The sequence below is a fragment of the Mauremys reevesii genome, linkage group 4 (genome assembly GCF_016161935.1).
Source record: "Mauremys reevesii isolate NIE-2019 linkage group 4, ASM1616193v1, whole genome shotgun sequence".
Classification (NCBI taxonomy): domain Eukaryota; kingdom Metazoa; phylum Chordata; order Testudines; family Geoemydidae; genus Mauremys; species Mauremys reevesii.
In genome coordinates, this window is record NC_052626.1 from 88,501,153 (window position 1) to 88,789,510 (window position 288,358).

General features: G+C 42.5%; 4 protein-coding genes and 2 long non-coding RNA genes across 21 annotated transcripts in view; 2 read left to right on the top strand and 4 right to left on the bottom strand.

Moving 5' to 3' along the window:
• Positions 1 to 655: 655 nt before the first annotated feature.
• On the bottom strand, positions 656 to 27,466 carry CCDC34 (coiled-coil domain containing 34). 3 transcript variants are annotated; one of them, XM_039537322.1, is made up of 7 exons: positions 27,275 to 27,337; positions 26,537 to 26,775; positions 19,264 to 19,396; positions 15,693 to 15,800; positions 6,320 to 6,478; positions 3,092 to 3,233; positions 656 to 1,167 (listed from the first exon to the last, which is right to left on the bottom strand). In XM_039537322.1, the coding sequence occupies exons 1-7, from the start codon at positions 27,290 to 27,292 to the stop codon at positions 953 to 955; spliced, it is 1,014 nt and encodes a 337-aa protein (XP_039393256.1). In that variant the 5' UTR covers positions 27,293 to 27,337; the 3' UTR covers positions 656 to 952. The 3 variants fall into 3 exon arrangements, with proteins under 3 accessions (XP_039393256.1, XP_039393257.1, XP_039393258.1); XM_039537323.1 differs by having other exon boundaries at positions 27,281 to 27,335; XM_039537324.1 differs by lacking the exon at positions 27,275 to 27,337 and adding an exon at positions 27,347 to 27,466 and having other exon boundaries at positions 657 to 1,167.
• A 48-nt stretch (positions 27,467 to 27,514) lies between these two features.
• On the top strand, positions 27,515 to 41,190 carry LOC120404684. Of its 6 annotated transcripts, none has more exons than XR_005598115.1 (6): positions 27,515 to 28,102; positions 30,509 to 30,654; positions 32,811 to 32,854; positions 36,574 to 36,677; positions 36,773 to 37,087; positions 41,055 to 41,187. It is a non-coding gene; the product is annotated as an uncharacterized LOC120404684 (long non-coding RNA). The 6 variants fall into 6 exon arrangements; XR_005598116.1 differs by lacking the exon at positions 32,811 to 32,854 and adding an exon at positions 35,945 to 36,048; XR_005598112.1 differs by lacking the exon at positions 36,773 to 37,087 and having other exon boundaries at positions 41,055 to 41,190.
• Positions 39,344 to 178,339, bottom strand: LGR4 (leucine rich repeat containing G protein-coupled receptor 4). 2 transcript variants are annotated; one of them, XM_039537591.1, is made up of 18 exons: positions 177,570 to 178,339; positions 121,037 to 121,108; positions 93,409 to 93,480; positions 90,970 to 91,041; positions 65,221 to 65,436; positions 64,183 to 64,254; positions 62,744 to 62,812; positions 62,084 to 62,155; positions 61,920 to 61,991; positions 60,623 to 60,691; positions 59,755 to 59,826; positions 58,142 to 58,207; positions 55,118 to 55,189; positions 53,603 to 53,674; positions 53,158 to 53,283; positions 45,165 to 45,286; positions 43,997 to 44,077; positions 39,344 to 41,411 (listed from the first exon to the last, which is right to left on the bottom strand). In XM_039537591.1, exons 1-18 carry the CDS (start codon positions 177,752 to 177,754, stop codon positions 40,135 to 40,137), a joined length of 2,859 nt encoding a protein of 952 aa, XP_039393525.1. In that variant the 5' UTR covers positions 177,755 to 178,339; the 3' UTR covers positions 39,344 to 40,134. The 2 variants fall into 2 exon arrangements, with proteins under 2 accessions (XP_039393525.1, XP_039393527.1); XM_039537593.1 differs by lacking the exons at positions 90,970 to 91,041; positions 93,409 to 93,480.
• Positions 50,030 to 101,799, top strand: LOC120404685. Its single transcript, XR_005598117.1, has 4 exons — positions 50,030 to 50,223; positions 97,973 to 98,057; positions 100,747 to 100,785; positions 101,716 to 101,799. It is a non-coding gene; the product is annotated as an uncharacterized LOC120404685 (long non-coding RNA).
• Positions 178,340 to 194,275: 15,936 nt separating the features above from the next.
• LIN7C (lin-7 homolog C, crumbs cell polarity complex component) lies at positions 194,276 to 210,378 on the bottom strand. 3 transcript variants are annotated; one of them, XR_005598288.1, is made up of 7 exons: positions 210,249 to 210,378; positions 204,903 to 205,021; positions 203,161 to 203,232; positions 202,623 to 202,832; positions 201,489 to 201,581; positions 197,616 to 197,694; positions 196,911 to 197,045 (listed from the first exon to the last, which is right to left on the bottom strand). XR_005598288.1 is itself a non-coding variant. In XM_039538096.1 (5 exons), the coding sequence occupies exons 1-5, from the start codon at positions 210,283 to 210,285 to the stop codon at positions 196,890 to 196,892; spliced, it is 594 nt and encodes a 197-aa protein (XP_039394030.1). In that variant the 5' UTR covers positions 210,286 to 210,378; the 3' UTR covers positions 194,276 to 196,889. The 3 variants fall into 3 exon arrangements, 2 of the variants coding, with proteins under 2 accessions (XP_039394030.1, XP_039394032.1); XM_039538096.1 differs by lacking the exons at positions 197,616 to 197,694; positions 201,489 to 201,581 and having other exon boundaries at positions 194,276 to 197,045; XM_039538098.1 differs by lacking the exons at positions 197,616 to 197,694; positions 201,489 to 201,581; positions 203,161 to 203,232 and having other exon boundaries at positions 194,276 to 197,045.
• Positions 210,379 to 273,344: 62,966 nt separating this feature from the next.
• Positions 273,345 to 288,358, bottom strand: part of BDNF (brain derived neurotrophic factor) — a 25,889-nt gene continuing 10,875 nt past the window's right edge. For 5 of the 6 annotated variants that reach the window (XM_039537213.1, XM_039537210.1, XM_039537209.1 and 2 more), the window contains exon 2: positions 273,345 to 274,721. In XM_039537213.1, coding sequence (XP_039393147.1) covers positions 273,960 to 274,700 — 741 coding nt within the window. In that variant the 5' untranslated portion in view covers positions 274,701 to 274,721 and the 3' untranslated portion in view covers positions 273,345 to 273,959. Of the gene's footprint in view, positions 274,722 to 286,801; positions 286,937 to 288,358 lie in introns of those variants that run through there. The other variant, XM_039537212.1, reaches the window with a different exon arrangement.

Below are 288,358 nucleotides of genomic sequence, written 5' to 3' on the forward strand. Positions count from 1 at the left end.
TGCATTCCATTGTTGGCAGTTGGCATTATATAGAAAATATCTTACAAGTACACTGTATAAACTAATTTCTTTAAAAGGTAAAAAAAAAAAACCCCAAGATCTCTCAGTCCACTGTAAACTACTAAAACTTGTGTGTTCTCCAAATAAAAGTTTCACATAAAGCTCTTTCCCTCCATCAGCTAGAAAGAAGCTGAAGTTGACTACTATTCCTACAATTACTATCCACAAAGTATAATTTTACTTTAAAAGAGCAGAATTATTATGTTGGGGTAGCACGATCGTTTTATTTTTGGCAATCAACCAACGATTCTAGATAAGCATAATTTATATAATTCATTTTCTGGTTAACAACACACTGAATTTGTGTAATGGGTCCCATGTTGGTTTTGTAATACTTACTGTTTATTTTGTAAATAAGTACTGGTATATTTCTTACTGTAGCATAAAGTTTTTGAGTCTGAGAAATGAAGTTTCTTTCCATTTCCCCTGCCCCCTCCAAAAAAACCTGTCAAAATTTGCTGCACCTGGCATGTTTAAAACAATGAGCATAATAGCCCAACTAACTACTGAAAACACATTTAAAAAACAGAACAAAACATCACACCCCTTTGAATAATCACAAAAACTAATCACTAATGTTTTATTGATATCAAGGAGTGGTTGCAATATAACTGGTTACATATAAAAAAATTTTAAACAAACATAAAGGTCACTTAAGTGACTAAAAAAACTGGTTCACATATTTTTAAAAGATAATTTTCTAAGTGTTAAAATAACTGAGTTAAAAAGTCTTTGGAAAAGATATTCCTTAGCTAACATTAAACAATCACAACTGTTAAAAGATGATAAAATTTTGTCTTTCAACACTCTATTTTTTAACATTTAAAGAAACACTTAACCAAGAAATAACTTTTGTACTTTAAAACCTAGTTAAATCAAGCTAATAAAAAAGTTATCTTTGTTTTCTGTGCAATGATCCAATACAAAGATTGTTCTTGGGTATATGGATTACCATAGATGAGGACCTATATGACTGACTGGATATAGGTCTCTTATTTTTTTTCACTGTAACATTCTTGTCTTCCTTAGGAGGTGGCACATGAATTGGTTTCCAGGGAATAGGGTTACAATAGGCTGGAGCTGGATATGAATTTCTTTCAGGATATCCTAAAATATTTAGAAAATACACACAATTAGAAAAAGAATAAATATTTATACTGAAAACACAATAAAAAATTGAAGTGTACCAAATAATTTTTGGATTAACCTGGAGAATTTCCTGACAAGCAATTTGTTCTTGGGCTAAATTAAATAACTTGATTATAAACAGCATAATTTAGAATAGCTTTAAGATCTTTAATGGGACATGGCATGTAAGAGTTTAGCACAATTAATCAGTCTCTACTGATGGCTATAAGTCATCCACCCCTGTATTCACCCAGTCAGTACATCCCCCATTTGTATTTTTTAAAAGAACAGCAACATAAATATGTCAAATACTGTGTAACAAGAACAATGCTTGTCAAGGCAAACATTAAAGGAGCATGTACATGGTTAGGAAGTTACCATTTGGTATTATTTTCAAACTTAATTTGTAAGTGTTGTTTCCCACAGCCTTGTCTCTGGAATTCACGTTTCTATTCCAATCTTTGCTTAATCGTTACCCTTCTTCAAACAAGGGAAAACACATTCACTATCTGCAATTAATGATCTATGTGCCAAACCATGAAGCCTAAACCATGACAGCAGGAATGTATTACCCTGGCAATGGCAAGCCACTTTGTCTGTAATGAAATTTCAACACATATTTCACCAGGGTGGTCAAAACAAAGTCTGGAACATATTCTATTGTGTGAACTAAACTGGGTATAGAATTATTTTTAATAAATCACTTAGACAAGGGATGGCAGCTGTCAGCAAGTTATGAGGTTCCAACACAAAGCTTGAAAGCAGTATGTATTACCATCTATAATCAGACCTAGCCAAAAGAGCAACCGATTGTGTGTCTGGTCTGAGAGCTGTTTTGTGTTCAGATCTTAGAGACTGGTAGTCTCCTGTCAAAAAAATATTTTAAATTTTAAATTTATATATTATCAGTGATTTATAATTTAAGGAAAAATGCAAAAAATTAAAGTAAGTATATATTCAATATCCATTAAGGCCTCACATTCATAATACAACATGCCCATTTGTAACAGTTTTCCATTTTGTCCTTCCTCCCGCCCCCGCAACCTCACAGAAACTGAAGACAGAGGCGCAGGAAACTCCATGTTGTGATTATCATGGACATTCCTCTTATACTTCCCTCAGAGCAGGAAGAGAATGAAGAATAGGGCTGTGGAGGTGGACAAGAGCATGGCTCCAAGTCCGGAGATCCACATGGAAAGGAGGGCTGGCTCTGCATGGGGATGTCCTGCCAGGTTTCTGCCAGGCCTCCTTTAGGAGTTATAGTCCCACTGGCTCCACTACCTCCACAAAACACCCTTCTCTGAGAAGACTGCATATGCAGTCAGACCATTAAGCTGCTTTTTGCAACGTTAACTTTGGGAGGGTGTCCACATAGGATATTTGCCCAGCAGAGCATGCTGGACTGTGGTGATGCCACTCTATGCCTCACAGTCCGTTTGGGGACCATGAAGTGGGCACAAAGGGGTACCATCAAGAAGGTTCTCTCAATAATAAGCCTCAAACTTTTCTTTTCTGATTTTCATCCCATTGCCCCTAATTATACTTGTGTACCACCCTCTTCTCCTTTCTCCATCTCTCACAACATCACTGAATTTCACTGTCCAAAGTGGATGAAAATGCAGAGTAAAAAAAAACAAACCACAAGATCCTTGTTGCCTAATAATAATGAATGAGTATAAAAATGCATATTTCAATATAGCCCTCATAGTGCAAAAAGGTATTACATTTGCAATATATCTGTAATATATTGTATCTGTTAACTACTCACTAATGTGACAATATTAGATTCAGGATGAGAATGTCAAATTAAATTTAAATAAACTGGAAAAAAGGCACCATGAGGCCTGAGATTGCCACAATATTTAAACAGACGTCATGGTATGTGTCTAGTACAAGTACAAACCTGAAAGTTTCCCATTGGTATAGCCATAACCATGTAAAACTGGGCGGGGCTTATTTCTGGCATTCTGTAGCCACTCTCTAAAGATCTTCTCTGATTTCTCTTTTTTCTCCTGTAATTCAGCTACCCTTTTTTGTTCCTTTTCCTAAAAGTGAAGAAAAACAACATGTCCGGAGACAGAATTCTGTACAAAAAATACGCAAAAGTTCTTATCTACTACTACAAGTGATTTCCCTACAACCAAACTTCTATCCTAATGTTCAGCAGCTACTTGTAACAGATCACTTCACTTTTACAAGGTTTTGCATTTTTAGGCTAATGAAGTTATGTGTATTTGATGCTGTTGCAAATCATGGCAAGTGTTGCTACTTAACCACATTCAGGATAAAACTGTCATTGTTGTGTAGAAAGATCTTTGTTGTGTATTCATTTGCCATAGCACATTCAACAAGCAAATACCCTAAGGTTCAGAGACTGAAAAAATGATAATTTCCCAAATGATATGGCCAATGTTAAGTAGCTTTTGTGCAAGTGAAACCTATGGAACATGTCTACTTTATGACTGTTGTCCAAAAATAAACTTGATCATTGAATGAATATGCACATACACACAAACCTATTATTTCTATGCAGCTGCTAATAAATCATTGTCCCATGGATATCATTTGGGATGGGCAAGTGCAAAGGGGGAAAATATGCCATTCATCAAGGCTCACTATGGTAGAAAGACTAATTTGCTCCATCCTTTAGCTGCATAAAATAATTTAAAATGAGACCTAGGCCTTGTATGCCCATCCAATTAGAAGTCTCTAATATTTAAAATGATATAGTATCAAATTACTATTCAGTCTGGATTCACCGATGACCAAGATACAACAGTAAACAAAGCAGTACTGCAAATGGATTGTCTATATTTGTCCACCCCAAAGACAATGAGCAAGTCTTTACTCTAATTTTAAAGAATGGAAACATTCACCATCAAGTATCGGAGGGGTAACCATGCTTGTTGCTTTTTACAGATCCAGACTAAGAGTCCTGTGGCACCTTAAAGACTAACAGATGTATTGGAGCATAAGCTTTCGTGGGTGAGCTTTTTGTCTGACTAAGTGGGTATTCACCCACGAAAGCTTATGCTCCAATCCATGTTAATCTTTAAGGTGCCACAGGACTCTTTTTTGCTATTTACCATCAACTGATCCAGGGTGAGATCCTTATCTTCCTTCAACTCCTTTACACTGGGTAAAAGGGTTGAGCAGTGTAAAGAGATCTTACAAGCCCATAAGCAGCTGGGGGAGTATTCCTCCCAGCATAGGTATTGTAGAAGAAAGCCATAAACCACCATATATACTCATTCATAAGCCGAATATTTTTGGTAAAAAAGTGATGCATCAAAGAGCAGAAGTCGGCCTATAAACGGGTCTACACCAAAATTTAATTACTTTAAACTCTATGGAATCATTGAATATCTAATACATTGTCATTTTGTTTACCTGGAGCGTCTGTAGGCACTGAGCCCCTCAGCTCCCTGTGGCCGCAGTTTGCTGTTCCCAACCAATGGGAGCTGCGGGAACTTCAGCCACAGGGAGCTGAGGGGCTCCGTGCCTACAGACGCTCCAGGTAAACAAAACGTCCTGAGCCACCTGTGGATCACCCTGATGGCCGGAAGCCAAAGTTTGCCAACCCCTAAAATATAGGGCCGGCTAATGAAAGAGTCATACAGTTTTTGCTATTTTTACCTAACCATCGGGGGGGGGGAGGGGAGGGGGGGAGTCGGTATATAAACGAACGGGCTAATGAACGAATATGTACGGTACCTTCTCAGGACCCTTCTACAAATCCTAGCGAACGGGGGCACAACTCACAGCACCACAGATATTCTGGATAGTACTGTGGCCCAGAGAGGCTCCCAAACTTAGATCAGCTCCCAGCAATATTTAAGTTACTCCATGGTCCTCTCTAATACCTGGAGAAGTCCAGGATTAGGAGGGTGCAAAGGTGGCTTCCTACAAGTTCTGTTCTGTGCCTCTGTGCTAAGCCACTAAGAATCTCACCCGCAGCTACATAGGTTGCTGCCATAAATAGGTCTAGAAGAAATTGTTTGGTAGGTAGAGAGTTTACAAGTTTGTTATAATAAAAAACCCACTGTACTCATTAAGTCAAGTGCCTTTTGTTTAAGTATAAATTAATTTTTTATAAACAAATTATTTTTCTCCTTTTTGCTATCAGCTCTCAGTTTTCTCTAGTATCTCTGATGACAATCCTGTAAATCACTAAAAGATTAACAATAATATTCCAAGTTTTCAAAAGTATTTGGCTCTGAAATAGTTGTAAAAATCTCCCCCCAAAAATACAAAGCATATCAGTGGATCAGACTAGATAGCTATTTGCTGGTACCTGCAGTTTGTAGCTTTGCACCTGATTAAAAATATGAGAGAACCACAAAGCTCTGCCAGCCTTAAGACATATTCAAGGAGACCGTTGTCCCTGAAAGCATAGGGTGCTGCCACCTTCCTTGAAGGCAGCTTGACTTCATTCCTACTGGGAACAACTGGAGATAGTGGCCATTTCAAAAGAGGGCCTTTTTTTGTTTGTTTTGTTGTTGTTTTTAAATAAAGATAGTGACCGCTCAATTGCATTGCTCCCAGTGAGAACAATAGGAGATTGCAAACATTTTGAAAGAGGGCATTTCTTTGTGGAATTTTCTGTAGAACAACATTTATCAGGCCCTGCTGAAGGAGAAATTTTCAGTTACAAAGTGTGGCAAGAAAATGACCATTTATCCTTAAAAAAAAAAAAAAGTCTTGAAACTTAGCCAATGCACAAGATTTCAATGAGTTTTAATTATGTGGGAAGTTGGATGGGGCTGAAGTATTAAGATCATTCAGGTCATAAAATGATCTGACACAGGCTATAAAATTTCTTAAAAGAACGAATTTTTTTTTAAATTTAAGTCACCTAATTAACAGCTTTATAAATTCTCTGAAAATTCATTCAGTGCCCAAGACTAAGTGCTGTAATTTCAGGAATATTCTGTATTCAATTAGTTAAATTCCTGCTTTAAACTGAAACTCATCTCAGTCTTAAGTATGGAACCACAAGGAGGGCTTCCATAGTGTGTATGCATATATACATAATTTTTTTTACTAATGTTAATTTAATCAAAACAAGGCCAGTTTATGTATAACAGGCTGGCCTGACAAGCTGGTATCAAAGAAGATGAATGATTTCTACCTCCTCTTTCTTCTTCTTCTCAGACTCTTCAGCTCTTTTCTTCTTTAGCCATTCTTTATACTTTCCTTTAGCTTTTTCCTGCAACTGGATTCTCTCTAGATCTCTCGCTGCTTTTTCTGCCATTTTTTTGATGAGCTTTCGTTCCTTTTCCCTTCTTTCCTACATAAAACAGGTCAAAGAAACAGTCTTTTCAGTATTTTCAAAAGGTCACTATTGGTGCCTTAGCTAACCACTTTTCATTATAATAACTGTGTAAGAATGAACTCCAAGCAGAATTGGTATAAGCTGGAGAAATCACTGTTGCAACAGTTTAGAATTTTGGTTTGAGAAAAGCAGCTGGACATCACCTTTTGGAGATAAAATAGTGTGAAAGCATAAGGTTGGCATAAAATACAAGTGAAGTCCAACTTCAACACTCACTGTAATATTTTGTTTACCATAAAAGAAAACTAAACAAATAAGACACATATTCCAAACATAACATTACATTAGGAAACAAAATACATGGCACAATTCTTTAAAACTGTGTAATAGTTATTAATGAAGTAGCAACTTTATCAGTGAATCCCCTAGACCCAAATCTATGATTTTGGGTGGAACCCAGGTTAAACTTTACCATTTTGGCTGGGAAACAGAGATTTGTGGTTTGTTTGAACCTGAAATGCCAGCAGTGTGAACTGATGTGAAAATCTAATTTCTTTTTTGAAAAACATGGCTCTAATGAGAACCAGATTGATATTTCAAGACACTACATGATTTTTCATATGCAAAATTTACTTGTGAACCAGACTGGCAACTGATAAGAAATCTACATTCCTTCTAAGCGATCATGATTTTAAAAAATATATATATATAAAATAATAAATAATAATAATAATAATAATAGAGGGGCATTCTTTGGTCTGTAAACTGAAGGTCAGACTTGATAAACCTTAAAAGTATCCATGTATGAAACAAGTGAAGGGAAATTTACTTCCCTTGTAATTCTCCTTCTCTGGAAATATTTTTACTGGATTCTTACTCCCTCCCCTTAAAGTCTGCAGATTTGGGAGGTTAACACTGATGGGTGATAAAGAAATAATTAGGAAACTACTTGCTAAAGAGGCCATGAGCCATTGTACAAGATTTAACAGGTTCCCCCATTGAAAATGAATGCCAAGTGCCACAAAGGCAGTACCAGCCTCCAAACTCTTTAGTGGCTGACTTCATACAATCAGCTTTACACATGAAGCACTAGCCTCAAGGACAGGCCATCTACTTTCCCCCATCTTATTGCCGTAAACATTGACTCTCACTCATCCCAGAAGAGTACTGCGCAAGATGGCATGAAAGTAACTAATGAAAGCATATCAATTACTGAACGCTTTATGTGGCATAAGTATCTGATTAAACCCCTGATTAAAAGTGTACTGCTGTGAGTCAATATGCATCAACAAAGTCTAGCTCCAATGTATTTAAATAGAAACTTTTCATTTACAAGTTAAATACACAGTATGACAAGAAACAGAGGGAATATATAACTTGTTTATACTTGGTGTTGCCAGATTCTTGTCACAGTTCCCTTTTGATTCAGGTTCATGAACAGTTGTGTCTGTTCAAACTGCTGGGGGTGGGGGGGTATTTGGTGTGGGTGTCAGACTCCGAAAATCCCAGAGGAGAAGGTGCATTTCTTAAATCCCTTCCTCTGCTCCCGGATGAGCACCACCATAACAGAGTCCCCATAAAACCTAGCATCTCACACACCTTAAACTCCCCTCCACCCAAAGATGATGACTATCAAAAAGTACCTAAAAACTATCCTAACACTAAAAATGAACACCATTAGAAATTAATTAAAATCAATCTACAGAGATCTAGAGATGAAGTCTGACCAATTCAGACCTGAGTACCGCCTGCAGTTATTATACTGTCTATGGAAGTAAGAAAGGATCTGAAGTGGTTAGTGCTGCACCTCACTTATGTAACAATAAGGACTGGAAAGTTCAGTGTTACAAACATTAATAATGCTGCCCTCCCAAGAGAGACTGCTTTGTAAAATGTTCCAGAAACACACCATTGATCCCAGTTTGAAAATACAGAGGCCACCTCAAAGAAGTTAAAAACTATTTAAAATATCACTTCTGAGATTGTCAGTAGCTAATTGCTAAGCTTTTAGCTTTAGTAAATCCCACAATGCTCCGTCCTATACATGATATCACCTTATCATTTTCTCTATGTGGCTGCACAACAGGGCTCAAGTATAGAGTGATGCGCAGTGGTTTGAGCACTGGCCTGCTAAACCCAGGGTTGTGAGGGGGCCATTTAGGGAACTGGGGTAAAAATCTGGCTGGGGATTGGTCCTGCTTTGAGCACTGGGTTGGACTAGATGACCTCCTGAGGTCCCTTCCAATCCTGGTATTCTATGATACTGCCTCTGAGATAATCAGACTGAAAGAGACTGTCTCACTGAAGGACAGAGCAAGATCTACCCCAAGAAATCCTGCCATAAAAAAAGCTTACAGAAATAGGAGAAAATTGAAAGTGAGCAAGAAGAAAAAGGTAGATCCTGCAGTTCTAGCATCTCTGCCATTTTTGCATTATTCCATAATATTTTGCTAATTCTAGGCTTTTATATTTGATTAGTTTCTTTTTCTTGTGTAAAGATCCAGTCACTGACTAACACTGACACCTCATTCACCCCAATACAGTGAGAACTTCAACGCTTAAATGGGACCATTTAAATACTATTATTTATTTCCTCCCTCTATTTAAAAAGAGCAAGAAAATAAATCTCTCACACAAAATCCCACCTTATGTAACTGCACCATTACAGCTGATTAGTAAAAAATTACAAGTCAGAAAATGCAAAAATGATTTAAGTTATTACCAGCAATGTTAACTCAGCTGTTTTGCTCATTTATAATGTTTTCTATTCAGAGTTTTTTTGATAACACTGGTCTACAATTTTTGAGAAGAAGTTGTCTGCTTCAGAGATAAAATGTGCTATTTATTATGTATTTTGATGTGCTGAATTCAAATAACTGATTGGCTACTGTTTTTAAGTTATTTAAGTTTTTACATTTTATGTCTATGTATATTGTGTAGATAGAGTTTTAATCATAAATTGTAAACCTAGGTCTTTTCATGTGTTTATGGTTGCTTTACATGATAATATTTCACCAGTCCTGTTTATGTAACACTTTAAAAATCAGCAAAAGGGTTATGTAAATAAAATTTATTATGAAACAAAAGGCAAAAACTATTATGTTGATAGTTTAGTCTTATTCAGTGTCTACTCGGCGCTTCTTGGCTTGTCTCTTGTATTCATTAAATGGAGCATCTCTTGTCACTGTCCAGCAATAGTCTGCAAGCATTGATGGGCTCCATTTGCCCTGATAGCGTTTCTCCATTGTTGCAATGTCCTGGTGAAATCGCTGCGCGCTGCGTCGCTCAGTGCTCCGCAGTTCGGTGGAAAAAAATCTAGATGAGAGTGCAAAAAATGTATCTTTAGTGACATGTTGCAACCAAGGCTTTTGTATGCCTTGAGGAGGTTTTCCACCAACAACCTGTGGTTGTCTGCCTTGTTGTTTCCGAGAAAACTTATTGCCACTAACTGGAAGGCTTTCCATGCCGTCTTTTCCTTGCCACGCAGTGCATGGTCAAATGCATCATCTCGAAGAAGTTCATGAATCTGAGGACCAACAAAGACACCTTCCTTTATCTTAGCTTCACTTAACCTTGGAAATTTTCCACGGAGGTACTTGAAAGCTGCTTGTGTTTTGTCAAGGGCCTTGACAAAGTTCTTCATCAGACCCAGCTTGATGTGTAAGGGTGGTAACAAAATCTTCCTTGATTCAACAAGTGGTGGATGCGGAACACTTTTCCTCCCAGGCTCCAATGACTGTCGGAGTGGCCAATCTTTCTTCATGTAGTGGGAATCTCTTGCACGACTATCCCATTCACAGAGAAAACAGCAGTACTTTGTGTATCCAGTCTGCAGACCAAGCAAGAGAGCAACAACCTTCAAATCGCCACAAAGCTGCCACTGATGTTGGTCATAGTTTATGCACCTCAAAAGTTGTTTCATGTTGTCATAGGTTTCCTTCATATGGACTGCATGACCAACTGGAATTGATGGCAAAACATTGCCATTATGCAGTAAAACAGCTTTAAGACTTGTCTTCGATGAATCAATGAACAGTCTCCACTCATCTGGATCGTGAACGATGTTGAGGGCTGCCATCACACCATCGATGTCGTTGCAGGCTACAAGATCACCTTCCATGAAGAAGAATGGGACAAGATCCTTTTGACGGTCACGGAACATGGAAACCCTAAGATCACCTGCCAGGAGATTCCACTGCTGTAGTCTGGAGCCCAACAACTCTGCCTTACTCTTGGGTAGTTCCAAATCCCTGACAAGGTCATTCAGTTCACCTTGTGTTATGAGGTGTGGTTCAGAGGAGGAGGATGGGAGAAAATGTGGGTCCTGTGACATTGATGGTTCAGGACCAGAAGTTTCATCCTCTTCCTCTTCCTCATCTGACTCAAGTGAGAATGATTCTGGTGCATCAGGAACCAGCAGTCCTTCTCCGTGGGGTACTGGGCGTATAGCTGATGGAATGTTTGGATAATGCACAGTCCACTTTTTCTTCTTTGACACACCTTTCCCAACTGGAGGCACCATGCAGAAGTAACAATTGCTGGTATGATCTGTTGGCTCTCTCCAAATCATTGGCACTGCAAAAGCCATAGATTTCCTTTTCCTGTTCAACCACTGGCGAAGATTTGTTGCACAAGTGTTGCAGCATATGTGTGGGGCCCACCTCTTGTCCTGATCTCCAATTTTGCAGCCAAAAGAAAGGTGATCGGCTTTCTTAACCATAGTGGTTATACTGATCTTTTGTGATGCAAAAGTCACTTCACCACAAACATAGCAGAAGTTATCTGCACTGTTCACACAAGTACGAGGCATCTCTGCTCACTTTGGCTAAACAGAAATGTGTCCCTTTGCAAAATCAAACACTGACAAATAAGAGAGCACAACACTGTATGATTTCTAGAGCTGATATAGGGCAATTTGTTCAGCAGACTGATGTAAGCTTCGTTATGATTGCATCATCCATGACTTCTAGGAATAACATGATGCAATTCATATAATGTATGACGCAATACCAGCTTCAGATTGCATCATTCATTGTTTTGCCTAAAAAGCAAGTACTGTCCAAACCCAGTCATAGATTTATTCATAGATCCAGTCAAAGATGTATTTTAGTCATTTCTGGTTTAAATTGAGATCCCTTCCCTTTATAATTCACTTATCCTCCACTATTCCCAAGTCAAGGGTCGTATATACTGACCCAATAGCATAACTTGAAAACTGGAGCCAATCAACAATTTTAAGCATCATTTTAGTTCTCAGTGACCCAGAATTAGTAAAGTTTGACTACATTTATTTCAGAAGCATTTTGGCTGTAGAGCAGTGTAATATAACCCATTACTCCATCATAAAATATTCAAGATACAATAATCAAAATTAATGTTACTGTTAGGAAAATGTAAATTCAAGTTCTATTTTGTTTAATTTCTTTCACTAAAAAAATCTATGGTGTTAAGGAAGAATGCATTGCTTGGTCTTTCAGTGAGATGTATAAGTGCTGTAGCTTAATGTTGCATTAATGTGGATTCTTGCATTTGATAATAAATAAGTTACAGTTTTAAGATTGCTATACAGATAACATGAGATGTAAATGTTTTTAAGTGCTACATTTATGATTTGCAGAGCAACTACAGTAATTATTCTATTTGGGTACAGTCAAACATTCAATATTTGGAAGTTCAGTTATTTTTAAGTAGTTGTATTAAAAGATAAAAATAAAAAAAAATACGATAGATTCTCTACACCTACCATAACTTAGAATGGTGGTATAACTGAAACTAAGGGCAAGTCAACACTACAAAATTTAGTTGACTTAAGTTACATTGATGTACAGCCACCACAGTAATTGAATGGTTTTACAGATCCACACTATGCTCCTGTGTCAGCGATGTTCATCCTCACCAGAAGCGCTTGCACCAATTAACTGCCAGTGTGGGGCAGTTTCTAAAAGGCAGCAATAAACAATGTAAACAATATAGTATCTACACTGACACTGCAGCAAGTCACAAAGAAGAGAGTTTCTGCATTTATGGAGTGCTTTTCATCTTCAACAAACAAATCACTAAATCCTCCCAATAGTCCTGACAGGTAGAACAACAATGGAAATAAACAGTATACACAGTTGTTAGATCACTACAAGCTATTTAAAGAATCTAAAAGTTGGATGTTGGACAGTGACTTCTTTATACATTATATCAACTATTACAATTAAAGTGAGGGTTGATTTAGGAACAGTGGCATAAACTTGAATGAAAAAAGCTGACAGAATTATTATAGCAATGAAGCAATTTAGGAGCCAATACAATTTACACACATTAGTTTACTGTATCCTTGCTTGAAACTAAATTGAGTCCTAAATTCACTTCATAAAACATGCCCTACTTCTGCAAGTTTTAATCATTTCCTTATAAGGACAGTGCAATACGTTCTGAACAAACAGTGGTCTGAGCTACGCTGGTTTCAAGCCAAAATAAATTATTCACTATGCCAGCGAACTTTACCCCTTTAAAAGTTATTAGAATTATCAGGAAGAAAAAAGTTAGATTAATATCCTTTAAGAGTAAGGAAAAACTTTTTTTAAAAGGGGAAATTAAGACCCATGAAAAGTGCCAGACTCAAGTTCTCTATTTACAAAAACAAAATTAGGTAAAACACAAAACTGTACAGCAAGGCAAGTTTTCCCACAAATCAACTCTGACCAGGAGAGATAAGAGAGCAGTTTGTTTTCCACACCCAGTCAAGTCTTAGGCCTCTCTAATGAGATGGCAAACAAGAATGTCTTAAAAAAATGCACATGTCCACTAAGTACTGCATCTGGAGAGCTCCATGTGAGACTAGGGGTTATATACAGTACTGGACTTGACAGATAAATGCATACCTCATATAAACAAGAAAGATTATAGCAAAAAGTGGTAATTACCTGCATCAGATTTTAATGGCTCTGTTAACCTATTTCCAATTCCTGTGCCATTCAGTTCCCCCTAAAGTGAAGGCTATTTTAACACTGAAATGGCTTGTTGAGTGTGTACAATCATAACTAATTTTCTTATAAATTATACATTGAAATCCACAATACTTTATGGTATTTTTATACATAAATCAGAAAGTAAAACAAAGAGCAAAAGTGTGTCTGTTACACACACACACAGATCATGCTGGTCTCCATTTCAATCAAATGTTTCCACTGGATTCAAAATAGTATTCTGTTGTTTTTTGTTAGGCTAGTGTGTTTTTGATCGGTATTCTTTTGACTTTGTAAGCAGCAGAGACATACTGCAGCTTAACCAACACAAGTTAAATAGATAATCTGTCTGCCCACAAATGACTCAATACTAACTTAACAGAAAAACAAGAACCCATTTTAGCTTGATGGAGAGTTTGAGACTCACCCACTGGCCAAGCCCCAGAGGGGGTCTCAAAGCCCAGGCTCCAGCCCAAGCGTCTACATTGCAATTTTATAGCCCAGCAAGCCCAAGTCACCTGACTCACGCCAGCCATGGCCCATGCCACAGGTCTTTTATCACAGTGTCCTAAGAGTATTGTATACTAAGCATTTGTTCCTACTGAACTACAAAATTTCATGTCAATATAAATATCTTGCACAACTGAACACAGTGCTTTTTGACAGCTCAGTGCCATAAAGCGTTATTTTTAAACCCACTAACTACCTCTAAAAATTGCAAATTATGTTTACACAGAAGCATGCCAACTGGTGAAGGTAGCTTTATTTTCCTATGGTAATTTAAACAAGATGACTAATAATGTATAGAAGTCTCCATTGAGTAAGGTATTATATATTGTTTTAAAACAGAAAATAAAACCCTCTGCCAGCTAGGAAAAGTCTCCAAATTTCATGTCCTAGCCATTTCACCAGAGTGCTACATTTCACAACTGGTACATCATAACTGATATTAAAATATATATGTACTGTATATTAAAATGCAAGAAAAAACAGAACTGTGGCTCTTTGAGACGTGTTGTACACATATTCCATTTCTAGAGCGTACATGCTCCATGTGTCTGAGATCAGGATCTTTTGTTCAGCAGTGTCCATTGGGGCCACACATATGCCACGAGTCCTTCATGCCCAATACTGAGGGCATAAAGAGGGGGACCAGGCCCAACTAGTTCCTTCACCAATACAGAAGCCAGATGTTCTAGGATTCCATGGTAGCAGGAAAGGAGGACAGGTATCGTACGTTGACAACACATCTCAGAGAGCCACAGCTACTGTAAGGTAAGTAAGTTTTCTTCTAGTCATTCTCAACATGCATTCTACTTCTGGTGACTCACCAACTTCAATTCTGGTTAGTGCTTGTGAGTGTTTGAAGTCTATTTAAAAGATTTCAGGACAGAGGCATCAGACTTCAATGCCTCACAAAGATAGAGACCAAGCCCCACACAGAGCTCTCTCACGTGTGCCACAGAAGCTACCTGAGCTCCAGTGGAGTAAGCCCTAATCTGTGCTAGGGAATCTAAACTGGCCTGCTCATAACAGATCTTGATGCAGTTAGACATCAGCTTAGTCTCTGGGTTGAAACAATTTGACACTTTAACCTGTCTGTAAATGCCACAATCTCTGAATGGCTTGGTTCTACGTAGAAAGGACATCTAGAGAACGTAGTCTAGCCTCTCCTTGATTGGAGTGTAGTATAGGAAAAAAGAATGACAAATGATTTATCTGATTAAAATTGGTAAAAATCTGGGAGGGGGCCTTAAGGGTGACTTTATATCCTTAGGTAATATGGCCACAAGTGCTCATATTTCCCCTCTTCTCCAGGCTGATGTGATTGCCACAAAAAAGCCATTTTCTTATCTAAATCTTTCTTGGCTCTGCTCTACTAGCTGCACCATATATTGCATATAATTAATGCATATTCCCGCCCCCCCCAGTTCTTTTGTAATGGGGTCCTAGGCGCTCAGCAAGTGAGAGACTGCACTGAAGAACAGAACGCAGGGCACACTTAGCAGGGTAATGTGCCAGAACAGTCAGGCTAGCCATTAGTCTTCTGAGTTTTCAAATACAATTTCCTTTATCAATTATAGCAAAAGTGAGCCACAGAACATTTTGGGATACAGTCTTGAACTTCAGGGGGTGTGGCTTTTTTATGTTTCCTATTAAAATGTGTGCTCACTTAAAAAAAGAAATAGAGATGCTTGAAGAGTCTGAGTAAAAAGGACAGATTTAATTAAATAACTGGATATTTGAGTATTTTGAATTAATGCAGTATTTACCTCTTCATTCTTTTTCTGCACCCATTCCTTGTGTTTCTCTTCAGCAATCTTTTTTTTCCTTTCAAGTTCCTGCTTCTCTTTTCTTTTCTCCAGTTGTAAATTCATTTCCTAATTAAAACAAATTTACATACATAAGTTATTTTCAAATATAAGCCAAAGTAATTTGAAATGCATAAAGTTCAGATTTAACAAAATCATTAAAAGCAGAAAAAAAGAGTCCTGTGGCACCTTATAGACTAACAGACGTATAGGAGCATGAGCTTTCGTGGGTGAATATGCATGCATGCATCTGACGAAGTGCGTATTCACCCACGAAAGCTCATGCTCCTATATGTCTGTTAGTCTATAAGGTGCCACAGGACTCTTTTCTGCTTTTACAGATCCAGACTAACACAGCTACCCCTCTGATACTCAAAATCATTAAGTTGAAGTGCTTCCCAGCACTAGCTTATGATAAAGAATCTCAGTTCCTTTTATACAATATATACGTTTACAGTGACAAGCAATTCTTAAAAAAAAATTTAAGGAGATGCAGAAAATAGTTTTTCAGAGATGCACATTACTGGTTGACAATAAGACACTAGATGCTTAGCTTAAGCTGAACGGCTAAGCATCACTTTCTGAAATCAATTCTTTCATATGTATACCTTGGCACCACTGAAAGTTGCTGGTACCAGTTCAGGACTTTTAGTGATTTTTTTTCCAGTAGAAACTGCTTCAAATTTCTGTCAAATATATAATTTCTCTATGATATATAATTTCTATATGACCAATTCCATGATGTTTACAAAAGATATAGGGCCCATATAAATCTGCACAAAAATGCATCAGCACTGGATGTCCTAACACAGACAGGGTGCTGGTTGATGCTAACATTTTAAACATAATTTCAGTTACAGCTGTTCTAGCTGTATTAGGTGGGCTAGAATTTAAAACAGCAGAGACAGCCCATTTACACTAGTACAGGGGTCAGCAACCTTTCAGAAGTGGTGTGCCAAGTCTTCAGTTATTCACTATAATTCAAGGTTTCGCATGCCAGTAATACATTTTAATGTTTTTAGAAGGTCTCTTTCTATAAGTCTATAATATATAACTAAATTATTGTTGTATGTAAAGTAAATGATGTTTTTAAAGTGTTTAAGAAGCTTCACTTTAAATTAAATTAAAATGCAGAGCTCCCCACCACGACCAGTGGCCACTACCCGGGTACTGTGAGTGACACTGAAAAATCAGCTTGCGTGCCGCTTTTGGCATGCTCGCCATAGGTTGCCTACCCCTGCACTGGTACTTTCAATGCTGCTAAGGTTAGTGGTGTTAAATACGGTAGAAAATTCATGAACGTTTTCCATAGTTCAGAGAGGGCTAAAAGTCAGGGAGGAGGGAGAGCAAGCAAAGAGGGAAAAGTCTTTGAGGAATATTTCAGTTTCTATGGGCTGAAAAAGTTTCCATTAATTTACAGTCAAAGAGCAAAATGAACTCTGCTATCTCAGCTTATTTAACTGCCTCTTCACCCATCTGCACGCGTTGTGGCAGGACTTTGCTACATAAAAGGAACATACATGATAAACCTAACTGCAAAAACCTAACTCAAGGCCATTCAGAGGTAGATGGCATGTCACTCAGCAGCTGTTTGTAACTATCAGTGCTAGCATTATAGGAATTTAAAGGCCTCATGGAAGCCCAAAGCCCACTGAAGTTACTGGAAGGACTTGTTGACTTCAGTGGGCTTTCGATCAAGCCCATACTCGTGCGGACGAAGATGTTCTGAGAGTGTCTCCTCGGGACACAAGTTGGTGGGAGTTACTCATATCCTGCCAGGAGGGCTGAGGAGGGGTAGTGTGGGAACAGGTTGGGGGTGGAGAAGGAGGTTTATAATCAAGTCAAAAGAGTTTATTCTGCAATCAGATTGCAACAGTTAGATTAGGAGATGTGAACAAGATTTCAGTGTAAATTTGTCAAATCTATCGTCATCACCAGAAAGGCTAGAATGAAACTTCATGTTTTTAAATGAATGGTTTATATCAGTGGTTCTCAAACTTTTGTACTGGTGACCCCTTTCACATAGCAAGCCTCTGAGTGCGACCCCCCCTTATAAATTAAAAACAATATATATATAAATAAATGCTGGAGGCAAAGCGTGATTTGGGGTGGAGGTTGACAGCTCGCGACTCCCCATGTAATAACCTCACAACCCCCTGAGGGGTCCCAACCCCCAGTTTGGTTTATATTATGGGAAACAGAATAATACAAACTCTGTTATTTCTATACAGTTATTTCCCCAACACAAATTATTATGGTCCGTATATTACAATAAATTTTTAAGAGAACTATTTTTACCATGGCACTAATTTTTAAAATCCATTTAAAAACACAGAGTGAGACATTCCAAGTTGTGTACTATATAAGCATTCCATTGTTTCAAGAATATAGAAGTAAACTACTTTGGTTCTGATCCAGTCTTGATGAGTTAGGTTATATATGAATCACATTTTTCACATACCACCAGAAATTAGCTTGGATCAAATTTTTTTTTTGGGAGTGGGAAGGAGGAGGGGGGAGGAAATGGAGTGGGGAGAAGAGATGAGTGCCAACTTAAAATCTAAAAGGAAGTCCAAAATATGTGCTCAATGTTAGGAAAGTTGGTAAACTCAGGAATGTGTTCTAAGTGATTCTAGCTTTCCATTCACCTTTAACACAACATAAAACATTTCTCTCTAGCCTTCCAGCTGAAGACTGCAAGTACTTCCCAAACACCAATGAGTTAAGACACTAAAAACCATCTGTGATGTATGTTATACTCATTTTACAGATGGAGAAAACGTGGCACAGAGAGGTTGACATTTGCTCAAGGTCACACAACTAGCCAGTAGCACAGGTTAGAAATGAACCCAGTGATCCAGCTTTGATTCTATTGCTTTAATCATTATGCTATGCTTCCCCAACTTGATTGTAAATGCTAATATAGCTTAAAGAACAGGACTGCACACACCCCAATTAGGAAAAGGAGGCTCACTTAATTCTGCCACAATCCTGCTATTCAGGAGTAGGTTATTTATAAGAAAACAACAGATGGCTAAAGAAAAAGAAATGCTGGGGTTGGAAGCACTTACTGTGAATATTCTGGGAAGAGGTATCAAACAGTTGTATAACAACATACCTAGGTGGCTGTCAACAACATGCCTCATGTCTAACCACGTACTTTGGCGTTCCTATACACAACGCACGCCCTGTCGTGTTTTATTACTTAAATGCAGGCGTATGTAACCATGAGGAAAATCAAGGTACCAATTACACAAATATGTTTTAATCCTTTAAACCTGAACCATTACCAGACAGTTGGATAAGCAAAATATATACACCACATTTCCAATTAAGCATAACATTTAGCAAAACAGAAATGCATGGAATATGAATCACACTGGTTTACCCAAACACAAAAAGCTAAGCATGTCTAAAGACATTAAAGATAAAGAACAAATGTATCTTGTTTTCACAATAAATAGAAAACCCTGCATTTCAGTGCCTGTTAATCTGCTGTCAAATCTAAGGGAAAATATTCAGAAATATTCACCTCTAAAGCTCTGGCTTGTAAGCGGACACGTAGCTCTCTCTCTTTGCAAATGAACCATTCTTCCCATGGTGAAAGATTATCTGTCGGAGGTGACTGCTTTTTCTTTTCTGTTACATTACAGCTTTCAGCATTACTGAATTACAAATGAGAAATATAAAGGGAAGAATATTTGGTGGATACTATTTTCAAATCAAATTTATTTCCAAATTAACCAGTGCAACTGACATTAAATAATGACATGTATTTATACCCTGGGTATTCATGACAACATGAAATAAACTCTTTTGCTTCTGCCACTCTGTGATAACCTGTAGACCCAAGTGATAAATTTCATTTTTGGGCACTTTTGATTGTCTCACTTTACTCTGCCTATTAGCCCATCTTCTTAAGGACTAATTTTAATGTTCCAAACTATGGAGCACATTCAAACAGCTACCATTTAACAAGAAAACAAAAAACCTTTTCAAGTGTTTCCTTCCTTCTCCTGAAGTATGGATCAGGGAAAAACAGGGAGTTAAAACTACATTTGCTATATTCCATCTTTGTTGCTATATTCCATCAGTAACAAGTCCAGTATCTCACAGCCCTTCACAGCTAGTAACAGATTTTCATGTCCCTTCAAATCCTGGTTTCACGGTACCAAAGCACCTGAACTTTGAGGAGAGAGACACACAAACAGTCCTAATAAAAATCCTTTCTAAAACCTCTAATAGTTTATTAGAACTTATTTGGGATGCCCCATATAACTCATTCATGTTTTCTTCCCCACTCATGGCTAAGGTAGCCATCCCAACCTCATGCCAATAAAACCTGATAATACCACCATATACACATACTAGCTCATATATGAAAATATATGTATATTAGTTTTGATCAAAATGGAGCCTAACTTACAAAATACCAGTGGGCTCATCTGTGAGTTTACATATTTTTCTAGGTTATACAGAAACGTCTCTTCTTTCAGCCAATAAAAATGGAAATACCCCTGGCATAAATTGCTGTGGGAAGATTTCTTTGGTGTCTTGCGGACACTTACCTATATTCTTAACATTACTCCTGTGAGTAGTCCTATTGATTTAGTATAATGGACATCCAGAAATGCATGCTATAGTAACATTATAAAACCAATGTACTCTATTTAAATAAAGTATATTTAAACATAGCATTCTTTTTCAATACAAAAGGAGTTGAATGTTCTGCAACTTCAGTACTTGTTCTTCATATCTAACAGAATCCTGCCTCATTTATCATGATTAATAACTTATAAAAGGGTAAACATAAGTATTATTCACAGACAATACTAAATTGAGAACTGTTGTAAACATTAGTGAGAGCAGAGAAATATTATAAAGTGAACAGAGTGATTAAACATATTGGTAGAAAATAATGTGAGATTTAACTTGAAAAATGCACGCTAATAAATTTTAGATTATTTTCTTCCAATTTTAACTATTCAGTTGAAGGAGGAAACCTGAGGAGTCATAGTGAAAGAGATCAGGACAATAGTGGCTGTCATTTGATATAGCAGGAAAAGAGGCCAACAAAATTCTGTTCAGACACAACATTTTGTGGAAGGTGGCAGGGATGATTCTTCAGTACAGGACTCTGGTTAAACCACACCTGCATTATTGTGCTCAATATCAGAAAAAGACTGAAAAACTGGAGGACGTTTAGAACAGAGCTACAAAACTGAGGTGTCATTATTGGAGGGTTTGGAACAAATTATTAAACTAAACAGTAATAAGTCACCAAGACCAGATCGTATTCACCCAAGAGTTCTGAAGGAATTCAAATTTGAAATCGCAGATCATTTAAATCAGCTTCTGTACCAAAATGACTGGAGGATAGCTAACACGACACCAATTTTTGAAAGAGGCTCCAGAGGTGATCCCTGCAATTACAGGTGAGCAAGCCTAAATTCAGTATCGGACAATCTGGCAGAAACTATAGTAAAGAACAAAAATTGTTAGACACATAGATGAACATAATTTGTTGGGGAAGAGTCAACATGTTTTTTGTAAAGGGAAATCATGACTCACCAACCTACTAGAATTCTTTCAGGGGGTTAACAAGCATGTGGACAAGGGGGAATCCAGTGGATGTAGTGTACTTAGATTTTCAGAAAGCCTTTGACAAGATCCCTCACCCAAGGGTCTTAAGCAAAGTAAGCTACCATGGGATAAGAGGGAAGGTGCTCTCATGGATTGGTAACTGGTTAAAAGATAGGAAACAAAGGGTAGGAATAAATGTCAGTTTTCAGAATGGAAGGAGGTAAATAGTGATGTCACCCAAGGGTCTGTACTGGACCCAGTCCTGTTCAACATATTCATAAATGATCTGGGAAAAGGAGTAAACAGTGAGGTGGCAAAATCTGCAGGTGATACAAAACTACTCAAGATAATTAAGTCCCGAGCAGACTGCGAAGAGCTACAAAAGGATCTCACAAAACTGGGTGACTGGCCAACAAAATGGCAGATGAGATTCAAGGTTGATAAATGCAAAGTAATGCACATTGGAAAACATAATCGCAACTATACATATAAAATTATGGGGTCTAAATTAGCTGTTACCACTCAAGAAAAAGATCTTGGAGTCATTGTGAATAATTCTCTGAAAACAACCACTCAATGTGCAGCGGCAGTCAAAAAAGCAAACAGAATGTTGGGAATCATTAAGAAAGACAGAAAATATCATATTGCCTCTATATAAATCCATGGTATGCCCAGATCTTGAATACTGTGTACAGATGTGGTCGCCCCATCCCAAAAAATACATATTGGAATTGGAAGAGGTTCAGAAAAGGGCAACAAAAACGATTACGGGTATAGAAAGGCTTCCTTATGAGAACAGATTAATAAGACTGGGACTTTTCAGCTTGGAAAAAAGATGACTAAGGGGGGAATATGATAGAGGTCTATAAGATCATGACTGGTGTAGAGAAAGTAAATAAGGAAGTGTTATTTACTCCTTCTCATAACACAAGAACTAGGGGTCACCAAATAAAAAAAAATTAATAGGCAGCAGGTTTAAAAACCAAACAAAAGGAAGTGTTTTTTCACACAATGCAGTGTCAACCTGTGGAACTCCTTGCCAGAGGAGGTTGTGAAGGCCAAGACTATAACAGGGTTCAAAAAAGAATTAGATAAGTTCATGGTCCATCAATGACTATTAGCCAGGATGGGCAAGGATAGTGTCCCTAGCCTCTGTTTGACAGAAGCTGGGACTACCTGTTCTGTTCATTCCCTCTGGGGCACCTGGCATTGGCCACTGTCAGAAGAAAGGATACTGGGCTGTATGGCCCTTTGGTCTGACCCAGTATGGCCACTCTTATGTTTCAGGAAAACTAACATTAAGCAAACATATAGCTTGGTGAATTAGGGAAATAGATATAAGTATTTAAAGGGTGTAAAAACCAAAACAAAAATTATTTAGGGTGGTAAAAGAGAGACTTACTGTGAGTAAATCAGATCAAGTTAAGCAGAGGAAACTATAGGCTGAATTTGATCATGAGCCATTATAGTGGTAGGATTGGACTTTCAAAAGTACTCAGCATTAGCCTAATTCTACACCTACTGACTTCAACCCTCCGTAGTTTCCCAGGAGATGGGGTGGAAGCCGTGTCTGCGATATTTAGACTATTATAGACCAGATAAAACATACTGGCTGAAAGAAGGGAAGTTTCTATATAGCCTAAAAAAAATAAAAGAAATCACAGATGAACCAACTGGAATTTTATAAGTTTATTCTTGCTTATGATCAAAACTGTTTGACAAGCACTTCTGCACTGGCAAGGACAGAGTCTTTTCCATCTTTAAGACTCACAAATAAAGAATTCCCAAAACATTAGCCACTAATGTGTCAAATCCAAAGCAATTTTGAGTTGTGTATTCTGTTAAAGTACCGAGCTTTTGCCTGAAACCATGAGGCTCATCTTACAAAAACACCCTTTGTAACAAAACAAATTGATGTAATGGAATCTGAAACAGGGATGCAGTAATCTTAAAATTCAACGATTTTTATTTTATATTGCCACCTAAACATACTGTATTCTGTACTGTCTACCAGCTGTGATTCATTACCAGCTAATGATTTTGTGACACGGATGAGCGGAATACTGCTTGCCGATGTCCGTATCACATAAAAGTTCGTTAGAAAGTCACAGGACCACTTTCTGAAGTAACAGAACAGTGGTTTTCAACCTGTGGTCTGCAGGCCTCTGAGTGTACGGAAGGTGATTATGAATTAAGTCTCAGATCCCAGAAAAGGCATTCCATTTTCTCTGATCAAAAGTATGTGAATACACCCCACCTACAGGTCAAAACCTGGAAATGTTGTCATTACTATAAAAGCCCATAGTGTAGCGCCCTTACTCACACTGAATCAAATGCCATGCCGAGCACATCTAACATTTATAGTTGAATTCTGTTTGGCCAGTTTTCATTGTAAGACTTCTATGGTTGAGGTCCATGGACCAGAGGTTGAATTTCCAAAGGAGTCAGCACCTCCATTTGAAACTTTGTGGAGGTCCACAAATGAAAAAAAGGTTGAAAACCACTGTGCCAGAACATTCAGTACTATGCATTATTCTGAAGAAAAACGAGTCAGGGAGTTCTGAAAGGACCACAATCCTTAGTGAGAATTTATATTAGATTAACTTCCTAACTCAAGTTATATGTATTGAGTCAGAAGAACTGAAATTTGATTAATAGAAAGTTGAGTGACTTTTATTAACAGATTCACTAAGTCAATACATCAGAGTAAACCTATCAAGATGCATGCTGAAAGTAAGTGGCCCAAGAACATAGGTGGAGCTAGCAGTAACACCTGTAACTAAGGTTGCCTAGCATTCTCCATTATAAGACCCTGTTTTCATTCAGTTGTTTATAAAACTTTGCCATGTTTTAATTGTTTGAGCTGAAATTTCCCATGAGACCCCCCCGTCCCTTTTTTTTTTTTTCTTTTTTTTTTTTTTAATTTCAACACAAAAGATTCACCTGTTTAAGAAATTGAGATTAGGGAAAAATAAATTGTTTTCCCAGTGTTTAAAGATTTTTAACTGTTTCATTCAGAAGCTCCAGAGCCACCATGCTTTGGAGCAGGGATTTGAAATTTAGCCAAGTTGGCAGGAGGCTAAAGAGGTGCCTTTTGCAGTTCCTGTGAGAATCCACCCAAATTTCGTGGCGTTGTAAGTGTCTGAAAATTGTCATATGTACATGCTCAGTATAGGTCTCCGAGTTTGGCAGCAAAATTATCCAAAAGTTCTGTCAGTACCAAGTACACTCTATTCCCAGGGAGCTAACTGAGCATGTTCCAGCCTGGGACCGAGCAGGGACTGTGATGGGATGTCTCCCCACCACACTAACAAGCAGAGGTTGAAGATGCAGAGAGACTCTGTGGCAACAAGAGGGTTAAAGAAGCTTGTGAATCCAGATGACTCCACCTTGCTATATTTGCAGCTAATATCAGGCATGGAACAGGGAGCTAAAAGAGGGAGAGCTAGGCCACTCCAGGGCTGACCAGGAAGGAGAGAAGAACTGTGCTACTTCTTTGAAAAGGGAGGCCTGGGTCCAGCCAAGAGCTTAAGACAGCTTGCTACTGGGTGAACCATTTAGTGATTAGGAGGACTAAACCCAGGAAAACCCAACCAAAAGGGACTTGATGCCCAGAGACAAGTCTGAAGCAGACAAGCAAGAGACCTTACAACAAACCTACAGATGACACTGATTCTGAAGTTTAGGGTTTAAGTTTTTGGACTCTGACACCCTAGAAGGGGTAAGGGCTTGAGCATGCCATTGCCAGAGGGCTAAGGCACCAGACTCCATAATCTGCAAGGGGTGATGCTGAGGGAACCAAAGTGGGGTGAGTCATGCTCTGACCGGCCACAAGAGGTTGCTGCTCAGACAACCTGGTTACAAGGACTTTTTCTGCAACAGCACTCACAGCTGACAGGGATTGCTGTAGTAATGGGCATCAGAACTGAGACCCATAGAACAGTTTCTTTTGCTCTCTCAGTATCCCCCCAGCTGGTGTTCAGGCAGCATGGAGGAGGACAGTAGCTTGACATGAAGGCTGAGGAACAGAGATACTTGGACAAGCTGGTGGGTAGGTAATGGAAAGAGGAACAAGGACAGGAGTAATGTGAAACAGGGACCTGAGAACTTCCCTCAGGGCTCCAGAGATGCCTGGAAGGGGGACCAGGCCAAGCTTTATCAAGTAAAGTACTATGTTTGCCATTCTTTTGGCTCAGTCCTCTTGAACCTGGAGAAGTTTTCCTCGAGTCATTACCTTATAGATAAGGTAGGATGAAAGTTCTATGCAGAAATTCATAATAATGAGATGTTTAATGCTTCCTTGCTAAGTACTTTATATTTTCATCTCTCAAGTGAAAATGATTATTGGTATCCAAGCAAGCTTTTGAGACTCATGCATAAGAGCTGAAGAGACTCATTTATTTGAAAGAGTCCCAAATTTTACAGAACCATACTGTCTAGCACACGCATTTTGACTAGTGTCTTGCTAACTGTGCCTATTCTTAGCCAAGGTGTAGATCTGGTATGCTTTTCATTGGAAAGTGTCCTGGCAGTTACGTCTTCTCAGCCACCTTTTGAGGAATGTGACAGATTATTCACCACAACGCTGTTCCCAACCAGTGGGGTGGGGAGAGGAAAGAAAAACAGATGAGGAGGGAAGAATTATTTGAAGAAAGGGAACAACTAAAGAATGAGAAATGGGGAGTACAAAACCCTGGAAGCCAGTGCTAGTACAACTGATACACCTCAAATCTCTGTGTTGGGAAGTAGTTTTATGTATTTGAGAGAAAATATCTTCTAACTCTCAAAGCACATTCAAAAAGTAGGCAAATATTATCATTCCCCTTTTAGAAACTGAGGCACATAGAGATTAATAACATTTCCAAAGATTGGATGTTTACAGTCACAAATCCATTGTCCAGGCAGCTACAGAAGTGATCTGATATTCAGAGATGAAATATCAAGGACCTGAGACTCCCACTGACCTGAACAAAATGGAAATGATAACTTCTCACTACCTCAAAGTTAGATTGCCTTCATTAGGTGACTACGTAAGTATTTGGCTGTCTAACTTTCTACACCCACATTCAAAAGTTTTGTCTTAAGGGGTAAGGGCAAGGTCACACATGAGTGATGGAGATGAGAACAGACCCCAGGAGTCTTGATTCCTGGTGCTACCTACTGGACCCAGCTGCTTCTATTATAGCAAAGACAGCCAGGGAATGGGAGTGCATGCAGATTACCTATTGTGTTTATTCCTCTTGAAGGTTCTTTGCCCCCTAGCTGATAGTGCCGCTTCCTCCCTATCCTCCTCCTCCACACTGCAGCTCCGAAAGCTCTGATGGTAAGTGGGGGAGAGCAAGGAGTAAGTGGAGGAGCTCAAAGGCAGCTCATCCTCAGAGCTGGTTGGGGACGGAGGGCTGGAGCAGGCAACCCTCCTCCTACTCCTGGGCCGAGAGTTGAGCATGGAGGCAGTAAATACCTGTCAGGAGAAGTTAATAGGATAAGGGCAGTGCCTGTTCATAGGACTGTCACCAATGGATCTTGCCCTTAAGCTAGGCCCCCACCATTAGCCAAAATCCTCAGCCCTTCCATCCTCCTGTTCCCTACTCTGCCAAGCCACTGGCCTCCACCCCCAACTCCCACCCCTCTGCCCTGCCCCCAGCTTCAAACCCACAGGCCCCCACCCCTCTAGCCGCACTCCCCAGCTTTCAACCCACAGCCCCCCACCCCTGTAGCCCTGCCCCCAGCATCCAACCCACAGCCCCGCCCCCCAGTATCCAACCCACAGGCCCCCACCCTCTAGCCCCGCCCCCAGCATCCAACCCACAGCCCCGCCCCCAGCATCCAACCCACAGGCCCCCCCCTCTGCCCCACCCCAGCACCCAACCCACAGCCCCCACCCCTGTAGCCCCGCCCCCAGCATCCAACCCACAGGCCTTCGCCTTCCCCGGCCTCCCAAACCACCCCCCCGCTCATACTCCTGCCTCCAGTCCCATCAGCGCTCTCAGCCCAGCGCTAATAGCCGCGAGGCGAGGACAGGGCCGCTCTACCTGGGGCTGCCGCTTTGAAACTCGCAGCGTCGTCTCCGCGCTCCCATCGGCCCCCGGGGCACCCGCCTGCTCGGCCAATCACCGCCCGCAACGGGTTCCATGGCAACGGGGACGCTTCGACCCTGCGCGACGTCTCCTGCCGCCCTCCCTCCCGCCAGCCAATCCCCTTCTCCCTTCCGCCCCCCTCGCTGCCCCGCTCGGGCGGGCGCTGCCCTGTGCCCGGCCTCCCCCGGCAGGCGCGCGGCAGCAGGGGGGCGGGGCGGGCGAGCAGGCGCGGATCGCTCCGGCACGGGGCGTTGGGTTAGTGGGGGCGGCGGCCAGGGGGCTGTGGCGTGACTGGCACGGGCAGGGCCCAGCGGGCAGAGGAGCAGATGGCTCATTACCCGAGCCACAGCAGAACTAGAACTAGGGGCTGGAACCTGGACGTTGGGCAGATCCAGACCGGAAACCAAGTGGAAAGTTTTTCCCCACTGTGAAAATAATTAGCCCTGGGAACAACTGCTGAGACTTCATGAAATTCTCTTTCCCCGTTATGCTGGAGGTCCAGTTAAATGACCATAATGATCTATTCAAGCCTTAAAATCATGAAATTATACACAGCACTGATCTGGCATGTACGTGATGCCTGAGATGTAACTCGGTCCTCAAGTACTACAGTCACATTGATTGGAATCCACAAAAGTACCGAGACACCAAAGTCCTGTTTTCAGGCATCAGCGTACACCATAAAACTCAGCTCAGCAGCCACCCACCCAGGTAGGCACTTAAACTGCCTTGGCACCTAAGTTTTTTGCTGCTGGGCATATGCACTGCAGCCTTGCTCTAGGTGCCTGGGCACCTCCTTCCTGCTTGATCAGGCATTCTACTGCCTCTAGTAATACGCAGCCACCCAAGTCCTGGAGCAATTCACAAATTGCCCACATGTGGGGCACTAATCTGGTAGGTGCCCTCTGAGCATAGCTACCAGATCAAGCCCGTCACCTTAGATGTGGCAGGCTCCTCTTCAAATTCTTTCACCCCCTACATGCTGTGTGAGAACTGTATCCACATGGCTAAAGGTTATAAGGGAGCTGCTTGCTTTCGGGCCCTACATCTGAGACTTATGCAGCTGAAGACATCATCATGGACCACTGGCAGAGCTAGGCACCTATGGGGTATGATTTTCTAGGCACTAAAAAGGTAGCTACTCTGACACTCAATATTTCAATGCGTAAGTCCCTTCATGGATCCCACCCTATAAGTACAAGGGTAGGTATTAAATATGTACAAACCACTTTATCCACCACTGAAATGCAGCTAGATCTGAACAGCAATGCTACAGCCACTCAACAGCAAACAGCTTTTAATGACAAATGCCCTGATCTTGCAAAAGCTTACTTCACATGTGAGTAGTTCCATTGTAAAGCATGTGCATAAATGTTTGCAGGATTTGGGCCAAAGATGGTATTAATCTGAAATAGGGAGAATTTAGAAAAAGTAATTATCAAAATTGGAGCTTGACAAAGATACAAGAGTTATGCTGCCAGGATTTACTCCCTCTACCTATGCACAGTCTCACGACTACCTACAATTGGCAATTGTAAAGCCTGAGATTTTCCTCTTGAGTCGCCCCATCATTATGCTTAGTTTTCCCTTTGCCTTTTGAAAAATAGTTGCATGTCAAATACATTTTTATATCAGGAAAATAAAACCACAGCTTTCTCAAAAGGAATCTAGACTATAATGAAAACTGTCCCCTTTGGACCTATCGGGACTCGACCCCTCTCTCTTGCTTCTCTAGTCTATTTCAATTAAATTTCCAGGTTGCAATGCATTTGGACTTTCAATGCACACCACTTCCAGCCACATCACCATTAAAAATTCTGAGATTTTGGGGCAGATTTTGGGGAAATCCCTTAGAAGCCCGATTCTTAAACCAAAAGCTCTTCCTGCCTGAAGATTCCCATCTCTGCTAGGCACAGAACTCTCCAAGGGGGCCCAGGTTACCTCAGAAGCAACTCATCTCCCCTCCACGTTGGTATGGGCAGATCTGGGCACAACTGTTTAATCTCTCTTTTAAATGTTCATACCCCATTCTAGTGTCATTTGATCTCAAAATGAAAGAGAAGGTGCAGGAAAAAAATCAAGTAATTCCTTATCAATTTCTTTAGACATATTTCTGCATTAACACTGCTCTGCCATGTGCTTACCAGAGAATTGGAAACTGAGTAACAGTTGCAGGATAATGGAATTATTTGCAGTCCGTTTAGTCCACTGGTGATACAAAAGAGCCAGAATCTTCAGCTGATGTAAATTAGCACAGCTCCATTGAAGTCAATGATGATTTGGTCCAAGATACTCATTACAGGTGGGGGCAGAGTTTCACAATCTGGTTTGATCCTGCAATACACTGAGACATTTTTCCTGCACAAGGACTGTAGGATTGGGCCCCAATGTATTTTAACTTGAACACAATGCTAACAGAATGTCAATAAATAGGACTTTGTGGCATTGGTAAGGTACCACAACATTCAGAATGTCACCAGTGGAATATCAAACTAGGGTTGCCCTCCATTTCATATTTATTGTTAAAATATATTTTTCAAAGAAACAGAGTTTATGCAATTTTTGGTCACCCAGCCTGTCCCCTGTCAATGCAAGATTGTTCCATATAATGTATTTTCTAGTGATTTATGTACCGGTAATTTAGTTTTAAATACGTCACACACTTCCACCACTTCCCTTGGGAGACTATTTCACACTCTAGCAGATCTAATTCTCAAGAATTATTTTTCCTAATATGCAGGTTTTATTTTCCCTTTCTTAATTACATCCCTTTACTACTAGCTATACTCCCTTCGGACTACCTTAAATAATTTCTCTCTTTTCATGATGTTTTCACCCATTAACTATTTATAAAATTAGGATCCAGTTGTATTCCAAGGTACTCCATTCAGACAGGATTGGGCACTTACATTTCAGCATAATTGTCTCTTAGTCACACTACACATATATAGCACTTTAATCTTTCCTCATAAATCAGTTCTTCTTTGTTGCTCTTCTGTGAACTCTTCAGTCCAATATGTTTACTGTATTGATGTGCCAAGAATTAAGTGTAATATTTTTAGATTAGATCACACCAAAGCTGTATTGAGAGTGATTGTTATCTCTCTACTCCATTAGGTATATGCCTCTATATATGCAGGAAAATATTCCAATGGCCCTTTCTGCTACCAACCATCAGACGTAGTTTTTTCAACATTACTGCTTTCCACATTTCCACCTCCAATTGAATGTTTCAGCGCTTTCCCCCTAAATTTACTAACAAGGTAAATTTTCTGTCATTGTGTTTGTGTTTCTAATCTCAGTGTCACTTTGTTGTTTAGCAAATTTCAGAGTTTAACATGCCTATAATTGAAGGAAGTGGTAGGAAGCAAGCATTTGAATGGTCTAATAGTGATGGTTCCAAGGGTATCCAGGACTGAGAGTCACCTTGTTAAGGTACCTGCCTGCAGTAAGAAGGAGATTTAACTGGGTGTCAGCAACCTAATCCCACCAGCCTTTTACCCACCAAAAACATATCCTCTAGACTCTGCCAGCCCTTAGTTTGCCTTGCAGGCAGGGGTGAAAGTAACTTAAAGGACTTGCTGGTACTCCGAAATCCAGAGGAGGGGAGTGGCCTCCACTGGAAGAGGTGGAGCCTTTAAATCCCCAGGCCCTTTAAATCAGGATTTAAAGGGCCTGGGGCTAGGGCTATGGTAGCAGCAGCTGGGAGCCCCAAGCCCTTTAAATCACCCCGAGCTCCCAGCTGCAGAGGTGGCTGGGAGCCCTGGGGTTTGGGGGTAATTTAAATGAGGCAATTTAAAGGGCCCGGGGCTCTAGCTGCTGCTACCACAGCGGAGCCCCGGGCCCTTTAAATTGCTGACGGAGCCCCAGGGCTCCTGCTGCCACTACCCTCCAGGGCCCTTTAAATCATCTTCAGAGCCCTGCTGCTGGAGCCCTGGGGTAGCAGCGGCAGGGCTCCGGGGGCTATTTAAAGGGCCCGGGGAGATAGAGGCAGCGGGAGCCCCGAACCCTTTCAGTAGCCACCAGAGCTCTGCTGCCGCTACGCCAAGGCTCCGGGAGCTATTTAAAGGGCCCGGGCCCTTTAAATTGTCCTCGGAGCCCTGGGGTAGCGGCAGTGGGGCTCCAGCGGCGATTTAAAGGGCCCAGGGCGGTAGCAGCGGCAGGAGCCGTGGGCCCTTTAAATCGCCACCTGAGCCCCACTATCTCATGGCTCTGGCAGCAGGACTCTTGCAGCAATTTAAAGGGTCCTGGGATCCAGCCTTTTAAATTGCTGCCTCAGGAAGCCGGTCCACCCCGGTATGGTGCACCAGCACTTCCCGGCAGAGGTAGCAGGTTTGTAGAAATTTTGGTGGTGCCCAGAACCCTTTCAAGTGTCCTTGTGACAAGGGACACTCCACCTCTTGTGAGTGTCTCTGGTGGGCAGAGTGTGACCTGGTCCTGGCACCCCTTGTAGGTTGTTGATCCTGCTAGGTGGGTCTTAAGGGCTTTTCCCTCAATTTGCTCAAAAAAACTTACAGCTATTGTCTTAATGCAGAGCTGTAATTAAATCTCATGTTTCAGGGCTACAGCCAGCATTCTGCAGGGATCAGGAAAGAATCTTTTTCCCCCAAAGCACAATTGACCAGATGTATTATGGGTTGTGCTTTGTTGTTTTTTCACCTTCCTCTGAAGCATCAGAGATTTGCCACAGCTGGAGATAGGATATTGGGCAGTGTGGGTCACTGGTCTGAAATGATGGAGAAAATTCTCTTTTTTAGAAGCTTGGCTGATATGTCTTGCTCACACATTCAGGATCAAACTGGTTGCCCAGTTTGGGATTGTGAAGGAATTTGCCTCCAAGTCAGATTGGCTAGGACCTTGGGTTCCCCCCCCCCCCCCCAGTCTGCTGCAGCAGCATGCAGTGAGGATCACATGCTAGGATCATCCAGACATTTTCCTTATCTATTCCCTGCCATTGCAGGGGCCTCAGATATTGGTGGCACCTTGGTCTCTCCTGTCCTCTGCCTATGGCACACAATAATTTAGACTCCTGAGGACTGAAATGCTTTAGTCAGGGGCGGCTCTAGGCATTTTGCCGCCCCAAGCATGGCAGGCAGGCTGCCTTCAGCGGCATGCCTGCAGAGCCTGGTCCCGCAGGCACGACCGGCAGAGCGCCCCCAGTGGCTTGCCGCCCCAAGCACGTGCTTGGCATGCTGGTGCCTGCAGCCACCCCTGGCTTTAGTCTACCTAAAGTCATTGGGCTCAATAGAGAAATATTTGGTGAAATTGAATGGCCTGTGATATAAAAGGTAGCCAGACTAGATTAACTAATGGTTCCTTCTGGCCTATAGCTCTATGAAATTTACAAAATCATCATTGAAATGTAGCTGTAATGATAATTTAAGGCCTGGTCTTCATCTAAAACTCATGTCCAACCTAGGTCCGTCACTTGCCTGTGTGAAAAATTCACATCCTGAGAGACAGGTAAGTCGACATAAGTCCCAGTACAGACACCACTAGAATTCTTCTGTCAACCTAGCTACTGCCTCCCAAGGGCATGGTTTAACTACAATGATTGAAAAACCCTTCTCTGGTGCTGTATCAAGTATCTACACTCAGGCACTACAGCACTGTTGCTGTGCTGCTGTTGCATCTGTGATACAGACATACCCTAAATCCCTGTTCCAGGAGGCATTCACTAAGGAGACGTCTCTTTTGGTGATTTGATTATGTTATATCTTTTTGTGGACTAGTGGGCTTTGACTCAAACCCTGTAAGATCAGGCTGCTTATTACTTACATATCTTTTCTATTACTTATTTTTTAAAATTTACAAATTTTTAATTACAACTACTGAAAGTTACTTAGAAAAACTGAAAAAGTCTTTATTAGATACTAGAAAATATATGCTACTAAATAATCATACACAAAATAACAGTTAAGAAAAAAACTTCCCGTGAATAAGGGAAGAAAGGGGAAATAAACAAGCAACTAAAATATTTATGAACAACAGCATTTATTACCATGTTGACACTAAATAAAGACTAATAAAGACTAAATAAGACATTAAATTGTTATAAAAAATAAACCCTTTCTCATTCTCTTAATAGCATAAAAAATTAAAAATATAAGTAGGCATTAATCTCATTCGTAGAAGATCATGATGATTTACACACAGCAGAAGTAGTCAATTTAGACTAAAAATTTCTTTTGGCTGAGTTTCATATGTATTAATCCTTATTTAAACTTGCAATTTGGCAAATTAAAAAAACATGCTATCTGTTTACCACTTCAAGACTCAAGACATTATAGCATTCATATTTTCTTTCTGTGGATCTGTCTGAAGAATCTAGAACTATATACAGACTTCCCAATTAACCAAAATATTGTTTCTGAATTATCATGCAAATTAACAAAAATGGAGGGAAAAGATATGATCGCAGTTCATCATATTTCACCAAAAGCAGCATGAAGTTAAAATAATGTAGACAATTTATTCTTAGCTGCATCTGATAAAAGGAAACATTAAATTCACATTTTATATTGATTTAAATAGATTCTCAATACCAGGAAATATGTCTAAATCTTGAAAATCTTCTTCTAAATCTTCTCAATACATCTAAAAATTTTAAATTCCATATATTCCATTTTTTGACTGTCCGTATATTTTGGTGTAAAATTATGCTGTCTAATCTGTTCATTTTCACCACTCTCAGACAAATCTACAGATTTAGTATTTGGTCCTTAAATCTGCAGAGTTTCCCAACAAAGGGAGGAACAGCAGTCCTTTGAGCCAGGGAGAAAGCCACCTTGCCTCATACCCATCACCCGAGCAGACCAGGCGCTGATGGGCCCACTCTGCAAGTGTCTACCTTCGTGAAGATGTATTGGCTGCTTTTAGTTCTTTTTGGTCATATTTTTCCAGAGGCTGTGGAATTTTGGGGACCTTAATTATAGTGTGTTTTAGCATTCCTCATTCTTCCACACTGGTATATTTAAAATTTCTTTCCATTGCAATGGGAGTAGCCTAAAGATGGGGAGAATTTCTTTCTTTTGTGGGAAAATTCTGAAGGAATCTGTATGGAATATTCAGAGTAAAATCCTGGTCCCACTGAAATCAATGGCAAGACTCCCATTGACTTCAGTGAGTCAGGATTTCATCCCAAGGGTATGTCTACACTGCAGTAAAAAAAAATCCATGGCACAGAATCTCAGAGCCCAAGTCAATTGACTTGTACTTGGGCTGCGGGACTAAAAGTTGCAGTGTAGACGTTCAGGCCTCGGCTGCATCCTGGCTCTGAGAGCCATCCCCCCTTGTGGGGCCTAGCCCGAGCCCCAATGTGTATGCTGAAATTTTTAGCTGCAGTCTGAGCCCAAGTTGGCTGACCCCCAGCTGTGGCCATGCCCCAGGTCTTTTATTACAACGTAGATGTATCCTCAATCTATATGCTCATGCCAAAATTGTCTAATTGCATTATCTAGAGGTCACCATCAATCAGTCAACCATGTGGCCCTTTTTTCCCTTTGCAACAAGTCTTCACTTGAATGATCATCTAATTGGAGTAAAAACTCCAATTAACAATATGGTTCATTTTTTTAGAACAGATCATATGGTTAGATTGAGCATTTCAGAGTAAAATGCAGTTAGTGCCCTGTGGCTTGACAACCCAATGAAACATCATATTTTGATATAGTAGAACTCTGCTTATCTACCCAGACACAAGATAGTCTACTCTATCTCCAACTCAAAACAAAGATTGTATAGTAAATGCAGCAGTATATTTCATTTACAAAATCTATAACATCTCATTTAATATAAAATACCTTTAATACATTAAAACAAACTCATCCACATCTAAGTCATTATGGTGTATGAATGCCTCTACAATTTACAAAAAATAATATGATGCAGTATCCTCTTTTCAATTTTTTTCATTCACTAAATTTTATAAAATTCAGTCATTAGCAACAGGTGTCCCAGTCTTTAGTGGAAATTAATAAGATTCTACTGTATAAAACTGACTAAAAAAACCTCCAGCCAAAAAATAAAATTAAAATTGAAACTTGGAAGCTATCAGTAAGAGATCAAAGCACCTAGACAATTAAAAAAATATATAATTAAATTGAGAGTATGGTATTTGAGCTATGGATAAGCTTCTGAAGAAAACTATACATATTTTGGTTAATTAAAAAGTATTAGCCTGCAAATTAGAACAGAAGGCTGGTAAAAAACTGTTCAATAAAGTCAAAAGAAAGTGAGAGAAGTTAGACATAAAAGGATTTGTGTACAATTCTGATAAATGTATTTATAATTACAAAATTGAACACAGGAGATTCAGCTGGAAGGGTGCAGCTAGAACTGAAAATTTAAGGGATGTAATTGACAACTTGAGACTTTTATGTATGAAAATGTATATCACTTAAACTGCAAAAATGGCCCTACATCAAAAACAACATTTGTACATGGATTGAATTCTGCAGGTTAAACTAGTGTTTGAGATTAATTTTTTAAAAAAGCATAATACAAAAACCCATTTTTGTCTTTGATCTATGTTAATATTTTAAATGTTTTTAGAAAAGCATGGGCTTACAGACGTTACTCGTGTAAAACTTCCATTGAAGGAATAACTGCATGAAGTCTGCAGGAATGGACTCCCAGTTACAGATTTTAAACTCCAGGTGATCACTCATGCACAACAGTGAACTGCCAAAATATTTGAAGTAACTGATTTTAGTAAGCACCCAAAATGGGAATGCCTATTTTTTTTGCCTTTTAATACATTTTTTAAAACAAATAAAATTAACTAAAAGTGAACATAAAAAGTTATTTCTAAGTGGATACCTTATTACATAAAAGATTTAGCAGTTTCTTTCTTCAGTATCCTATGAGTCTAAACAAAGGTACCCCCCACTGGCAGGAGACAAGAAAAATAGCCGAAGTTCTTGTTCTGTCACTACACCTATAGAATGTAATGGATAGATGACCCAGCTCAATTGTTTTCCTGCATCTTGCATATTGGGTGAGTTCTTTCTGGCAGGCTAGGTTCCATTTTCTTTGTGGGACTTCTCTCGGTGCTCATATTTGGCAGGATTTAGAAAAAAACTCTCATCCTTAGCCTTGCTGTGAGGATGGTTTTAAGTCTGTCTCAAAGTAATGGGAAGGGTTAGAAAAATCAGGTGATCTGTTTGTTCTGTTTCCTGCAGGAACCAAGAAGGGTTTAATTTCCTAGGATTTCAATTACTTTAAGTTCAAAACTTCTGTCAGGAATCTATTGTTATCAGGAGAAACCTTCAGGAACATTAATTATGTAAGTAATTTTTACTTGACTGAAAAAAGTAAGTTACTTGCTAGAACTATGTCAGACCCATGTGTCATTATATTCACTTCTTCATATAATTATAGGGAATAGGGGAGTCACAAGATGCCACTTTTGGAGAGTGGATGCTGACAGCTGTATTCTCTATTGGTGGTTTTTCCTGTACCTATCCTGTGGTGGTTCTAGCATTGAGCATTACTACTTCAATGAACTTGTGAGGCATAGGACATTGTTGACAGGCCTTTCCTACCGTTTAACTGGACTTCTCCAAGTTCTCCTGTGCAAGCCCACACCTGCCACCTTTATCTTGTGTTGGTGGCGTTGGGCCCCAGCTCAGTTTTGCAGCCCTCTTTCTCAAGGAAGTGACTTCAGGGGAATATTGCTTCTATCGCTCTCTGATGGTAAGAAAGAACCTATTTTATGTTGGCTAGCTTTGGAATAAACTGTGAGGAATACAATTAACAATCACCCATTAAGTCACAGTCACAATTAACAAGCACATTACAAGCCAATATTTTCCAGGGTTTAAAACATTAACATATCAACAGTATCTAGGGTGACCAGATGTCCCGATTTTATAGGGACAGTCCCGATATTTGGGGCTTTTTCCTATATAGGCTCCTATTACTCCCCACCCCCCATCCCAATTTTTTACACTTGCTATCTGGTCACCCTAACAGTATCTGACTATTTTAGTAACACTTTAAAGAAAGGTATCAATATTTAATAAAGACTGATTTAAAAAAAAACACTTTTTTGCTCTATACCCTATTGCAGGGGTTCTCAAACTGAGGGTCAGGACCCCTCAGGGGGTCATGAAGTTATTGCATGGAGGGTCGTGAGCTGTCAGTCTCCACCCCAAACCTCGCTTTGCCTCCAGCATTTATAATGGTGTTAAATTTATAAAAAAGTGTTTTTAATTTATAAGGGGAGTGGGGGAGTGTCTCACTCAGAGGCTTGCTATGTGAAAGGGGTCACCAGTACAAAAATGTGAGAACCACTGTCCTATTGGAAGCTTGATAGTTTTTCTTTCCCTACTGATTGTATTTTTCCATTTGAAATTTATTTTCCTCTTTTCAAATAGAGCTGAAAGTAGCTACATATACTTCAGTTATTTAACTGCCTCTACATTTCCAACAGAAGGAATGTTAAACAGATTGTGCATCTCTCACATAATAGTGGCTCAAAAAAAGTGCATCTTGGCAATGAAATGATGGGTTTTAAAAAAATAAATATTTAGCATCTGGATGATCTTTCAAGTCATACTAAAAATGTACAAGTACCTTTGGGCTTAAATTCTATACTTCACAATGAAGAGTGCTTTGTAAAAAGCCAAACACTTTAACCTACTGCCGTCTACAGCATTAAGTTTAGTTCATAAATTCACATTTAAACTGGCAACTCTCTTATTCTGTTGGCACATCTCTTTCCAAAACTTCAACCATATGTAATACATTGTATCAGACACCATATTTATGAGCATAACGTCCCATGCTGATTTTGTGCATCTGGAACTTTTCCAAGATCTTATGCATTTTTTAAGTAGTGTGATTTCTAGCAATATCCATGTTGGCTTTATTTGCTTTTACTGAGACACTCCATGCCAATTTAAGATGAAATATTTATGAGTATAACTATAAGAAAGCTAAAACTCTGGGATCGTTTTCTTTTTTGTTTTTGTTTGTTTTTACTTGAATAGTTTGGCTTACAAAAATTACAGCATAATGTAAATGAAACCCTCCCAATATTTAGTACAAACTACATGATTTGATATACAAGGATTCTGTTTTATTACAGTGACAATGTACAACCATGTCTATTTACAATGCAAAAAAAGTATATAAACCACAATTACTGGCAGCCACTATATTTTAGGAGGTAGCTTTAATTAACAAAAATGAACTGAAGCCGTATTTCCCATCATGTGTTCTATCAAATAATTTACAATACAAAGATAAAAATTCATTATATGCACAGTATGTACAGTTTAAGTCTCAAAACAGCAATCTAGCTTAAATCTTAACAAGAACATTTCCAGAATAACTGGTATGGCAGTGGATTTGCTATTGATTCAGCATATTGTTCAAGAAACCTCTATAATTACTTTGATCATGCATTCATAACTTTATGTTGATCAAACTTCACACTAAGTACAGATTGAAGGATAATTGATGGTAATTAAGTGATACTTGGGTCTTAGATGCTTAAGAAAATTTTAAATTTATTCACCAATTTACATGAAGATTAGTCCATCTCACCACATTGTACTTTACTCCGAGAAAAATAATTGGCAGAGATGCAGAAGTTTCTATATTGCAAAACTGCTTTTCATTGCCACCCCTTTTGGTAAAGTCTCAAGATGCTCAGAGACATCATTGTGTGTATAAGCAGTGAATAGGGCTGCAAAATATTTTAGCTTCTCTCTCTCTTCCTAAATAAGCATGCTAAGCTCATACTTAGACAGCACTGACGATACACACTGTTTAGCCCATGGTAATTCCTTCTGGTAGTATGACCTTACATAATACTGAGGAATGGTACTATGGTTTTCACCTGAAGCAGTGGTGTCTCCACTGAAAACCATATTCAGTTCTGTAAAAAGTGACAAAGAGTCCTGTGGCACCTTATAGACTAACAGAAGTGGGTATTCACCCACGAAAGCTTATGCTCCAATACTTTTGTTAGTCTATAAGGTGCCACAGGACTCTGTCGCTTTTTACAGTTCCAGACTAACACAGCTGCCCCTCTGATACTTGATATTCAGTTCTACCACTCCCGACAACTGTTAATATTCTTATTTCATACAGTCTGCAGATCTTGAGGGATGATAAAAGATTTTTTAAAATAAAAAATAGTTATCTTATTAAGATCAAATCTTAGTTTGAAATATAAAAAACAAAAATGTTATACCTATATTTCTCTCACAGTTCTGTATGGGAGACGTAGTCCCTTCTTTTGGCCCTGCAGTAAGTCATCCTGAGATTAATGCTGAAAATACTATACAAAGCTAGCAACAATTTTTTCTTAATTATAGAAAATCACATTTAAAAATAATTTCTTAATATTAACAGCTGTCCCTTATATTGTGCTTAACCAGAAAGATTGATAGAACTTGCCTCACACAACAGTAGAAGCAAAATACAATTGGAGTTCAACATGGAAACAGACCTTTAGCACATAAAAACTGTATAAAAGAAACCAGTATTGCTTGGAAAGAATAAAAATATTGGGTTACAAGATTTGGTTCACCCATTATTTACAGTTGGCAACTTTCCCCCTCCCCCCCCAAAAAAATGTATGGCTCAAGAAATTTACTGCCCACTTCCCTTCTTTACAAGTGACACCACACAATGATTACAAAAGTGCTTCCTGGTTGAAAGGTCAGAACAGGTATGGTCTACGAAACATTGTACTTCTTCCTTATGAGAACAGCTTACAGCAAAGCCTTTCAGTCTTTAATTCTTGGTATATTGTAGGCATAACGAACCAAAGGGAATCCTCTGCTTTGATAGAAACATGCGCGACCACAGGCCTGCACTTGGTCTGAACTGTCCGACACAAAAGAGTCATCCTCATCTGCATAATCAGAATGGGCAGACTGTGTGCCACAGTCTGACCAATACCCATCTGGCCGTTGGCAAGGCACCACTGCCAGTGTAGGACAACTGTGTGATTTTATTAAGTGTTTGCATGGTACAGGTTTGGATAAAAGAAGTGATTCACAACATTCACACATGGTAAGGTTACCCTGCAAATGTGAATACATGCCACAGTCATAGTAGAAATCCTGTGTCACACAGCCACCTTGAGTATTGACAGCAATTGCCACTGCTCCATTTTTTTGGGTGATATGCCGTCTAAGTAATTTCCAGTCTTCCTTGAACATTGGGTTGAAAAAAACATATAGGACTGGATTCAGACAAGCAGGTAATGGGAAAAATATTAGAGTAACAGACTTCATTATTTCAGGGCTGATAGAGATTGCGGTGATCAGTGGTGCAAATGAGAAAAATGCAACAGGACAGAAAAAGATGCAGTTGGTGAAGATTAGCCAAGCAACATGCTTAATCATGCTGGATTGTGTGTTTTCTGACAAATCCTCTTTTTCCAAGTTGCAGTAAAGTTTAGTATAGATAATAGCCATTAGCAAAAATGCTAATGAGTTTAGGAGCACTAAAGTTACTGTAAACCCTAGTGAAGGTGTTTCTCCAGTGGGGAAGGGCAAGCAGAGCGGTGAGGCTGAATACTCCCCTTTATGGAAAAGTGGTAAGCATCCAGCTACCATAGCACACAGGAAAGCAAAAATTGCAGCAATTTGGAATTGTTTTAGGTGATTGCTTTTCCCATTTTTAATTATCTCTTTTGCAGAGAAGCTTCGTTCAACAGCTGCCAACATCAGGAAAAAAATGGCACTTTCTGATGAAAAGACTGCAAGAAACCCAGCAACTTTACAACCACTGCCAGTCTCCCACCATATGCCAAATTCAGCAAATCTTCCCCAAGAGACTGCATCCAGGAAAGTTAATATACCAGTATAGATTCCCATAAATAAATTAGAGACAGAAATCAGGCCTATAAACAGTCTGGAGGAAGACAATGGAGTACAAGATGCAAATATCGTTAACATGACAAGCAGGTTGAAGAACAAGGCAACCAGAAAAATAAACCAGACTGTAAGTCGAATCATCCAGCTTCCCAGTAAATATTCACAGGGCTTAAAAGCACCTAGAAGAAACACAACAAAAAGGATAAGGAATTAAGAAAAATAAAATAGCACTGAAAATCTTGCATAATTAAGCACTATTACAAGCACAGAACTCATTATTTCTGGAACAGCAGCACTCATGTGAACTCCTAAATAGGTCAGTTGAAAGTAAACTGTGCTGCTGAAGCTATTTACGAATTAATTAAGCCTGAAGAGATAATTACTAGGAAGAATGGTCACTCAGGAATAGTTGTGTAAACAAAATAAATAATTAAACCCTAATTGTCTTTCTGCTACTCAATAGAGCTTTTATTAGGGTCACCTAAATAACTTTTATTTTTACCTCCATACTTTTTATAAACACATTGGTACAAAGAAATTGAAACATTTTGCTGTTCAAATCTATCCTGAAAAATTTGCCCCACTCTTTATAAAATAAACAAAAAAAACAAAAACACCAAGTTCCTGTAATATGCAATTCACAAACACTCCTTTGGAATAGCTCTGGATTACTTTAAGTTGTCAATGTTGTTTCTTTAAAAAAAAAAAAAGTTACAAGGAAACAGTTTTGAAAAAAGCCAACAAACTCAATTTATTTACTTAAACAGGGGCAGGATTTCACCACAAGTTTTCTGTTCCCAGCCCTGCAAGTGACACACTGGGTTACTTTGGGGAAGTCACAGAAGAAAATTATACTCTACATTTTTTGCCATGGAGATGAAGAAATGAGAGGTAAATCAACTTAAACCATAAATCTGTCACAAGGAAAGAGAATGAGCTTAAGCAGCATCATTGCTCCCACACTCCCTCAAATCCCCTCCACATGAACTCCTATAGGAGATCACATGGATGTCATGAAGGTTATTTAATGAATGTATCTAGTGCATTTTGAAAGTCAATAAGATGTGCGCTCTCTCTCTCTCTGTATTTATTTATTTACCTATATATGTAAAGTAATACTCTTGGAGTCCTCAAAAACTTTGTTTACCAATGTGATGGGCCTTGGCCCTCACGGTGTCCCAAGCACTGAAACCTACACTAAACATCGTAAGTAGCAATCCCTCTTGCATATGGGGAATCTCAGGTGGCCCCAGTTCTATGCCCCGTGCCAGTGGCCCCTGGGTGCAGTGAAACTTCTAGGGCAAGAAGGGGCGTGGGCAGATGGTGCTACCATCTTGAGCTGGTGAAAAGCTGCTGGAGGCTGATCCAGCTAGCACAAGATAACCCCAATTTAGAGCATCAAGGGACACAAATGGCCCCAAGACCACACAGTAGGTACAGACTTCCCCAAACTGAGTGAAACAGTTATTGTGCAAATCAATCAAAGGTCAGTGCAAAAACCCCCTCAAGGTCTTAACTGCCTTTTTGAACTCTGTTTCAGAACCCAGCAGAATTTAATCTTGCCTCTAGTTTATAGCCAAGACAAAAATCAACATGTTCTTCTGCACTGAGGGAAATCAGTTTACGTAATGGTACAGTTGGATCATTAGAAAACAGACCAACCAAAACAGCTGACAAATTTCCCTTTCTTGCAGGCATTCCCAAGTAGTAGATTCTTCACTGAATAATTATTTTCAAAATCACATGAACATACTAATGTTAATAAGAATACTACTTTAAGGTAAAAACTACATACTGCTTAGGAAAAGAAAAAGGGAACAAATAGTGCTGATGGAAAGGGAATTCAATATTTCCAAGACAAATTTGCAAATCATTTTCTAACAGCTTTAGGATATGCTAGTGGCTATCTCTACCACTCAGACAGAAAAAATCCCCCTGGGAAGAGATTATGTGCAATGGGGGGGGAGGAGGGTTCTGTTTTCCACATACGAAAACAGAAGCTGGCACAAAAGGCAAAAGCCAGTCTGGTGAATCCGAATAATGGATTCAGAATATTGCCATGAGAGGCAGAGATAAAACAGGTGCAGGCCCCTCTCCATCCTGTGGCAATTGCCTTGGCAGTATGCCTCTGTGCAGGGAAGCTGAGGGATGGGAGGGGAATGGGAAGGTGGCAAGTACATGGTAGGAGACATATTAGCTGGCTGGAACAATGTGCAATGGTTCTCAGCAGGTCTGTAGTGGGCAGCGGCTTCAGTCATATGTCTGAGCCTTCTGGGTGACCTAATAAGGAAGGAGTAGCTGCTATGGAGCAGGAAGATAGCTGGGCAGGAAGAGTAGCAATGGAAGCTGTCTGTGGTGTTCCTTTGTAATATCAGAGAATTTTGGCAACTCCACAAGCACTGCAACCCTTTATAGCTGGAACAGTTTGGATGCTCTGCTAAAGTGGAGAGTTGGTCCAAAGCATTAAAGGACAATAAATACTGTCCACTCTAAATGTAGAGGCTAAGACTCTGTGCACTGAGCTTGGGAATCACACCTGGACTTTTTCCAGCATGGATCTCTACTACAGTGCTAAACTGGGCCAAGTTCTATGGTATTTACTTATCCAAAGATACCACTGACGTCAGTGGGAGTTTCACCCAAGCACTGCAGGATTGTGCAAACACGGGGACCACGAGGAATTAGAGACATAATTCAGTAGATACCTAAAGCACAATGAAAGGCTAGAAGTTCAGAGTATAACTAAAGTGGTTGTTTTAATTACCTGTCGTGGGTGTACAATGAATAATTGTCTGACCCAGTTCTTCATTCTCATCAGTGTTTGGAACATCTGCATCTGCTGTAGCTGAGTAAAGGCAGGAATTTTAGTCCTGAAGTAGTACGAGTTTCATTTTTTTTCAAATATTTTTTAACCAGATACTATTTTTTTTAAACCACCTAATTGAGCATCCAAGAATTTTTAAATAATTAAATCTAAAGCAATTAACTCCATTCTCTGGGGATTATATATGCTGAATGCTATTTTACACACCCACACACCCACACACACAAATTTAGATTCTATTTTGTTCTGGAGGGACTTAAGGAACTCTGCGAAAATCCCCAAGACAAATCCCATGGATGCTAGGACCCAAAAGGAGTTCAAGAAAGGAAGGGGAAGGAACAGGCCACTCACTCCCTTCTTCCTGCTGTTGCTCCATGCCTGCATTAATTCCATTACATCTTGTTTCTCCCCTCTTTTACCCCCGTCCCTGTACAGTACTACCGGGCCCCTGAGATGAATGCTATGTGGGGGAAAGAGTTGGGAGATGCACTCCCACCAGCAACCCCTCTCCTCCCTTGCCCTCCACACTCAGCACTCCCTACTACAACATACAGGCATGGGTTCTTGGCATGCCACAATCCTTAGTGCCCACAAAGAATTGTGGGATCTGGCTGGCTCCTGGAAAAGAAATTCAGATGGACTTTGGGTCCCAGGAGTAAGAAAGGTTGAGAACTACTGCTTTAAGCCAAGGCAGGCCGAGCCCATATCAAGAGGAAAACTTGGAAACTTGAAACGAGGGATTGAACTCACAGTTCAGACCCTGTCTCTAAAGGGAGATGGAGATTCTAAGAAATATCCTGCTGGTCTCAGCGAGTGCTCTGGGAAGCAAGTGAATAGCAAGATAACTGACCCTGCCAATTTAATACAATGGAAGAAAAATTTATTTTCTAACTGAAACAAGGAAAAGCCTATGTTAGCCAAGCAGACTCATCCCACCTGTTTGGAAATAGGAATTGGATCACAAAGAGCCAACTATTTTGTAGCAGGTTCTCATATAATAAGTCTTTAAATGAGTTGCTACATCTGTTTGTTGGAAAACATAATTATCTGCCTGGTCTGGCCTAACTTATGCAATGCAGCGGAACACCTAGTACAATGGAGCACTCACCTCTATCATGATCTATCAACACACTCTGATCGTGGTGGCTGGAATCTTCAATGTTAGAGTTCAAATAAGAGTCACAACCCCAAAATGCACAGCACTGGTAGGCATATGGAACAGACAGAGACCTGAAATACAAGCAAAACAATGAACAATATTAGCTGGCAGCATCTATATTCTTAATTTTTAAAAGTGGCATGCCTCAAAGCTAAAGCTGTTCAAGAGCAGCTTCTTTTTGACACATACATTAATAAAGACCAACTTCAAACTAGAATCAGTTATGAGAGTTTCTGAAGAGCTTACACTTTAGGATACTAAAACTAACTGGAGACAGGCAAAAAAAGGGAGTTCTTGATTTTTGCAAAAGCAAAACTAAAGCAGAGGTGGTTTGGATCAGGATTCCATTTCATCTATGCCCTCAGTCTGCGGTGAAGGTAAAGAAACATTCCTCTGGGTTTGGCTCAACTCTGTCTTATGCAAAGCAAGTTGTTACTAGTATTCATGTTATCACTTGTATATATAGAAATGAAAACTAATCAAGCTGGCTGGAGAGTAACTCTGTTGTGCAAGTAAGTTAATTCCCAGATGACCATATTATTAAGCATGCATCTGTCATCCTCATTGTTCATTTTGTTTACATGAAATCCTTCACAGTGTAAGTCAGGATTTCCTGGTATGCACCTTCCTTTCTGCCAGCAATAGGACATGCTAAAAAATCAGTGCAAAAAACGATGGGAGGGGCTGGTCACATATACAGTTCAGCACTAATTGGTTACCGTAAAAATCTGTGCAAAAGCAGTGGCCTCATGGAGCTTTATCTGAATTTTTCAGGTAAGATGATGTAGCCAACCTGATTGCTAACAATATACCCAACAGTTTTGCCTCTTCTCAATCTATATGGAACAGATTATATTGCTAATATTGGAAAGAACGGTTACTTACCTTTTCGTAACTGTTGTTCTTCAAGATGTGTTGTTCACGTCCATTCCACATTAGGTGTGCGCGTGCTGCGTGCGTGAGTGTCAGAAACTTTTTCCCTTAGCGGCTCCCGGTGGGTCCCCTGCCAGAGTGGCGTCACTGCGCCGTCTATATATACCCCCGCTGGCCCGACCCCCTCCAGTTCCTTCTTGCCGGCGACTCCAACAGAGGGGTAGGAGGGTGGGTGGTGGAATGGACATGAACAACACATCTCGAAGAACAACAGTTACGAAAAAGTAAGTACCCATTCTTTCGTCTTTGAGTGCTTGTTCACGTCCATTCCACATTAGGTGAATTACAAGCTTATCTTTGGAGGAGGGTAGGAGTCATGAGACAATCAGAGGACCGCCCTGCCTACTGCCGCGTCCTCCTGTGCCTGCTGGTTCACCATGTAGTGGGTCGTAAAGGTGTGCACCGATGACCAGGTGACCACCCTGCAGATCTCCTGGATTGGAACCTGTGCCAGGAAGGCCGCGGAAGCTGCCTGCGCGCTGGTTGAGTGGGCCATGACCGCTGGAGCTGGGACACCAGCGAGGTCATAACACGCCCCAATGCGGTCCATAATCCACGACGAGATTCGCTGTGCTGACACCGGAAGGTCTTGCCTCTGCTCAGCTATGGCCACGAACAGCTGCGCGGCTTTATGAAAGGGCTTGATGCGCTCCAAATAGAATGCCAACACTTAGCGGACATCGAGGGTGTGCAGGCTGCGGTGACTCGGGTCCGCATGGGGTTTGGGAAAAAACACTGGCAGACAAATGTCCTGGTCCAGATGGAATTGTGAAACCACCTTTGGGAGGAACTTAGGATGTGGGCAAAGCTGCACCTTGTCTTTGTGAAACACAGTGTATGGTGGCTCCGAAGTGAGAGCCCTCAGCTCAGATACCCTTCTGGCCAAGGTGATGGCCACCAGGAATGCCACCTTCCAGGAAAGGTGGAGGAGGAAGCAGGTAGCCAGGGGCTTGAACGGGGGCCCCCCATGAGCTTAGAAAGGACTAAGTTGAGATTCCATGGAGGGACTGGGGGGCATGAGTAAGGGAACACCCTTTCCAGACCTTTGAGGAATCGCCACACCATTGGGTGGGAGAAAACTGAGCTGCCTGAAAACCCTGGGTGGAAGGCGGAGATAGCCGCCAGGTGCACCTTAATAGAGGATGGGGCCAGCCCTTGCTGCTTGAGGTGCAGTAGGTATTCTAGAATGGCCGGCACCGGGGCCTAGTGCGGCTGCACCTGTTGTGACCCACACCAGCACAAGAACCTCTTCCACTTGGCCAAGTAAGTCACCCTGGTAGAGGGCTTCCTACTACCAAGCAGAACCTGCTGCACAGGAAGGGAGCACTGGCTCTCCAAAGCTTTTAACCACATAGCTTCCATGCCGGCAGATGCAGCGATTGCAGGTTGGGGTGGAGAAGCCGCCCTCCGTCCTGTGTAATGAGGTCCCGGTGTAGGGGCAGTGATATCGGGGCCTCCACCGACAGCTCCAGGAGCGTGGCGAACCAGTGCTGGTGGGCCCAGGCTGGGGCGACGAGAATGATCGACACCCTGTCCCTGTGCACCTTGAGCAGTACCTTGTGCACCAGGGGAATCGGTGGAAAGGCGTATTTCAATTCCCTTCCCACGGGATCGTGAATGCATCGGCTATTAAGCCCAGGCTGCAACCCTGGAACGAGCAGAATTGCGGGCACTGGGCGTTGCCCTCGGAAGCGAACAGGTCCACCCGGGGAAACCGCCACTTTCGGAAGAGCGAAAGCACGACGTCTGCTCTGAGTGTCCACTCATGCATGCAGTAAGACCTGCTGAGGTTGTCCGCCAGCCTGTTTTGCTCCTCCGGGAGATACACCGCCTTGAGGTGAATGGCATGAGCTATGCAAAAAAGTTCCAGAGGAGGAGAGCCTCATGGCAGAGCAGGGAGGAACGGGCTCCGCCCTGCTTGTTTATGTAAAACAAGTCGTGTTGTCTGTCAGGACTGTCACGCTGTGACCACTCAGAGTGGCGTGAAAGGTCTGGCACACTAAACGAACTTCCCTGAGCTCCTTCACATTGATATGGAGCAATTGCTCTGCTCCTGACCACACGCCCTGGGTCTTGAGGTCCCCGAGGTGAGCCCCCCCATCCGAGGTCTGACGCATCTATTACCAGTGTCAAGTCCGGCTGCTGTGCGGCAAAGGGGATGCCTTCGCAAACCATGGTCTGGGACTGCCACCACATCAGGGAGTCCAGCATGTCCCCCGGGGCTGTCACTACCAAATCCAGAGGGTCTCTGCCCAGGCGGTATACACGGACGAGCCAAGCCTGCAGAGTCCTGACTCTCAGTCTGGCACGCTTGACCACATGTGTGTAGCAGCCACAGGCAACATCATAGTGGGGAACTGACACAAGGAGTTCACTGCCTGCTGGATGGCCCAGAATTGTGATTCCGGGAGGCTCGCCCTTGCCTGTACCGCATCTAGGACCACCCCTATGAAATCCACTCTCTGTGTTGGCATGAGAGTGGACTTGGGAACGTTGACCAGGAGCCCGAGCTTGTGGAATAGACTCGGGGCCATCTGCACGTGGGACCAAACCTCTTCTTCGGACCAACCCGCCAGGAGCCAGTCGTCGAGGTATGGGTTAACTTGAATCCTCTGCCTTCGCAAGAATGCCGCCACCACCGCCATGCATTTTGTGAATACTCGTCGGGCCGCAGCTAGGCCAAATGGTAAAACCGCAAACTGGTAATGTTCTTGGTTCAGGGTAAAGCACAGAAATTGGCGATGCGCTGGGTGGATGGCGATATGAAAATACGTGTCCTTTATGTCGAGGGCAGCGAACCAGTCTCCCGGATTTAGGGAAGGGATGATGGTGCCCAGAGAGACCATGCGGAACCGGGCCTTGACTAGGAACTTGTTGAGCCCGCGCAGGTCTAGAATGGGACGAAGGCCCCCTTTGGCTTTGGGGATGAGTAAATAGCAGGAGTAGAACCCTTTTCCCCTTAGGTCTAAGGGTACTATCTGTACCGCCCCCGCCACTAGAAGCAAGTGAACCTCCTTTTCTAGGAGATGCTTGTGAGAAGGGTCCCTGAAGAGGGATGGGGAAGGGGCATGGGGGGTAGGCAGGGAGGAAAACTGTAGTATGTACCCGCTTCGCACCATGCGTTAACACCCAATGGTCTGACGTAATGCTGGACCACGCACGAGAGAAGCGGGACAGGTGGTTGAGGAAACAAGGGGATGGATCTGGTAGTTGATCTGATACGCTGTCCTCGAGCGCACCTTCAAAAGCCTGGCTTAGGGCCTGGCTGAGATTTATGTTGGCCTTGGCTCTGGCCCGGCCTATTGGAGTTATTGTTATTATTGCGCTGTCTCCTGTTGTCTCGCCTCGCCTGCGGTAAGGTTCCTGTTGAGGATGAGGCTGGTGACCACGGCCGACGCGACTGTCCTGGCTGACGCATCCACTGAGTCCAAGGACACTTGGAGGGAGGTTTTCGCTATGGCCTTGCCTTCCTCCACCAGGGCCGTGAACTCCTGCTGAGAGCCCTGTGGGAGGTTGTCCCTAAACTTCCCCACTGTCGCCCAGGAGTTCAAGTTATGCCTGTTGAGGATGGCCTGCTGGTTAGCAATCCTCAACTGAAGGCCCCGACGAATACACTTTCCTGCCAAACAGGTCTAGGCATTTTGCTGCCTTGGCCCCGTTGCCCATGGTGCTCTCTCTCATTTACTGCCGAGACTACCAGGGAACAAGAAGTCGTATCCTTTTGATGGGGGCGAAGTACTTGCGCTCCACACCCTTGGCTGTTGGTGCGCTTGATGCTGGGGTCTGCCATATAGTTGTGTAATTAGACTGAATGGTCTTAGTGAGTGGGAGCGCTATTCTGGATGGACCTTCTGGGCTCAGAATGTCCACCATGGGGTCCTCCTGCTCAACTGTCTCCTCGGCTTGGAACCCCAAGTTATGGACCACCTTACGTAGCAGCTCTTGGTGGGCTTTCTGGACTATTGACCGAGATCCTGTTACCGCTGTGCCTGCTACTGTTTCATCAGGGGATAACAAGGAAGTTAACAGTTGCTCAGCTTCCTCCGGCTGGTCCCCCTGGTCCCCCTCCCTCAAGGTAAGGGGTTCTGCGTCGGGCTGGGGCCGGTGGCCATGGAGTGGCACCGGGCATGGTGCCGGGCTCTCTGGTCTCTCGCTCGGCGAGGCTAAAGGTGACTTGGACACCATAGCTTCCCTTACGGAAGAGCGTCGGTGCGGGGACTGGGACTGCTGTACCGAGTAGCTGGCCCTGGAGGGAGCACCTTGACGCTGGTGGTAGGCCCAAGGGGTCCAGAAGGGCCAGTGCCCTGGCGGTCCCCACTGTGGTTGCCCCCCAGTTTGTTGATCCCTGCTGCAGAGCCCACTGCGGGTAGCTGTATTGGCCTGAGTCGGCGCCAGAGTCTGGCAACGCCGAGCGCAAGGGCCACAGCGGTGCCATTGATCTGTGTCGGCAGGAGGCTGATGATTAGCTTCTTGCTGATCGGGAGCGGGACTGGTACCACTGCTCTCTGGACCGGTACCAGTACCTATAATCCCGAGACCGGTGCCGGTGCCTTCTGGGAGCCCTCATGATTCCCAGCTCGTCTCCTCCTGGTGCCTGTCCTGGGGGGGTGCTGGGGAGTGCCATGTGCCCTGCACTAACTGCACGCGTTGACTCACTTCCGGTACCAAGACTTTCCTCTGAGTCAAGGGTAACTGGGAGTCCACCGACTCTGAGCTCGACCGGGACCAATGCCGGGAGCAGTGCCGGGACGGTGACCTTGAGGGGCGCACCATTGCCAGCTTTCCCTTCGATGGCACCCTGGGTCCGGGTGCCGGAGGCTTCTCCCTGGCTGGGAGGGGACTTGCCGTCTTTTGCAGCCTCAAAAGGTGTCAGGCGTGGAGGGCTGATCTATTACGCCCTCAAGCCCTTTGTCCGCACTGAGTTCACTTCTGGCTGGACTCGGACTTGTGGCGCCGGTGCCATTGGTGCCGAAGTTGGTGCAGTGTCCATCCCGCTCTTCCCTGTACCCGGGGCCTGATATGGCACCGGTCTCCTTTGTGGGGAGCATCCGCGCCCCTCCTTTAGTTTTGCCTTTGGCCGCACCAGGGAAGATGAGCAGTGCCAGGGTCTCGTATGGTGTCCAGAGGCTGATGGCTTGTGGTGCTTGGCCGGTACTGGGTCTCTTAACGACTTCAGGGCGCTCTGCACCGAGGAGGCTGGGGCCGGTGTCGGGCATTCCAGACCCGATGGCTGCAGAGCGGCCTCCATCAGTAACTGCTTCAAGTGAAAGTCTTGCTCTTTCTTTGTTCTTGGCTTAAAGGCCTTGCAGATCTTACACTTCTCTGTTTGGTGAGCTTCCCCCAGGCAACATAGATAGGAGTCGTGGGGGTCACTAACCAGCATAGGCTTGCAGCACGTGGGGCAAGCCTTAAATCCTTGGGCCTGTGGCATGCCTCGTGGCCTGGGGCGGGTGCTGGAATCCTCCAAGCACCTAATCTATTAGTGTCCAACAAGAATGAAATGCTAACTAACTGATAACAGCTATGTACTTCTAAGGCTAAGGGATTGCTTCTCCTATGAGAGCAAGAGATTGTTCCAGCGCCGCGACGGACGGTAAGAGGGAACTGGAGGGGGTTGGGCCAGTGGGGGTATATATATATATACACACAGCGCAGTGGCGCCACTCTGGCGGGGGCCCTGCCGGTCCGCCGGGAGCCGCTAAGGGAAAAAATTTCTGACGCTCGTGAATGCAGCGCTCGCATACCTAATGTGGAATGGACGTGAACAAGCACTTGAAGAAGTAGTTATTTTTCTTTCAAGATAAAAGAAAATTAAGGTGAAAGAGGGGGGGAAATAGTACAATAAACCACACTTATAGCAAAAGGGGCACTGAAGAGATTTAGAAAAGGGGTGCATATTCAAAGAACCACCACAAGATTCATCAGGTAGGTTGCACTTTGATTTCTGAAGTATGGTCTCTGTACTCTAAAACTATGGCATTTTCCTCACCACTCTGGTAATTCCTGCTCTGGAAAGTAGAATTTTGCAAGGCTCATGTCAAAATATGGTAACTCTTACCAGTCTAGAATGCCCCTGTGCTAATCAATATTAAGCAATGTACATAGGTATACAGTATTTTGGGATGGGCGTACTTCTAATTACCCTTACAACAAAATCTCACAAAACCAACGTCATTCTGAGTCAAGGCTACAATAGAAATCCTACAAGAACTGTATTGTGCCTGGCCACTATTTATATGCTCGTCTTGGAGGAGTATCAGAATAGTGAATGCCATGCTACAGTAGTTCTCAGCTTTTGGATCAAAAAAGCCGAGTCTCTTGTTAACACACGACTGAACATCACAAACTCCTGGGACTGAATCCTAGACATCTCCGACTCTTTCCTCTGGTCTTGGACAAGTAACGGTCTTTGCCTCAATTTTCCCATCTATAACAATTCTTACGTGCTTCATAGGGCACATGAGAATTATGTTTCTATAGGTCTCTGAAAATGAGAAAAGCTACATAATGGTCTGATCCAAAACCCATCAAAGTCAATGAGAGTGTTTCCATCGATTTCAACAAGCTTTTGGATCAGGCCCTAAATGCCTACTGTTGTTATTGTGCTGGGCCTCACAGAATAACCAGCATTTGTATAAAGGATTGGGGTGGTGGAATCATAAGCCAGCTCCCATTTTCCAGATTCTAGGAAGTGGACATGCTCAGTCACTGGCAAATGGGTATTCACAGGTGTCTAGAACTGCATCCATACCATTACTCCAATTCAGATATAAGGGGTTGGGTGGAGGGCTGTCAAGGATTCCAAGAAGGACAGGTGAGAGCAGCCTTATGGAATAAGAATAGTCAAGATCTCCCTTGACCTATTACAAAAATCCAGCACAACTGAGCTTAGTTAATAGGAACACAGTGGCCTTAACTGAATGACTTGACTTGTGTCACATTGTTTGTTCTTCTAAATGCTATTTTAAATGTTCATCTGAACAGTCTTTAGTTTTATCTACCAACATACCGGAGCTTCACAAAGTCCTTTGCTGACAATGCTTCTTTCAGCTCGAAGTTGCCTGCAAGTTTAAGCTGGTTTAGTCCATTCAGTCCTTCAGTTGGAAATGAAGTCAGCTCATTGAAACTTAAGTCTCTGAAACGTGAATATTAAAATTGTTACACACGGTTAAGTCTGAAGATCCCATGGCATGTTTCTGATCAGTAGGGATCTGCTCTAGTGTTTGTTGGCTAACATTCTGTCCTCCAAACCCCCCATCAAGCAGCATGTCTTCTGTCCTCCACACAAGTGAGAGGAGTGCCTCATTTCATAGCTGTGCGTGTAGTCTGGGGATCTCTAGGGATGAAAAGGGATATAAAATGCAAACACACATCAGTTTTGAGTGAGAAAATTTTACCATTTCAGCAATTTAGTGCTGGGGGTGCTGGTTTATTGCACAAAATGGCCCACTTACAGATTAGTTATAGCACCAAGTGTAGTAAATGCCTCCTTGTGAACCTGCTGGATCAAGTTTCTACTGAGATCACTGCAATTAATAAAAAATGCCATTTAGTTCGCAATTTCACTGAAATTTCAGAATAACCATTGTTTGGGAGCTCGGTAAGTGGCAGTGACATTATACCTCTGAGAGGAAAGTCAAGTAATCTGCATGGTTTAACAACATTTTGGTATCTCCATGACATTTTCCATATAGAATCATGTATACATGGGCTTAATCCTGCTAGGTGCTGGGCATCTGCAGAGAGGTGAGAACATAAGCTCTTTGGGACAAGAACAGGTCTTATTTTATATCTGTACAACACAATGGGACTCTGACTGGAGCATTGGAGTGTTACTGTAATATAAATAAGATGGAGAGAGCAGCGAGTTTTCACATGCAGGATTAAGCCTGGAGGCCTTACACTGTAGTGACTAACTGCTGCTCTTATTTACACAATAGGAGCTGTGAATTTCTGGGATCTTATACCTTCCTTTTATTAGCTCCTCAATAAGTAATGTACACGTTCGTATTATCAACCACATTTTAAGTCCTAATGTTTACCAATAAATTGTTTCATATTATAGATCTACCACCATCAAGTAAAACACATATAGTAGTGCTCCAGCAAAAACATTAACATGACAGTGAACAGCCAGAAAAACCTCCCAAGAAATTTAACCTCTATTGCTCTCAAACTCCTTACTATTTGTCCATTTAAAAGCAGGCATGCCAAACCCGTGGAAAAAAACCACAGAAATTGGGCTAGTTTTTGGCTTGTAGTTTGTTGCTTGTTTGGCTTGTAGCTTGTCTGGCTTGTAGCAGCTTGTTGCTTTTTTTTTTTTTGATCGTCTCCCAGCAAGCAGGGGCCAAGGGGGGCAAGCAGGGGCAAGGGAGGGAGAGAGTCAGGGGTGCACAGCGGGCCCACCACAGTCCCAGATTGAAAGCCAGGGGGCGGGGGGGGATCTAGTCACAGAGTGTTGGGGTTCTTAGGAATTGGCTTGTTTTGGCCTTGTTTTGAAATGGGATTCTTTGATTTTTGGCTTATTGTGAAAGTCGGGTGCTTATTTACTGCATGAAAGTTGGCAACTGTGTTCATGTTTACTACTTTAGGTCTGAGAGAATGACATTTGCCCTACTTTACTTATACTGCTTTTTGCAATTGACTTCAGGTAAAAATAGTTAACTTAATTATAAAAATGACAAGAACCCCTTTTTACCAAACCTGGTATGCAAAATACATATTTTCTCGCAATGTATTTATATTAATATATATAAATATTAAGTACAGAAAAGAGTAAAACTGATGCCTAATAAAAACAGTAACTATTGTACAGATCATGGTTAGCTTTGCCGTGGGATATAGAACATCTAGCCTATTAATACAAGACACATTATTACCTTCAAACCCACAAATTAGTTATGAATCATAATTTACATCCCATAGTATTCAGAAAGTAAAAATAAGTAAGTAAAAATATATGTACTTACAGGATGCGTAGGGAAGTTAGTCCCTGAAAGGTATCTTCTTTGATTTCCTGGATTTGATTATGTTGTAAGGAACTGGAATGCAAGGGGGGAAAAAGAAGTTTAGAGGCTAATTTCCTCCAAAATTAGGAATATTTGGCTTTTGTTTTTTCCCCTTATCTCTTAGTATATTATCCTCTACTGCTTTCCCCAGTGTTTCTCTACAGATCTAAGCAAATCAGAACAATGAGAATAAGATAAGAAAGATACTAATCAATACCATTGACAGATGAAATGATTTTTCTGATCATCCCTCCATTTTGGGCCCCCCATTTAAATAACTGTTCTCCGCTTCACCACAATATGCCTGGCTATTTTCTCTTGAGACGTTAATTCAATATTTGGAGCCCCCTTATGGAGTTTCCAGCCCATTTTAATTCACAACCCACTTGGCAGAGGTGAACATTGACAAGTGAGGTTTGAACTACCTCCAAGCCGTAAGTGTCACTTTGTGACACAGATGCACCTTGTCATTTAAAACAAACCTACTCACTTCCAGGTTGAGATGATTTAGGCCAAGCTCCAACCCAGTGTGAACTATTACTTCTTAAAATATGGATTTATAAAAGGAAAACACTGAGACACCCTTCATTATACAAGAACTAATGGGCAGGTTATATTTCCAATTCATTCTCTTCCTCTGCGCCCATCTGACAGTCAACATTCATTGAGGTGCTCCTGCATTCTAGGCCATAAATCTGAACTCTAAGGAACGTGAAGGCAAGGTAGCTTTAGCGGAGGGCAACTGGCCCCAGAACTTGCTGCCCTTGATAGAAAACTTGATCTCTGTTGGACTGACAGTCAGAGCACAGGACAAGATTCATCTGTATACCTGCCGGAGGATGAAATATCAACCCTTTTCTCTAAAGGCAGCAGGGGATGGTGCATTTTTATGCTGCCTTCAACCACAGGACTGTTTCTGGCAGTGGAAGAAAGTGGTGGAGATTGGAGTGTTGTTGTTGTTTTAAATTATCATCAATTTTTTAATCAGATTGATTTTTAATAAAGATAAATTTAACTATATGGTCTCATCAATCGACTAGGCACTTTAGAATGTACAATATATTCCCTGCCCTGAAGAATTCACAATCTAAGGGCCTAAACCTGCAAGGTGCCTACCACCCTCAACTCTCAATTACTTCAGTGGAAGCTGGAACTCAGCATGTTGTACGACTGGACTCTGACAAGAGAGCACAGAGGCAAGGAAGGCAGGCAGACTGGCTGGATACTTGTAAAAAGTAGGTTTTATGAGGGAGATAATGGGATCTTGACAGGCAAGGATTGGAGGCAGATCCAAGACTAGAGGGTTACACATTGGAAGGTGCAAAGCTGAGAGTGAAAGAAAGAAGAATGGCACAAGAAGAAAAGAGGACTGGGAGAGCACCAGGGATAAAAATGGGAGCAGAGATATAAGGAGGGGAAAGATTACATTGGGCTTGGAAGGAGAGGATGAGGAGCTTTATCTGATGTGGTAAAACACAGGAAAAACAAAGAAGGGATTTGAGAAGGAAAAGTGATTCTTGGACAGGAAGAGGACTTTTAACAGTGCCATATTGGATAGATGGAGAGGACTGAGAAAAGTTGGGACAGGAGCGAAGGTTACAGTAGGGAAGAGAAGGTTACAGTAACCAAGGGATTAAGCAGTGAGGATAGCAAAGATGAGGAGTGCATTATAAATATGACAAGCTTGCTATGAAAAGCAGGATTACTGAGTCTTTCATTCTTTTTGTGTCCAAATAGGAAGAAATGTTAAACCTCTGACTATGTGAGTGAACTCAATGGGTGAAATTCTCTGGCCTATGTTATTGATGGGGATTTTACAGGGTCCCGCTTACCCCAGACAATGCTTGCTACGCACAAGTTTTTGCAGGCCATTGTAGGCCAGCTTGACATTAAGGCATAGGAAAATTTGTAATAGTTTGGGTGGCATAATCAAGGGGCCAACAGGAGAAAGGGGAACCAAAATCAACTGGTTGTGCAATATGGCCTTAGTATAGCAGACAATGTGACCGCATGTAGGTGGGCACACAAGTAGTTAGGAAAGGGCTTATTGTGCTGCATTGTTGGAAATGGTGGCATTGGGTGTGTGGCAAGGGCGGGGAGCGTCTGGGACAGTGACAGGGGGGCTCCTGGGTGGTAAGGGGCTCTGATTGGCTTGCTGATGGCAAGGATTATACCAGGTAAGGCGTTGTTGACAATTGAAATTTGTAATGTGATAGGGAATTTGCCAGACCCCCACCCATAGGGTCAGAAGCAAACTGCATCCTAACCCCTGCCTTTCAGGCCCAGGCCTGTTAGCAAAACCCAATTGCTATATAGGACAAAGGTTAACTTCTGCAAACTTCTTGTTTGTCTATATCAGGGGCACGAGGGGGGTGGTGGTGATGAAGAAACCAGAGGGGGGTGGTGGTGATGAAGAAACCAGAGAAAGGGGAACTGAGGGAAGCTCAGCTAGAATGCGACAAGAGCCTTATCCAATGCAACTGCAAAGGAGGGGTCTTACAGGCAGGCAGACTACCAACGAAAACCACGTTTGGGACAATAACAGGAAAACTACTAGATGGTGAAGGGTCCGAGTCACGGCCCCAGAGGGGCTCTGATTGGCTTGCTGATAAGAATTATACCAAATAAGGCTAATAAAATTTGTAATGTATGATTACGCGTTGCGGTTTTTACCTTTATAAGCTTAAAGCTATGTGATTTATGTAAGGCGGCTGACCCCCCTTGTATGGGGACACGCCGACCTTCCCTTTATGCATAATTGTAATAAAGGTGCCTCAGGCTGTGTCTGGGCCAAAATCATTGGTGTGGTCAATTTTTCCACGACATTATACAGGGGGTCAGACTGATCATAAGATTCTCTTCTGGCCCTAAAAATCTATGACATTTTCTTACTGTCAAATGTTAAGTACAAGAACTCAGTATTGGAAGCTATGGACTCAGTACACTAAGGGTTATTCAGGATAATTAACATACATTTCTACTTACATTTCTTCTAAGGAACTGCAGCCCTTAAATCCCGAAAGCTCCTTTATGTTATTATAAGACAAGTCCCTTGAAATAGACAATGGGAAGAGTGTGGTTAGTTTAACTCTGCTCTATTTGAAACGTTACTTTACTGCAACCATAAATTAAATAAAAATCAGCATACCAACCATCCTGCTACCACAGTTCTAGAGAAAAACTGAAGACATTTTAAAGACGCACAAAAGTCAGGGGATTCACAGCTATGCTTTCCCCAGCAACCAGCCCCCATTATGTATACTGGTTCTACATATTACATACAAAAAGCTATGAAAAACAATGTAAAGGTTGCAAAGTCAAACTTCAAAAGTGAGGAAATGCCAGGCTCAAGGTTGCTCATAAAGCGTCCCTGAATCCTAGCTCCGTATTTTAAAATACGAGAGAACATTCTCTCTATTCTTGTAACATTGACAAACCCATTTATTTTTTCACTCTCACTCTCTTAAATGACTAAACCATTTTTACTTAAGACTTTCCAGAAATATTCAGCCTGAGACAGACAGCAAGCATGAAAAAAATTCAGCCCAAATGGCTAAAGTTTGGCAAAATTATAAACAACTGAAACTATATAATTGAAAGTGTCAGGCAAGTGTTAATTGTAGGTGTTACTTAGCTAGGCATCTAAAACAGTGCACAAAACATGGCCAACTAACCACCGTATAAATCCCCTCAATTTTGATAGTTCGAAATTAAAGGCGCATGTTTTCCACAAGAAACTGAAGGGTGATCTCTGACATGTGGATGTAATTCAGATCTGTTGAAAGCATGCAGATCCCTCCCCATCCAAAGCTGGGAAAGTTTTCAGATTTTTTCAAGGGGGGGGGAAGGGACAGGGTGGTAAGAAAGGGGGCTGGAAACAGCCAAACTACCATTAAAGTGGAGATTCAAAAAGCCAGTGGTTGACAGAAAAAGCACAATGCTCTGCTGTCTTTCCCGTCTATAAAAACAGAAGACATATTCCCCCTAGTCTTCTGCTGTGAGAAGAATTTATCCTTTGCAATAATCTTTTCCTTACTCCCCCCAGAACCTATCCTCTTTCTTAAATACATTTTTATTTCCTAATTTGCCCTCTCCCCATCCTTTATTTTTACCTTCTGAGTGCCTGCCTCCCATCTCTCTCCTGCACTTCACCATTCTTTTCCTCCACCCCAACTTTCTATTCTCCATTGGTCTCCTCCACCACAGTAATTACGAGTGCCACTCTTCTTTACTCTCACACATGATGAGTGTGGTCTGGAGAGCGAGTGGGTGGCACAATGAAATGTGAAGACATTCTCATGAAAATGCTGCCACACTGACATCCTTACAGTGGTACACCACCATAGGCGAAGAAACACCACCTACTTCAATAAACACACTGCTGTTTCAAGGACTTGATTTGGTACATCAACATATTACTTTGCGGCACCAGGACTCCAGAAGAGTCAAAGAGGGATCAGACATTTGAACAATTTTGGGGCCTACCAACGTTGACAGAATGACTTGGAGCAATGACACTTTCTTTAAATATAGTGCAATATTTTGCTATCAAATTATTTTTACTGTTGGTAAAACAGGAGCAGGAAATATTCACTTACAAAGTCCGAAGCATCTTTTGTTCTTGGCATAGGTTAATGGGAATACTGCTTATCTTGGTGCCTGTAAGAGTCCTGTGTTCAAAACAAACAAAAACACACACATATGTTGAATGCTCAGACAGTACATATTAGGTCTCAGAAATGTAGGAATGGAAGGGACCATCAGAAGTCTTCTAGTCCAAAACCCTACAGTGGGGCAGGACCAAGTAAACCTCGACCCCCTTTGACAGGTGTTTATCTAACCTGTTTTTAAAAACCTTCCATGATGAGGATTCCACAATCTCTCTTGGTAACCTATTCCAATATTTAACTACCCTTAGAGTCAGAAAGTTTTTCCTAATATCTAACCTAAATTTCCCTTAACCCCATTACTTCTTGTCCTACCTTCAGTGAATTGTGGAAAACAATTGATCACTAGCTTCTTCATAACAGCCCTTAACATATTTGGAGATTTATCAGGTCCCTCTTCAATCTTCTTTTCTCAAAACTAAACATGCTCAGTTATTTTAATCTTTCCTCAGACATCACGTTTTCTAAACCTTTTATCATTTTTGTTGCGCTCCTCTGGACTCTCTCCAACATAGCCACATCTTTACCACATGAGGCACCCAGAATTGGACACTGTACTCCAGCTGAAGCCTCACAAGTAAATACATCCGAAATTGTGAGGCACTCCATTACTTTTGTAATGGCAGTCATATAATTACCTAAAATAGATAGGCAGGAATAGAATCCAGATCTCCTGGCTTCCAGCCCTGTTCACTAAGCCACACTTCTACCATTGGAAGTTAATTTTAATACTAATTGTTTCAAGAAGAGACAGAACAAGAAATTAATGTATTGGCAGTGTTTGGTAGAAAATACTTACAGGCTCTCCAGATTACTGGTTCCTGTCAAATTAGGAAACCACTGCACCATGCTGGCACCCCGAATTACTCTAAATAAACAAGAAGATTATCTGTAAATTATATTATGGAAATTGTGGGAGATGGGTGGGGGGAATGGAGGGAGGAAGGGGGACAATCCTTTTATCCTGTTATGGAAGTTTTCATTAGAAATTTACATACTAATCAATTGATTGCCTCAATGAATTTTGGTTACACGATAGGTCTAAAGACACTTGTTGAATACACCTAAAGTAAAAATATGTTTAATCCAATGCTATGAAAGCACGTGATATTCTGTCAGAATTATGCTTGGAATTCAGAACACTGCTAATGTGCTAATTTTCTGCAGATGGTGCTGTGATCCAACTTCCACAGCTGCTCCATTCCAACAAATAAGATCAATGCTGATTTTTACATATGTGCCATTTGAAGGAACAGCATGAAGGAGGTATCACAGTAGTTCTGCAAATATTAGCCCCTATTTAACATACTAAAACGTATTAGTCTTTGATTAGGAGAGCCTGGGATTGGAACCCTTCTGCATTTCTACTTAAGTAGGATCCATCCACTTGAAAGTGTCACTTAGATATACGTTCTGAATATAGTATAAAGTATACTATAAAATCTTTTGATTGTGGCTCAAATCTTGAAGTTTTTAAGTCAGTTTTTACTTACTCATTACTCAGAACTCCCAGACCAGCAATCTTTTTTGAAGTGTGCATGTACTTGCCTGCAAACACATTCCCAATGTCCATCCATATTCAGAAATATATATAGGCTCCACTGGCTTCAGTGGGAATTTGTCTGGGCAAGGACCTGAGCATTTGGCTTTAGGTTACAAGTGAGTCTCATCTTACGCGCATTTAACATGTGCAAATTCAGCTTTGCGTGGTTGGCAAAAACAACAAACAACAAAAAAAAGGGAAAAATAATTTAAATACTGTATCTGTAGTGCGGGCAATTCCGCCCGCCATTACACTCAATGTAATTTTGACTATACGCGATTTTTGCTTTACGCGCTGACAGCAGAACGTAACCCCAGCATAAGGTGAGACTCGTCTGTACTTTTCTTATGCAAGTTAGGAGAACAAAAGATTTCAAGACTATCCATCAGACTCTCAAACTACTAGACATTTTAAGAATAAACAGTAAAGTTTATTAAAACTAAGTGCAAATAAAAATTGTGCAAGAAGTAACATCTGACCAGCAAAATCAGTTATTCTAGGGGCACAGACATGCTATTTCAGATATTCTGTTATAAACTGAGAAAGTACTTACAAGGAGTGCAGATCTGATAAATTCTGAAATGCCGAGTTCCCCACAAAAGAGAGAGGATTATCATACAAATGTCTGAGGAATTAAAAACAGATTTCAGTCTCCCATCAGTTCATACAATCACTGTCTGATAATTAGACTATAAATACACACAAAATAATACTTACATAGTCCTTAAAAGGGGATTTCCCTCAAATGCACCATTGGGGATTATGGAAATGTAATTACTGTGAAATCCCCTAAAAATATATTGACAAAAGAGAAATAAATCTTAAAATATAGCATCATGAGAGTTGATCAACTGTCATTTTGCTAGTGTTCAAATACTACACAAACTCAGGGCTCAATCCTGCCAACAGTTGCACTGAAGTCAAATGAGACTACGCACAATTGAAGGAGTAACACTGAAGGATCAGACCTTTGTCTACTATATATCAGTACTTAAAATGGAAACATTTCAGGGAAGAAAGCTACACTCTGCATCAGTCTGTGATAAATGTTTTTTAAAAGAGCATAATGATCAGTAATTACATAATTTTGCTACTGGAGACCCCAAAACAGTGTCAAAATAGCTGATGGTTAAGATCTATATTAATGGCTATCCTGAATAATTTGCTTATTTTTATCACTCCAAAAATAGTAGGCTCTCTCACTAACTGCTGATTATGCCCGCCTGTAATTAGAGTATTGCTTAGCATAACCTAGTCCATATCAGATTACTGGGTAATGAGACAAAAGAGGCATTCCTAACCTTGGAGTTAGGATTGCTTTTTTATTAAATGAAAAGGATAAAGAAAATGGGTAGAATAAGATGTAGTAATACTCACAGTTCCTTTAGGCTTGGAAGTGCTTTAATGGCTTCAGGGAATTCTACCATGTTGTTATAATTTAAATCCCTAATAGAAAAAGCAGCATCAGCAAACACTCAGTGCTAGCGACATATTTTCACAGTGGACACCTCATGTTAAATTGCTTGATTTATATATAATCTCCATATAGTGAAGCTGTATACTTCTTTTGACATTGGTTTATCTTAATGATAATTTTATCCTTCAGAAGCCTTTAAAACTAAAATATAGTCTTTTAAAACACCCCCAAAAGGTGCAGATTTGAATGACACTTTTGTGTGGCCTATTCAGAAAATCTCTTAGGTTTTATAAAATGTACAACAATATCAGCCACGAGAGAACAGCAGGACCTACAGACCTTCTAGTAAAGACAACTATTATAACTGAACAAAAGAAGAGGTAGAGTCATGTAAGGTGCAATCATGTAAATCCTAATATACAAATCCTTGTTACATTAGCAAAGTGGATTTGTTGGAAACGTTTACTGTTCAGCTACACAATAAACTAATCACAGCTGCTCTGTCACCATTCCAGCTCAAGAGCCAGTCAAGCTCTCAGTTTTATGCTGGCTGTTTGTTTCACAAAAATGCACAAGGTAATGTCAAAGGGCTAAACCATGCAGCTCTTCCTCAGACTATGTTCTTATTGATTTTTAACCTGAGAAGGGCTGCAGGACTAGGCCCAAAGACTGTACTTTCCTTCCAGCTGAGAAGTAAAAGATTTATTTAAAAAAAAACAACAAACCCTTAGAACTGGTTTCTAACTTTAAAAGATATCAAATTACAACTTTACCCTGATAACTGACTGTTCTAAATATTAAATAAAGACTTGCACGGTTTCTGGAGCAAGTTAAGTTCCAATACTCCTCCAAACCCTCACAAAGTAGGAGTAAAATTCCACCACCTTCCTTTAACTAGTGGGAGCTGTCACTGGTTCAGTGGGGCCAGGATTTCATCATAGATATTTTTTGCATTCTTTAAATGTAACATTTTTTTTCTTAGTGAAATATTGCTTACCAGAGATTCATGAAGCAAGCTGAAAGGAAATCTCTAGTCCATGCAATATCATGCAAAACACTTAAATGGCTATACATTTTGCTTCTGAGCCCTCTATCTTAAACTCGAGATTATTTTATCCATTGACATTCAAGCATATCTCACTATTACACAAGGACTCAAGTAATTAGTATTGTCAAAGACAATTGGCAACGTATTTTTGCCATATGTTTTTAAGGAGTTTATTGCTAAAAGTAAGTTGAGGTAACAAGTATTTATTAGCTATAACACTTTAATTATAAACGTAGGGATATCTGAACAATTTTTTCCAAGTCTTTTGTCAGACGTGCTAGTTTCCATAATTAGTCTGGTACTGAGATTTCTACAAACAGACCAATAAACAAACACAGAAAATGTACTTACAGAGTTTCTAGGTTGTCTAATCCATCAAAACAATGTTTTCCTATTGTTTTTATTTTATTGTTATGAAGATGCCTGAAGAGACAACAAAATCAGTTTTAAAATAATCAGTTTCTCATGGATAAATTATAAAATTAACATAAATTTGACTATTTGATATTACAATATGTTTTAGATGTTTTAGAAAACCCATTAAAGGGTGAGAGGAAGTGATACTTTACAAAAGAATGCCTCTGTTACCAGACAAGAGACGTCACAATCTAGAATGAGAACAAGATATTGGATATCATCACAATTACCTACCTGAGGCCCTGTTCAGCACTCCTGATTCTGATAAAACTGCAATTAATTTCCAAGTGCTGAAGTGGGGCCTTCAGATTATAGCTAAGGCTTTTAAACAGTCTTTAAGCAAAATGGTGCAAAGAACTAGAGCAATTCCAAATCAGAACCAAAAACCACCTCCACAAAAAAGAGAGTCATGAACGTTTAATTATTTTTTGCTGGCTTTTTGAAACTGACAGAACTTTTTGAAAACTGAAAACTTCCAACCAGCTCTACAGCTAGTTGAGAAACCCCCAAAAATGTGATAAAAATTTGAATTAAAAAAATAAATTCAAAAATTCAAAACACTTGGCCCAGCTCTAGTGTTAATACCAGTCCCGGGCACATTTAAGACTAAATAAAGCATAAGAAAAATATCCCATAAGGAACAAGCCTGAGGAAGATGACCTTTCCATCTCTAAAAATCACAATGCCTTCTTTTGCCAACTTTTTCAGTTTTCAAAAATGACTATGTTACCAAAAAGAGAGGCAATCGAAAATCATGGAGCAATCTCAGTCATGGCATTTTTGATTTTCTGGCAGTAGACCTCTCTAATACAGATGAGAATTGTACCAGTTTGTGGTGTTTCTGGGTTACAAACTATTAGCCACCTGAAGTGAAACAGAACACAACACACTTCTCATTGCAATCCTAGCTGAATCAGGTCCACGCTTGGAGGATCAAATTAAGTTGTAAAGTGAAAAGCTGTTAATACTCACAGAACAACGAGACTTGAAAGGTTTGTAAATGCAAAGTCAGGAATGTGTGTTATTTTGTTGAGAGCCAGAGTTAAGGCCTGCAGAGAAGGAAGATTGCTGAGTGGATGAATGGGGACTTCTGTCAAGCTGTTGTCATCCAGCCACAGGTGACGTAGCTGGACAAGACCCTCAAAACTGTCTTCTGGGACTGCAGTAATATGGTTAGCATCTAAACGCCTAAAGAGAAACAAAAATAATTGAAATTAGTGAAGTTCACAAGTTAAGTACAAGTATGGATTAAAACACACAAACATATTTAAAAACTCAAATATTTTTATGGGAAGAATTCATCACCTGAAAGTTTTGAGAAGTTTTGAGAAGCCGCTGAAAGGGCCCTGAACATTTTTTTGTCCAAATAAACAGCTCAGATCAATCAAATAGCAAAATTATTCTTTTCCTGTCCATATTTAACACGGTAAAATAATTTTTAAAATTACAATCCTCTTTATAAAAATCTGAATGGATAACAATTCTACACAAGACTCCACTATGCAGAGCAGTACACATTACTGGAACAAATTTACAAAGAGATGGTTTTAATGCATTAAACCACATTATCTTGACTGAAATCCTCTGTAGGTACGCTGTAAATAGTATTAGTGTGTTGCTTTCTGTTATTACTGTACTACTAATGTGACTGATCCTCTCCATGGATCACCACCTTGTAGTGGTGGAGAGGCTTGCGCATCTCAATGACCCCAAGAGCGATGCTGCCTGGAGTCATGTACTCCCTTAGGGTCACCCATGGCAGAACGGTCAAGGGCGAGGTTCCAGACAAAGCGTGATCCAAGAAGTTCCTAACTGCAGAGCAGATGGAGGATAACTGCATAGTGGAGGTGAAACTGTTGTGTAATGATAAAATGGCTGTGAAGGTGGATGAAGGCTGCAGCAAATAGAGGCTTTCCAATCGTCACGGTGTCCATGCCACTGGTTTCAAGTCCTCTATCTGTCAAGGGTAGTGTGGTGACTGTTGTGCACCAGTCTCCCCACTTTAAAAGAAGTCCCCGCACAGGCATCTTCCAGTTTTTTTGGAAAATAATATTTGCACAAGTCAAAAGTCTGGTGGCGATTGGTGACGGGAACAAGACAGTGAAATCCAGAAGTTCCTAGTCACAGACTGACACACGGGCGGTGTGTGTGATACAATCGTCTTGCTCGAGGATTGAGGCGGGTTGAGCATCTTGGCGGCTACATCCACAACTGAGCATCCTTTTTAAGATCCACTCTGCTCACCCCACATGCATGGGCGCCGACTTATATGGGCTCCTGGGGCTTTAGCCCCAGGAATATTTACAGGGGCTCTGCTCCACCAATAGTTGGAGCTAGGTTTCGCCCCTTTTAAATCCCAGCCGCGGCCGGGAGTCAGAGGGCTCTGGGCTGCCTGCAAGCGCCGGGAGCCCAGAGCCTTTTAAATCCCAGCCGTGGCCGGGAGTCAGAGGCTCTGCGCTGCCTGCAAGCGCCGGGAGCCCAGAGCCTTTTAAATCCCAGCCGCGGCCGGGAATCAGAGGGCTCTGGGCTGCCCGCAAGCGCGGGGAGCCCAGAGCCTTTTAAACCCCAGCCGCGGCCAGGAGTCAGAGGGCTCTGCACTGCCCGCAGAGGCAGGGAGCCCAGAGCCTTTTAAATCCCAGCCGCGGCCAGGAGTCAGAGGCTCTGCGCTGCCTGCAAGCGCGGGGAGCCCAGAGCCTTTTAAATCCCAGCCGCGGCCGGGAGTCAGAGGGCTCTGGGCTGCCTGCAAGCTCCGGGAGCCCAGAGCCTTTTAAATCCCAGCCGCGGCCAGAAATCAGAGGGCTCTGGGCTGCCTGCAAGCGCGGGGAGCCCAGAGCCCTTTAAATCCCAGCCGCGGCCGGAAGTCAGAGGGCTCTGGGCTGCCTGCAAGCGCGGGGAGCCCAGAGCCTTTTAAATCCCAGCCGCGGCCGGGAATCAGAGGGCTCTGGGCTGCCCGGAACCGCGGGGAGCCCAGAGCCTTTTAAATCCCAGCTGCGGCCGGGAGTCAGAGGGCTCTGGGCTGCCTGCAAGCACGGGGAGCCCAGAGCCTTTTAAATCCCAGCCGCAGCCGGGAATCAGAGGGCTCTGGGCTGCCCGGAACCGCGGGGAGCCCAGAGCCCTTTAAATCCCAGCTGTGGCCGGGAGTCAGAGGGCTCTGGGCTGCCTGCAAGCGCGGGGAGCCCAGAGCCCTTTAAATCCCAGCCGCGGCCGGGAGTCAGAGGCTCTGGGCTGCCTGCAAGCGCGGGGAGCCCAGTGCCCTTTAAATCTCAGCCGCGGCCGGGAGTCAGAGGGCTCTGCACTGCCCCAAGGGCAGGGAGCCCAGAGCCCTTTGAATCCCAGCCGGGGAGGCGGTTGGGATTTAAAGGGCTCAGGGCTCCCCGTAGCTGCGAGCAGCCCAGAGCCCTTTGAATCCCAGCCCCTGGCCGCTGATTGCCACCTCCCCAGACCCTTGCCCCAACTGCCCCCCAGGACCCCCACCCCCTATCTAAGCACCACTGGTCCTTGTCCCCCGATTACCCCCTCCCGAGACCCCTGCCCCTAACTGCCCCTTGGGACCCCAGCCCCTATCTAAGCCTCCCTTCTCCTTGTCCCCAACTGCCCCCGCCAGAGACCCCACCCAACTTCCCCCCAGAACCCCTCTACCTGTCCCCTGATAAACCTCCTGGACTCCCATGCCTATCCAATTGCTGCCTGTCCCCTGACTGCCCCTCCGAACCTCTGCCCCATCCAACCCCCGCTGCTCCTTGTCCCTTGACTGCCCCCCAGAACCTCCTACCCCTTCTCCAACCCCCAAACCGCTTACTGTGCCACTCAGACTAGCATGTCTGGCTCCGTGCAGCTCCAGACAGTTGCTGCCATGCTCCCCCATGGAGCCCACAGTCCTCTCCCACCCCCAGCACCTGCCTTCCAGATTTGAACACCTCAAAATTCAGGTGTGCTCAAGCTCGGTTTGGGCAGCTTTTACTTCATTTCTCCCAAATCAGTTTCCCCTACAAGGTGCCAACTGAAGGTGTTGGAGAACAGAGAGATTGGGTGGCCTCCTAATGCCTGGAAAAGAGACAAAGGCCAGAGGAGGGAGTGTCAGTGCCTGTGCGGACTTCTGGGAAGTGCATGGTGTGGAAGGGGATGCTGTGATGCTTTGGAACAACTCCATACAAAGCCAGTCAGGACTCTGGGGGAGCCTCCTCTCTTGGAGCAGACTGTCTCCAGGGCAATAAGCTTACACCTTCCTGGGTCTGACCTTGGAGCATTCAGCATGCCCTTCCACATCATGCACTTTCCACAGTGAGTCTGCCCAGGCTGGTCCTGGGGCAACCAGAGGTCCCTGCACCCCAACTCCGCAGTCAGATGTGACTCTCAGCCAGACAGTAAAACAGAAGGTTTATTAGATGACGGGAACACAGTTTAAACAGAGCTTGTAGGTACAGAAAACAGAACCCCTCTGTCAGGTCCATCTTGCAGGGTGGGGAGCCCAGAACCAAGTTCTGGGTCTCTCCCCATTTCCCCAGCCAGCTCCAAACTGACACTCCCTCCTCTGGCCTCTGTGTCTCTTCCGGACAAGGAGGCCACCTGATCTTTGTCCCCAAGACCTTCAGTTGGCATCTTGCAGGGGAAACTGAGGCACCCACACAGTATTCAGAGAAAATATTAAGGACATTCCCACTTCATCACAACAGGTGCAACAAAATATAATACTGTATATTGAAGTAGGCAACTGCTGCTTCTGACTTTCCACTTTTAATTGACCCTTGTAATCTTGTGGCACTGACGCGTTGTAGCTTCATTTTATATCGGCTTACAGGGCGGGAGCGGGGGGGGCACCACCATTTTGGGCCCCACCAAAAATTATACAAACCTGCCGCCTATGCCCACATGGGGAGGGGGTTAGAAAAGGTACCCTAAAAATAGTCTTGCCTCTCTTTCTCCTGGCTGGATAGCTGCATCCAGCAGGATCACCACCTCAGTGGTCGAAAATGTAAGAAACTTTTCAACTTTGGAACTTGGAACGTATGTACCCTGATGGACAACTCAAACAGTGACTGACCAGAATGACATACAGCCATTATTGTTCGTGAATTGAGTTGATTTAACATCGATATTGCTGCTTTGTCCAAAATGAGACGAGCTTATGAAGGACAGATGAGGGAGCAGAAAGGAGGGAAAAATCTTCTGGAAGGGAAAAATCTATATATGAACCCCGATTGCATGGAGTGGGCTTTGCTATAAAGAACAAGCTCGTAAGGTGCCTCTCTGAGGTACCAGTTGGCATCAATGAGCGGTTTATGACACTCTGACTGAGGCTCACCAAAAATCAACAGGCAACTATTGTGAGCGCCTATGCACCAACACTGGATCCGATGACAATGTAAAAGAAGATTTTTATTCTCAGTTGGAAACCATTTTATCGGAGACCCCTAGAGCAGACAAGATCATCCTTCTGGGGCATTTAAATGCACATGTTGGACAAGACTCAGTCCTGTGGAAAGGAACAATTGGGAAAGAAGGAGCTGGCAAAAGTAATTCAAATGGAATTCTGCTCCTGACCAAGTGTGCTGAACATGAACTTATTATTACAAACACCCTTTTCTGATTAAGGGAAAAGTTCAAAACATCTTGGAGACACCCAGGGTCAAAGCACTGGCATCTTCTCGACTACGTCATAGTTCGTACCCGAGATCACAGTGACGTACTTCTCACAAGAGCAATGACGGTTGGACTGATCATCGCCTTATTCTATCCACAATGAAAATTAAGATCACTCCCAAATGGAGGCTGCAAAAGAAGGTCAGACGCAAACTGAAGGTTCAAGACTTGAAGGATCCTATTAAGCATGACCACTTCCGAGCAATCTTAGAAGAAAAGCTCCCATCAGAGTTTCCAGAAGAAATTGAGGAACATTGGAGCCAGTTGAAAGCAGTAATCATCAGTGCCCGTGAGCAAACCATAGGCTACCACACCAGAAAACATCAGGACTGGTTTGACGAGAATGATGCTGAAATTGAGCAACTCATCAATGAGAAGAGAATAGCATTTCGTGCTTGGCAGAATGACAAATTGTAATATAAAAAGACGCCCATGCCAAGGCGAGGACGGAAGTATAACATAAAACCAGAGAACTTAAGAACAAATGGTGGACTGAGAAACCACAAGAACTCCAACATCTCGCAGACATCCACAATACATGTGGTTTCTTTAGTGCCACCAAGGGTGTTTATGGGCCAATTTGTCATGGTATGAATCCTCTTCGCTCTAAGGATGGAACCACACTTCTGAAGGACAACGACACCATCAATTCTTGCTGGAAAGAACATTTTGAAGATCTCCTTGACCGTAATTCTATGGCTGTAGATGAAGTCCTTGAGCAAATCCTTCAACGACCATTTAGAGACGAGTTTGGAAATCCTCCCAATTTGTATGAGGTGCACAATGCCACCATGCAGAAGAACAACAACAAGGCAGCAGGTCTAGAAACCTTCAAAAACAGTGGACCAGAGCTAATTCGGCAGCTTTACCTCCTTATCCTTAAAATCTGGATAAAGGAGGAGATACCCAGTGAAATGAGGGATGCCTTGATTGTCACTCTCTTCAAGAAAGGGGATAAAGTGGATTGTGGAAATTATCATGGTATCTCCCTCCTAGCCACTGCAGGCAAAGTTCTGGTGCAGATCCTTGAAACCCGCCTTCTGCCCCTGTCAGAAGAAATTTTACCAGTCACAGTGTGGTTTCCGACCATGGAACTGCAGATATGATCTTCACAGCACAGCAGGCGCAAGAAAAGTGTCAGGGGCAAAACCGACCACTGTACATGGCTTTTATTGATCTAACTGAAGCCTTTGATTCAGTCAATCGCCGTACCCTCTGGACTGTACTTTCTAAGATTGGATGTCCTGATAAATACATCAATGTCCTAAAATTGCTTCATGATAACATGAAAGCGACTGTTCTGAGCAGCACTGGCTCCCAGAGTGAACCTTTTGAAGTACAAACAGGAGTCAAACAGGGCTGTATCATTGCTCCAACCATGTTTGAGGTTTTTATTGCTGTCATTTTTTACCTAATTGCTGGGAAGTTTACAGCTGGCATTGACATCACTTACAGAATGGATGGAAAGCTTTTCAGGCTTAGCAGGCTGAAAGCCAAGAGTAAGATTTCCACAACATCTATTGTGGAACTTCAGTATGTTGATGACAATGTAATCTTTGCCCACTCTGAGAAAGATCTTCAAACTATCTTGAATGTGTTTGCTGATGCTTACGCATGTCTTGGTCTCACTCTTAATATCAAGGAGACTAAAGTGCTTTATCAGCCCTCTCCAGATGAGGTATTACATGTCCCACCTATCAAAATCAATGGAGTGGAACTGGAGAATGTCGGTCATTTCCTCTTCCTTGGAAGTCATCTTTCATCCTAGGCAGATATTGATGCAGAAATTTAACACTGTCTGAGCTGTGCCAGTGTAGCTTTTTCTCATTTACGGCATAGGGTCTTTAGATCATGACATTCAAACAGACTCCAAGCTTCTTGTTTATCAAGCCGTTATTCTCCCAACACTGTTGTATGGGTCAGAAACTTGGACAACCTATAGACACCACTTGAAAGTCCTGGACTGGCACCATCAACGCTGCCTCCGTACGATTCTGAAGATCAAACGGGAAGACAGGCGCACCAATATTAGTGTTCTGGAAGAGGCAAAGCCCACCTGTATCAAGGCAATGATCATCCATCAGCAATTCCACTGGACTGGTCACGCTGTCCGGATGCCAGACCATCGCCTCCCAAAACAGGTCCTGTTCACTCAGCTGAAAGAAGGGTACTGTAATGTGGGTGGACAACGGAAGCGTTATAAGGACTTGTTGAAGGACACCCTAAAAAATGTAATATTGACATTAAATACCTGGGAGACACTTGCCCAGGATCGCTTAAAAAATGGAGTGAAGTCCTACGTGATGGTCCCCTGCATTATGAACTTGCTTGCTGAGAAGCCAAAGAGGACAAGAGGCGATGGGAGAAGGAGAGACTGTTCTCCAGTCATGGTCAACAGCCTCCTGCTGAGCCTGAAAACATCTGTCCTCATTGTAATAAAACTTGTGGTTCAAGGATTGGCCTTATTCGCCACCTGAGGACCCATAACTCCCAAGGAAGATGATCATACTCAGTAATGAGTGATTGCCCATCATCATCATGTGACTGATGTCAGAGAATCACATTATTAAAAATATATTATTGAACCTCATATCAGAACAATGAATCACATTGGCAAATAAAGGATTATATCACCAACTAAATTCAAAGATTGCCCTCTTTCTGGCAGAGCATCCTTTCCAACATACTCCGGGGGAAAAAAATCCCAAAAGGTTATCACTATCAGTGTTATCTGCACAGGATTAGCTTTGCCATCTTATTTTTTCCCAAATTAATTCTGATCATGGATATTAGAAATAATAATGCATCCTCATGTGGAAAATGATTCATGTCTCTTTCAAAAAGAGTAGCAAAGGACTTGTAACAATTAGTTTTTGCTTCAGTTACCACCCAGCTAAGCTATTGGGTTACACAACATTTCTTTGGGTTTCAGGGAATTTAAAATGAAGACTTCACACCTGGAAAACCTAGGTGGCTGAATGTCTACCATCAGTTTCAGTCTCCAGATCTGAAGTACTCACAACAGAAGGTGCAGCTTTTACTAGCAGAATCAAACTGAAAGATCTTTCTAATAAAAGTTGACAAAAAGTTGGCACCTTGCCTGATACTCTGAGCCTGACAGACTTTTCTTGCAAACAGACTTCATATTCTTTTCCTGCACAAAACAACTCTCTCTACCAACTTACTTTCCCATTTTCTATGCAGTGGCTACATTCACTTTGAGAGTTGTATTTTAATACTGTTTTAGTATTTAGCATGTTCTCTATGCTAGTGGTTCTCAACCTTTCCAGAATACTGTACCCCTTGCAAGAGTCTGATTTGTCTTGTGTACCTCCCAAGTTTCACCTCACTTAAAAACTACTTCATGGGCAGCAGGTGAACCTTGGACTCGGGGAGGCTAGCCCCCAGCCCGGACCACCCCTTCTGCCTGAGGCCCCCCCCACCCCTTCAGCCCAAAGTCCCCCACCCGCAGCACAGCAGCCAGCCAGCCCCTCCCTCCCCACACCCCTAGGCCACCCTAGCACCCGCAGCCCCGGAACACCAGGCATGGCCCCTTCTCATCCCAGAATGCTGGGTGGGTGGGTGAGCAGGCAGCACGTCTCCCCCCCCCCAAGCCCCAGAGCACAGGCTGGCCCCATTTAGCCCCCCCAGCCCCAACCAACCATGGGGGGGGGGGCGGGGAAGAGAGCCTCCCGTAGCACAGCCTAGGAAACAGGAAGGGGCCTGGGAGCAGAGCGTGGGAGGGGCCATGCAAGGCTGTTTGGGGAGGCACAGCCTCCCCCTGCCTTCAATACTCACAGGCCATGCTACTTGCTTACAAAATCAGACAAAAATACAAAAGTGTCGGCGCACTATTACTGAAAAATTGCTTACGTTCTCATTTTTACCATATAAATTATAAAATAAATCAACTGGAATATAAATATTATACTTACATTTCAGTGTATGGTATATAGAGCAGTATAAACAAGTCATTGTATGAAATTTTAGTTTGTACTGATTTCGCTAGTGCTTTTTATGTAGCCTGTTGTAAAACTAGACAAATATCTAGATGAGTTGACGTACCACCTGGAAGACCTCTGCGTATACCCTTGGTTTGGAACCACTGCTCTATGCAACAAATCAGCAACAAATACTTATTCTTCAGTTGTGAATCATACAAATGTAGGGCTCGAAGGGACCACAAGAAGTCATCAAGTCCAGCCCTCTGCACTGAGGGAGGACCAAGTAATCCTAGACCATCCCTGACAGGTGTTGGTCTAACTTGTTCTTAAAAACCTCCAATGAAGGTGATTCTACAACCTCCCTTGCAAGCCTATTTCAGAGCTTAACTACCCTTCTAGTGAGAAAGTTTTTCTGAATATCTAACCTAAATCTCCCTTGCTGCAGATTGACCCCATCATAGGCGCCGACTCCCATGGGTGCTCCAGGGCTGGAGCACCCACAGGTAAAAATTAGTGGGTGCTCTGCACCCACTGGCAGCCAGGCTCCCCCCCACCCGAGCGCACTGCATCCCCGCTCCTCCACCTACCTCTCAGTGCTTCCTGCCCAGCTGCCGCCAAACAGCTGTTTGGCAGCATGCTGGGAGGGAGGGGGAGCAGCGGGAACATGGAGTGCTCAGGGGAGGAGACGGGGCCGGGGCCGAGATTTGGGGAAGGAATTGGAATGGGGGAGGGAAGGGGCCGAGAGCGGGGGAGAGCAGAAGTCGACATCCATTACTTCCTGTCCTACCTTCAGTGGACATGGAGAACAACCGATCACAATTGCTCAACACTAAACATGCCCAGTTATTTTAACATTTCCTCATAGGTCAGGTTTTCTAAACCTTTTATCATTTTTGTGGTTCTCCTCTGGACTCACTTTTGTCCACATCTTTCCTAAAGTGCGGAACCAGTACGCCAGCTGAGGCTCATCTATGTCAAGCAGAAACGGAAAATTACCTCCCGTGCTTTCCATACAACACTACTGTTAAATGCACCCTAGAATATTAGCCTTTTCGCAACTGTATCACATTGTTGACTCGCATTCAATTTGTAATCCACTATAACTCCCAGATCCTTTTCAGCAGCACTACTGCCTAGTCAGTTATTCCCCATTTTGTAGTCGTGCATTCAACTCCTCCTCCCCCCCCGTGAAGTACTTTGCACTTATCTTTATTGAATTTCATCTTGCTAAATTCAGAGCAATTCTCAATTTGTCAGGGTTCTTGTGAATTCTAATCCTGTTCTCCAAATGCTTTCAACCCCTCCCAGCATGGTGCCATCTGCAAATTTTATAAGCCTACTCTCCAAACCATTATTGAAGTCATTAATGAAAATATTGACTAGTACTGGCCCCAGGACTGACCCCTGCACGGCCACACTAGTTTGACAGGCCTCCCAGTCTGACAGCAAAACATAGATAACTATCCTTTGAAAATGGTCTTTCAATCAGTTGTGCACCCACCTTATAGTAATTTAATCTAGACCACAATTCCCTAGTTTGCTTATGCAAAGGGAGTTTGGTGTTGAAACAGTTCAAATCTTTACGACTTTTTGGGAAAAGAACAGCAGAAGTTGAATTCCTGTTTAATAATAAAAGCTATGAAATGCAGCAAAGTAAGCCACAAACACACACAAGCGTAGGAAGTGGGAAATTTAAATGTTCTGAAGCCCAAGGTTTTTTGTTTTTATTTTTAAAATGACCAAGGTGCCATTACCTCTAAAGCTATACATCAAAGGGTTAATTCCTATCGTTCATACACTGGCAACTGCATATCATTGGCCAGCCCCGTGAGCTGGCAGGTGTGTACACCCTTATTTGTGCATACTTTTAGCCTGCGCTGAGACTAGACCATTTCAGAGAAATTAAACGTCTGGTGATAAAAAAAGCCTATGGCTGCCTTAGGGGGGAAAAAATCAACTAGAAATTACCTGTGTGTCTTTCTCCCCCTCCTAAAGTGTCACACGTCCCTGAAGATCAAAAGAATTATTTTTCCAATGGAATAAACATCTCCAGCTCATTTCTTCAACAAATGCCTTTGGGTTTTTTTGTAAATCAACATACTTTTGAGACACATGCCTCTCGGTGCTTGTGATTACTCATCGACAGCTCTCCTGTTTCTGCTGCAGGGAGGTGCGTATTTTCAGTGTCTCTTTTCTAAATATGTTCACCAAGTTACATATGCTCAGGCATATTCAATTATAAAATGTCTCAGTGAGCTATCAACTCTACAGCTAAAGGGCTGAAAAAGGAAGGAGCCACACAATGTTAAGGTTATGATGTACGCCAACTACAGCACTGAAATACAGAGTAAAAGATGACCAATACTTCATCCCTAGTTCACTCCGCTAAGTTCTATCACAACATGGATGGCGTTGGGCTTAATCTGCAGCAAGGGAGATGTAGGTCAGATATTAGGAAAATGTTTCTAACTGTAAGATAGTTAAGTTCTGGAACCAGCTTCCAAGGGAAGTTGTGGAATCCCCATCATTGGAGGTTTTTAGAAACAGGTTGGGCAAAGACCTGTCAGGGATGTTCTAGGTTTACCTGATACATCTCAGTGCAGGGGGAAGGGGACCGGGGCGGAGGGAGGGGATGGACTGGATGAGGTGACCTTTTGAGGCCCCTTCCAGCCCTACGCTTTTATGAATTTATGCTCAGACACTGTTCTGAGACTCCTGCAAGGCTTAGCACCTCAGCTCCAAATGGGATCAGCCACTGGTGTGAGTATTTTACTATTCCCATATCAGCGATGTTCAACCCCTGGCGCTCAAGCCACAAATGACTGTTCTAGGCCCCAAGCAAGAAAAAAAATGGTTCTGACTAGTCCCTTGAAGCCATACATTTTGAAGGGGGAAAGCAGAGGGAAAATACCTCCCTAAATTTTCTCTGATAGAAGGCTGTGAATGGTGACATAGGAAATGTGTTATGGAGTCATAGGGAGTAGGAAAAATAATCCTTATGTCATGTTCACACGTGATGTTGATATGGTGTTAACAGCATTAAGTATTGATGCAAGGTCATGAAGTCAGCAAATCAGTGTTAGAACATTTTTCTATGATTATTTTGTTCCTCTCAGCAACTCTCCAGTTAAAAAGTGATTTTCCATTTCTTTAACATGGAACGTCACTACCCTAGGTTTTTCAGAGGTCCAACGGGCTGACTGACAAAACACTTTGGAAATATAAGTATTATGCCTAGAGTTTTCAAATAAATTCATGTTTATAGTATTAGGGATAAACCTATGCCTTAACACACACTTTGTAAAATGATATTAAAGAACCAATCTGGATATTTTTATGGTTATACAAAATGATGGATCAAGCTGCAGCTGCGCCACTGTAGCACTTAGTGTAGACATTACCTATGCCGACTGGAGAGCTTCTCCCATTGACGTAGGTAATCCACCTCCCCGAGAGATGCTAGCTAGGTGGACAGAAGAATTCTTCGACCTAGCACTGTCTATGCCAGTGGTCAGGTCAGTATAGCTACATCTCTCAGACGTGTGGATTTTTCACACCCCTGAGAGATGCAGTTATACTGATGCAAGTTCCTAGTGTAGACAGGCCCCAAAGTGTTACATTCTGTTTTTATTTTATATTTGTTTATTGTTTATATTTGGCACTCAGAACTTAACTAGAGTTTAATAGTTGTTCTACTTTTTGTTTCCCAGACTGAGATCTTGTATGCCACAGTTTAGTCTAAATCTATTTTTTTCCCCTTCAAATGACTAATTCTTACCTAAAGTATGTTGGCACTCTCAAGCAAGGCTGTAATGCAGCTATTGAATCTGAACATGCATTTTTTTTATTAACCTGTACTATAAATGTTGGTATATCTTAAGGACAAACTGAAAAGAAAAATTAAAAAAAAAAACAAAACACCACCCTAAATATTTGGTACCTATCATAATATTCTTGCTAAAGACAAAAGTCAATATTTTTGCTTTTTGGAAGGTGGGATAGGGAAAGGTTTACTAACACTAAGTAGCAGAAGGGGGCCAATATTCCTCACTGGACTATAGGTTTACAACAATTGTATTTTTTGTCCATTAAAGCGTTAAAGATAAAACTTCATGTTGTTTAAATTACAGCTTGCAGCATATGCTTAAATTCCTTAATCTTTTAGAAGCTATTCCAATTCCAGCTTCCCTATAGGCATTGGCTTGCGAGAGGCCTACTTTAAATTTTAGTCTATAAATTCAGAGTTTATTTGCTGAGCTGTCAGCTTTACTATTATTACCTGTCAGGTTCCATTCTCACATAAGCTCAAACCACACAAATAGGGAGGGAGGGAATGAGAGCGAGTATGAGAGAAACCCAGGTGTCCTGTAGTTCTCAGAAGAGCACAACATTAAAATTAGATTTAACAGATAAAACAAACCTGTAAGCTTAACAGCTTTCAACTACCGAACAGGCTTTGTTCAGAATTAAGCTGTCAAAAAACACAAGGAGCTGCTGTTTTCCTTTCCAGATATTTCTTACTCTCTCAAAAGTAGAGACCAAGCTGGTGGTTTTGAAATATCTTTTTATTGCAGCTGCTGCCTGCCAAGTTATGATTTTGAATCAAACACATTTAAGTTGCTTATAAAGACTCTCAAATACAATCTGCTGAGGATGCACCAATCATGGAGAGTGCAACACAATTCTGGGATAAACATAACACATGGACCACAACTTCCCTGAATGCAACAGGAAACAAGCCTTAGTACAAACACAGATAACCCTTAAATAAAGAGGCGAATGCAGTGGCTTTCTGTTGCACAGGGAGCACAACAAAACGTAAAGCAAAGCACCATGAGGTTGCTTTACAGTCCCTTTGGAACAAGCCAACCTTCCTCAATTGCAGCCTTAGAAACCAACCCTACCGTAAAAGGCTCCTCACAGTCAGCACCGACAGCTTGATAAGACAGTGGCTTTTTGAGCCATACACTGAGAGTATAAACCATCAAGGGCAGGTCTACACTACAAGTTTACATCGGCACAGTTGCTATAGCCGTCTGGGGAAGATGCTTTAAGACGACGGGAAAGAGCTCTCCTGCTGACACAGCATGTCTACACGGGGGGCTAGGGTCGGTATAACCACGTCAATCAGGGGTGTGGATTTTTCATACCCCCAAGCGATGTAGTTATACCGAAGTAGGTAGGTAGTGTAGACCAAGCCCTAACTAAATACAACTACACAAGAATTAGCAGTTCCCCCAATAAAGCTGTAACAACAGCAGATTACTATAACACACATTAAGCACACACTGAAGGGTCACACAGTAAGGGCATTCCAACACTAATGCTCTCCAGCTGAGGGTTCTGGGGAGTATGTCATATCCAAGCCAGGGAGGAGCTCAATAGGTTAAAGCCCCTTGGTCATCTGTCCAAATGGTGATGCCCTGGGATAGGCCTATTTCTTCCTGTAGCAGCCTGTGAGCCTTCCACTGCCTGCCTAGTCCATTTGGTGTTGTTTCCCCAGCCTGTTCCTTTCCTTCTCTAATTTCTGAAACATGACAGGAAGGAGGAGTTATGCACTCACAAAAGGAGAGCTTCATGCTCAGTTTAATTTGTATTCCTCCCACCCCCTGACTGATGCTCAGCTCACAGCTGCAAGCCTGGGTGATTGTCAGAGCAGGGAGCACTAATAATTGGAGTGACTGACTGAGAGGCACAGGAGGGCAGTTTGCAGGTATGCATAATGCCAGCAGGATTGGAAGGAGGTGAAACACTGAGAGACAAATGTAAAGAAAGACAGGAGGAGAGGGCACAAAGCATAGCATGGGGGAAAAAAAACAAAATCCAAGTCTTCCTCCAGTTCTGTAGTCTCCCTTCCAGCACTGAGCAAGTCTCCATCCAGCCTGTAACTGGTATTTGGCAGCTCTGTCTTATCTCTTAAAGGGCAATCAATCAGATGGCCCACAGTAATAAAAGCAGGCCCTGGTTGGCCAGCCAGCCATTTCTTCAGATCTCCCTTAACATACTCCCAGAAAAATCAATCAGGCCAAGGTGGCCAACAGATCAGAAATCTCATAAGCAGGATTTTGGTAATGTTAATGATAAATGTATTCCCAGTCACTGGCCAAACCCCTCCCTCACACACATTTTGTTTGTGTTGTTTCCTTTAAGAGGGAAGAAGTTAATGGCTTTGTTTCGAACTAAGCTGTCAAAAAACACAAGGAGCTGCTGTTTTCCGTTCCAGGTAGTGTTTTCAATCACACTACTTCCTCCTCATTCTTCAGTTTACATGGTTATGGAAATGTAACAGGGAAAGTTAAATGTTGATATTAATAGAAGGCAATCACTACTGAGTGTACACTTGTTAAACTACTTTTGGTCAATTGCAATCAGTAACGAACTTTGCTCCTTTCAAGTGCTACTTCAAAAACCACAAGGAAAAATAACTCAAACAACTCTGGAGTAGATTTTAGATTTTCAAAGAGAAGTACTGTTAAGCCTGGATACAATGGAAATCCTGTTAGAATGTAGGACAACTAGATCCACTGTGTTAAGAAAAAGCACTTTTAAAAAATACTCTAATAAAATAACTTCACAAGTACCATTTGCTCACTACCTCTAGCAACTATCTCAAGTACTAAGGGACACAAATACAAGGATTTGCTCCACTCAAAGTGTGGCGGTTTCAGCAAATATCCAAGTGTTTCATAAACTAATGTATTCAATAGACAAGTTTGGTTTCCCAGGTATGTTTTTCCATATGTATGATCTCTGAATAACACCATCTCATACATTTAAAATTTGCTGCAAGTTATCTCGATATGTTGGAGTTGTGTTTGGTGTTAATCTTTCACAGACATACCTTGTAAATAGAACCATAAAACAATTGATAGGCCAATCGGAATGACTATTGCTGAAATGTGAGGTGAACAGAATCAACCTTCTTCCCTAGTCAGTTTAAAAAAAAAAAAAGATGCTGGCGTATTCAGTTTCTAAATCACTCACTCCCTGATTCTTAGCTCAAACATTTAGAATGTAATTCCTCAAGTAAACCCAATTTGTAGATAAGGTACAAAATTTGAAGGGATTCCTGAAGCTAAAAAACACCCCACAACTCACATTCAAGTGAAACCGGCTCTGAAGGTACACACAGTATGGAAAAACAAGTCTCTCCTCACTCAAAAATTCTGTAAAGTCCATGAAGGAGTACATTTAAACATTTGCATATTAAATGATCATTTATTTCTTTTAGCACACAGCTCAAAAGAGCACTCAAACATTTACTATTCTTAACAAATGTAGAGGTGAAGCAGCAAATTCAGCGTATCTTAACTTGTATTTCTTTTGCAGGTTAAAAAGAATAAACATGCTGAATAGTCTCTGTTCCCCACCACCTTGCTTACAGACCTGTAGCACAATTCCAGTTTAATATTTATTTACACTTATGAGCAGATCATCTTTAACCCTTCAGTAACAGTGGAGAAACAACAGAATAGAATGAAAACTTCAGGGGGGAAAATCCCCCCAGATTAATTTAAACAAAAAAAAAAAAAATAAAGGACTGCATCAAACACAGTGATGCTGATTACCTTAAAATAATTATTGGTACTCACTGATATAGCCTTGAAATCCATCATTCTTTATATCCATCCGATGATCCCGAGAGATAATGCAGTAATTTTGTATTCAAAGGTCTTTGATCCAGAATCGTTACAGTAAAATTAACGATACAATTAGTAAAACACAAGTTTTACTCTGCATTTTCAGATCTTCATTTTCAAGATGTTCCCTCTCAAACTGTCAAGTCTAGTGAAGTCTACTAAAATACACTTGCGAGTAGCAACATGCATTTTGTCAGAGTAGACAAATTAACCAGAACCTAGCTCTATTACCCACAGAAAGAACACTATCAGCCTTTTTTATCCAGAGCATCCATTAAGCTAGAATGATTCACCGCAAACAGGTTATCCCATTTTATCAGTTTAGCCATCCCCCTCACAAGCAGTTCCAAACTGGTAGCAGTTTAGGTTACACTGATTTTGTATCTCTGCAGTTCACCCTCACATATGGATGCATGAGGGTTTTATTCCTCCCAACCTAATCAAAAAATTAATTTATAAAGATAATTTACAAAATAATGCATTAGTCTAGTCTTGTGTCACAGCAACTTGAGCCAGGCCTCCACTAGAACTGCTGTGCCACTACAGCCTTACTATAATGAATGGCACAGTGTTCCTACTACACTTGTGTAAGTATAGCTTATTCCAGTCTGGAGCAAAATAAGCTACTGCTAAAAGTATAGTTTTGATGGTGTAACTGCATCTACACTGAGGGATTTTGCCAGCACAGTTATATTGGTCAGGAATCATACTTCATCACCCCTTGACCAACCTACCTATGCCAGCAGAAGTTTGTTGTATAGACCCAAGACAATGAAAATATTATGTGTGCATGTCTGTGTGTGTATCCTTATGTACGTGTGTGTAAATTATATATGTATAGAGAGCAAAGCAATCTTTAATAACTAAAACAGACTGCATTAAACTTCACATTAAAAATGTTTTAATGCAAACAAATCTACCCTTCTTAATTAACAAGCCAGTGAAATTGACAACTGGGCATGGCAGGAGAGACTACAGTATGATTATATAGTAATACAAGGCACATTTCAACTTTGGCTTGCTTAGATCACCAACGCAGTGAATTATGAGTAGTGACATTGTAGTCACTACATGAGAGGTTGTTTCCTATCAGTGATATTTTGGAATTGAAGTTTTTGATTTAAAAGATGCATTTTAATTCCAAGTCAGATGGAGGAGCCAAGAGGAGATGGGAATTCATTTACTTCAGAAAGCAATTTATTGGGCTTCCTCTATTATGTTGGATATTTAAACACAAAACACCCCCACCACACATTTCCCTACCCAATCTTCCTGCTGCTTGTACCTGACAAGTCATAATTCTCTGTTTATGAGGCAACATTTTTACATTGCTGGAAGAATGATGGCCATGTCACTACAGGAACAAACAAGAGAAGAGAAACAGAGGTCTTTTAAAGCAGATTTTTGGGGACAGATTCTGTCACCTTATGTCCATGAGTCATTGGGTCAACCTGGAATAAGGTACTATCCAATGTGAGTAAAGATAATGGAATGTGTCACTTTAACAGGAAGTAAGCCAGGAAATGATGGCATTTAAAAAAATAATTTAAGTTTTAAGAAACACATTTGAATTTTTTTTCCACACTTCTCACTAACTTAATATGTAAAAATGTTAGAGACAATCAGCAAAAATCCTTTATGAGCTATAGCACATTGCAATGCTTTCAGCTACTAAAGAATACTGTACTTATGCACATATATAGAGGGAAAGGCCACAGAAGGAGTCTATTACTGCTGGAAGAATAACAGTAGTTCCTGTACTGCAGTTAAGCAAAGTCATCAGTACAATGCACTTCTTCCTCTGATACTCTGATTGCTACTGGCTAAGATTTTCAGAGCTGACTCATGGATTTAGATGCCCAAATCCCATGAAAATGAATGGGAACTAAGTGTCCAAATCCTTTAGGCAGCTTTGAGAATTTCAGCCACAGTGTTTATAGAGTTGAAAGTTAGCATCTTGAGGGAAAGATGGTAGAACCAGAAAGCAGAAGGAGTGAGGTTGCAGGGACTGTGAGCTGCATATGCAGACAGCTCTTTTCCTGTAACTGAAGGACAAATGGTGTTCTAGTACAAGAGTAGTTCTGTTAACACAACTTGAACATGCCTCTTGTCCCTCCACTTAGCACACCTGAACTCTTCCACTACAAATAACTCCATGCAAAACAGTGAAGCAGGAGCTTCTACTTAATGCTACTTTAAAAATATTGAAATATTTGAGAAGAACTTTAATGTTCTGCTCACAATATTAAAGATGGCCCGTTTAATTTTCCTCAGGAAAATGATCTGTCAATGCTGTCTGGGGTTTTTAGAACAGGTTGGAGTTAAGCAAAGTCTGGGTTTCTATTCCCTGCTGGCCTACTGAGCCAAGCCTTTCAATTCACTTCTATGTGGAATAATGGGGTAATACAACTTTATAAAACATTATAAAGTCTTTGGATAAAAAGATTATTCTATTTTGCATACATAAATGAGGCATATTATGGTTCATTATATAGTTTTAGCATGTCAGGGTTTCAACACAGTGAGGGGACCTGAGGAGAAATCCTCTACTATGACTCCAACCTAGAAAGAGAGTTGGTAAAAGTTGCTTTAGATTTTGGACTAGCTGGGGGTGCCATGGCCTTTGGCATAAATCAGAGTAGTCCATGGGTTGCTCTAATTTACAGCAGCCTCCCAAGGACTCCCAACAATTTGTATTACAGCCCCAAAATCAGCAAGTGCTATAAAGATCCCACCCTCCTGTCCCAACATGCCTCTGATGCTTTGGCTTGTAAGGTGGGCACGTAGGGCTGCATACGGTGGCTCTGTGCAGGCCCCACACCAGGCAATTCTCCATTGGTCCCCAACAGCCACTGTAAGCTGCTGGAGCTGTGCATATGGGTCAGAGTGGAAGAGAGATTCTCCTTCGGTTTCTATCTCTGGCACCTCCACTGACTCCTTTTGTGACCTTGAGCAAGTCTAACTTCTCTGCATCTGTCAAGGTTCCCTCCCCACTCTGAACTTTAGGGTACAGATGTGGGGACCCACATGGAAGACCCCCTAAGCTTATTTTTACCAGCTTAGGTTAACAGTACGCTGCCACCACCAAGCGAGTTAACCAAATATTTAGGGAGAGCCACTTGGAACTCTGCCTTTCCTCAAATATCTCCCAAGTCCCTAACCCCCCTTTTCTGGGCAGGCTTGAGAATGATTTCCCCCCAAGCCCGTACACCCCTTTTCCTGGGAAGGCTTGAGCATATCCCCTCACCACTTAGTCCTGGTGAACACAGATCCAGACCCTTGGATCTTAAAACAATGACAAATCAATCAGGTTCTTAAAAGAAGAATTTTAATTAAAGAAAAAAGGTGAAAGGAATACCTCTGTGAGATTAGAATGAAAGAATCTTACAGACAAACAGATTCAAAACACAGAGGGTTTCCCTCTGGGCAAAACTTTAAAGTTACACAAAGAACCCAAATTTATCCTCCTCCTTATTTGCAAAAGAACTCACAAACAAGAAAATAAAAGTAATCTAACCATTCCTTCTCTAAATGCTCACTACCCTATAGGAGTGGCATGGCTCCTCCTTTCTCTGTCTCCAGCAAAAGCCCACACAGCCCACAGACAAAAGACTTTTTCCCCCTTCCAGATTTTTAAAGTATCTTGTCCCCTTATTGGTCCTTCTGGTCAGGTGTCAGCTAGGTTATGTGAGCTTCTTAACCCTTTACAGGTAAAAGAGGAATTAACCCTTAGCTGTATGTTTATGACAGTGCTGGACCACACTGGCTGTGATTTCTTTCTAGAACTCTAGGAGAAAACAGAATTAATAAGACATATGCACCTTTATATATACTACTGATTATCTTGTCCCCTTATTGGTTCTTCTGGTCAGGTGTCAGCTAGGTTATATGAACTTCTTCCTCTTTTACTTGGAAAGGATTAATTAACCCTTAACTGTATGTTTATGACAGCATCCATTTCCTAATCTCAGATGGGAACAAGGTCACTTCTCTACCTTTGTAAGCTACGGATGCCAAATATTATAAGTGACAAGCATATACTGTTAATATTTGGCATTAAGTCAAAAAGCAACAGTACCAATTTCATTAATTGGGCTCCACATTTGTCAGGTTCTTGCTCTAGCAACACCAGATATAATTTGGATAAGAAAAAACAAAATTGGTGCATTTTGTCTTGGTAGTTTTCTTGTGTGAGACATGTTTCTGCTCAAAGACATAACTGCATCTTGCAATGTGAAAACACATAATTGCAGATAAAGCCTCCTGAGGTGTTGAAAAACGGGTTTCCATTCACTGTAACCCTTCATTTTGGTAAACTGCACTCTTCATAAATAATGACTATATTCTAGCTTTCCTCAGGAAGAGAGACCTGGGAAAATAGCCAATATCAACAGAAAATATAGAGTTGCCATTGTGTATTCAGAACCACACTGGCTACTATCCAGCTATCATGCAAACATTAAGAATTGCAAAGCTTCTGTAATTATTTTATTTCAAACCAGGTACATTTATGGGAATCATGAAGACATACAATGTGGCAACTGTCTATGCAGTCTGAATCTTCGTGCAATAAAAAAAAGGCTATACAGCTATGCAAGACCTGCAAACCAAATGGTTATCAATATATTCTGCAATTTGAAGGAAAGAATCATTTGTGTCTTCACCAAGAAAAAAATCTCCCTTAAAGCTTCCTTCACAGCAAGTTGGGGAACTGCCAAGAGACAACCCATTAATTAATGTTTAAGCTTGCAGTTTTTGAATGGAGATTATATAAATAAATAAAAGTCAGCAGCAATTTTCTAGCATGCATCATGAAAACAGCTATCTGTTGTATACAAAGATCATCCCAGCTGAGGGGCCTTAGGTACTTTTTTATTTTTTAGGGCAAATTCCTATATCAAAGGTCATCTTATTAATACAGAAGCACACTCATATTAATGTTCCTACATTTTCTGACATGGAAATTATGTGCCCAATCATGCAGCCCCTACGCATAAAGTGCCCCTTCGAAATCACTGTGAACTCTGAGTTGAGGGTTTGCAGGATCAATCCCTAATTTATTGTTGTTCTATTATAAATGGAAACTTTAGTATCCATGAAAGAGATAGTATATTCTAAGGCCCAGCACGATTTGCCTTACATGCTTTTCCACATATACATCTACCAATGCACCTGTCTCAAACTAAAACATCACCACAATGTTGATATCAAGTGGCTGCCAATTGTAAGAAGTTGTGATGTTTGTATTGTGGACAGATGTCCTCTTGGGAATGGAGTGAAACACAAATCAAAATTGAATCCATCTCTCTAGAGAAAAAAATAGTCTGAAAAAAGTGACTGCTAACATGTCATTGTGGGGTTCCAACATTTATGCCCAGTGACATCCAGATGCTTAATAAATTTACTGATAGTCCTGTAAACTCAACTTGGGATCTGAAAAGGGGAAAAAATAGATTTTTTTTTGTTAGTGTCCTCTTCAAACTCTCCAGCATTCACATCACCTACAGCTCATCTGTCCCCAATGCAGCTTCACTTCATTCATTTAATTTTAATAAACACATTATAAAGAATGACTCTGGATTAATTTGTTCATTCACTACCATTGCATTGGTTTTTCTTCTTTCCTTTTAATCGGAAATTGTTATCAAAACCATCAACTGCTGGATTAAATAATCTAAGACTTAATTAGAGGACTGTTTAATCAGAAGTGTTGTATGTACTTGAAAACAAAAGTATATTCACTACAGATCAAAGGTACAGATTCCAGACCGTGAGAATATTAATGGATATAATCTCTTTTGCAACACCAGCAGAATATTTATACCAAGAAAGAAGATCTTTTTACTTGATAAGGAGGACATCACCACAATGAAGCATTATTTGAAGTGTTTTCTTCTTAGCATGAGGCATCCCTGGAGTCCTTTTAAATTCAGACAGATAACATACACTGGAGTATAATCTTCTCTAAAGTGGTTCACTCGCATGTATCAATAAAAGGTCCCATAACTGATGGGGACGGGGGATAGCACATTATCAGCGCTATTCTTGGATCCACAAAGGCTGGATGATCCATGGACCAACTCTCACCACCGGCTGTTGAGAAATACCTATGTTTTATTCTGCTATGCTCAAGATCTGCCCACAACCCCAACCACCTTTCGTGTGTGTAGCATCCAAGAAGCAGCAGAACAGCAGGGGGGAGGTGCAGAGAGGCTGCATAACTCAATGCCACACACTTTCATGCTGTAGCCCACTGCTCCACAGCAGCGCATGCTGTAGCCAATCCTTAAGCCTGGTCTACACTACGCGTTTAAACCGGTTTTAGGAGCATTAAACCGATTTAACGCCACACCCATCCACACTAAGAGGCCCTTTATATCGGTATAAAGGGCTCTTTAAACCGGTTTCTGTACTCCTCCCTAACGAGAGGAGTAGCGCTAATATCGGTATTACCATATCGGATTAGGGTTAGTGTGGCCGCAGATCGACGGTATTGGCCTCCGGGCGGTATCCCACAGTGCACCACTGACCGCTCTGGACAGCAATCTGAACTCGGATGCAGTGGCCAGGTAGACAGGAAAAGCCCCGCGAACTTTTGAATATTTCCTGTTTGCCCAGCGTGGAGCTCCGATCAGCACGTGTGGCGATGCAGTTAAAAATCAAAATAAAGAAAGAGCTCCCGCATGGACCATGCGGACGTGATCGCTGTAAGGGCAGGCAAATCTGTTCTATCAGCGCTCCGTTACAGAAGATGAATTAAAAAACATTTTTAAAAAATCTCCAGACAGACGCCATAGCAGGGACTCAGCGCACTGCTGCGTGACAAGCGTAACAGAAAGCCAAGGAATCAAATGGACGCTCATGGACTGGAGGACTCAAGCTATCCCACAGTTCCTGCAGTCTCTCTGAAAAGCATTTGCATTCTTGGCTGAGCTCCAAATGCTTCTAGGGTCAAACACAGTGTCCGCAGTGGGTCAGGGCCAGGGGCGGCTCTAGACACCAGCGCGCCAAGCAGGCGCTTGGGGCGGCCGTTTCCCGGGGGGGCGTCATTTGACTCCGGTTGAGCTCCCGCCGGCATGCCTGCAGCAGGTCCACCGGAGCCCGGGACGAGCGGACCTGCCGCAGGCATGACTGCGGCGGGTCCCGTCTTCCCGCGGCTCCGGTTGAGCTCCCGCAGGCATGACTGCGGCAGGTCCGCTCGTCCCGGGCTCCGGTGGACCTGCCGCAGGCATGCCGGCAGGAGCTCAACCGGAGCCGCGGGAAGAGGGGACCCGCCGCGGGACCGGGGAAGGGCGGCGCAGCGCTCCGCGCTGCTTGGGGCAGCCCGATTTCTAGAGCCGCCCCTGGTCAGGGCATAACTCGGCAATTTACGCACCCCCCCACCCACCCCCAGAAGTGAAAGGGAAAACAATCCTCTCTTGACTCTTTTACATGTCACCCTATCTTTACTGAATGCTGCAGATAGACGCGATGCTGCAGCACTGAACACCAACATCCTTGCTCCCCCCCGCCCCGCCATGGGTGGCTGATGGTGCAAAACGACTGGTACCCATCCTCATCATCAGCCTATTGGCACATGGGGCAGTGCAAAAGGGCTGGTAACCATGCTGACTAGCATCCGTCAGGTCGATCAAGGGCGCCTGGCCCTAATTTTTCCTGGTAGATGGTGCAATATGGCTGATAACCATCGTCATCATAGCAACAGGGGGCTGAGCTCTGTCAGCCCCCACCCTTCATGTGTAAAAAAAAGATTCAGTTGCCCCTGGACTAGCAGAGGGATGCTGGGCTCCTCTCCTCCACACTCCTTACTGTCCTGTCTGGACTATCATAGCAGCTGGAGGCTGCCTTCCACTCATTTCTCACTAACAAGTCAGTGTGTCTTATTCCTGCATTCTTTATTACTTCATCACACAAGTGGGGGGACAATGCTACGGTAGCCCAGGAAGGCTGGGGGAAGAACGGAATCACAGGTGGGGTTGTTGCAGGAGCACCCCCTGTGAATAGCATACAGCTCATAATTTCTGCAGGATCTGACACAGAGCAGCTGTGCTCTCTGATACAGTGGTTCTCTAGTACACTTGCCCATATTCTAGGCAGGACTGATTCTATTTTTAGATACCAAAAAGGAGGGATTGACTCAGGAGTCATTCCCAATTTTGGCTTTTGCGCCCCTGGCTAAGAGCAGCCAGGGGCACTTATGACAGCAGCAAATGGTGCAAAATGACTGGTAGCCATGATCATCTTTTTACCAATTTATGGATTGGTAGATGGTGCAGTATGGCTGGTAACCATCTCTGCTGTCATGCAAAAGCAAAAGCATGCTGCTGTGTAGCGCTGCTGAATCGCCTCTGTCAGCGGCATCTAGTACACATACGGTGACAGTCACAAAAGGCAAAACAGGCTCCATGATTGCCATGCTATGGCATCTGCCAGGGCAATCCAGGGAAAAAAGGCGCGAAATGCTTGTCTGCCGTTGCTTTCCCAGCGGAAGGAGTGACTGACGACATTTACCCAGAACCACCCGCGACAATGATTTTTGCCCCATCAGGCACTGGGATCTCAACCCGGAAATTCCAAGGGGCAGGGGAGGCTGCGGGAACTATGGGATAGCTACGGAATAGCTACCCACAGTGCAACGCTCCAGAAGTCGATGCTAGCCTCGGACCGTGGACACACACCACCGATTGAATGTGTTTAGTGTGGCCGCGCGCACTCGATTTTATACAATCTGTTTTACAAAACCGGTTTATGCAAATTCGGAATAATCCCGTAGTGTAGACGTACCCTCAGACTGTCTGGGGCAGTTTCTTTTGGTTTCCAGAAAAGGGGAAAAAAAGGCAGGGGCATAGCAGAGCACAGCCCACAGGATCACAACTAGGAGACTGCAGTGCCCAAGATCCCTGCTTATGGAGTGGGGAAGCAACTGCGCAAAACTTGTAACTGGTGCTCCACAACCAACGGCAGAGTTGGAGTTGAGAGGACCTTTGTGCAGAAACCAGGATTCTGGCATGTGAAGAACAGAAAGTAGATAGGGAGAGGAAAGAAAAACCCATGCAGTATACCAAAATGAAAAACAAACATTCACCTCGTACAGAGCTGCAATTGACCATCAAGATTTGATCAAAATGCCTTCCTCCCCAACCATCTGCACAATTCTTTAAGTTGTTTAAATATCTTAGGACATGCTGGCCGATCCAATGTGAACCTTCCATATCTGCACTGTATTTACATTCTCTCTTATGGATGGGTTTATGAAATTATTCTTTTTAGAGATAACAATGCAAAATTCCTTTCTACGCTTGATTGACATTTCTGCTCCACTTCAAATTAACATATTAAGCCCACAAGCATTATTTTACATAAATCATTGCATTTCAATGTATTCTAGAATGCAGCAGATATGTATATAGAGTTGTGGGGGCGGGAGTGGAAGATTACACACACACACACACACACGGGGGAGGAGGGAGAGGAACAAAATAAAAAAGAACACTTACAAGGATTGTAAACCACTTAGTCCTCTAATGGCCTCATTAGGTACAGTCTTCAGCTGATTGTTCTGTAGGGTTCTGTAGAAGAATCATTGTTAGTGAAAAGATTTTCACAATAATCTTTAAAGTATCTCCTATTTGAGATAAGAGATCATATTCCTCGTTAGTGGACTTTTTGTACAAGAAAAAGCATTTTGGAATTCTCAAGACAAAATACTCAATGATAATGTTAAAATAATAGTGAAAATGTCTTATTTCAGCTCCTTATACAATCACTGCATTAATGAAACAATCTACATCAATGGGCCGTATTTCTTGAATATAATGGGCCAAAATCATCTCTGATATAAACTGCTGCAATTCCCCTTAACTTCATTGGGAGCTGCAACAATTTACATTGGGGCTCGATTTGCTCCAATAAATGGCATTTTATTATTTACCAGTGCTTGCATTTTCATGGTTGTTTCTACTGATTCCTCTATTTCTAGAAAAAATGGCACCAAAGTATAATTTATTTTAATAATTGCATTTGCATAGTGTGCTGACTATAAAGAGTTTCTGGGCACATTCACAGTATGAAACACCACACAGAAATCGTACTGAATAATGTCAGAAAAAAATACAAAATGGTAGCGAGTCTGCAATGAACTATTAGGAATCCAGCCTGTTCTCTACTGTCATATAACCCTTCCCCACTCTCACCCACACTTATCTTTGCCCCTCCATTTTGTTTTATAATGGAACTGTACTGTGGGATGTACATTGTTGATTTTATAGAGAGATTTCTAAAGAAAGGTAGTGACAGGCTACATTAAGTCGTATCAAATCGGTAAGTTCTCTTATAAGACAACATTTTGGTTGTGGTGAAGAATATTTTTTATCAACAGCATTTTAATGGCTGATCTGTTTGCTGTTACGAAATGGGTCAATAGACTGTGCAAGTGTAACTATGCAAGTACATTAACAGTCAACTAATATACTCAGGTTTAAATTTTGTAAGAATTAACAAAAATGTTGGGTGTCCAGCTTGAGATCATAGGCACTGACTCCATGGGGACTCCGGGCCTAGAGCACCCTCAGGGAAAAAATGGAGGGTGCAGAGCACCCCCCGGTAGTCCCCCACTGATCAGCAACTCCCGCGATCAGCTGTTTTGTGGCATGCAGGAGGTGCTGGGGGGGGAGGAGAGTGACACACTCAGGGGAGGGGGTGGAACAGGGCAGGAAGAGGAGGTGCAGGGCCTTGCAGGGGGAAGAGGTGGAGTGGGGGCGGGGCCTGGGACAGAGCCAGGGATCAAGCACCCCCAGCACATTGAAAAGTGCTGGTGCCTGGGCTTGAGATACCTTAAAGGGCCTGGTTTTGAGTACCTTCCCTGCATTTACCTTACAAAACCTCCTGTAGCAGTATTACAGATGATGAGTTTCTCAGTCCTCCCTCCTGGGCCTATGCTTCTTTCCTCACTGAAGATTTCCCTTCCTCCCCTCAAGGGCCTTCCCTCAGCCTCTTTGAATCCCTGCTCTATTGGGCTGGGCTTTGTGTAAATACACCCCGTTACCCAAGTGCTAAAATTTCAGGACAGAGATGTGTTTCTTTTTTAAAATCTGGTTTATAACAGGAAGCTAGTTTCAGCCTTAACTATGGAGCAGCAGCTGTAGTGGATATTCTCATTTGCTGGGGACAAACAGGGCACAGCGAGAGCGGCACATTACTACTGCCTCACTTAAAAATCCTTCTACTGGTCAATCTAACTTACAGGAGTGCATGACACTGGCAGTGTTACATTCTTTCCTGAGAGAGTTGGAATCGTACCCCAAAACTATCTAGGCTCTCATACTATACACATTACAGTAGTGTCTGAACACCTGATGGGATAGAAGGAGAAAAGCCGTAGTGGCTTCCTCTGAACCCTCTTGGGTCCATTGTTTCTCTCAGTTTTGGATAGCCAGAGAGGAAGGAGGAAAAAAAAAGAGACACCTTGTAGCAGGGCTGCCCAGAGAATTCAGGGGGCCTGGGGCAAAGCAATTTCGGGGGCCCCTTCCATAAAAAAAGTTGCAATGCTATAGAATAGTATATTCTTGTGGGGGGCCCCTGCGGGACCCGGGGCAAATTGCCCCACTGCCCCCCCCCGGGCAGTCCTGCCTTGTAGTCTAACAATTAGTATTTTTCTACCACAAGACATATCTGGGAGTCAAACACTATTACTCCAGTAAATTAAATAATTACAGTTTAATCCAGGTGACAACTGTTTTTATTATTGAATGCACATCACCTTCAAGGTTAGCACTCTCAAGGGATTATGAAAAAAATAACAAAGCAGTAAAGGTTTTCATGTTACTGTTCTGTCTGAACAAAAAATTCTGTTTCTGTTCAGCCTATCAGTAAACATGCTGACTGTGCAAGAAGAACGTACACAGCTAGCTGTGAAGCTCTAAAATTTGATTACTTACAGCACTTTGAGTTCTTTCAACCCAGACAAAGCCTTCGTATGGATAAAAGAAAGGTCATTGCCAGCCAGTCGTCTGGAAAAAAATTGTAATAATAATAATTCAGACTCTGAAAATATAGTACATTTACCACTGTCAAATAGATTAAACCATCAGTGCATCAAAGCTTGTATCAGATTATACCATATCTGCGATTCTCACATTTATCACTATTCACTCACGATTACACATTTTCAGTAAAGCATAATGCATTAAAATCACTTCTCTGACCTAAATTTGTGATCAACCCATTTAATCATATACTTTCCTCTTACTATAGTTATCGGATTAATGCAATACATGAAGAAGTAGCTCTCAGAAACTAGACAGCACTCACACAGACTCTTTCCAATTTGAGATTTTCCTTTATGATAATTTAAGAATATGTTTATATTCCCACCCAGCCACCCTTGCTTAAAAAACAAAGTCTGATATCATCCCAAGAACATAATCCTGTAAACAAAATCACAAGGCGTCCTCATTCTTCAGCCCCTTATTTAATCAGCAATTAAAGGAGAGACTAAAAATGTAAAACTAACAGACCAATGGATGAGTTAAGATTCTTATGAACCTGGGTTTGAAAAATGAGTTAACTGCTATCAGTATGTTCCTGAGACTTCCAGCATAGCCTAGGTGAAAAGAATACTCAGTTATCCACATGGTTTTAATCTAGCCACCAGATTCTAAAGAAACTATGCAGTCAAGCAGCAATAGTTAGTTGCTAGATGGAAGGATGTGAAAGAGGTTTGTGCTGAACACCTTAAAATTCTGATGATGTTCACCACTAGATTCGGGACAATAGCCTGGGTCCACTGAAGTCAATCACAAAGCTCTCATTGACTTCAATGGGGCCAAGTCTCTCCTAGATAGTAATGCAATCCACATTAACAAACTAACATTAATAATCACTATAAGAAGTATAGAAGTTTCTTCAGAACACAAGGTGAAAAAAACCACTCAAGCAACAGAATTTCAGCTACTTATTTTTCCCCTTTTATTTTCTTCAAACCTTTTGCCAACTGCCAGATCAGTACTTGCTGTGTGGTCTAACTTTGCTGAGCTCCTAATATTTGCGACACTAGATGTTTTATTAAGGTAAAAGATGATGAAATGCAGAACACCTGGTAATCCCTAGCTGCCAAAGAATGAGAACATTACAATGAAGGATCATTTCAGCCAAAATATTAGCTTCCTTATTTGCTTTATTATCTAAATTGAGATTTGAAGACATCAGTGTAGATTATAAAATGGAAACATACAATGGAAACATCCGTACAAAACCATCATTGTTTCTGACTACTATCACTCACTCTTTTTAAAAAAAAGTTAACAGCAGATTAAATTATCATCTCTGTTTCAGAGACTTGTAAATTGATCCAGCATCAAGGGGAAAACACTAGCCTATTGTTTCTAGAAGGGAGATGACAGTAATAGCAACAAACACATCAGCCTGATTAATAGGTAGCAGGTTTAAAACTAACAAACGGAAGTACTTCTTCACATAACTCTCAGTCAACCTATAGAACTCATTGCCATGAGATGTGACGAAGGCCAAAAGTATAACTGAGTTTCAAAAAGAATTAGATAAGTTCATGGAGGATAGGTCCATCAATAGCTGCTAGTCAAGATGGTCAGGAATGCAATCCCATACTATGGCTGTCCCTAACCCTCCAACTGCCAGAAGCTGGGACTGGACAACAGAGGACGGATCACTTGAAATCGCCGTGTTCTGTTCACCCCCTCTGAAGCATCTGGCACTGTTAGAGACAGTTTACTGGGCTAGGTGGACCACTGGTCTGACCCAATGCAGCTGTTTTTATGTTCTTCACTAGAGCCTCAGAGTGGTAAAAAGATAGCAAAACTACTATTTAGTTCATCTCATCTCTGTAATCCCTCACTGTGTGTAACAGATCATCCTAGACATTAATTTTGTCTGCTATGGAAATTTGCCTATGATCGAATGGATGCCATAATAAACTTCTGCGTATTAATTAGCTTCCAGTCCACCTGACAACAACAGTATTTTTGTATATAAACAAATGGAGCAGTGCCTGTCCTTTGTGAACAGGATCGTGATGGTGTAACAAGTGATACCAGTGTCCATGTACTAGCAAGCCGAAGAAAAAGGGAGTTTATTATTTTTGTGAATTTGTTCCACAGATGTCATTTGGGACTCTGGTGGCATGAATAAACCCCCCCAGGTCTGACGACATGGTTTAGGTGGTCATGGTCAGAATCCATCAGAAGAATTGCAGCTGTAGACCCCGATACTCCAAAGACTTAAGCAAGAGTGTAAAAAGCATGCAAGAAAAGAAGCCCCACTGAAATGAATGGAACTATTCAAGTACACAAAGACTTATCAGGATTGGAATTTTAATATGCATAGTTCAGGCACACTACTTTTCTTTAAAATTACAGTAGCATCTAAAAGCCCCAATCAAGGCCATAGCCCCATTGTGCTCGGTGCCGTACATGCTTTCCTTTTTTTTTTTTTTTTAAACCTTACTCTTTCCTACCCGCTCAAATAAAACAACAAACTGCAAAGGTACAAGTATGCAGTGTTGCCAACTCTTTATTATTAGTAGCATTACCCTAGCACCTAGAAACCCTAATCATGGACCAGGACCTCATTGTGTTAGGCACTGTGCAAACATGGAACAAAAAGATGGTCCCTGCCCTCAAACTGCTTACAATGCAAGTATAAGACAAGAGAAAACTCTCTTGTAATTTTATGGCAAGTCACACTGTCACTGTGTGTTAATCTTAAAGCCTCATTTCCTGGAGACAGGTAAATACACAAGACACTCAGCCTTTTTTGTTTGTTTGTTTTTGATAAGATCAGTTTCTAGCCTTCCGGATAACAGAGAAAAATTGAAAACATGCCCCAAGTGCAGACTAAAGGCTTTGACACCAGAAGGCCAAAAAACCCTAAAAAGATCTAGCATTGATTAATATATTTTTTTAATCTAATGATTTTTTATTTTTTTAGAATTCAAACAATAAAAACAAATAAGTTCAGTACTATGCTTCCCCGCTAGTTGCCGTAAATGGTTTGTATTAAATTTAGATTTTAATTTTTTTCTTGGAAAAAGTGTGCATGTCTTTCTTTTTAATGATTTCCTAAAAAATGCACTGAGAACAAATATGTATAAAATGTGTTGGCTCCCTGCAAAGTGTATAATGAGTACTTATGAACCGGTATTTTGCCAGTTATCTCCAAAACACAGCTATTTAGTAAAAGAAAATGCAAACTGTTTTTTTTAAATCAAAACAGAAACTTAAATAAATAGAAACATAACTGAACATATAGCATCAAATTGTATCCGCAGTCAGTTACTGACATTGATAATCTAGCATTTATTCAAAAAAAAAAAAAACAACCCCACCATTCCCCCACAAGTTTATGAACAGCAACAGTTGTGATTTTAAAAGCATTAAGCTCCCTACCTAAAAGGGCTGCTTTGGGATTTGGTCAAACATCTGCTATAATATTTTTTATTTAAAAAAAAAAAAGTTGACCACCACCAATCCCATCCACTGTCACGGAAGCAACATATTGTGCACTAGAAACAAGACAACTAAGCAAAAGCAAGGCTTGCGTGACTTTAAATAGGAATACTTAGTCTACCTTAAGGCAACTCCTGTTTATTCAGCCTGTTGCAACCAACCAACAGAAAAACTGCAATCCATTACATTTCCGTTTAGCTTAAGTCTGGCAGCCTTCCAGGAAACAGGATACAACTGGCCAAGTGTGCAAAGGCTGTACTAATCAGTTTTCCAAATATACATTTATCATGTGTACACTAACCTTGGGGAGAATGGCTTCTCATCAGGAGGTTCCAACTACGGTTACCCAGTAGGCTAAGACTAAAATATTATGCACCATTTTAACAAGCTTTCTTCTGCTGCAGCTGTCAGTATGGGAATATTTTTCTTCACAGAATAAGGTTTAGTTCAAAACCAGACAAAGAGAAATGGGGAGGGGAAGGTTTTGCATATGTGCTGTAACTGAAAAGCCCCAAGTCAGATTCTCAACATTATTCTTAACACATGTTAGAGGAGGAGTTAATGAAAGATCAATAGATTGAGCCATCCCCAGGGTTTTTTGGTAGAAGATTAAAAACTAAATTAAAAACACACACAAACAGGCTCAGTCTACACTTTTAATTTCTATTGGCATAGCTATGTTGGGTCAGGGTGTTGACTGGTTTTAGCAAGGCCGGAGACCAGGCGAGAGATTTGTCTCCCTACCCGCATCTATCATCGGGGTTTAAGATCACCCGAAATAAAAACCAATAAGGGAGTGCAGGAGTAAAATGCAGGTACGTTTATTAGACCAACAACAGTTAAACAAGGTAAGTAAACAGGGTATGCTATAAAGGACTCCCAACACAGGTAAGTAAGGTAAATAGGTAAAAGTGGCACTATAATTATACTGACTGTGACCAAAAAGGGTTTAGTCCCTCCCTAAGATGGATCCCAGGTGAGGGATATGGAGGACTTAAAAGGTCTCTACCATTTCTTGCAGCTTGTGTCTGGAGCCTCAAGACGCAGATCAGGTCTGGAACCAATCAGGTGACTCAACAGGATGAAGAATGGACCTCAGGCAAGAGGTAGGCGATAACTCTGTTTGATGCTGGTGATTCTTCTTTCTCCTTCCCTGCGGTGTCGTGGGTGCAAGTAAGATCCCGATGAGAGTGTGCAAGCTAGCAGCTCACCCTTGTGTGCAAGTGTGTTAAACCCTCCCACAACCCTAAGGCATGGTGCTCTGGCTTACGCACCTGAGTAGACCACACTGCTGTGGTCCAGCACTCAGCCACTCAGATGGTCAGGACCGTCTTTCTGACGTGCTAGCTCTTCCTGCTGTTCCTGGGCAGATGACATATCACATGGCTACTTGGATTCCCGCCTTTTCGGTAGAAAGGGTGGGAAACTATACCTGAAGAGGGGGAAGAAGGGCAGCCAAGATGGATTCCTAGTTGTTGTTGCCAGAAATTCAAGATGGCATGTGGGTATTAATGCCAAAACAGAAATTCCCCTCCCCCCCCCCCCCCCGACAGTGGGTATTAAAAAAAACAAAACAAAAACACATGAACAGCAGACACAGCTATAACGACAAAACCCCCAGTGTAGATTCAGCTATGCCAACAGAAGAGTGCTTCTGTTGGCATGGTTAACATTGTTCATGGAGGTGGTATTCCTAAGCAGGCAGAAAACCTGTTTTTGTTGGTATACGCTGCATCTACACTAGAGGGCCATGCCAGCATAGCTATGTCAGAACAGGCTCTGTAGTATAGTCATGGCTCATCTATCATCTATTTGCGTCTCTGTCTGTTCCTGTCTTATAAAATCAGAGCTTTACCAAGGGAGAGAAGTCTCAAAACCAGGGATATAGTGCTGCCAGACCAGTCCAGAGCATTGCTCCTGGATGTTGGAGGCAAATGGGTGATGTTGGGGGCTGTGGTCGGTGGGGCTGAGGTAGGTGGAATGTATGTCAGGGCTGCGGGGATGGACGGGGGAGGGGGGAAAGGATCTTCAGCATAAGTGGGAGTTGGTAGAAAACCATTATAAACCTGCTCTAATCAGCTAGTTACATTAGCTTTATGAAGTGGCCCAAAAAATAGCTGAAGCATACTAGTTAATCCTGCCTTTATTTGAAGTTTGTATATTTACGTTGTAAAAACAATATTTTACATGCACCACCAATGGGCTTTTTGACTAACTATATGTGTACTTCAGATGTGCCTTGCTACGAAGTCTGGCACATAAAAGCTGGGTTATGCGTGTTTTCTCTTGATATAGTATGCGTATTTAACACTAACGTATAAAGTCGCATCATCACTGTTGCACAGATTTTCAATGAGGTAAAATTTACTGGAAGAATATTAGGTGATGAATATGAGCACTTTATCATATGCTGACATCACACACAAGGGAGTCTCCAAAAATTTCTTCTCACAACAGAATTATCAACTTCAGGTCATGTTTGCAGGGCTCCTATATTATAAAAAAAATACATCACTGCTTAGTAGCCCTGAAAATTCTTTAAAAGAAAAAGGGTGAGAGCTAAATTTTGCTGTAAAAACTGTACAATGATTACCCAGTCCTGCAAGGTGTTGAATGCCTCCTCCCTGCAGTGGAAGTGACAACTCCATACCTTACAGGAAGTTCTCCTTACCTTGAAGGACTGATCCCTAGATATCTATAGTTTAATACAGAAATCAAACTCTTTTCTCCAGTTCATCAAGAACAGTCTTCAAGAGCTAGATTGTGACCAACCCCAAAACAGCCAATCAAGGGAGTAAGGAGTCCTTTACTAGGGCAATTACATTAAGGCTACTTAGCTCTTTGCCGTGGGTGCTGGAGGCGGAGGGTGGGGGGGAATGCAGGGGTTGTGCATCAGATGTCCCATCCCAGGAAACAGACTGGATGGGCACTAGGCAGAACTATTATTCCATTGTCCCTCTACCAGGTTTGGCAACAATGCGGGCCGGCTCCATGGTGGGGATGGGGAGGGAGGGGAGGGGAAGGCCCAGTCCTACACCCTCAAATGGACTGTAGCAAATTCCTCCATCCTGGTAACAGAGGGCCCTGGGAAGAATCAGGCCTCTCAGAGGGTCCAGTGGTTCGTGAGGTTCTTCCTGAAGCAGCACAGTTTATGCCCTTTCCATAGGACTGCACTAAAATTCACAATCTAGCCTAGAGTTGTTTTTTTGGCATGCCCTTAATTTCTTTGGCAAAAGACTGATGAAAAATACAGTTATGCTGCTGAGTGATGAAGCAGAAGGAAATCAGCTATTAAAAGGTCTTGATTAAATGCAAATATTTATACCATGAACAGCAGTGCAGCGAATGGTACAGCTGCTAAAAATCTCAATAACGTTACCTTCCCCGTACAACCTTGCAAATATTTTGCAGATTATTCTGGCTGTCATCACTTCTGGCTCTAAATACGCTTTCACCTTTCCTTTTCTGCAATTTTTTAAAATCAGGTTTGGCTATTTCATTTCTGAGCTGAAAAATTAAGTATCTTGACGTATGGAGGAAGGTCTGTAATCATGCACTTACTGAGGAACATCGCTGTGAAAGAATAACTAAGAATTTCCTGTTCAACACATCGTCCCATGGTCTGTTTGCCTTACATCAAAATACAGTGAATTAGACACTTGCAAAATCTCCAGAATATCACACTTAGTGATTCTATTAAGAACACAGATGTATAGAGTTAGCCCAATGGTCTAGTCGTAAGTGTTCGCGAATGTTATAAGACACAAAGTTAATTCACTGTCTCTTACTTCTCAGGCAGGAGGGGGTAGCAGCATTGCAAGGACTCAACCTGAGGTGAGAACTAAGTAGTGTCTTGTATTGTTCAGAAGAATTACTCCAGCCAATATCTCCTTGGCCAGAAGTAAGTGGCACTTTAAGTAAAATTGTATGCATGAATAAGTTGGAGGCTCCAGCAGGGAAATATCTGCCCCCAAAGCCTGGGAAAAAGATTAAAAAGAAAATGGATAGGAGAGTCCCCAGGCCAGCCACTGACGAGAAGGGCATGGACAGACAAGGACAGCTCCTGTGAGTCAAGCTGTTAATAAGTCAAGCAGACTGCTTGCTACAGAGAATTCAGTTGATAGTGGCTACTCTTTAATGCAGCTAATTAGCAACATGGGCTGCTCCCAAAGGCCTTAAAGATACTTTTGAAGATGAAGGAATGTACCAGGGTTACACCAGGCATTTTGATAACCTCATCTCTTGCTATCAAAGTCACTCCCAAGAGTACTGACGCAAGACGTCAACACTTCAAAGAATGGCATTGAGAGCACAGAAATGCTGATGTGCTGGTACTGTACCATCAATTCAAGACATGCCATTTTGGAAGCAACACTACTATATGGATTACAGAGGCTTGGTCTACACTTAAAAATTAGATTGACCTAGCTATGTGCTTAGGGTTGTGAAAAATGTTGCATCCTGAGTGCCACTGCTAGGTTGACCTAACTCCTGGAGTAGACATGGCTAAGTTGATGGAAGAATTCTTCTGTCAACCTGGCTACTGCCTCTCAGATAAACTACATTGATGGAAGAACCCCTTCTGTTGACATGGGAAGCGCCCACACTACAGGCACTATAGCTGCAGTACCGTAGTTGTGCTGCTGCAGTGTAGACATGGCCCTAACGCCACTAGCTCCTGCAGGTATATGGCATACAAGTGACTGGTGGAAAGATACCTACATATCAACTGACAAAAATATACTTCCTCTGTGTTCATCATAGGTACCCTATGGGGGTGCTACATCGATGGAACTGCTACTTACAATCTGCACTAAAGGAACTACTGCATTAGACTGTACAGCTCAGAGTTGTAAGAATAAAACCATTTACATTTAACTACTTAATGATGTTAGGTTCTCTTTCATTCCTATTATTATCTGTATTACCATAGTGCCTAGGGGCTATAAATAGGGCAGTGCTTCCAAGGAATAAAATACTGAGGGAGAGAAAATCTTTGCATTTATAAGACTATCACGAACCACTCTGTTATGATTATCTAAGCTTGCTGGTTGACTAGTTACCTCAGAATAATTCAGACATTCATAGTATCTCATTATTGTAAAGTTGAACAAATTCAGGAAGTGACCCATTGCCCAAAAGGGTTGGATTTTTGGGCAGTAGTAGGGAAGATAAATGAATACATCTCTCGTAGGATGGCACCGCATTTTTTGTTAGTCATAAAATGCATCGTTGGTAGGAGTCCAGTACCAGCCATTATTTTACATGGTATAGCCAGTGACCTCAAGTCCACATGCACCTTATTTGTATTATGAAAAGAGGATTCACGATGGCTGGGGAATACCCTCCATCATCTTCCCAGAATGTGATGCCAGACAAAGCACACTGAACCAAAGCACTTCTGGAGGCTGCAAAGTCTTGAGTCCGCTCTCTTTTGGTAAATTAAATGGCGCAATTATGAGACAGTCTGGTAACTTTGCTACAGAATTGTTGGGACACATTAACCACTGGTGTAATTCTACCAAAGTCAATGGAATTGTCAGGGATAACATTTAACCCATCCTGATTAAAGACATCAATCTTCTCTCTTATTCTTGAATGGATGCAACATGAACCCCAAGGAAGCCTTCTGTTCTTGTTTTTCAACCCAGATGGTGGTGAGCCTCAAGATATTTGAGCAGAGAATTAGGTCCCCTCCTCTCTCCCTGTGAAAATCTTCATGCACAAAGGTTTGCTGTAATTTTCTCTCTGCAGTTTTCTGGGATGCTTCCCACCCTCACTGTGTCTCTTGTCTCTAACAGGGCCGCCCAGAGGGGGGGGCAAGAGGGGCAATTTGCCCCAGGCCCCGCGTCCCGCAGGGGCCCCCACGAGTGTTTTCCGGGGCCCCTGCGGCTCCGGTTGAGCTCCCGCAGGCATGACTGCGGCAGGTCCACCGGAGCCCGGGACGAGTGGACCTGCCGCAGGCATGACTGCGGAGGGGGCGCTCGTCCCGCGGCTCGGCTGGACCTCCCGCAGGCATGACTGCGGCAGGTCAAGCGGAGCCGCGGGACCACGGCACCCGCCGCAGTCACTCGTCCCGGGCTCCGGTCGACCTGCCGCAGGCATGCCTGCGGGAGCTCAACCGGAGCCAAATGCCGCCCCCCCAGGGCGCGCTGGGGTCTAGAGCCGCCCCTGAGCGGGGGCCCCCGGAATTCTCTGGGCGGCCCTGCTCTGTAATAGCTTGTTGGCTTTTGTATGTCTGTCACGGGTTTGCTATATAAATGCATACGAGTTAGTGTGCATTGCCTGCCTGCCATCACTCACTGGAAGCTGGTATTCCTCGCTGCAAGTTAGAATATTGGTGAGGAACGCAACACCCATTTGTTTTAAGATTAATAGGTAATGTGTCTTTTTTTTCACTAATTGTATTTTGGCAGCACACCTAGGGATCCCAGTCAGGAATCAGGGCCCGACTGTGCTAGCTGCTTTACAGACAGATACCATAACACGTATGTTGGTGTATTAGCTCTGACTGTGAAGCAGCTCTGCAAGAAAGACCCAAAGCAACCTCCCTGATCTCTTGCAGCTTAATTCAGCACAAGTCCCCTACGGACTCCTTTTCTTTGTTCCTTCACCCAACTCCCATCTTATGCTCCCATTTTTGCTGACTCCCTGTACCCCTCTTCGGGTATTACCTCTGGCACCATGTAATTATTGCTATTACTGTCTTCTCACCCCCCATCCCTCAGGCCGCCTCATGCTGCTTGAGTTTTGCTTCATGCTCCCACAACAGCAGTCTCCAGCTGGACCTGGTGCACAGAAACACTTGCTTTACATCAGTCCTACTAGTGGGCTAGGCATCAGCACCATTCATCGCTAATAAGACTGCCCCAGATGTCCCTCAGCCCTAGGACAGCATCTGCCTTGAGTGGAATTTGATTCTCCTGTCAAATGCAGATGTGCCTGGAGGGTGCTGCCCTCTGCTTTCCTTCAACTGGTGAACAGTAATCTGAGTAATCTGAAGCAGATTAAAGCAGTTCCTAATCTGTTCTATCCCACACCAGGGTTGTGCGGAAAATCAGGGATCCATAGCCAACTCCCTGAAGGCCCCCTCATGATATGTGTGTGTAAACCAAGGCATAGAAAGGAGTGATATAAAGGGTATGCAGTTATAACCAGCATCACAACCATAACAGTATAAATCATCAAGTTTTGAGGGGGCCACTTTTTGTTCTGAACCCCTTTTTTCTGGTATTAATATTTTCTATAAATAAATGATTCCTGAGATAAAAAGTCTTTCATCGTTCTTGTTCTCAGACATTTAAAATGGCGTTTCAATGGACTATACAATGAAAAGCTTGAGAATTAAATGTGCTAAATTCTGTCCTCGTATCATAGAACCATAAAAATGTAGGAGTGGAAGGGACCTAGTCCAATCCCTTGCACTAAGACAGGACAAAGTATTATCTAGACCAGGGGTAGACAACCTATGGCATGCATGCTGATTTTCAGTGGCACTCACGCTGCCCGGGGGGTTCTGCATTTTAATTTAATTTTAAATGAAGCTTCTTAAACATTTCAAAAACCTTATTTATTTTACATACAACAATAGTTTAGTTATATATTATGACGTATAGAAAGAGACCTTCTAAAAATGTTAAAAAGGTATTACTGACACGCGAAAGCTTAAATTAGAGTGACTAAATGAAGACTCGGCACAGCACTTATGAAAGGTTGCTGACCTCTGGCCTAGACCATCCCTGACAGGTGTTTATCTAATCTGTTCTTAAAAATATCTAATGATGGAGATTCTACAGCCTCTCAGTGGAAAAATTATCCAAGAGCAGATTTTGGCCCATTGTGTTTGGTTTTGTTTTAAAATAAAGGAATGTTGCTTTTGAAGAAGCAAATGTTTCACTCTATAAAAAGGCACATTCAAATTCTACTTACAAGTGACATCTATATTTTGGCCAGACCTCCTTAAGAGGATAGCCCATAGAAAATATGTAAACTACTACCTTTTTAAATGGCAAAGTACACAACCGTCCGTTCAGATTGCGTAATCTGAACGTTCAGAGCAAGTTGTCATAGCAATTCAGTCATTTATCCTCCAGCACAAAACAGAAACTACACCCATGTAAGAAAATATTGTGTTATGCCTTTTAAAAATAGGTGACTAGTAGTCTACACTGGTAAGTTACAGCACTGTAAACACTTTGGGCTTCCCAGGCATCACTGATTTTGAAGCAAGAAGAAAAAGAGCATATTTCAATAAACGGCTAATTTTTCTATTTTCTTTCCACTTTCTATTTTTACACTGCAGTCTAAATATGAACTTTCCTTTGCTCTGCCCCCGTCTGTCTGAAGACTATCCTTGGTGAGGGGGTTCTCTCTCTCTCTGGACCCCCACTCTCCCCTACTGAGCACATGGGCTTATTGCAGACTCTTATCTATCTTATGCTTCCTTTAACGTAGCAAGAACTACCAGTAACCAAGTATTCTGCACTCAACATCATGATAACTGAATTTAAAAACTGTTGTTTTTTTTAAAAAGGATTCTTTCCTCCCTCCCCACCCAAAGCGTCAAAGGGTGTTTTGTCTGATTGTGGAAAAGCCAAGTCAAAGATGGGAGTTTTACACATTTTGCTCTGAACATTCTGACATGCTCTGGAAACGTATTTCCCCAGTGAGGGGCCAGCTGTTGTGAGAAAGCTCTGTTCTCTGCACTCAAACGTTTTGTGGCGAACAGTTCCAAAGACACTGACTCCCAGGGCCAGATTCATGAGTTTGAGGCTGTGTTCCATGAGGAGCCAATGCAGAGAGTGCAGCACCTGGTGAGGCACTCTCAGCTGCCTGTACTGCTCGGCAGGTGGGCCTGCTACATCCTGAACCAACTGGAGCTTTTCCAGCACCCGCATCTTTGTTCCTAGCTGTAATAAAGCCTAGAGATCACGGGCACATGGATCAGCATGGCCAAAACAGAGTCTGATAGATCGGGATGTAATTCTCTGGCCAGCTTTAGATGGAAGAGCATGTTTGGGTTTTTTTAGCCTTAGCTATTTGGCTACCCACAGGGTCCCCAATGTTGTGGACCATCTTGACAGGAAAAAATGCCCTTGATGAAGGGTAATTAGGGTGGAGATTCTCCCCACTGCCATAGCCTCGGTCCTCCCTGGGTTTGGTTTCAGTCAACTATTCTTCATTTGTGTGCTGATGGTTTCCAGGCACTCCGTTAGTTGGGAATTGGTGCTGATAGTGAATGACAAAATGTAGAGGTGGGTATGATGTGTGTATTTGCGGCACCTGACCCTGTTCTGTTGAAAGTCCACCAAAACAATTTCAGATAGAGGTTAAATGGGATTGAGAATGAATCTTATGGAACTTCATATGTGAGGGCATAGTTGCATATCATGGTTCTCCAGGAAGGGTCTGAACTATTTGACCTGTGGACTTCTCCCAGGTGCAAATCCAGGGTTTTGAATCAGGATCCTCTCTGATTACATCAGGGATCGGCAATGTTTGGCATGCGGCCCATCAGAGAAGGGCAGCCAGGATATCCCTCGGCCCATGCTGCTTCCCGCAGCCCCCATTGGCCTGGAGCAGCGAACTGCGGCCAGTGGGAGCTGCGATCGGCCAAACCTGCAGACGCTGCAGGTAAACAAACCGTCCCGGCCTGCAGGGGCTTTCCCTGGTGGGCTGCGTGCCAAAGGTTGCCAATCCCTGGATTACATCATTAATTTGAGTGGGGAGTAAGGGAAAGATTTAGGAGGACAAAATGTGCCAATACAGAATACCTCAGAGAAACTGATTTAGTGCGTAAAATAAACATATCCTCTCTCTATCTGTTATATTGGTCTTAATTTTACATATAGTCTGGCACGTAGGGTGGAGTGGGAGGGGAATTTAGCTCCATATCATTTCTTTGTGTGCAAGCTTACTGTAAAAGGCTAAAAAGCTGCATTCAGACCCAGCCAATCTTTCTTAGAGAGGGTGTGCACAGGGACTATGTGGCTACTGTCCATATACAGAGAGTGCCATTTCTACTCTGACTTATCAATGGCTTTTGTAGAGCTGGGTCTGACTGCTCATGGATTTATAAGAAGCTAAATATTTTTGTGCATATGCGCAAATCAAGCTGTGCCCTACTCCATCCCCAATAACCGAAGGGGGGCAGACTGCACCACAAGTTGTTTTTGGGACCCCACAGTTGTAGAGAATTAGATTATGAGCTGCTGAGGCTACCACAAAGCTTCAAGAAGTTTCTTATCTAGCTTATGCTTCAGGCCAGCCCTATCCTGTTGGCTCAGGAAACCAACTAAATCCAGGATTGGAAGGGGGTCTTCAGCTTAAAAACACATATTGCTACCTCTAGGACACTGAGCTGAGCCAGATTGTTTTTAAATAATGCCGAAGAGGTATTTGTGTGCTGAAGACTTTCAGTTAGTCATACAAAAGAGATGAGCATAAGAAAGGATCTTGAAAGAGGGAATTCAAAAAGACCTTGCTGCAGAATAACCAGTTAGGTAATACTGGGGCCCTAATACACAGTCACTTGGAGGTTGAAATTAACTTGTCAAAACAAAAACCATAAAGGAATTTTAAAGACTTTCCCAACCTCCCAAAATAATACCATTTACTGAGCTCACTAGCATTTTCTCTTGAAAAAAGGAAATCATAAAAGTTATGAGCTTGGTTAGAGGTTTCTAGAATACAAAAATCCTATTCTTGCATTGTCGGGGTTGGAATTCAGCTAGAACACATTCATTTAAGGCTCATTTAGACAGGAAGTGATTAATTAACAGAGGTCAGCCAACATGTTTTTCAACACCACCTAGAGTAGACAAAACCAGTGATGTTTAGAAACTTAGGCCTGGTCTACATGGGAGTGGGGGGGAAGGAGGGGGAGGATCGATCTAAGTTACACAACTTCAGCTACGTACTTAGATCTACTTACTGCGGTATCTTCACTGCAGTAAGTCAACAGCTGACATTCTCCTGTTGACTCCGCCTGCGTCTTTCGCCCTGGTGGAGTACCAGGGTCGATGGGAGAGTGCTCAATGGTCGTTTTATTGTGTCTAGACTAGACACAATAAATTGACCCCCGCTGGATCAATCACTGCCCACCGATCCAGCGGGTAATGTAGATAAGCCCTTAGTTAGCTGGTCATGGTTAATCATATTGGGGAATCTTTGCCCAAGGGTTTGGCTTGGATAGAATTTAAAGGTATGTGCGAGACACATTCCAAGACTCTACGCTAGATAAGGCAATGTATACATTTACCATGTGCTCGCTGGTCAAACTGAAGCCTGGGCTATTATCCCCAGGTGTCTTTCTAGACTTGCCAACACTACAAACTTCCTTGTCTTCACTAGGACATTACTACGCATTAGCTAACACAAATCAAGAACACATCTTTTTCCTAGTGAACACAAGGCCTTATTTTGACAGGCTCTTTGTCTCTGGCATCCCATTCTGAGTTCTGGGATCCTATATCTTTATGTTAGTAGGGGAAGAATTATTCATCTTTTTATTATCACTTTAAACATCCCAGTGCTCAATACCACTTTAAAAAGGCTGTGCTAATGTTATTCTAAACAACCCCCATTTAAGAGGTCACATTTCCTTAAGTTCAAACGAAACATGTCTTCCACCTGGGGCCAAGAAGGATGCCCCTTCTAGCGCAGGCTTCTTCTCATACTAGCAGAGCTCAGACCTGGTGGCCTTGATATAAACTCTGCACACTATTATTTGTAAAACCAAACTAACAAACAAAAAGGGAGGAGACTGTGCAGCTTAGTGCTGATGAAGAAATAGGAACAAAAGCAGCATCTAAATTACACACTGAAATAGATACTACGAATGCAAGCAGCTGTGCAATTTCAGCCAGGTGGTGGTCTTCAGCTACAGCCAAGAGCAAAAAATAACACTAGTCTTTTTCTTTGCAGAGACTCCGACTGCAACCGTAAGGCAAACCACCACACACCTCATTTTCTACTGTCCGTGTGCCTTTTAATTTGTTCTTTTGTTCCCCAAACAAACATTGTCTATTAAATGCAAGGCTCAGAAAATTCTAAAGCAGAAACAAAATGGTTAATCAAGACCAAGAGCATTTTAGTGTAGTAAATTGCACAGAGGCAATTAAATATTCAAGCAGTTCTTCATTCTCCCTCCCCTAGTAAATTACAGTTACTTTTATATCTCTTGCTCCATTTGCCCATCTCAAAACAAGAGGTCAGCCTTCCCCCGACTCTTACAAAATGGAGAAAGGCCTCACTTGTCCTATTCTAATAATTCACCAACAGCTTCAATGCACCAACCAATTCCCTTAACTCCTACATATTTTATAACTGGAGAAGTCTTACTCTGAATTTTTTATCCATAAAGGCCAAATTAAACTAGCTCAATAAAAGATTCTGTATTCCTTAGCTAACTTGGTACTAGTGATGAAGCTGGTTATATTTCACAGTATAAGCCTAAACCCCCCACCTCCCCTGCATCTACACTTCATCTGCACTAACCCAGGACTTGGACCCAGAGTCCCAGAACCCTGCAGGGCTGGAGGGTCTGAGCTCAAGTTAAGCTAGGATCCAGGGCCTGAGCCCTATTGTTTTGCAGTATAGACGCAGCTCCACTTGACTTGGGCCCTGGGAGTCTGCCGGAAATATCCTACAATTCCATGGGACAACTTCCTTAGTCCTCTCTATCCCAACAACCTGCAATACATTCTATGGAAAACAGAAGCTGACATCTTCCCTTTGCAAATGGCAGCAGCTCAGGTCAGTGTTAACCCATTCTCTTCTGATCTCTGATCTGCAAGCACACGATCGGAGAGAATCCTGTGTTTGCAATGGAGAGCAAACCGAGCAAGTCTGTTGCAATGTGAGCTGCTTCAAACTTCCTGTAACATGCAGAGCCAACAGTAAAGCTTTCCCAGTGCACCATGGTCCTAGGGCTAGAGAAGCCACATTTTGGGAGTGGGAGGAATGCTAGGGACTCGGATATGGTTACTTTGATTCAGGTTTGTGCACCCCAGCGTGGACACCAGCGGCCTAGGTTTGAGCACAGATTAGAAAAGCGCTAACGTACAATGTAGACACTCAAACCCAGGGGTCCCTAACACGGGTCAGCTCACACAAGTCCCACTAATCCTGGGCTTACCCTGCAGTGTAGACATACAACATGTGTCCTTGGTGAAGACATTTAAGCTGTTCCTGCCTTAGTATACCTCTACAAAATATATATTACATGGCCAGAGCTGCTCACAGCCTGGCTGGGTTGGGTTCACAATGGTTTTTTGGAATAGCACCCTGCAATTTGGTTAGGAGGAGACTAGAAGCAAAATAATGCCTTTAGGGATGCCTTGGAAGTTCAAAATTTCAACCTATATGGAGCAATATCTCCCACCACTTACTGGGTCCCCCATTTTGTCCCCACCCACAACCTCATCTCTTAACTCTTCAAGAAGTTTCAGTGCTCCTTGCTGGACAAAATGGTTCCCTCCCTTGCTCTTTGGATTTTGCAGTGGAGAGAGCATTCTCCCAATACATTAAGGCAGGGGTTGGCAACCTTTCAGAAGTGGTGTGCCAAGTTTTCATTAATTCACTCTAATTTAAGGTATTACTGGCACGCAAAACATTTTAATGTTTTTAAAAGGTCTCTTTCTATAAGCCTATAATATATTACTAAGCTATTGTTGTATGTAAAATAAATAAGGTTTTTAAAATGTTTAAGACACTTCATTTAAAATTAAATTAAAATGCAGAGCCCCCCGGACTGGTGGCCAGGACCCAGGCAATGAGAGTGCCACTGAAAATCAGCTTATGTGCCGCCTTTAGCACACGTGCCATAGGTTGTCTACCTCTGCATTAAAGCAATGTTTAGAATACACACCTCCAAACTACAGTTGAGTGGATTTAGAGCACGTTTCACATAGACAGGACCAAATGCTAATTTGACCCAGCAAAACAAAATTAATAAATTACCATGCCAAATATGGACACAAGGTACTGAAACTCCCCAGAGAGAAGCAGCAGGACAATCTGCTTAATTTAACTATTCCCTACTGGGGCACTTACCTCTATCCTACTAGCCCTCATGTACTGATAAGATCCAACACACTGGTTCCTTATCACTTAAACATTACACACCAATCAAGGGTAAACAAGGAGCCAGAGGTTTAAAAGGTGGAAATGAAAACAATCTAAAGGTCATAAAGTCAAGGAGACATTCTGTTTTGAATAAGTTAAGCCTCTGCGTTCACACTGTAAAGTTGTCTGCAGTTACATATCCTGAAAATGAAAAGCCTTTTGAAGAAAAAATGGTTACTTATCTTTCTGTAACTGTTCTTCTTCGAGATGTGTTGCTCAATATCTATTCCAGTTAGGTGTGTGCGCGCGCCGCGTGCATGGAAGTCGGAAACTTTTTCCGTAGCAGCCACCCGTCGGGCCGGCTGGGGAGCCCCCTGGAGTGGCGCCGATATGGCATTCTATATAAGACCCTGCCAGCCCAACCCCACTTCAGTTTCTTCTTGCCAGCTACTCCGACAGAGGGGATGGTGGGGCGGGGGGGGGGGGAATGGAACAGATATGAGCAACACATCTCGAAGAGCAACAGTTACAGAAAGGTAAGTGACCTTTTTTTCTTCTTTGAGTGATTGCTCATATCAATTGCAGTTAGGTGAAGGTGTGCACCAAGACCCATGTGGCAGCCCTGCAGATTTCCTGGAGGGGAACGTGTGCCAGAAAGGCTGTTGACGATGCCTGAGCTCTCGTGGAGTGAGCCGTGAGCACAGGCGGAGGGACGTTTGCCAAGTTGTAGCAAGTACGAATACACCCGGTGATCCATGAAGATATTCGCTGAGAAGAAACTGGAGTGCCTTTCATCCGCTCCACGATGGCAACAAATAACTGGGCTGTTTTACGGAAGGGCTTTGTTCGGTCTATATAGAAGATGTGTATGTGGTGTTGGCGAAGAAAAGCTGCCATGACCGCCGTGCACTTGGTAAAGATGCGAGGGGCTGTGCACAAGCCGAACGGGAGGGCTGTGAACTGATAGTGCATCTTGTTCACAACGAAATGGAGGAAACGTCTGTGAGGTGGACTAATTGAAATGTGAAAAGTATGTGTCTTTCATATCAAGGGCGACATACCAGTCTCCTGAATCCAGTGAGGGAATAATAGTGGCTAAGGAGACCATGTGGAACTTCAGGTTGACGATGTGCTTGTTGAGCTCCCTGAGATCCAGAATGTATCTTAGGCGTTCCTTTGCCTTGGGGACAAGGAAATAACAGGATTAGAAACCCTTGCCCCTGAGCTCCTGAGGCACTTCCTCCTCTGCCCCTAGGGCAAGGAGGAATTGTACCTCCTGGGCAAGGAGCTGCTCGTGAGAAGGGTCCCTGAAGAGGGATGGGGAAGGAGGGTGGGAGGATGGGATGTAGCAGAAACGGACAGAATATCCCATCTACACCCTGCGAAGGACCCAACGGTCCGATGTAATATGGGACTAGGCATGGTAGAAACGGGATAGACGGTTCAGAAAGGGATAATTGTCCAGGGTGTGAGCTGGTAGTCTGTCCTCAAGCGCACCTTCAAAATGGGCGCTTAGGGCCCGAGGGTGGCTTGGATTGTCCTTGACCCTGTCCGGAGGGGGGGGAATGTGACTGTCTACATCGAGATTACCTGCTTCTCCAACGGGAGAACTCCTGCCTGGGCCTAGGTGGGAAGGGGCGTTGCTGGGTGGTTTGGGGTTTAAATGGCTTTCTTTGGTTAGCCAGAGTATGCATACCCAAGGATTTAATAGTGTTTCTTGTGTCCTTTAAAGGTATGTAGGCAGGAATCGGTTTGCTCTGCAAACAGGCCCTGATCATCAAAGGGGAGATCTTGGATGGTGTGCTGCACCTCAGGCGGAAGTCCCGAAGACTGGAGCCAGGCGTTCCGCCACATGGCGATGCTGGATGCCAGAGTGCGTGCAACTGCGTCCGCTGCATTGAGGGAACCCTGAAGGGAGGTTCGAGCTACCAATTTTCCCTCCTCAGCAATGGCCCCCAGTTCCGTACGAACCTCTGCTGGGAGAAGGTCTTGGAACTTAAGGACCGCAGACTCAGTAGATAAAATTGTATCTACTGAGAATCGCCAGCTGGTTCCGTAGCGAGAGACCACCAGTAGAATAAACTTTTCTTCCGAAAAGGTCCAGCCTTTTGGCGTCCTTTGATTTGGGAGCTGGCCCTTGTTGGCCCTGTCTTTCTTTTGTGTTCACTGCGTCCACCACAAGCGAGCATGGGGCAGAGTGGATGAAAAGGTATTCGTATCCCCTGATGGGGACAAAGTATTTTCTTTCCACTAGTTTTGGACTTGGTTTGAATAGTTTTATTCATGGAGAGGACCACCCTGGAAGGCCCTTCTGGGTCTAAAATGTCCACTATAGGATCCTCCTCCTCCACAACCTCCTCACCTTGGAGGTTCATATTAAGGGCTATGTGCCTAAGGAGTTCTTGTAGGACTCCATTGGAGGTGGACCAGATGTGGACGTGCCAGCCACAGCCTTGTCAGGGGAGGATGAAAACGACTCCACTGGGAGAATTGGGACAGAGGTGGCTCCTTGGTCAGCTGTGGGTAGCTCTTCCTGGGCGCCTGGGGTAGCCCCTACCACAGGTGCTGACTCCACGGGTTGCTCCAGTTCTGGAAGGGGAGCGGCTGAGGGTCGCCTCAGGAGGCCGGGTGTCTGAGCGTGACGACGGCCAGGCAACCGGGGGGGCACCTTGGGCCTGATGATATGCCCAGGGGGTCCAAAATTGCCACTGGGGTTGCCAGTTGGGCACTGGGGGTGGGGGTCAAGACCGAGGCTTCCCGGACCCGACTGGGGAATGTCCGAAAACCCTGAAGCTCTCCCCGATCTGTTGGGAGGGGATTGGGATAGCGATGGCCAAGGAGGAGCAGTGCGCGAATGGAGCAAGGGGGGCACAGAGTCCCTTGACAGATGAGGGTCATGTGGAGATCGGCGTCGTAGAGCTGATCGTGACCGTGACCGACACCATGTTCAAGAGCAGTACCGTGCTGGAGAGCGGTGCCGAGTCGCGGGCCGGTGCCGTGGCGACAGCCGGCACAGGGATCGGCGCGCCAAACGGTGTCAGTCCGAATGGTGCCACAAGGTTGATGAACGTGACCTGGACCACGAGCGGGACCATGTTCCAGCAGTTGACAGTGACCTCGAGCGTGAATGGCTCTGAGGGTTGGGGCTGCGGGACCAGCGCTGCAAGTCTAACCAGTGCTGTGAGTCAGACCGGTATCTGGAGCGGTGCCGGGACTCCAAACGACGCCGGGACTCAGAGTGGCGTGGAGATGCTGGTCTGAGGGCTGACAGCCTGAACATTGCCGGTTTGCCCTTGGCCGGTACCGGGACTCAGGCTGGAGCTGGTGCTTGGATCGGGGACACCGGTGCTGTCATTTCGATGAGCCCTCTGGCGGCCTTGAAGGTATCTGAAGTAGAAGGCAATGTAACCTCTTCCACTTGTGCGGTCCCTTGTACGGGGCTAACATGAGGAGACTGGGGCCCAGTGGTCTTGTCAGGATTAGAGGCCTGGTCTGAAGCTTGCTCGGTTGGGGCCGGAGCGACCGCTTCGGGCCTAACAGAGGGTCCTCCCAAGGCTTGCTTCTTTCAAGCAACTGGGGAGCGGGAACAGTGCCCGGGAGATAGTCAGTCCCAAGGCGGGCAAGGGATCTTCTGCGGTGCCATGGCCGGTACCGCTGGGGGAGCACTGCGCACCAAGGCGCTTGGTCTCACATCTTGAGAGGGACACAATACGGACTCCATGAGGAGTTGCTTGAGTCAGACTTCCCTCTCTTTTCTTGTTCAGGGCTTGAATGCCTTACAGATTTTACACTTGTCAGCTTGATGGCCCTCCCCCAGACACCTAGGGCAGGAGTCTTAAGGGGATCGCCCGTAGGCATGGGCTTGTTGCAAGAAGTGCAAGGTTTGATGCCCCAGGGCCCCGCAGGGCAGTCGGTGAATGCGAAACTGCCCTCAACTACTAAACTACACTTAACACTACAGTAACACTTAACACTAAGTCTCTACGGTGCCACAAGTACTCCTGTTCTTTTTGCAGATGCAGACTAACACGGCTGCTACTCTGAAACTAAGATAACTATCAATAATTAACTAACAAAAGTAACTACTAAGAGAAAGCTAGGGATTAGTGGAGCACTTGAGAAACAAGAGACCACTGTTCCAACAACCACCACTAAGAAGGAACTGAAGGGTCGCCAGTAGGGTCGGGCGTAAGAAGGCACTGAAGGGTCGCCAGCAGGGTCTTATATAGAACATCATATCGGAGCTGCTAAAGAAAAAGTTTCCAACTTCCATGCATGTGGCGCATGCACTTAACTGGAATTGATATAAGCAATAACTTGAAGAAGAACTGATGGGTTAGAGTATTTGTGTTAATTTGGTAAGTAAGGCAGTGGAAATCACATGGCTAAAACCCTGAATACCACTGTAAAGAGGGGGTTAAATATCAGAAGGCACTAACAAATCACTTAGAAATGCATCGGGACATCATTACGCCAGATTTTTCAGTTAAGAATTCATATTAGCAAATGGTTTATGCTTTTCAAAAACACTGTAGTATCTAGCTGCATTTCTCTTGTAGCCATCTATAAATACTTTATAGGTGTGGTTAGCAAACTGCAGCCAAATTCTTCCAGGATTTTAAGTTTCCATATCAAGTTCAGGGATGTAGCATGTTAATGTTAACATTCTGTAGAGAATATACCTCATTAACTGCTGTGGCAAAAGCCTTGGTGGTCTGCTCCTCAGCGACTTTGACCGCTACAGTTTCAGTCACTTGCAAATGACTTCCAGATGAGTATCAGTTACAGCAAGATGGAGAAGTTTTACAACAACATTTATAAATATTGCAAGAATCCTAAAGGCGTATGATAAGTGCACTGTGAACTTCTCAGCAGTAAGTGTATGGGGGTGTGAGAACAACAGCACGCACCGCACATACAACCAGAGCCTGATTTTCAGCTGAGAATTAGTTGGGCCTATCCTATTTATACTTGCAATTATTTGCAGGTAGGATGTCATTTAATCATCAAATACTACCGAACTGGGCTTGAAGATTAGATACTTAGTGATGTTGACTGCACCTTTAATTAGGAGATAAGCTTTTACATATCTAGCACTAAACATCTTCTTTACATTTTGTTAATATTCATGTTAGCATTTGAAAAAGGATCCTGTTTAAAATCTGACAGGCCCTCAAACTATCCACCTCCCTAACGTAACGAAAATAGTTGCTTCAAATCAACCTTACTCCTTTTGTTATCCCCCAGCACGGCTCAGGGTCCTAAATTATGCTTCTATTTGCCTCCGTTTATGCATCATAAAATTCTGTGGCATTATTTGGCAATGTTACTAGATTATGAGATGGTAGGATAAACCGAGATGTTGCAAAACTGAGGAAGCAGAAGGGAGCAGCAGCAGGCAAGGCCTGTCTTTTTGGAAAAGCAGCCCCACCCCCCACCAGGAGGATATTTGCAGGGGAAGTCTCCTGCATGAAGAGCTATTAAGGTAAACCCTGTAATAGTGGTGGTCTATTCCTGTATGATTTAGGAGCTGTGTAGCAGGAGGTAGCAGCTGCCATCCAGAGCTCCTAAGACCCATTAGAGTAGACTTCCATTCCTGCATGGCTTAGGAGCTGCACAGATGGGGGATTACCTGCCATCTAGGGACCCCACACTCTGCAGAAGTGCAGTTGTTGCCTCCTGCATGCCTCACTCTACTTCCTCTGGGACAGTGCTGTGGCCTGTTGTGTCACTAGTGCTCATGAAAATCTTCCACTCTCCAAGATGGCCACTCGGTCCTCCTGCTCCAAACATCTTCAAATGGCGGGGGGGGGGGGGGGCGGCAAGCTGAGGAGCTAAAAAAATATATCCTTTTGTTTAGATTTATCTGGCACAATGGGGTCCTGCTCATTAGCTATTTAAAGTATTTATGAAGCACCTTTCAGATCAAAAGAATTAATATCCATATCAAAAAAGAGGTGTTCCTCACCATTCCTGTCCACGAGGAGGTGCAAAGGTGGATTTTTGGGTCAGTTTTAAGGGGGTCATTCCTAAGTACTGAGTTATCGACGAAACGGTGCATCTCACACCTACATCTCATCAGGCTTTGCCTCTGCCTCTTCTCCTCTGGCAAGGAGTCCCACAGGGTAACTGTTCAGCTTTTGTTCAACAAGGCTCCCTAAGATCTTGCTGGTTTCGTTTTTGAAGTGGACCTCTTTTCCACAGTGAGCTGCACTTGGAGTGGCCTGCACAGATCAGTTCAGCTGGCCATTATTGGCTAGCACAACTGCGTATGAAATAAAGAATCTTTTATGGCTTACAGCATTTGCCTACAGGTGGGCCTCACACTATATGGACTGGTGTGGAACATATTTTGTGCCATTGGTACTCCTGTAAGCTGCTTTCTTGATTCATTTTTCATAGCTCCTGAGAGAACCACAGGGGCCTGCAAGACAAGCGGTTATTTTGGGGCTAGTTCATTGATGGGTTTCAGTCAGCAGTTGGTTAATATTTCAGTAATTCATCAACATCTACATTTATTAGATGAGGCGCTTGTCCCTTTCAAGATCTTCCGGTCACAGAAAATGTCCAGGTGGTTCTGTGGGGCAAATCGGTTCATTGAAGGGGCAAGAATTGGTCCCTTTAAACACTCTTGAGAAGTGCTGGTGGTGGCCCTTCCAGGAACGTGGTATGCTGTCAGTGCTTCTAAGTTCTAGCTCAGGCATGCATCTAGCTGCACGTGCAGTCTGAGATAGCCTGGACAAAACCCTGCTCTGTCATGGCTCATAGCATATCTTGGGCTATGATGTCAGATTATTTTTCTAACATGGAATTTGAAATTTCCCAGGACAATGAATCTCTGGACTGAGACATGAGGTTCAGTTGAAGCTTGACTAATTCTTCTAGCAATGTGGCTAAATTCTTGTCAAATGAGTAAGTCTGATATATGTTAGAAGAGTCTTCATGATTTGTTGTCACTGCATTCACATTCCAGCTGAACAGACTCAAATATTTTATTTTGGGGATAGAATCTTGCTTGTTATTGTAAACTGGATGAGATTATGATCTCACAGCCTCCACTCTTGGCCACTCTAAACCCATGATGTATTAGGTATCTTACAGAGACTAGCTGGATTTGTGCTGGTCTGGCTTCATCATCAAACCCAATTTTTATGATACATGCCAGGTCAGGAGCCTTGTGATCAGTTCATGGATGATTCTCACAGTAACAACAACCTTGCATTCACCTGTACAAGTCTAAGGTAACTGATTGTCAGCTGACGCAATTCTACCAGTCACTGTGGCATCTGAGAGATGCAGAATATGCAGCCATTGCCTGTTCGGCGTTGATCACCTTGGGGCTTTTTTGCTTGGGTGGAGTCTTCTTGTATCAATGATAGTTTAGACTGAGTAGGTTGGGTATGTTTTAGTTTCAGTGCTTCTGGGGATTTCAGATGCTGCACTCCTGATTCCCACGGTACAGTAATGGTGCTTTTTGGGACAGACACAGAGTGGTGATATAGCTAAAATGATGGCTGCTTGTGTAGTAGGGGTGCATATCTCCCCTGCCCCATTGCCATCCAAAGCAAGGAATGGAATAGCCTTAAACAAAAAACAAAACAAACAAAAAACAACCCTCAGCTCTTGGGCCTACGTGACTCGCACATAAAAAGGACTCTAGGATTGTTTCTTTTGCAACAAAGACTTGAATGTGTCAGAAATAATGTTTGACAAATACCAATTTTATTCTAATTTTTTTTTAGTTATTTTGACACATCAAATAACCATGCTAGCAAAGATTTAAAACATCCAGATGTTCAGAACTACAGCCTAGTTTAAAGCCAGGCCTGATTGTTTTTTCCCTCCCAAATTCCAGCATTACAGTTTGCAATGAGCTACATTGTAGAGTATGGTTCTTGTGCAATAAAGCCCACGTATACAGTGGCTGAAGGCTCTGCCTTTTTGTCTCCATACTTCATGACACACCCCAGGTTTATGGAGATTACATAATGAAGTGCACACCCACCCAGTTAGGTTTTATTGCTTCATTACTTATAGGGAAAAACTGAAGGATCCCACAGTCTGTGTGAAGGTGGGTTTTTTGGTTTTTAAATTTAGTGTGAAATATGAACGGGTGAAGAATTTGAGAAAGAACTCTGGACAGAAAACAAAACAAATAAGATCTAGTGGAAACTTAAACATACAAAACCCAGAAACACATTTGCATCTATTATAAAGCACTTAGGGAGGGGTCAGACAATCTAAATCCTCAGCTGAGCCAGCTGAGCCTTCCTAACCCTGTAATTTTGCATGTAGTCAGCACCTCATGCCATGGCACAAACTTTTCTTAAATTGTTCCATTTTCAGTGTAGCACTGCTACATTTTTAAAGTTACAGTGTGGGAGAGAACACTGTCTGGAATCTTGAAAGCAACTATATTACTTCACTAAACAGTTCTAGTTTTTATTGATGTAGGGGTGTCCAGAGCCTGGTGGGAGAGGACAGTTCTTTCTGAGTACATTAACATAAGGAATCTCATTTACAGTTAGCCTGGGATGAATAAACTCATCTTTGCTTCACAGGCCTTTTGACCTGAACCAGAATCACGTACAAGACACACCTTGGGGTCACATGTACTTTTACAGTCATATCAAAATGCACTGTATCACCATCTCCACATTTTTGCACAATGTCTCAGTCCTACCAGGGAAAACACGTGATAAAACAGTTGGAGTAGGACACTGGGAGCCAAAGGAGCTATATTCTTTTCCTAGCTCTGCTACTGACTCACTGTGTTATATGTCCTTGTACAAATGGCTTTTCCTCTGTATGCCTTACTTTCCTCATCTGTGAAGTAAGGATAATGCTTCCTTACCTCACAAAGCCTTTTTCTAAATGGGGAAAATGAGTTGTGTTTGAAAAATGTGTTTAAAACATTTTAACCAAGGGGATTTTAGTTAACACATTTTGAAATCCAATTTCCTTTCCCAGTCTAGACAAAACCGCAGACAAGGTTAACAACATTTATCATCTCAAAGCACTTTTAAAGACTGAAATTATTAAGCAACTCCTGTTCAACGGGACAATAGAAATTTCACTTGTATATTGTTTTTTATTAGAACACCTCAAAGCTCTTTGCAAAAAGGTCGGTAGCATAATTCCCCTTTCACAGATGGAGAAACCAAGACACAGACTGGCTAAGTGCAATTTATTACTGTTAATGAAGTGGTAATTCTGACTAAGATAAAGACTTGTCCCTCTCCCTGTTGAAACATAAAAGAATTAGAAATATTCAGACCTTTAAAATAGAATCTACATCATTACTTTTTTGTTTCATTTTTACAGGGTGCTTCAGCTGCTGCTCAGACTTCTGAATTAAAGCCCCAATTCAGCAGAGTACTTCCGCAAGTGAATAGTCCCATTCAAGTCAACAGGAATACTGATGTGCATAAAGTTAGGCTCATGCTTAAGAGCCTTATTGAACTGGGGCCTAATGATGAGGCCGCATGTGAGGTAGCTGAGCGATGAGGGAGGAGAGGGACAGACAGGACAAGGGAAGATGCACTGCTAAAATTAAGAATTATAAAAAAGAAGCTGTAAACACGAGGCCTCTATTTCTTTTCAAATACATCCTGACCTACACCATGCTGCCTCTGCCACCTATAGGAGTGATGGGAGTTAACTGCACAGTAACTGAAACAATGTATTTATGGAAGCTGTGCAATAACTATACTGTAACTCCACTGGAAACAATGGCAATTACACTGTTCCTATGTTATCTTATAACAACACTATAATTAGTATGTAGCACCACTGTAGTCATGATTAAAATAATTACCCTAAAAAGTCTCTCATAAGTAGCATTAACCACTCTGGCTTCCAAACATATATAAGTCTTTTTTTAAAGGTATAATTGTTCACTCTGTTTCACAGCTCATCCTAACACCACAATTTGCTTTCCCACCCATTTTCAGGTGAACAGCACAACCACCCCACAGTACTGTAAAAACAGCCCTGACTTCACATGTGAAATACTTACAGCTCTTCAAGATAAGGAAAGTTCTTAAATGCATCCTCTGGTAGCTTTGTGATGTTGTTCATACTGATATCCCTGGGAAAGAAGAAAACACAAATGGGTCAAATGATAAGCAATGTTCCAATTTAGAACATGAAGTAAATTTAAATAGATCAGCTGCTGGGATAACAGAAAAAGCTTTTTCCAGTGTAATGTTGTGGTATCTCTAGGAGTTTGCAGGCTAAACTTTCACAACGTGGTGATCTAAAAATATAGAGCATCATGAAAGATTGATACCAAAGGCTTTCTTCTGATAACCAGAAGGGAAAAAAAATATATCTTGAAGTTACAAAAGAGAGGAAGGGAAAGCCTATTAGAAACTTATTTTCTTCAGTCCTGATTTTTTGACTCTTTTTACACACACACACACACACACACACACACACACACACGTCTTGATGCATGTAACTAAAACTGCTCTGAAACCACCGCCTATAAAAAATGTGACCACCCAGTGTTCAAATATTCATACCATAATGTCTGTGTTTTTTTTTAAATAAATAAATACATGCACAGAGACTTGATAAAATAAAGACCTTCAGGCAACTGTGGCTTTTGGAGCAGCTGACAAGAATAGTAGGAACATGCCCCAGCTCTACCGCAGTCATATTTTCTGCAAAACCTATAAAAGTCCTTGAGGTAATAGATTTAAGTATAATTCATTTTTAGCCCATGAGCACATGCATGCAAGCAGCGAGTGCTTACATGATAGGTATGCAGGCCAATTCTTTTCTTGTTTTTATATTGGCAGTAAGTGGCAAACTAAACACCGCCTTTGACTCACATTCAGTAGAACTTTGCTCCATGAGTAGTGGAGCGAATAGGAAAAAAAAATTAGTTGCATACCTATCATGAAATCAGTGGGACTACTCGTGAAGGAAAGTACTACTCAATCTGAGTAAATGCAAGAGAACAGGGCCAGAATCAAGAATTTGATTTGACAAGTATTAGTTTAAACTAACAGCTGCCAAATTAAATTTTTATTATTTAACCTTTTTATTTTTTACTTCCTGCTTTTGCTGCCCTTTAATTTTAATTTTAAAAAAAGTTTAAAAAAGACTTAATACCATGGCTGCAAAGTTCTTCCAATCTCCCTTGCCTCATTGGTCTTCCAAATCAAAGCTTCTGGCATCAAGCTTGAGAAAACTTTCATTCCTTATGGAATGCACAGCAACACCTATCACCTAAACAACGCAAGTTAGACACCTTATTTCCAGAAAATGTGTGGAAGATAGGTGGCCTACAACCACCAGATGTTCCTGCATCTGAGTACAGACAGAGGTGCCTCTCATATCAGCAATACACACACAAGTACATCTCTCCTTTAGCTGATAAACACATGGATGTCATTTATTTTTTCTTGTCATTCCACACACCCTGTTTGCAATTAAAACCAGACCAGAGGATAGTCTGTTATTTCAACCATTGGGAATGGTATTTATTTGGTGCTAGTGTTTGGTACCAAAGGGCTCTAGTCAGAAAAAAAAATAGCCACGATCTTCTATATCCATGCTAGACCTGTTTAGTTTGAGATCCTGGCTCCATAAAAGTCCAGCCTGTCCAGATGAGCATTTGTTCTGCTGCAGAATCCTATGATGGAATAAAACCAGAAAACACTGACAAAGCCAGAAGTTGAAGGGCTCATCAGCCAGGGAGCAAGAACTACAGGCCATGACCAGTTGTGGAATTCTACAAGCATGTGTTTATAGCCTGCACCATCATTACTTTTGAAACTCTCCACCTGAAAAGCAGAGTCACTACTTCTGGAAATAAAACAACTGAGCTGAGCTGAGTTCACTCAGATACCACCCTAGAGAAAAGGGATTTGTGCCACACCTATCAGCCATTTCGTAGCAGCAAAAGTATTCTGCTGAAGAATCAAAAGCAGTTTCCATGGCAAGGACCAAATCTTTCACTGTTTTTCCTCAATAGGAGACTTGGCACTAACTTTAACAGGTGCAGGCTCCAAAGGAGCAAAGGAAGTCTCCAGATCCTCTGAGGGCTGACAGTCACAAAGGTCATTTCCTGAGGGAATAAACCTCCAAGATGCTTGTGCCCTGCCTTGTGCCAGAAAAGGAGCTGAAAACTTGTCAGCTTCCATATAATGTACATTAAAATATACCCTCAATATACCAAGTAGCTTTTTCCTGAAAACACTACAAGTAATGTCCATGTTATTCCTGCAACTGTCAGGCCACAACATCTAGTCATAGTTCATAAAGAAAAAAGTAGCTCTATTTATACCAACATCCAAGTATGTTACAAGGCTAATATTGGTTGCTGAAAAACTATCCTATTTTTTGCCACAAAGAGACCAAGCTGGCACTTGATGGAATTTAGATCAGGCTTTCTTTCCTCATCCAATGGATAGATAACTAGTCACTGGTTTGCTGCTCCCCTGCTCCTTAACTTCCACACACGTGTGCACAGAGCACTAGCAAAATGGTAGCAAATAATTCTAATATACACTCAGCAATGTCGTGTTTACTGGCAATTGCCTCTTTCACCAAGATGTTTGCCCAGTTCTGATTTCACCTGGGCAAATCAGGAATTACCCCATTGCAACTGATGGAATTACACTGATGTAAATCAAGAATACTGGAGACCAGAATAAGATGCAACACAAACCTAGCTGTGAAAGTGACTAAAACGTGTCACAGTCCACAGTCCAGACTCCCTCATTAAATTCATGGAGTCAAATGAGAGGTGCTTTATTGATGAGTTCTACAGTCTGAATATTTATAAAGGTGCTTTGTATCTCAGCAACAGCTTGGGTACCATGGGATGTTGCAGTTGCTGTGGGTGGAGATTTTTCTTCTTGTGTAGAAAAGTAAATAAAAGTATCAGATACAGGAATTGTCAGCTGTTTGCTCCACAGGAGGCTGCAACTTTTACTCTACTCCTCCCCTGCATTTTTCAAATTGTCATGAATGCATGCATTTCACACACCCAGGCTAGGCCATTCCTTTTCCAGATGACTCCACATCCCCTTCCAGTGCTTAACTAAATAAGCATTTATGAATTAGGCAAAAGAAAAAGGGGGTGGAGGGGAGACCTGGAGGAATCACAAAGGTATAGTAAGTTATACAAGAACACCACAATTAATGTTATTTTGGTAGTGTCTCCTAATAGAATATCCATGCAACATAGCTCTTTAAATTATTAATAGTTTCATAATCTGGGATGGTAGTAAAAATGTTTATATAGTGCATATTATCCGAATGCCCTTCATATACAGACAGACAGACACACACATCATTTCATTCATGATTTGAATACAGCCACTTCTGGGGTAAAATGTGACAGCTGTTTAACAGCACATGGCAACACTAAACAGTTTAGGATAGGAACAGGATACCGTATCCAGTTGAAAGCAATAGTCTCAACAAAGCAGAGGACAGAATGAAAATTATTACAGCTGTAAGGGCTTGATTTTCAGAAGTGTCAAGAAAGAACTCATTACTCCAACTGAGTCAATAACTATTGGGATTGAAACACTAGTACTTTTTTCCACCAAACCCCCAAGAAATGTTATATACTGAAGCCTACTTTTAATGAAACTCCATTCATAGCAAAGCATGAAGTCTCAGATTGTTTTCACACATTATAATATGGAAACTTCTGTTCCTATATTATGGAGTGAATCTCCAGTCAGAGCAAAGCTGTTCTGTGGAAAAACAATTGATTTTACTCCACAGAGTTCCACTGCATTTTCAAGTTGCTAATATGAGCATTGTCATATTGGAATTTACTTCTGTCTTACATGCGCCATCTTAGTTTTGCTCATGAACATGGTATAACCAGTTCCTTAAAAGATTAGATTTCTGGTGAGTACTCCAAATCCTTTACACCAGAAGAACAATGCTGAAACACAGATATCAACATATAAAAGCAATTAATAACATTTTGGAGAGGAAAAATAGGACGAAGTTTTATCTCCCAAATGAATACAAAGTCAACAGAATTTTAGTTACAGAAGAAAAATTTTCTGCAGCAAAAAAGGACACTGTGTATACACTGCAGTCAAGAGATGTTTTTATCTGCTTATATGGAAATAAGTCACTGAGTTTAAAAGCAAGAATTCACAAGCAATATTTGTAACATCAATATCTATGCTGCAAGTAGAATCCATACTATTGAAGTCAGAAGAGTCACACTTGCTAATGCTCTTTTAATTAGCAAGGAAATTATTTAAAATTACTTACTCTTGTGGGAAAGCTGCAACAAAGGTATCAACACCACAAAAATTAGTGCTGAAGTAATGCCAGACAATTGGAAGCATAAACAAATGGAAAATAGACTGAATCAAGGGTTTCTTGTTATTCCGATAATATTAAAATATTGTACTCCTCAAACAGCAAGGAACAAATCAACCCAAAGAGAATCTAGGAGGCTGCATGTTTAACGAAGACTAAATGTCAACTTAGATCTGGATCCTACAAAGAAAACCTTGTGGAATGACCCCATAGCCTACATTTTACAGGGTCTGGGCCTCAGGCGATGGTACGTTAACAATTTTAGACTAAAAAGAAAACAAAACAAGACAATTCTGGAAATACCAGAAAAAATATTAGAAAGTGTTATTTTTATCTTAAACTCTGCTGTCTAGTGAGATATGTACTTACTAACAATTACTACCATACACTAAACTGATCACGTCAGCACCAGTTGTCCCATGTCCCATTTCAGCACAAGTACAGCAATATGCTTTAGTTCATTCAGGGACTAGTTATTACATGCAGAGATAAGCACCCCTCCCCCCACCCCCGAACAGTGCATCATTGAAAACCTTTTTTTAAAAAAAAACATTTTAAAAAATCAATTGTGCTAAATTTAAATGGCATACTAAAAATACGGAGTTGAAAATAAATGTCTGGAGAGGTTTATCTTAAGTTACTGTTCTTTTACTAAACTTGAGACCAGTTAACAGCATAATCAGCCATTGAGAGCAATATGGCAGAGCAACACATCAAAATTAATTCACATCCAGCCCACAAGTTGGGCTTTCCTGGGGGCTCATATGAGAAAGAGAGCATGCGAGCAAGCAATATTCCCTTTAATCCCCTGCCGGAGTGGACCAGCTCTATGATGGGAGAAAGTAGAGAAGAGAGGTGATGCTCTGGCTCTGTATCCTGGAAATGGTAAAATGGCCTCCCTCACTAGGAGGCCTGGTCACCTTAAGAGTGCAGGAAGAGTGAGGGTTGCTCATGCTGGCTCTTCCCTACACTTGACATTGGTGCTGCTGAGCATTACTGCCATATTCCAGTCCACAGGCTGGCTGTCCCAATGAGCTTTAGACCCTGTCCGCACACACAAATTGCAGTGGTTTAACTTAAATCTGTTTTTAAAATCAACTTACTTAGGAGATTCCACATGGCAGAGCGAACTGATTTAAATCAGGGCAATTTAAATCATGATTTATACCACCAAGTGAAAAGCCTTGATTTAAATAATAAATTTTAATCAATTTTTTCAACCTGTGGTTCTCGGACCTCTGGCGGTCTGCAAACTATGTCTAAGATTTCCAAAGGGGTCCGCACCGCCACTTGACATTTTTTAGGGATACGCAAATGAAAACCACTGTTCTAAAGAAAGGTGCATTCTCACTGGTTGTTATAACCATTAAAAATGCTGGTTTACAATTTAATAGAGCCTTTATACTAGATTTGGTACATCTTTTTGCTACCTAGGTAGGTACACTCTAACTATAACATTTATTTAAGCAATTAAGTAAAATTTAGTATTTTCAGATTCTTACTAAAAATGTAAAATTAGTTAATATGTATAGCTTTTTTACTAGGTGATTAACTTCTTGCTCATGATTTGCATCAAGTTCCATAGGATGGGAACTGGAATTTAAACGAACACACAAAACAGTATATAACATTTACAGTAAAACAAAACAAGCCCGTATTATAGTACATGATCTATTGTGTCACCTTTATAAAGCTTGACCTCAAAAGTTAGATGTTCTTCTTCAGACTTGTCCTTTATACGGAAAAACAGCCTTTAACTCAATGTTTTTGATAGAGGCTCATGAATTCGGCATATTTATTTTTAATTTAAATGTTTTGAGAGACTATAATAAGCTTAGGCCTTAACATAGTTTAAAAATAAATCTGAACTTAATACAAACAGGTTTATTTTTAAGAAAAAGAAAAAATATAAATAAAATAAATCTGATTTAAATTTAAAAAATCCATTAAAAAACAAACAAACAAAAAACACTGATTTTTATCCACCCCGCCAGATGGGCGTTTGCACCAGTTCATTCTGGGTTAAGAGTGACTCATTTTGGTTTAGTTTAAACCTGTTCCTAATTGACTTAAGCTAAACCAAAATAAGTGAGGTTTAAACCTGCATGATAGTACCCATACAGCATTTTGTACGAGTTTAACTGAAATGGTTTAAAAATCACATCACTGGTGCTACCTTTTCATGTAAGACAGATGTGACTGCTAGAAGAGAGTACCCATTCCTTCGTGCAGCTGCTGCCACAGCCACCACCAGGGCCGAACTCCTGAACAAGGAAGGTCAGGTTGCATGCCTCACTCATTCAGTTTGTGTGCTTCTGGGCACTCACCAGTCTTTCCTTCATTTCTAGTATTTTTCCAGATGAAGTTCAGATGCAGCATTTTGGTCAGGTTTCAGAAACACACAGCCAGCTAGAGCATGACTCGAGTCTGGGATTCCAAGTCAGGCCTGATTCACGTCATCTTGGATGGCATGAGAGAGCTAGATTTACAAAATAGAGATGACTAGAAGCCATCGTTCTCCTCGGGGCTGTGATGCAATGTGATCCACGGTAAGTCACGCAGAGGTCTATCAAGGTTGGCTTGACCTTTGGGGACACGCCCAGAAACTAGGCTTGTTTGGTGAGAGTTTTCCCAGACACACTTAGCATGGGACTGAAGACAAAATCATTTATAGTAACAATTCCTATTTCATTTATAATTCCATGACCCCACCCTATTCCCCTCCCTTTTTTGTTCTTTCATAATGTCTTTTAAGCAGATGTTAAAACAAAGCCAGCACACTAAGATTCCTGGAATTTGTCAGTGTAACTCATAGATCCTTTTACCTGAACCGTTTGTGTTAGGTCCAGTCTCCTTCACACCTGATTTTTACAAGCCACATCTGAATATGAAATGAAGAGAATGGAGTTGAAGCATAACTAAGCATTTTCTGTCCTTAGTCAGCTTCAGCATGTTCCCTTCAGGATATCCTGACACTGTGTATGAACATTGCCTTTGTTGTTTTGTTTAAATATTAATTTTAATGAAGCCATCCCTCCCCTTGCACTTGCTATGAGAATGTAAATATACTTTAAAAAGTCTAAACATTCATCAGTTAGAACATTAGCAGCTGTGAAAATCTGCCTGTATTTAAAATAGATATACAACTAGCTAAATTACCATGGGGAGAAAAGAACAAACACATTTACTGTACGCAGTTAGCATCCTGCAACTTTGGATCCTCTCTCTCAGTGCTGAATAAAGAGACTTGAGAATTAAGCTTCGCCTACGCAACTCACAGCAGTGAAACAAAAGCCTAGATTTGCGAGACAACATATTGCACTAGGTGAGCTTTATAACAGTGCCTTTGTGAAAAATACACATTCTCAAAGCAATTTGGGCTGTTAATATAGACAGCAAGTAATCAGAAAATCCTTGGATAAGGGGTCCATGCCATCCCACACCGCTGCATCTGTGCCTCCCTGTGCTCTGATAAGGGCTCTTGCAGCTCTCTTCTCTATGGCCTCCCCAAGACAAGCTTTCCCAGACTCCAAGATGAGCAGAAACACAGTGGCCTGATGCCTCACATATAGCTTGAAGCAAAATCATATCATGCCCATCCTCAAAACAATTCCCATTCCATTCAGGATCCAGACCATTTCTAAAAACCCTGCAGAGACTTACTATTGCCTGACAAACTGCTCAGCAAATATCAGCCTCCTCTCCGCACCTTCACAGAATCTCCTCACTGTTAAATTGCCTGTCGTCTATTGCCTCAGAGTCATCATTACGTTTCACATTTCAAATGTCCACATGCAAATTATCCTGTGACTACATACAACTTGGAAGAAAGTGGGGAGGGGGGGAGAAATCAATTCTTACATCACTCTAGAGAGTGCATTAGGATACAGCTTGCATGAAGCTGTGTAGTATTGAATGACATATACATGATCACAAAAAACACTGTCACATCCATGCCTTTAAAGTAGGGCCGTCGATTAATTGCAGTTAACTCGTGATTAACTCAAAAAATTAATCTGTCCTCTTCAAAGACAGAGAAGCCATGGCCCAGTGCCGGCCGGGGACAAAGAACACCAGTGCCCGCAGCCTAAAGTCCCAGAGAAGCTGGAGAGAAGCCGCAGCCCCGTGCCTGTCAGGGACAGAGAACGCCGGCGCCCGCAGCCTGCAGCCCTGGAGTACTCTGTCCCCAGCAGGCACGGGGCCCCGGCTTCTCTCCCCTGCTGGGCACTAGGCAGGCCCTGTGCCTGCCGGGGACCGAGAACACTGGTGCCCGCAGCCTGCAGCCTCAGAGAAGCCGGAGAGAAGCTGCAGCCCTGCGCCTGCCAGGGACAGAGAACGCCGGCACCTGCAGCCTGCAGCCCCAGAGCTCTCTGTCCCCGGCAGGCGCGGGGCCGTGGCTTCTCTCCCCTGCTGGGCAATATGCGGATGTACATAAATGCCCCGGCAGGCGCCATGGTGCCCGTGGGCACCATGTTGGGGACCACTGCTCTAAAGATTCATATGTCCCTTCATGCTTCAACCACCATTCCCGATTACATGCGTCCATGCTGATGACGGGTTCTGCTCAAAACAATCCAAAGCAGTGCGGACTGACATGTTCATGTTCATCATCTGAGTCAGATACCAAAAGCAGAAGGTTGATTTTCTTTTTCAGTGGTTCAGGTTCTGTAATTTCTGTATTGGAGTGTTGCTCTTTTAAGACTCCTGAAAGTATGCTCCACACTTCGTCCCTCTCAGATTCTGGAAGGCACTTCGGAGTCTTCAACCTTGGGTCAGTGCTGTAGCTACCTTTAGAAATCTCACATTGGTACCTTTGTGTTTTGTCAGATCTGCAGTGAAAGTGTTTTTAAATCAAAAAACATGTGCTGGGTCAATATGCGAGACTGTTGTAACACAAAATATATGGCAGAATGCGGGTAAAACAGACCAGGAGATATACAATTCTTCCCCAAGTAGTTCAGTCACAAATTTAATTAACACTTTTTTTTTAAAACGAGTATCATCAACATGGAAGCATGTCCTCTGGAATGGTGGCTGAAGCATGAAGCGGCATACAAATGTTTAGTATATCTTGCACGCAAATACCTTGGCAATGCCTGTTCTCACTTTCAGGTGACATTGTAAATAAGAAGGCGGCAGCATTATCACCTGTAAATGTAAACAAACTGGTTTGTCTTAGCAAAGAAATAGGACTGAGTGGACTTGTAGACTCTAAAGTTTTATATCGTTTTGTTTTTCAGTGCAGTTATGTAACCAAAAAAAACCCCTACATTTGAAAGTTGCACTTTCACGATAAAGAGATTGCACTACAGTACCTGTATGAAGTGAATTGAAAAATACTATTTCTTTTGTTTATCATTTTTACAGTGCAAATTTTTAATTAAAAAATAATACAAAGTGAGCACTGTACACTTTGTATTCTGTATTGTAATTGAAATCAATATATTTGAAAATGTAGAAAACATCCAAAAATACTTAAATAAATTCTATTATTGTTTAACAGCACAATTAATCGTGCAATTAATCACTATTAATTTTTTTAATCGCTTGAGAGCCCTACTTTAAAGAGAAGAGTGCATTTCCTTTGTACTAGACAATATTGTGCATTATTTAACAGTGATGCAATTAATAAGGATACTAGTTAGAAGTATCCTAAACATTTAATTGCAGCATGTGTTCACATTAATTCAGCTACACCTCACTCCTGAATTTACATTAAGCAAAGAGGGAGGGAAAGAAGCCAAGTACATTTTAAATTCTGAACTTACCCAAATGCAAGTGAAGGGCAAGACAGGTATTTTTTAAGGTCTAAACACAGCAAGGAGGACATACAGCTAATTTGGAATCTGGAGATGCAACTGAGTGTGTTCAGAACTAGGGCTTGGAGACCCTCATGGGGCACAAGGTCTTGTAAATATCAGGCTTTTAAGGGGAAAATTATGCTGGCCTCAATGGACTGGTGGGCACTATTCAGCAGATTTATGGTTGTGATAAATTATCCAAACCTGGACCAGCACTCCCCCAAGTGAAAATTACATCCCAGCTGAAGGAATCTTCCCATTCACTCAGCACTGGGGGAGTGGGTGTATGGTGGGGAGTTCTGCATGAAGTAATTTCACACAGGGCCCCTGCTCTAGTGCTTTCTGTTCCCAATGTTTTCCTTCACAATGATTTATCATAGCCTATTATTGACTGCACTGAGCTAGGTGGCACAAATACTTTACTGCAACAGTTTTACACTGCATTTAAAAAACACGCTACTTTACTTCAAATACTGCAGCTTGCAAGAATGCACAGGAGTCTGAAGACATGAAATGCCCAGCGATGAAAAAGGAGAACTGGATCCTAGCCAGAGAGTCAGCACTAACAGAGGAAACCAGAATGGCTCCAATCTTTAAAGCCCCTTATGCTTTATGAATGGCTAACTTCTCCCTTTCACCTCTCCAGCTTGTCTCCACCTTTTGTGAAGTTCAAGAAGGTGGGGGAGGGGGAAGTGTCTATTGAAGGAAAGAAGAACATCATGTTTCAACAAGGCACCTTTAAAACCCTGTAAAATGCTCCCTCTGAGCAAGCTTAACCTGTTTGCTGAAAGATAATAGCATGTAATATTGTAGGCTCCACTGAGTCTTTTCCAAGGTCTGGGCCCTCTGCCACTGAATTATTTAATTATAACACTTACAAAATAACTTAGGCAGAGTTATCTACGTTTGAATAAAGTCCCCCTAATTGTACAAAAAAACATTAGGTAAGACAGGATCTTTGTTACCAGAGGCATGCTTACATAAGGGACAGCCTCTAAAAATCCCCCACATTTGCTGCTGTTTCAGCAATTATGGGACCCCTAGTATAGACAGGCTGCAAATGTGTTTAAACACCATGTCACAGAACCTTGCTATGTGCAGCTCTAAATCAATCTGGAAGGAAGCAGTAGATGTGGTATATCTTGACTTTAGTAAGGCTTTTGATACAGACTCGCATGACCTTCTCATAAACAAACTGGGGAAATACACTCTAGATGGAGCTACTACAAGGTGCATGCGTAACTGGTTGGAAAACTGTTCCCAGAGAATAGTTATCAGTGGTCTACAGTCATGCTGGAAGGACATATCAAATGGGGTCCTGTAGGCATCTGTTCTAGGTCTGATTCTGTTCAATATCTTCATCAATTATTTAGATAATGGCATAGAAAGTACACGTATAAAGTTTGCAGACGATACCAAGCTGGGAGGGGTAGCAAGTGTTTGGAGAATAAGATTATAATTCAAAATGATCTGGACAAACTGGAGAAATGGTCTGAAGTAAACAGGATGAAATTTAATAAGGCCTAATACAAAGTATCCACTTAGGAAGGAACAATCAGTTGTACACATACAAAATGGGAAATGACTGCCTAGGAAGGAGTACTCCAGAAAGGAGTCTGGGGGTCATAGTGGACTACAAACTAAATATGAATTAAAAAAAGCAAACTTCATTCTGTGATGCATTAGCATAAATGTTGTAAGCAAAACACAAGTAGTAATTCTTCCTTTCTACTCTGCACTGATTAGGCCTCAGCTGGAGTATTGTGTCCCATTCTGGGTGCCACATTTCAGGAAGGATGTGGACAAATTGGAGAAAGTCTGAAGAGGAGCAACAAAAATGATTAAAGGTCTAGAAAACATGACCTATGAGGGAAGATTGAAAAAACTGGGTTTGTTTAGTGTGGAGAAGAGAAAACAGAGAGGGGACAAGATAACTGTTTTCAAGCACATAAAAGGTTGTTACAAGGAGGAGGAAGAAAAATTGTTGTTCTTATCCTCTGAGGATAGAGCAAGAAGCAATGATCTTAAACTGCAACAAGGGCAGTTTAGGTTGGACATGAGGAAAAACTTCCTAACTGTCAGGGTGGTTAAACACTGGAATAAATAGAGAGGTTGCTGGAGATTTTTAAAACCAGGTTAGACAAACACCTGTCAGAGATGGATTCTAGATAATACATAGTCCTGCCATGAGTGCAGGAGACTGGACTAGATGACCTCTCAAGATCCCCTCCAGTCCTATGATTATATGAACAGTTAGCAGCCCATCTACACTAGCGCGTCCAATGTTGCCAATGCTGATTGAGATCAACCCATGTTGCCAATGGTGGGAAATTTTTGGATAATTTTTCTAGCGTAGACTTGGCCAGTGTTTTGATATTGTCAGGTTAACTAAAATCAGAAAGATATGGGACTGTATTGTGCTGGTACTGGGGATACAAAACCTTTCCCTTTTAGGTCGCTGGTTTGAATGCAGCCCAGGAAAGGACAACAGTAAGCAACATAACTCTCAAATGTCTCTCCCTTTGAGGATATCACTCATGGTCCCCAAATTACCTACGTTCCACAAACAGTACCATGTCTCTCACTTTAATTATTGGAAGTTGTTTTCTGTTTGTTTGGTTTTTTACACAGCAGACAAAGAATGGCCACTAAGATTACACAAAGAGTCATTCCCACATTTTAAGTTTCTTGCATGAAATCTGTGTGTGCACACCTCATTATAGATCTTTGTAATATACTGAGTCTCTGCAGGTTCTAAAGAATGATGAGCAAAACCTCTACGGTAGCTGAAACGGGTCTTGTGGTCTCAGTTCAAATCCTAGCAGGAAATGTTCACATTACTGAACCCACAACTTTCAATCAACTGCAGTCTTAGCAGAGGACAAAGTGAACTTTTTTTATTATTTGTATTACCATAGCAACTAAGATCCCTAGTTATTGGCTAGGACCCCGTTGTACTAGGTGCTGTACAAACTAGATCTCAATCCTAGAACTACCCTATCTGTCCCTCCAGAGTGGAGCAGAAGGGTATAGGGACAGCATAAGTAAGCTTCCACTGACACTGTGTTGTGCTTTATTCATGTTCTGTGCATAAAGAGAGGATCTGTTAGCCTCTAGGACCATCAACAAAGCAAAGTTTGCAAACCTTAAATTCACTGAGTTGGAAAAAAAATAAAGGCAGACTTGGTATCTTCCAGATAACAGAGGCCAACAATTATCTTAGAGAGTCACATTACTTCGCTTCTAAAGCTACTATTGTATACTGTAATTGTATGGGCTGTGAAGCAACACAGTAGTGTAACAAACTTGCAGACATATTCTACAGAAGGATGCCAATCCCAATGGGTAAAATCATGAACAGGAGGCAAGGAAATATCAGGTGAGGGGAGCTCTACATCATAAACTTGCACTTAGAAGGCTTTGTTGGTTTGCATTTTAGAAACTAAAATAGTATTTTACTCTGATCAGCAAGAGAGGCCATATTGTAGGGGGTACTTCAAATACATTTATTAAAGAATTACACTGCTTGCCCTTTTGTAACAAGAAAGTCAAATAAAAATTTTAAAAAGATATTCTGACAAGATAACCGTTTTAATTCATACTCTTAAATTTCCCTGATAAACAGGCATAATGGACAACATTTCCATGTTTTTTGGTTTAGTTTACTTACATTCTCCCCATAAATTCTTTCAATATCAACTGCAAACTTAAACAGCTCTGTTATGTTAAGCATTGGCACAGAGACAAAAAAAACAACAACATTCTTTTGGTATCCATTTTCCACTTGACATTGACAATAAGCACTTTACATGCAGAGATTCATTCATATTTTTCACTCATGGGAACATTTTGGAATGCTTGGGACATTTCCTTTTCCATAGTACCTGTGAGACAGGAAATACCCAAACATTTAAACCTTCGTCCAAATCTGCTGTGACTATCTAAATGATTCATATTAAATATTAGGCCACCACATTGTTACAGTCCCACAACAGCAAATACATTTGCCACTTCTCAAGCACTTCTATCTTTCTAGCGATCACAGGGACTACTTATATGTTACATTAGTTCTGGATGCCTAGGACAGTGCAAACACATAATGAGACATTCCCTACCTAGATGAACTTATAGTCTAAATGAACGAGGCAGACATAGGGTGGGAGGGGAAATAGAAGCACAGAGAGATGAAGCGACTTGCCCAACATCACCCAGTAGGTCAGTGGCAGAGTGAGGAGTACAACCTAGGTCTCCTGTTCAGTGTCCTATCCACTAGACCAAACTACCTCCCGGAATGTGGCTTTTACAGACACACAAGCAATGAATGTAGATGGTTAACTAGCTTTGGGTTATAAAAGGCTGAAATGCAAGTTTTAGTAAGAGGGCAGGATGGAACAGAGGAATGCTTGGACAATTGTCAGGTTGAATACAACCTGTTGTAGCCTATCACGCCTCAGAGTGTTAATTGAAAATTCTTATTCAATATACCGTAATTAATACACAATCCACAGATATGGCAACACCATGTTGGAACCTATGGACATAAGTTACAATCTGATAGCTATTCAACAGGCAACAAGTTTCTACCCCCTCCTCAGTGGACATGACTCATTTGGCACATGAGTGCTCTCGTGGGTTTTACACACTTTGAGAGAGAACCCACCAGTTCTCAGAACAGTAGCAAGTCCTAATTTTTTAGGGGGATTGTGACACTCTTCTCAAGAAGCTCTAAGAAACAGAACACAAGTTTCCTATATAGCAATATATGCTACAATTCAGCAATACCTCAAGCACATGCTGAAGTCTATCATATTGAGCAAAGCATTAAAGTGCATGCTTAAATTCCACTGACTTCAATGGGACTTCAGTGCTTTCCTGAATCAGGGCCTACACATAGCATTACCACTAGGATAGCTCCAAAGGGGCTATGCTTGGGGTTTTTTTTTATCCCCTCCCAAACAAGTGTGTCCCTGCAACAGCAGTAACTAACTATTTGTTAGTAGTTATTTTTCTTCTCCTCATTCCCATGTCACACCATCCTGTTTCTCTTCCAACATGTCCTCTTAGCTTTCTTTCAGACACAGTAACTAGCTCTAATGTTCCGCATTTATGTGCCAATCAAGCCATCACCAAGATCTGACAGAATACTTGTATCCAAAGACTTATTTTGAATTAGTATTTGAGTCACGGCATGCCAGCCATTAAGCAATCACAAATACTGTTAATGTTCTACATTAACATATGGTGTGGAATTAATTGAGAAAAAAATTCAACTGAATGATGGCACAGATCATAGCATGGAAGAGAAATCCAGTGCAAGTCAACATGCTCTCCAGGTAGACAAGGTTGGTGAGGTAATATATTTTATTGGACCAACTTCTGTTGGTGAGAGCTCTGAAGAGACCTGAAGAAGAGCTTTGAGTAGCTTGAAAGCTTGTCTCTCTCCCCAACAGAAGTTGATCCAATAAAAAAAATATTACCTCACTCACCGTGTCTACCTGGACAGCATATTGACTTATGGAAGAGAAATCCAGTGTAAGACAATTTTATTCTTTACTATTGTTTCAACTAATTTGCCCGGTGCCGACGTTAGACTTACCAGTCTGTAATTGCCTGGATCACCTCTAGAACCGTTTTTAAATATGGTGTTACATTTGCTATCGTCCAGTCATTGGGTACAGAAGCCGATTTAAAGGACAGGTTACAAACCATAGTTAATAGCTCTGCAACTTCACATTTGAGTTCTTTCAGAACTCTTGGGTGAATGCCATCTGCTCCCGGTGACTCGTTAATGTTGAGTTTATCAATTAATTCCAAAACCTCCTCTAGTGACACTTCAATCTGTGACAGTTCCTCAGATTTGTCACCTACAAAAACCTCCTCAGGCTTGGGAATCTCCCTAACATCCTCAGCCATGAAGACTGAAGCAAAGAATCCATTTAGTTTCTCCGCAATGACTATCGTCTGCAAGCGCTCCTTTTGTATCTCTAAAATCCAGGGGCCCCACTGGTTGTTTAGCAGGCTTCCTGCTTCTGATGTACTTAAATATTTTGTTATTACTTTTTGAGTTTTTGGCTAGCCGTTCTTCAAACTCCTCTTTGGCTTTTCTTACTACATTTTTACACTTAATTTGGCAGTGTTTATGCTCCTTTCTATTTACCTCACTAGGATTTGACATCCACTTTTTACAAGATGCCTTTTTATCTCTCACTGCTTTTTTTTACATGGTTGTTAAGCCACGGTGGCTCTTTTTTAGTTCTTTTACTGTGTTTCTTAATTTGGGGTATACATTTAAGTTGGACCTCTATTATGGTCTCTTTAAAAAGCATCCATGCAGCTTGCAGGGATTTCACTTTAGTCATTGTACCTTTTAATTTCTGTTTAACTAACCCCCTCATTTTTGCATAGTTCCCCTTTTTGAAATTAAATGCCACAGTGTTGGGCTGTTGAGATGTTCTTCCCACCACAGGGATGTTAAACGTTATTATATTATGGTCACTATTTCCAAGCGGTCCTGTTATAGTTACCTCTTAGACCAGCTCCTGCGCTCCACTCAGGACTAAATGAAGAGTTGCCTCTCCCCTTGTGGGTTCTCATACCAGCTGCTCCAAGAAGCAGTCATTTAAAGTATTGAGAAAATTTGTCTCTGCATTTCGTCCTGAGGTGACGTGTTCCCAGTCAATATAGGGATAACTGAAATCCCCCACTATTACTGAGTTCTTAATTTTGATAGCCTCTCTAATTTCCCTCAGCATTTCATCGTCACTATCACTGTCCTGGTCAGGTGGTCGATAATAGATCCCTAATGTTATATTCTTATTAGAGCATGAAATTACTATCCATAGAGATTCTATGGAACATGTGGATTCACTTAAGATTTTTACTTCATTTGATTCTAAATTTTCTTTCACACATAATGCCACTCCCCCTCCTGCACGACCTGTTCTGTCCTTCTGATATATTTTGTACCCCAGAATGATTGTGTCCCATTGATAGTCCTCAGTCCACCAGGTTTCTGTGATACCTATTATATCAATATCCTCCTTTATCACGAGGCACTCTAGTTCACCCATCTTATTAGACTTTTAGCATTTGCATACAAGCACTTTAAAAACTTGTCACTGTTTATTTGTCTGCCCATTTCTGATGTGTCAGATTCTTTATGTGAATGTTTCTCATCTGATCTGGCCCTTACATATCCTCTTCCATCCTCTGCTCCTGACTATAACCTAGAGAATCTCAATCAATAGACTCTCCTCTAAAAGAAGTCTCTGTCCGATCCACGTTCTCTTCTTCAGTAGTTGGCTTTCCCCCCATCTCCTAGTTTAAAAACTGCTCTGCAACCTTTTTAGTGTTAAGTGCCAGCAGTCTGGTTCCACTTTGGTTTAGGTGGAGCCCATCTCTCCTGTATAGTCTCCTCTCATCCCAAAAGTTTCCCCAGTTCCTAATGAACGTGAACCCCTCCTCTCTACACCATCGTCTCATCCATGCACTGAGACTCTCAAGCTCTGCCTGCCTACCCGGCCCTGTGCGTGGAACTGGGAGCATTTCTGAGAATGCCACCATAGAGGTCCTGGATTTCAGTCTCTTCCCTAGCAGCCTAAATTTGGCCTCCAGGACGTATCTCCTACCCTTCCCTATGTCACTGGTACCTACATGTACCACGACCACAGGCTCCTCCCCAGCACCACACAAGTCTATCCTCACAAGATGCCTTGAGAGATCCGCAACCTTCGCACCAGGCAGGCAAGTCCCAGTCATCACAAACCCAGCTATCCATGTTTCTAACGATCGAATCTCCCATTACTAACACCTGCCTTTTCCTAGTGACTGGAGTTCCCTCCCATGGAGAGGAACCTCATTGCGAGAAGATACCCTAACACCATCTGGAAGGAGGGTCCCAACTATTGGAAGGTTTCCCTCTGCTCCCGTTGACTGCTCTGCTTCCCTGGGCCTTTTATCTCCTCAACAGCACAGGGGCTGTCTGAGCGGAGGTGGGACAATTCTACAGTGTCCCGGAAAGCCTCATCAACATACCTCTCTGCCTCTCTTAGCTCCTCCAGTTCTGCCACCCTGGCCTCCAAAACCCATACGCGGTCGCTGAGGGCCAGGAGCTGCTTGCACCAAAAGCACACATACGCCACCCGCCCACAGGGCAGGTAATCATACATGCTACACTCAGTGCAATAAACTGGATAGCTCCCACTCTGCTGCTGGGCTTCTGCCTGCATTGTCTCCTGCAGCTACCTAGTTAATGAAAGGGTTTTGTTTAAATCAAGAAGTTTTGAATGCAATTTAGTTTACAGGTTTTAAAGAACAGCAAGTGAACCTTGCATCCTTCCCACTCCCCTTCCAAACTCCCTTGCGAAACTCCCTGTTAGCAGCCCCTGTTTGGAAAGCTCCCTGGTCCCATGCGCACTGCTTTATAAAACCCTGGCCTTCTTGATAGCCCTGCCCACTAAGGCTCAGCCAATTAACAGAGGCTTCTAGCTTTCAAACTGTACTGTGAAGCTCACAGCTTCCAACTGCCAGCCACAGCACATGGTCCGTCAAACAACCAAACAGACAGACAGACACGATCTCAGCACACAGAAAGTAACCCCCAAACACACACTACAGACAGCCACTTACCCCAAGGTACTTGCTTCTTCTTCACCTGGAGAACTCCCTTGCGGAACTCCCTGTTAGCAGCCCCTGTTCGCAAAGCAGTTTTGTGCATTATACCAAGCTGCCTATTAGAAGTAGATCACAGGGATGAAGGGCTAATTTACGGTAGACTTCAGAAATAAACATCTCCATCAACACAAAAGCATTTCCTTTACATAGTTAAGGCTTATTTACGATAGAAAGGACCGTGATGCATTGTTCATGATTTTATAATTAATTATATTTATTACAGTAGTGCTTAGAGGCTCCAATCAAGATCAGGGCCTCTCTGTTCTAAGCACCCAAACAAAGTAGTAATCCTATTCTGAAAAGCTTACAGTCAAACTAGACAGCCAAAGGTGGGAGAAAAGAATTCCCCATATGAGACCTACGCCTCCATCAGTTAAATGACTTTTGCAAGGTCACACAAGAAGTCTGTGGCAGAAATGATAATCAAGCCCAGATCTCCTGAGTTCCAGTCCTGCCATTTAAGCTCAAGAACAAACTTCATCTCAAGTCTTGCCTTCCCCAGTTCAATAAAGATCCTTAGTAAACTGGCTTTCAGTGCAATGCACCAAAGCTACTCTCTGGTTTTAACCACAATTAATGCTTTTCACAAACTGAAATGAGTAACACCATTAGACAATATACCTGATTTAAAACAAGGGAGCAATTTATAAACAAAATCTGTTTGTAAACAAAACCTATTTGACCCAAAGCTGCATTAGATGACACTTACTGCTCTTGTTAATCAGAAAATTCCTTTGATGGTTAAAAATTGTTATGCACTAACAAAGTCTATAAAAGAGTCACTTCAAAGTAGCTCAGCGAGAGACTCAATTTATCCTGCAATTCTCAAGGTGGCTTTTGAGGGGTCAAATGTGAGCAATACAATCTCGTGCACAGAAGAGCGTAGTGGGGTACTTCTAAAAATCAGTGTGAATAAGCTTATTTTACTTTCAAATTGTTACCAATGCTATTACGAGAGGTGCCAATACATCACAGTACAGCTCCTATACTGTGCAAAATGTTCTTATTTCTGTAAACAGGTGTGGGAAAGAGAATTGGGATTATATTCTATGACTCTACTGAAGTGTCAGTTTGAAACATTACTAACTACAGACCCAATCCTGCATTTCATGGCATGCAGAGCTCCTATGTAGTCAGTGGAGCTCTCTGCAGGTTTAAGACCTTCTATGATCAAGGCCTAATAATGCAGAGTGCCTCAAATGAAAGAGTTGAAGCCTAGGCTCCACATTTTACCTCCTGTTAAAAGGAGGTTTAAAAAAAAAAAAGTCATGTTAAATATCTTCGCAATTATAGAATATGAATCAAGTTAAAGTGTGTGTGTGTAGTTTTAAAATCTCCCTTCTTGTATTATCAATCAAACCTGAAGTCTGTTAAAAGAGAAGGAATATTAAAATCTAAAAAATTCATTCCACCATTTATCCTATCTGTTCGCTTTTTGCACTTTCGGGTTGCAAATGAACACACACTACTTGGTCTCTATTGTTTCAAGTCAGTTTCACATTCAGGCTCTCATGCACTGGCACAAGGGAACAGTGGTTTGATTACAAACACTGCAAAGGGACTGTTTGTATCTAAATATAAAAAAATCTGCTGATTTTTTAAAATGTCATTAGACATTTCTATTGATATTGGCCTCTCTATATGCGCTCACGTGCCTTTTTTTTTTTTTTTTTTTTTAAGTACTACTTGACAAAAATCCCAATCCATTGTCTGGGATATCAGCTCCCTGGGACAGGTGTTGAAAATGTGGGAGTGTCCCAGTCAAACCAGGGCTGCCAGCAGGTGTGCCTAAGCTCTCTGTGTTCCTTTAATTTGTGGGCAAGAGGTCATTTGTAAAAGCAGCTTAACATCAGTGGAAGTTTTTCACTCCATAGATCTTGCTCAGACAAATCCCTGAAATCAAGTGATATCACCGGGGAGGGGGAGAATGGGATAACACTTATGCTTACATATTTAAGGTCTTGTCTTGCTCATAGTGAAGTCAACAGCAAAACTTCATAAGGGATTTTTGTGGATCAAACCCTGAGTTTCTTCCTCTGTAAGGTTAAAAACAAGTCTCCATCCAAATGAAAATAAGTAGGAAACAATTATGTATTGTAAGAGTTGGTCGTCCTTGTCTCAGTCTTGAAGTAAATGTTGTTTAAATTACTCCATATTCCCATATCTGAGGCAGTAAAGTGGACCCAGGGTAGCTCTTGGAGAGTTTTAATTCAAAGCATATTTTACTACTAAACGAGATGAGGCATGAAACCAAATGAGTCATCCAACCGAGGCCTTGACAGTGTGGTTACTAAAAAAATCTCAATTATTTTCTGCCTATCGAAAACTTGTGGGTGCTCATTGTTAAAATATTGGAGAACATCACCATGCTATACAAGCATAAGGACCCCCTTTTTTTTTTTAAACCACACACTCAGGTACTTAATTCCATACCTGTGTGAGGTACATAATGAAACAAAGCATATATTGAAGTTCCAAGGGCAGTTATAAATAACAAGATGCCTAAAAGAGAGAGAGGGAGAGCGAGAGAGAGCGAGAGTGAGTGAGTGTGTGTGCACGCCTACCCTGAGTTTACCCTTTGGGCATCTCTGAATCCTTGGATATCACCATGTAGTTGGAGTATTTACCACCATAAATGCACAAAAGTTGAACACTCCTCTTAAAGGAGCAATGGTCTCCGGGTTAAAGCACTGGACAGGGCTGCGGATATCTGGGTTCAGATCCTTGCTCACTCTGATACCTTGGACAAATTGTTTCTCTGTGCATTCGTTTCTCTCCACCTGTAAAATTAAATTTATCTTTCCCTATCTCACAGAGGATCTCATTAATGTTTGGGAAGGGCTTACATACTAAGGTGACAGGTGCTTCACAGGCACTGACTTTCCAAAGTGCTGGGGGGTGCTCGACCCCCGGCTCTACCTCACCCCCACTCCATCCCTTCCCCTAAGGCCCCACCCCTGTCCCTTCCTGCCCCACCCCCTCCCCTGAACATGCCATATCCTCACTCCTCCTCCTTCCCCCCCCCGCCCCCAAGCCTCCTGAACACTGCAAAACAGCAGGCAGGAGGCGCAGAGAGGGAGGTGGAGGTGCTGATATGCAGGGCCTGCTGGCAGGCGGAAAACCTTGGGGGGGGGGGAGTTGATGGGTGCCAGTGGGTGCTCAGCACCCATCCTTCCCCCCCCCCCACATGTGTGTTCCAGCCCTGGAGCACCCATGGAATCGGCACCTATGAGGTGCTATATGATTAAACTAGCAAAATATTGTGTGCTACCATATGCTTTTGTTATAAATAGCATCTGCTATATTTTCACCCTGTTGCAAAAAGGGACATTAAAAACAACCACAACCCAAATTTCATCAAATGCCAAGTTTAGTAACCAAGTATTTTAAATTTTGTCCATTTTCATCCAGTTTATTTTGGTCTTGTTGGCCCCACCCAATGTTTAGAAAGTAACATGAGCCTGAAATGTTGGGGTAAGTCATACATTTTACAAAGCCAATGCAAAAGGTTGGCATATAAACACACCCACTGATATAGTTAAGCCAGAACACACAATGTAAACACTTCCATCAGTCCAAGCATACATACAGTAGCTTTTATGTTTAAATATTTTTCTTGTTTGCATCTAAGTTATTTATTTTAAAATAACTAGGAATTATTTCTGGCAAAAGAAACTGCTGTTGCAATAGAGCATTATAATTATCTATATATTGTGGGAAAACTAAAAGCATACTCCAGCTTTCTAGTGTCAAAATAGATTTCATGGCAGCACCTGGCATTGCCGTTACAGAACAGAACATTGTTTTATATAGCAGCTTCCAAGACATCTCACGGTGTTTGACTAAGTATAAGCTAAATTTTTTTAATAAGATGTAAAACAGAGGTCTTGAAAACATCTGGTCACCAACGATTCCATAGCTCTTTTATTAAAGAGCAAAGTTTTGTCCAGGATATTGGAATCATGAAGTCTGCCTGCTGACATGTCTTCTGAAGATTTCATTTTCTTTCTTAAATTGTTGTTCAGTGTTTTTGTGTGCTGTTATATAGCTGCTGTGTTTCACCCTAGAAATGGTGCAGTTCAGTGCAGGGATGAAGAGGGGGCTGTATACTGAAAGGTAAGATGTCAGTGATTAATTCACAACAAAAATAAGAAGTTGTCAGGAAATCTAGATTCTGTCCCCAGCTCTCTCATGAACTTCCTATAATTTTCAGAGTTGCATTGGTTTTAACTATATTTTTCTCCTTGGACTCTTATGTGAGCTGTGGCCAAATCCTATGCATGAATGAAAATTTGGGTTGAGCCTGCAGCTTATCTTGCAACAAACTCTAGACATGAATTAGAATGAAAGAAATGCAAAAATGTTTTCCAGGACACCTAAATTGCTTCCTACCTAAATTGCCTCCTACTCTTGAGAGAGACATGGGACCTTCAACTTCTACCTCAACAAGAGCCTAATGAAATGATTACAATAGTTCTCACCATCCAGCATTGCTCTGGAAGCATTAGTATCACAAGCTTACATCACAGGATAGAACTCTATGACCATCTGTTTACATGTCCTATGTTGGCTGTTTCATTAAAAGCTTTGGATATCATGGTTCTGTAGTGCAGCCATTTTAAATTTCCATCATGGCAAAACTTGGCTCAATAGATTCTCAATCACTATTTAAAATTTCTGAGTAGATCTTAACTTGATAGAGCACTTGCTTATGTTATAAAAGCATTCTATCTTGCTCCTGCCTAAACACCTAATATTGAGCTAACATTCCTCTGAAGTTGAATTTTACAAGCGTTATTGCCTTTTCATCAGCAAATACAACTCTTTCCTCCTGGCTGAAGTTGTTTAACTTGGAAGAGTTTTTTTCATGCTGCATTAGCTATGTTCCTTATGGAGAATTGATATGCACCAGCCCAGTGACAACAGTGAAAGCTGAATCAGGCTGCCAGCTATATCATTTCAAATGCAACTTCTAATTTCCACAGGAGGGGTTTTTATTCAGGATAATCAGGTTGCAGACTTGTAAGCTGTAGCCTGTTCTCATTCAAGCATGTCCACCACAATGGGCTGCAGCCCTGGTGTCATGGCCATGTTTAGGGGCAACATGAGCTATTCTTGCTCATTCTCCCCCTCTTACCTCTCAATAGATGGCAGTAGTCAGCCAGTGATACCACTCCTAAGGACATTATTGGTTGGCTAGCTAAATCCTAAGAGGACACCTGATTGGTAAGTATGTTGTTGGGCCACGGCTTTACAAAAATAAAAAAAAGCCAGTTGCACGAAGGAAGTACTACTTCCCCTCATGCTCCCAACACATCCCAACCAATACCGACACACACAGCTTCACAGGACTATTCATCTGTGTAAAGTCAGTCACGTGTATAAGTATTTGCAGAATTGTGGCCTTCGCTTGGCACTGCTGCTGACACCAGCCAACGGGTGGCAGCACAAAGTTCCCCAAAGAACATAAACTTTGTGAGGATTCCAAGAGTTCGAAATGAGGCAAGTTATGTTTGCCTATCCCTACAGTAAATGCTACTTATTACTAGACATTAAGTGCAAAGCTTCTATATAATACACACGCGCACATTCTAAAGATCTTAAATTGTATAACTGAACTTATTTGAAATGAATTGAGTGAATTTGTCCTCAGTACTTAGACTACCTTACATTCTATTTGCATGTTCACCTTCAGTTTTTAAATATGTGACACCCAGTCTAGGGGAAAAAAAAAAAACCAACAACAACAACCTAACCTTGATCTTTTTGTCCCTGTAATGCATCTGCACAGAATTTCCCTTTTGCTCCCATGATACAGGCAGGTCTAGCTCTTCCAAGTCTTTCACACCATAAGTAGATCTACTTCATCTCCCGTAACAGCACTTGCAAGAGAAGAAAGGGACAAGCAACCAGGTACAGAGCCCACCTCCAGTGTTGTGATAGTTGGAGCTAGACCTCAGATGAGCAGTGGAAGGCAGATATAGCAGGGGGCTGGAATGAACCATATTTGGAAGGACCAGCCAGATATAAGCCTGCTTTGGAGGGACCATCTCCAATGATAGATGGGTCAGTCTGTGCACTCTGCTGCCAAGAAGGATACCAGACAATGGAAGAAGGCACAACCATTAGGAACTGGATTGAGAGCACAAGTTCATTTCATATAGGCCACATTACCTCAGACAGACAGTAGTGGTACTTTGGCTACCACTGACCAAAGTCTGTACAGCTCTGCACTATCACCACAAGAAAGACAGCCCTCTTGCACTTAATATTCATAGGCAGCTTCTATAACTGGTATTCATCTGTCTTAGAAACATAACAGGAACTGGCAAGAGCAGACAGATCTGCTTGTTTGGGGATGTGGGGTAGTAACAAACCTTCTATTTAAAATTTTCTTCATATAGATTATTTTTCCCACATGCCATATAATTGAAAGCGCACACACTTTGCTGTACGGCTTGAAATGTTGCCTCCGCGACAACAATGAATACTCAGTACTCCCCAGGATGCTAGGGCAGACCCCTCTTTCCCTAGCAGAGGAAGACCCTTTGTCACAGAGCTGTACTAAGATCAGGCCATGGCCTTTTCTACACCAATACAAAGTGTCCTGAAGGTGCAGACTTTAAAAGCCTGTACAAAGTACTAACAACCCCAAAACAAACTACTCTGCTGACTGATATGGCAGCCACAGCCAACACAGGAGCTTGTCCAGTGCACCCAGCTAAGTTGGATAATCTTTAGAGATGGAGCCTGACTCAAACAAACCTTCTGCGGTGCGAAGTAGGGGAAAGGAGGACTGTACTCCAGAATCCAAAAACAAAATGCAGAACTGGGTATTATCTCTTTGAAGAGCCAAACCAACGTTAGACACAAACACACTGAACTTTCAGTAGGGAGAAGAGAAATAGACGGAAATCTAGAGGCAAAATTATTTTGCGGCTCAAACCTATAACTAACCCCAGCACTGTTCACATATATAGACAACAGACAGAAAAGCAGCTGGCACAGTTTGAGCCTGCAGCCACAAAAGGGTTAATGAATACTACACACCTATTTAAAATCTACAGTTAAAATTAGCCATGACTGGAAAAAGTATTACATACATACACACACCAGCACAGTGCTAGTGTGGGGAAATCCAACAAATGTACCCGACTCAATTCCAATTCAGTACATTCACAGTATCTTTTAATAAATATCTACACAAGTAGCTGGGGGGGAGGGGGAATCTGTTTTCTTTCATACAGTTCCACAAAAGTAACTGTCATCACAGCCATCCTTGTGACAGAAAAGTTCATATTTGCCTGCAGTTAAATCCGTCTGCAGCTGCCCTGTGGAAAAAACAGCCAATAATTGGCTTCTTTCACCTCTGTTAACCACGAACAAAAGTGTCATTCAGTTTCAAAATGGACAAAATGCACCAATAGATGGTCAGCTAGCTGAGCCAATGGGGTGGAATAACAATAACCCTGTAGCATTTTCTTTTTCCTTTTGTTTAGTCTTTCAAAGCCCTTAATTAAGACCTGCACAAAGCACCCCTACAGGCTTTTTCAAATGAGACATTACACGCCTGTTTTCTTGTATTTTTTTTAAAGTAACAAGGATTTCTGAAACACATTAAGCAGTATACACAATTTCCATGTATTCACAACTGAAATACTGTAACATTTTAGCTCTTAATATTATAGCCATTAACTGAAGTTCGAGTTGACTCTACTCCCCTCCCCCCTTTGCAATACAATTTTTTTAAAATGCATGCATCCATAAACTGGAAATAACCAGAATCCTTCCTTCAACTCCATCAAAGACCAGCACTCCCAAACTGAAAGCAACAGGAATGCATGTTGTTGAAACATCCTGAGGCATCCTGAAGCAGACAGCTGAGAAAGTATTTGGTAATCCAGGGAACTAATTTGTTGAGACTGAACGCAATACTGCAGCATTGTCTAAAAATCAGTGGTTTTGAATGCTGAGTATGGAATGCTATTTTTAAAGGGACTTCTCATACAATGAATATGCTTGAAGCTAAACTGTATCTGTAAATGTATTACCATTAACCTAACGTAATAAAAGCAGTATTTTTACATAAACAAAACATTTCAGGACTATGCCTACTTTCAGTAGGAAGGATGTCTTGGCTTAACAGAGATTCATGTTAAAATCATTTGCAGTTAAAAAACACAAAACATTAGAACAGATTATCACAACTTTGTTTTTTTATACTCTGTAGCCTCCTATTTATAGAGAAAAACCAAAAACAAAATGCATGTGGATGAAAATAAAAATAGTTAGAAGATTACAATGAAATATAATCCTCACAGTCCCAGACTAGTCTGGCAAGACCACATTAGTCTCTACCCTCTTTCCCATTCTTAAAAATCCTCTGAGTGACAGGTTAATGTGATAGCTTTCTTTCTGTAGGTCACCAAGTGTGGGGAGGTGGGGGGATGAAAGGGGGTCAGGTAGAACAAATACCTAACAAAGCCATCATCCTGGGGAGTTACTTCCAATCCATCAAATGTAATGTGGTCTCTATTCTCTTGTAAATGTGCTTATTCTGTGTAAAGCAGCTTCCTTTCAGGGGACTGGCTGAGCAATAGAAGATGCAGTCAAAACTACCAGAATGATTATTAAAGGGCATTTTTCACATCAAGGAATCGCAGGCTAGTTTGAGGTATTGGTGATCGGTTATATGCTTACTCACTGGTAGCAATACACCAACAGTATTTCTTTTAATAAATTGACACACAAAAAGGTAGGGAAGAAAACAAAAAATTTCCTGATTAACATCAATCTGAACCAACTAAAAAAGTAAGTTTTAAACCTCTTTCTTAGAATTTCACAACTGTATCCAGCAGTAGCTTCTTACAGTTTCGTTGTATCTAAGTTTAAAAAAAAAAAAAAAAGGTAGAATTTGCCTAAATATAAATAAATTTCACAGGTACAAGTCAAGAATTTAAAAAAAATAAAGTGCCTAAAGGCTGGGCTCCTGAGACCATATTTAGACATTTAATGAAGGGTCCTGACTTTCAAAAGTGCTCATCTTTCAGCAGCTCCCACTGACTTTTGAAAAAAATCAGATCATCTGTTTGGGTGTCTAAATACCAGAGCCTATGCTAATCAGGTTCTTATACTGCACCAGTCATCATGGTAACCAAGCACCTTTTAATAATGCATTAATCAACATGACTTATCTGTTCCAAGTGTTAAAGAAAGAAGGGAAATATTTGTATGACTTGAATTTAGAAGTCTAACTTTGGGCACACATTTCTGAAAATCTTGTCCATAAGTTTTTATTAGAATCCATTCTATAACTAACCTTGCTACAGTTTCTATGCCCAAGCAAAAGTTTGCTCTTGAGTTTTACTATGTTAACTACAGAAATGCAGACATTTGCCATAAGACTTAAAGAGGAGACTGTTAACAGGGAAGAGTGAGATTTAACTATCTGTTCAGGATGAAGTTAATCCACTGCCACACAAACAAGTGATGAGTCAAATATTATATAGTGTTAAGTGATAAAATGTCTTAAGTGACTCTGATATAACATGCTTCAAAACACAACCCCCACTAGAAATGTTTAAAAGGTGTGTACAGTACGTAGTGCGATGGGGGTCCTGAGTTCTAACTGGGAATAGTAGGTGCTCTTGCAATACAGTTACACATAACAATTAAGAGAGTGGGCTGTCTCTCACTATATGTATGTGTACATTACCCAGTAACAAAAGAATGCCTGTCACAACTGTGGCCAGGTCTACACCAGGGGCATGCAGTATACTATCACTCCTAGCAAAGCACTCCTAATGTGGATGCAGCTTATGCTGGCAACACTGCAGACTTTTGCTGGTGTAACTTATTTCATTCCCGCCCCTGAGCAACATAAGCTATGCCAGCAAAAGCACAGCTTTGCTAGTATAACTGCACCTCCACTATGGGCTTTTGCCAGCACAGCTGTGTCGGTCTTCATCACACCCTGACAACCTACCTATGCCAGCAAGAACTTATAGTGTAAACTTGGCCTTTGACTTTTGGGTGCTGCCTTAATATGAATAAAGAAGAACAACAAATAGGCAATGTCTACACTACAAACTTTGGTGAATGCAATTTCATAACAGTGTAGTGCCAGCAAAGTTTGCATATTGCTTGTGCATGCCCACACTTGGCTGCTTGTTTTGGCACTGTAAGTACTCACCAGGCGTGCTTGCATCAGTGTAAAGTGCAGTGCACCACAGGTAAGTATCCCAGTATACCATGTACCACTCTCCAGCACAATGCCTTACGGGACATTTTAGCAGGATTTTGTGGGATAGTAACAAATTGCACAGGGATTTCTGGGAGCTGGGGTCAAGTTCCCAGTAGGGATACTTTTCCACAGTTAGACAAGCACTAGTGGATCACTGGTTTTGCTTCACTGATATCAGTCTGGGTTAGTTGAGGAAGGTGCATGATCCTCACATCTTTAAGGACATAGGACTATTCAGAAAGTAGGGACATTCTTTCCCAAGAATTTACATTGGTGATGAGGAAACGACCATAACGATTCTGGAGGACCCTGCCTACTTCTTGCTTCCCTGGCTCATGAAGCTGTACACTATCCATCTGGACAGTGCCAAAGAAAAACTCAGCTACCAGCTCAGCAGGTGCAGAATGACTTTGGTACATTGGAGGGTGCTTTCAGTAGACTGAGGGGTCACTGGCATAGTTTACTCACTAGATTAGATCTCAGTGAGAAAAATATACAATGGTTATAGCTGCATGTTGTGCCCTTCATACTATATGTGAGGCATAGAGAGAAAAGCTGCCACCAAGGTGGAGGGGTGAGGTGCAGTGGCTGTCTGCTGAACTTGAATAGCCAGACTGCAGTGCTATTAGAAGATCCCAGCGTGAAGCTATGTGTTTGAGGGATGCTTTAAAGGTTAATTTTCACAGTCAGCCACGGTAGTGGCTCTGATGTTGGTCTTGTGTAAATTAAATCATGTATTTTTTGATTTTCACCAACTGGTCTCAATTCTGTTGTGCCTGCTGCAAATTATAAAGACTGCTGGGCTTGCAGCTTTGCCTGACACTATGAAAGGTGTGGCGCTTGCTGTACATTTATAAAGATGGCTAGGTGTTTTCCCTCATGCAAGGAGTTCTGCAGGGCTTATATTTATAAGTAGTTTGATTTCTTGACGGCTGCTTTGCATTCTGTAATATTTAGTGTGAACTAAAAAAAAAAGATAGTGGTTTGACTCTCCAAAAATACAACTTTATTGAGTGCAAGAAATCAGGGCACAAAATCAAAGTGCAAACACACACAGATACTATGTTATACAAACTTTCAACAGAACTTGAAGTGAAACATAAAATTACTATTGAACAGTAAACACTTATGTCCAATTTGCGTAAACAAAAAGGTAGTTCAGTGTAGACCACAGACTGGTGTATGTGAAGCTGTGGTTTTCCTTGATGAACCCTGGCATAGAAGGATAGGAGTACTGCATATATGGTAAGAGGTGTAGGGAGCAGTGACCATGGAGTTCTCCAAGGACTGAAAAGGCTGACAAGTCCAGGATCTGTAGAACAGGTCAACTAGTATCTGCAGCATTTGGTTTTGCTGCCTGAGAAGACCCATTACATTCTAGTGCATTTCCTGCTCCTTGTCGTGCTGGGGTACCTGGGCCTTTTGCCTATGTTCTCTGTCTTTCTCCATGCTCTTGCATATTGGCCCTACAAGCCCTTTGCTCATGGTCTGATGCAACACCGGCTTGCAGGATCTCACAGAGGCTATCCTCCCTAGTCCTCTTCCTTCTCATCGGGAGCTCGCATTCTGCAGGTGTGTATGGAGTCCCCCTCAAAGCCACCACACCAGAAGCTGCTAATAAAAAGACAGATCGACTATTAGATTTACAGTCACGTCAGAACGAGAGAGATACATTGAAACACTCCCTTCCCTTATTCCTATACATATTTTTAAGAAGAAATGCTTGTTGACACTTCAGCTTTGGCATGCCTCAACACAGCACCAATCTCCAGTTCCAACCAAGGTGATCACAGCTGGAAGGGAGGAGGGAGGATATTCTGTTGTATGAAGCTATACAGTTCCAGTTCCTATTACAAGGGGATGAATATAGGGCAATGGCAGTGAATATTGGCACTGTTTTTCACAGGCAGTAGTGATTTTGACTAATGTCTCACTCCTGAAGGTCACAAAGGCACAGAGAACACAGTTCCTACTGGCACCCCGAAACCATCTGCACCCATATGCCACTAGCTGATTACCTGTGATGGTGCCAGCTGAACTCATTGCTGAGTGGCAAAGCGTCCTTTCATGGAGGAAAAAGGGCACTCATCCCTAGAAATCTTCAGGCGAGCACTGCAGAATATCTCCATGAATGTTTCATTGAGATCTCAGAGAGATAAAAGGAACATCCCTATTCACATAAACCAGGTCCCCCACCTCCCACCCCACCCAGCAAGGGAATGAAACAGCAGATGCTGACTCTGTCTGTGCAAGCACAGGACACTGAACCGACATGGATTGTGCAATCAGACTGCCATAGTACTGGTTCAGGAATTTGTTTTGAATTTACTTCCTCATTTTTAATTTTTTCCACAGAGTACCAGTCAAACCCCTTGTCTTCTACAGTTGATAATGGGCCAGCCACCATCTTTAAATGACAGGGGGAAGATAGGGAGGAATTAAAGGCAAATAAAACATTGCAAGGAAAGTTGTATGTACACACTTACCTGAGCTTTCCCTTTCATCAGCAGGCTCACTTGCCTGGCAGGACTGGCTATACTCCTGCAGTTTCAAACAGGTCACGGCTCATGGCATGGTTGGAGTCCCCTGCCACGTCTCCTTCCTCTTCCTCACTGTTTACAGCAGGAATCTCCATCTCAGGCTCCTCCAAAGTATACACAGTGACCCAAAGCGTGCTGGTGGATTAACCGCCAAGTATGACATGCAGTTCATTGTAAAATCAGCAGTCTAGGGCAGCACCAGACTTCTTGTTGCCCTCCCTCACCTTGTGGTTTCCTTTGCAAAGTTCCTTCACCTTCACATGGCACTGCTGTTGATCCCTATCACACTCCTTCAGATGCATCCCTTGTGCAATCTACTCATAGATGTCAGTGTATCTATGTCAAGTATCAGAGGGGTAGCCGTGTTAGTCTGGTTCTGTAGAAGCAGCAAAGAATCCTGTGGCACCTTATAGACTAACAGACGTTTTGCAGCATGAGCTTTCGTGGGTGAATACCCACTTCTTCGGATGCAAGCATTGGAAATTTCCCTGCATCTATGTGTATTCCCTGCATCATAGTGTATCTATGGCAGTTCCTCAGCTGTGCTTCCACATTCTCTCCCCTCCCCAATCGGCCCAGGAAACCTGATATCTTCCATCTACTCAGGCAGGAGTGCGTCTAGTACCTGTAATGTGTTCATGGAGCCAGCATGGTTGATTGGGCAGTTGCACACAACACAGTGAGCAGCTGAGCAGCTCTGGGTGCTCACCAAGGAGGGCAACCAGAAAACGGCATTTCCAAAACAGGCAGGGTTTGTTTGTTTGGTTTGGGAGGAGGAAGGGGGGCCCTGGCGGGGGAGCTTCCAGACTCTGGGACCCCTAGGTAGTGGAATTTAAAATTTGGAGGAAAGAGGTCACTGTCATGGGGACAGGGGCACAGCTGCTGGAGGCCTCTTCAGATCAATACAGGTTGTGCTGTGTCTACACCTGCACTGTGTTGACCAAAGCAGGTCAACCATGGTTCTACTCCATTCAGGGAGGCGTATTGGGAAACTTATGTTGGCCAGAGACAAATTGAGTGTAGACACATGCATAAATCAGTCAACACAAGGAGACGTACGTCAACCTAACTGTAGTGCAGACCAGGCCATAGTTTGACCCAACTTCTTGCTGCAAGATTTGGCTATACTTGGCAAATAGGCTATCAGCATTCTGTTTTGGAAAGCAATAACATTTACCACACCTTCAAAATTTGTACCAGTAGCCAACCACCAGGTCTGCACTTGAGAAGTGCAACAAAGAATAGTTAGTGCACTTTACTGGATTCTTAAAAAAAGAACAGTATGTAAAGTCTGACAACTTCAACACAAACCCTCAGCCAAAACAGTGGACAGCCTTCACCTGTGGTTATAAATCAAGCAGTGTCAAAGAAGCACTTTTTATTACTTTTATTTCAAAGGTAAGGCTGCCCCTTCATTTTAACACTGCTGTAATTTACATGATGGTTGTAAGATAATGGACACCTTAAAACTAATGAATTTTCATGGCTAGAGAGTAGAAAAAAAAACTTCTTTTGTACAAGTATTGATGTGAAGAAGATACACCTCTACCTCGATATAATGCTGTCCTCGGGAGCCAAAAAAATCGTACTGCATTATAGGTGAAACTGCATTATATCAAACTTGCTTTGATCCACTGGAGTGCACAGCCCCACCCCCACCGAGCACTGCTTTAACCACATTATATTTGAATTCATGTTATATTGGGTCGCATTATATCGGGGTAGAGGTGTATACAGTGACTATTCAGCTCTGTTCTCTTAGGAATGGACATTAAGGCTTGTCAAGTTTAATCGGGTATCTAAAGCAGTACTTCATATGCACATACCCATTGCATGTGTGTGAGAGAAAAAAAGCCCAAACTAACCCACAAAAGATAGTCACTGAAATTTAATTAATTTTATTTTTACTACGAATATTCTGTAGTTGAAAGGTGATCTGCAAACAGGGATGTCATTTCAGAAAAATTCTTCAGAGGGGCAAAAATTGTATCACCATATATAACACTATATATGATTATATTATATCCTGCAAGGTCTTGGAGGACAGGTGCGGGGCAAAGAGTGGAAGACATAATGGAGCATACAAACCAGTGAAAAGTCAGAGGAGAGGAACCAAGGTCTGAGGAGGGGCAAACGCCCCCCATACTCTATAGCAAGTAATGCCCCTGCCTGCAAAGAGGGACGAAAAAGGTCTTGTGAACAAATTTTTGTTCCTTTGACTCTCTTTTTACCTCAAGATTGCTAATTCGAGTTAGCTCTTGCAATGTAAGACCTTAGGGGAGACAGGGCACCGGTAGTTTTTAACTCTGTGCAGTGAGTTTAGGTAAACACAGAAATATATTTAAAATAAAAAGGCAAGATTGACACACAACTGTATACCTCCAAGAAATAGGGCTTTCAGAAAAGCACCAAATATCTCAATATTAGTGATAACATTTGCAAGATTTGGCAACTCAGGAATTATGCCACTAACAGATTATGAACGGATGGGCTAATCATGAACTGTATAGGAAGAGTTACACATCGATTATTCAGGGCCAATTATATACACAGATTGGCCACCAGTTTGATTGTAGTTTAGATGTACAAATGCCACACGCTATTTGTTGTGCTGTCAAGAAAATTTTGCTTGGCATTACTGACTCAGCCTTCCAACTGTGAACTTTAAATAATAAATAATAATAAAAATCCAAATGTATGAATCCTAAGTGATGCACATTCATCTTTTTCATCATAAGGAGGTCTTATAACAGTGGATCTCAACCTCTCCAGACTGTAACCCTTTCATGAGTCTGATTTGTCTTGCGTACCTCCAAGTTTCACCTCAGTTAAAAACCTATTTGCTTACAAAATCCGACATAAAAATACAAAAGTATCACAGCACACTTATGGAAAAAATTGCTTACTTTCTCGTTTTGTCTGTATGAAATTTTAGTTTGTACTGACTTCGCTAGTGCTTTTTATGTAGCCTGTTGTAAAACTAGGCAACTATCTAGATGAGTTGATGTACCCCCTGGAAGACCTACATGTACCTCTGGTTGAGAGCCACTGCTTTTATATAGTGTAAATTTAAAAAAAAAAAAAACTACACACAGAAAAACCCCACACCTTTTGGGGAACCAAATGTAACCATCTTTATTATTTAAAAAACACAAATAGACAGGCCTCCTAACATTGGGCAAGCCTTCGATTTGTTATTTTAGCACATACACCTCAACCCCAATATAACACAAATTCAGATATAATGCCGTAAAGCAGTGCTCCGGCGGATCAAATCAAGTTCGATATAACGCGGTTTCACCTATAATGTGGTAAGATTTTTTGGCTCCCAAGGACAGCATTATATCGGGGTAGAGGTGTAGTATCTTCACAGGGGCAGAATACAGTCTCCATAAGTGATTTCTCTGATACTGAACTGATAAAGAATTTTGCTGTTTCATGAACAAGCAACTTGGCAGTGCTGTACCACATTCATCTTGTAACTAGGTAATTCTGTCTTAACACATTCAGGACTAAGAAAAATTAACACTGGAACATTACAATACTGAAGAGGTTCACAAAATAATGAATTTTTATTGGCTAACCACAGCCTCCAACATTTTTGCCCAAGGACCCTGCTCAAATGGGGGACCCTGGAAAAATGGGCACCCCACCTCCCCAACCTGCTCTGCCCAGCCCAGCGTTCCAGCCAGGGAGCGGGCTCAGGGGCTTGCAGCGGGAGTGCCAGGCGGGCAGGCGGAGTGGGGCAAGCCCCCACGTCCTGACCCCATTTCCCCGGCAGGACCACCAGGCGGAGCAAGCCACCGTGCCCCGATCCCATTTCCCCAGCAGGAGTGCCGGGGGGGGGGGGGGAAAGAGGGGAGGGGCTGGGACAGACCCCCCACTTGCTGTGGCCCAGGGCCCCACAAAATCCTAATCCTCCCCTGCTCATAGCACTACAGCACATTTGCTATAGATTAATAAACCCAAGTGTGATATAGGCTAACATTTCATATCCATCTCTAATTTCTTTAGATAACAGAGGAATTCTACAATGCACTAATTCAACACATCTAGCAGAAGTGTTTCAGCCTCTGAGACCTAACATACGATGTCAAAGGTATAAATTATGTTTCCAAGACAGCTTCAGGCACTGCCTTGTTTGGAATTACTTACTGAGCAACAATGTTTCTCCAAACAAACTAATGTGCAAGAGGCTAAAGGGCAGTGAAGGTACTTATTGGAAGGAAATCTTTCACTAGGCCAGAAAGGAATAATTAAGCCTGTGAATGTTAAATCACATCATGGAAATTAACAGTGAAGTAATCAAGTGTAAATGATGGCAAAACCCTATCTACACAACTCTTGAAAGGAAATTAAGGCAGTGGGTAACCTAGACTATGGTTGTTTAAGCAACACAAAAGTAGGATCCCCAAACTTCAGCATATTCACCTTACAAAGAATAGTGAATGAATAGGTGGTTAAACTGCATTCTGCAAGTCTAGATCCAACATAGTTTACTTATTGTTCATTAATCTCTATAGATAGTATCTTTTCCCTGTTAAAAATGGATAAAAAATGTGACCAAAGCTTTCCAGCATTTAAAATGCCTATTATGCTTTTAGACCACAATTGTATTTTGAGGGTTATTTTGCTTAATTAAATACAATACATGAGAATAAATGCACTGAGTTCTAGTCAACTCCTTCATCCAATGCCTTGGGCTACAGTGTGGAAACTTAACAAAAGGCACTTGCGCAACTCTGGAGAGATCCTGAAGAATAGCTGGAATAGGAGTCTCTCATTTTAAATGAGTCAGAGTTCTGGGGCAAAGAGATCTTTAAAAGGTTTAGCAATACCCGACCCATAGCAAGTCGTTCATGGTTATTTTCATAGTCCCAGATGCTGTTAGCGGCTACCTTTGGGATAATCAGTAAATATTCTTTTTAAAAAACAAGCAATTGGTGCAAAATGTTGCTAATGTAGAAGGCAGGAGGAACGTGTCTCCGTATTTCTAATGTCCTAAGCATTTGATAGGAGTGTCAAGCAAACAGACTATAAAAGAGTGTTCATAAGGACTATGATCCAAAGCTCACTGAAATCAATGGCTTTCAATCAAGCTTTACAAGATGTTTATGAAAAGAGACTCTGCAGAGGTGTATCATTCAGAAACTGAAAGACTGAAAACTCTTAGAGAAACTATGGAATTGAATAGTTGTGCAATGACCAAGTAAGGAAATGGAACAGCTTTAAGGAGTTTGCTAATAGCCAGGGCCGGCTCCAGGCACCAGCAAAGGAAGCAGGTGCTTGGGGCAGCACGTCTGGGTCTTCAGCGGTAATTCGGCAGCGGGTCCCTCAGTCCCTCTCGTCCTCTTTGAGCTGCCGCCGAAGAGGAAGAGAGGTAGTGAAGGACCCACCGCCGAATTGCCGCAGAAGAATGAGCTGCCGCCGAAGTGCCCGCTGATTGGTTTTTTGTTTTGTTTTTTTCCCCGCTTCACCATTTGGGGCGGCAAAAAAGCTGGAGCCAGCCCTGCTAATACATAGATTAATGCTCAAGGCTGCCTCTCTCTCTCTCTCTCTAAAGACAGAAATATAAACTAGGACACTGAGATTATTTTGTATTCAATGGAGTTCATATTCCGTGGGAACTCAAACATGCTCCTGGACAACCAGCAGACAGAGGCAGAAAAATCCTCCGCTCGCCATTGTGCTAAGGATGAAGATTTCCCCCACCCCACCCCACCCACAGAAACTGCATTAAGGAGAGAGCACTCAGAAAGAGCCCAAGTGGACTGGAATGTAGTATAAGCCAGTAGCTCTCATCCAGGGATCTGGGGCCCCCTGGGGGGCTGCAAGCAGGTTTCAGGGGGTCCCCCAAGCAGGGCCAGCATTAGACTCGCTGGGACCCAGGACAGACAGCCAAAGCCCCACTGCATGGGGCTGAAGCCCAGGGTCCTGAGCCTACCACCTGGGGCTGAAGCTGAAGCCTGATCAATGTAGCTTTGTGGGGGCCCCTGTGGCATGGGGCCTTAGGCAATTGCCCTGCTTGCTACCCTCTAATGCTGGCCCTGGCTTTATATGCAGAAAAAATAATAGTTGCGACACAGGTAGGCCATGGAGTTTTATAGCATATGGCGGGGGGGGGGGGGAGAGGAGGGGCTCAGAAAGAGAAAGATTGAGAACCCCTGGCCTAAGCAACTGTTTGAGATCAAAGATGGAACAGGCCTATCACATCATTGAAAACAGTCATATTTACAGTGACTATCTCCAGAATTATTACACCACATTGATTCCCCTACTGTCTCAAAACACAATAGTTTAAGGGACACCACAATTTGAAACTTAGTCTGTTTATAAAAAGGTTTTTAAAAGAAACACACACACACACACACAGTGCTATACCTCCACCCCTCCAATTTACTGAATTTCATAATCATGTTTTCTTTTATTTTTTTATTCAAGCAATTTCTCAGAAAGACTTAAGCACAAGAAAATGCCTACACAGGATCAGCAGTGTGCCAGAGATCCCTGAAAGATTTAAACACCTGTGCAGGAACTACTGATGGAACCCCTGTATCTATTCCGTGCCCCTCAAAGAATCCCCAGGGAATACAATAAAGGAAAGGAATAACTACTCAATAATTACGCAGGTCCTGGATGATTACATAAGGGTGGACAGGCAAATGCAGGATTTTTCCTGAAGACTGCCTGTTCTCTGATAATTCAGAAGGGGCTTTCTACCAAAGAACATTGATACTAATGGTGTCTCCAGCCCCACTGTGATTCCAGGTGACCCTGTATACCCCACCTTTTGCCTTGTCTAATGAAACCATTCCCAGATTACACGAACAGATACAGACCCAACGGTACTCTCAATAACTATGGGATATAGTTTTGGCAGACAAAGCAAGGTGAAGAGGTCCACTCATCCAAAACAACAGTTCATTAACTAACGTAGCTATTATAGCACTGCTGTGCTGTATTTTGCAGACCGCCTATATGAAAGAAAAGAAAAAAAGTCTTCTAAGAATACCAATGAGGAGACAGCAGGGTTTCCAGCAACAGATGTACTTTGGGACAGGCAAGCTGTTACATCCAAGATCAGCATGATGCCCATTTAGAAGTACTCTGGGCACACCTTTTCAAACCATTAAAGAAGATGGAACAGAACTAAATATTATCCCCTTTTTTCCTGTATTAGGAGTCATTTATAACAACATTATCTTCATTTGTACAATGAGGGAGTTCATGGAAGAGTGATTTCACGCTGTATTGATATGGCAGTAATCACTGACAACTTGTGCTACTAAATGGGTTTAAAAGTTAATATTACACTTTTGATAGTCTGATGCATTTATTTTTCTCTTGCTTTATTATTTGCAGTAGTTATGGCAAGGGAATTTATGGGGACACAAATTGATCTTTTGTATTGATATTGAACAGTATGTTTAATGAACAAATTGCACAGGAGGTACCTTCTACACAAACAAGCTATCAGGACACTAGTGCCTTCATATCAGCCTCAGGCCAGCTGGCAGCATGCTGTGAGGAAGGCCTCTTATGAGACATTCAGGTGACAGAAGGAAAACAAAAAACAACAACACTGATCTCTGGGAGAACACCACAAAACTGAGCTCCACAGTGCATGCAGCATTATTTGCACAGGTAAGTGGCCTCTGGGAAATATGACCCCTGTGTAAAGTTCAGAAAGCGAATGAGACAGACCATTTAGGCAGCACTCACTCAGTTTATTTGTGAGATGGGATTGGGAAGACTATTTGCATTGTTTGTGTTATTATGCTAGTGGTCCCCATGTACATTGGAACTGCACCAGAGGAGATTGTCTTGGGGGTTAGAATTGCTTACAGCAAGCATCACTGTTAAGTGGTGACACAAATATCCATGTATATTTGTATGTGCGTGAGTTAACATGAACTGTGTTACAGAAGTGTTTGGAGGAACATGCTGATGGCTAGCGTCCCACAGTCTCTCATATGGATGGAGATAGTAACAATCCAAGCAGATGTTCTTACACAGGATTTGGTGTGCTTGGTATGCAAAGCCACAGCAATGACTTGTGGCTTCACTCTGGATTTATTCTAAAGGCCCAATTGGGGGAGGAATAGCCCAGTGGTTTGAGCCTGCTAAACCCAGGGTTGTGAGTTCTATCCTTGAGGGGGGCATTTAGGGATCTGGGGCAAAAAGAAAAAAATAGTTGAGGATTGGTCCTGCTTTGAGCAGGGGGTTGGACTAGATGACCTCCTGAGGTCCCTTCCAACCCTGAGATTCTATGATTCTAGGAATGTCCGGAGGCAGTTTGCAAGTGAGAGAAGCTGACTCTAGATGGTTAAATACCAATGCTGTAGCTGGAGTTCTAAAAACTATCCAGAGGCTACTACATCCACTAATTTTCCTCTCAGTGAATCCAAACCCTACTTAAAACATCTGAAAGTCAGGACACTAGACACTATTGGCTTGGAAGTTAGAAAGCCACTATCTGTGCCACATTGACTCCTTTTTAACATATTTTTGGGAGGAAGTAGGTGTAAACATGTACGTAAACTAGCTGGAGTTTTTAAAATGAAATATTTCAGGCAAGAGTAAGTCAAATCAAAATAAATGATTAATTGACCTGGACATCTAAGGGATTTAGTGTCTCCAGTAAACACTCAACACGGTTACCGTGCCAGCAGATTTGCCCTTGGAATAGACATGACTTTTCTACACCTTATGAGACTCAACACACTAGTTCTGTAAAATATTAACAGTTTGGTCAATATTAGCAGTTAAAAAAAACCCCCAAAAACAAGTGTTAAAATCAACAGCAGTAAAAGTATCAAAAGGTAGAACTGTGTCCAACTCCAAACCTCCAGCTGCCACGTTTCAATAGTAGAATTCCACAGTACTGGAACATAAAAAAATCTGCATCAGATCCTTCACTCTCTACCAGATCTTTTCACTCAAAACTTCCATAAAAGGACAGTGGGACTTGTGACCAAGTAAGGACAGCAAGATCTGGCCCTATATTAAGAGTAGCTACTATGCTAGTTTAAAAACAGTTGCTTTTCAAAATACCTGGAAGTAAAAGTTCCAAAAAGTATCTATGTCCCATTTTCACATGTGACTTAGCCACTTTTAAAAATAAAGACCCCAGGTAAAGTTTTCAAATAGGCAACCATACATGAATAATTTCTTAAACTACAAAGCACTCTCTCTTCCAGAGTAAAAAACAAATTATAAAAAAACCCACATGGAATTTTTTTCCCCTTTCTTACTTATTTTCCCTGAGAAATCAACAGAACCATGATCTATTGGAGGAATCAGCAAGAGCAGCACAATTAAATGAACACTGATATAGACATTATGGGGGAAATAGGCTTTGTACAATTTTGAGAATTCCTAACAATTTAATTTTAAGGCATATTACAGACAGTGAGCTTTAGCCTGAAATTTTGAGCTCAACAGGAAGAGTGCATGCAGAGAGCCGGCAAGACAAGCCTTGCGTAGACACACATACATATTCACGTGTATTGATTTTAGAAATCAGAGACAGAAGAGACTCAAATATCATTTAGTCCAAGCACTGGAAGATGTCATAGGATAAATCATTTGGGAAACAATTCTGTGTAGTTTTAATAAATGCTTCTAGCAACAGATTTTCATCAATTCTCTTGACAACTTTTAGGCCCACTACCCAAAAGTTTTCCCTTCCTCCCCCCGCCGCACCATATCCAGCCCCCATTTCTCTGTTCATGCCATTAAGTTCAGCTATCCAAAGGAACTGCCTACAGAACATGAACAGAAGAGAGCCCACCACTACCTTTGTAGCCATGAGGCCAGGTGATCTTTCCCTTGTAAACTCTTCAATGGGAGTTCTTGGCACGAAATGGCAGCCCTATCCAGCTCTCAGCCATTTTACTCTTTCAGGAAGCTGAAGTTTGGCATATAAAATATTGCAATATTTTGGTTACTGAATGGTCTCTGGCATTCTAGGTTTATGCTCTGACTATAATTAAAACAACCTGCTAAAAAACTCTTAAAGTTAAACTTTTCAGGCAATTAACATGGACTTGAAAGGTTTGAAATTAGAATAAACCACCACCGCAAAACCAGATGACACTGAAGTAGCTTCACCTTGAAAAGAAGCCTCTTCACAGGATGATAAATCAACCCCTCCAGTTATGCTTGGAAATAGAGTTCAAAGTTCTCCAAGGGAAGCATTCCAGAGGGTGGGGTCTCTGGCCTGGAAGGGGCAGTGATCTGGGTGGCGTGAGGGAAAAGGGAGACTAGCAGGGGTTTTTGTAGGATGCAGCTCAGACAGGACTCCCCAAACCTTCCTGAGAGAATTTGTGTGTGTGAACCTCAGCTCATTTAACTTCGGTTGTGCAAACTTTTTGCCCTGAGGGCCATATCGGGTTTTGAAAATTGTATGGAGGGCCATTTAGGGGAGGGGGTTGTGGCCTGGCCCCCATGTCCAATCTGCTCCCCTCCCAGGACTCCCGCCACCCCAACCCCCCCCCCCCCCCCGTTCCCTGATGCCCCCCAGGACTCCTGCCCCATCCACAAACCCCCGCTCCCTGTCCCCTGACCGCCCCCGGATCCCCACTGCCCCATCCAACCCCTCCTGGCATTCCTGATAGCCCCCGGGACCCCTGCCCCATTCAACCACCCCTTCTCCCTGTCCCCTGACTGCCCCCCTGCTGCCCCATCCCACCCCCTCCTTCCTGACTGCCCCCGCCGCCATGCAGCACAGTGACCAGGTCAGGCTGGGCTCTGCAGCTGCGCTGCCCCAGGAGCAAACAGCCCCACCGCCCAGTCCATTGCACCAGTGGCAGAGCGAGCAAGCTGAGGCTGCGGGGGAGGGAAAACAGTGGGGGAGGGGCCAGGGCTAGCCTCCCTGGCTAGGAGCTCGGGGGCCGGGCAGGACGGTCCTGCGGGCTGGATGTGGCCCATGGGCTGAAGTTTGCCCACCTCTGTTCTAAGGCAACACTCAACTCAGTGAGTTCAAGGATCAGCTCAGATTAATAGAACTATAGGCCCTTTCCTGGTCTGATTTTGAGCATTTGCTAATTAGAAACCAATATGAATTCTAGATCCTGCAACCATGTAACCTGGGAAACAGGGCAGCTTCTTTCCAGTTTCTGGGTGTAGGAAGAGAATTCTAAGGGAGTAAGTACTGGATCAGTCTAAATCTTGCCTAATCTAAAAAGGGTCTAGAAGGGGGACTGGAACCAGCAATCCAAATGGGATTCAGTTTTGGGGTTCCATCATGGGTCTGCACTCCAAAGCTGTAGATTAAATAGGGTCTTCACCTTCACCTGTCCATCCTCCATGGGGTGCTGAGCCTGTATTTGGAAAAACTGCAGAACCACCACCATAGTAAGAATTACTTTAAAATCATATTTAAACACACTTTAAAATAGCATGAGTACAAACAACATGGAAGAAATTACTGGAAGGGACGAGGGGGCTAAATTCCCTGAATCCCCACTTGACTATTTCACATATTCCGGTGGCAAGTGTTTTCTTCGTTCCTCCGCCAGCCTCACAATGGGTTTTCTTTCCCTTTGGTGATGAAACAACAGTGTTATGCCTTGGTTTCTTGCTACACGCCTGATGACTGAGCAGTAACCCACTGGCTAGAGTGGAATGCACTAGCAGACTCTCACTTTGTTACCACACAATAGAAACTTTAGAGTCTCAGTGTCCTGTTTGGTTCAGATGATAGGAAACAATTGGCCCCATTTTGTGGCTTGAAAGGGGAGGTAATGAATGTAAGGGGAGACAGCCCCCATGACTTGTTCCAGTGGGAACCATGCATCTGTGTTCGTATCTTGTGTATCTGCCAAGCAAATAGCAAACATCAAACATTGACAACTTCAGTGTCCAAATATTTTAGGAAAATTGTCATTTGCTATCATGTGTCATTAAAGATTAAATGAGACCACAGAGTCGTCTGCTGCTTACTTACATTATTAATACTGGATTGCTGAAATGGATTTGTTCTATATCTGGGATTCTATTCCTACAGCAACACAGTGTCATGTGAAATAATAGGACTTTGGCAAAAGCACTTTGATTACTAACAGTAAACCTTGTGGTTAACGTACCAATTTACCATGAAGTTTGAAGCTTGCAACCCTTTGCCCTTACAGCCCCACGCCCTGTTTGCAAAGACAGGAATGAAATATTCCATATGTTTTCTTTGTCAGTAACAGGGCTATCGAAAGCATGGCCACATTAGTCTCCCTGCTGAGGGACTGGGTCATGCTATTCATGTGTAACCATGCAGATGTCAAGAAAGTAATGGGAAAATTCTTCAACAAAAAACATTTTCACAGAACGAGGTTATCATATGCACAACTCCATTTGCAGCATTATTCAATTAAGCTAAATTAAACAGGTTTGGCAGTATTATTAAATGAATCTAAATTAAGCTGAGTAGCTCTGAGGTCACAACGTTTTATGATTCAGTGCCAACTGTGTATCATTTAGAAGTCAGAACACAATTTCTTGAAATTTTATGGGGAGACATTCAACAGGCTCATTGTTTTTCTATTGTTAGGTTATTCAAATTTTAAAATAAGATGCTTTGAGTTTTAAAAGGGAAAGCTTAGCTGACTAGCCATAGGAACACAGTGTACAGCTTCTTGTCCTTTAGGGCCTGATCCTTCAAGGCAATAAGCCCTCCCAGAAGGTGCTTAGCAACTGCTGCCTCACCTTTGAGCTTGTCTTCATGAGGAAAAAAGGACAAAATTTACAAAAAATAAATTATGAGCGAGCAAATGCTGTAAAAACCACAACGACACAACCCTATTACTGCCAGTGCCCTGTGCCTCCCAGGTGGTGCTCACCTCTATGCTGGGTCTTTATGGCATAAGCCTTCCCCTGCATTTTTATATACAATATGCAGGAACCAGTTACTAATTTAAAAAGGTGAAATTCCAAAGACTTGTGGCACTTTACTTATATGTAGTACCTGAAGATAGGATCGAGTCCCAAGTATTTTAAACTGCAAGTCAGATGATGCAAAACAGTGGTTTCAAAATGGAAATTAACCTTCACAATGCAGAAAGCTTATGGCTCAATTCTCAAAACCAACAAATGACTGGAGACTGCTTAGAATTAGCAGATCCTACAGATGTCATTATTAATGTAGTTATAGCCACTCATTTCTGTCCTTATCAAACACTTCCTGAAACCTAGTTTTTCCTCAGTTATTTGTCCAACTTTGGGGAGCTTCAAAACAAAAACAAAAAATACATCACACCTATTTTCTTCCTCGGGAGAGTTCAGAATGTGGGACTAACTGGCTCCTACTTTGTAAGAGGAAGGAGTTGCTGCAAGTAAGACTTTTTAAATAGGGGATTTTTGAGGCCTTGACGACCTTCTTGGAGTCTAGAAGGGAGAGGGTGAGGCACACCTTGACAGACTGATGTAACCTGATGATCCCACATAGACAGTTTTACTGTTTGCAAATCCATACCACATTTATATTGATAGAATGCCATGTTGAAGGATCCCAAAGCACTTTACAGATCCACCCATCTCTGGGGTGGGACACAGCAAATGATTAACATTAAACAGTAATTTAGGACAGGGCAAAGACCAAAAGACTACTCCAGTGCAGCACTTCAATAGCATTTCACCCTAACCATAAAAATACAGACAAGGTCTGAATTACAAAATTCATCTTGATACATATTAAAGCATCAAGCTTCCACAATCATTATGCCACGATATAGTAAAATTCTTCTAGCTAGTTGTATCAAACACTGCATTCAATCAGTTAAGTGCAATGAAATGACAATTTCATATTTTAACTGTACATAATATACTGCTCCAATCTCTCATCATAATACACATTACTTTTCAGATGTCCTTATTAAAGTAAGTTTCCTCAAGTAGAAATTGAAAATCAACACCAGGGTTTAAAAAAAAAAAAAAAAAAAAAAAAGCCACCACACACACAACACAACAAAAGCAGTTTCACTTTATCTCTGTCATTACATGGAGTCCACAATATTTCAAATGTGTCAGTCTATGTTTCAACTAATGTTTTCTTAACAGCCAAAATGCATTGAACAAAACGCTCCTTTAATGGGTTGGTTTCATATTAAAAGCTCAACTGACTTTTTGTGGTTTTACTAAGCCCCAGGGCACCATATCAGTGTGCAGATATAGGACAATGACACATCAAGAAAAAATGACATATATAATTCCAAGTAGACAAATACAAAATACCAGAGGCATGAGGTTGACAAAAAACAATATCAAGTCATTTTTTAAAAGTAAAAATAAGTTCTTTCACAGATGTCATACTCCAGCCAATTGGTGAAAATATGCCGACACCATCACCTGTTCAGAAACAACTCCCTTTTGCTTTTTTAAACATATGTTAGAATATTGCTATGCCCCGGTTTATAATGATGTCAGTTGTCTGCACAAAAGACCCTTTTATACAATAAGAAAAATTGATGATGGACTACACACACAAATTATTGTCACATGCACACAGTAAACAAACAAATATAGAAACATTTTCTTTTCCAATCTGTCAGTTGTAGTAATCAGTGTTAGCAAGAGATGGTAAAATTATTACATGATTGGAGGTGTCTGACATGAAAGTCAACAGGAGTAATAGTAGCTCAGCACCTCTGAAAAATCAGGTCACTTCTTTTGCCAAGCACACCAGATGCCATCTCAGCATTATTCCCACCAGGCACTAACAGATGCAGTGAACTACACCAGTGCTTCTCAAAGTCGGGCCACCGCTTGTTCAGGGAAAGCCCCGGTAGTCCGGGCTGGTTTGTTTACCTCCGCATCCACAGGTTCATCCAGGCCAATGGGGGCTGCAGGAAGGGTGATCAGCACATCCCTTGGCCCACGCTGCTTCCCGCAGCCCCCATTGGCCTGGGATGGCGAACTGCGGCCAGCGGGAGCCGTGATCAGCCGAACCTGTGGAACCAGCAGGTAAACAAGCCAGCCCGGCCTGCCCCGCCGGGGGCTTTCCCTACACTAGCGGCGCTCCAACTTTGAGAAACAATGAACTACAGTACATTCTACACAGGCTTGATATCGCACTATCAACAGGAATTTAGCCATTTACTTCAATGGGAGACGGATCAGGTCCTGAAACATGCGTTCTCAAACATTTCCAGAGTGAGGACAACACTAAATAGTGACAGGGACAACCTTCCCTCCCATTCAAAATTGTATGGGCAAGCTTCCTCTCTCATTCACGGTGACATAAAATCTAGTGGCAGCTAAAACAATTGCTTACATACCAGCAGGAGAGAGATAAGAAAAGCATTAAATCCATTTTTAGTTGACTTGTAATGCAATTTAGCAGCTGGAAATAATGAAGAGCCAACTTCATGGGACCAGACGTCCCTCTACAGATCACAGATTGAGAACCTCTCATTACTAAATAGCAGCAGGTTATGTGTTTTTTTGTTTTTGTTTTTTTTTGTTGGAGGGGGGTGGGAGAGCAGACCAAGCATGCCAAGAGGCAAATATGAAAGATGAGGGTAGGTAGGCTCCACCAGCAAGGTTCAAGGACAAAGTCCAGATGCAGATGAGGTGCCCAGCCCAGCTGCTAGGGAGGTTGCTGGGATTTCTAGAAAAGTGCTGCCCCTTAAACTCAAACTGGGGTCTGTCTTTTATATCAGCCTTCTGCGAATAGGTGTCTTTTTATGTTTGGAGCTTATATATATATATAAGCTCCAATCTCTCTCGTAAGGAGCTTTCTGTCTCCTCCTTCTGTCAGTCCAGTCTCCTGGGTGTAGAAAGACTGTCTGGATACTCTAGCCTCCCTCTCTCTACACCTCCCCTGCAGTGAGGGTGATGGAGAAAATATTTCTGCTATTCTAACTCTCCTCCGGCCTCTTTCAGGTTCTTCATCTTGTCTATGAACAAATCCAATATCCTCGCTTTTTCCAGGTGGCAACAGCATAGAATTGACATGATTTCTGACAGTTTCACCGCGGCCTACAGAATTCAGAGGGCAAGGGGAAAGCTGCTCAGTCTTGCTAGTTTTCCAAAGCCTCAACAGAGTGAAATTATGAGCAGCAGCAGGGGCATTAGAGCTGTCTGTAGACCCTCCACAATACAAATACTGCACCAGCTTACATTTGGTTCCCAGTAAGAAGGTAATCTTCACTAATGAAGACTAGAAACTCTCAGCCTGCTTTCCCAAGGGATCAAGAACACAGTAGCTTTCTTTCACCTTACAAGGAGGTAGGAATGCTTTGCCATTCTGGAATCTAGGCCAGTAACTTTCTCTGTGTACATAAAAAAAACAGGGGAAGTGTCTCATGAATGTTTTTTTTTGAATGCCTGAATTGCATCCTCCAGTATTTTTCGTGTTAAACACATATTTACTAGTAAAAGCCTATCAAGGGTTAAAGGGAATGATTTACCAGTACACACTTGTTTTAAATTAATGTCCTGAAATTTTTCACACAGCAAACTGATTTCCATGCTCCCTGAAGTCATGGTTCTGAGCCTCTGCTAGTCAGCATCAAACAAGAAATGACATATGGCTGACAATAATGAGCTCAAGGTGCAAAAATAAGTGTCAAGTGCCTGACAAATGAGACACTGTGGTAGGGCACTGATTTTTGGGGAGAAGGGGAGGCACATAAGAATTTTGTTGCCAATTACACATTTTTACACTCTTTTTCCTTAACACCTAAAAACCGTAAAAAAAACCTCTACCTTCTCGTGCAATACCTAGGACTTCATATTTCTTATAGAAGAAAGAAGACACATGAAAAAATACATACTTTAAATGCCCCAATCTTACAACCAGATCAGCTTGAGAGACCCTCACTGAATTCAGGGTCGCTCCCCACAGCTGCAAGGATCTGCTCACCTGGATCCAGTTGCAAGATCTGGGCTGATGTATCTGTTCCAGTGTTATTAGTAAGCCCAGACCCATGAAGAGTCTTAGACTCTGCATGGGTGCAGAGCTCTATGGTAGCAGATCAAGATGTATTTTGACTGTTTTGTTTTTAGAGTCTTTTTAAACTCTTCACTGTTTATGCTGTTCTTTTAATTTTTGTTAATGAACAATGAAAAATAGATTAGTCAGTTTCATTTCAGTGTCATTCTTGGTTCTCATCCATTAACACAATGCTAGAATGCAGAAGGTGGGGAGAAGAAAATATTTCTTTTTAAAGCAAAATAGTGTTTTTATTGTTGTCAAAATTATTTGCTGTATGTGTGTGGTCTGTCTTTTTCTTTAAAAAAGCCTTTATTTAAAAAAAAAAAAAAGGCGACGACAAGGCTTCCAGACACTGCCGTTTTAAAGGAAAAAAAAAAAGAGTAATATATGAATAAAGGTGAACTTTATCACTTATCACAGTATGTAGCATAGGCAAGTGAAAAATTAAACAATGTGTAACTGCAAAACCTTCAAACCTATAATGAGATATAAATTTTCCTGAGATAGAAAAGCCTTAATTATGCTACATTTTCCAAACTGAAGGTCATGCCTAGCCATCCTTACTTTTCAAAATATTCACTCTGTTAGACAATGTTCATTGCACCTAAACAGGCTCCTCACCATTCTAATGCAACAGTAACTGATCCATAACATTACAAGGCAATGCCTTGTATCTGACACATTAAAAGAGAACATCTTAGGTCTACATGCTACCTACCATCGGTTTCAGCTGAATGCTACATAAAAATTCCAGATTTAAAAAAAAAAAAAAAAAAACCCACAACATTCAGTTATAAAAACACACACGTTTCGTTGGAGCCAGCAGGACTAGTCAAGTGATACTATAATCCTGCTGAATATATATATATATATATATATATATATATAAACTCAGTAGAAATAGCCCAGTTGGACCAGATTCAGGTGCAATACCTTCTTCGAGATGGGTACAAGAACATTACAAATCTCCAAGAATTAATCAACTCCTTACAAATACAGAGACACCAATTATCAAATAGCTAGACCAGAGGTCGATAACCTCTGGGACGCGGCTTATCAGGGCCAGTTTGTTTACCTGCCAACGCAGCAGGTTCAGCTGATTGAGGCTCCCACTGGCTGCGGTTCGCCGTCCCAGGCCAATGGGGGCAGTGGGAAGCTGCGGCCAGTACAACCCTCGGCGCTTCCCGCCGCCCCCATTGGCTTTGGACGGCAAACCGCAGCCAGTGGAAGCCACGATCGGCCGAACCTGCCGACGTGGCAGGTAAACAAACTGGCCTGGCCCGCCAGGGTGCTTACCTGAGCTGCCAACCCCTGAGCTAGACCTTGCTCATTTAAAAAAAAACCCCAACATTTTGATTTTGTGAAGCTGCAGAACAACTGTAGAAAATACAGCATTGAAACTGATGGCTTTTAAAAGCCATTTACCCTGATTTTGGCAAATAGCAAAATTAGCATTTCCTTTTTGAATGTCTACTAGAAAAAAAGACATTTTTTTTCTTTTGTGAAGTGATGGATTTGGAAGAAAGGGAAGATTAACCGAATATGCACAGTAAGAATGGAGTGCATTTAAAACAAAATTAGGCAGCAATTGTGTTTTTTCTTCATGCAGGGAAGAAAGCAGAGAATAAAAACCAATGCAAACAAACATGTGAAATGGGGTAGTCAATTATTTTTTGTCAAGGTCCAAATTTCTTGGTCTAGGTATAGCCAAGGTCCAGACTTCAGAGAAACATTTTTCACAACACAATAACAATAATGATAATATGTAAATAAAATGATTTCACAGTCCATTCAAAGGTGTTTGGCGGTCCAGATTTGGCCCATGATGCACCTATTGACTACATCAAGATTGTGCCAAAGCATTTGGACACTAGAATGCCTATGGTCTTGAAAACATACACACAAAAATTGGAAAAACAGTAAAATTAAAACAAAGTAACCAACCCCCCAAAACTTCAAACACACTCAGAAAATAATTTTGTTTGAAGGAAGTTCTTGGGAAGGAGGAGGAGTGGAATACTTGCAATTTTAAGCTTCCAAATTTTTTGGCAAATCATGAAACAAAATGCTATGTATCCTGACAATCACTGGCAAGAACAAGGATTATATTTATGGCTAGGTAATATACTTTTCATTTTTAAGATTCTGATGAAATACTATATTTTATTATTTAAATTGGCTGGGATTTTCAAAAAATAACTAGCGATTTCAGAAGCCCAACTGCGTCACCTCAAAAGAGCCTGATTTTCAGGAGGTATCAAAACACCCACCCTGTGAAAAATGAGACCTATTTAAAAGTGTCTGAAGTTGGGGATCCAGATATCCAAGTTCCCAAAGATCACTAATCACTTCTGAAAAATATCAGCCAATGTGTCTCCACCCTAGAGACCAGTATTAGACTTGAAAAGTACAGTATTTGCAGTTAAGTAATACCAGCAGAAATATAAAAGATGCCCTCAGCATAACTTGCTTTGACCACACAGAGAATGTTTTCTTTTACATAACATATTGCCAGGTCATTGACAACATGCATAAGATCAATAGTGTAGTGCAGGGTAAACTTCTCATTTGGGAAATATGGAGTTAAGTTTAGGTTAGTTTATCCACTTCTTTGGTTACCACTACACCACTGAGTAAAATCATGTCAAAGAAAAAGAACACATTGCATCAATTAAAAAAAACAAAAAGAAAACCCCAACTCATTAGCTTTCATCTTAACATTACTGCTTTGGCATAATCAACTTGCTAGACAACAGTTATTTTGCAACAAAGCAAAGCCACAAAGCCTATGATCAGAAAAAAAACAAGTAGCTGATTGTGTAATTCTGACTTCGAAACTCAACTAAGTTTTACCCAAAAAATGGCTCCCTACAGTAACTGTATCAAAAGTCTATCTCCTCTCTTGTTCCTCCTGATACTCACTGGATTCACCTCATCTCATCTGCTCTAATCCACTCTGTTCGTATACTTCTTCCACTCTACTCCCTTCTCTGTGTCTTCTTCCTAGGCTGCCTCATTCATGGAATATCATCCAAAAAAAATCCCTGTTTATCAAAATACCAGCCTTCCTCATTCAAACGCATCATCATCATAACAACAACAAATTTCCATGTCACCCAAAAGCTATGAGATATCCTCCTTTAAAAAAACAAACCCTATTATTATATGTTTAATGGAAACATCCTGCTCTGCTCATACCATAACTGAGGGTATGTCTTCACTAGCCATGTTAAAGCACCAGCACTGTAAAAAAAAAAAAGACCAAAAAAAAAAACAAACCACCCCTATGAGGGGAGTAGCTGGTGACTGTCTATACTGCCACTTTACAGCGCTGAAACTTGCAGCGCTCAGGGGGGGGGGGGGGTTCATCCCCCGAGCGAAAAAGTTGCAGCCCTGTAAAGTGGCAGTGTAGACAAGGCCTAAGTAACTAGATGATCTTATTATTGAAACCCCAGTCCTTCTTCCCTTCATCCCCAACCCCTACCATTGTGTGGTATTCACTCATTTTGTCACATGTAAAATTAGACTGTAGACACTCCACGGCAAGGGACTCATAATATCCATTAGACTCTATGGAAAAAAAAAACATTTTAGTAAGTCGTACAATAATAATCAAGTATAGTAAAATAGTGGATGCACTGCGAACAAAACACACCAACAGGAGTATCCAGTCTACAATACTCAGTTGACCATTGTAAGGTACCAGTACAAGCAGAAATAGGAAGAGACAAGAAGGCAAATGGACATCCACCTGTTGTTCTATTCAAGCTAACCTGATATGGAAGATCAGGGAATACATCAGTATATTTTTATATATATAGGATGTAATATTAAGATTACACAGTTAAAAGTTATCAAGAAATGCAGTGTAGCTGTAACAATGTTGGTCCTAGGATATTAAAGAGGCAAGGTGGGTGAGGTAATATCTTTTATTGGACCAACTTCTGTTGGTGAGAGAGACCTACAGAAGTTGGTCCAATAAAAGATATATTAGCTCACCCACCTTGCCTCTCTAACATCAAGAAATGTAAGGCTTTACATTCTTGCAGGGTACAGGGCAGGTAAAGGATATGGTCATTGTTTGTCTAGAGACCATTTTCTGCAAGGTTGGGTTAACAAGGCTGCAGCACATCACCATGGCAGTTTCTTGGACAAAACAAAAACGAAACTTAATTTTGTTTCTAAATGAAAGTTTCAAATTCACAGAATATCAGGCTCAGATGATGCTTACCAAGAGTGCTGAATTTTCTATGGCTTATAAAACTATTATTCTGCCTTTCCCCCATATCCAAAACTTGGGAATGGCTATGCTCCAAAACGGGGACTATTTAAATGCAAAGTTTCAAAAAGCAGCCATTGTTGAGTTCTGTATTTGAAAAAAATCAAAAGCAAGGACAATAATTGGCATGCACATGGGCAGTATTTTTAACTCTTGCAGAACAAAAGAGCTGAAAGGATTTTGGTCAGAGGTAGACTGCCCAAATACACATTGCAGTATATATCACATCCCACCTTCAAACAGAAACCAAGTACGGAATACATCAGTCCCAGAAGTGAATTTCTGGAATCTTATCAGCATACGAAAACAGGGAGTTACAACTGAAAGAGTTTGGCAATTATATCTATATTGGGTTCTAATTTTAATGGCTTATAACCACTTCTGGACAATAAAAGCAGTCTCACAGATATACAGGGATGCTAGTCAGCCTAATAATCACAACCTCCGAGCTCCTTTCTCCCAAGAATCTTGAAGCACTTTACAAAGTTTGGCAAGATCCCCATTTTACATATGGAGAAATTAGGGCACAGGGAGCTTATTAGCAAGTCTTAGGGCATGTCTACATTGCCCTGCAATTCCGACTACTGGGGCGTGAATAGCATTGCGCACCAAAGTGCTGCGCTGTAACTCCCCCATGTGGATGCTGCAGGTGCGAACTAATATGTTCACAGTTTGCATTCATGTAGTCCTCCTTCAAATAGGACTACACTGATGTTAATGCGAAGTAGGAATCTTTTAGTCTGTGCCTCCAGCAACTGGGGGAGTTACAGCATGGTACTTTACTGAACAATGCTATTCACATCTCCATAGTCTGAGGCCATGCCCCTAGTTTGCTCAGTAACAGTGGCAGAATGAGATCCCGGTCCTCCTGTCTTCCATCCCCCTGCTCTAACCATGAGAAACACTGCCTTTGCAAATGAAACAAGGAAAAAGCCAACTCCCAGTATTATATGGTACTACTTTTCAGTCTTACTGTACAATACACCTAAGTCAATGAATAAATTACTTTGCAAATATGCAACTTCCTGCTAACTAACAAGTAAAAGACTCCTAAGATTTCAGGCTCAATAATCTGCTCTACACAATCCAAATGATAAAAATATCTGCACACATGGTACACCTCTACCCCGATACAACGTGACCCGATAGAACATGAATTCGGATATAATGCAGTAAAGCAGCGCTCTGGAGGGGTGGGGTTGCACACTCCAGCAGATCAAAGCAAGTTCGATATAACAAGGTTTCACCTATAACACATTAAGATTTTTTTGGCTCCCGAGGACAGCGTTATATCGGGATAGAGGTGTATATGAGAGAAATGGGACGTGTTTTGCTAAGGTACAACTGATGAACAAGTACCGGGAAAACCCTGGTAGTTCATACTAAGAACCAGGAGACCCTTTGCATATTTATGAATTTCATGAATAAGAAAGTAAATGAACCAAAACACACAGAAAAATAAAGACTATTTCATCAAAGTATATTCTGCTCGTTTACTTTTGAAAAATATAGTTCAGTATTGATTTATGAGTACGCATCATCATAATTTGCTATAATGTGCACTAATACATTTTGCAACAGTAGCGAAGCTTTAGTAATACAAAATCTCATTACAGCCCTCTGCTATTAAAACTTTGCTGAGAAGTGGGGTAAGCTTCGCATGTTTTATTGTGAAACTTAACAGGTTTGTGGATTAGCAAAACTCTACCATATTGAAAGCTGTAAATCTCTCTTCAGTCATCTCACTACACAAGGGAAATGTACAATTAAAAGTTTATAATAGAATTATTGAATATTTAACAGATGCCAACTGGCAAATCTTGCCTAAAGTGCCAATTTTCACGGAAGACTTTAAAGAAACGATCCAAAGAGACAACCTAGAGGTTTACTATGAAAGAAAACTGATTAACCAAATTCAGGAGACTATTAAATCAAGGTAAATAAAGCTGTATTAGAGATAAAAGTTCTCTCATTCCACATTACAGACACAATATTTTGAACAAATTAACATTGTGTGCTTAATTAATAACATCTGCCTACACTACAGACTGGACATGATTTTTGGCAGAGCAAGGGTAGTGTTGTTTATGGATGGACTACCTAACTCACCCTCAAAAAAAAAAAAAAAACTTGAAACTTTTGCTGGGAGCAGCACATCTAATTCACTTGCTAGCTAGCTAAATATACTCTGAATTAATATGAGGATGTTTCAAAGGATACAAATACTTGCCCTCTCCATATTTTAAGGTGGCATTCTGAATTAAGGCAGGTAATGTTGTTACCTGCTATATTTACCTCATGTTTAACATTTACCTATTATCGTATTCTTTTTCCTCATTTCTATGCAAACCATCTAATCCTCCTTGGCCTTGCATACCTGAACAGCAATTAACATTAACCCTTGAGCTTCTCTGTTTCTTTGAGCAATATGATGCTGCTACATAATTCCATTTTCAAATATAATAATTGATGGTTTTTGTCCTTCACCTCCAGCCTTCTCACTTGGCATATTCTGCAGGTAGTCGGTCTCCTGCCACTCTAGATACCTAATCAGAACTCCACTGCCTGAAGTCTATACATGTCTTATTGTTTCCTTTTTCAGCTTTGGATCTTGCAGAGGCAATGTAAATACAGTAAATGAATCTGCATAAGAAATGCCAATTGGGGAAAGCCGTCTCCTGCTCTTGACTGATACAAACAGATTTGTGGATTTCTACAATTTTTTAGGAAATCCTTCTGCAACCCCAAATGCTTACAACTCAAACATTCAAAGGGAACACGCCAGGTGCTTAGATACCAAGTTGATAAACACACTTTAGAAATGCCTAAGAGAGTTCCCAAGCAATTAACAAAAAAACAAAACACACCATTAAATGTACATAGCATTGCTTATTTTTTTGGTTGTTCTTAATACTGTGGTCTCCTCTTCATAAGGCTCTGTTTGACAGAAAGAAGGGTCAGTTTGCTGTATTGAGATCTTAGAGCCAGCAAAATCAAGGTATTTGCTCAATAACTATGCCTGGATTAATGGGGTTTTTTTCCTCTGTTTTATTTATTTATTAAAACACTGATTGTGCTTGAATCCAGGTGTTTCCTCACTCAGCATGCCCAAATTTGGCAGCACAAGAATATTGTCTTATTGATTCTGCCTTGCCCTTACCAGTTGATGGTCTTTGCTTGTTGACTGGGAAGGGCATGCACCAACCAGCAGGGTTTGGGGTTCTGTTTGTTTGACACACACTAAAAAGGTGTCTAGGTCCAACTTTTACCCAGATCTGCGAATCCCCGGCCTCAAGATACCAAAAGCCTGTAGGATGGGGACAAGGAACCACGGATAAAACAAGGGGTCTATTTCTCAGAGGAAGGGGCTCTATTAAAATAGACAATATCTCCTCTCCGCTTCCTCCATCGGGGGGAATAAGGTAGTAATAAGGTAAGGGCCACCCTTCTCCCACCTACGTGTCAAATGGGATGCAAGACCAGGGGGAATTAAGATCACCAAAAAGACTGGCAGAAGGGCTGCCTGGGCTCTAAACAAATCTTAAAAAAAAATAATAAAAAAAATCCCGAGTTTGTTTTTGAAAGCACTTGGCATTAACCTAGCCCAGCCCCAGCCGGTCACCGTACCCTGCCACACTAACAGGTAGGGCAGGCATCTGCCCAGGCCATGCTGCCAGCACACCCACCCGGGAAACCTCTTTGGGAAAGCCTGGGGCAAAGGGGGACCCCTTCTAGCAAACACACAAACACCCCCGTCTCCAGCTCCCCCCGGACTTACAGGGCGTGGGTGAAGGCGCTGAGTCTCTCGGGCACGGCGGTCAGCCCCCGGCCGGAGCAATCGACTCCTCCGTCCCCGTCGCAGCTGCAAGAAGCCGGGCAAGGAGGAGGGGAAGCTCCGCCGCTGGGCCCAGCCGAGCTCCCGAAGCCCCAGGCGAAGAAGCCGAGCAGAGCCAAGCACCGCATTGCGAGCCCCTCCGGTGCGTGCGGGAGTCTCGCTCCTGGGAGCGGCGAGGCTGCCCGGGCTGGGTCCCTTCGCAGAACGATTCCTGCTCCGCGCCCGCTGCAAGGCGCCTCTCCGGCTGCCCTGGCCCCGCGCGGAGCCGAGCGGAGTCCTCGTTACCGCAGCTCCCTCCCCACCTCCGTGCCCAGCGCAAGCGGAGCGTCTCGCCCTCTCTCCCCCTCTGGCTTCCCCTCAACACCGTGCACAAGGAGCCAGCACTTCTTCAGCGTCTCTCCCTGCTCCCTCCCGCTCCATTGAAAGGCAGCAGCTCCCTGCCCTCTGCGGGGCTCATCTCAAGCTAGCAGGTAACGTGCGCTGGGCTTTGCCTCTGCCGTGGCGCTCTCCCTGTTGCTGCTGCTGCGCCTAGGAAGTGATCCGTGCAGCCATTCTAGCTCCTATCTGCCTCGCCTACTCCACTCCCCTGCTTGCCAGGAGCCAGACACACCAGTCCAGCTCCGCAGCCTCCTTTTCCCTTCTAGGGTTGCACAGTGTCGGGGCCCCGGCTGCTGCTCTATGCAAATCAATTAGGTGCGTATACGGAGAGTGAAGCCGGCGCCCGCATTGGTGCAGAAGAAATCTGAGGCTGATTAATATGCAAAGAGGAGCCTAGCAGCAGCCAACGGGCGAAGGGCGCCTTGGCCTCTTTGGTAAGTGGCGCACTTGGTGGGCGTTGCCCCGACAGATGAGTGACAAGGTGGTGGTTCAAGTGGAATCCCTGAGCTGGCTGAATTGGTGGTTCAAGGTTGCACACGAGGCAGCAGAGGTGAAGGTAGTGGGGTGACTGGAAAATGCAAGCTGCGAGGAGTGTGCTGAAACAGAAGTGAATTCATAGAAACTCGATTCATCATAATTAGGGTAAAGGGATCCATTAAAATTAATATTTTAAAAATCAGTTTCCATTTCCTGCAGGACATGTCACTTTAATTTGGTTTTAATTATTAAAACCAAAAATTGTTTTAAAATCTGATTTTTTCAGTTTTTGTTTGCTTAAAAAACATGCATGAGCCCTGTACCACCTGAAGCCCACTCCTCCAAATACTTACTTAACTCAGTAAGGCCTTCTGTATATGAGCCAGGCCTAACTTTTCTCCCATGAGCAATCCCATAAATTTTCCCCTGTATAAATATTCATTTTATTATTTGTTTGGGTCTTTCATATGGCAACAGGATAAAACATTTGTTTTAATATGGAAATGTCATCATAAAACCACAGAAAAATTGGCAAGGAGCTTCAGGGGCAGGTTTAACACCCAAAACTACTTTGAACTCTTCTTTTTTAATTGACAGTATTTTAAGTTTATAGTGTTCTTTTAAATGTTATGGTACTGGTGTCATTGGGATGTGTAATATAACTGAGCACATTACTAATCTGTGTAATCACGTGTCTATCACTTGTCTTCCATTCTCTATTCCCTTGGTTGGTTTGTTTCCCTGGCCCTGAATTAAGCCATATTCTGCAATGAGCTGCACATGCAGGGACCTGAGCCTGCACTGAACAACCGGTAGGATTGGAGCCTTAGATCATAAATTCCGAGGGGCAGGAATTATCTCCAGTGTACAGCACCTAGTCCAAAAGGGTCCTGATTCTGCTTGGGCCTTCTGGACAAATATGAATAAATCATTATTTTGATGCAGTTTATTTTCTCACTTTCTATTTGCATCATGGAAATAAATTAACCCTGTTCACTTTTGTTTATAGCCAATTTCTAGTCAGTTTCACTTTCTATTTTCCAAACTGCAAAGACTGGGTTACAAACATTGTAAAAAATTTTAAAATAATGTTTCCTTTGGCATAAAAAAAGCATGGTTTTTATAAAACCTACAAATGTTGGCCAAGTTTGCGCTGGCTGGGGTCCTGTATTGTTCATTTCTCACTTCCTTCAAAAACTTCTAAAACCCCATTTATTCTTCTTGTAATGGCCATATTTCACTCTCTGTGTGTTCTGCATTGTACTAACTTTTTACGTGCTGTCTTTTTGCCTTCTAACTGAGTGGGGATCTGTTGCTCGTTTAACTCAATTCACCTATTGTACACCACAGTGTTTATTCACTATATTATTAAAAACAATAAAGATTGTGACAGCACTTTAATACCACTTTACTCTTTCATCTAAAAATCTCAAAGTATTTCACTCACTAATGCCCTGATCCTGTAATGGACACTGGGCAAGTGGACCCTCGTGGAGCCCCATTGAAATCACTGGGCTTCTGTGCAGACACAGCCATCTGCCCACAGAGTCCATTGCAAGATCAGACCCTCATTAAGCCTCGCAAGACCTCTCTATAGTAGATAAGTATCATATTCATCTTCCAAACAGGGAAACTGAGGCACAAAAGTTAAGTGACTTGCCAAGGTCACTTAGCCCCCAGTTCTTAGGCCCAATAAGATACACACTGGCAAACCCCTGTCTGCACAAAACTCCATTGATTATATTGGGGCTATTTGTGCATGTAGTGGTCTACTTCCACATATCTCGTTGCTGGATCAAAGCATTAGGGCCTGATCCAAAGCCCACTGAAGATTGCCATTGACTTCAATGGGCTTTGGCTCTGGCCTTCAGTGAGTATATAGTTGAGTCAGGAAGCCAGGAATCCTGCATTTCAGTTCTGTTTTCTAAATACGAGCTAGACCATACTCACCTTCTTCCAATGCCCATAATCCCAACAGGGAGATTGAAAGATAGAGCTTGCTTACACCATATATGAGGCAGAGGTTTGGTTAAACCCCGCAATGACGTTTTGAGGACGATTATTAATAAATATTTGGTGAGATTAAAAAAAAAAGAAAGAAAAACAAGGAGACTTTGAAACAACAGTACACTAACTAAGCCAGACTCGGGGACTCTCACTGAACTGTCACAGTGACCGTAGGGACATTTGTCCACAGCAAGCCAGTGCATTGTAGATTTACACCATGCCTTGCCACATACTAACTCGCTATGTAGGAGACCCTCAGTTCTACTACTGCCTCACTGCCTGAGCACGACCAAGTCACTTAACCTCTGGGCGCCAGATTCTCATTTGCATTCTGGTCCATTTGTGCTACCGGAAGAATGCAAGGGGACTGGAAAGTAGTTGAATTTGGTGCTGCGCGGAGGAGTTCTGAGGTGGAACCTAGCCAGCATAGTTAGGCCCTGTGCCACCTCAGCTTTGGTGCAGGAGATGGGGAGGGAGTGTATCCAACAGGAATGCTCTAACCTTTGCCAGGGCTCTAGGCAGTGCTGAGTCACCCACTTGTAACTAGCTCCCTGACACCACCTCTCTTGCCGTGTGGGGTGCACCAACCAGAAAGCTGAGCTCACTGGAAAATCTGAGCCCTTGAGGATTGTTTCCTGTCTGTAAAATGAGAATAACATTTACCTCCCATCCTGCCACTCTTACCCATTTAGAGGGGGTCAACATTTTTTTTTTGTTTGTTTGTTCATGAAACATTTTAAATTGTCCATTTTTCTGACAAAATTCCAAAAACATTTTCTGTTCTTTTTTTGTTTATGGGTTGTCAGATTACTCTCCCCCCCTCCAGTGGCAAAAGAAAAAAAGTGTGCGTGGGGAGGGGGAGAATAAAGCCTAAACACTTCTAAAAGAATCACATACATGAAAAATCGGTCCTTTATGAAACCTGTGGAACAAAAATTTTTCACAATTTTTGAGTTTTGTGTGTGAAAACTCTACCACTTTTCAATGAGCTCTACTCATGTTGAACAGTTCCTTACTCTGCAAGTAGTCCCACTTCACTCTCCCTGCATAAGGGAATAAGGCCCTTAACATCTGCACTGTGTTCTGAAGTTCAACAGTATTGTAATATATTCTTTGTACTGCAGTGAATCTTTCATTTGCAATACCTGGAGAACTATTCATCTGAAAAATGTCAACAAAATATTTCTAGCAAAAGCAAAATAAAGCATACCCAACTTTTGACTCTTTATTTTAGAAACTACTTTAATTTCTCCTTTTCTACACTTTCACATTCCTTCCTTCTGCCACTTTCTTCATCTTCTTTCCTCTCCATCTTACCAAACCATTTTGGTTCTTTTTTTCAACATTATTCCAGGGCCATCTCTCCCCTTTCCTCCTCAGCTCAGCAATCTACGGCAGGTCACCTGGTCCCTTCCACCCAACAGTAATTTCCTAATCTGACTACCCTGACAATAGTTCTGATGCTATTCCCTAAATTCTTACTACTCATCTTAGCAACATAGCATGAGTTCCCTCCTGCCATATTTCATCAGTACTCCCCCCTCCAATAGCATTGTTCTAGATCCAGTCCCCATTCTTCCCTTGCACCCGCATCAACAACCCACTCAGTCTCCCACCTCTCCTTGTTGTTTTTAAGCAGCCAACTGTTTTTCTTTTCCCCTCAAAGTAAAATAGCAGAAACTTTTGTGTTGGTTGTAATGGTGGTCTGTGGAGATAAGGGGGTTGCATAGTAAGGTATTTTTTTTCAACAATTAAAGTGTATAGATACAGTTTAGCAGTTGGCTTATTAAGTAGCTGAAAATTGTACCCATAGGCTTTGAAAAGCTGCTGTAAAAATGATTATTTAAGACCAACGTCTTGCTGTAATAGACTAAGAATTCTGAGGTGCATTTTTGGAAGTAAATCATGAAGCAGCAAACAACGGGCATCCAGACAAGGAGGAAAGAGGGACAGAGACAGTGAGTTGATAAGTCAGGTGGGGGAAATAAGAGGTTGGTATTACTTGGGATGACCCACTGAACAGGTTACAAATCCTCGAGGGGGACCCTGATCACTTTCCTGAAACTATCGGAAAGCAGAATAAACCTGCCTCTGTGCAAATGAGATCTCTAGGATTTAGAGTCCAATGTGTAAAGAATGTACCTGTGACGCATTTGCCAGGAGGTCTCTGAGAAGGCATTAGTGAGAGTTTCGAAGCCATGGAAAATTAAGGAAAAAATTACAAAAATCTGGATATGGGATTTTTTTTTCTTCCCCTACCACAAACCCATTTCCTGGACTCCTGCTAAAATTCAGCTTTAAAAAAGCTATTTCATTTGTATTTGGTGGGAGCCTGTAGTCAAACGACAGACAAATTAAAGACGTGAAGCAAACGAGTAAAAATATAAAGCAATCTACACTTTGATAATAGGCATAACAGTCCTCAAAAGTAGAATTGTCTGATAAAGGCAGGACAGGATACTGTAGGGCCTACAATACACAAAAATTACTCTGCATGGCAGGTTTCTTTCTCATTGTTTGTCAACAAACATGAGACATTGTGGAATATGTGTTGTACAGACATCACACCAGCAATATAATGCTCCAGATTTATTTTGCATCATCTATTGATTTTGCTGGCTGGTGTAATGAAGATGCATACATTTAATAGCTGCTGTCAGAATAATGCAAATTCTTAATGTTCTTCAATTTTTTAAGCTTCATGAAAGGTGCTAGATAGACAGCTCCAAAAAGCCTCTCTATGCACAGATGATGGTTTGGGGTTGTGAACACCTGCCTCTAAAACCATTGCCAATTTCACTCAGGCCAACAAACAGACATCATATAGAAACAACACTCAGGAGCAAATCTCCTGGTCCAGCTGACCTGTGTTCGGCACAGCATGGAGGAAGGTGGGAAAAGTGATTGAACTTGTAGGCCATCTACTGTTCCTCTTTATCCTAAAGCTGATGGGGGACTGTTTTAATCCCAGGTTTTTCAGCTGACTGGGGAATTGCAGAATAGCCTGGCCCATACTCACACCCCGGAGAATGGAGCAAGGGGGTTAGGTGGTGTAGACCTGGCTATGATGACAGTAAGCCAGTTTTAGTCCCCTTTTCAGCACTAGAGCAGCCCAAATGGAACTTAAAGCTTGCACCAAGGATTAGGCTTTTGGTCTCTACAGATCTAGGCTGGAATAGAGCCAGCAATTTAACAGATGAAGTTCCATAATTCCCTTCCCAATCCAACTCACACTGGACCACTCTTCTTAGTGAGCCATTAAAAATGATTGATTTTTTTAAAGCAGGGCTTTAAATTAGATTATATAGAGGTCTAACAACAATAGGAAATGCAATTTGTCCAGAAGTTGCTGTATAGAATCTGAACGGCCATTTGAGTCACGTGCTGCCAAGAATGTCATTAGCACTTTATTTCCATTTTCAAGATGAGATACAACTATACAATTAAGTTAAATGGAGACCATTTTAAGCCTCAGTGGGAGGGTGGGGGGAGGAAAGGGATAAAGTCCAGTATATTTGTACCAATTAAACAAGTTGTAGTTTAAAAAAATTCCCTCCGAAATATGGTCAATCAAGTGTACGTTATAGACACTTTTAGCATGGCTCTTTCCAATCACACAATCATATTCTTGAACGTGAGTATGGGAAGGGACCAGAGGATAACAAAAACATACACCAACCTGAACACCCAGAAAAAAAGCTACAACTTACCAACAACTGAAGTAGATCTGGAAATCGTGTAAAGAAAACTTATTAGCCCACAAGAGAGAAGCTTGACCCTAGTTCAAAACTTTGTAAGGTGTGTGAAGATCTAAACTCTGATCCAAAACTGAAATTAAACATTTTTAAGTTTTGCATTAAATGTCTAAATTGAAGAAACTCTATATATAGAGAGCTCTGTTGGAAGAATGAAAAAGTGTCTGAGACAAGGAGAATTCAGAGAGAGATCAATGTCAATGCATATTTTTAAACCTTTTGAATATAAGGGAAAGGAGTCAAAGATCAGCAAGGACACTGATGCTTTCAAGAAAAATCAGCGAGAAGAACAATAACTTGAAGATAGTATGTAGCAGAAGAAAATGGGAAACATGACTTCAGTACTGGACAAAACTGGGGAAAGTATATGACAATGTATTTTAAAAAGAAAAAAGACAGAAGCATCGTTGTAGGATGTGAAATGCATTTAGAAGTATCCACTGCAATGATCCTGTTTGCTTTCATCCTCATTCACTTACTCACCTTTATCTCCATATAATATCAATTGTGTATGCATTTATATTTCACTGTCCAGGTTTTAGCTTCTACTCCATCTTCCCATTGGTTCTTCTTTCCACCTCATTCTGTATATTGCAACTGGCCCTATATTAGATGCCAAATCCTTCTGGACAATAGCTTGCTCTTCATTCCTACAAAGAGTTGTGATAGAACCATTAAGTCTTCGCTTCAGCTGGCTTCCCTGGTTTCAGATAAAATATTAGCCATGCCAGGCATAAATCCTTATCAGATCTCTGTTATTTTCCACACAGTGAATATTTCTTTTTTCATCCTTGCAATGACATTTTTTAGTCTTCAGACTATTGTTTCTGAATTCTTTACTGTTTATGTTCAGGTATCTTTGGGTTTCTTCAGGGTTTATAGGTTTCACAAAAGTGATTAATGCCAGTCTAAAAGGAGACACAAACTCTCTAGTAATGCACTCATTATTATTCAAAGTTTCAGAAGACCTTCTACAAGGAGGAACTGAAGGGTCTGGGAAAGACTAACTACAACAGTTTGAAACCCAGTGTCCGGTCTGCGTGAAATTCCAACATTTCAAAACATATTTTGTTTCAACCTTATCAGAATGACATATTGCAGTTTTTTGTGTGGCTCATTTCCACACAATAAATTGAAACAAATATTTCATTCTGATAAGAGTCAAATGGAATGCTTCAACCTTATCAAAATATCTCATTTCATTTTTTTTTCAAAATTAAATTTCTTTGAAATAGACATATTCCATCCTAACCTTTTTGATTGTGATTAATCAGCTTTTTCAGGCAGGAGAACAGTTTGTGAGAAAATTGTCAATCACTTCCAACTGTCACCTTGTAATTAACTTAATCTCTTTACTCTCCTGATCACAATTAAATGTCACTCCACTATTCATATATATTATAGTTGTGAATAATTTTATGTGAATGGTTCCAACTCCTCCCCCCTCCCCAGTACTTCCGGCATTATTTCTATAGCATCAAATGCTTTTTATCACTTAAATTGTGTGCAAAGGCTTGTATTTTTCAGAAATAGATTCACTGAGTCAGATTCTGATCAGTGACCCCCAAAAGTTACCCTTAGATTCCAGTGGAGTTGCTCAGATTTACACTAAAGCAAGACTGAAATCTGTCCCTCTTTTCTACTCCAGATTTTTAGAACTGATTAATTACTCAGGCATTTCTGATCAGAAGTCCAGAAATCTCCACTGTCTAGTCTCTGATGGTTCTGTGACAGTGGAGCTCTCTAGTAACACTGACAATAAAATGACTGGTCTGTAGTTCTTCAGATCACTTGTATTTATGGGATAATACCCCTGTTGCACGTACTGCTTTGATGGAAATTTATTTCCTTCATGTATGTGGCAAATAGTTTCTATACTCATTCTATACCTTCTGATAGACTGTTAATGCACATCATCTTTTTAGGATTTTGGCTCATCTGGAGCATTTAGGAGGCCCTTCTGCAAATTTTGTTGAAAACTTCAGAGGAAGAGACAGCTGCTATCAGCAGCTACATTATCTATTACAATTTGACTTTAAAGAAATGTACAATTTTCATAATGTTTAGTCTTATTTTTGTGTCGAACTAAGTCATCGTTACTCCTGTCTTTCTCTGCACAAGGTGTTCAAGCTGTTATGTTCAATTTGTCTTGAGAGGGTATTGTGGCTCTTTCTTATGGTGTTGCAGAAGTTTAAAATGAATAGGGGTGGTCCATGCTGAAAATATCTAATGTACACTTAACTGGCTATGTTCTTAAAGCATCTACCCCCCCCCCTTTTTCTTTTTTCTTTTAAAGGATAACTTACTTCCAAAAAATAAATGGTGAAGATTTTACATACCTATTCCTGAGTGAAATCAATTGACATTGGAGACAAAAATGACATGATAGCCAAAAGGAAAAAATCTTCAGTTGGTACCAGAAAGTTAGTAGCTAATCAGTGAAAACCTAACAAAGCAGGGTGGTAAAAGAAAAAAAGTACTTTTAATCTAGTTCTGATATAGAGCATCTAATGCTGAGAGATGGAAGGAATTGGAGGGCTCATCATTGCTATTACCAGTGGAAAACAAGCACTTGTAGCAATAGAGCATGGTGACACAAAATCTGCCTATCCTGTTTCTTTCTCAGTGTTCTAGAGCAATTTATATATTTTTGTACTTTTGTATAGCCATACGATTTGAAACTTATTAAACCAACTCTCAAAAGGTAGAAATAGACTTTTATTTGGAAAAAAAGCATCAGGCAGAGGAGTAAAAGACCAAGGAGAATGACAAAATAATAAGTAATTCTATAAGCGTTGTCAGCATTCACTATTAGCAACTAGATTATTACTAGCAGCCTTTGAAAACATCCACATTGTAGCACTTTAGCAACACCTAGTGGCAAAATTGTAACAAAAGATTACTTATGCTTTGGAGATATATTTTGTTCGGAATGAACTGTTGCTCTGCCAATTCTATTCTTGCAAGAGCCTCAAAGTTTTGTTTTAGTTTTTAATAAGAAAAGATTTTTCTTGTTTATGAAATTAACCAACTTTGTTTTATCCTTTATTCTTTCTAGCAGTTGAGGCACTGTCATGTAGATCAGCCTAGTAATGAAGACAAGAAATTGCACTTCTTCCATGTGGAAATAGTAGAACAGTGAAAGCAGTGTCATGGCTATAGTTGGATCTTAAGGTCTCTTATCTAGTCCAGAGCAGAGGGGGTAGGTCACGTGAATGGCTGCAACACCTCCAAAATGAGCATAAGTTGGGCAATTGTCCATGATGTGTCCAACAGTTTACATTATGTCACAGTTGCAGTTCAGGTTTCAGAGTAGCAGCCGTGTTAGTCTGTAGCCGCAAAAAGAACAGGAGTACTTGTGGCACCTTAGAGACTAACAAATTTATTTCAGTGTAAGCTTTCGTGGGCTACAGTCCACTTCATCGGATGCATGTAGTGGAAAATACAGTAGGAAGATATACACACACACACACAGAGAACATGACAATCGGTGTTACCATACACACTATAAGGAGAGTGATCAGTTAAGGTGAGTTATTATCAGCAGGAGAGAAAACAGTTTAAAAACAGTTATTTTTCTCTCCTGCTGATAATAGCTCAATAGAAGTCCTTTTCACCATACTGTATCATATGCAGAACTAAGATTGATAGGTGCTGTTGCTGTTTTAAGCATTGGTAGCCGGCTTCTGTATAGCTGGCCAATGCAAGGACTTTGTCACAACAGTTTCTGCCTATTCTGAAGCTAGCTTGTTCTTTGAGGACCAGCTCCTCCAACAATGGCTTCATTCTGTAGAGTAGAAGCTGCTCCAGTAGCTTATAGAAGCCACTAAGAAGTGCTAGAGGTTGATAACCTTTTGCATTGGCTGCCTGCCTCTTTTCCTGGTTTGAGAATTTCTATACTTTTTGCTCCTTTCCATTCTTTCAGTATTCTCCCTGAAGGGTGGATGTTTGTAAAGAGAGTAGCTAGCCATTTCCTCACTCTTGGACCCAAATGCTTTAAGAACTCAGGGACTATGACATCAAGGCCTGCTGCTTTTCAAAGTTTTATTTGGGTGATGCCACTGTTCACCTCCTCCACTGAGTAGGGCACAGAAAATTGGGGAAATGGTTGGTATCATCTGAGGACATTATAGAGTTCTTTATGGACTTTACGCCTGGTGCTTTTGCCAACTGAGACTTTTGTGTTGTCAATTAGTTGTCTGACTGACTATGGCATCTGGGCTCACCTGCATGAGTTTGTAAGCTATAGGTGCTGCTCCACCAAGGGCATGGAGGAGACACCAGGCCTTTGGGCTTAACTTTGTGAAGTCAAGGGCCAACACAGTGAAATTGCACTGAGAATTTAAAATCTAAATAATGTTGTAAGGGCGAAATTCTCCCCTGCACAGAGGGCTGATTATGTAGCACTTAAATCAAAATTAAACCCTATTTTGAGGATTTAAAATGGAACCTAAGTGGTGCACGGAGGTGAATTTTACCTTAACAACAAAACCATCATGGTTAAAATCACTCATGGCCTATGTGACCTAAAAAAGTTTAGTAAACTATGAATAAACTTATTCCTAGAGATACAGAGGTTTCATATGATATCTTTTGTATAGTCGATGTATCAGAGATGAGAAGCATAGCATAAAACAGCTTTGAAGAAAATGACTGCATAACTCATTGAACAGGCAAGACTTCTTAATTAAAATAGGTTCTGTGGTGAGAGCAGGCTAAACAATATTGCCCTTATTTAAGCCCATCTACAATAAAGAAATTCACACCGTTATAATTACATCAATGTTGTCACACCATTGCAAATCCCTAAAAAAGACAGCTAGGTTCAATGGGGAATTTAGTGTTATAACTTAATCCAGTAATTTACCAAAAGAGGCTGTACTTATGTAAGACCTGCTTTGTGTATCTACATTAGCTGTTTACAATGGTGGAACTACATTGATGTAGCTACACAGGGGCTCATTTCCTTATTGTAGATTTCAGTAGCTCTCAATTCACTTTCATTATACTAAAATGTTACAGTTGTAGGTATGTAATTCCTTATTATCTGCTGTGTAGCCCTACATCTTCCCATCTCTTTTGCATTCAACTGCTGTAGTGAAGTAGTGTAAATACAGCAATATTTACCAGTTATTAAAGTTCAAACTTTCCGAATTGGCTATTAATGTGAGGTTTCTGAATGGCCAACTTTAGACACTTAAGGTGGGATTTTCAAAAGTACGTATGGGAGTTTGGTGTCCTACTCCCATTGAAACTCAGTGGGACTTGAGCTTCTAACTGCCATGGATGACTAAAAACCCTGGCCCTGAAAACTCTCGGGTTCAGCATGTCTGAAAATCAGCCCACTACACATCTAAAGTTGGTCATAAAAAAACCAAAAACAAGCAAAAAACCCTGAACTGCTCAGTACAGCTTCCAAGTGTATTACCTTTCCTATGGGCTCCCTTCTGCACTAGACCACCCTTGAGAGGGGGCTCTGAAGGGAGTGGCTGTTCAGAGAAGCACTTGGTAGAGCTTTACTAAATCTGTACTCTGCCAGGGAAGGGAGAACTGCAGGAAAGAATACAGAAGCACTGATTTTGTGCCTGTACCTCAGGCAGTTTATGAATGCTGAGGGGCCCAAATCACCCATTCATTTTCTGGGGAGGTGAGATGGAAAATGATTGGACCTGTGATGAAATGATTGGGGGGAAACTCCACAAGGGGACAATCTAGTGTTCATTTACTACATTTATTTTTTGACATTCTCAGAAACACCCATCTTACAAAACAATACAAATATTAGTATCTGTGGTCCCCTAGTCACAGATTTAATCTTTGGGGGTGGGGAGGAAACTAACTTTGTTCTGTTTGTACAGGCACAGAACAATGGGGTCTGGATCCATGACTAGGACTCTTAGGTTCTACTGCAACACAAATAATATATCACTAGCCTTAGCCTTTTATCCACTTGAACTAGGTGAAAGGCTCAGTAAGTTATTACTAGCCCCCAGCCATCTCATCTCCTACACAGATTAGATTTTATTCAGACCATACTACTGTACTGCTCATGCAGAGGAGAACCTGAGCTATGATTAGATAAGAGCTACACACAGGTGGTTTTGCTTACCATTCTGAGTACACAAGTTAAGGCTCTTTACCAGTGGTTCTCAAACTTCATTGCATTGTGATTCCCTTCTGCCAACAAAAATTACTACACGATCTCAGCACGGGGGAACGAAGACCAAGCCTGTCCAAGCCCTTTGCCCCAGACACATGTGGTGGGGGGTGGGGGGGGGGCGTGCAAAGCTGAAGCCCAAGGGCTTCTGCTCTGGGTGGGAAGCATATAACCTTAGCCATGGTGCTTGCATTTGGGCTTGAGTCCTGGGCAATGGGGCTTGGGCTTCAGACTTGCTGGGGCCTAGGGCCAACCAGGGCCGGCTCCAGGCACCAGCCGAGCAAGCTCGTGCTTGGGGCGGCAGATTCTAAGGGACGGCATTCCATCCAATCCTAGGGTGGCATGGTCGCCCCTTTTTTTTTGTTGTTCGCTGCTCTGGCTGTCCTGTAGGGGGCAGTGGCATGGAGGAGGGAAGCACCCTGCTGGGAGCCGGCCATGCGCGCTGTCTGCCCCAGCCAGTGCCAGGTCTGCAGCAAGCCTGGCAGCCCGTGTCCTTCCCTCCCTGCCAACTGGAACGGCGCAGAGCCCTCCCGGCAGGCGGCACGGCGGGAGGGGCCGAGTGGTGATCGCCCTGGCTGAAGGAAGCCCTGGCCACCCCGCCCCCTCTTCCTGCTAGCTGAGGTGCACACTCCACTGCCCAGGGCACGTCTGCAGCGCAGGGAGTCCTGCTAGCGGAAAGTTTGCACCCTAGCTCCGGCTGCCCTGCAGGGTTTTTTTTTGTTTGGTTGGGTTTTTTTGCGCTTCGCCGCTCCAGCCACCCTGCAGGTTTTTTTGTTTTGGTTTTTTTGTGCTTTGGGCGGCAAAAGAGCCAGAGCTGGCCCTGGGGCCAACACCAGCCTTGGTGACCCCAACCCACAGTTTGAGAACACCTGCTCTATATTGTTCAGCAAATTAATTTCCCTCTCCCCAGTCTAACTCATCAAGTGGAAGATGCTGGAACCAAGACACAGAAGAACTACGGCGGAGAGCTAAGATTACGTATAAAGGTGACACAATGGACAAAAACATCCAGAGTTAGCAAGTAATTTAACAGAGAAAGAGAAAATTATGGCCCCCTCACCTTTCCAACAGATGCCTTTGGCTTCCACTTTATCAAACTGAACTTGCTAATTTGAGGAGAAAGTGAACACTAGGAAAGTTAGTGTAAACAGAGAATTAACACACAAAAAAGTTAAAATATTTTTTCAGCATTCTACTGGTTGCAGTCATTTCACTACAAAATAAGATTTTTTGAAACTATGAGTATGAGAGTCCAGTAATATTGAGAAAAAAATCAGCTTTGCTTCTGCTTTTATATTAATACCCCAGATTTGTCTACATGGTAAACATTTACAGCTATAGTTATGCAGGTATATAAAGGTGTATGTATAAAGGGCTTTTTGGAAGACACTGCCCAGTGGAGCACTTTACTTTTGGAATTCATAGCCCATGTTTGCTGACCTTCAGGGTAAGTTGCAAAGCCAATACATATTCCCCTTCCACTTTTTTTGGGGGGTGGGGAGGATGGGATTGCGGGGGCAAGGGGGAGCTTTGTGAGAATCTGGCCAGTAGGGAGGGAAAAGGACTGTTGCAGGGCTTAGGTTTTGTTTACATTTTTCTGCTCATCAAAGTACTGTGTTTAGGAAATAGCGGGCAGGAAGGAGTGGAGTCAAATATTTAAACTGTGTATTTTACAAGATTGTCAAGGGCATGCAGACCCCAGGATGGGTGCTGTTTTACAATAGTATAAATCAAAATAACTTTAAAATATGTTTATGATCAATTCAGACAGCCATTCATTGGACTGCTAAATCATCATGAGTGTGCAGTAGCAGACGTCAGTTAACAGCAGGCTCAGAAGTGCCAGTGATTATTTTATTGTAAAATACACTGCTTACCTTCAATACATGCATCAGTATGCCTGAGGGACATAGTACAGAAATCCATGATGTTCCTCCATCCAATGAATGGGACAAAGGGACTATGATTCTAACACCCAGGCTTCCTGAATTCAGCACTCCTCGTTCTACCTCAAATTGTAGCATCTCATGCCCATGAGGTATTTGTGGCATGGGTTGAATTAAGACATTTTTTTTAAAATTCAAATCTTAAACATAACTCAGGTAAAAATAAGCATCATTTTCAGAAAACACTGTAAAGGTCCCTTGTCCTTTCATTTTAAATAAATATTAACTATACAACTTTGGGGCATTAAGCATTTTAAAGATCTCCAAATATTTAAGTGTGGGGTGTGAGCATCTGACAAATCTTGGAATTGGGAGAGAATTACACCAATACTCAGTCAGGCCAGCCAACCCAAGATGGCTCTCAGGGAACCAATTTATCCTAGCGATAGTGAATGACACCGATTGAATTCTGCTTAGTTAGGAATTAAACAAAAATTCTACTTAATAAGGGTGCATTCTGCAAAGCCACAAAACAGGATAAGGGTATTGCAATCTAAAGGGTCCACTGTATTTTGTGGTTATATTCTCAAATTTAATGTGCATTAATTTAGGTTTTTACAGAGAAAATATATCTGTTATGGGTCTAATCCAATCCCCCCCTGAAGTCAGTGGACCTTGAATCAGGTGTTGTGTTTTGTACAACTAATTGTTTTGTTTTTTGTTTTATTAAAGGTGGGGTATAGTGACATCTAGAAATCTCAAGGGTTATGAATATGGATCATATTTGGGAATGTAATTTTCCACTATGACAAAACTGAAATTACACAATAGCTCAAGAATTCAAGCGGATACAAAGCTGTTTATGCTGATTTCAAGACATACTACAGAGCCCATTTAGTGCCATATGAATTATTCCTGTCTCATAAAAGGCAGGCTTTCAGAGTTTGTTATTCTAGAACAGCCAAAGCCAAATGTTGGCTATGAATTACAATATTACTTTAATAGTAACCTAACTTACATTAAACTGAAAAGGTTACTTTTTAGTCTTGGTCGGTCAGAGGAAACTAAAACAGCATCTCCTGTCCACATTTTATTATGGATTACTGTGATAGTAATGGATACATAGATAGATTAGTGAGCACTTAATTTAACTCCACTTCTGGAATGTTATGACAGTTCACAAATGTTGGGACTTAGAGAAGCTATTTTAGCTATTAAGTCTATTTTTCAGATTACAGGCTGCATGACTAAAACATGACTCAACAGGAATAAAGTGATAAGGAAATCTTTATTCAGGAAGTACAATTGACTACAGAATACTTTTGATCTTTCAGCAATCTTCCCTCATTTTTTCCTTGTAACTGTTAATCTATGTCCCATTCATGTTATTTTGTTGTTTAGATGAAGACATTATCTTCTTTATTAATGGCTAAAATGTCAACGATACAAGTGAAAATTAAGGACTTGTGTATTTATTTGAATACATAATCCAGTCTAGTAAAAAACAATATCCTTTTAATATAGATAAGCTTGGACACTAAAAATCAGCAATTTGTTCAGTACTGAAGTGTTAAATCCCAAGCCAGGCATATTTTATCAAAGAAGATAATGACCTTACACAGTAGTCATAGTAATTGAGGTACTCATCTGAGAGATGGCAGTACCTCCATAATCACAGGAATTTTTCACTAGTCTTTCTATTAACTCCAGACTGCAAAATAAGGAAAAAAAGTGAGACCCTCAAACCCAACCCAATCAGCTGTTAAGAGAGCAGACCAAAATGTAAACTTGATAGGATTAACTTCCACACATGCATTTTAATTTGCATAGCCGTTTGCACCTGATATGAATACGCTCAGCTCCATGAGTGATTCTGAATTGCCAGCCACAGCAAGTGAGATTTTGAATAGCCAGTCACAACATAGTCTTTTGTAAGGTTCACTGAAAGTAGAGTAGCAAATGAGGAAGCAAAAAAAATCTACACACAAAAATGTGTAATTCCACCTCTTTATTTTCTGTGTTCCTAAATCAAGGGCCTCTCAACAGGTGCATAACATCATCCACAGAAATGACATCCGTCCTGAACTCATGATGGTGTGCCCAAGTATTGCACATGTAGGGACTGTAATTACTACTCAGTAATAGTAAAGAATGTAAGTTTCTTGGTAACTTTTAACCCATCCTTACTTTAAAAAGTACAGAGAGCTTTCAGACCATGCAAGAGGACAGACTGCTAATGTAATAATTGCAATTTTAGAACAAACAAAAAAAACAGGTAATTTCAATTGTTTTTTTAATTAACCCAACCCCCAACACACACACACAATAGCATGTATGCCAAGCTTCAACCCAAAGAGTTTTGGAACAGTTGATTTACTGAATTCAAAAGCCATAGTTTATAATGGAAATGCTAATGCATTTATCTATAGCAGCTCTAGCTACACTAAAGTAAATATTTCTTTAGGGTAACAAAACACATTGCTTTACCCAGTAACACAAAGTATATGAGTTTTATAATACATATTTATTGTCTTTACTTGTACTCATACTTCTCTTTTATATATAAAGCTCTAAAAACAATTCTCTACTATTTTACAATTAAATTAAAGCATTTCCATGATTGGCCTAACTACTGATTTTGGTCTAAATATTTTAAACATTAATCATTCCATAAAAATATACAGTTCAGAACATGGTCCCATCAGTAAGAAGCAGCCTTCTGAAACAGGCTAACGATACTCAACCATGTAATTCAGTGCTCAATTTCATCTAATTGATAAATATTCATATTGCATTTCAGACTATACTGTCAAAAATCTTTAAAATATTATCTTTACAGTCTTACAATGCTTACAAACATCCAGAAAGGGGTCACATTTCTAACTTGCTTTTAGCAACCATGCAAGTGTTATTACTTATACACTGGGCCAGCTAAGCATAAACTTCATGCCATCATTTTTAAAATTTTTAACCTTTTACCATCTTTCATACAGTAGAATTAAGTTTACAACTGACTTCATGTTATTCCATGTGAACACAGATTAGAAATAAGCCAGACACTCAGAACTGCACTTTTCAGTTTAAGTGTCTAAGAACTAACTTGTTTAGTCAGTAGGATGCACTTAAAGCTGCCTTTCAATTGAACAGACACCCAGTATACTGTCAAGCTACCTCTAGATGTATACTAAGAGGTGAAGTCATTACAAAAAAGGGCACAATCCAGAACTTGGTAGATTCCAAGAATTATGGAGCTGTTCAAAAATGTAATCGTCTCAACTGTACTTAAAAATAACACTGCACCACAACTGAGAGTGTCATTAGCCACTTCACATCTGGAGGCATCTGATCTGCAGATTTCCTCGTTCCTACCCCAAAGCAGGTAACACCACATTCTCTATTCATGGTATATTATGATATCACTCATTCTGAACTAGAAACCAGAAGAATCAGATTTTTCCAGATTAGAAGTAGCTAATAATAAATCCCACTTTGTTAAAATACGATGTTATCGGTATTTTTCTTCTTTTGGAATCTTACAATTTTGTGAGGTTTGTTAACTTTTGCAGATCACTATAGTTGTCAACCAGGATATCCCACACCATTGTTTAGTTTCACAAAAGGGAAAATCTTTATTAATTTAGGTATTAACTACCCCCAACGCTGTGTGACTCATCTCTATAGGATTGCAATAGGACAAATTCAAATCCCAGTTAGGACAAATACCTTCTAAAACAAGAAGTGGAAAAGTCAGGGAAATACATATGAAATTCTTTCTGCACTGCATTAAATATATTGTTCTTTTTTCTGAATATGAATAGACATGGATACAATCAAGATGAACAGCAATCAATATACAACTTTTCTCTAACTGCTCAAAAATTAGTATAAAATAATATAAATTATAGGAATGATTGTTCCAGATTTTTAGAAGTCAGTTATTAAAAAAATCATTTATAAGTGAATGTTCATTGTAGATTATTTACAGAAGAGGTAACAAAATTTCCAAGTTAACATTTATCATAGTGAGGTATGACCTAGCACATATGTAAAAACAATGCACTCATCAAAAATTACAAAATCCAGTACTTATTACCAACTACACAATAAGTCATGATTAGCTTTATGTAGCTGATGGACAGTATGCTTTTAAGAAGGAAAGTGCCAAAAGCTTCATAGGTAAAAGTCTTTGATTTTTAATCATTAAGCACGAAACATTTTTGAAGACGACTTTCATCAATTTTAAAATAATGCCAAATGAAAATCTTTAGAAAAAAGAATGTTACAAATGTAGAAGTACATCTTATTAAAAATACATTTTAAAAAGTCTATAAATGTTTCTTGACAGTTAAAGATTTTATTTGCAAAAGATCTGTAAGAACAACTGGATAGAAATGCTCATGTAAACTTTTTTCAAGAAGCATTTGGGTGTTTTAAAACTAAGTGATGTTAATAGGGAAGGCATTTATAAAATTGCAAATAGATTTTTTCCCCCCAAAGGATAGCATCTTTTATAGTTTAGGGCAGTTAATGTTGTTAGGTCACAAATCAAACTGTTAATTGTAAAACCGAATATAATTTTCTCCATAAATTACAGTGTACAGTATTAGTTCTGTTGCCTGCGTTTTGCTGATCTCATTTTTTCAAATCGTGACTCCATCTCTTCCAGGACCTTTGGTGTGTAACGTACAACTAACTTAACCTTTCCTTGAGCTGCTTTCAGCAGTTCTACTGCTTTTTCATGGTGTTCTCCTTCAACGCTCTGTAAAGCATAAACCATTAAATATTATATTAGCAAAGAACACGTGTTGCAGAAGATTCTTCCGCTCCTTTGTTACACAAAAAAAATCCATTATAATAAAAAACTAGAAGTATGACAGGTTTGAAACTGTAATGCAAGGGGCGCTATCACCCAGTTAAAGACCTGAAGCTTCAACAAGTCATCAAACAGATAGTGATGGCAGACTTTGTGTTTTCTTTTCTAACTAGCATAAAAAAAACATCATGTGGAAATGAGTGCCAAGCAACTAATTTATCATGGGAGTCAGGGAACAAGCAGACATACTGAGAGTCACTAGAGTTTATGTTTTACACACACAATAAGTACAATAAGAGAAACATTTTAAAACATGGTCTTTTAGGTTTTAAAGTCTACATTTAATAGAATTTATAAAATTTTCCCTCTAGACAAATAGTATTTAGCAACTTCTCCCCACCACTGCATCTGTTATAAGATCCAGGCATCATATGTTTTATCATCAGTCAGCAAAAATTATTTCTCCCAACTTTATTATAGTTATCAAATACAATGACATTACTATCCCAAGCCTACCTCCCACTGCTGCTATTAGAAGCTAGAAGGCAGGTGGTGTACCTGTTGATTGGAGGGTTTCCCCGTTACTATAAAGTTACTTACAAAAAGAAAGACAACAGTTAAAAAAAAAAAACAAGTTATTTCTTTTCTATCAAATTTAGAAAATGTGCTTGGATATTTTCATTTTTTGTTTTTCAGTTGGGTGCACAAGTTGTTCTCTTTTTAAAATGGCATGAGAAGCTTGTAAGGATACATGGTGTCAGTAAGAGATTTGAAAAAAATCAACTGAAAAATAGTATGTGAGTTTGCTTACAGTTTCTAAACTATGTCTATACAAATATATTTGAATTCTGTTGTAAACAAGATATACTAAATGTTACTAGTATAAAAATTCTGGAAAGACCATTAATATCTTTTAATGGACAAAAGTCTCGTTTTCAAAATATTCTCTACTAGCTAGGTTCTGGCAAAGGCATAAACATTAAAGCCTTTGCAACAATACACTGAAGCTTGTAAGTGCTATGACAGATATTGCAGCCACCTGCAGTGTCTTTGGTGAGCAGACTGTATTAAATTTATTAATGTTTTATGTGGCATTGCGAGCCAAAGACCGTATGCAACTCTATGAGGAGAGGGTTACCACAGGTCCTTCAGGAACTAAAAGCAATTGGGGGTGGGTGGGTGATTACTACACTTCCTGAGATTGTAAACAGTCCCAGAGAAGTACCAATCCCTAGGGTGGTTTGCATATATTGATCCACGCTGTATTTTTCCAGACACTAAGAAACAAAGAAAGGCCTTTTGGTATAAACGGATGAGCTTGAACTGACTTGGGGTCTTCTTTTTGATTCAACAAACAGGCAGGAACTTGGATCCAGGGGAACCTCAATCCTTGGATTGAAAGGTTGGAAATACTTTGGTCTACTGGGGCTCCATAAGACAGATGGAGCAATTCCTAGTATCTTCAGTGTGGGGTTTAAAACTACACCTCTACCCCGATAGAATGCGACCCGATATAACACAAATTCGGACATAATGCGGTAAAGCAGCGGGGAGCCACAGGCCCTTTCAAGTGCCACCCGAGCCCCGCTGCTTTACCTCATTCTATCCGAATTTGTGTGGAGCTCTGGGCCCTTTAAATCACCTCCCGAGCCCTGCTGCCAGAGCTCCGGCGGTGATTTAAAGGGCCTGGGGCTCTGGCCGTGCAGGGAGTCCCAGGCCCTTTAAATCCCCTCCCGAGCCTCACTGCTGGAGCTCTGGCAGTGATTTAAAGGGCCTGGGGCTCTCCGCAGCGGCTGGAGCACTGGGCCCTTTAAATCACCACTGGGGAAGCCGGCCAGCACGCCGTACCAGACCAAACCCAATATAACGCAGTCTCACCTATAAGGGAGATTTTTTGGCTCCCGAGGACCGTGTTATATCAGGGTAGAGGTGTATTTATTGTTGGGTTGGTTTTTTTTTTTAAAATGTTTTCTCTGCAATGCTTTTGACCTAAGAATAAATGTACTTCATTTTGTTACAGTTGTGTGGTCACTGGTTAACAAAAAACCAAAGCAAAACAACACTGCCATTGTCCTCAGAGAGAAAGCAATGCACAGGGCAGAGCCTTAGGCAGACTAGCTTGCTGGAGATATCACAGTGTAAGGCAGGCAGCTGTACAGCCTAAAACGCCCCATCAGAAAGGAGCGAGCCATGAGTCTCCATCCAAGAAAGGTGACTGGTGGGAACCTGAAATGGTAAGTGGGCACCCTTAGGGACCACGGATGGGGAATACAGGTGCAGTTACTCCTGAAACTGTGACACTAAGTTAATTCTGAATACAGTTATTAAAAACAAGTCTGCGGCATATTAAATATATTAAGATGAGGATATTTCTTCATTTAAAATTGGTAACATAAAACCAATGTACCGTACATGTGCATGCACACACATCCCAGTTTTAGAGTAGCAGCCGTGTTAGTCTGTGTCCGCAAAAAGAACAGGAATACTTGTGGCACCTTAGAGACTAACAAATTTATTTCAGCATGAGCTTTCGTGGGCTACAGCTCACTTCTTCGGATGCATAGAATGGAACACACAGATAGGAGATATTTATACATACAGAGAACATGAAAAGGTGGAAGTACGCATACCAACTGGAAGAGGCCAATCAATTGAGATGAGCTATCATCAGCAGGAGAAAAAAAACCTTTGAAGTGATAATTGAGATGACCCATAGAAGGTGTGAGAAGAACTTAACATAGGGAAATAGATTAAATTAGTGTAATGACCCAACCATTCCCAGTCTCTGTTTAAACCTAAGTTAATTGTATCTAATTTGCATATTATGCATATGCATATTTGCATATTAGTCTGTTTTTGAAGGTTTTTTTGTTGCAAAATTGCCACCTTCAAGTCTGTCACTGAGTGGTTAGAGAGGTTGAAGTGTTCTCCCACTGGTTTTTGAATGTTATGATTCCTGATGTCAGATTTGTGTCCATTTATTCTTTTGCGTAGAGACTGTCCGGTTTGGCCAATGTACATGGCAGAAGGGCATTGCTGGCACATGATGGCATATATCACGTTGGCAGATGTGCAGGTGAACGAGCCCCTGATGGCGTGGCTGATGTGATTAGGCCCTATGGTGGTGTCACTTGAATAGATATGTGGACAGAGCTGGCATCGGGCTTTGTTACAAGAATAGGTGCCTGGGTTAGTGTTTATGTTGTATGGTGCGCAGTTGCTGGTGAGTATTTGCTTCAGGTTGGGAGGCTGTCTGTAAGCGAGGACTGGCCTGTCTCCCAAGGTCTGTGAGAGTGAGGGATCATCTTTCAGGATAGGTTGTAGATCTTTGATGATGCGCTGGAGAGGTTTTAGTTGGGGGCTGTAGGTGATGGCTAGTGGCGTTCTGTTATTTTCTTTGTTGGGCCTGTCCTGTAGTAGGTGGCTTCTGGGTACTCTTCTGGCTCTGTCAATCTGTTTTTTCACTTCAGCAGGTGGGTATTGTAGTTTTAAGAATGCTTGATAGAGATCTTGTAGGTGTTGATCTCTGTCTGAGGGATTGGAGCAAATACGGTTGTATCTTAGAGCTTGGCTGTAGACAATGGATCGTGTGGTGTGTCCTGGATGGAAGCTGGAGGCATGTAGGTAAGTATAGTGGTCAGTGGGTTTCCGGTATAAGATGGTGTTTATGTGACCATCGCTTATTAGCACAGTATTGTCTAGGAAATGGACCGCTTGTGTGGATTGGTCTACTCTGAGGTTGATGGTGGGATGGAAATTGTTAGTCTCTAAGATGCCACAAGTACTCCTGTTCTTTATCCCAGTTTTATTTATTTTTATAAATATATATTTAAATGTATGCCCACTGTCTGCTAAGTGGTTTTTTGTTTGTTTGTTTTTGGTGGAGTGTCTGTGGGTGAGGAAGACAGAAGAAAGCCACTTGAGGCTTATCGACTCTGGTGCCAGTTCTATGCTTGTCTCAGTATATTTTAGAGCAACTTGGGAATTTCTATAAAGATACACTGGCTAGCCCAAGGAATCATGGTACCAGCACAGAACAGCTGTGGCACTTTGGCCAGGACCCCTTCCCATTCCATATGCTAGGGGCATAAGAGATGACTATGCCTGCTAGGGATATCCCAATATTGGAGACATCTGATAGCTCTCGAATTCCTTTGCATCACAAGAGTGGCTCTGGTTACAGACTACAGGATTGAATTAAAACCTACGTCATAAAATAAGGTTAGGTATGTACAAGTAGTTACTAGAGCCTGAATTTTAACTAATACATATAAATTAAAAGTTTTTGAAAGTACAATCAAAACTTGTCTAGTTCACTCAGAGCTGTCTGAGAGCATCTGAGGAGCAAGAATTATTCTATAAAAATATACACCAAAATAATTTAAAAACCTTTTAGCAGTCTCCTTTTTCTCATCACCCAGAAGACCACAGGTTGGTATTTTATGTGTTCTGCCTTTTATGCATCTTCAGCCTAAATGGATGCTTAATTTAAAAAAAAAAAAAATCAGTGACAGAGTTTAAAATACATGCTCCTTTTTATAAGAAACTGGAGGAATGGTTTTTAAACTCTGAGCACTTAGGTGAAAAAATTACAGTCCCTGCAAAAATTACTTTATAGCTTGCACTTTGTCACGGTTTTCAGTCTCCAGCAGCATTTTTATCAGGACAATGAAAACATCAAAGGACCGTCATATTATCTTGCCTTAGATTGAATGGTTTTGGTACTTACCTTACAAGATGCAAAAATTCACATTATTAAAAGTCTGCAACATCAGGGAGACATGTAGCAGAACCACTTTAACACCACTGTAACTAGAGCTGAATGAATAATTGCTTTTTAGGTTTGGTGGCCAAACCAAAAAAATAATTGCAAACTAAAACTGATCCCCTCCCCCCGTTTTTCGTGCTGAAATGAAAAAGCAAAAAAAAAACCTCTCTTTGGTCAGTTCAAAATGGCATTTTGAAATGGTACAGGCTGATTCCTAACAGTTTGTTTGAAAAATTTCAAAACAAACCATTTTGACTTCTGATTTTTTTCCCCAGTTTTTATTCAGCAGAAACTATTCACTGAATTTGACCCCAATTTTCAAATAGTTTTGGTTGCACCAAAACAGCATTTTTTGGCAAATTTACTATTTGTTGAAAAAATTATGCCCATCTGTAACTGTAAAACTATTTCATAAGGTAATAATACAGTTTGCTTCAAAATAGAGTACTTAACATTTGGCCTTATTTATCCTCCCATGCTCTGAAATATTGCCTCAGGTAATTGTATACTTGTATTATCATTTAGTGAATTCATGTACAATAGCAAAGCATAGTCCAAGAACTCTGGTCATACTCAAGTTTTTGTCCAATATCCTAGTCTTGCTAATTATGAATCAACTGCAAAGAAGAGGATGAGATTTCTATCACTTTGCCCACACTAAAAAAAGGCACCAGGCTTTTGCAGACTATAGTCTCTATACACCCTCAAGTGGACACAAGTAGTTACTACAACTGAAAGTTAAAGTCAATTCATACCACTCCGTTTACAGAAAGAAGCTGGTCTCCACGTTTCAGTCCCCCATGTCTATCAGCTATACCGCCTGGGATAATTCGAGAGATATAGATTGGAGAGTTTTGCTCTTTGCCTCCCATAATGTTGAATCCAAGACCTTCTTCTGTTTTTGGCAGTTCAACAACTCTGGGATGTGAATGACCTTCACTGGCAGCAAATGCAGCAACTGTGGCCTATAAGAAACAAAACTATTTACTTTTTCTTAAAATCAGAATCTTAGAAAGTCTCCATCTCTTATAGTCAGGGGTGGTAAGCATTTGAAAAGGTTTTTGAGACAGACAATGAAGTAAAAATAATGTGTATCCTAGGTACCAACATCAGAATACGAAAATAAAGGGGCATTTTGAATTAAATAAAAACGAATGTCATTTGAAATAACAAGTCTTTCATATCTTGTTCATACAACTGACAGATTAACAGGTCAGATCAGAAGGAGACATCTAGATCACCCTTTCTGTGACAAACTATTACATTCTATTCTAGTTATAGTAAGACTTTTACCTTTGCTGTAGCATTAGCTCTCACTTCTGGGCTACTGCTGATGTCCACAGTTTCATATACGTGCTCATATACCTTTAGGACAAAGTTATTTAGTAGGTACATAATTTAATGGGAAAAATGAATAGATAGGTTTTCTGTTTAGATGGTGTGACAAATAATCTACTGTGTTAGATGTGTGACAAGAGATCAATACTTCTGCTACTACTCTCAAAATTGCATTTCCTAATTTACAGAAAGAAAGAGCATGTGCCTGAAAGAGAACAAATCTGCCCTATTGGAAAGACACCTCAAGCTGAGGCCATGTCTATACATAAAGCACTGTAATGGCACAGCTGTACCAACACAGCTGCGCTGCTGCAGCACGTCTGGTGTAGACGCAGTATGCTGCCAGGAGAGCTGTCCCATCGGCATAAAAAAATCCACCTTTGCGAGCAGCAGAAGCTCTCCTGCAGATATAGTGCTGTGCACACGAGCACTTATGTCAGTAAAAGCAGCAAAGAATCCTGTGGCACCTTATAGACTAACAGACGTATGGGAGCATGAGCTTTCGTGGGTATTCACCCACGAAAGCTCATGCCCCCATACGTCTGTTCATCCGACAAAGTGGGTATTCACCCACAAAAGCTCATGCTCCAATACGTCTGTTAGTCTATAAGGTGCCACAGGACTCTTTGCTGCTTTTACAGATCCAGACTAACACGGCTACCCCTCTGATACTGATGTCAGTGTAATTTATGCCACTCAAGGTGGAATATTCACACTCCTGAACGACAAGTTTTGTAGATATAGGTTGTAGCATAGACATAGCCTGAGACAGGACTGAGACAGTAAGTCACACCTTCCCCTGGGTCTACTGAATGGTCTATTCAAGCACAGTGAATATCACTGCTATCACTGAAACCAAAAGCGATAGTTGGATCTGCAACTACTCCCACCCACACACCTGGAAAAACCATTCCGAGTGCAGGTAAGGGAGTGAGAGCCTTGCGGAGATGCTAATTAATGCTAGAACAGAATGTTAATCATAAGGCGGAGACAGAAGAGCGTCACATTTGTATTGACTCACAGCTTGTCTTCATTACTTAAAAAAGATGCATTTTTTACCTCAGAGTAACTAATGCGCATGAGCTATCTCATAACAATACTGTGAAGACAAGACACTTTTGTTTTACTGCAAAGTAAACTCACAGAGGTCAAACTCTGGTGAGTTTACCTTGTGGTAAAAAAGTGTCTTGTCTTCACTGTGTCTTTACCTTGTGATAGCTCATGGGTTAGTTACCCTGAGGTAAAACACACAGCCTCCTCCCCACCCACTCCCCCCGCTTTTTTTTTAGTAGTGAAGACAAGCCCTCACTTGCACTTTAGAGTACAGGTGCTTGTAGCTGACAGGAAAGTCAGACCCTCAAGTTCTCTCTCCAAGAAAGGTGTGAATTGTTAACTGGCTTTCTGTAACCTAAGATAATATATCCTTATCTAGGTTATTCAGGGGCAAAATTTAAATCTAAGTATGTTAAGACAATTGTTCGTTTTGTTTTAAATCCTTTCCTACTTTTTTTTTTTAATAAAGAATTAAGCCCGAAAGTTTGCAGATAATAGATTTGAGGTCAGATTAAAAAGTAATTCAAAACGAACTCTTGTGACAGCTAGCTTTGTTCCTGCTCAGCAGGTACAACAGTACATGTTAGAAGCGGGCATATATCTGGTATTTTTGGTTGCTATTTGTTTATGCCAGGTTAACTTACCTCTCTCACAGCATTACAGAACTCACTTTGAAGGACCCTTTGCAAAGCCTGTAGTTTTTGTGGTGGTACTTCTCCACTCCTCTGTAATTTTTCCAGCAACTCAATAGCTCTGCAGATGTCTGGGGAAAGACAGAATATTGATATGATGAACACCTGACATTTACTCAGAGAATGTTCTTTTAGTGCGTTCATGCACACACATACACACCACTTTGTAAGTGAGAATTAAGGATGCTTACATGTGTTTCCTTTAACACAATCACTAAATACTACTGAGAAGACACCAGTTAATACATCAACATCCAGGCCCTCCCTCCAATGACTCCTTGCATATCTCATCTTCAAGATCCTCATATGTTGAAATCTACTTGTCCCGCTGATCCTTTGAATCCGTTCCTAGTTGCCTGTACCACTTTCCACGCCCCATCAATGTGTGCTTTTTATGGTCCCTGTCTCATCCTCCATTCTACTTTGTTTAAAATCAACATCAGCATTCACACATGGAAAGAGGAAGGGGACTACACAGGTAGAAAAAAAAGAATTGAGTAGAGGGGCTGGTATGGGTATACTGGGTAACAGTGCACACTGTTTCGGTTACCCTGATGATTTATCCACCCTCCACTAGTGGGGAGACCCACTGCCAACATAGCTTCCCAGTCACTGCATATCCTGTACTTCTGGCTTCCTTGCCTTCCTGGCTCTACCTGCCTCCCCAGTTACAGCCCCTACCAACCTCTGAGTCTTGTTGACTCTATGCCTCCCTTCTCTCCATATTTACCCGTGTTCAGACCCTCCATACTATTGTAATATTTTTTGTACAAGGCATGTCTTGTAAGGTATCATTTGAAAACTCATAATTTGCTGGTCAGTATCATCCTGATAAAATATGTGTGGAACATTGTATATAAAGTTATAAGATTTTCCTGTATGATATTATTAACACATGTTCCAACTCCCATAGCCCTCCCCAAACTAAGGTTAGCAAACAGGTCTATCCTAAACAAAGGAATGTGTACTCTGCTTAATTTGCATTTAAGTAGTAAACAGAGTCATTGGTCAGAGAGGGAAACAAAGAACACTCAAATGCATGAGAAAAAAAAGCAGCAGGGAATGTCCTTCCACATAGATTCTCTATCTCCGAGTGCCCAGCTGTAAATGTTTTTCAAGAGGGGGACAAGTACCCAAAGGCACCCCTCTCTGTCTCCCTACCCATGACACACACAGTACCTGAAGCGAAAAAGGAAGCCAGTGCTGGACTCTGGACAGAGTTTGGTTAGCAAGACTGCTGAAAGCACACAGTGAGAAACTTTGCTTGAATCTGAAATAGCTTGTTAAGGTAGGTATTAAGATGTTTTACTATCTTTATTTTTCTTGTAACCATTTCTGGCTTTTATGTCTCAGTACTTGTATTCTTTCTCTTAGTAGTTAATAAACATGTTTTATCTAATCCAGTGTGTTCAAGCTGAAGTGCCCGGGTAACGCCATTTGGGGTGACAAGTTATGTGCATATTATTCCCTTAAAGGAATAATGGACTTATAATATTTTGTATCTCTGGGAGAGGGCCGGGCAGTACAGGACAGATTTCTGGTAGAAATCTGAAACTGGGATATGTTTGGATGACCCTGCAGTATAAGCAAGGCTGGTGAGAGTAAAAAGTGTAACCCAAGTGTGGTTGGCAGGCCGCAGTTACATGTAGATGCTCAGGGTGTGGCTTGCAAGCTAGAAGGCTATTTGTGAGTGGCCCAGGTGAGAGCTACTTCACTAAGGCATTGTAAGGCACCCAAGGTTCCAGGGCAGGAGTAACACAACTGCTCATTAGTCTGGGTTGTACTCTGATATGTCACACCCACCCATCTCATCTATGATAAATATGGGCAATGGAAGTTCCTGTCTGGCAGATCTGAGATCAACTGTGAAAAACCACCAGGGCTTTGCTAGATGGAGAAATTACTTGTGTAGCAGAGCTACAAGTTTCACCTGCCAGACAACTTTGTACAAGCTTCCCTCACTACTTGCCTACATTGTTAAGGCTGAGACATGGTCAGAGGTGGCCAAGAGAATCTTACAGGAAAATTGCCTGAAAAAGCAAAGCTCATTGCTCTGCTTATTTTAAGTGGTGAAACCACCTATGGATTGTCTGAGGAGAGTTCTGGTCCAACTGACTGGGAGCACAGCTGACTAAGCTTAAACACTTCATAGGAAGCAGGTATGGACAGAGGAAGGGAAAGCAGCTAAGGTCTGTTACTGGGCGACACTGGCCCTTTAAGAGGGAGTAGGGCCAAAGCTGTGACTCATCAGCTCACTTCAACTGGGCTTAAAACGCTGATGAATCAAAGCTGCCCGATAGCACTGACAGAGAGATAGAGAAGGGCAGGTGAGAGCTGTCTGAGGAAGAACAGAGATCTAGGAAAGAGAAGCAGCAGCAGAAGAGAGCTGGTAGAAAGCCATTGAGAAGAGCAAGAAGTTGATGTTGAGGACTGGCCAGAGCTGTGGAAAACCTGCCAAGTTAAAGGAGAGCGTGTGCAGAAGTTCCTAGGAAGAACCACCAGCCTGGTTAGGAGAAGCTGAGCCCAAAACAAGAGTTGATGCTGGAGAGTGGATCTCAGAGCAGGAATATGACTCATAAGCAGAGGGGCCTGGGTGTTTGGAACACTGTGGGAAGAACTCCTTGCAGCAGGCTTGAGTGGAGGTCTGCAGGAAGCTCAGCTCAGAATATTCCCTGAGCTGGGGTATGACTCTCAGACAGGGAAGCTTGGCTGAGTGGAACAGTGTGGAGAGTTCTTTTGCAGGAGCCCTGACTCAGGGCTATGGACGAGACTTATGGGAGAGAAGCAGGTCTTGGAACTCTCAGGCAGAAGGCCTGGAGAGCGAGGCCCTGGAACAGCAGCTGAATGAACAGTGAAGAAGTGGTTACGGACTCTCAGATGGGTGACCTGGGAATCATGACCTTTGAATGGGACTGAAGAGCTGCTGGACTGCAACCTTCTTTTACTTCAGGGTTTCGGAAGGATGGTTTTATCATGAATTCTGTGGACTATTGCTGCTATACAGCACCATTCACTAGGGACAGAGACAGATAAAAATAGCTCTCTCTCCTTTCTGGGGACAAGATGCTACACAAAGCAATTGTTACATGGGAGAAGACAATGACATTTAAAAAAATGAATCTTTTTTCCTTTTCCTATTTAAGTGGCAGCAGACATTTAACAAGTTTATGATTGCTTTCACAGAATGCATACACCCTTCCAGTTTTACAAGTACCACAGGCGGCAAAGATCAGAAGTTTTTCCTCATGCAAATCTACATATACACAGTACGTTACAGTTTTATTTATAAACTGTTAATTCAACCACAAATGCAATAACTTTTACACAGGCTTAAAGGAATTTAGTTATAGGGAGAAATTAGGCAGAGAATGATAAAACTGATTTTTAAAGTCAGTTGATAGCTCCATTTTTTTCAAACAAAGCTTACACAGCATAGGGTGAAAGAGTACCTGAAAAGTTAGATTATTTTCTTTATGACACAGGCAGACCAGAGGCCAGCTCTTGCCAAGGATTTAGGCCGCAGCTAAGCACTGACAAAGTCATTGCTGGAAACCAGTTCAGCTCACCTGCGTGTTAGTATGATTAAATTGAGTACTGGACTTGTAACTATCTGTCTGGACTTTATGAATTACTAGTAAATTGCTAAATGTATTAATCCTACTTATAATGTCTGTATCCTGTGCTATAAAGGTAATACTTAAAGTATTAGCTATATAGTTCAGAACATAACCCACCAAACAAGAAAAAACTTCACCTAGTACTAAATCCCTATGAAAGATAGTCCTTCCTTACGGGCAAGAGGAAATATCAAAACTAAATGGGCCATTGTGGAACATCACAATACAAAATTTTGCTAAGTGTTCTTGCACAGGCTAGGTGCAAAAGGGCTCATCCCATCATCTTGAATTCTGGAAGAAGGAAAAAAAGATAGTGAACCAGAAAATTTCTCATCTCTTTGCTGTTTGAATTCTGACAGGGCTGGAGCTAGGAAACCGATGCAGAGATCCCACATGGTCAACCTGGGTTAGCCCTAATAGACATTCAGTGCTGACAAATTGGTACAAGTGTGTCACCTTTTGGAACCGTAGATGGTAACGTGTGTGTGTGTGTCTCTCTCTCTCTCTGCATTAACCTGTAAATAATTCATTTATTTTTCCTGGTCAATAAATCCTTAGTTTGGCTACAAGCAGTTGTCTTTGGTGTGATATCTAAGGTACCTATTAACCTGCGATAAATGACTCATCTCTGGGGAGTGGAAGCAACCTGAATCTTTTGTGATCTTGGTGCATGCCAACCAACTATCATTAAATCCAGCTTGCCTGGGAGATAAGATAGACTGGAGTGCCCAAGGAGACTGTTTGCGACTCCATGGTAGGACTGTTATAGCACTTCAGGGATTCATATTTGTTACTGGGTTGGTGAAATCTAATTACTCCTGGGGGAATTGTGCACCAAAAAATTAAAAAATTCTGTGCAAAAGTTAAAATCTGCAAATGTTATTTGTCAAAATAATACTACATCATCAGACCAGTTTCAATTATTTTGTTAATTTATTTCAAAATACCTGTCAGCAAGAATGTCTGTAACAATACAGACACACACAAAAGTTCCCTCAGGAGTAGAGAGCTAAAGAAACCCCTATGACAACCCAGTTCCTATTTCTCTGCCCCCCTGCCTCCCCTCAGACACTCATGAACCTGATGAAAGGGCTTTTGTTGTTTGTTTTTCCCAAAAAGCTCAGAAGATAGACTAGACAGTTTGGATCTTCTCTGGTAAGGTATTCCACAGTGGTTGGGGTAGAACCAGGTAACCCACATCCTGGCTGAGTGCTCTCAGCACTGGACTATTAGTATAAGGTGGCATATGGGCAGCAGGACCAGCACCGTCCCCCGATGAGCTTACCGGCTTCTATGATCCCACACGTGGGTTATGTCTACACTAGAGAGCTTACAGCTGTACCAATGCAGCTGCGCTGCTGTAAGATCTCTCTTGTAGCCACTCCCAGAGCGATGGGGCCACTGAAACGAGCACCAGGAGAACTCGGGTCCCGCTGTCCGCGCACAGGGAGCCGCCGGGCACCTCGGGGCTCGCCCCGCCCGGGAGTGTCACTGAACTGCCGCAGCCAGGGGGGGGGGGGCAGCCAGGGCTCCGCCCCGTCGAACCGCGACAGCCCAGCGGCGCTGCCCGGCTCCACTCCCCGTCAGGAACGCGGGGAGCCGGGCAGCGTCCCGCCCGCAGCTCCCGGCCGGGGGGGGTGTGTGTGTGGGGGGGGGAGCAGCGTCACCCCCGCGCGCTCACCTCTCTCCAGCCGCACAGGCTCCCCCAGCGCCGCCATCTTCCCCTCGCTCGCGCCCGCACCCGGAAGTGACGCGCGCGGGGAGGGAGAGGGCGTTAGGGGGCGGGGCTGGTCTCCCAGCGCGACCTCGTGCGTCTGTGTCCGCGCGCCGTGGCCCCTGCTCGCCCCCCGCCGGCTTGGGTGCCCCACCCCCGGGTCCAGGCCCTGCGGGGTTCGCTCCCCGGAATCCATCCCAGCGCCGGGGCGGGCGGGAGGCTTCGCACCCGCCCCCCCGCGCGTGCCCTGAGTAGCGCGGGGCGGCGGGGGAGGCACCCGGCGCAGGCTGCTGCCGTGCCAGCCCCCGCGTGCCGTGCACCCCAGCGCAGGGTGCGTGATGCGCTCTGTGTGTGCTGCTTGTCTGCCATCCATTTAATCTGTGTGGGGGGCCAGGGCCTTGCGTGGTGCTTGTGTGTTGTTAAAATGATCTAAGCAAGGGGTACAAGTAGGACGAACTCAGTGCGTGCCTTTACTTTTATGTAAGTGCGCGTGGGACTGCCCAGAGGGCCCGTAGTTTCTATGTTGTTAATTTAATCTAAGTGCATTATTCTCTGTGTTTGATTTTTGCTTTGAAAGAATAGTTGTGTTCACTGAAGGACCTTTTTCACTCGGGCATGCTCAGTTCTGGGATTCATTATAAGGTTGTCACTCCTCTTATAATGAGGGAGGCTGCTATGTGTGGTTCACAGCCGTTTAACATGAATGGAAATGGTTTGCGTTTTGCAAGTGAACAACGTCAATGCTTATGGACATGTTTTGAGTCAGAAAAAATGTTTTAGCAGCTGGGACTGTAAAGGTTATAGAACATGTCTGGAATAAGATCCAGATGTTTATATTTCATAATGTCACTTGAAACTGCTTGTTCTGCTGCCCCAGTAGTGACTGAAATGTTTAGGAGCCTTCAGGTGACATTTGCACAGCAATGTTTATTGAACATGGCAGATTTTCATAAACATTTCTAAAATTTAAGATATATATTCAATATATGAATAAAATACATTTTAAATAGCTCTTGAAAGTAAATATTTTGTCAATTCACACACTCATGATACACCATCCTTCATACAGTCCCATTATTGTGATTTGACTATGTTCAAACCTAATGTCATATTATGAAACTAACAACATCTGAAAAGCATAATTCTGTTGACTTTCCACCAGCATAGTCCTGTAGAACTTTTTGCCCCTGGAAATGTGCAGTGATTTATAGCTTCTGTACAGGTGACAAGAGAAAAAAAGTTTGTGTCCCTGGGTCGTTTTTTTTTTTTTTTTTTTTTTTTAATGTCAGTCTTAAAGGTTTACTGGTCTTTGTCAGTCTGAAAGATTTACTGGTCTTTGTTTACTTGCTTGCTTTTTCTTTTCCATCTGATTATTTACTTTAGAAATTCAGGTCTTGATTACACAGGAAACTCCATGAATGATGGGAAGACTAGTGGGATTATGAAATAACAAGAGACTGAAAGACAAGCAATTGAAGGGAATGAGAAACTTAATCAGACTGCCTAAAACTTTTTAAAATGTGGTTTTCTTAATGCCTGTTTAACTCAAAAGCCTGAGAAACATATGAGAGAATATAAATCTTTGGTAAAAATGTAATAAAATAAAAAGTTGTGAAAGCTCACAGTACACATTTGAAAGCTTTAAGGGGTTTTCCAGGAAAACTAGGAAATCCCGGATTTGAATTTCTGATATTTATAAAGTAGAAACATGGAGGGGAACACCCCCACACACCTTCTACTTTCTGTATAAGCCTCCCTCCATAAGGCCTAAATACATTTTTTCTTTAGCAAGTCACCTTTAAGCTTGTTCCTATATTTCTGAATGATTTCCAGCATTTTTATAATATGTTGAATGTTATAGAGTTAGCAATTATGAAGTGAAAATGTTTTTGTGAATTCTCTTTTTTTGAGAAAATAGTAAAAGTATTTGTATAAAAAATAACCACTTTTACAATTGATAAGCCTGACACATCCACTATAAGGAGTTTAGCTATTGAGTCTGCAGTGTGGTGTAGTTTGTTCAGGGTGTACACATGACAGGTGGACACAAGAACTTCAGAATTTAGATGAGAGAATATCTGTGCCACTCTGTCATGGAAAGAGTTGGGGAAAAATGAATGAAATAAAATGTAATAAAATAAAATGTAAAAGGGCAGGTGAAAAATACCAGACCTATTCAGTTTAGTAGGATTGTTGATGGCAGGCATGGACAACTGAAGATCAGATTTATAAGATCCTCTGCTGTTTCTCTGCCTAACATATGGGCACTTAAAAAATACAGCGGTTGAAAATATAGTTAAAAAAGCTTCCTTCGGTATAGATTCAAATATACACCAACTTCCCTTTCTTCTATCTGTGTAATTGCTTCAGTTAGTTATGTTGCAGCTACTCTCTCACTCAAGGATATACTTTTGAAAAAGGGAAGGCATTTTCCAAAAGTGAGGCATTTTTGTGAACAGAAATGTATTTGCAATATTTTATCTGCACTTGCAAATGTAGCTACCATGGTAAAAGCTATTTGGCCTGATATACAGAGATGCTGAGCAATGTTAACACTGGTCTACAATTTTTGAGAAGTCTTCTGCTTCAGAGATAAAATGTGCTATTTATTATGTATTTTGATGTGCTGAATTCAAATATGACAATTAAAACAACTGATTGGCTACTGTTTCTAAGAAATTTAAGTTTTTACATTTTATGTCTATGTATATTGTGTAGATAGTAGAGTTTTAATCATAAATTGTAAACCTAGGTCTTTTCATGTGTTTATGGTTGCTTTACATGATAATATTTCACCTGTCCTGTTTATGTAACACTTTAAAAATCAGCAAAAGGGTTATCTAACTAAAATTTATTATGAAACAAAAGGCAAAAAACTATTATGTACATAGTTTAGTCCTGTTCAGTGTCTACTCGGCGCTTCTTGGCTTGTCTCTTGTATTCATTAAATGGAGCATCTCTTGTCACTGTCCAGCAATAGTCTGCAAGCATTGATGGGCTCCATTTGCCCTGATAGCGTTTCTCCATTGTTGCAATGTCCTGGTGAAATCACTCGCTGTGTTCGTCGCTCACTGCTCCGCAGTTCGGTGAAAAAAAATCTAGATGAGAGTGCAAAAAATGTATCTTTAGTGACATGTTGCAACCAAGGCTTTTGTATGCCTTGAGGAGGTTTTCCACCAACAACCTGTAGTTGTCTGCCTTGTTATTTCCAAGAAAATTTATTGCCACTAACTGGAAGGCTTTCCATGCCATCTTTTCCTTGCCACGCAGTGCATGGTCAAATGCATCATCTCGAAGAAGTTCACGAATCTGAGGACCAACAAAGACACTTTCCTTTATCTTAGCTTCACTTAACCTTGGAAATTTTCCACTGAGGTACTTGAAAGCTGCTTGTGTTTTGTCAATGGCCTTGACAAAGTTCTTCATCAGACCCAGCTTGATGTGTAAGGGTGGTGGTAAAATCTTCCTTGATTCAACAAGTGGTGGATGCTGAACACTTTTCCTCCCAGGCTCCAATGACTGTCGGAGTGGCCAGTCTTTCTTGATGTAGTGTGAATCTCTTGCACGACTATCCCATTTGCAGAGAAAACAGCAGTACTTTGTGTATCCAGTCTGCAGACCAAGCAAGAGAGCAACAACCTTCAAATCGCCACAAAGCTGCCACTGATGTTGGTCATAGTTTATGCACCTCAAAAGCTGTTTCATGTTGTCATAGGTTTCCTTCATATGGACTGCATGACCAACTGGAATTGATGGCAAAACATTGCCATTAAAGCTGTTTTACTGCATAAGACTCGGCTTCGATGAATCATAGAATCATAGAATCTCAGGGTTGGAAGGGACCTCAGGAGGTCATCTAGTCCAACCCCCTGCTCAAAGCAGGACCAAACCCAACTAAATCATCCCAGCCAGGGCTTTGTCAAGCCTGACCTTAAAAACCTCTAAGGAAGGAGATTCCACCACCTCCCTAGGTAACCCATTCCAGTTCTTCACCACCCTACTAGTGAAAAAGTTTTTCCTAATATCCAACCTAAACCTCTCCCTCTGCAACTTGAGACCATTACTCCTTGTTCTGTCATCTTCTACCACTGAGAACAGTCTAGATCCATCCTCTTTGGAACCCCCTTTCAGGTAGTTGAAAGCAGCTATCAAATCCCCCCTCATTCTTCTCTTCTGCAGACTAAACAATCCCAGTTCCCTCAGCCTCTCCTCATAAGTCATGTGCTCCAGCCCCCTAATAATTTTTGTTGCCCTCCGCTGTACTCTCTCCAATTTATCCACATCCTTCTTGTAGTGTGGGGCCCAAAACTGGACACAGTACTCCAAATGAGGCCTCACCAGTGCTGAGTAGAGGGGAATGATCACATCCCTCGATCTGCTGGAAATGCCCCTACTTATACAACCCAAAATGCCATTAGCCTTCTTGGCAACAAGGGCACACTGTTGACTCATATTCAGCTTTTCGTCCACCGTAACCCCTAGGTCCTTTTCTGCAGAACTGCTGCCCAGCCATTCGGTCCCTAGTCTGTAGCAGTGAATGGGATTCTTCCGTCCTAAGTGCAGGACTCTGCACTTGTCCTTGTTGAACCTCATCATATTTCTTTTGGCCCAATCCTCTAATTTGTCTAGGTCCCTCTGTATCCTTTCCCTACCCTCCAGCGTATCAACCACTCCTCCCAGTTTAGTGTCATCTGCAAACTTGCTAAGGGTGCAGTCCACACCATCCTCCAGATCGTTTCCGACCCTTGGAGCACTCCACTTGATACCGGCTGCCAACTAGACATGGAACCATTGATCACTACCCGTTGAGCCCGACCATCTAGCCAGTTTTCTATCCACCTTACCGTCCATTCATCCAGCCCAGACTTCTTTAACTTGCTGGCAAGAATACTGTGGGAGACTGTATCAAAAGCTTTGCTAAAGTCCAGAAATAGCACATCCACTGCTTTCCCCTCATCCACAGAGCCGGTTATCTCATCATAGAAGGCAATTAGATTAGTCAGGCATGACTTGCCCTTGGTGAATCCATGCTGACTGTTCCTGATCACTTTCCCCTCCTTTAAGTGGTTCAGAATTGATTCCTTGAGGACCTGTTCCATGATTTTTCCAGGGACTGAGGTGAGACTGACTGGCCTGTAGTTCCCTGGATCTTCCTTCTTCCCTTTTTTAAAGATGGGCACTACATTAGCCTTTTTCCAGTCACCCGGGACCTCCCCCGATCGCCATGATTTTTCAAAGATAATGGCCAATGGCTCTGCAATCTCATCGGCCAACTCCTTTAGCACCCTCGGATGCAGCGCATCCGGCCCCATGGACTTGTGCTCGTCCAGCTTTCCTAAATAGTCCCGAACTACTTCTTTCTCCACAGAGAGCTGGTCACCTCCTCCCCATACCGTGCTGCAGAGTGCAGCTGTCTGGGAGCTGACCTTGTCTGTGAAGACAGAGGCAAAAAAAGCATTGAGTACACTAGCTTTCTCCACATCCTCTGTCACTAGGTTCCCTCCCTCATTCAGCAAGGGGCCCACACTTTCCTTGACTTTCTTCTTGTTGCTAACATACCTGAAGAAACCCTTCTTGTTACTCCTAACATCTCCGGCTAGCTGCAACTCGAAGTGTGATTTGGCCTTCCTAATTTCACTCCTGCATGCCTGAGCAATACTTTTATACTCCTCCCTGGTTATTTGTCCAACCTTCCACTCCTTATAAGCTGTTTTTTTGTGTTTAAGACGAGCAAGGATTTCACTGTTAAGCCAAGCTGGTCGCCTGCCATATTTACTTTTCTTCCTACACATCGGGATGGTTTGTTCCTGCAACCTCAATAAGGATTCTTTAAAATACAGCCAGCTTTCCTCGACTCCTTTCCCCATCATGTTATTCTCCCAGGGGACCTTGCCCATCAGTTCCCTGAGGGAGTCGAAGTCTGCTTTTCTGAAGTCCAGGGTCTCTGTTCTACTGCTCTCCTTTCTTCCTTGTATCAGGATCCTGAACTCTACCATCTCATGGTCACTGCCTCCCAGGTTCCCATCCACTATTGCTTCCTCTACTATTTCTTCCCTGTTTGTGAGCAGCAGGTCAAGAAGAGCTTTTCCCCTAGTTGGTTCCTCCAGCACTTGCACCAGGAAATTGTCCCCTACACTTTCCAGAAACTTCCTGGATTGTCTGTGCACCGCTGTATTGCTCTCCCAGCAGATATCGGGGTGATTAAAGTCACCCATGAGAACCAGGGCCTGTGATCTAGCAACTTCTGTTAGTTGCTGGAAGAAAGCCTCGTCCACCTCATCCCCCTGGTCCGGTGGTCTGTAGCAGACTCCCACCATGACATTACCCTTGTTGTTCATACTTCTAAATTTAATCCAGAGACTCTCAGGTTTTTCTGCAGTTTCATACTGGAGCTCTGAGCAGTCATAGTGCTCTCTTACATACAGCGCAACTCCCCCACCTTTTCTGCCCTGCCTGTCCTTCCTGAACAGTTTATATCCATCCATGACAGTACTCCAATCATGTGAGTTATCCCACCAAGTCTCTGTTAATCCAATTACATCATAATTCCTTGACTGTGCCAGGACTTCTAGTTCTCCCTGCTTGTTCCCCAGGCTTCTTGCATTTGTGTAATCAATGAAGAGTCTCCACTCATCTGGATCGTGAACGATGTTGAGGGCTGCCATCACACCATCGATGTTGTTGCAGGCTACAAGATCACCTTCCATGAAGAAGAATGGGACAAGATCCTTTTGACAGTCACGGAACATGGAAACCCTAAGATCACCTGCCAGGAGATTCTACTGCTGTAGTCTGGAGCCCAACAGCTCTGCCTTACTCTTGGGTAGTTCCAAATCCCTGACAAGGTCATTCAGTTCACCTTGTGTTATGAGGTGTGGTTCAGAGGAAGAGGATGGGAGAAAATGTGGGTCCTGTGACATTGATGGTTCAGGACCAGAAGTTTCATCCTCTTCCTCTTCCTCGTCTGACTCAAGTGAGAATGATTCTGGTGAATCAGGAACCGGCAGTCCTTCTCCGTGGGGTACTGGGCGTATAGCTGATGGAATGTTTGGATAATGCACAGTCCACTTTTTCTTCTTTGACACACCTTTCCCAACTGGAGGCACCACGCAGAAGTAACAATTGCTGGTATGATCTGCTGGCTCTCTCCAAATCATTGGCACTGCAAAAGGCATAGACTTCCTTTTCCTGTTCAACCACTGGCAAAGATTTGTTGCACAAGTGTTGCAGCATATGTGTGGGGCCCACCTCTTGTCCTGATCTCCAATTTTGCAGCCAAAAGAAAGGAGATAGGCTTTCTTAACCATAGTGGTTATACTGAGCTTTTGTGATGCAAAAGTCACTTCACCACAAACATAGCAGAAGTTATCTGCACTGTTCACACAAGTACGAGGCATCTCTGCTCACTTTGGCTAAACAGAAATGTGTCCCTTTGCAAAATCAAACACTGACAAATAAGAGAGCACGACACTGTATGATTTCTAGAGCTGATATAGGGCAATTTGTTCAGCAGAGTGACGTAAGCTTCGTTATGATTGCATCATCCATGACTTCTAGGAATAACATGATGCAATCATATCATGTATGACGCAATACCAGCTTCAGATTGCATCATTCATTGTTTCGCCTAAAAAGCAAGTACTGTCCAAACCCAGTCATAGATTTATTCATAGATCCAGTCAAAGATGTATTTTAGTCAATTCTGGTTTAAATTGAGATCCCTTCCCTTTATAACTCACTTATCCTCCACCATTCCCAAGTCAAGGGTCGTATATACTGACCCAATAGCGTAACTTGAAAACTAGAGCCAATCAACAATTTTAAGCATCATTTTCGTTCTCAGTGACCCAGAATTAGTAAAGTTTGACTACATTTATTTCAGAAGCATTTTGGCTGTAGAGCAGTGATTGGAGCTGCAGGTGCTCAGTACCTATGAAAATCAGACCATACTATACCTATTAACAGAAGGTGCACTTGAGACAGAGGCAGTTGGATCACATTTTTTAAAATGGAGGCATACGGTCTGTGTACAAGAGAATGTGCTATTACTTTGATTATCTATGTAAATAGGACACGCTGTACAAGTGGCTAATTAGGTGTCATGTTCTGATCACCCATTCTGCATACAGTTATGGTAAATGCATGTGCTTTATCATCAATCAGTTAATGGCAATGCAGGTTAACATGGTGCTTTACACACACAGAAAAAAATATTCTCTGCCTGAAAGGGTATACAGTCTAAATTACAGTCCACATATATTTTCATGCATGATGAAACCTTCCCTTTAAAAAATGTAGCCCTTGTGCTTTATTTCAGAAAGCACATTAGCTGTTAATATAAAACTAGCTACAGCATCTGCTATGCTCACAGTTGCTGAAGTGATAAATGCCATCACCACTATGTTTCCTACTGCCCCACAGCATAGAAGGGTCTCATTTGAACAAGAGTGAGGGTCTGGTGGTTGAATTCTTGGAAGTAGTACATCTAGGAGCTCAGATGTTGAATGAGGGCATTTTCCATTTGGAGGCAGAGGATAGCAGTTGCTGGTGAAGAGCAGCAAATCCAAAATTAGCAGGGATAAACAGGAATCATTTGTTAACCTCAGCCCCATAAACCACTTTAAAAACTATTTTAGATACATTGTCACTTCTGCTCCAGCTATAAATAGCAACTAACTATTCCAGCTTCCAACACTCAAAGCAGTACAGGTCTCTTGCAATTTACGCGCATTTAACATGCGCAATTTCAACTTTACACGTATGGCTGGAGGGGGGGGGGCGTGGCCTCAAGATTTAAAGTTCCTGGGGCACCAGCTGTGGCTGGGAGTCCTAGGGCCTTTAAATCACCCAGGGGGCTCCCAGCTGCAGAGGTGGCTGGTAGCCCCTGTGGCGAATTAAAGGGTCTGAGGCTCCCGCCACCGTGGAGCTCCGGGCGCTTTAAATGCCAGCCCCAGCCCGGCTGCCAAAGCTGTGGGCGGGATTTAAAGGGCTCCTCCAGGCTCCCCGGGAAGCCCGGTGGAGCCCTTTAAATCCCGCCCGCAGCTCCGGGGCCGGGGCCAGCATTTAAAGGGCTCCACCAGGCTCCCTGCCATGGCGGGAAGCCCAGCAGAGCCCTTTAAACCCTGCCTGCAGCTCCGGCGGCCGGGCCAGGGAGGCATTTAAAGGGCGTCAGGGAGCCCGGTGGAGCCCTTTAAATGCCCCCCCCCGGGCCCAGCCGCCGGAGCTGCGAGCAGGGTTTAAAGGGCTTGGGGATATAATTTTGACTATACACGGTTTTCGCTTTACGTGATAATCGCAGAACGGAACCCCCGCCTAAGATAAGATTTGCCTGTATTTTGCAATCTCCTACTGCAGGTCCCAAAAAATGTTTCCCAAACTATGAGGTATCCTGTGTGGGAGTGGTAAAATATGCTTGCATAGGTGTAGCTGGGGGTATGGAAGATGTATAACATAGAAAGTCTATATATTTTGTATATTATAGGTATGTATGAAAATATGTTTGGATGACACTGTATCAGGCGAGACTGTGGATTTCTGTCGTGAGGGCCTCTCTGGGTATGTCATCTCCACAGAGTTAACCTGGGTAACTGGCAACTAAGTCCGAGCACCCAGGTTAGACCAGGCCATGTATGAGTAGCCACACTGCAAACCCATACCTGAGTTACTGAGCCTTCACTAGTATTGTGTCCGTCATGTGTCGTTGCCAAGACGTTGGAGGCACATCCTATTGTTCTTTCATGCTGCAGTAAGATGAGCTGCTCTCTGAATTTTTCCCCCATGTATTGTGGGAGAACTTGCTTGTCTTTCTGGGCGTTTTTGGGGAACTGTGGGAAGGCATTGGAAAACTATGCACAGCCCAAGCGAAAACGGAACCCTGGCTTTAACCCATAGCTCTAGCTATGTCAACTAGCCCAGGCTGAAAGCACAATTAAATTTGGGTGAGAGGTTTTAGTGTAGTGATGGGAGACAGGTTAGGGAAACACCAGGGTAAAAACATGAACTAACTCTGCAATGAAGACATACTTATATTGGAATGTGTATCCGCTTTGGGTGACATTTTTCAGTTTAGCAGAAACCTCTTTCCAAACAAAGCTCAACAACAACAACAACAACACTCTTATACCAGAATAATCCCTGTAGTGGCACTGTATTACTGCTATAACTATATTGGGTTAAATTGAAAATATGAAGTAATTACAAGAAGGTATGAAAAGACTCTTCAGACCTTGTAGTAATCACATTAAGGCACAGTTCTAAGATTTTATAATCACAAAGACCTTTCCAAACTTGCAGCAATGCTGCTTAATGTAGTTACCTGATGTGCTGATAGAATTTACTATGTGCCTAAAACACACACACACATTTACATTGACATAAATCTGAAGGGTCCTGAAGCACTTTTCAAACTGATAACCAATTCTTGCAGTTCTAACTTAAAGGAAATGCCAGTTGACTTAGAGGGACATTTGCCTGACTAACGACTGTAGAGTGCGTGCGCGCACACACACACACACACACAGAGAGGGGCTGGCAGCCATCTAGCACATAACACACCAATATGGCGAAGGGAAATTATGGCCAACAGTAAATACCAGAGCACACCCAATTCTTATAAAAAAGAAGTGCCCTGGAATCTTTACAGTCCACATAGAGCAAACAACCTGAACGGTTGCTTTGGAAGGCTAAATTAACCATGGTAGGACTTTAAATTATGATTCCAGTCAGTGAAGAGAATCTAAGAATTGGATTTGGACCATTAAGATATCTGTTTTGGCTCGGCACAACCATAATAGTAAAGTTTTATTGCTTAAATACAGCTGAATTTAATCCTTAAAATCTTTGGCAGCTGCATTAGTGTTTGAATTTTCAGCTGTAGCTTGACCCATTGGCAGAGCCCAGAAGGAGTTTCATGGTCTGCCACATGCTGATTGCTGTTCTCTCCTGTCACAGTCCTCAGCTTTGTACATGATGTCACACAACATGTTCCATGATTTGTTATCGATACACTTACAGATTGCCAGGCCTCATGATACAGAGCAGATTTTTTCTTTGTTACATGTGACAATGTGCATCATGATCAATCTCTTACACACTGATTGATTTTGTTTGTAGGAGTCATCCACCATTTTCATCTGTGTCACACGATGTTTCTCCTGATTAATTTTTTACAGAGTCTGGCTGGCACAAGTTCAAACAAAGTTTTTGTAGTCACTTCTGGCAAGCATGGAAGCATGCAGCAGACATATGGAAGGACCTTGTTGTTTTTCCACTGTTTAGAATTATGATTTTTTTCCTGTTTGTGCAGATGAAAATGCCATTTATTGATAATGCTGACACAAGAAGTAAAACTAGAATTCCAGTTAACTCCCCCAAACAATTTGTTTAGCACTTTGTATTCCCTGCTTGATCTTAAAAAAGGAACACGCTCAATAGTGTATTACAAGTATGTAAGAGCCCTTTTGGTATATATAAAAGGGGTCTATATATTTTGAAAGTGTGTATGCATTGAGACAAAGCCTAGCCTTGTTCTATGGTATCCTACGTGCACATTCAGCACACACACACAACTGCACTCATTGAGACAGCTGTTGCTCCATTACCTTGTATATAGGACAACATTCTACTGCTGTCTAGTAAACAAAGACAACAGAAAAACAACACAAAGAAATACCTTAATATTTAACTCCATTAAAAATCGAGAACACACACTTGATTCTCTGTCCCCATTTGTGTATGGATGATGGTCCAAACTTTAATCATGTTCTGCTCTCATACAGAACTACTATTACTATTCAGAACACTGAAGGCATGTAGTGAACAAAGCACTAACTGAACAGTGAGTTTAAAAAGATAGTGAAGGAGGTAGCAGTTTACTATCTATCCCAGGGATGGGCAAACTTTTTGACCTGAGGGCCGCATCGGGTTTTGGAAATTGTATGGAGGGCTGGTTAGGGGAGGCTGTGCCTCCCCAAACAGCCAGGCGTGGTCCAGTCCCCTCCCTTTATCCGACTCCCCCTGCTTCTCACCCCCTGACACACACACCCCAGGACTCCTGCCCTGGACAGCCCCCCACCCCGTTCCCTGATGGTCCCCCTGGAACCTCCCACTTCCTGTCCCCTAACCGCCCCTGATCCCCTGCCCGCTCCCCGCTGCCCCATCCAACCCCTCCTCTCATTCCTGACTGTCCCCACAGGACTCCTGCCCCCATTCAACCCCCCTGTTCCCTGCCCTCTGACTGCCCTGACCCCTATCCACACCCCTGTCCTCTGTGACCACCACCACCCCAAGCTCCCCTGCCCTCTATCCAACCCCCTGCTCCCTGTCCCCTTACTATGCTGCCTGGAGCACTGGTGGCTGATGGCGCTACAGGCTGAGTCTCTGCAGCTGTGCTGCCCCAGGAGCTCACAGCCCCGCCACCCAGAGCATTGCACAGGTAGCGCAGTGAGCTGAGGCTGTGGAAGAGGGGACACAACCGGGGAGGGGCTGGGGGCTAGCCTCCTGGGCCAGGAGCTCAGGGGCCGGGCAGGAGGGTCCCGTGGCCAGATGTGGCCCACGGGCTGTAGTTTGCCCACCTCTGATCTATGCTGAATGATGTAGAGGTCCTTTGGAAAAGACCAGAATTATATGCTATTATGTATACATAACGTTGTGCAGGCATCTTTGGCATTTTCTGATTTTGGAGTGCTTCACTGGGCAATCTCTTTTTGTTCTTTTAACAGTTTTGTATGCTATCTTATCTTACTTTAGCAAAGGTTAGCTGGACACTTTGAAGATTTGGAGGTGTAGTTTAAAAAAGAATTAGTATAGGAAAGATTCACAAGTCTTCATTGTCCTTTGGGATTTGTTCTCTTTCCACCCACACAAGGGTTTTTCAGTTAATCCCTGTGGCTCTTTTACAGTTAAAGTGCAGCTCACGGTGCACTCCCCCCTCCGCCCCCATTCTCCACCTACCTGGGAGTGGGGAAGCTAAGGACTTCTGCCTTGAAGTGGGGTAGGGGCTTCTCTGCCCAGTGGGGAGGGGGTCTTAGGGCTTCCGCCCCACAGGGCACACCTGCCAGGGCTCATGGCTTCAGCAGGAGCAGGGCTGAAGCCCTGAGCCCGGCAGATGCTTCCTGCAGGGCTGAGGCCCCAGCTCTCGAACATCTGAAGATTGTTGTATGCACCTTGGAGCGTCGGTAAATTTGGCCACTCCTGGAATAGATTATATATCCTTAGGATTATGATTAAAATATTCTTTATTGAGAAAAGTTAGGGAAACAAATAGCTCAGAATTAAGAAATATTGCATTGTATATCATTATGCAACACAAATTTTGCTGTTTCTCATCCTTTGAGAATATCTATGCTGAACAGATGAACTGTTACGATGATCAGCATGGGCCATCATAAAGAATTAGCATCTGTGCAGTACAGGATCTTCTGTGTATTTGGACTGGAATTTAATTCCACCTTTTGGCTGTCTTCCCTCTGCACTGAACTTCTCTCAGAGAAAAAGAACAACAGAACATTGACATTCTCAAGCTGAGTTCGAGACTTTCCATTGACTTCAAGGGGCTTTGGATCAGGCACTTTTGGTTCCAGACACAGGCTATTCCCATATATACATTCAAATGCAACCATCTGAGACAAATCTCCACAGGATCAGAAAAGTCTGTAGAAAGCAGTGGTTTAGCGCCTGGAATCTGGAAGTGGTACTGTGTATATTACTGTGGCCTATACACTAAAGGTTTCAACCCAGCTCTGCTGAAGTAACTGAAGGAATCCCATTGACTTCAGTGGAAGTTGGATCAGACCCCAGGAGACCAGTCAAGTTAAGCAAGATGGTTCCTGCTCCCATCCCATGCAAGTCAGGCAATGCTAACATAATTCAGATATATCTTCAGGGTGCAAGACTGAAGAACAGATGGACTTGACTATATAACTATATATGGGTAACACATTTCTGGCTTCATTCAGAAATAATTTCAGTGCTTCTGGCCAAAACTGAAGTATAAATAAAATTTCTCAAAGGTCTTACTGTTATAAAATGGATACAAACAGATAATATAACATTAAAATGACACTATCAAACTGTTTAGGCCCAGACTGAAGTCAGCATCTTCCAGGGATCCTGAATGGGACTATCTACATAACTAAATCCTTATTTTGTTTTAATAATGAAGATAAGTCAGACATTGATTGGGCTTTCAGCCAGCTTAGTGAAAGTTAAGACCAAAGAATGCTTTTAACTGATTGCATTTTTTTACAACACAGAGAAAAGAAACATTAAATATTTGTAAGTGTGTTAAAATTAGTCCCTTTTAGAAATATACAGGGCCTAATCTTAAAATGGTGTAAATCCACATAGCTCCACTGACTTCAGTGGAGCTACACCTTGTATATAGTATGCACATCAACTGAGTATCTGGCCCATAGAAAGTATTGCACCTACAGCAGTAATATGGAGAGCTCACTTCTGCTCCCAGGAGTTTTGCCACTGATTTCAGTGGGAGTAAAACTGGGCCAGAATTTGGTCAAATACATAGATACATTATACACATAAGCCCAACAGAGCTAACGTGAGTACAGGGCCGGCTCTAGGTTTTTTGCCGCCCCAAGCAAAACATTTTTTGGCTGCCCCCCCCCGCCCCCAGACATGAGCCCCCCCGCCCACCAGTGCCCCCCACTCACACCCCCTGTTGCCCCAGCACTGGCCTCCCCCACAAATGTGGGATCCGCTACCAGCACACTGCAGCCGAGCCCTGGCCCAGCTGTGACTCTGTCCCCATGCGGGTGGAGCTGCTGGGCGGCGCGGAGCGGGAGTACTTCCAGGTGGCGGCACGGCTACAGGGTGGCGCAAAGAACACTGCCCCCTCCCTGGGCTTCGCAGCACTGCTGGTGGCCAAGGTGGATCAGTTCGTGCTCACCGCCCTCACCCCCGACATGCTGGCGGCCAAAGACCTGGAGAGCCCCCTGGACCTGCTGCTCTTCAGCCTCACGGTGCCCTGGCCCAGCCCTGGCAGGAGGGAAGGCGAGGATCTCCGGCTGCGGGGCTACCTGCTCAGCACCGACGAACCCAGCCAGCCGCTCACCTCCTCACACACTCCAGGAGCCCCTCGCCACCATCGCAGCCCGGGCTCGGCTCCAGGAGACCCCGTTTCCCTCCCTCCCCGGCTCCTCACACACACTGGGTAGGGCCGCCCAGAGGATTCAGGGCAAAGCAATTTTAGGGGCCCCTTCCATAAAAAAAAGTTGCAATACTATAGTAACATGTATTTGGAAATGTAAAAAATAACTAGTGAAAATTAATTTGTAATAATTTGAAAATACACCAAATACATTATTTAAAAACATTAAATGCTTTACTGGTCTGTATACATTTGCAATTACAAAATGGGCTGTTGCTGGGTGATGGTGATGGTTGGTGCCAATGGGCTGTCACTGCCCGGAGGTGGTGCTGCTGTTGCCCAGGGCTGGGTGGGGAGCTGGGCTCTGGGGGGTGCCCAGCTCACAGGGGCTGGGCTCAGGACTGTGAGGAGATGGGGTCGGAGGTTGTCTGGCTCAGAGGGGCTCACCTCAGAGCTGGGGGTCTGGGGTGGGGGGATGGGATCGGAGGGTGCCCACCTCAGAGCAGCTGGGCTCAGAGCTGGGGGTCAGGGCTGTGGGGGATGGGGTGGGGGGTGTCCGGATCAGAGGGGATGGGCTCGGAGCTGGGGGTCAGGGCTGTGAGGGGAATGGGGTGAGGAGGGTGTCTGGATCAGAGGGGCTGGGCTCGGAGCTGGGGTCAGGGCTGTGGGGGAATGGGGTCAGGGGTGCCCAGCTCAGAGGGCTGGGCTCAGAGCTGGGGTCAGGGCAGTGGGGATGGGGTCAGGGGTGCCCAGCTCAGAGGGGCTGGGCTCAGAGCTAGGGGTCAGGGCTGTGGGGGGAATGGGGTCAGGGAGGAGTCCGGATCAGAAGGGCTGGGCTCGGAGCTGGGGGTCAGAGCTGTGGGGGGAATGGGGTGAGGGGGGTGTCTGGATCAGAGGGGCTGGGCTGGGAGCTGGGGTCAGGGCTGTGGGGAATGAGGTCAGGGGTGCCCAGCTCAGAGGGGCTGGGCTCAGAGCTGGGGTCAGGGCTGTGGGGAATGGGGTCAGGGGTGTCTGGATCAGAGGGGATGGGCTCGGAGCTGGGGTCAGGGCTGTGGGGAATAGGGTCAGGGGTGCCCAGCTCAGAGGGGCTGGGCTCAGAGCTGGGGGTCAGGGCTGTGGGGGGGAATGGGGTCAGGGGGGTGTCTGGATCAGAGGGGCTGGGCTCGGAGCTGGGGGTCAGGGCTGTGGGGGGAATAGGGTCAGGGGGGTGCCCAGCTCAGAGGGGCTGGGCTCGGAGCTGGGGGTCAGGGCTGTGGGGGGAATAGGGTCAGGGGAGTGCCCAGCTCAGAGGGGCTGGGCTCAGAGCTGGGGGTCAGGGCTGTGGGGGGGAATGGGGTCAGGGGGGTGTCTGGATCAGAGGGCCTGGGCTCAGAGCTGGGGTCAGGGCTGTGGGGAATGGGGTCAGGGAGGAGTCTGGATCAGAAGGGCTGGGCTCGGAGCTGGGGGTCAGGGCTGTGGGGAATGGGGTGAGGGGGTGTCTGGATCAGAGGGGCTGGGCTCGAGCTGGGGTCAGGGCTGTGGGGGAATGGGGTCAGGGGTGCCCAGCTCAGGGGCTGGGCTCGGAGCTGGGGTCAGGGCTGTGGGGAATGGGGTGAGGGGGTGTCTGGATCAGAGGACTGGGCTCGGAGCTGGGGGTCAGGGCTGTGGGGGGAATGAGGTCAGGGGGGTGCCCAACTCAGAGGGGCTGGGCTCGGAGCTGGGGGTCAGGGCTGTGGGGGGAATGGGGTGAGGGGGGTGTCTGGATCAGAGGGGTTGGGCTCGGAGCTGGGGGTCAGGGCTGTGGGGGGAATGGAGTCAGGGGGGTGCCCAGCTCAGAGGGGCTGGGCTTGGAGCTAGGGGTCGGGGCTGTGGGGGGAATGGGGTCAGGGGGGTGTCTGGATCAGAGGGGCTGGGCTCAGTGATGAGCTGCCAAAATCTTAACAACGGGTTCCCTATAAAAAGTTCTGATTTAACAACGGGTTCCCTATAAAAAGTTCTGATTTAAGGGATGTGCGACAGCATGTATTTTTTGTACCAATAGTGTTACCATACGTCCATATTTTCCCAGGAGGTGATTAAGAACCGAAAAGCCTGACATGTCCAGGAAAATACAGATGTATTTTAACCCTACCTAAAGTTCTTTTTTAAAAAGATGGGGCTGAACTAGAAATGAGCTCCGTTTCACATGTGTGGGTGGTGATCAGGGACAGTCTCAGTTTTTGGGTCTTGTTCTTATATAGGCTCCTATTACCCCTCACCCCTGTCCCGATTTTTCACACTTGCTGTCTGGTCACTCTAGGGTGTGCACATGTGTGGGTCCCAGCTGCTTCCTGCCCCCACTCATTGAAGCAGGTGTGCAGGGTTACTGCCCTGGGAACTGCAGGGCACCAGTGAATGTGGGGCTGGCTGCAGATAGGGGCGTGGGGCAGGGCTAGCTGGAGGCAGGGAGTGACACGGGCTGGCTGTGGGCAGGTGATGCAGACGGGCGGGCTGCGGGTGGCTGTGGGCAGGGGGTGGCTGTGGGCGGCTGTGGACAGGGGGTGGCTGTGGACAGGGGGTGGCTGCGGGCAGAGGGCGGTTGTGGGAAGGGGCTGGCTGTGGGTGGCTGGGGCAGGGGTGGGGCAGGGGTGGCTGCGGGCAGGGGTGGCTGCGGGTAGCTGTGGGCAGGGGTGGGGCAGGGGCTGGCTGGGGGCAGGGGGTCGGGCAGGGGCTGGCTGGGGGCGGCTGCGGGCAGGGAAGGCGGGGGAGGGGCGCAGATACTCACCCGGGGGGGGGGGCTGGGAGCAGCAGGACGCAGCCGGGGACTCACCAGGCAGCAGCAGGAGCCCCAGGGCCAGAGGTCCAAAGAGCAGGAGCAGCAACAGGGCCAGGAGGCAGCTCACATGGCTCTCGCAGCACAGCGCAGCGCCCCCCGGCGGCCGGGAGGAGGAATTACAGGCTTCCCAGGCAGAGCCCATCAAAGCTTCCCTCGCAGGGAAGCTAGTTAACAAGCGGTTCTAAAACCGCTTCTAAATTTAACAACGGGTTCGCGGGAACCGGTGTGAACCGGCTCCAGCTCACCCCTGGCTGGGCTCAGAGCTGGGGGTCAGGGCTGTGAGGGGGATGGGGCCGGGGGGGTGCCCAGGTCCTAGGGGCTGGGCTTGGAGCTGGGGGTCAGGGCTGGGCCTGGGGGGTAATGGGGTCGGGGGGTGCCTGACAAACACCTCCCTGAGACCCCCCCAATCCAACCCCCCTTCCCTGGCCCCCTCCCTGCCCCCGGGACTCCCTGCCCCTTAGCCACCCCCCGCCCAGGCTGCTCACCCCCGGCTCACCGCGCGGCAGCCGCATGGCTCCGGAGGGGGCTGAGCTCTTCCCCGCTAGAGCCGCGTGGGGAGGGGGCGGGGCCGCGAGCTCCAGGCCGAGCTCAGCTGCCTCCGCTCGGCCCGGAGCTCCCAGCCCCGCCCCCTGACCACGCAGCTCTGAGCGGGGCGGGGCTCAGCCCCGCCCCCCCAGCCAAGCTGCTGCCGGGCTGTTTAGGACCCGGGGAACAAGCGGAGGAGGAGCGGCCCGTCTTCTGCAGCCAGGCGGGGCCGCGCTACCGGTAAGGGGCCATCCCTCTCCCCCAAGCGGAGCCGGTAGCGCGGCCCTGCCCGGCTGCAGGGGACGGGCCGCTCCTCGGCTCGCAGCGGCAGGATGAGCTGGGGCCCCAGACCCAGCCTTTTGCCGCCCCCGGCACCAGCTTGTTTTGCTGGTGCCTAGAGCCGCCCCTGCGTGAGTATATACGAGTAGAAGAATGGATTAACGGCTGGTGTGTCTCCTCATGGCTAGGCATAGCAGCTCTCCTGTCTAGAGCCCCCTGCTGACAGTTGATCTGCTCCCAGAGTAGTCAGCCTTTTCTTGTGACTTGACCTTTCATTGAGGTCGTGATTCCTCTCTCCCACCATAACAGAAAGTCCAAATAATTCCAAGACCTCAACAGGTCTCTAGCATCCAATCCTGGGCCCAGTGCTTTTTATCCCCAGGCTCCCACTGTGCCAACTTCCACTCCAGGGATTCTATAACTAGCAGCCAAGGTACATGGCTGCTACTCTGAAACCTCACTTGCAGAGAGTTTCTCATGTGCTTATGTGTTTGCAGGATAAGGCCCCAGTTTGTTGGGAAGATTTGCATGAAGATTGTTTAACTGTTTGAGGCAGCTATTTAATCAGATATCTGCTTTAAGGGTTTGTTTGTTTTTTTAAATCTCATTTGACTGATTATTGTGTCTCAATTCTCTCTGAGCTGTTTTGTAGTTACACTTATGGGATGTGTAATGCCTATAGTAAAAGTGTTTAGGTAATTTGGTGGCAAAAATATTGTGTGTGTATTGAGTGCTGCAACTGGGTTTGATATCCACCCCCCTGCCAAAAGTAATTAGATTTTACATTCTAATTTATTTGCCAAATTGTTTTTCAATAATAAGTGCAGAATAAGATGTGAAATTCCTATTAGTTTTGCATCTGTCCAATTTAATAACAAAAGCAATTTCTCCGGAATTTTTAAGGATGCACTCCCTGGTTGAGAATGAGTGTCACATTTCAGCTGAGAGAGAGAGATATTCACCCTATGCAGAAAGTTAGGGGAAGGTGTATGCACCACTAAGTACTATTTGTCTTCTGCATAGTGTTGACTGTCACCCAGAATGACTTTTCATAATAGATGCAAACCCTTGAAAATAAGGACTTGAAATAAGCAATGGGATTTAAGTGTTTCTGGAAATGTTGCACACCTTTCAGCACAGCTTAAAAGGAGCAGAGATTTCTCTTCTCCAAGAGCTCTATAGACTACGGTGACCAGATCACCCAAGTCAAATATAGGGACGCGGGGTGGGGGCAGAGGGGGAAAAAAATGATGGCAGAGCAATAAATAAATAAATCCCCCACCCTCCACAAGCACTGGAGGGAGGCCCGGGAGACTCAGAGGAGCACGGGGCCGGGGTGAGTATGAGTCTGGCCCAGCCCCGAGCAGGCAGGACTCGCGCGCGGTACCTGGAGGGAGACTAGGGGGCGGCCCGCGGGGCCAGGCGGCAGCTGTTCTCCCCACCTGGGTAGCAGGACTCGGGAGCAGCCGCTGCTGCAGCTCCCACTGCCGCGGGGGGAGGGAGCGGCCGCTGGCCAAGCTTGGCGGCTGCGGCTCTGGCGCCCACAAACCCCCCGAGCCCGGGCCTGCTGCAGGGACCCAGTGCTCACGCAGCACCCAGCCCCTGGCTAGTCGCGTCTGGGCTGGCTGCCCAGCTGGTGCAATCCCGCGGGCGGCCCCGGAGTGGGGGCAGCAGGCCCCCGCCCCCCCATCCCGCTCGGGTCCCGCAGGGGAACGAACGGGGCTGGGCTGCCGATGCCTCCGCCGCGGGATTGCACCAGCTGGGCAGCCAGTCCGGACGCGACTGGCCAGGGGCAGGGCGCAGCGTGCGCGCTGCTGGGTCCCTGCCGCAGGCCCGGGCTCGGGGGGTTCGTGGGCGCCAGAGCCGCAGCCGCTGAGCGCCACATGCTTGGCCGCTTCCTCCCCCCGCGGCAGTGGGAGCTGCAGCAGCGGCTGCTCCCGAGTCCCGCTGCCCAGGTGGGGAGAACAGCCACCGCCTGGCCCCACGGGCCGCCCCCCTGCTCTCCCTCCAGGTACCGCGCCCGAGTCCTGCCTGCTCGGGGCTGGGCCGGACTCACACTCACCCCGGCCCCGCGCTCCCCTGCGTCTCCTGGGCCTGGCGTGCTTGGCAAGAGGCGGGGATTTGGGGAGGGAGCCAATGGGGGGAGAAGGGGGCGGAGTCGGGGCGGGGAAGGTGCGAGCTCTTCCAGGCTCCGGAGCCTTTGGTTGTTTGCCCCGCGTCCCGACGTGGGGACGCGGGACAAACAAGCAAATATCGGGACGTCTGGTCATCCTGCTATAGACAGAGTTCAAATATGCCCTATTTATTCATTCTTTTTCTTTCTCTCTCACTCACTTCTTTCCTGTGCCCTTAATCAGGTTTGAGCTCACCCAGCTTCCCCCCCCCACACCCTCCTGCTTAGATCATTAACTTCAATTACCCCAATCAGCCTTCTCTGCGGAACTAATTGGTGGTAGAATGATCAGAGTGCAATTTCACCTATTAACTCCCTGCACTCTGTCACAACATGTTTACATTTTTATGTAAAGGCCCTGGCAAGATCCAGGGATTTTCCATGAGCTTTACTACAGTGCTTGACTATTGTGACAAAGCTATGGACACCTGGCTCCACAAAAATACTGCTATAGCCATAATTATGTCTCGCAGCTGAGGAGCCCTGAGCAGCATTCTTCTCCTTCCCACACTCCCAGCAGGTTATGGCTATTCAAGAGCCTTGCAGCCAGCTCCCACTCTCAAGAGTCTAAATGTATCACTTCTCCTACTGACCCTGACATTTCTTTTCACCAAGAAACAGAGAAGGCTGTTGCAATGAACCACAAAAAGAAAAGAAAAAGGAGCACTGGAGTTTATACACAAAGAGAGGTCTCGATATAAAATTTCAGCAACTGCTTGAACCATCTCTCCAGTGCTCTGCTTTGTTACCTTGCCACTGTCCACCTGGTTAGGGGATAGTTTAGTAGGCAATTAATTCCCTATCTTCCAGCACCAGGGGATGGCCCTTGCACCAAAGGACTGGATTTTCTACATACTCTGTGTTGCTTAAGCAGTGCAAAGTGGACCTAAACTGGCCCAAAATGGCCAGTGGAGAATTTGTCCTGCTCAGGAGAGCTCTGAGGGACCTTATGCCAGTGATATAAATTAAAGCTACTCATCAGCTTTCATTTATTCTAGGGCTGGCAGTATGGGATCAGGGAGCAGTCCTGTGGTTCCCCACTCTCCATTGCATCCAAATGGAGCTTGGGCAGGGTGGAGAATGTAGCCCCTGGTCTTCTAGCAAATTGCCTTCCTGTTCCTACCCTTACAGACTTTTATCCTGAGACTGCCAGGGCTTTACTATCTGCATTCACTCTGTTTACATGTGTTTCCTTCCACTGTAATTCCCTTTCCAATGGGTTGCTGTCCAGTTCAGTTTTTCCCTGTCCATAAACTTTTGCATGTAGTTCTGTACTGCTGTTCTTCCAAACCATGATGGGGTCTGATAAAAGTTTTCATCTGCAGGTCTAGAGAATACTGACATGCAGACTTTCTGCAGTCATGCTTTGATTCACACTTACATGATGAGATTCAAATGCCAAAGGACACATTCCCAGAGGGTTTGTGGTGCCATGTGCTTTCTGGTTAAAGGTTTATCAGGTTAAACAGATACACTAGACAACCACCACTGCCACTCCAGTGAATGTTGGATATGTTTAGAACTGAACTCATAAAGGAGGGTAAGGTAATAATTGGAGATATACCAATCTCCTAGAACTGGAAGGGACCTTGAAAGGTCATTGAGTCCAGCCCCCTGCTTTCACTAGCAGGATCAATTTTTGCCCCAGATCCCTAAGTAGCCCCCCTCAAGGATTGAACTCACAACCCTGGGTTTAGCAGGCCAATGCTCAGACCACTGAGCTATCCCCCCCAGAACAACTGAGACTGAAGATACTATATCAAAATGGATAAACAGCTGTGATGAAAGAAATTAAATTAAATATATGACATTGGCAAAAAACTGATGGATTAAATTGCCTGGTATGAGTAGACTGAATAGCAGCCAGTTAAGGAAAAATGTGCTATTTTCATGGCTACAGAGCAGACAAAAATGAGAGATCAGTTTTCTACCAACAGATGAGAGGAGCTCAATGATCTGACACTGTTGAGCAAGCTCAGTAGGAGGAGTATCTCTTATTCAGACAGAATGTTAAATGCTTTGGCAGGGAGGGAGTACTAATAAAATGATGATGATGATTATTCTATCATCTCTCATTAGCAATTTTGCATGCTCTGGTTTTTAAGCAACACAAATATTGCTCAAGCAAGTGGGTTGACAGTATAGTGGTATTTTCTTTTTATTTCTGTTGAAAGACATTGTGATATACATAGTGTATATACATGTCCTTTGAAAGTCAGAGTAGAATGTGTGGAATTTGGTTGTTTATAATTTAGGCCTCTATACTAGAAAGGATTTTCAGGTATAGCTATACCAGTTAACCTAATTAGTGAAAATGCAGCTGATATCAACAAAAGACTTCTTTTGCCAGTACAGCTTATACCAGTTCCCTGAACTAAATAAGCTATACCAGCAAAAGAACTTTTGAGCCAGTATAATTGTGTCTACAATAGAATTTTTGCCAGAAGAGCTACGTCAGTCCAGAGTGTGATTTTTTTTCATGCTCCTATCTAACATAGCTATGCCAGCAAAACTTTTAAGGATAGACGAGGCCTGAAGCTTAAAAGAATAATTATGTGAGCATCAAACAGAAATTCCACAAATCGCTGCTCTAAAAAATCCATCTAAGGAATTCAAGAGCTGCAAATGAATAGTAGCTTTTACCTTAACCTATAACAAGTTAAGGTCTGATCCCACAAACACTACTGAGTGCAGGGCTTGCTACAGAGATCTGTCCCCTTAATTTCAGTTGACTTCAATCTGTCCCACACAGTGGTCTATAAACTACAACTGTATTATTCATCTTCAGAAAGATAGGACTGGAGCCTTTAAAGAATGACTATTCGCCCAAGCTGAAGTCCACAGATGCCTCTAAAAAAACCTCATAGTCAATTGTATTAAAAGACTGATTATTGATCTTAAAGAAACACTATCACTTTCTCTTCATCCATTGTTAAGAAGAGATTATCAGCTAATGCAGCCAGTGCAGTTTCAATCCCATAACCAGGGCTATTACCCGGTTTTCTTGGGTCAAAAAATCCTGGGTCAAGCGAGTAAAGAAAATGCCAGAGTTGCTTCACAACAACCATCTCTGTGACCTTCCCCAAAAAGATTTAGCAATACTTCCCGCATCATGTGTTGATTTGTTGGCCAGAAGCGGCACAACAGCTTTTTAAAGAACCACTGGCATCTTCTCCGTTCACGGACAAATGCTGACCATTCCTATCAACAAGGGAACCAGTACACCCCTGCCAGCCTTCATCAGCCAGGAAGGACAAGGGTTACACTCACAGTCTATAGCCTGGTGCTGCTTCAGCACCTCAAGTGAGCGACATTGGCCAAAACTCAAACTCAAGACACTTCCAGCTCCCCCCTACAATAGTAGACAGTCTGGATCTGGGGAGTTCATGCATATATAATTAGGCCCCTACCAAATTCACCATCCATTTTGGTCAATTTCATGGTCATAGGGTTTAAAAAATTGTAAATTTAATGATTTCAGATATTTAAATCTGAAATTTCACAGTGTTGTAATTGTTGGGGTCCTGACCCAAAAAGGAGTTGTGGGTGGGAGTTGCAAGGTTATTGTGCGTGGCGGGGAGGGTGTCATAGTATTGCCACCCTTTCTTCTGTGTTGCTACTGGTGGCAGCATTGCCTTCAGAGCTGGGCAGGTGCTGAGCAGCAGCTGCTGACCAGGAGCCCAGTTCTGAAGGCAGCACCGCTGCCAGCAGCAGCGCAGAAGTAAAGATGGCATGGTGGGCAGGGCCGGCTCTGGCTTTTTTGCCGCCCCAAGCAAAAAAAAATAAAAAAAAGGGGGGGGGCGAGGCCACCGGAGCAGCAAAGCAGGGGAATAAAAAAAACCCGCATGGCTGGAGTGGCAAAGCGGGGGGGGGGGCCGGAAAAACGGCATGGCTGGAGCGGCAAAGTGGGGGGGCACAACACAAAAACGGCGCGATTGGAGCAGCAAAGTGGAGGGTGTGGGGGGAGAAACAATGGTGCGAGGAAAAACAAAACAAAAAACCCTACAGGGTGGCCGGAGCCAGGGGACTCCCTGTGCTGCAGAGTGTGCGCCCGGTCTAATGGGGGGGTAGGAGAGGGAGCAGGGAGGAGAGAGAAGAGGGGGGTGGCCAGCGCTTCAGCGGGTCGCTCGCCACGCATCCCCGACCGCCGTGCCGCCTGCCGGGAGGGCTCCGCTCCGGTTGGCGGGGAGGGAAGGACGCGGGCTGCCCTGCCGAATTTGCTGCAGGGCGCTCCCTTCCTCTGCGCCGCTGCCCCCTACAGGGTGGCCGGAGCAGCAAACAAACAAAAAAAAAAGTGGCCATGTCGCCGTAAGTTTGGGCGGAATGCCGCCCCGTAGAATCTGCCACCCCAAGCACGAGCTTGCTCAGCTGGTGCCTGGAGCAGGCCCGGATGGTGGGGCACTGCCTTCAGAGCTGGGCACCTGGCCAGCAGCCACTATTCTCCAGCCACCCAGCTCTGAAGGCAGTGCAGACATAAGGGCTGCAATACCTCCTACAATAACCTTGCGACCTCGTCTGTGACCCCTTTTTGGGTCAGGACCCCCCAGTTTGTGAAACACTGTGAAATCTGTATAGTTTAGGGGAAAGGTACCCAAGAGACTAGATTTCACAGGTGAGACCAGATTTCATGTGTTTTTCGTGGCTGTGAATTTGGTAGGGCCATATATATAAAATAATACAGGCAGTTTAGAGTTTATGTATAATAATGTAAAATAATACTTTGCTTTTATATAGCTGCTTATGACAGAAAAATCCTGGAGTACTTCATAGACTACAGGTAGAAAATTAACATAATCTTCCACTATCTTGCAGTCATCTCAGAGGTGGAAACATACAGCCATTCTGTTCCAGTAACACTACACAATAGTATTTTTGAAGGGAACATGAACAACAACTTATCTAGTTTCAAGTATGGTACAGAGGGTACTTAAATACTTACGTTGGGATTTAGCCAGTGTACCAGGACTAGTCATCCTAAAAATCACACTAATTGTGGAAAAGTGGGTAATATTAACTTTTACTTAATAGAATCCATATGTCTAATTCAATAGAGTATATGTACAAATGCAGGGTTTGCTAATACATCTGGTTGTATTCCCAGCAGTGCATTCAGAGAACCTCTTACAGAGCTCCAAATTTGCTAGTGAATAACAAGGTGATGCTGAAATGCATTTTGCAGCAGTGAGATGGAGGAGCTGCCATTTATTGTCTGTCTGAATCCAGTTACAGTTGTACTATGGGAAAATATTAATATGCCTGTATATTTCATAAGAGGGCCCCTTTTCCAATGAAGTGCTTGCTTGCCAAATGGTTACTTAACATGGCATCCCCAAATGCATTAGTAATCTGCGTTTATCTTGTTTCACTTCTAGTCTTGCATAATAACCTAATGACTAAGCGCCATTCCCTACCATCCACTGACTTCTATTCTATCTTATTTTATATATTGTGAAAAAGTTTTCTATTTCATATTCATTCCATGATGAATAGGCCTGCCTAAAATGATCCAGTACATTCTGTAGATTATCAGGGAATTCTCTCAGCCCAAGGAAAGGCTAAATTTACATACCTGACATTTCACTTGATGCTTAGATTTTAGAAGAGAAGATTATATTTGTGCAGCTCAGATTCTTATGCTCTTCCTAAGGCTGGACATCACTTTGCCAACAGTACAAAGTCTATCTGAGATATTCATCAACTTGTGGAGAGGCACCTGAGTTATATGGAAGAGTTGCCTAACTTGTATAAGGAATGGTATATGAACATTTTAGTTATGCATCATGCAAGTCATGGCAGAGAATACAGAGAATCAAAGCATTAAGGGGAAGATACTAAACACAGTATCTGGACATGAGAAAAGAAGAAAGAAATTCTCCTTCCCAAGCTGTGGAGCCATTCTGGAGCCTCTTTGTGGCCTGATGGCTGAGGTAGCCTCTGCAGTCCCTTACACAGCCCCTCTTCCACATGGTGGGGAAGGGAAATAAAGGATCCACATAGAAGCAAATCCTCTGGCTATGCCTCTCCTTGCTCTGCCACCACATGCCCCTCCAACTCCTACCTCCTTTAATGCACAGTTTGCAATTGTTAATAAAAAAATCAAGGACATTTGCTCCAGAATAATATTAGGCTGGACAAAACACTAGTGAATATGTAATAGGGAACCATCCCGTATTGGTAAAGAGGCAGACTGGATAACCTAACATTTTGTTCTCCATCGCTAATTTATAATTCAAAGAGAAATGTCCATTGCTTGCTTTTGGACTTAATGTATGAAGTTAATAATTATTCAAAAGAAAAGATTGTGGGCAGTTTATATTTTTCAAAGGCATTTTAACCATTTTAATTTAGAAAAAATTCTCTACTTATTTTTCCTATTATTTTTCCTACTTCAAAAAACTCACCAGTATTTATGCAAGGCACAGATTTCATTTTCACACATCAAAGATTGTTTCATAGAAGTCATTTGATGCAATAAGAACTACTTAACCAAATACTCTGCAGAAGCCACAAACTACTTTAAATAATGAACTTTCTGCCCTCAAAAGGTAAATTATAATAAGTGATCAGAATGAAAAAAAAAACTTCAAAGGTTAGTCTTTGAACAAAAACATTTCCTATGTACTGAGAATCATAAATCATAGGACTGGCAGGGTCCTCGAGAGGTCGTCTAGTCCAGTCCCCTGCACTCATGGCAGGAACTAAGTATTATCTAGACCATCCCTGACAGGTGTTTGTCTAACTTGATCTTAAAAATCTCCAATGATGGAGATTCCACAATGGAATGAAATTCACCATAGTGTAGAGAGAGCAGAACAGAGCCAGCTGCACCACTGAACCTGGTAGAGATTTTGAACAGACCTTGTAATGGGGTTGGGCAGGGGAGAGTTACCTGAATGTAGATTTGTAGTAGGTTGGAGTAGCTCATACACACCCTGGAAGGTTCTCTACAGTGACTTTGAATAGGCTGATCTAGACTTGGGGGGCTGGAGGGGGTGGCTACTATATATTTAATTAGGCATATGCCCCAACTCCTTGCTTGGGGTGGGAAGAGGCTGCTATTCTAGCCTATGTACTCCCCAAGCTGGGTATCTACATGGTCAGAGATACCTGAACTTTCCCAACATGATTTTTCCACCACAATGTACAGGGAACTGAATGTGGGAGGGTGCTTTATTATAATTATACAAGGTAGTTGGGGGCGTTATTTAGGAACTACATCTGGAATGAGGCAAGATGGATGGAGGAAGCATTGTTAGATTTGTTTTATCTGGAAAGCAGCCATATGTAAATACTGTAATTAACTCTGGAAGGTGATGAGTTGGACTTAACTGTGCTCACAACCACAATTTCCTTAGTTCAGTATTTGATACCTTTCCAGGAAAACAGCCAGAAGGCATGGGAAACATTTCTTGTTCTTCACCTGATACATTGATGGCATTCCTACTTCCACTAGGATGGGCACATTTCAGCTTCCCTGTGAAGATGTCCATCTCCAATGAGCTTTATTTGGCTCAGAGCATGAACAAATGTGCTGGTACTGGTAGGGTTAAAGTAAAGCCCTTTTACTGAATTTTTATAGCTTTTTTTTTGGTTGAAACACAATTGAGAAATTTGGGGCAAAACTGAACTATGCTGATAACTATCTTCTATGGTATGTTACATACTATACAGCACACCACAAAGACAGGGAAAGTCTTATTACTCTTTATTATTATAGTTTATTGTCCTAATTTATCACAACACAATAATCTCAACTTGATTTCCCCTTCCAAAACAGGTTTGAAAAACTGTTACAAGTGAATCTAGATTATTAGTTTAAGGTTTCCAATGGTGTTGCTAAGAAAAACAATGGTTTTAATTGAATTTTGGCAGCTTTCGATTATATTTTACACTGTTCAACATCTGCACTCTACAGGTGTTTAAACACAGCTTTTTCCGTGACTAAAAGTTTGGCAACATTTGTAGAATAGTTGGACTGCATTAAAATTCTAAAGTTATAGGAACATGATACTGGGCGGCTATAGTGTAATAAATACATTTTTTGTATTAAAATAGATATTGGAGGATGTAGCATGATGGTAACAATTGCTTTATATCAGTATTTTATTTATGAGGATCCAAAACCCCAAAGTCTTTACTCAAGACCTAATTCTGGCATCTGTACCTGCATTGCGTACTTCACTGAAATCTATGGGACTGCTAGCATATGAGGTATTACTAAATATGAGGAAGAGCAGCAGAATTAATCTTTTAGGTTTTCCTGAGTCCTTCCTCAGACAAACTCCCAATGTTTTCAGTGGGAATATTTCCAGTGTTAGGACTAAAATGATCAGGATTAATGACAAATTTGAAAAGTTTCTTGTGATTTTCTCTCTTTAATTGGAGACAGCTGTGAGGCCTGGTCTACACTACGCGTTTAAACCGGTTTTAGGAGTGTTAAACTGATTTAACACCACACCCGTCCACACTAAGAGGCCCTTTATATCGATATAAAGGGCTCTTTAAACCGGTTTCTGTACTCCTCCCTAACGAGAGGAGTAGCGCTAATATCGGTATTACCATATCGGATTAGGGTTAGTGTGGCCGCAAATCGACGGTATTGGCCTCCGGGCAGTATCCCACAGTGCACCACTGACCACTCTGGACAGCAATCTGAACTCGGATGCAGTGGCCAGGTAGACAGGAAAAGCCCCGCGAACTTTTGAATATCGTTTCCTGTTTGCCCAGCATGGAGCTCCGATCAGCACGGGTGGCGATGCAGTCTGAAATCAAAATCCAAAAAGAGCTCCAGCATGGACCGTACGGATGTGATCGCTGTATGGGCAGACAAATCTGTTCTATCAGAGCTCCGTTACAGAAGACGAAATTCCAAAGCATTTTGAAAAAATCTCCAGACAGACGCCATAGCAGGGACTCAGCGCACTGCTGCGTGACAAACGTAACGGAAAGCCAAAGAATCAAATGGACGCTCATGGAGGGAGGGGGGACTGAGGACTCAAGCTATCCCACAGTTCCTGCAGTCTCCGAAAAGCATTTGCATTCTTGGCTGAGCTCCCAATGCCTGTAGTGTCAAACACATTGTCCGCGGTGGTTCAGGGCATAGCTCGTCATTTTACCCCCACCCCACCCCCAGAAGTAAAAGGGAAAAAAATCCTCTCTTGACTCTTTTAAATGTCACCCTATGTCTGCTGAATGCTGCTGATAGACGCGATGCTGCAGTAGTGAACTGCAGCATCCTCGCCCCCCATCCTTGGTGGCTGATGGTACAATATGGATGATATCCATCATCATCATCATCAGCAGCAGCCTTGTGGCAGATGGTGCAGTGCAGTAGGACTGTTATCCGTCCTCATCATCAGCCCGTGAGTGCTCCTGGCTGGCCTCTGGTGAGGTTGGCTGGGGGCGCCTGGGTAAAAAACTCCTGATCATTCCCAGTAGATGGTACAGAACGGCTGGTAACCATCTTCATCATAGCAACAGGGGGCTGAGCTCCATCAGCCCCTGCCCTTCATGTGTAAAGAAAAGATTCTGTTCTGCCTGGACTATCATAGCAGTGGGATGCTGGGCTCCTCTCCCCCACACTGCTTAATGTCTTGTCTGGACTATCATAGCAGCTGGAGGCTGCCTTCCCCTCATTTTATCTCACTAACAAGTCACTGTTTCTTATTCCTGCATTCTTTATTACTTCATCACACAAATGGGGGACACTGCAACGGTAGCCCAGGAAGGCTGGGGGAGGAGGGAATCAACAGGTGGGGTTGTTGCAGGGGCATCCCCTGTGAATGGCATACAGCTCATCATTTCTGCGGGATCTGACATGGAGCCGCTGTGCTCTTTGGTTCTCTGATACACTGGTTCTCTAGTACACTTGCCCCATACTCTAGGCAGGACTGATTCTATTTTTAGATACCATAAAGGAGGGATTGACTCGGGGAGTCATTCCCATTTTTGTCTTTTGCGCCCCCAGCTGATCTCAGCCAGGGGCACCTATGACAGCAGCAGATGGTACAGCACAAAAGGACTGGTAACCATCATCTCATTGCCAATTTACAATGGCATGGTAGATGGTGCAGAACGGCTGATAACCATCTCTGCTATCATGCAAAAGCAAATGAATGCTGCTGTGTAGCGCTGCTGAATCGCCTCTGTCAGCGGCATCTAGTACACATATGGTGACAGTGACAAGAGGCAAAACAGGCTCCATGGTTGCCATGCTAATGGCGTCTGCCAGGGCAATCCAGGGAAAAAGGGCGCGAAATGCTTGTCTGCCGTTGCTTTCCCGGAGGAAGGAATGACTGACGACATTTACCCAGAACCACCCGCGACAATGATTTTTGCCCCATCAGGCACTGGGATCTCAACCCAGAATTCCAAGGGACAGGGGAGACTGCGGGAACTATGGGATAGCTACGGAATAGCTACCCACAGTGCAACACTCCAGAAATCGATGCTAGCCTCGGACTGTGGAAGCACACCACCGATTTAATGTGCTTAGTGTGGCCGCGTGCACTCGATTTTATACAATCTGTTTTACTAAACCGGTTTATGTAAAATTGGAATAATCCCGTAGTGTAGACGTACCCTGAGTGCAAAATACACAAGATCTGTAGGAAGGTGTGGTAGCAATGAAGTGGGTTAGTACTTAGGAGTTTGGCTTAGTAAAGTGTTTGTTCATTGCTTGGAGTTTATTTTATTCTTTTGTATCATTGTTTTAAAATAAATGAAGATATTTAGAGAATTATCTGTCTAATCTACATATCTATACACACACATCTATCTAATTTATCTCTTATGTTATTACCTTGGTAGGAGCTTGTCTGATATAAATTACTTAAATAATAGGTGGCATTTTGTTCTCATTACTCCAGGGAAAGCCAGTCAATACAAAGCACATCAATGCATTAATATAAAAGCAGAAGTCAAAGAAAATTTATATTAAATGGAAATTCAGGATCCATTATACTGGACATTACACCTCAATTTCCTGAACTAGACTTGACAAACCACCAGTAAATATCCAGTAGAAATAGTCTTGCACGGGCTTTATGGACTAGATGATTTAATAGATCTTTTCCATCTCTAACATCTATGAACATATGAAAATCAATGACAGTCCATTTAGTGAAAATACCTTGCCCTGTTCTCCATAGATGTTTGGAGCCTTTTCCCTCTACCTACATTCAAGCACAGTCAAAGTAGTACTGACTGGGAGTTTTGCTCTAATGAGGACTGAGTTAAAACTCCGTATGGATTCCATGCTTCGGGCATTATTTTTGGCATTAAATGTTCTACTTTTAAAAGTGCTTTCTCTGTGCCCCAAATCTACAAGGTTTTCATCAGATTTTACTCTGGCAAAACTCCTGCTGCCAACTGAGTTGTTTGAATCACAGCCCCGCACAGAGGGAGACAGGGACACAAAGTACAATAGCATAGAGCAGGGCTGCCTGGAGGAGGGGGGGCAAGTGGGTCAATTTGCCCCAGGCCCCGCAGGGGCCCTGTGAGCCGCTCCGGGCTTTCGGTGGCACTTCAGCGGTGGGCCCTTCACTCACTCCAGGTCTTCGGCGGCGGGTCCTTCAGTGCAGCCGAAGACTCGGAGCGAGTGAAGGACCTGCTGCTGAAGTGCTGCCAAAGCCTTGGAGCGCCGCCTGGTGAGTACAAGTGCCGCAAGTGGCAGGGAAAAAAAATAAAAAAAGAAAAAAAAGCTGTGATCGGTAGCACTTAGGCTGCTCTACTGCCACTGCTTCATTCGGCAGCGGGTCCTTCTCTCAGAGAGGAACCCACCGCTGAATTGCCGCTGAAGACCCAGCTGTGGATCCTCTGGGCGGCCCTGGCATAGACGGCATTGTACCAGGCCTAGGAACAGTGCCTAGGGTTGCCAACTGTCTAATTGCACAAACCCGAACACCCTTGCCCTACCCTGAGGCCATGCCCCCGCCCTACCCCTCTTACTCCATCCCCCCCTCCCTCCATCACTCGCTCTGCTCCACCCTTGCTCACTTTCACCAGCAGGGGATTGGGGTGCGGAAGAGGGTGCGAGCTCTGGGCTGGGGGGTGGGGCTGAGGGGTTTGGAGTGCAGGAGGGAGCTCAGGGCTGGGGCAGGGGGTTGGGATGCAGGAAACAGTGAGGGATGCAGGCTCTGGGAGGGAGTTTGGGTGCGGGAGGGGGCTTAAGGCTGGAGGTTGGGTTGCAGGGTGTGGGCTCCAGCCAGGTGGGGCTTACCTCAGGCAGCTCCCAGAAGTGACCGGCCTACTGGATCCTAGGTTCAGGGGTGGCCAGATGGCTCTGCGTGCTGCCCCTGCCCATCCCCACATCTCCACAGTTCCCAGTCAATAGGACCTGTGGGGCTTGTGGCAGGGGCAGCGCACAGAGCCTCTCTCGTTGCCTCTGTGCCCAGGAGTATGCAGGGATGTGCTGGCTGCTTCCAGGAGCTGCACGGAGCCAGGGCAGGTAGGGAGCCTGCCTTAGTCCCGCTGTGCTGCCAACCAGACTTTTGGCCTATTCAAATCTCCTGGATTATTTTCAATAGCAACCAGGAGGTTGAGGCTGATTCTGGGAGACTCCCGGCCAATCCAGGAGGGTTGGCAACCCTAACAGTGCCTTCCAGAGTTCTGAAAGTTCAAGGGAACACAGTCGCAGCACCACCATTTCCAGGGCATAGTGTCTAATCCCTTCCCTATTAGCCAGCTGGGCAAGAGGAAGTCTACCCTCTTCCCTCATCACCTATATCAGAGCACTGTGAGGTACTCAACGGATGTAAGCAGCATACTTTAACCAGCCCATGCATGGATGAGAAGGGTCAGAGGTTGCACATACACTCTGGTACTAAGCATGATCTTATCTTGAGTAGGGATCTTCTCTGCCTTTGTAAGCCTAGATTAATAATAAAAAGTATTTTAGTAATAAACAAGATAGAATCCGTATGTGAATTTCCACACTGACTTTGCAGTTCCCATTACACATTTGATTCACTGAAGCTTTTCGCAGGCCATGCTAGTATGTGGGCTGGGGCAAGCCTGCCTATTTTTTGTGCAGTGGGGAGGTTGCTAGAAAATCTCTTTTAAACATCCAAGATTTGATTGCATTTTTTCATTGCAAAGTTGTCATTTTGTTTCATTCACAAAACAGAGTCCACTCCAGACAACAGCTATCTCTGGCAATTGCCATTCCTTCCCTAAACACAGATCTCTGCACCAATTTTTCTTTGTGCTTTTCTAGAAGATAATGAAAATAATCTTTGCATATTCAACACTTGGTCATCTGCATAGTTCTTGGCAAAAAGCTCCCACTGAAGCCCATATTGTACAATCACTGCAGGATTGGATATAATTTTTGGTGCTTTTTTTTCCCCAAAAACAATGGGAAAATTGAACAACTTCACATAATATCAGCAGGACTGGCAGCAAAGGATTTCAGCTAAAGTTATTTTAAAAACATATTATGTCCATATCTGGTTAAACACTCATACTTATATTCAGTAGCAAAATGAGAGAATCTTATAAAGGGCTGAAATGTAACTTATGTTTGTGAAGCTATATTTAACTTACACAGGTAGCAGTTTGGACAAAATGCCTACGCTATTTTTAATTGAATAAGTATGGTTTATCTGTAAGCCAGATCACTCTTTTTCAGTTGACCCTTTCCTTTGAAGAAACTTTCCCTCATTAGAGCAAAACTCTCACTCCGTACTTGTGACAGTGCTTGAATGTGTAGGGATATTAAAGAAGGTTTATATTGGACATGGTTTATATGAAAAATGATTTATTGTTATAAATGATTTATTATTAAATGATCTAATATAAACCTTCAGTTATAAAGTAAGTAAATGTGCTTCCCAACATTTGGCCTCTAACCTGCAAGCCACTGGCTGTGTCTGTGTGAAGCCTGCTCAAAGAAATACTTTGTATAAACACTTGTTAAACATTAATTAACTCTAAGTAAGCCAAAACAGTAGCTGTTATAGTATATAGATAAAGACCTCCACCCTCTGTAAGTTTTCATCTCACTTTATTTTTGAATGTTAAAAGACAGGGAGTCTCACATAAATTGGTAACACCCCAAAAGGTGAAGAGACAGTGAAATAGATGTAATTAAGATAGAGAATGTGTGTGAATAAGTGCCTAATTTAAATAATGAATGAATGGTTAGGGAGTTACCAGCCTGAAGAATTCAGTGTCCGCTGAAGAAGGTGTCAAGTGGGATCAACCAGATAACCCCCCGGAGGGCAAACTGGAATCCACCCCACCACCTCAAAGGAAGGAAAAACAAACATCTAACAACATGGAGCCAGCCACCTGCTGATTGATTTAGCAACAGCAGAATCAAGCAGCTCTCATGGACTGACATAGGAATAAATTCCTATAAAACTGGACTCTGAAGACTAAGGACTTTGAGTCTATGGTTCTGCCTGCAGCCAGCAGGGCATCAGGTGGTGCATCTGACACACTTGGCTCCCATCCTCATCAGATACCTGGCCAGTAACTTGGCATGAGCAATGTCTAGGCAGGTCTATACTTACGGGCTGAATGCAGTGGACCTGCCCTGGCAGTCGATTTAGCATGGAGCTCAACCGAGCCTGGAAGAGGACCGCCGCGGGACCGGGGAAGGGCGGCGCAGCGCTCTGCGCTGCTTGGGGCAGCCTACTTTCTAGAGCCGCCCCTGCTTAAGACGACATGATATAAAAGAGGCCCTTTAGCAAACTCTTACATATGTGTAGTCAGAATCATATCTATTCACTTTAGGGACAACTGGCAGTCCTCCAGAGCCAATAAAGCTCAAAGAGAACAAACTAGATTATTTTCTGGCTCATGCGTCATCCACAGAATTGTTAACTGCGTTCTGATTGCAGAACAACCATATTATCTTCAAATTATATCTTCAGTTAACCCATAGAAAGTGGGAGGGGAGAGGAAGGGAAAGTAGATTTCTAAGCAGCAGGTTCCACACATACAACACGAACAGAGGCACAAAATTGCAGCTAAAATATGGCCTAACAGCACCAGAATTATTGTATCTGTTGTTGTTTGAACAGTATGCGCTTTGAAACCTGAATTCAGTCCCTGCTGTGTAAATGGGCAGCTCTCAGAAGAAGAGGTTCAGGCAATCCAAATAATAAAGCCTTACATACCTTTTATTTATTGCAAAATTAGCAAGAAAAAGAAAGACTGTAGATTGTGGCTGTATTTAAGCAGCTCCAAACTGAGTAACAGTAGCAATGATAACACTTTAGAAATACAAAATATTACTTTAACAACTCTTCCAGGGATCTCTTAGACATTAATTTATTAAGACTCACAACACCCCTGTGTGGTAGGCAATTATTTTTTCTGATACCTTCATTAAAAATTTAGAATTATTAGCACTGGCTTGAGTTTATACTTAGCTGTCAGGGAAACATTTTATTTAGGCTTTGGCTGGAATATTTTTAAAACTGCTATAAACTGGGCACATCACATTGATAATGAGCTAGAAACAAACATTAAATACAGTGTTGCCAACTCTTGTGGTTTTATTGTGAATCACACTGAGGTTTTTCTTAAAGCCCTAGCTGCTGGAATCATGTTATTACATGCCAATCTCCGCTTTTATTTAAAAAGTTTAATGCCCATGGCTGCAGAGAAAAAGTGAAAGGTAAAGGCTCCTGAACAGGAAAGCAAGTAAGAAGAACCCCAAATTGTTATTTTAACAAATCTCATGGATTTTAGCCAATCTCATCATTTTGGGGCTTGCTTCATGAGTTTTGAATGCTTGGTGTTGACAATAATGTAAACAGGGGGCACACAGAGTTATTGAAACTCTGTGTAAGTTGCAGTCTGGAGCCAGATATAATATTTATATGGTACAATCATTTACCAAAATGAATGATGAGGACTAAATCCTTGGAAAGTGTTTAACTTGGGTGAGCTAGGGTTAGTTTAAAAACTGCAGTAGTGTTATTTGTACATGAAATAGCCATTTAATCCAAACATTTCAACCAAGGCCATAACCTTACTGTAATATGGTGGTTTCTTCCCACACCCATAACCAACATTTGTTTTTGGTCTCTCGCTCAACTCTATTCCTCCTCCACCTGTTTCCCAAGACAATTTGTTTCTCATTTGAGCTTTAGCTGCCAGCCAGATAATGTCAAAATGCAGAAACAAGCTTTGCAAATAGGATAGTTTTGCTTTGCATAAAAGATAATCTTTGTTGAACATTGCGTGGGAATGTTGATGCAGAACTAGGAGAAATGTGAATACAAAAGCATTCCAGAATGCAGTCTATACAAACCAATTGCCATTTGTCACAGTAGTAATCTGATCATTACAACAAATGCAAAAACTAATAGGGTAAAGTGTCAAGTTGGCCCATCAAAGGGCTGTTATTATGGACATGATCTGCTAATTCTTGTACTGCGGGCAGAAGGGGTGCAAGTTTGTTGCACTCCAGTACCACTGCGAACAAAAGCAGCAAATGGGATTAAGCACTGAGCTGTTGATCTTTCATGTCCTGGCATCATGGGCAGCAGAGAGTGCGCAAGGGATGGGGGCAAGGGAGCCACCAGTGGAAAAATACTAGGCTTAACTCTGCACTGAATACAATTTAATTTCCAGTTCCCACATGCCCTCTCCTTTAGTCTCAAGAACCCAACGTTTTTTTTTTTTTTAAATAAAAGAAAAGGAGGAGGTGGAGAATGGATTTTGTGACGGGGTGCCACCTAGAATTGGGTACCACTGAGCCCCCCGACCCACCATCCTGGGCTGTTTTTACACTGTACTGCTGTGACCAGCCAGTACTTTCACCAGCACACATACAGGTAGGGACACACCCAGCTGCAGTTACATGCAGACACTGTGATCATCTTTGCATGGGAAGGCTCCAGTTAAGGAACTTCTCAGCTACTCAGGCATGCACCTCTCTCTGGAGTGTAAATCCAAAAATTATACAATCTTGTGGTGCACAGGGAACTGTACAGCGCAAGCTCACGAAATTCACCCCCTCCCTCAATGTGGAGAGGAAATATACAACAATCTTCTGCCCAGAGTTATGACTCCCACACACACTGGTTTTAGACAAAGCAAAAACAAGTTTAACTACAAAAGATTGTTTGCTATCCCTTATCACTTAATCTGATCAAAACTGATTACCAAGCAAACACAAACATGCAAACTAAGCTTAATATACTACATAGCAAATCCTCACCCTATTCATAAGCAATCTAAGTGAGGATACAAGCAGGCTGCAGCTTCTTAAGGGGCAAGCTAAACTGGCTTACATCTTAGAAACCCTAGGTGTTCCATTCACAGGCTAAAAATCGCTTTAGCCTGGGTTCAGCACTTCCCCCAGTTCAGTCTTTGTTCCTCAGATGTTTCAAGGAGTCTTGGGTGGGTAGTCAGTGAAGAATCATGATGATGTCACTCCCCTGCCTTAAATAGCTTTTGCATATGACGGGAACCCTTTGTTTCAAAGCTTGTTTCCCACGCCAGTCACTGGAAAAAAAAACTGATATTCCAAGATGGAGTCTAGTAACAGGTAACCTGGTCACATGTCCCTGTAGAGTTACAGCAGCCATAACTGAGGCTGCCTGTAGTGTTCTCAGGAAGGCTCCCCAGTGGGAGATAAGCTTCTTCTAAGGCCTATTGTTTTCTCCGAATGGCTCATTAACCTGAATGGGCCCTTCCCAGCCAGCCGTCTAGACTGAGAGCCTTTTGCCTAGTGGGCATTCCCCAGGTGTAAACATTTGTAATACAGCTATACAGTCAATATTCCTAAGATACAAAAACAATACATGCATATAAATAGGATAATCATATTCAGTAAATCAAAACATTTCTAATGACACCCCACATGACTTATCTTGCATAAAAGACATGATGTCATAATCATATTATATCTCCATGAAGATAGGGTGCAGTGTCACAGATGTGTCTGAAGAGACATGGATTCAAGTATGATCTTAAGTGTGCAATGTTGAGATACACATTACTGCCTCAGTCCTTACTACAGATCTCAAAGAGGAATACCTCAGAAGCCTTTATAGCAGCACTCTCTTTGATCCAGAACCAGGCTACCATGAACTCCTTGTCTTTCACATCACATAGCAACTCCCCACACTTGCATGTTTATAATCAAAACCTATTTGTTCTTTGATTTTTCTTGAAAATGGTTGTGCGCCCATGTGTAACATTAGGAGAGGGTGAGGGTGGGGTAAATGAAAAAAATAAGAGCTGTTGACATGAGAACACATCAAGACTCTTCTGTCTATGCCAGACTCTGCCAATAATTCACTGTGTGACCTTGGACAAGTTCACTCTAAGCATCAATAAAATGGGGATAATGATACCTATCTCTCTCATAGAAGTGTTTGAGAATGTGTGCTTTAAGATCCTCACTTGAGAGCTGCTGTAGCCGTGACAAGTATTATTTACTGATGACTTTCTTAGCCTTTAATACCTTCCACAGACCATAAGTCAAGAAAGGAAAGGAACAGGATGCATTGCTTGTGATCTTTTCCTTTCATGCAAATAACCTAGGTGACATGCAAAGGATTTTGCTGCAATCAAAATAAATCATCTTTCACTTCATGACCATTCCTGTTTTGATACGGAGAGATTTATGACATCAATTAGAACTATTTGGAAGAGAAAAAAGTCTTCTCCTTAAATACAAAAAAACAAAAAACAGTGGAGGTTTTGGTTATACTTATAGTTACACATTTTCCATGGTATTTTTTGCATTAATTTGTTTATTTCATACTGTACTGAATAACCCAGTTTCTGTGGTGTCTATATGAGACAAGCAAACTAATACAGCAGTACTAATGTGCAGAAACTGAAACATTTCCAAAAGGTATAATTAGTACTGCATATTATAAACAGAGGCATTAACAAATGCTGTAGACTAAGTTATACAAATCCTTCCACAGGCATATACAAGTTTGTTATGCAGCTCCAGTCAGCATTCTAGCTGTGACCAAGGTTTATATTCTCTTAGGTGTTTAGACACTAGCAGAGTCCTGGTCAGGGGCGGCTCTAGGATTTGCGCTGCCCCAAGCACGGCGGCACGCCGCGGGGGGTGCTCTGGCGGTCGCCGGTCCCGCGGCTCCAGTGGACCTCCTGCAGACGTGCCTGCGGAGGGTCCACTGGTCCCGCAGCTCCAGGGGACTTCCTGCAGACGTGCCTGCAGAGGGTCCACTGGAGCTGCGGGACCAGCGGACCCTCCGCAGGCATGCCTGTGGGAGATCCACCGGAGCTGCCTGCCGCCCTCCTGCGGCACGCCGCCCCAAGCGCGCACTTGGGTCTGGAGCCGGCCCTGGTGTTGAGTTCCCTGTGGGGCCTGGACTATTGGTCGCTCTTCAGCAGTAGGGTGGCACTCGTGCTCCATTTCCTATGCTCATTGAATTTGGGCTGACCTTGTCAGGTAGCTCCAGAACCAGCTGAGAAAAAGTTACAAAGCAAGTAGCACCAATAGTCGGTGGGCTGGGAACTAAAGGTGACTGAGGAGCAGGGACCATTGCAGTTAGCCCAGTCCAAGACTTAACACTTCTGGTTTTTGGGAGGTGTGGCAAAACACTTTTGGTTTTGGTTTCCATGGATCTGTGCCCCATAGATTTCTTTGGCTCTGAGGTCTGGTCTGAAGTGGTAGTTGTTGCACTCATTTATATTGAGAACTGCATTAAAAACAAAAAGCAAAAAATCAGACAGACAGTCTTACCTCAGAGGAACGCTACAGGATATTGTAATAACAGGGAAAAATATGTCCAGCTGTTCATTAGCAAAACTGAGATTTAAGAGAGAATTAAGGCTGATGAAAATTCCAGATTTGATACTCAAAGTTCAGATCCCGATCCAAACCTTGCAAATGGTCCATATTCTTGTTATAGGCTGAACCAAAACACCTTAGTCCTAAACACCTTTACCACTATTCATAGCTTAGACATGGCTTCAGTTTAATGGATAACAGGGGTGACTGAGATGAGCTGAACAGGCTGCTTGGTCCCCAGAAACCTTTTCATGTTCCCAGTCCATAATCCCAGTCAAGTATTTTCCACTGGACATTTTCTCCCTTCCTCTCTCCTGGCCCACCTTACTTCCAAATTCATCTGGAAGGTGCCACTGCTGCATGTGAAGTCTCCCAAAACATTTAAGAGAAATTGCTATGTACAAAAAACTAGCACTTCAAAATGTAAAGAGTAAATCAAATACTCTGTCTTACATTTACTAGCCAGGATGTGACCATTCACATTTTTTGTATTTGATCCACCATTCCATAGCACTGTTATTTGTGAGTGTCATACAAATGCTAAATCCAAAGAGAAATATCCAATCACGTCACAGGGTTGTGGGACATCTTGATAGCCATGAGATTCTCGAATGGATTGGTGGTGCATGTTGGTGTTAGATGAGAGCCACAGGGATCACAGTATCCATTGCAGCAGTAAAAACCTTGCAAACTGGGATTCTGCTACAACACCAACTCTATGGAATTGCAGTGTTGATGTTTGTGATTTCTGTGGGGTTTGTAACACATTCTTTACACCTGGGTGGAACATGTGATATATCTTCATTCAGCATAATAGGATGGTGAAGGTGTAAATAAGTGACACTAGATTGGGTGGCAAGTCAGTGAACAGCGTTATATCAGGGTAGAGGTGTATCAGCTTCCAGTGTGGACATTTGCACCAAGGATCAATACAGACTATGCTTGTCTTAACTGTAGCACACACCTTTTGGTGTAGTTTGTTGTTTTGTACGCTAGTGTATACTAATGAGTAAATATTTTGCTACATATAGTTTAGAGGGGTGAGTAGGAAACATGTAATTTTGCATACATTGCAAATGACTTTTGCGTAAAAAATACTAAAATTGCATTTAGTAAAACAGTGATACTGATTCCAAAGAGTGGGAACTTGCATTAGAAAAGATACTGAATTGTTTGGAGGCTTGATCTGCTGAGGTTCAAGAAGAAAACACTAAAATTAGAATTTGACACATTTAAATAAAATTTGTGTCTATTTTGTTATTGTTTCGATCGGGGCGGCTCTAGGAATTTTGCCACCCCAAGCAGGGCAGGCAGGCTGCCTTCCGCAGCTTGCCTGCGGACGGTCCGCTGGTCCCTGCGGGAGGTCCTCCGAAGCCACGGGACCCTCCTCAGGCAAGCTGCGGGGAGGCAGCCTGCCTGCTGCCCTCGTGGCACTGGCAGAGCGCCCCCCTGCGGCTTGCCTCCCCCAGCACGCGCTTGGTGTGCTGGGGCCTGGAGCCACCCCTGGTTTCGATTGTAAGAATGCAAGAATGGCCATACTGGGTCAGACCAGTGATCTATCTAACACAGTATCCTGTCTTCTGAAAGTGGCCAGTATCAGGTGCTTCAGAGGGAACTGAACAGAAAGGTCAATTGAGTGATCCATCCCCCATTTTCCAGTCCCAGCTTCTGGCAGTCAGAGGCTTAGGGACATCCAGAGCATGAGGTCATGTTCTTGACTATCTAAGCTAATAGCCATTGGCTAATAGCCATGAACTTATCCAATTCTTTTTTGAACCCAGTTATGCTTTTGACCTTCACAATGAGTTTCACAGGCTGACTGAGTTGTGTGAAGAAATACTTCCTTTTGTTTGTTTAAAACCTGCTGCCGGTTAATTTCATTGGGTAACTCCTGGTTCTTGTATATGGAGGGGTGTCATGGGGTGGTCACCTTAGAGACAGATCATGCTCACTGCAGGCTAGCTTCACCATTGTGCTTTATTATAGTGTTCTATCAGGCTGGTAGTACTATTTACATATACACACACATCCCAGTCAGCTCCCCTCTTACTTCTGGGGGAAAAGAGCAGTACTAGCAGCAACCAGCTCTGCCTTCCTTCAGGCTCTGCACCTCCCTCCTCCACTTTTCCAAGGCTTCCTCCCTCTCTATTTATCTGTTCCCAGCTGCTACAGTTGCTTCTCCCTCTAATTAGCCTGTCAGCTTTGGCCATTACACTACTTGTTAATTGGTCTTCCACAGAGATCCTAATTAACCTATATTGGTGGGAAATTTAAGTGACAGGGTACTGAGTCATCTCCTTACTAAGACCCCTGCCAAACACTTCCCACTTACTCCAAATGCTTTGTTTTCTTTTGGGTTGAGCTCTGCCTTTATCAATATTCCCTGTTTTCCCTTTATGGGTGTCCTCTGCTTTCCACTCAGAGAAAGTAATCTGTGGGTGGGGGTTTTATCCCACAATTCAGTCTCTGCCCATGTTCTTCACCAACTTGTCACAGGGTGCACCTGTTACTCAGTGCAGAGCTACACCTCATCCTGGCTATTCTGGGGATTACATCTCTTCCAGATCCAACACCTCCCATAGTGGCTCCCCACATTGTCCTCTCTCTCACTCTGCAGTCCCTCTCTTGCTCCCAGAGCTGCAACTTCCTCTTTGTGACTCATCCCTCTGACCAGGTCAGTATGGTGTTTCCCCTTCTGGGGTATAGAGTCTCACTGGACCTGCTCTCCAGACACTGCCACTCTGTCAGTGGCTGGTAGAAGAAGCTGGGTACTCCAGGTTCCAACCCAGGGACTCTACAACATGCAGCCAAGGTCTGCTCGGTCCCCAGTCTTGCTGCTCTCTCCTTAGGCTGCTTCCTACTTGCCTCCCACAGGCTCCCTTCTTCACTCTTCTCACTTCTGGGTATGCCCCTCCCTCAGGACCGGTGTCCTACTCTTTCCCTAGGTTCTCTTTCTAATGCGGAGGGTGACTGTAGGCTTCCTCACTGCAGCCATTGCTGTTGCCAGTTTCCTAGCTTTATACTAACCCAGGCCAGCCCCCCTTCCTGCTCAACTGAGCTCCATCTTCCAACTGGGTTGCTTTGCCAGCCTAAACCCCTCACGTGTGGCCTGTCTAACTGGCCCCTTTCTCAGCTTCTTTCACTAAACATAAGAACGGCCGTACCGGGTCAGACCAAAGGTCCATCTAGCCCAGTATCTGTCTACCGACAGTGGCCAATGCCAGGTGCCCCAGAGGGAGTGAACCTAACAGGCAATGATCAAGTGATCTCTCTCCTGCCATCCATCTCCATCCTCTGACGAACAGAGGCTAGAGACACCATTCTTACCCATCCTGGCTAATAGCCATTTATGGACTTAGCCACCATGAATTTATCCAGTCCCCTTTTGGGGCTGGTGTGTAGTGAACACCTGATCACAGTGGGTAAATAACACTAAGTGCAGGTCTACACTAAGGGCGGGGGTCGAACTAGGGTACGCAAGTTCAGCTACGTGAATAGCGTAGCTGAACTCGAAGTACCCTAGTTCGAACTACTTACCCGTCCAGACGCTGCGGGATCGAAGTCCGCGGCTCCAAGGTCGACTCTGCCACCGCCTTTTGCAGTGGTGGAGTACCAGAGTCGACCGGAGCGCGCGGGGAGTTCGAACTATCGCGTCTAGATTAGACGCGATAGTTCGAACTCTGAAAAGTCGAACTCACCGCGTCGACCCGGCAGGTAAGTGTAGACTAGCCCTTAGTCACTTTCTCCACATCGTTCATGATTTGATAGATTTCTTATATCCCCCACCTTAGTTGTCTCTTTTCCAAGCAAATCTGTTCCAGTCTTTAGTCTCTCGTATGGAAGCTGTTCCATACATTATTGCCCTTCTCTGTATCATTTCCAATTCTAATATATGCTTTTGAAGATGGGGTGACCAGAACAGTATTCAAGGTGTGGGTGTCATGGATGTCTATAGTGGCATCATATTTACTGTCTTATTATTTATCCCTTTCCTAATGGTTCCTAACATTCTGTTCGCTTTTTTGACTGCTGCTGCACATTGAGCAGATGACTTCAGAGAACTATTCACATTGACTCTCAAATCTCTTTCTTGAGTGGTAACAGCTAATTTAGATTCCATCATTTTATATATATTGTTGGGACTATGCTTTCCAATGTGCATTGCTTTGCATTTATCAACATTGAATTTAATCTGTCATTTCCTTGCCCTGTCACCTAGCTTTGTGAAGAAATAAAAAGGATCTCACTATCTGCTTTGGACTTAACTACCTTGAATAATTTTGTATCATCTGCAAACTTTACCACCTCATTGTTTACCTCTTTTTCCAGCTCATTTATGAATACGTTGTGCAGCACTGGTCCTGGTATAGATCTTCGGGGGACCCTGCTATTTACCTCCATCTATTGTGAAAATAGACCATTTATTCCTACTCTGTGTATCCTGTCTTTTAACTAGTTACTGATCCATGAGAGGACCCTCCCTCTTATCCCTGCTTACATTGCGTAAAAGCCTTTGGTGAGGACCTTGTCAAAGGCTTTCTGAAGTCCAAGTACACTTTATCTACCAGATAATCCTTATCTATGTTTGCTGACCCCCTCAAAGAATTCTAATTCATCATGAAGATTTATTGATTTCCATTTATCATGAACATTTATTGATCATTCTATGACTATGGCATAATTAAGCATACAAAGGCTTGGCAGTTATAGCTGAAGCATATCCTTTTAGAAAGGCTAACAATGTTAACCCAAGGAAATTCCAATTTGAGATAGAACTCTACAGGGTCATATACAAGTTCAATGTAATGGATATTAATGGTACCATTTCCAAAAAACAGGGACATGACCAGGCTATAGATATTGAATGTATATCTAATTTGTTCAGTTATTTATTAAGACTGCTTAAAAAACCATCACCCTATTTCACACTAATGTTTAGGTCAAATCCTGTTAAATTTGCTTAAGCAAGTAATCAGACTGGGCCAGTTTTTACTATAGATTACACAGTGCACATGTGGAGTAAATTTAGAAAGTCAGTGAATTTATTCTGGAACTGCAGTAGTGTAAATTAATTTGGCCCAATAAAACCGACTTCACTGGGGCTACTTATGTGAGCCAGATGAGTAGACTTTGATCCTCACTGATGGAAACATTCAGGTTCAACAACCATAGATTTGTTAGTGCATCATTAACCCAAAAGGGATAATTACAACTTAACCAGAATTTTAAAGATTTCTTTATACATTAGACCAATAGCAAATTTACAGTTGAAGTTTGCAGAAGCAGACAGTCTGCTACTTGAACCCACATGGATCCATTTCTCATAAAGAAGCCAAGCCACAAACAGTTTAGAACATTCAGTAGCCCCAATAGAAAAACATGCTTTAAACAAAACAAAAAAATACCAAGGTTTAAGAAAGATGCCTGCCACACTTAGGCTTACTAGGTTATACAACACACCAGTAATGTCATGTTACATCTCTTTAAAAAGATCGCTTTCTCTGAAATGCATATTATTTTGGATCCTGTTTTGTGAAATGCGATGAGCTTCTAATATTTTGGACTGGATACTAACTATTCAAAACTTTTTCCTCTGTAATTAGGCTTCTGAGAACTGAAATAGCCTTCTCACCATTAGGCTGGTGCCAAGTGCTTGTCTCATTGGTACCTGATTTTTGTTCCAGGCACCAAGCATGTTTGCTTTTTTATGGGCCTTTGTGCAGGACAAATGGATGAGATGAGATACTTGTCAGTCCACAGCACAGACAGCTGAGCAGTGGGATTAGCACATTAATGTCTTCAGAAGAGAGCCTACTAAACAAGATTAAAGCATTGGCCAGCCTTATCCACCCCATCCTGTAACATGATGTCCTGCTATGCCGCTAGAAAGAATGTCAGTGAACAATATTAGCTAGTACACAAGAGCTAAGGAAATTACTACAAGAAGCCTGAAGAATCTGAGACCAAGCAAAAAAAAAATTAAAAAAAAAATCAAAAGCTACACAGAGATACAAGAGCCTATGGGGAGACCAGAGCACATCACGTGGAATGATTACTAATTCAAGTGGGTAGAGGGCAGCACGTATGCTGACTTCTGTTGTTAGAACACACAGGTATGTTCTTTTAATTCACACACTCTTTTAATCAATTGAATTGTGAAACTTCCTGGAAGACTGTGTGCCCATAAAAACAGTGAAAGTTCCCCCCCGCAACTGGGATGGGCACAAAATAGAGGAAGTGCTTCATTTGAGGGCAACACATAATTCATAGTAATGGTGAACAAATCCTGATCTTGAATTAATTGGCTGCGTTATGAGGAATGTCTTGGAAGAAGGAATCCTCAACCCTAGGCTGTAGAGAAGCAACCCCCATGTCTCTGATGTTTCTTACTCCCTCCTGGGGAGAGCAGTCAGTGGATCTTGATAGCTGAGTATCCCCATCAGTTCTTTCCATTGTCCCAATAAGGGTGTAGGGAACTCACAGAAGATCCATACTGCATATTATATAGGATTCCAGCATCCTCACCTCAGCACCCCACCCTTGTAGGATGTGGGTAGGATTTGCCTTTTAGTTAAGAGACTGAGGTATAAGTCAATAGAAATAATGACTACTGCATGTTAAAAATATTCTTTGTTTTTCTGTATCCCCTCTCAGGCCTCCATGTGTGTGTGATAGGACACAAGAAAATCCAAGCTGCTTGTATAGTGTGTGAGAAAGGGTGCTACATGCTGTGGAATGTGGCGTGCAGTCTCTCAGCAAAGTGGATGGCATGTGACACTCTGGTTTTTTGGCTGAGAGATGTTGCCTAGGGAAGTCAGATTGAGACATGCTTTTCCCTTCACTGACGTCCAAGAGGCCAAAAATATTCTGCCTCCCCTACTGGAAAAAGCAATATACTGGCATGCTGATCAGGTAATACTAATATTACTTAACATTTATATACCATTTCATATTTTCAAAGCACTAGACACTCCTTAATGAATTAAGCCCCTATTTAAGGAAGATATCTAAGCATGTGCCTAACTTGAAGCATATGAGGTGGGTATTCCACTGAAATCAATGGGACTCTTCAGGTGGTTAAAGTTATCTTCCAGAATAGTGGCCTAAGCCTGTGAATGTGGTAGGTTAAGTATTATTACCCCCACTTATATGGAGAAACTGTTATATATATTATAATCGATTTAGTTACATGTAATCATTTTTAGGAGCATCTAACCCTGGCTGAGGATCTGAGTGTGGTTTGCTAGGGATTTGCATCTGCTAGCTGGAACCAACTAATTTGCTTTAAAGCAAGCTGGAGACCCTTGAAGAGTACAACAGCTGCAGAACATCTGCCTGGCACTGGAGCTCAGAACTGTACATTTTAGCAACTTGTTAAAAAACAAAATTTAAAAAACTCCTAGACAAAAAAATCCCAAAACAATAGGGATACAGAACCAGAGTTTAAGTTTGCTCAAGATCACACATCAAGTCAGTGGCTAAGCTGAGGAAGCATTAGCTTCTATCCCTCTGATCAATTCACTAGACTACTCTGCATTTCAATTAAATATATATATATGCTGAGTATGAAATGGTTTGAAGTGTAAGAATGTTTTGCTTGTAATAATCAGAAATAGATTATGAACAATGTGAGTGAATCTAATGGATTGTATTCTCATTTACTGTAAGGCCAATAAAGGGGAGTTAAAGTGGGCATCAATTACAGTTGCAATCACTAAGGCCTTTGCCAGAATGGCCTAGGACCCAATATTTCCATGGTAACTTTACAAACTGTGAGATGGTCCATTAACTTCAATGGAACCACTCACAGAGCACAAAGTTATGCACAGGTGTCAGTCTTTGCAGGATCAGGGCCTCAGTGTAATTGATAATAAAACCCAAAGTATGTTGTGTCACTAGTGTCTACACTTGGTTTCTAATTTTCTACACTTATAGAACATTGGAAAACATCATAGCATTTTATTAAAGTTCAAAATCAGAAGCCAGATTAAATGAAACACTACTGGCCAAGTTCAGCCCTCAGATACTTGGGTACAATGCCCACTGAAGTCAATGGACCTGCGACCTGATCCTTTTGTAGATGAAGTCAGAATTAGGCTTTATGAAGGAAAGAAAAATGTGAGATCTGCAGAAAGATCTGAAATCTTCCATACATTGGTCTTAGTGGCTTGGGGCTAATCAGGAAGTATTGACAGGCATATTTGTCTAGTACCAGTTGTGAAATGGTCTTGCTATAGATTTTCATGGTCATGTGGCTAAAACCAAGTGTTTAATATCGGATACTGTCTTTACTGGGGACTCTGAGCCGAATCATAGGATTTTGGTACTACCTATCACCTACCTACTGTACTATAATCCATATCAGCAATATACTATTGTGGTAAAAAAAGGGAACTTTGTGATGGGACCCTTGTTTGACTAATGGATTGCAGGCCCCTGAAAACATCTAAGGCTTCAGCCACTCTTTGTTTTAATGTCTTCTCATACCAGCTTCCTGCATAAAAAGTTACTAGAAAGCCTTTAGATTGTCAGGCTATTCATTACATTATTTCCAGTAACAGCCAGATCTTATTATTTTGTGTGGTTATTGTTTGCAGTACTTTTATCTTCATTGTTTTTTAGATTTTCTTTTGCTGGCAATCATCCTAAAGCCCTAAGGACACGTAGTTATGTTTTTGTAGTTATGTTTGTAATCTATGTTTTAATTTAGGAAAGGTCTATAAAGGAACAACACTAATGCAGATGCTTTTGAGTGTTTTTTTTTTTTTAAAGTGTTCAGTGGAAAGTAAGCTGAATCTTACCAGTATTGGTTCATTTGTGCTCTCTAAACTCTAATTTCAATCAAGGAATAGAAAAATAGGCTCTATGTTATATGTTAGATAAAACTTTCAGCTTGCTTGGAGATCAAAGTTCATGCCTAAGCCTCCTAGGGCTGAGGAGAGACTTCAAGTTCCAGAAAGTTAGGTGAATTTCCTTAAGTAAAAAATAGTGTATGAGCAGTGTTGCTGCTGCATCTGATTTTAGTAGCCTCCACTAAGTTGTTTCAGTTTCCTGTGGAAACTGAAGCAAGATTTCATTTAATATTTCCTTGATATGAATTTTTATTTTTTAAAACAAGTATTTAACAAGCTTTTTTTAAGTGAATGAGATTCATAGATAAGGCTGAATATCCAGAAATCTGGAGATTTTATGCAAATGATGCAATGCATTAATTGCATATTTAAATATTCATTCTCATTTACATGTTCTCTTCTTACTTTCAACTGAAAACTTGTTTTTATTTTCTACTCATCCCTCACTGTCTGTTGCTCTGCTGCAGTGACAAGCAGACTATCAAAATAAGTAAAAATAAATTATGTTACTACACATTTAGGTCCTGGAGATACTGAAGCAGAAATACAAATAAGTTAAATAAATCATAAATCAAAAATGTTGTAATAAAATATTATTTGTTGGCCACTTGATGGGGCCTCGTCTATTAGAATAAAGGATGAGGATGAGGAGCCCAGATGCCCTGATGAGGGGCAGGAGGAGAAATGTTCCATCTTGCCCAACCAAGGAAAAAGCCATGTTAACTTCATTGATGTTACAGGCCCCACATCAACCCCAGGAAGGGAGATTCCTGAGGGCCTGGTTCTTTCAGGAGACTGTCTATTTTAGGCCCAGCTCCCAGAGATAGGGGGTCATCTCCAGCCCTTGCCCTGCAATTGCTGATGGCCTTGTTGGTGCAGCTCCCACTGTGAATGCACCTTCTTGCTGTACACAGGAAGCATGAGGGGCTCTTCCCCAATGCACCTGTAGTTGTGACATCCAAGGCGTGACAGGAGGCGAGATGCTCTACTCACACAGACTGCAGAAACCTAGCTGACACCATAAAGACATGTAGAGATGAGGAGTGTTTGGGGATAATAAGACTTTCTACCCACATTTCCTGTTTAAGTCTCCCTGTTTCCCATGGGAATCTGAGAGAAGTACATGGGATCTGGAGCTGCCCAGGAAAAGAGGTGTCCCAGCAGGTCCAGAGGGCAGGTAGGGGAGCTGGTGTGCTGAGAATGCAGGGGCAAAGGTACAGAAGGGAATCAGGTCAGGGATAGGTCCTAACACATACAGTACCTTTTTCCATCTGCACTTTGGTGCTTTTATAGAGCTACTTGTATGACCGGTGATTTAAATTGGGCAGTATTAGCTCTTTTATCAGATCTCCCATTTTACAGCCTGTGTTTCCTTTTAAACACAGGACCGTGTGCCCTCAGAACAAATTGACATGCATCCAGGATTGCACTGTAGGTAACTGTAGGTAACAGACACATGACAATTCACACATCTCTTCCTGGAGAGCCTGCCCTATACCAGGTTTAAATGGTTTACAGAACCTGACCACCAATTTCTCAATGCTAGATCTGTTTTTTGTTTTTAATTTCCCCCTTGCGACCATTAGTATGGCTCCAACTAGTGTGTTAGGAAAGGCAACTATACTAGCAAAGAGAGACCACTGTTGACCACCATTATTTGAACCACTGGTTGTCTGAATTCTGTTGTACTTTGAATGAAAGCAGCAAGAACTTGTATTTAACACTTATTGTATATATTATATTAGAAAGGCCAAGGCACAAAACGAGATTATTAGAGGCATAAAGGGTAACAAGAAAACATTCTACAAGTAAATTAGAAGCAAGAGGAAGACCAAGGACAGGGTAGTTACTCAATGAGGTGAGGGAAAACAATAACAGAAAATGTGGAAGTGGCAGAAGTGCTAAGTGACTTTTGTTTCAGTTTTCACCAAAAAGGTTAGCAGTGATTGGATGTCTAACATAGTGAATGCCAGTGAAAACAAGGTAGGATCAGAGGGAAAGAACAAATTAAAAGTTACTTAGACAAGTTAGAAGTCTTCAAGTCACCAGGGCCTGATGAAATACATCCTAGAATACTCAAGAAACTGACTGAGGAGATATCAGAGCCATTAGTGATTATCTTAGAAAAGTCATGGAAGTCAGGAGAGAATCCAGAGGACTGGAAAAGGGCAAATATAGTTTGGCATTTGTCATATGGAGTAAATTCACTAACACCATTGGGAAAAAATTACACACACACACACACACACACGAGAGGAAGCAGGGGGCGAGGAGATTTTTTTTTGTAGCACCTGAGCATTTTCTGTTTGGAGAACCAGTCCTGATCCTAGAAGCTAGCCTGGTCTTTAATTCAGGAAAATTGCTTAATTTAATCCTAGTAGCTGCCTACAGTAACTCCTCACTTAAAATCATCCCGGTTAACTTTGTTTTGTTGTTATGTTGCTGATCAATTAGGGAACATGCTCGTTTAAAGTTGTGCAATGCTCCCTTCTAACGTTGTTTGGGAGCCACCTGCTTTGTCCACTGCTTGCAGGAAGAGCAGCCAGTTGCAGCTAGCTGGTGGGGGCTTGGAACCAGGGTGGACTGGCAGCTCCCCTATCAGCTCCCCCTAAGTTCCCTGTGCGGCAGCTGCCCAGCAGGCTAGCAATTGCAGCCGTCCCTCCCCCCACTGCCATGTGCTGCTCCTGCCCTCTGCCTTGGAGCTGCTCCCCGAGACTCCTGCTTGCTGTGCGGGGGTGGGGGGGATGGGAGGAAGATGAGTACTAATGTCAGGGTGTCCCCCTCCCCCCTGCTCCTGCACCCCGCTTAACCCCATCTTCCATAGAGCGGGGGGGGGGGACGACACACACGACAGGTTCAGGACAGTGGGAGCTTGCTGGCAGCAGCTGCGGTCTCAGCAAGCTGATCTAATTAACAAGGCAGTGTACTTATAGGGTAAATGTGCATCTCTCTCACACACACATAGGGTGTGTCTCTTTGTCTGCAATGCTGTCTCCCCTCCTCCATTCCTGCTGCCTTGTAGAGTGAGAGAGTTAACCCTTGAGGGAATCAGCCAATAGCTAGTTCATCATTTAGCAGTAAGGCATTTCCTGGGAAATATCCCACCCTGTGACTCCACTTCAACTAAGCATCATCACTGTGTACCAGTATTAAATTGTTTGTTTAAAAAACTTTGTGTGTGTGTGTGTAATATAGTGTTTTGTCTGGTGAAAAAAGTTTCCCTGGAACCTAACCCCCTCATTTACATTAATTCTTATGGGCAAATTGGACTCGCTTAACATCGTTTCACTTAAAGTTGCATTTTTCAGGCACATAACTACAACATTAAGTGAGGTGTTACTGTACTGTCTTTAATTCAAGAAAGTTTAACCATTTCACATCTAAAAGTATATTAACAGATAACAGAAAGGCTACCCAGATGGAAACCTGTTTTCATTATTAGTGTCCCTGACTGTCGTGCACAAGTTACTATACGCATTGAACTATACTGTTATGGTGAAAGGTTCTAATTTTGTGTGCATTTATGATCACAGCTGTACAAGCACCCAGGATGAACCTCTTCATGGAAAGAGTTAGGCTATGTCTACACTACATCAGTAGCACTATTGGCTCTAAGCCAAGGGGAGATAGTTCTCCTGTTAGCTTCATAAATACTGCCTCTGAGAGGTGGTATCTGTGTTGGCAGGAGAAACTCTGCCACTGTCTACACCGATGCTTAAGTCAGTATAATTTACATCGCTCAGGGGTGTAGATTTTTCACACTCCTGAGCCACATAAAGTTATACCAAAGTAATTTGTAGTGTAGACATAACCATAGAGACCATGCAGTAATGCCCCTCAGAAAGTCTTTAAGGGTATTGTGTGGGTTAAAGCACTCTTCCTTGTCTGGGCCTTTAGACATTTTTGAGCTGACTTGGTATTGCAGAGCAACAGCACAAAAGGAGAGTGTCACAGGATAGATACATCAAGGGGTGCCTAGTCACATATGGTCAGCGGGGAGCTTGTGTCCTGATTGCTAGAGTCTCTCCAATGGCCTAAAAACAGGAGAGTGCAAGCTAGTGGTCAGAATCCTTTGGGCTACCCTTGCTCTGAGGGCAGTGTGACCTAGTAGTCAGAGTAGATTGGCTGCTCCCCAGAGTTTCAGGCCCTCAAGCAGAGTAGAGCATCAAATCAAAGTCTGGATTGCATAGGCCCTCTGATAGGGTGGAACAGCAAGCTCAGTCTCAATAGTCTAGCATTCTGACTCAGGTGAACAGTAGACCAGTGGCTCTCAAAGCCGGTCTGCCACTTGTTCAGGGAAAGCCCCTGGTGGGCCAGGCCAGTTTGTTTACCTGCTACATCCACAGATTTGGCTGATCACGGCTCCCACTGGCCGTGGTTCACTGCTCCAGGCCAATGGAGGCTGCAGAAAGTGGCACAGGCCAAGGAACATGCTGGCCACCCTTTCCACAGCCCCCATTGGCCTAGAGTGGCAAACAGCAGCCAGTGGGAGCCACAATCAGCTGAACCTGCAGACACAGCAGGCAGACAAACCATCCCAGCCCACCAGGGGCTTTCCCTGAACAAGCAGCAGCCCTAGTTTGAGAACCACTGCAGTAGACAACTTCAAGCCTCTAGGCCTAAGGTGGGAAGAAGCTGCCACCCTGGTGTGGGGTTGGCAGCAGGGGGGGGGACCTGTGCCCATCTGCTCCACCAGGTCCCAGCCCAGGACCCTAACAGTGGCAGGAGGGTCCCACAACTAGGTCAGCGAGGCTCTCACAGAAACACAGATGAGTTTGCTGGTCCCATAACTGGACTAGTATTTATTTCCCCGGGGCTATTTCCTACCTGGTCTCCCAGTACAGCAGTCCATGGGCCCTCTGGTTCTCTAGGGTCATATGCTGGTGAAGCCCACAATGACTCAGTGTTTACCTGGGGTGTGTCATGAGTGGCCTCTGTGAACTGGGGCTTCCATAGCAGGCACCCACAATATGCATCCATCCTCCTCAGTGGTCTGACCCGACTGAGCTGGGCTGCTTCCCTTTATACCCTGTCTCTAGGCTGAGCATGCCCAGCAGGGATGGAGGGGTGTGGCTTCCTCAGCCTGCAATGCACAGTTAACCCCTGTGGGGCCAGTGTGGGGTAGATACACCCCATCACAGAGGGTTAATGGCCAGGCCACCTTTCTGCACTATGTGGTCTGAGGGAGCTTTGGACTAGGGGTTTCCAAGCTGTAAAGTTTAGGGACTGAGGAGGAAAAAGGGCATGTGTTTAAATACTGTAGTTGGATCTGTCTGTATTTTCTGTGAGTCCTGAGCAGAGCCAGCAGCTTCTTAGAACAGAGCAATGGCACCTTACATGAGGTTTCTGAAAGAAAAGAGTTGCATGTGTACTCTTTGTTATCATCCCTGTTGAAGGAAATAGGATATGTGAAAATTTTGTAAATGAGCAAATTACACTAAGAAAATGCTTTTCTACATCACTGATTCCTTCTTCAAAAGGAAAACCGAGCCTGTAGGCCTCAGATTCTGCTACTGCTCAGCAAAGGGGCAGAAATACATTTTGTATTACTATCTTATGCTACTCTATCTGTATTTGGACAAAGCTCAATTAGATCTCTGAAGGATAAAACAATTAAATTGAAACATTTGCTTATAGGTTTTTAACTTAGTGTACAAAATTTACCTATGTAACTCTTATGGAGTGATTAGGGTGACTAGATAGCAAGGGTGAAAATTCGGGACCTGGGAGGGGGATAATTGGCACCCATATAAGACAAAGACCCAAATATCGTGACTGTCCCTATAAAATTGAGACATCTGGTCACCCTAGGAGTGATCTCTCTGTGCAAATAAAAAACATGGATGAAGTGAGTATTCTGAAGGGTCTTTTAGAGCAGTCATTCTCAAACTTTTGCACTGGTGACCCCTTTCACATAGCAAGCTTCTGAGTGTGACCCCCGTTATAAATTAAAAACACTTTAAAATATATTTAACACCATTATAAATGCTGGAGGCAAAGCGGGATTTTGGGTGGAGGCTGACAGCTTGTGATCCCCCACATAATAACCTCACAACCCCCTGAGGGGTCCTGACTCCCAGTTTGAGAACCCCTGTTTTAGAGTTTTGATAAGGCCTTTTATAATTTGTTCACAAGTATTGACTCCAGGCAGAATCTTGGCCAGAATGAATTTAACATGTAAATTAATACTTCATACATATTTCCTCAAAATGTAATTTGGCCATTTTTTAGTGATATGAATATGTGTGAAAGGGAATTGGAGATAGAATAGTTGCATTGGAAATTTTTTTGTAACTGTAAATAGCAGTGTTAGCAGCAGTAACTTTCTTCATATGTGTCCATACAAACTTTACAATGTCTTTATATGATGAGTTCTTATGATACAATCAAAGTACAGCGAAACTTGTATTAAGCAATACAGGGTATGAACAAAAATGAGTTCCCCAACAGAGATGTTCTTTAACTAAGGGTCAGAAAAAATGTATTTTAAAACCTCAAAGAGTAATTTAAAGTAGTCACTGTAGATGGGGGGATGCCAGTAAGAGGGGATCCTTGGTGCAGATTTCTCCATATAGTTTATAATACAATTTGAGCAAATATAATACAGTGGGGGAGAGGTGGGAAATAGTTTAGTCTGCATTTATGAGCTGGAGTTTTAGCTTTGAAATTCCAGTTCTTTATGGACTTAAGTGATAACTGATTGCTTACACGAGGTCTATATTTTGGGGTTGGGGGCAGAGGGGAGTAAAGATTTCTGTATGAATGAGGGCTTATTTTATCAAGAGCTAAACATTTTCTGATATCAGATGTGACATAATTACTGGACTCACTGTTCATTGAGTCTATAGAACTGGCAAAACTTTCAGTTCTTGTGAGACTATCCCCTCAGAATAGTGATCCCAGCCTTTGTAATTCTGTGTGACACAGCAATATCATGAAAGAGAGAGACGGTTGATATCAAATAAGCCAAAGCAGTTTTTGAATGTATGCTCTCGTACATCAGCTTCAAAGGGAATTTACAGACAATGAGGAGGAAAATTGTTCCTTCTTAGGCAAGTTGGAAATACTGTTGGAGCTTTAAGGTATCTATGGTAAATATTTTTATTCATGCAGCTTGCCTGTATCTTTTAAAATTCCTAGAGGCTTAAAGTCAGATAATTGGGCTTTCCACTTTTAAAACACAATGGATTGATAAGAATAACACTTGTTGCAGAGGACTAGTGTTTGTTACCTACTATAACCTCATACAAATGATTTTTCTTTTCCAAACACTAAACACAGATTTCTGGCTCTGTTTCTATGAATCTATCTTTATCTAGGTGATTTTATGGCTCTTGTCATTGTAGTATCAGAGTGCTGAGATGACAATGGAAACTCTTAAATCCCTTGTCTTTTAACATGGATAAAGCCAGCTACCTCTAACTGCATTTGTAATGTTTAAATCTACAACCGGCATGGTTACAAATCACATGATTCCTTTTCCCTTATATGAACAGATGAGAACCTGAACTTGTTTCTCTTGGCTGGGAGTAGGGTGCAAGTCGGGAGTGTGCTGGAGTGTTCCTCTCTGCCTCCACTCCCACAGTGGCTCTCCCTGGATGTCCTGGATAATTTGCACTTCAGGGTTAGTTGAGGGATAAAGCTGGGATTGGGACAGGAGGGCTGGCAGCTCTCCACCAGATTGTCTCTATCTCCCAATAATGCTGGCATCACTTAACACTGTCTGGGTTAGCATTTGCTTGTATGAGTCTCCCCCATGTACTGACATGTGCCCCTCCTCCTCCACACTCAAGGGGGGTACCTCCTGGCAGCAGGGAACCTCTGGCAGTCTAGTTCTTTCAGAGCTGTACTGTCAAGGGCTATAGAGGAGGTGACACAGGCTCTCTGCATCGTTCCGCTGGTGGAAAAATTAGCAGAGAAGCCTGTAGATACAAGCTCAGAAAGTTTCTAGTTCCCCCTCATAGGTTATTCCCACATGATCAGTCTACGGGAGTTACACCCATGTAACTGGGGGCCCAATGCAAAGCCCACTAAAGACAATGGGAGTCTCTCCTTTTACTTCAGTGGGCTTTGGATCAGGTCACTTATGTTTAGTTCTTATACTGTGCTCATTGCCATAGTATCAAAGCATAGGGCCCCAATAAAAACAGTCTGTGCTCATATACATCTGGAGGTTGCCTTTGCAGGGTTTTGGCTAGCCTGACTGCTTGTACCGATGTTCTGTCCACACCAGAGCAACAACCCAAGCCAGTAAAAATATATATAGATATATGCCAATGGTGTTTTTAATACAGGTAAAGCTTTCATGATTTGCTTCTTTGGGGTGGACAGGTCTGAGGTGTGCTCAGGTTACAGAGAAGGTCCAGTGACTCACTCTTTACCCTTGATTTGTATAGTCCTTTAGTAAAACAAAACTGCAGCAGCTGGATGATGTTTCTATGACAAACCAAAGTGCTGGGAATGCAAATATAAGCTTAGTTTTGAGTTGAATTGTTTTTTCTAGCATCACCTATGAACAGTTCTGTCCCCCAATCTGCAATAATTAATTTTATAAAGTTTGATTTGGAGAAGCACCCAAAGTCCCAGTGCTAATCCACACGTTTTTCCTCTGAAGCTCTTGCAAAGTCAGGTTGTCTCATGGTACTTCCTCATTAAGGAGTTGTTGGAAATACCACTATGGCAATCCCTTTTGCTCTATTATTATATTTCCATCTCTGGGGAACAGGAGAGGTATTAATCTGCAAAAATAAACAATAAGATGAACTCTTTAATTTCAAAGATGGTTTGTGATTTGGGTGAGTGTTCGATTCAGTTTATATTTTATCCAAACCAGTGCATTCCTTTCTAATTCTCTAGTCCTGACCGAATGAGTCTTTATTGGCTAATTTGCATCCTGATGAGAAATTATTTGGAAGAAGTAGGCAGTGGATGCAATGTACTGCACATACCTGGACTGCATGAAATAAATGTCATGACCTTCTCATTTCTTTTTAATGTTGCATTTATGTCCAGTTCAAAAACTCCTTTTGCCATAGTTCTCTAGCTGAATAATTTAAAATCCCTTTAGTTTGACTCCAAGATTCCAAGTTATGTAAATCTTTTGTCTCTTACTAGAAAAAACAAAAAACTGGATAATGGTTGCCAAACTGCATTTCAGTCTCTGCAGTCTTATTATAATCAGCCACTCAAGGCTGGCTTTTCTAGTCTATCAACTAGATTATTTATACCTTCAGATTTCTAAAGTGTAACTATAGGTACCCATCCTGTTCCCTGGTTGCCTAGGCCATAAGTTAAAATAACAAAATAAGCCTATAAATATATTCACTTTAGCCCAACCCCCTCCTCAACAGTCTTTGGAAAGCTGTGCATTGGGGGAATGTGCATTGCAGCTTGCCTGAAGAGTTAACAAATCTCAGCTCTGGAATACAAAGGGGGAGAAGCAAGTTCCAAAACCAGGGACCTCTTGCAAAGAATGTACTGCCAGCAGCAGGATCAGGGCATAGCAGTAAGAGCTCTCTCTTACCATTATTCCACTGTAACCATTTCAATATTTGTTATGGCTTTCGTTAGCCTTATTTTTAAGACAACACTAAAGGGTTATATGCATGCATGTGTGTTTAATATAAATGATAATCTGCAGAAGTACAATTTACTAGGTTCTGTGAAGGAATTATTGGCACTGATCTCTTGGGAAAGTTGCAACACTGGAATTTAAAAATAATTTTTTTGTAACTTATTTGAAAGTTTTCCATTCATCATGATGATTTATTGATCATTCTATGACTATGGTATAATTAAGCATACAAAGACTTGGCAGTTATAGCAGAGGCATATCCTTTTAGAAAGGCTAACAATATGTTAACCCAAGGAAATTCCAATCTGAGATAGAACTCTACAGGGTCATATACAAGTTCAATGTAATGGATATGAATATATATGGTACCAATTCCAAAAAACAGGTACATGACCAGACTATAGATATTGAATGTATGTCTCATTTGTTCAGTTATTTATTAACTGATTTATTAAAAAATCCCACCACCTTACTTCAATTTTTACCATTTTTATAGTTGAATAAAATCAGTTATGCCAGATTCATGGATACTCATGTTCCTAGCATTCATGGTCTAGAATTAAATGGAAATACATAATTCTGAAAAGAATCTTCAAGTTTTGTAGAAAATGACATCTTGACATGCCACGCCCCCCAGTTATGAAGAAGAGCTCTGTATCAGCTCAAAAGCTTGTCTCTTTCACCACCAGAAGTTGGCCCAATAAAATATACTGCATCACTCACCTTGTCTCAGCTATGAAACAGGTGGCTATCTGCTCTCTAAATGAAGTGTTATTGCTAAAATAAAGTAAACGGTGTTTTAAAGCAAGGAACACACATCTTCATAGTAAAACTCAAGTTTGTTTTACAATTAAGGAAAAGTGACATGATCCCCAACCCTTCCCACACCCAAGTTTTTTATATATATATATTGAAAATATTTTAAAAGAATACAAAATGTTATACTTAAACATATATTAATTAGTACACTTAAATATAGCTAAATTATATTTACAGTATGATGCAGATACTTTTAATTTTAATGCCAGCTTCAATGTTTCCCAAAAAACATAACATTATATAAATATACAATAAATATTTGTTACACATGGTGAATAATAGAGAACCGTTCCACAGACATTAACTTACATTTGCACGAAAATCTTTACTTTAACAAAGCAATAGGCCTGCTGACATGAATGAAATACCTTTGCCACAAACAGACCACAGCAAGACTTCAATCGAGTGACTTTTTAAAAAAATATCTCATTTCAACTAAAACTGCCACTCCTGGGATCATATATGTATTAGGCCTGGCATGTGACAGCCATGGAACTGTATTGTAATTAATTGCCTGGTTCATCTTACAGAAATTGTAAATACCAACACCTTAGGAAATAATTTGTACCACATTAATATACTTGCATAGAAGATTCATTTGCTATTCCTGTCCCCCCCAAAAAATCTATGGATTTTTTTAAATGTACAATTATTAAAGAAAAATAGAAGTCAGATTCTTCAACCTTTACTCACTTTGTTTAATAAGCTGCTCTATGAGTAGACCCATTAATTTCAATTACTCAAGAGTAAGAGTGGCAGAATTTGGACATAGATCAATGTACAGTATTTTTAAGACTCTACAACATATAGTCCCCACATCTGGCCCAATCCTTGCTGAGAGTTTTGTTTGAGTAAAAACATATCTATAGATAATTTTGCAAGTTCACTATCTTTGTTCTTTCTAGTATAAATTATATTTAAAGAAACAATCACTTCTCTCATAGAAACTTAGTAAAGTCAATTAGAATTTATTATTTTTAATCTTATGTCCAAATTAGATTCCTTTCATGTTCTATCTGTCCTTCCACTGCCAAGTTAAGAAATAGGTAATACACCTATACTCTGCTTAATTTCACCCCTTCCTGTTTTCTACATGGCTGCCTTTTTTAATTTTTGTGGTTTGAAAAATATGACAAAATAAAACCATTGTCACATCTAAAGTTAGACCTCAGTAGAGGCAGTTGCTCTTCTTGGCTGAAATTCCAGCTTCATTAAAGTCAATGGCAAAACTTTCATTGACTTCAGTGGGAAAAGGATTTCACCCCTTCTGTCTACAGAAAGAGTATGGAAATACTATTGAGGTTGCAATTGCTTCATACAGTATTATCAAGGCTATGAAAAATAAGGATATTTAACATACACAAAACTGATGATGGACCAACTGATTTGAACAAAATCAAATCCTCTCCCACCCAACCCTTCAGTCTGTATAAAGCAAACTCAAACTGGAGCTTTGAGATCTTCAGGTAAGTACTTTATTTCTAGTTTCCATCTGGGCGCAGCATGCCTGAGATCTCTCCATAATGCCTGACGTTTGCAGCTGCAAGAGGTTCAGATAAATGTCTCTCTCTTTATCCCTGTGGATTTCCACAGTTGCAGCAGCACACTCCTGCTAGCAGTCCCTAAGCTTAAACATATTGAGGATGGAGGAAGAAGTTGTCATTGAGCAGGTGGGGTAGCTAAATTCTGGTAGTCATTCCTTTTGCTGAACTGACAGATCCAAAGTCTGTTTACCCTTAGTATAAGGACCATTTATTTAGTCAATCCTTGGCTGACAAGGATGATTGGGCTAATTTAGGGGATAATGTCTATTTGTATATTGGTCAAATAGGTGGGTTATTGGGTGTTGAACATATGTCAAGGGATAATTTGTGAGAAAGGAGTACATTTTACAATAAGCCTGATCGCTGGTGATTTAAAATAGAGATGCAAAGTAGGGCACAAATTTTGCTAATATTAAATTCTGGATGAAGTATAGCAAAACTTAAGTGTTCTTGTTTTACCTATTTTTTTCTCTTATCTCTTTTCTCCCACCTACCTGAATTGCCTACAAAGCTGAACTACTGGGCTAATGGACTCACTAACTACTGGTTACTTGAGCAGAGGGTGAGCTACTTTCCCTTACTCTAGAATGCATGTTTCCCCCACTGTATTCACTACAATTGCTGTACTTAGTCCTTACCTACATTTATCCTTTGTTTAATCATCTTTGCTCTCTTTTTGAGTTTCTAACTCAAAAATACGGATTTCATGCTATTGGACTACTAGGACATTGCTGCAATTGGATATTCACATCTAACTGGATTTGGTGTTAGTTATCCCAAGAGTGACTATCACATCTACCATTTTTGTTGCTATTTGTTTAATGGATTAACGCTGCCATGTACTGCGCCTTAAGATATAGAACCTCTTGAACGTATCCAAATATATTCGCTACTTAAAGGTAAAGGTAGAGCCCTCTTTCTACTTCATTCCAGGGCTACCCCTCCAGAGTCTTTCAGGCCTGAATTCTCTCAAGTTCTCAAATGCTATATTTCCCAGAAACAAAGGGGACAGAGCATATTAGGTGTTTCCTTTGTCATCAGTGGAGAATTAGGCTATAGTACATACATCAATATGCAGGGCAATGGCATTGTTCTGCTGCTGAACACATGGTGCCAAATTCATTGCAGATTTACACTCATGCAGCCCCACTCAAACCAATGTGTTGTAACTCATAATTGAATTGGGCCCATACTGTCCAACCCTGTAGCTGCTCTGATCTACGTTTACTGTACTCTGTTCAGACCACATTATCGTGAAATTTTATTGTGCTTCAACAAAACGTTTGATCCAAGCACAAAAAGTCTTTTATTACATTTTAAGTAATTGCTCTCAACACTCTAGATGATATTTTCAATATGACAAGCTTAGTCATATGGTGAGGAGTGAAATATTTTAGAGATTGCAATCAATTTCCTGCCCAAGACAGAAGGGGGGGGGGACTCCAAACAACCCCTCCCCCAGAACCTATCCCCCACATAAACCAATGTGATATACGCAAATGCAGTTTTTCCAATATATATATTTAAAAAAAAAAAGCATGGAACCAGACAGTTACACAAGTACTGTCCTTAAGCCTGCAGTTCAGCAATGTGAAGCAGAACATCAGCATTCTTTTTCAGTTGCCTCTTTTTTTTTTATTTATTTTGTCAGTAGCCTGATTCAATATTGCAAACACCTTCACAACATACAAAAAAACCCCAAATCTGTTTTATCCAGAACATATATCATAATGATTTTTTTTCCTTTTCCAGCCTCGAGGGAATTTAAACGTAAAAAAATAAAACAGTAAAACTATGACAACAGCACCTTGACATTGTTTTAATTCCAACGCTATCAGAAGTTAAAAGCAGTAAACAGATATAATACTAACAGGAATAAAGATACTTACTGTCTAAAATGTAAACGGAATGTTTTGGTTCAAATTTTTTTTCTGAAAGAGGACAGTTCATCATCAATTCACAATTGAAGCAGCATGCAATTTTATTATTTTTTTAAACTTTTTACGTTTTCAATTCTTGGCAACGGCAACAAACCACAATGTTATCGAGGAATGTAATGCAGAGACTTATTTGTTTTAGTTGTGCGCAAATGACGTTTGTTCCCCTTCAGGTCATGGATATGTTCAATAAATAGATTGTGGAACCACTGTACTGTATAAACTTCAGTTATACATGCAGTCCATAAAATTATTATTTTACTGAATAATTTACCCTGTTATGTATATATACAAATAGATAATTTTGTCTCAATATAATCTATACAACACGAATCCACTATCTTCCCCTTTTAATGGTCAATGTACATACACAGGAAGTGTCTATTCTTATAAACCGCCAGCCAACTCTCTTTTTGTTATCCATGGTGAGAGCTCGCACATAAGACTGGGTAGTTCGGCACTGGGAATTCCAGTGCCTCTTGTCTATGCCCCTGCAACCCTCTTTTGTGTAACCTTTGGGATTGCATTTGGTCTCATAGAAGTATTGCTTCAGTTGGCCTTTGGGTACTGGGACTTTTTCCAGGACCGTAACCGTTGCACCAGACATGTCCACTGCAGTCTTTTTCTCTGCTGCTGTTACCCACTCACTAGTACTGTCACACACGCTCAGCTCCCCTCGGCGAGCAGGGTCAGAGTGGCGCCGGACCCTCATGGACATATTTGCAGCATCCAAGTAATTTTTGTACTCCTCAAGCAGAAAGAGCAATGGGGGCTCCAAAGGCACTTGACTGCTTAGCATAACCCGAGATGTGTACAAGTCGGCATCCTTGTTTTCCTCACTGGGTTGGACGTCCTGTTCCTCATCTAGAAGCTCCTCTATGACATGTTCAAAAGTGTCTGCCAATGATGTCAGTCCTCTTGAACCAGTGTTGGGCCCACTTAGGCTCTCCAGAGTCCCATGGGTCCGAAGACCTGGGTAAGCCAAGCTGCCTAGTCCTCTGACACTTGCTTCTTTCATAGGGGCAGCTTTCATGCAACTGAAGTATGAAATAACCATAGTAAGGAAAAGGATGGTCATCACTCTTCTTACTTGGTGGAACTGTTAAGGACAAGACAAAAAACAGAGATTTAAAATTTCATAGGGACCAAAACAAATCCATAGCCATTTAGTTGACCTGAGAGGAGAAAAGTTTACTCATGTAACAGCTGTTATGAACATCAGTTGCACAAAGGTGCAGATTAATATCAATGGTGCATTATTATTTCCATTTTATAAAGAGACACTCAACATTTGTCCCTAGATTTATATCTTCAACTAACACGTAAGGCAACGAATAGGCAACCCTGCCCAAGGTCCTTCACTAGTAAATGCCACACTTCAGATACTATATCGGTTTAAGATTTAATGACCTACCATTTGTGGTGCGAGTGTAACAGCAGATTAGAAATGGCACAGTACAAGGGTAAGAATTTGAAGAGTGTCAGAGAGAGCTGTGTACTTGTAACAGAGAACATATTTTAACCTTGAAGCTGAGATGTAAAGTCGGGCTACCTTCTCTTGTGCTACTAAAACAAATTTGAGGTTGTGTACATCACAACATAAACATTCTGGGCAAAAAGTAATTAGCTATGCATTTAGTCCCTGTCCATACTGCAGCTTGAACTGTGCTAGCAACAGCCATACGAAATAAAAGTTGCTCTGCCAGAACCCGCTCCAGCAGCTGTTTTCCTGTGTGGCTGTTGCTCATGTGGGTCAAACAAGATTTCCATTTTGAGTGCGCACACAGGTATTTTATTCTGAGGAGTGTTGTGACCCAAACCGTGTCACAGCCTGTCTGCCTGAGGTTGTCTATAGCACATGTGGACACAACCACCATAAGCTGTAACTATGGTTTGAAAAATACTTTCAATCACCAATAGAAGCTATACAATTACTGAGCGTTTGCAGGCCTACTTCTTGCCTAAAAGTAAGTGTGTACAGAAATTGACTGTGCAACCAGACAAACCATCACACAGTTAATACCATAATAAACACTTAAAATGCAGCCTAAGTAAATAAATTGTTTGTATCATCTGAATGTGATGGAAATGTTTCAACACACGTTATATTGAAAGGACAATAATAAAACCGCTGTAAGGTAACTATCAAGGGCCAGATCCTACAGTCTTTATTCAGGCAAGCTAGCTGTTGAACTCAGCATTGATTTCAGTGAAAGTTTTCCTGTGTAAGAATGGCAACATTTGGCTCCAGTGCTTAAGCACAGCAGAGCTAGCATGACCCAGCCATTAGGGCCATGCTACCACCCCAGGTGTTTTAAATATCATGACTGTCTGGTTTGCCTTTTGTCTCTCACACTCAGCCCACAGTCTGTGGTGTGAGGCGGGCAAGGTGTGTGATAAGGCAAACAGCATGCAGTATGGAAGAGGACGAGTGAGGGAGTGGTTTATATATTATCAAAACCCACAACACACACCCAGTAGAATTAACAAAATTTGTTCCTATCAGCACCTCAGAATCTGAGGGCATGTCTATCCACCTCCCCTTTGTTTTGTCTTTTCAGGTTATAAGCACTTCAGAGTAGGAACTGTCTCCTGCTATGTATGTCTGTACAGTGCACATTTTAGATTCTACATTGAACATTTTAGGTGCTCCTTTAATAAGAAATCCATACAATCCTTGAAACCCCTCAGTGACAAAGAGAGCTATGTTTGCTGATCTGAAAGTGCTGCTACAACATCTTCTAAGTCCACTTGTTACTTTTTCCCCCTTCCGATCCCTGCTCATGCCAGTTCACTGCTTGCTAGAAAGCAATGGCATTATTCACATTTTTGAAGCAGCAGCTAATGTTCATTTCAGTGCTTTTGAAGTTCATTCGGAAGTACCTCATACTTGGCATGCACACTGGAGTAAATGCTGTATTTGTCTGGCAACAGGGTGCTCTGTAGAAGTCTTACTTCATCTCCTACAAATATTCTGTGGGAAACCAGTACTCCCAAATTTGCAAGTGGAAAAGACCAAACTAAAAAGCTCACATGCTAGAGGGACACTGCCCAGGTTTTAGGGCGCAACATTCACTTAGTGAAGGGTTATTTCTTACAAGAGGAATTTACTTGAGGGGTGAGTTGAGCTGGGGAGATCCTCATGTCCAAGTCATCCTTCCTGTTTAAGTATGTCATTGTGGCACAGACACAATGAAATTAAACAAACCTGATGGCTGTGACTCACAGGAACATAGTATTTCGTCTAATGATGAGGAACAATCATCTTTTGTACATAAATGGTGTTTTTCATCCTTTGGATCTCAAAGCATCTTACAGACTGAGTATCATTATTAATATAAACATAGATTTATCTTACTGGCAGACAGGGCACCTATGGCACTGAGAGATTATGCTCCCATTGGTTCAGCTGCACCCAAGAACTGAGACACTGAAAAATCTGTAAACATTTTGAAAATTCTGCCCTCAGTGATTTGCCCAAGGTCACACAATATGTTAACAGCAGAGCTAGGAACAGAACCAAGATCTTATGGCTTCCATTCAAGTACTCATTACTGTTGTTATTATTTATATTACAGTAGTGCCCAGAGGCCCCAACCAATATCAAAGTTCCATTGTGCAGGGAGCTGTACAAGCATAAAATAAAAGACAGTCCCTATGTCAAAAACCGTAGTCTAAATAAGGATTAAACATGCCAAGTGGGTGTAAAACACAACAGGGTGGGAGGGGAGAGACAAAGGTAAGTGCAATAGGGACACACATATGAGCTAGGTGTGCAGTTTGGGGGCCTCAAAGTTTGTTTTAAAATTAGGTAAGTAAATGAGTGACTTACCTAATAGAATAAATCACTAAGAGACTACCTACCTAGGCAGTTTATAGTGGGCATCATGATAGCAATGGGTTTTAAGAAGGGATTTAGAGGAGACGAGACCAGTGGCTCTGAAAAATGATTTAGGTTATACATTTCACCAGTAGTGGCTGTAGCCGTTTTGCTGGTCAAGATGGAAAATGTTTTTGGCACCTCCCATCCCTACGAGTGGCTGAGGGGCAGGGGGAAAGCCAGCCAAAACTGAAGTGGCACAGCAGTTCAGCACCTCTGGAAGTTGGCATCCAGGTGATTGCCCTATACCCCCTTTTCTTCCCCAGAGTCAGCTATAAGAGATAGCATGGAAAAGAGGCATGACAGTGCTTGTGGGAGACCAAAAAAAAAAAGGTTTAATCCATTAGTCCACAGATCCTCTGCCAGCTGGCCATTGGTCCATCCAGTCTGTCAGTGCTCAATACCTACTGCTTCAGTCAGTTAACACCCACAGTACACCTAACCAGTAAGAACTGGTAGAAAAGAATCCACCTAATCCTGATCAATTGACACCCAGAGCATGACATAGGATTATCTTTATCATGCATAAGTAATCTGGAGGGATGGGGGCTGAAGTCCAATTAGGCTTTGAATCCTATTAACAATTCTCTCAGCCATCTTTTACATTGCCAGAGTTGTATAACAATAGCACACATGTGGATTTGTTGATATAATAGGTCACCATACCATGGCTTTTTTTCCCTTTTAGCAATTTAGCCTGGCAGCAAACAAAAAAACTATATCTGGAATCCACCATTAAGGCACCATAAACACACATTTCTGAGAAGTGACTTTTGGGACCTAAAAATTCAACAGCCTCCCCTTTAAATGAGTTATGCGTCAAGCAGGGGCGGCTCTAGGCACCAGCAAAACAAGCTGGTGCCTAGGGCGGCAAAATCTAGGGGGCGGCAAAAGGCTGGGGCCCCAGCTCATCCTGCCGCTGCGAGCCGAGGAGCGGCCCGTCCCCTGCAGCCGGGGGGGGGCGGCAGGCTGGGCCGGTGGACCTGCCGCAGTCATGCCTGCGGGAGGTCCACCGGAGCCCCGTGAGGACTGGACCTGCCGCAGGCATGACTGCGGAGGGGGCGCTCGTCCCGCGGCTCGGCTGGACCTCCCGCAGGCATGACTGCGGCAGCTCAAGCGGAGCCGCCGGACCCGCGAACTGTCCGCAGCCGCGGGAGGTCCAGCCGAGCCACGCGGGACCAGCGGTCCCTCTGCAGTCATGCCCGCGGGAGGTCCGCTGCTCCCGCGGCTCCGGGGCGCCTCCCGCGCATGACTGCTTGGGGCGGCCAAAAAGGTAGAGCCGCCCCTGGCGTCAAGTACCAATAGATATGTAACATCTCAAAAGATTGGTTGGTCTGTACTGCTTTATAGAGAAAAGAGACTGCTAGTAACTTGTGCATTTGGCACATTCATTATCTCTGGCAAAGAATGATGTCCAAATGTGCTAACGTGGTGGGGAATCCTTTTAACACACACAAAACCTTTTCATTTCATAGGCAACAGTGCGCTCATATTGGAAGCACAGATGCAGTCACACAGTGTCTGCTAATCTTGTAATAATGAGGTCACAATGGAATGAGAGTGTTAAATATCAGTGCACAGATAAACATCTTTCAGCCACTTTCAAAAGCTGGAGACTTTTTCTTTGTTACTTTAAAAGTATTACCCCAGGCACTGCAAATTTACTGATGAATGCAAGGTTCATATCTCACTTAATGAATTGGTACCAGATCCTTAATATTGTAATATCCATATCAAAAGAGTCACTGAAAACAGTTATTACAGTTTGAATGTGAGTTTTCAATTCTTTCCCTTCTGCTCCCAGATCAATAAGAGTTACTGCCTGTTCCATTACGGTAAATGTCTTGTAAATCCAAATACCAATGCAGATTATGTATGCACTCCTGTTTGCTGCTTAGCTATTGTGCTATATGAGCCAGAGGAGGGAAAAAAGAGACGAGAGCTCTATTTGCCTATCTTCCAATCTGCTTTACTAGCAGAATTTCTAAATACCCTTTACTATTGTATTGGGGGGGTGGGAGGGAGAAATGGGGGGAGAGCATCTGTCCAGAATCAGGGCATGGTACTTTCCCTTTCCATGTGTGGAAAAACAACCTCAATGAAACCTTGCATGGAGGTGCCTCAGCAATTCCAGGAATCTGCACATAGGGCTGGGCTATGACAATTGTCCCTCCCCCACACAGGAGAACAGTGACAAATATACCTAGAAGTGAATGCAGCATGCATGCCCTTTCACTTTCCCAGGAGGGCCCCAGGGCACAGAGCCAAAAGGTGTGAAACAGGACCACTAAGCCAGTACAGATGCATAGGAGCCCTGTGCGGATCATCTTTTTTCTGTAGCAGATCCATGGGGATCTCTGGGATATTCCGGGATTTGGGGACAGAACCTCTGCCTATTTTGCTAGGTAGAGGGTGGTGGCCAATTTCCTGCAATGATATAGTAACTCAGTTTTCCTCCCTGCCACAGCCTTCCTGACTCTGCTTTTTCCTTTTGGTCAACCAGGGCAAAATCTCCCCCTTCAACTCAAAGCACAGACCAGGGCCTGATCCTGCATGTTCTCTATGGGTGCTGCAACATCTTTCCATCGTTTATGCATTTGGATGATGTGTTAGGCTTCAAAACAAGCTTGACACAATACACGTTTTACTATTAGTTTGTACTGTGGTAGCATCTAGAAGTCCTGACTGAGAACAAAGCCCCATTGTGCTAGGCACTCTACAAGCACATTGTAAGGGATGGCCCCTGGCCCAAAGAGTTTACAGTATAAATAGCCAAGATAAAGGAAGTATTATTTTGGCACAGGGAGAACTGGGGCACATAGAAATTAAGAGAATTCTCCGAGGTCACACAGGAAGCCTGTGGCAGAGTTTAGGAATTGAAATGAGGTCTCCTGACTCTCAGCCCAGTGTTTTGACCACAGAAACATCCTTCTTCCCTAATACAGCTTGGCAGAGCAAAACCAGCAACAAGTCAGGTCATACACCACATGGGCCTGAGCTCAGATAAACCTATCCTGGTCTGCACTAGTGTAACGCCACTGAAGTCAATGGAATTATATTGGTGTAAGTGAGGTCTGAAGTAGGCCACATATCTGTAACAATGGGAAGGCAACTGATTAAATGCAGGCCTTGCCAGGACTAGTTTACATCTGAAGTTAATTACATAGCTGTATAATCCCTGCAATAAAACAAATATTTGCATTTAATGAGATGTCATTGAAATATAAAATAGTATAATTATATAGATACGTAATTTAAGCAGATTATAAAAAGATTAACAGGTCCTATTTCCAACAGAGAAACCTAGTCAATAGCTGTGCATAAGTACATTTCTCCACTGGATCTTGACACTAAAGCCACATGGTTTTGAAAGTTAAAATAAAGGGAACAAATTAGGCAGTGAATGGTACATTAGACCTTTAAATTCATCAGAATGGAACCCCAGGTGGAAGATAAAATTATCAGCAAGAAACTATTCAATTTCTGTCTTGCCATTTTCTAAGACTTTTTTTAAGTTCAATTTGCTAAATTTTATTGAATGACACAGGCATGAGTTCCTGCTCTTTGTATCATTACAGAAGCGTGTGAACAGATACCAAAATGAAATGCATGTCAGCACATGATTTGCAAAGACTAAATGTACTGAGAACAAACAAGATTAACCTTTAACGCATGCATAACTGGATGTTTGATGCATGTAGGTTTATCCTTAGGGCTATTTATACATCCAACTTTATAATTATTTTTATTACTGAAATCAAAGGAAAAAAACCACATGCACAAGACACTATCTAATGAATTAGCGTGTTCATAAATTGTTGCATGATGTGAGGGAAGAATTATTCCCTGCTCATGCTGGTGCTTATTGCTTCTTCAGGTAATAATACCAACCAGCTATGTTGCCAGAGACGGCAGTGAAGGAACTACACAAGCTAGGTGCTATTTGGAAGTAAAGCTGCAAGAAAGTCTGAGTTTGTTGCAAACTACGTCTTGTGAAAATGAGACATTCTTATTGTCTCACAAGAGTGTATCACAGCTGCTATACAACAATAATACACCGTATGGCTGTGATAGCCAACCTGTGGCTCTGGGGAAATGTATATCTATGCAGGATACCTTATGGGGTTTTTGTGAAGTCCCCAAGTTTGACCAGAGCTCTTGCACCCAAGAAAGAGGAGAGATGCCAAACAGTAATCAAGGGAGGGGAAAGGAAAGAGGCAAACTGAGTCTCAGAAAGCCACAAAACAATTGTGCCATGATGTCCTGACATTACATTGAAATAGCTTGGTGGTGCTGCTGGTAGCACTTGTCCTAAAAATTCTTGGGACTGGGAAAGCTATGGGGCAAGGATGGGGAGATGGTTCCCCCAAATTTCAGGGAAGCATGCCCAGCTATTCCAATGGTACAAAACAAACTCCTCTCTCCATCGCATACCCAAGGTCTTCTTGACCCCCCCAAAATACTTGAGGCCTGAGCTCCTGGTAGCACCTTCATTAGGCTGACCTAAGAAAGGCCCACTGAGAGGTGCAGACAATGCAGACGATGGCAGCATAGGCAGGTGAGGAAACGGCAGGACAGCCTTCCAAGCCTCAGTGATGTCACAACTCTTGTTCAACTTCATGTCAGCAGAGTGGTGATGTCCATTGGGTGGGGGTGCGGGGGTGCGTGTTCATGCCCACACTGTTTACTAGCTGGGAATGGGTGACAGGGGATGGATCACTTGGTGATTACCTTCTCTGTTCATTCCCTCTGGGGCACCTGGCATTGGCCACTGTCAGAAGACAGGCTACTGGGCTAGAGGACCTTTGGCCTTTCTAATGTTCTTATTTTAATACTTCTACAATGGGAAATGGTTGTTTAGCTCACCACACACACAGCCTTCCTAGATGTTTGTATGACACCCAGCACCTTGGAGACCTGATCTGGATTGGGTAGGGTGACCATATGTCCAGTTTTGGCCGGGACAGTCCCTTTTTTAAACCCTGGTCCGGCCATCCCGACTTTGTTTTTTTTTTCCTCAAAAGGAGGCATTTGTCCTGTTTGCTCTTGCTGACTTGATCAGTTGGCAAGAGCAAACAGGACAAATGCCTACTTTTGTCAAAAAAGTGGGGTGTAGTGTGGTGGAACTGGGGGGGGGGAGTGAAGATGCCAGCCCCCTGCAGCAGGGGAGGCAGAGTTGAGGAGGGAAGGAAGCATTCCATAATAGGAGGGGCAGCAGGGTTCCAGCGACGGGCTGACAGACTCCTGAGGGGTCCCCCCCTACAGGGTTCTAGCCACAGGCAACAGTATCATGCGGGAGAGATGGGGGGGCCTCAGGCGAGCAGCTGGGGGAGTCCCGTTTTCTCTTTGGGAAATATGATCACCCTAGGACTGGGGCCTCTGAGCACTACCATAGTGAATAAAAACAACAGCAGCATTCCAAAAAGGAGTTCACCTTCCGATAGAGGCCATGGGTGGGACACTCCACTCAAAATGGGAATAATTTTCAGAAACTTGTGAGCATGTGAATATGGGACTATCACTGAAACAGTTCTGCAGACTGAGCTACAAAAAGTGCTAATGAGCATCCACTAATACAGGATAATGCACTAACCAGAAAATAGCTTAGAACTGAAATACCTAACAATGCAGAAGAAGCACCACTCAAATATCTTAGCTACCGACAGGTTCATTTTACTTACCAGTAGCGGAGTACGGGGGCAGGAGGAGGGGCGGGGAGGGATGCCATAGTTCTTGCAACTATACAGAAAAGGCATGACTTCCAGGAGTGATGTCCAAGCATCAGCAAAGACTGATCACTGGAAGTAACCCTGATTTCCAAACGTAGGTAAGCTCTGAAAACTGCATGCAACAATCTTAGCACCACTTACACTTGTGATATTACATCAAAAGGATTGATTCAGCAGAAACATTGCACAGTTCTTTCGTGACAAGACAGATTCCTTTATGGAACTGATCACTCCTTTTAACTCTGCAGTGAAATATTATATAACCAGTCTATATCAATAAGTTAGCCAGTTCCACAATGAGGGTAGTTTTCTCTTCTCAATAAATGAACAAGCCATGATTTGCTCCTTCAATAGTCAAATTAGGGTTGCCAATCCTCCAGGATTGTCCAGTAGTCTCCAGGAATTAAAGATTAATCTTTAATTAAAGATTATGTTGTGATGAAATCTCCAAGAATACATCCAACCAAAATTGGCAACCCTAAGAGCCATTAGTACTGAAATTCATGCCTAGCTGGATTGCAGCCATGATCATGCCGGCACATGAGTTGTCATACCAGTTTTGTTTGGTGCTTACGTCGCCTATCAGCAATGGGAAAGCTTGCGGAACCTCCCATATAAGAACATTGCTGCAAGCACTAATTCCTTTCTGGCCACCTACAGGGCCACATAGGTGGCAGTTTGGATCAGATATAAGCAATAGACAATGCATGGCTCATGTTGCTAGGAGGACTAAAGGTTAGGAAGTATAATGCTCAGGTGACACATTTGCCCCATGATATGGGTAGACAGACAAGGCTCTACAGCCTCAACTGGCCCTCAGTGTGTTTTCTAGATAGGAAGAAAGCAATAGGGACACTATGCAAGATACTTACCTGTGTTGAGGTCTTGACTGTGTGTGGCCTTGATCTAGGTGACAGAATACCTGACTGGATATCTTGCTGTTAACCATAGTCAGTCCTCAAAATGAAGTAAATCAACAGTTTGCTGTGATGATCATGATCCAAAAACTGGAAATGCCTGTTACAGAGCTCTGACGGGTATTAACGTAAACTGTGCCTGTATTTGTTAGTGGTGTTCAGAGTCATCTTCTATCTATTCATCCCACATTTGGACTTCTCTCAGAACATGCTGGGTCCATTCATCAGCATGGCATCTCTGTGGGGATACTTTCCATATATGGGCAAGGGTTAAAGCTTACATTCAGGTTCCAGAGTGGCTTCAGGGAGTCCGATAAAGGCAGGAGTCCAAAATTCCATGGAATGTAAAGGACAATATTGGTTTGTTAGCAAAAATCTGACTGGTTAGTGGTTGAGCTCAGGAAGTTTGAAAAGCCTCCATCGTCTACGCCATGGTGGGGAATTTTTGTTGAACACAGACATACTCATTAGAAAGCTAAACTACCTCTGTCACGGCACTAAAGCAGCATGCAAGGAATTGCTGCATGTGTTCCACCCTTTGATTCCATGCTTTGAATCTTTGAAGATAACATGTTACTCACCAGTAGCAATATTAAAATATTACCAGAAATACAATACAGATATTTGGATATGGAGCACAATCTTTTTTAAAAAAAATTAATAATGATGATTTATAATTTCTGATTACAAGCATCATGCAGTAGAGTCCACAGTATCATTGTGGTAAATCAAGGTGGTTTTTTGTTTGTTTGTTTGTTTAAATATATTCTAATGAATACAAAACAGTAGCCTTATAGAAAATATACTTTTCTATAAGGCTACTGTTTTGTATTCATTAGAATATATTCATTAGAATATATTTAAACAAATTCCTTGCATGCTGCTTTAGTGCACAGAGGTGCCCTGTCCTTGCTCCCAAGTGTAAATGGAATGACTTTTTTTCTTGAAGGAATATTCCGCTGTTTTGTATTTCTATAAAGATGGAACATTTAAATTATTTCTTTCCCTACAAATTAAAAAAAAAAAGTGTGTTTGCCCCTTGCCTGAGCAACTGTTTTTTTTATAGTTTACTAATAAACTTATGTTTTACTCCCAGTTTTCCATGGTAATTAATTCAGCAAGTGTTAACACAGATTTATTTCATACTTGTCACTAGATCTAGTGACAGGCTCCCTGCTACCCTGAGACATTATTTCCATCACAATTAAAAGGTTCACTGCTCTGGTAAATCCCAGAAGGGTGTGGGGGGCCAAATCCTTAGCTGGTGTAAACTGGTAAATGGAGATATGCTGATTTACACCAGCTGAGACTATGGCCCAGTATTTCCATGGACTGATCTTGTGGGAATGAAATTAAATGAGGTTACCACCTGAACAGCTGCATCAGAGCAGCACAATCTTTTGCCAGACAGAAGACAGGTTCCAGTGGGACAGACTCCTCACACTCAAGACTCCTCAGGGGCAGATGCATATTTGTGAATGATTATATTTTCAGTAGAACTATGCAACAAAGGTGGCTGATTGGAGTGTAGATGGATTCCCAAACATGAATCTCCCCACAAAATGTATCCTATAACTATTTGCAGAAGTGTACAAGTAGCTCTAACATACCCTGTAAGCCAGGGGTCGGCAACCTTTCAGAAGTGGTGTGCCGAGTCTTCATTTATTCACTCTAATTTAAAGTTTCACGTGCCAGTAATACATTTTAACATTTTTAGAAGATCTCTTTCTATAAGTCTATAATATATAACTAAACTACTGTTGTATGTAAAGTAAATAAAATTTTTAAAATGTTTAAGAAGCTTCATTTAAAATTAAATTAAAATGCAGAGCCCCCCAGACCTGTGGCCAGGACCTAGGCAGTGAGAGAGCCACTGAAAATCAGTTTGCGTGCTGCCTTTGGTGCACGTGCCATAGGTTGCCTACCCCTGCTGTAAACAGTGATACATAAAAGATAGCCTGTCCCAATCTAACACTCCACCCTCCACTTAGAAATGCTTTGCTTCTGGGAAATCCACACACAAACACAGCTGGGGGAAGAGGGGAAGTGGTCTTTTTGCCAAGGTACAGCTCTTGTTGCAAGACCCCTCAAGCTCCAAACAGAGGGAAGCACACACGTTTTTAAGCAATTAAGTAACATATATCTATGAAGCGGCTTCAGGGCCAGCCCTTTCCCAAAGATTTTGCTGCCTTCCAGGGAAGGAGAGCCTCTGTTCAGATAGCTGAAGAGAATGAGGAAGCAAACATTAACTAAGGAAAATATAATGGTTCCCCATTCCAAACAAAAACTAAACAAAAAACAAAAAAGCCACACAAAAGGATGCAATATCGGCTACCCAGAAATAACCTTCCTATCAGAAATAGAAAACAGCTCTGTATATGGACAGATAGACAAAGAACCAGGTTCAGTAACTCTTGAGAGATATTACTCCTAAAAAAATAAAGTGCATGAGGACACAGATCGAGTATTTGAATCTCTAGAGTCCCTCCCTACTTGTATAAATTCTAACATTTTTATAGCTCTTGTCATCTGAGATCTCTAAGTGCTTTACAGACATTAAGCCTAAGCCCCACAACAAAGGGGAAGGAATTGTATTAAAAATCCCATTTTCCTGATGGGTAGACTGAAGCACAGAGAGATTTAGGTAACTTACCTAAGGTCACAAAGCAAATCAGTGCTGAGGCAGGAAAAGAACACAGGAGCCCCAACTCCCAGTCCCCTGCTCTAGCCACTACAGAACATAGCCTACCCATACATATTACTCATCCATTTTGCAAAGCTCTCTTTAGCAACACTGGATTCACTCTGTTTCTTACTCAGAAAGAGGCAGGGCTGCTGATTAAAACCTTAGGGGTATTATTTTGAATACATATGCTAGCTCACTCCCATCTGTGTTGTTAATTAGTTCCTGACTGTAGGTTAAATGTAGGGCATGTTGTCACGAGCCCAAGGTGGGGTGGCCAGACCTCCTGCTCTTGCCATATGGCTTTTTCCCCCCTCCCCCCTTCACACTTCAGTTTTTAACTTGATCTCCGTGCTTCTAATATGTGGGCTCAACAACAAAATAAAAACATATATATTGTTAAAATTGAAATGACATACTAATGTAGAAACATGCTCTTCCATGCTGAGGCAGCTCTTCCAGAGTATTGATTTGAGACACATCACAGCTGCCGTGGCTCATACACAATGATTATGCTCCAAGTGAAAGCAGCTTAAGAAAAGCCGGAGATAACTATTCACATGTAGAACAACTACTGCACAAGTAGGTGATAGCAAGGGCTGCAAAAAACATTGCCCTAGGAGGACTGCATAATACTTTGCCAGGAGTGTGAGGATCACCCCTTAATTTGTTTAAAATGGAGAAGAATAGAGTTGCCATATCTGTAATACAGATACATTGCCTGGGGAGAGGATGAGATCCAGTATGCAGAGCTCCATCTTGATCCAAGCAATGAAAAAAAATCAAGATATATTGGATTCCATCATCTCCAAGCCACATCTCTCTATTCAAGGTAAGAGGGCCCTGGGTCATATCACAGAACTCAATGGATCAACTTTTGGGGTACACTTGAAGATTACTAATCATCAGAAGTGCTAAGAACTTGCAATTCCCTGCAAAATCAATTCCCAGTGAGCTGAAGTTGATTACAGAAGTAAATTGCAGATGCTCTGCACCCATCAGGAATTGGCCCTAAATCTGTTCACTTCAGAGCAGCCTTTGTTTAAACTCCTTCATGGCTTTACTCTGTCGTGTTTTCCATTTCTCATATAATGGCTACTGGCCCATTAGCCAGGAGGTTATAGAAGCATTTTCCAAGTGCATGATTTTAATATTCTCATACAACATGGGGGCTCTATTCAGCAAAAGGTCAATGTTGAACCAAGCTAAAACAAATCCAGGTGATTAAGCTTTCTGCACTACTTCTATGGAACTGTCACCCTTAGATTTGCCAAAACCGTAGGCAGAGACTTCATAGAGGTTTAGGGCTCAGCTCTCTTATAGCCTTATATCATATTATTATTCAATGTAGTCTTGCAGAATCTTATTCTCTCACTGGTCCTGTGTGAACTTTTGGTTTTGGATGGGCAAATAAATCATCATTAGTTTTTTTTCACTGATCTTTATCATTGTAAAGCTGGAAAAGTAAATTTTGTGCCAGGGTTGGTAAATGTTATGACAATTTTATAGGGCAACTTTAAGAGGGAC

What these genes read in the sequence shown, in the direction of transcription:
- CCDC34 (XM_039537322.1), bottom strand. An exon ending in TACAAGCCAGAGCTTTAGAG is followed by an intron (nt 15,801 to 19,263) that starts GTGAATATTTCT and finishes TGTTTTAATTAG; the next exon opens with GAAATGAATTTACAACTGGA. An exon ending in TACCAATGGGAAACTTTCAG is followed by an intron (nt 1,168 to 3,091) that starts GTTTGTACTTGT and finishes TAAATATTTTAG; the next exon opens with GATATCCTGAAAGAAATTCA.
- LIN7C (XM_039538096.1), bottom strand. Translation starts at nt 210,285, where the DNA reads ATGGCGGCGCTGGGGGAGCCTGTGCGGCTGGAGAGAG. An exon ending in TCTGTAATGCTGTGAGAGAG is followed by an intron (nt 203,233 to 204,902) that starts GTAAGTTAACCT and finishes TTTGTCCTAAAG; the next exon opens with GTATATGAGCACGTATATGA. An exon ending in TTCTTTCTGTAAACGGAGTG is followed by an intron (nt 197,046 to 202,622) that starts GTATGAATTGAC and finishes TATGCTTTACAG; the next exon opens with AGCGTTGAAGGAGAACACCA.
- LGR4 (XM_039537591.1), bottom strand. Translation starts at nt 177,754, where the DNA reads ATGCGGTGCTTGGCTCTGCTCGGCTTCTTCGCCTGGGGCTTCGGGAGC. An exon ending in AGCGCCTTCACCCACGCCCT is followed by an intron (nt 121,109 to 177,569) that starts GTAAGTCCGGGG and finishes CTTCTTTCCCAG; the next exon opens with GGATATCAGTATGAACAACA. An exon ending in AAGGACTTTGTGAAGCTCCG is followed by an intron (nt 45,287 to 53,157) that starts GTATGTTGGTAG and finishes CTTGTATTTCAG; the next exon opens with GTCTCTGTCTGTTCCATATG.